The following is a 288,358-nucleotide window of genomic DNA, read 5'->3' as shown; positions in this document are numbered from 1 at the left end:
CAGCATCTGCAGTATTCACTTTCACCTAGGGTAGTGAAGAAGGCATTTGATATGCTTGCCTTTATTGGTCAGGACATTGAGTATGGGAATTGGGAGGTCATGTTGCGCAGTAGAGGAATTTGATTAGCCACTTTTGGATTACTATGTTCAATTCTGGTCTCCCTGCTGTAGGAAAGATGTTAAACTTGAAAAGGCGTAGAAAGTTTTACAAAGAAGTTGCCAGGGTTGGAGCGTTTGAGCTACAGGGAAAGGCTGAAGAAGCTGGTAGACAAGCAGGAGGCTGGAAGTACACAGCAAGCCAGGGAGCACCAGGAGGTGGAGAAGTCAACATTTTGGATGTAACCCTGGGGCAATTTTCCTTGGAGCATCGGAGGCTGAGGGATGACCTTATAGAGGTTAATAAAATCAAGAGGGGCATGGATAGGGTAAATAGTCAAGTCCTTTTCCCACGGTGCACATATGAATAGTATAGGGCCCAAATGCGAGCAAATGGGAGTAAATTAATTTACAATATCCAGTCAGCATGGACAAGTTGGACGAAATGATCTGTTTCTGTGCTGTATATCTCTATGACTCTATGATAGCAACAATGGAATGATTGCTTGGCATATTTGCATAATGTAAACAATCAATGTGCTGCCATAACCTCTGTAAACTACATAATTGACAAGTATTACAAAATACATTTCATTACATTTTTTGAGTAAAGCTTTAGCAGAGCAATTGTAATGAATAGTGCATGACTATTAAAATGTATTCTCTAATGAGTTAGTTTGCACAGGAATGCAATGCCAACTTGCCGCATTTAATCATTAAACAAGAGGTAAATTGTCCTACTTGAGATAGTGAAGAATATGATTACCAAACCACATGACAAATTGACTGTGTTAGCTCTATTCTAAATCAAACTGGGTGAAATTTTCATGTAAAATTATAGGTTAAATGTTTTAATAGCATTTGATTTAATATTTTAACTTTTTCTCATTTTGAGCCCATTTAAGGGAGTTCTCTGGAGGCTGGAGGATGTGGTTGGCTTTAGCCAGAGCAGTGTTTGTCAAGTAAGTTGCTGATTCCCTATGGTCCCCAGTTTGTGTTAGCTTTAAAGTTGGGAAGCTAGCTGGTTGGTATACCTCAAGTTTAATAGGACTATTGAAGAAAGATATAAGTAAAGATAAGCCTTGAGCTGAAGTAGTGGAGTAGGCTTCAGTGGCCAGAGATGGAGATGTCCAAATAGTTTAATTCGAAACTGGTGGATTTGTCTGGAAAAACCAATTAACCTATCCTGAAACACAGGCAAGTAGCTTGGGGATATGGGAAGAAAACAGGAATATGGCATTGAAACAGAGAATCAGCCAGAATTATATTGAATGGCAGATCAAGCTCAAAGGGTCTCATCCTCTATTTAGTTTCTAAATTTTATGAAATGCTAAGGGACTCCTCCTGCTGATAGTTTCTAGGTTTTATGATGTACTTTAAAACAGCCTACTTCTGTTTTCCATTCTCCTGATGATAAACACCAATATTCCATTTACCTTCCTAATCAATTGCTGAACCTGCATGCTAACTTTGTGATTCATGTACTAGAGCACCCATACTCCTCTTTATCTCTGAGTTCCTTAGACTCCATGTTCTAAAAACTCTAAACATTTAAGTTATATACTGCTTCTTATTCTTTCTGCCAAAGTAGCAAAGTCAATGTTTTCCCAAATTGAACTACATTTGCCAACTATTTGCCTACTCAATAACCTGTCTATATGTCTTTACGAGTCACTAATGCAGATTGTAAGTAATTGGGGCTCTTGCATTGATCCCTGTGGCACTCCATTAATTGCAGTTTGCTAACTCCCCCAAAACATTTTTCTTACTGTCTTGCTTCCTCTTAGCTAACTAATTCTTTATCCATCCTAATGTGCCATTTTATATGCCATGTACTCATGTTATGTGTAAGTAATATTTGATGAAGCATTTTAAATGCCATTGAAAATCTAAGTCTATCCTGCTTGCCCTCAAAATTTCAAAGAAAATTAGTTTAATCTAGTTTCCTTTTGACAAAGCTATGTTGATGCAGCCTGATCACATTATGATGTTCAGGATGTCTGGCTATAACTTCCTTAAAAGTGGATTCTTCCTATTTGTCTGTGACATGTTAGAATAACTGGCTTCTAGTATTTTTTTTTTGTTTTCATGGCCCTCATTATCAAATGAAGATAAAACATTAGTCATTTTTCCAATCCACTTTGATCCTTGTAGAAGCTAAGTAATTTTGATCTTCTTTCATGCCTTCACTATGTGTGCAACCACTTCTTTTAAGACTTCAGGATGCAGACCATCTGGACCAGGGAACTTGTTAATTTTAAGTCAAACTGTTTTCTCAGCACCTTTTCCTTGGTGATGGTGATGATTTTGAGTACCCAATTCTCTTTAATCATTTCATTTCCAAGTGCCTTTGAGAAGATTTTGCAAGTCTCAAAGACAGACACAAAAACCAGCTCAATTCCTCCACAATTTCCTTATTTTCCATCATCCCTTCCCAGACTTGCCAACTCTTAAGAGGAACAACATCAGTTTTAGTTACTCTTCCATTTAAATAATAATTGAATCACTTGCTCTCAGGCTTTCTCTATACTCTTCTCTCTCCCTCTTAGTTTTAGTCATTCGCTGTTATTCCTTAAAATTAATCTCATCTTCTGAACTATCATGAACCTTTACAAACTTGTGCAGTCGTCCTTTTGATTTGATGCTATGGCTAATTTTCATATTTTACTGTGAATGATATGTGTTTCTCAAAAGGTTTTCTGCCTCAACCAGACTGAATCTTTACTGAGTTAGGAAAATGTATTTAACAGTCTTCCACTGTAACTCTTTTAATCTCACTTTCCATTTTACCTTAGACAGCTTGCCCTTCGAATATTTGCAATTACCTTTGCTTAGGTTAAAAATTAGTCTTCAGCCTAATTCCATCATGTTATAATCATCTAAGTGCTCTTGTACCACAAGGTTATGAATTAAACTTATCCTATTGCATATTACAGGTTTCAAGTAGCTTTCTATCTGTTTGGCTTAAGAATATCCTTTATAGAATATCCTTTATTGTTATGTATACTCCAGTACAGGAGTACAGTGAAAGCTGTACTTACAGTGTCTAAAAATAAGTTAGAAATATGATAGTTATAACATGGTTGAAGAATGACATTACAGTCCTGTAAGGATTTCAAATAACAGCAGCTCAGTGAACAAGTCGTCTGACCACCCATGCCTAGCCCCAGTCCAGCAACTGTCCTGCTCTCGTCCAAACATCCAGGCCGCTCCATACTGGCACTCAAATATGCCAAGGCAACTTGCGCTGTTCTAGAACTCGCTTCCCCTTGCTCTGTTCCAAAACCCGCTTCCCCTTGCTCTGCTCCAGAACTCATTCCCCTCGCGCTGCTGTGGAACTGCTAAAAAAGAGAAAAAAATAGACGAAAAGAAAGAAATAGAACAGGTGGAGCAGAGGGGCTCCAGGTTGAGCGTCCTACTCTGCTGAAGTCCTGCCAGAAGTTAAGAATGTACTGCCTGAAGAAATTGTCCCAGAAACAGACTACAAGCTTATTCTTCAGGTTGTACATACCAGTTAGATTCAACAATCTACATTTAAATTGGTCACCCATAATTATTGCAATATCTTTCTGACATGACCCATGTATTTATTTCTATATAATTTGTCCTGCATAACTACTGTGAGGGGGCTATAAACAACTCCTACAAGAAACATCTGATCTTTTATTTATTTTTTTCTAATTTAGCTTAGTCAACATCTTGGTTCTTTGAATGAAAATAATCTCTCGCTTCTGTACTCTGCAGAAAACAGATAAAAACTCGGGTTTTTGGGAAAATAAATAGTGATATCTTGAAAAGAGACCATATTACAGAAGAGGAAGTGCTGGAGGTCTTAAACGCAAAAAGCGAGATAAATCATTAGGACCTGATCAATGCATCCAGGACATTATGGGAAGCTAAGGAAGAAATAAAGGTATTTATATCATCGAAAGTCACAGGTGAGGTGCCAGAAGACTGGAGGACTACTATTCTGGGAAAGTTGTCGGAGGAGATTCTGAGAGACAGAATCTACATGCATTTGGAAAGGCAAGGGCTAATTAGAGATAGTCAATATGGCTTTGTGCACGGGAAATCGTGTCTCACAAATTTGATGGAGTTTTTTTGAAGATGTGACCAAGAAGACAGATGAAGGCAGAGCAGTAGTCATTGTCTGCATTGAATTTAGCAATTCTTTCAACAAGGTTCCGTATGGTAGAAAGATTAGATCACATGGGATCCAGGGAGAGCTACCCAATGGGATACAAAATTGGCTTGACAATAGGAAACACAGACTGGTGGTTGTTGTTTAGACTGTGGCTAGTGGTGTGCTGCAAGGATCAGTGCTGGGTCCACTGGTGTTTGTCATGTATATAAATGATTTGGATGAGAATGTAGGAGGCATGGTTAGTAAGTTTGCGGATGATAGGAAAATTGGTGGTAGAATAAAGAAGGTTATCTAAGAATGCAATGGAATCTTGATCAACAGGACTAATGGGACAAGGAATAGCAGATAGATTCACATAAATGCATTTTGGTAAGAAAAACCAGGGCAGGATTTACACATTAATAAGAGGGCCCTGGGGAGTGTTGTTGAACAGAGCGATCTAGAGGAGCAAGTAAACAATTTCTTGAAAGTGGTGCCATGGGTAGATGGGTGGTGAAGATGATGTTTGCCACACCACATCATCAGTCAGAACAATGAGTTGGGACATCATGTTACAGCTCTAAGACATTAGTAAGGCCACATTTGGAGTACTGCATACGATTCTGGTCACTCTAACATAAGAAGGATGTTATTAAACTGGAAAAGGTGCAAACATTATTAACAAGGGTGTTACCAAGACTGGAAGGTTTGAGTTATAAGGAAAAACTGGGTAGACTGGGATTTTCTTTTCCCTGGAGCTTAAAAGACTAAGGGGTGACCTTATAGAAGTTTAGAAAATCATGAAGGGCATAGATAAGGTGAATAACAAAGGTCTTTTCCCTAAAGTAGAGTATTCCAAAATTAAAGGGCATAGGTTTAAGGTGAGAGGAGAAAGATTTAAAAGGGACTTGAAGGGGCTACTTTTTCGAACAAAGAGCAGTGCATGTATGAAACAAACTACCACAGGAAGTAGCAAAGGTGGGTACAATTACAACATTTAAAGACACTTGAGCACGTATATGAATAAGAAAGATTTAGAGGGATATGGGCCAAATGCAGGCAAATAGGACCGGCTCAGTTTCGGAAACCTTGTCAGCACAGACGTGTTGGGCTGAAGGACCTATTTCCACTCTCGATAGCTCGAATTGCACACTGCACTAACAGTCACGACAAAATAATCAATTTTAAAAGTTTCTCAAAATGTCACTGTTGAAAGGTAAAGGTTGAGAGAAAAACATATTAAGAGATAATAACCTTCCAAATTAAAGCTTTAATTAAATGAGCAGAGCCCAATAAAAATGTTGACTGTTCTATCTAACATTGAAGTCGAGCTAGGCTGTAAGAGTGTTGCAGCATCCAAATATCCTGAGAAGAAAACATCACGGTTTATCAGATCAGGGCATCTATTTTATTACTTTCAGACTCGCAAGAATTTCCTCTTTTGTTTTCTTAAATTATCTTGGAACGTTTCCCAATGTCAATTTTAATCAATCATATTAGAGAAGTAGATAAATTTCCCAACCCAATTCCCCATTAGTCCAGCAGTAGTCATAGAATGAAAGAAAACTTTACTTACATAATGCTTAACTGTAAGAAAGAAAAAGAAACAAAGTCCTTCTTTAAAATGTGTAGCAGTGAGCCCGAAGACTGAAAATCAACATGATTTAAACCTGAAATCTGAAATCTTTTTTATCAAAGGCAAGAAGTACAATTAGAAATACAGAAATAAAAAGAACAGAAAGTTAACAAATCCATCAGTTTTGATATTTAGAGAGAAATGCCATATCAATATTCGATAATGTCTGACTAAAATCACGACAAGTAAACAATCCTATATGCATCGCACTATAAGGAGTCAAAATGAACAATTCCAGGAATTGGTGTAGTTTTAGAATGGTTTTGTCTCTGCTGAACATTCTGGATCCAATCGAATATATTTGGATATTGGTAAGGCAGTGGCATTTTTTTGCCGACAGCAACTCCTTAGTGGCCATTCCAAAAGCTTTGTTGGGATGAGCTACCAATTACACAGGCCAAAGTGAGGACTGCAGATGCTGGAGATTGGAGTCGAGAGTGTGGTGCTGCTAAAGCACAGCAGGTCAGGCAGCATCCCAAGAGAAAAGAATCGATGTTTTGGGCAAAAGCTCTTCATCAGGAATGAGGCTGTGAGGCTATGGGGTGAAGAGATAAATGGGAGGGTGGTGGGGCTGGGGGAAGGTAGCTGAGAGTGCAATAGGTGGATGGAGGGAGGGGTAAAGGTGATATGTCAGAGGGGAGGGTGAAGCAGATAGGTGGAAAGGAAGATGGACAGGTAGGACAGGTCATAAGGGTGGTGTTGAGTCGGAAGGTTGATCTGGGGATAAGGTGCAGGGAGAGGAAATGAGGAAACTGGTGAAATTCACATTGATGCCATGGGGTTGGACAGTCCCGAGGCAGAAGGTGAGGCGTTCTTCCTCCGGGCGTCAGGTGGTGAGGGAGTGGTGATGGAGGAGGCCCAGGACCTGCATGTCTTTGGCAGAGTGGGAGGGGGAGTTGAAGTGTTCGGCCACAGGATGATGGGGTTGGTTGGTGCGGGTGGCCCGGAGATGTTCTCTGAAGTGCTCTGCGAGTAGGCGTCCTGTCACCCCAGTGTAGAGAAGACTGCATCGGGAGCAACGGATACAGTAAATGACATGTGTGGAAGGGCAGGTGAAACTTTGATGGATGTGGAAGGCTCCTTTGGGGTCTTGGACAGAGTTGAGGGGCGAGATGTGATCGCAGGTTTTGCAATTCCTGCAATGGCAGGGGAAGGTGCTGGGAGGAGAGGGTGGGTTGTTAGGGGGCTTGGACCAGACAAGGGAGTCGTGGAGGGAACAGTCTTTACGGAAAGCAGATAGGGGTGCGAAGGGAAATATATCTCTGATGGAATCTCTGATTACACAGCGTACTGGATGTTTTATGGATTCCCAGCTCCAGCAGGAGAAATTTCCTATTGAAATTCTTGAAATTCCGGGCTGATACCCTACCCTGAGAAGTGTCAGTCAATCACAGACTAGCATCTCTCCAGGACAGACAGCGCCACCAATGGTGATGGCCATTGCTGAAACTACAATGGAGCCAGTGTGAAAGATCATTGCTGGAGCCCAAAGTATTAAAGTAACTGAGGCAAGATGCTAGAGTCAGTCAAACAGGCTTCACTCACTGAAGGGGAGGAGGGAGGTAATGGCTATGGAGGAGCAGGAGAGTGATTTTCTCAGTTCTTCCTTTGAGTGCAGGATAACAGCAAAGTAGGGTGCTCTCACCAGGACACTGGCATACCTATCAGAGTTTACCTGTTGTCCATATGGTGAAGCCCCACCCCGCCATAAGAACAGTGGCAGGATGAGATTGATATTTGACCACTCGGGGGTTTCAGTTGGCCTCTGGAGAGAAAGGGTGTTCTTGGCCCATCTATTCATGGACTTAGTTGGAGGTGGTGGCAGTCAGAAAAGTAATGGGTTCCCATTTAATAAGCCTCAACCTATCTTCTCACCAAACTCCAGTGCTCATTAAATTCCACCCACGAACTTCACTTCATTTGAATCACAGAATCCTTACAGGGTGGAAACAGGCCATTTGGCCCAACAAGTCCGCACTGACCCTCCGGAGAGTAACCCACAGACCAATTCCCCTATCCTTTTACTTTACATTTACTCATGACTAATGCACCTAACCTACATATCCCTTAACACTATGAGGCAATTTAGCACGGCTAATTCACCTAACCTCCAGATCTTTGGATTGTGGGAGGGAACCTGGAGGAAACCCACGCAGACAAGGGGAGAATGCGCAAACTCCACACAGACAGTTGCCCAAGGTTGGAATTGAACTCTGGTCCCTGGTGCTGTGAGGCAGCAGTGCTAACCATTGAGCCAACGTGACATCCAACTTGCTTTACATTAAGTCAACAATCCTGTCTGTGAAATGACTAGGGGAACGATAGTCACCGTGTGAAGTATTTTGTCAGACATTCAACCAAATCTTTACTTGAATCCCACAGCGACTGACAGTAATTTGGAATGCAGGCAAGAGCAGGCTGAATGCTGACAGCTATTCAGCAACTGCATAAACAACTTTCATCAAAGGAAAGGTTCTGTGTGCCAAGATTGTTTTTACAGAGCTAGCTCTTGTATATTTGCTTTTACAGTACCACTAATTCTCACTCACATCCTTTACAATTAGCTATCAATGACACCATTGTATTTCCTCAGTACAAATTGTATTTAGGTCAAAAAACACATTGTTCAGTGAACCAGCATTTTTGTTTGAAAATTACCTTCAAATATTTTTTGCTGAGGTAATTCATAGTTTTATAGGCTGGTAGTTGTGTTACAACCCTCAATGGATCTCATTAAAGATGATCTATCAACAGTGCAAAGAGGATCTATCACTTGCAATCAACGTTTAATTGCCCGAAAGATTATTACCTAATGCCCAAAATTAAAATAAGTTTGGTAACCGACATTAAGAGTTTTGCAAATTATGACAAATTACAAACATTGTTCAAATTGAAAAAACAGGTATTTTCTTGCTTCATGTTTTCACCTTCAAAATAGACAATCCTAAAAGTTTTCAGACTTCTGAAGCTAGTATTTTATAATAGCAAGAGAGCTTTGCATTCAGTTTATTTAATTATGTTGGTACTATATTTAGTGAAGGTAAATTTACCATCCTGTGCTGAAAGCCCAAATTATAGATCCAGTCTTGTATTGCCTGCAATTATTGAGCAGAGTGAACCTGTTAATGGTTCTCTTGTTGAGAGCATGTTGCTGGGAAAGCACAGCAGGTCAGGTAGCATCCGAGGAGTAGGAGAATGGACATTTCAGACAAGAGCCCTTCATCAGGAATGAGGCTTGTGGGCCTGGGGCTGAAAGATAAATGGGAGAGGGGTGGGTTTGGGGGGAAGGTAGCTGAAAAAGTGATAGGTGGATGAAGGTGACAGAGAAGGTGATAAGTTGGCGGGGAGTGATGAACAGGTCAGGAGGGCGGTGCTGTGTTGGAGGCTCGGGACTGGGATAAGGTGGGGAGAAGGGGAAATGAGGAAGCTGTTGAAATCCACATTTATCCCGTGTGGTTGCAGGGTCCCAAGGTAGACTATGAGGCATTCTTTCTCCAGGCATTGGGTTGTAATGGTTTGGCAATGGACGAGGACCAGGACTTACATGTCCTTGATGGAGTGGGAGGGGGAGTTGAAGTGTTCAGCCAAGGGATGGTGGGGTGGGTGGGTGTGGGTGTCCCAGACATGTTCTTTGAAATGATCCGCAAGAAGACATCCTGTCTCCCCGATGTAGAGGAGTCCACATCAGGTGCAATAGGTGCAGTAGATGACATTGGGAGAGGTACAGGTGATTTTCTGTCAGATGTGAAAGGATCCCTTGGGGTCTTGGACAGAAGTGAGGGGAGTGGTGTGTGCACAGGTTTTGCATTTCCTGTGGTTAGGTTGGTTGGTGCGGGTGTCCCAGAGGTGTTCCCTGAAATGCTCCGCAAGTAGGCGGCCTGTCTCCCGATGTAGAGGAGACCACCTCGGGTGCAGCGGATACAGTAAATGATGTGTGTGGAAGTGCAGGTGAATTGAGGCCTTGGAGGGAGGTGACAGGGGAGGTGTGGACGCAGGTTTTGCACTTCTTGCGGTTGCAAGGGAAGGTGCCAGGAGTGGAGGTTGGGTTGGTGGGGGTTGTGGACCTGACGAGGGAGTCGCGGAGGGAGTGGTCTCTCCGGAACGCTGATAGGGTGGAGAGGGAAATATATCCTTGGTGGTGGGGTCTGTTTGGAGATGGCGGAAATGACAGAGGATGATACGATGTATCCAGAGGTTGGTGGGGTGGAAGGTGAGGACCAGTGGGGTTCTGTCCTGGTGGCGATTGGAGGGGCAGGGTTCAAGGACAGAGATGCGGGAAGTGGAAGAGATGCAGTGGAGTGCGCCATCGACCATGTTGGAGGGAAAATTGCAGTCTTTGAAGAAGGAGGCCATCTGGGTTGTTTGGTAGTGGAATTGGTCCTCCTGGGAGCAAATGCGGCAGAGACGAAGGAATTGGGAATTTGGGATGATGTTTTTACAGGGGGCAGGGTGGGAGGAGGTGTAATCTAGGTAGCTGTAGGAGTCGGTCGGTTTGTAGTAAATGTCTGTGTTGAGTCGATCGCCGAGATAGAAATGGAGAGGTCTAAGAAGGGGAGGGAGGAGTCTGAGACGGTCCAGGTAAATTTGAAGTTGGGGTGGAAGATGTTAGTAAAGTGGATGAACTGTTCAATCTCCTCGTGGGAGCACGAGGTAGCACCGATACAGTCATCGATGTAGCGGAGGAAAAGGTAGGGGGTGATGCCAGTGTAGCTGCGGAAAATGGACTGTTCCACATATCCAACAAAGAAGCAGGCATAGCTGGGGCCCGTGCAGGTGCCCATGGCTACTCCTTTGGTTTGGAGGAAGTGGGAGGATTGGAAGGAGACGTTGTTAAGAGTGAGGACCAGTTCAGTCAGTCAAAGGAGAGTGTCAGTGGAAGGGTACTGGGTGGGTTGGTGGGAGAGGAAGAAGCAGAGGGCATGGAGGCCTTCATGATGGGGGATGGAGGTGTACAGGGACTGGATGTCCATGGTGAAGATAAGGTGTTGGGGGCCGGGGAAGTGAAAATCATGGAGGCGGTGGAAGGCGTGGGTGGTGTCCCGAACGTAGGTAGGGAGTTCTTGGACTAAGGGGGACAGGACCGTGTCGAGGTATGCAGAGATGAGTTCAGTGGGGCAGAAGCAGGCTGAGACAATGGGTCGGCCGGGGCAGTCGGGTTTGTGGATTTTGGAAACGGGCGGTGCAGGGTTGTGGGTCTATGAGATTGGAGGCAGTGGATGAGAGATCACCTGAGGTGATGAGGTTATGGATGGTCTGGGAGATGATGGTTTTGTGATGGGAGGTGGGGTCATGGTCAAGGGGGAAGTAAGAGGAGGTGTCTTTGAGTTGGCATCTAGCTTCAGTGGTGTAAAGATCGGCGAGCCAAACTACCACTGCACCTCCCTTGTCTGCCAGTTTGATGGTGAGGTTGGGGTTGGAGCGGAGAGAGTGGAGGGCTGCGCGTTGTGAGGGTGAGGAGTTGGAGTGGGTGAGAGGGTCTCCAGCATCTGTAGTTCTCACTTTCTCCCTGTACTTGGTACAATCCAAATACACACTGATGACCTTCTAGGTCTTGCAATTCAGGTTCCCCATCCAATTGACATAGATTTCCTGCTGACAGATATGGAAGCAGTAATTAAACCCTATACATTTGAAAATCTCAGGAAAATTTGTGTGCCCATTCATCTGAATTTACTTCCTGAGAGACTGCACAATAGTCACGTTTCCTTATGTACAGGTCCTTTGTCATCTCCAGGTTGCATCAGTGTGGAGGTAGTGGAGATATCAGCCAAACTTTCCTCCAGTGATCGATAAACATAGTCATTTCATGTGACTTTCAGCTTAAAATCACTAGCAGCACTGTGCTCACCTTGAGGTGAGTTTAAATTGCAACATGGTTGTTTTTTTAAAAGAGAACTGACACAACAAAGATCACTGGATGCAAATTCAATGGCTATCAGAAAAGGAATTCTGAAAGGTCAGACCTGTACCAATTCAGGGAAATTTCAAAGCGAAGGAACTTGCTTCGTTGAAGAATGTCATGCAGACTTGGTGGCACCCAGCACAGGAGGAGGCCAGAGGCATAGCGTGACAAGAATAGCACTTGACAATTGAAGCTTCCAAATCATTTGCTGCAACCTTCAAAAAGGAAAGTAGTCCTTTCACTGGACTTCCTGCTTCTGTCCAAGGCTGATACAGGACACAGGCTGCAGAATCTTTGGTAAGGGTGTGAAGAGATGGATAAAAGGAGCAATCTGGAGCCCAAGCTGACTCTACTTTTTTTTGATTAGTTAAGGTTGCCTGGAGAATGTAAACAGGCCCTTCAGCTCAACAAGTCCACGCCAACCCTCTGAAAAGTAACCCACCCAGACCCGTTCCCCTACATTTACCCCTGACTAATGCACCTAACACAGTGGCCAATTTAGCATGGCCAATTCACCCGACCAGCACATCTTTGGATTGTGGGCAGAAACCAGAGCAAACCCACACAGACACAGGGAGAATGCGCAAACTCCACACAGGCAATTGCCCAAAGCTGGGATTGAACCCAGGTCCCTGGCAGGGGAGGTAGCAGTGCTAACCACTGAGCCACCATGGCACCCTAATTCTTGCACCTTCTTCAATAATGCTTCCAACTAGTTGAAGGATGTGACATAGTTTGGTCATTAGCGACTTGTTAAGCTTAAGTCACCTCAGTCATTACACCTAGCACAAGATGAAGATATGAGAGGTGCTCTGAGAAAACCACATGGTTAATAAGATCATCTGTGGACAGCCATCCTCCATCTCCCTCTTTGGAAGATATTTCATTATAGCTCCTGAACATGTTCCAAACCAAGAAACACTGTAACAACAGTCATCATGTGTAGTGCAAACCATAGATACAACAATACCTTGCCATCCCTAAAGGATGGACTCATGAAAAATTCTCCATAACCACATGACTTCCACAAATTTCCCCATAGCAGAAGCAGTTCAGAAGCTTCTTACCTGAAATTTGGTTAATATTCTCTTTTAATGGCACAAGTAGGTGTTCCATACAATTGCATGTTTGTCATAAGTACAATGGACCAATTTTGACATGTACACAAATATATATGTATATATATATATATATATATATATATATAGAAAGGGATATAGATCAGTTACAGATATGGGTGGAGCAATGGCAGATGGAGTTTAATCCAGGTAAGTGTGAAGTACAGCACTTTAGGCCATCAAATGTTAAAGAAAAGTATATAGTTATTGGCAGGATTCTGAACAGCATTGATGTGCAGAGGGAGTTGGCATTCAAGTCCATAGCTCCCTGAAAGTGGCCATGCAAGTAAATAAGGTAGTAAAGAAGGTGTATGACATGCTTTCCTTTATTGGTTGGGAAATTGAGTACAAGGGTCAGCATGACATGTTGCACCTTTATAAGACTTTGGTTAGTCCACAATTAAAGTACTGTGTTCAATTCTGGTCGCCACATTACAGGTAGGATGTGGAGGCTTTAGAGAGGATGCAGAAAAGGTTTACTAGGATGCTGCTTGGATTAGAGGTATAAAGAGAGCTATAAAGAGAGGCTAGAAAAGCTCAGGTTGTTTTTTGTTGAGGGGGAGAGACTGAGGGGAGACTTGATAGAAGTCCAGAAAATTATAAGATGCGTAGATAGGGTTGACGGTCAGAATCTTCTTCCCAGAGTTGAAATATCTAATACTAGGTGACACGCATTTAAGATTAGAGGGGGGAAGTTCAAAGGAGATATGAGGGGCAAGTATTTTACATGGAGTGGTTGGAGTCTGGAACACATTGCCAGGGGTAGTGGTGGAGGAAGATACAATAAGTGCATTTAAGGGACTTTTAGATAACCAAATGGAATATGCAAGGAATGGAGGGAAATGGCCCAAGGGCAAGCAATAAGGATTAGTTTCATTTGATGCCATGTTCAGCAAAATATCATGGTTCGAAGGGCTTGTTCCTGTGCTGCATAGTTATGTGTTCTATGTTCTGTGTATGCACCAAATCAGCTAAAACAATAGGTTCACATCACTATCAGGCCACAGATTATTAGCTACATGACCAGGACAGCATGTTATGCTCTCATTAGAACTGGATAATAATATCTTTCCAAATATCATTTTGACACAAGTGAAGAGGATGAAGTGAAACAGTAACAGGAAAGAAAATTTTGAATTATGTTAGAATGATTGAATAAATTGTAATTGTTTCAAAGTTGTTGAAAATTGTACAATTGTAAAGCAATGAATTATAGTTTTCTTACCATAAGAAATACTGTTGCAGCTGACCTGGAGACCCATGACCTGGAAGCAGTGTCAGCAAGAGGAAGGTAAGATTTGGAAATCATGTGACCAGACACCAAAAAAAAAAGAGCTGGAAGACAGTAAAGCAGGAGGCAGAAATGGTCAGCGCTCAGATGCACCATCATGGCTACAGATAATAACCTGGGGCACCTATGGACATATTGAACTCTTAATTCGAACTCTTAATTAAAACTCTTAATTTGTTCTGAAAGAGGACTGATACACCCAAGATCACGGTAGAAGTTATTAGACATCAGAAGAGGAATTCTGGAATGTCAGACCTGTACAGAGTCAGGGAAGTTTCAAGAGAGGACAAGAGGCTGAGTGAGTTGTGGTCAGGAGATCCATGGCCTCAAGGGATTGTTACAGAAGTATTTATATCTTTCCATGAGCATGGAAAGAAACTCAAAATATGGAAGCCAAGTTTAAACCAAGCCAGACTCTGACATTGGAAACTGCAGAGATGGAACAGGCAGTATTGATGCAGCAAAGCCTTGAACAATCAACTTCCCGTCAAAACCAGGAAGGCCAAAAACTGCCTGGCCAAGTGCTACTGATCACATTGTTTCAGAATGAACTATTGTGTACACCTCCGCCAGTGAACCTGCTTTGTTAGAACAATGCTATGCAGATATTGTAGCAATCAGCTCAGTGAGAAAGCAGAGGCATAGTGTGAGGATAGCACTTGGTAGTTAAAGGTTCAAAACCATGTTCTGTGACCTCCAAATATGGATAGTGATCACCTTATTAGATTTTCCTGCCCCTATCCAATACTAATAGAGGACACCAGCCAATAGCAGGTGTAGATTTGAGACTGCTTATTTAGAGATTCAAGACTATTTACTGAAGAATCCAGTGAAGAGATTGAGAGAGTTTGATAGGGTTTAATTAATAGTACAGAAAATAATAAAGACTAATAAATAATGTTTTTCCTTGATAAAGTGTTCAATAAAGTTCTGTCAGACCCTCCCCGACTCTTGTCTCCTTTATCTACCTCAGCATGTAACATGCCTGAGTTAAAAAGGATTACTGCAAACTGGTCAATGTTCATCAGGGTACATGTTCCTACTTTTCACTTTCCAACAGCATAAGTGGCCTGACACCCTAACGTGTAGACTAGTGTACTGTACAGTTTACAGCTTGGAGAGCCATTAAATAACCCTGTGCTGCAGGTAGAGAAAGAGAAAATGTATTCTGCCACTCTGAGTGCTGCCAGCAAGCCACTATCAAAAATAACATGGACAGAAGAATTCCAATCAACAAGCAAGGCCAAGAAACTCAAAATCAATGACTAATGTCACTGCTACTGGCAACATCTACTGGAAAGGCCACAGTATTCTTCTATCTATGCTTCATGAATGATTCAAAGACTAATCTGTATTTTTATTAACTTCTGTTTATTTAGACTTACTTGATAGTCCTAATAGAAACAGAAAATAGGAGCAGGAGTAGGCCATTCAATACGGTCCTGGCTAATCATCCAACTCAGTCCCTTGCTCCTGCTTTCACTGCAGACCCTTTTGTCCCTTTAGCCCTAAGAACTATTTGCATCCACTTCGAGAAAACATTCGATATTTTGGCATCAACTGCTTTAATGGGGCAGAGCATCCTTTAAATCATGGTAATTGGTGGTCAAATGCCTGTACAAGGTTTATACGATAACAAGAAAACCAACAGAGATGAAGTCTGTAATTGTCAGGTGGGTCTCAAAGTATAAGAGCGGTAATGAACCGAGCACTATATTTCAAACAGAAGCATAATCCAAGGCAGTATAATAACTTTCAGACCCTAGCACTGCAACCCATCCAGGGTCCACTTTGTGTTGTCCCATTGTAGAGAGCAAATGATTGCAAAAGGGAAGCACAAAGTGTGAAATGCACAAAGCCATCCTAACTATTCCTAATCAGTCCTTGCCTCTCCAAATGCATGTAAATCCTGTCTATCAGAATCCCCTTCAATAACTTGTTCACTGTTGCTGTCAGATTCACTGGTCGATAGTTCCAAAGTTTCTCCTTGCAGGCTTTCTTAAGTAAAAACCCAACATTAGATTGTGCCAGATTTGCTGACTTACTCCAGCATTTTGTGTTTTTATTCTAATTCTCTGTTCAAATATCTATTTTGCAACATCCATGAGCTTCAGCTTATTCAAACCTCTGTAGCTTATATTCTAACTCACATCAAGACCATTCTCCCATTTCCCTTTGATTCCATGAGGGGGACATACATCCAGTCCATTAGCATTTAAAATTTAGAGTGAACATCCTGGTTTTCAATCCTTCTATACTCTAATCCTCTGTATCTCTGTAACTTCATATCTACAACTCTCCAATCCTCCACTTCTAGCTTCATAGGTTTTGGAATATTACTTTGCCTGGCCATTGATAAACATATTTGCAGCTGCCTGGGATGCACAGGACAAGATCACATAGTTAGGGGTAATTTATTAGCTTAGATTGGCTTACAACCAGAAGGTAGAGAATTGGGGTAACAAAATGTTACAGGTTGACAAGATGTAACTCGTGGGATGCCATAGATAGTGATTATTGGACTGCAACTATTCGAAACCTATACTCAGGATGCCTGAATAGAAAGTACTATATAATCACATTTGCAGATGGCACTAAAATAGGTGGGAATGCTAATTGCAGTAATGAAATAAGAAATTTACAAATGGGAAATAGAAAGATTAGATAATGTGCCAAATCTTGGCAGAAAAGTGCCTTAGTGCAGAGGAATCTGGGTGTCCTTTTGCAAGAATTGCAGAAAACTAGTATGGAAGTACAGCAGGTAATAAAGAAGACAAATTGAATTTTGGTATTTATTGCTAAAGGGTTACATTATAAAAGTAGGAAAATGTTGTTGCAACTCTACAAGGCATTAGTATGACCAAAACTGGAGTATTGTATACAATTTTTGTCCCTTTACTTGAGAATAGATGTAATTGTATTGGAGACAGTTCAGAAGATGTTTACTGGATTGATTCCAGAGATGACAGTTCAGAACATAGAATAGTATAACACAAGGACAGATCCTTCAACCCTTCTGTGCCAACCATGATGTCTTTTTAAACTAATTCCATCTGCTTGCACATGGTCTGTATCCCTCTATTTCTAGCCTGTTCATCTAGCTATCTGAATGCCTTTTAAACATTGTCTTATGAAGTGAGAAGAAACAGATTAGGCCTACATTCTGTAGAGTTTATAAGAATAAGAAGAGACCCAACTAAGCTAAATAAGATGCTAAAGGGGATGGACAGACTATATGTAGAGTTTATAAGAATGAGAAGAGATCTAATTGAGCTAAATAAGATGCTGAAGAGGATGGACAGATGATATGTAGAGAGGATGTTTCCTCTAGTGGGACAATCTAGAATGAGAAGTTATACTTTTAGGGTGAGGGGTAGCAAATGTCAAAACAGAGATGAGGAGAAATTCCTTCTTTCAAAAGATTTTGAATCTGTGGAATTCACTATGCCATAGTGTAGTGAATACTGGGATATTGAGTAACTTTAAGGAGGAGGATAAGGAGAAGACTTTTATTTAACATTGGGTTGAAAGATTATGGGAAGCAGGCAGGAAAATGGAGTTGAGGCTGAGATGAGATCAGGATTGATCATATTGAATGATGGAGCAGGATCAAGGGGCTGAATAGTCTAATCCTGCTCCTAGTTCTTATGCTGTTCTGTGTCTAAGCTCTGGAATGATCCCCCTTAATTGGTTTTCCTGTCCATCACTCACTCCTTTTTTAAGTTGCTACTTCAGATCGGATGAACTATCTCAATATCTCCTCATATAGCATGGTGTCAAATTGTGTCTGGTAATGCTCCTGTGAGATACTGTAGTATTTCACCATGTTAAAAATAATTCTAAAATCCATGTTGATGTTATTGCTCTGTACTTAAATTTCTATGATTGTGCTGGAGGAGCAACTGTACAAAATGCACTTGAGGCTCATTTTATTGATTAGTAAGTGGATCAAGTGTTAGGGGGTAAAGGCAGGAGAATGGGGCGACTAGGCAGTTCTCTGCTGGAATGTGATGATGAATGTAATACAAGTCGGCTTGGATAAAACAGGATAAACCACCTCCACTGGTTGGACATTCTAGCACTGGAGAGGGTAGTCTGAAAATTGGGACCACATCACTGAGGAGAAATGTTAGGAAACACTTCTACACAAAATGGGTGATCGAGATTTGAAACTCTCTTCCACAAATGGCAGTTGTTGCTGAATCAGTTGTTTTAAAGCAGAGGTACATACATTTTTGTTAGCAAAGTTATAAAGGGATCTGAGCCAAAGGCAGGTATATGGAGTTATGCCTCAGATCAACCACTGAATGGTGGAACAGACTCATGGGGCTGAATGGCCTACTCCTGTTCCTATATTCCTCTCTGTTTTATGAACGTTTCCATCCAGAATTGGTAGCCCTCTGGCACCATAAAAGAGGCATAAGTCAAGCCAGGAACTGCCTGAGGATAACTAGGAAGAAAGTCATGAGTATAAGTTCTCTCTGAGTCTTGTTTACACCTTGATCTTGGCACCCTCTAAGCAGCCTCTTATAATGGGATGTGCAGCTCTCCTTCGGTTTCTCACTGTCCTCTTTATCTGAGGAGCCCTCTGCACCACCATGCTTTGTGTAGCCAAGATCTCCCTGCACACAATGCCAGAATGTGTCGTACACAGGAGGCCATTACAATCTGGAGTACCCCTCACTGGGAGAGATTCAAGAGGGCCATCAAATCAGTACATGCACTTGAAACCCATTCTGAAGAGATAGATGGTCTACTCGATGGGCACTCACATTGCAGCATGACTCATGGTTTTTTATAGTATTTATCTTTCTTAGTTTAAGCACCAGCCATATCTCTTCAGTAGGTAGTCCTTGTTGGCAAGTATTTATCCTTTCCTGCACATAGACAGAGAGGTGAAGGGGGATGGAGGAGTAAAACTGTGGCACCAGGAAGTGCTGGACAACGTAACACCCATAATAGACACAGGCTAACTATCATTTACCTAGAGAATCTGCTGCTTGTGGTCACAGACAGCTTGGACACTGAGGGAATGAAATCTCTTCCAAACAATCATAAAAAATAGGAGCAGGAATAAGTCACTACACCCTTCAAGCCTGTTACACCATTTATTATAATCATGGCTGACCATCCAACTTAGTACCCTGTTCCCACTTTCTCCTCATATTCTTTGATCAGTTTAGTCCCTTTATATTTTGCTACTTCTTGAAAACACCTAATAGGCTATATGTGACGAGAATGTACTGAGGAACACAAGACTATTTTTATGTTATTTGTGCAAATTAAGGTTCCAAGTCCTGTGGAAAGTTCTTATTGTCCTCTCTTCACAAGAGATTACATTGTGCTTTAATCAAGATGACTCGTGATTGACCCAGAGTTCATACTTTGCATCTTATAGGATACAAGCAATGCAGTGGGAGGAACAGAGTTGCTGGTTTCCTTTCTGTCTAATTGCTCAAAGATTATGCAAGTTTCACATCAGTTTTTGTTCATATCAGAGTAATCAACTCTGGTTCAAATTAGACCCCAGGCTGACCATGTGATCAAATGTTCGTTATGGCACAAAACCACAAGCTCTCCCAACGATAACAATTTCACACAGTTTTTAAATGAACAAATTTCTTCACCAATGCATTTTGTGTACTTGCAGCTCTGTTAACTTTATGGAGAAATAGACCGCTATCAACAAAGTGTGAATTTTTTTAACCAAACAATAACTCTGCACTCTGGAGCAGGTGGGACCTGAATCCAGACCTGTGGTTCCAGAGCTAGGGACACTACCATTGCACCTCAAGAGCCTAGGTGTGGTCTTACAAAGGCCGTAGTATTCCATCCCTATTTGTGTAACATTCATTTTTACATCTAATATCTTACTGAACAATATCTCATAAATAAAATGCTAACGTGAAAACTCCAAGAGTTTGGAGTAGTCTAAGAGACGATGTTAGATTTTTCACAATGCTTATGTATATATTGTGATGAAGGTTCATCATATATTTTCATTATTAGGAAATTTAAATTCTAAATCGGAGGCAAAAAAGGAACTTTAGTTTTCAGTTCTATAAATATCTGACTGCTTTTTTTTAGAAAAGGTCAGAAAGTTATTTTGAACAAGCAGCGAAAAGTAGCATTTCCAGTAAACAATATGATTTGAGCCAAATGACTAGCAAGACCCCCAGAGAGACAATTGCTAAGGTCATGATGACTTTTACAACCCAGAGAAAGAGAGGGACCCAGCAACAGGCTTATTCGAAGAGGATAGATCAGAGTGCTGCTGGAAAAGCACAGCAGGTCAGGCAGCATCCAAAGAGCAGGAAAATCGATGTTTTGGGCAAAAGCCCTTCATCAACTTTTGCCCGAAAGATTGATTTTCCTGCTGCTCGGATGCTGCCTGACCTGCTGTGCTTTTCCAGCACCACTCTGATCTAAGCTCTGGTTTCCAGCTTCTGCAGTACTCACTTTTGCCTTATTCGAAGAGGTACATAATGATGGCGGTGTCCTTAGTGGAAGAATCCAAAACAGTGATGGCAGGGCTGGGGAGAAGTCACAAGCTACATAGAAGAGAGGTGCAGAAGCTGAATGGAGTTGTCAGAGAGGAAGGCATCCTACAAATTGATTGAATACATGAGTGTAAGGAACTCATGTCAGTAGTAATAGTAAGCTGATTTTAAAGGTCTAGGGGAGAGACATTAATTAGAATAAATAGCATTAGGTAATTGCACAAAAATTTGCCAAAAAGGAAACTGATTACAGCCATGCCAGCTGAATGAAGAGGTTTACTCTGGAGGTAAGAATGAGCGTTAACTGGGGTTTAAGTATCTGGAACATCATTGCTGGGGTCGAATCTTTCTTTCTGAAACTGTTTCATGTAGTTCTTCTATTGTGTATTTTAATTCTTTTTTGTGTAATAAACCTATTTTGTTCTGTTAAAAGTACATTAGTAGCCTCTTGTGAATATGTTCAGTGAGTGATTTTGTTTATCAAGTCCGATCTCATCTGGGATCTGACTTGTTCAATATTATTACCAGCTCAGATCATAACCATACGTATTAATCAAAGGAGCAACATATTGCTTAAACCTATTTTAATATTATTTGTGTGAAACACGCACAAATAAAAGTAATGCTGAAACTATTGAAACTACTGCAGCTTCCTCAGCCAGGTTTGAGTAGAGTTCAACAAATATATAGAGCTTAGCTTCTGCAATTAATTCAATACTTATTTCATAGTGAGGGCTAACATTCCTAGACTGAAGAGGTTATGATAGCAGTAGCATAAGGGCAGCTTTGGGTTCCAATGAGATGCTCTTTTTTGACAATAATAAATATTGCCACAAGTGGATTAGGCATTTGAGCTTAGACTGTGCCATTAGTCTCAAAATTAGTCAAGGGAGATCTTTGGACTTCGATACTGTTGTGATTTGGGGAGCTGGTGGTGATAATCTAGGCTGAAATTTATATCTCCTTCCTTCTAATGGGCGTCTGAGATGCACTCGTATTGGCACAGGAAGACAATCACTCATACAGTTCAATCTCCATCTTAGCTCACCAACTTCCAGTGATATAAGTGAGATCTGCAAGCACTTTCCTCGTATTGGTGCCAAAATTAAAGTTCTGTCTGCGATCTGACTTGGTCTGAAAATAGTATCATCTGGGATCATTGCACTCCATATCCTCTCTGTGAAAAAGATTTCTACTTCAACTTCATAATGTAGCTTATTTCTGTTCCTACTGCTAGTAAATCTATTACCAATACTTTAGTTTGCAATTTGTCACCTAAGTACTTTGTGTGCTTCTGGAGGAACAGATGTCTACCCATCTGTTCCAACTGTTTTTAAAGATCCAGTTGCCAGATCGCTTCATTATGAATGTTTAGCTGAGCTCCAAGACTGACTAATCCACCCAGCTCAGCAGCAATTTTAGAATAACTGCAGGAGAGAATATCAGCTTTGTGATTCAGTTATTCTTTGATGTTGTTTACATACATTTACATAAGAGCTGGCATGGTGGCTGAATGATTAGGACTGATGCTTCACAATGCCAGAAACCCGTGTTTGATTCCAGCCTTGGGTGACTGTCTGGGTGGAGTTTGCACGTTCTCCTGTGTCTGTGTGGGATTCCTTCCACAATTCAAAGATGTGGAGGTTAGGTGAATTGGCTGTGCTAAATTGCCTGAGATATGTAGATTTAGGTGCATTAGTCAGGGGCAAATATAGAGGGGGGTGGTGGGAGGTTACTCTTTGTGGGTCAGTGTGAACTTATTGGGCTGAAGGGCCTGTTTCCACTCTGTAGGGATTTTATGATGTTTATTTGCATTAGAGTAAGAGTGTGAAGTACTTGAGCATTGATTCAATGAGTAGTTGGTTAATTGATTTTTTTTAACGTTGCAAGTTGTGCAGTTTTTTTTCAAAGATGATTTTAAAGCTGTTTCCTTGTGTCAATTTTGCAATACTTGCTAAAGCTTCATTCATTCTGTCCATTGGAAGAGTAGTTATGAAGAAATAGGACACATGAAGGGATGAAAGTATTAAGGCAATTTGGAAGGGGTTTTGGAGAAATGAGAGGTATGGAAGGTGTGCTGACATGGAGCAAGCATGCGTATATGACACATATGAGAGAAATGAAGGGGCAAGGGAGAAATGATGAGGTATGGAAGGGGCATGGCTTTGATGGGGTTGAAGGGGTGAGGTGTGTAATGGATGAGAATTTAAGGGCCAAGCAGTCATGTTCACAATGGGGCCAATGTCCCACGAAATGGAGTTGAGCCTTAGCCTGCCAGCTTTGGCATCTACTTACCTTCATTATTGCCTCAGGCCTGTATCTGGCGGTATTGGGCTTGCATCAATTTGCACTGTCTCCCTGGAACAAAAATATTGAGAGCTAATAGGATTTGCACAGTGACGCTGGCATGAACATGGACTTCATATTAATTTTCTTGAATAGTAAGGGAGGAATGAATACACGTTATGATTCCTTGCATGTAGGCTCTTATAACAGCACTGGTATGACTGTATGGTGCCATCATCTAACAATTCTATTAATTAAGGTGTGATGTTCAACCATCAAGATGATATGAAAGGAGGAAATTAGGACAGATGATAGTAATTGATAACAGATGTCTATGTTATCTTGTACTTGATTGGTTATCATTTACCATTATGGCACATGCAAAAGAAACCCCTTAGGTCAAGTAATTTTCTTGGATAAATGATTCCTGTTTGTCTAAGTCTGCATAAGTGGCATTGTTTTTAATTTTAAAATTGTGTTATGTGGAAGAACTAAATTACTCAAAACAATTTACCAACTTACACATAAAATAATTTGACCTGAACATTGTGTGACCTCCATTACAAAGTTATGTTCAAAGACATAGTTTATGTGTGGATTTTATTATTTAAATTTGCTCAGTGGGTGTGGAAGTGGTTTTAGTGTTGTATCATTGCAGAGGTACACTGTATAATTTGCCTATGATTGTGACATCATCCAAATTGACCTACAGAAGGTGTCTCACACTGATTCCATCTCACATGAATTGCGATATAACTCATGCAATCTGGAAACAATTTAAACATCATTTATTAACATTAGGAAGTTGGCTGTGGCATCTGGCATAACCCAACATTAAGCATGTACTTTGGCAATGTTGAATGAGCATTTACACACAAAATGTTTCCTTGCTGATAGTGACATGGAGATTGTGGCTTGGCAAGAATTAGCTTAAGTTAGCAGCCATTTTCCAAAAGTTGGTCTATGGGTTAAACTCAAGATTAGTAAATACAACGTAGAGCAGAATTATAGAACATAGAACATAGAACATAGAACAATACAGCACAGAACAGTGCTGTATTGTTCTATGTTCTATGTTCTATAATTCTGCTCTACGTTGTATCATTGCAGAATTCTTGTATTCTGGCATATTCAGCTGTCATTTTGCATAATAGTTAATGTTGGCCATCATTCAGTGATGGCACTCTCACCTCTAGGTTAAGACATTGTTGGTTCAAGTCCATGGACAATGCAATGCAATTCTGATGGAATTTTATAACTTTACTGGATGAGATGTTAAACTGTGAATATGCCTGTCTTTTCAAGTGAATGTGAATGATTCCAATTTTAAAGAATAATAAAGGTCTCCTTTTCTCCTGACCAGTAAATAATCCCTTGACCAACAGCACTGAAACAAATTATCTCATCCTTACTGAATGCTGCTAATGGAATCTTATTGTGTGCAAATTTGTTGCTATGTTTCCTACATTATAGCAATGTGTCTATTTTAAAAGTGGAGTGAAAAGCACTTCAGATTATTCTGAGACTGTGCAGTGTTATATAAGGCAGGTTTTCTTTCCTGTTAACCCTTTCACTGCTAATCCAGCACAGCATCATAATATTCATACAGTAAAATGTCAAAAACCAAACATAGGCATAATTAAATGTTGGGCGAGATTTTCCTGTCCCGACATGTTCTGTCCTGTGTAAGATGGGCTTGAAAAGTATTGGGCAGACTCCAACTCCAGGATTCCCATCACAAGCAATATTGAAGGAGATGGGAATAGGGGACTGGTCGTAAGTTTGCGTACGGCTGTCCTGACATTGTCAGCTCCATTGCTGAGGTGGGATTTTCAGGTTTCCACAACTTTCATGAAGTTGGGCCAGCTTTTGAAAGGTTTTGTAGGCAACATGGTTCATGCCAGCTCAGAGGTGCCAGGAACCATAGACAGCCCTCATTGGAAATGGGAATTAGTTGGCAAATTCAAAATGTGTTTCCAAACTATAATGAGACGTGCATAATAAGTTTTCAATACATTGAGCTTTGTTTCGAATTGATAATTGAACAGATTTGTAAAAGCGGATTAGATGGGAGCCAGCATTGGTCAACAAGCAGAAAAGTATGAATGGATAGACTTGGCACATGGTAGCTGATACTTGGATAATTGTTTGTGCAAAATATGGGGGACCATCCAGGAGTGAATGGGAATAATTTAAGTTAGAAGAGATAAAGGTGGTGTCAGCAATAAATGAGCTGTGAGAGATGCAGAGTCTTATGATGCTATGACGGTGGATTTAGATGGTTTTAGTGAGCCCAAATACATGCAATTAGAAGTGCATCTTCAGGTTAATGTTGAGAACCATTGTTGAGAACTGTTTCTAGGAAGAGAGATGGAAACTGTAACAAGACAATGAAATTGTTTGTGAGGAGCAATGATGATAATTTTGGTATGTCCAATAATTAATTGCAAGAAATTGCTGCTCATCTGATTCTGGATATCTGACAGTTTTGAGATATTCAAAGAATTGAAAAAGGAGATGGTGAGATACAAGAAATAGAGGTAGATCATTAGGGGACATCAGAGATCATGGGTGTGTGAGTGAGAAGAGACATCATTGTAGGTAAAACTCTGGCTAGGATTATAAAGATAGGAATAGACCCTAGCAAGTACAATTCCATCCATTTGGACAATGTAATAGCGATGCACTGGCCAACTGCAGCAAAGACTGCAGACAGGACCTTAGTGAAGATGGCAGACAGAACCATAACACAGACAGGTCTATAATATAGACTGCAGAGAGTATAAGAAGGCAAGGAGAGACTGTTTGCCATTTTCAATCACAAACTATATCATTTACATCTTTGATAAGAGTTGTTTCAGAATTGTAACGGGGTGGAAATCTGTTTGGAGGGATTAAAACCAAGGTTTTTTAGAACAATAGGCAGGGATTTGGGAGGTGATATCGCAATCAAGGACTTTAGAAATGAAAGAGGAGATTAATGATGTGGTGGTGTACGCTAATTGTTTGTGAGAATAGATTGATAGTTAGTGGGGAAAGGGTCAAGAGAGCAGGTTATGGGCTCTCTTGTGGCATAGGGGTTGTGTCCGGGCGGCCTGGCTTCAAGTCCTATCTGGTCCAGAGGTCTGCATAACATCTCTGAACAGGTTTGTTAGAAAAATAGGTCAAGAGAGCAGGTGGGTTTTATGCGCAATATGAGTTGGGGAGGATGTTAGAGAAGACCCAAGAAAACAAAGTAGCTGCGAGTTCAGGGCTAACATGTGGGGGGGATCCTTAAAAGAAATTGGCCAGTTGACTAAAGGGAAAGAAGGGAAGTTGGAGAGGCAGTTGATTGATGGCCTGACTCCTAACTAACATCCACGTACTCCTCACAACGAGTATCCAAGGTGAAGATAGAGGAAACACAGAAACAGTGTCGGCAGGTTTGCATCGGGGAAGAAAGTCACAGCTATTTTCACATTTCAGGATGATTCCAGAATAGTGAGAGGTTTTGGCAGACCATCACCAAACTTAAAACAGATAGTATTTTTATAACCTTGGACTTTGGTTGATTGTTACCACTTGTTGAATCAAGGTAATGTTTTCAATGAATCTGTCCTACATACTGTTGAAGGGATTCTGCACTGTTATTTGAGTCTGTGGCTAGCAAATAATTATATACCAAAAAAAAATCCTTGTCAGCAGTATAATCTGAAAAAAAAGAAGCAGTATTTCTTATTTTTTGAGTTTGTCATTCTCTTTATTGTGTGTCACTTTAAGAAATCTGATCCTATGCTTTGGTAAATTCTCCACACAATAGTGTTTTAAAATATACTCTATTAATTGCTTCTTGGACACTGCTGGGATTCATTCATCTGTTACTACTGTTCCAATTCTGTATTCTGCTATAATAGCTAAATCAGCTAAATGTGTTTTGATCCTCATTCTGCCTGCCTTTAAAGCTTCTCTTGTTTTGGTGCCTGGATCTTGCATCTGGCCATTCTGAAATTTGGCAACCATTGAATCTTCTATTCTCTGTATCACCCACAAAATGGCTAATTCATTCCACAAGGTTGAAGTAACAGACTGTTTCTATGGGAGATTTTCTTCAAGCCAGGATATACCTGATCAACATGGTGTCTCTCTTGGAGAGCTGAACACCATTTGGAACTAGTACTCTACCTATATTGGAAACCTTTATACAATCCAGCAATTTAAAATGCCAGCACTGATCCAGAGATCGTCTTTGTCAATCTTTGCTACAGTCTGTTAAATTCAATGATGTATGTTGTCTGCAGAACAGTCTTTGGTTTTCCAAGTCTACTAAAGTCCAGCCAAGACTTATAGATCCAGCCCAGCTCTTCCAATTTCAGACAGTGAAAGCATGGAAATATCCCCAATAATATGCATCAGAATTACTATCAAATCCCAGTGCAATGACTATATTGGATTTGCCCAGAAGGTTTAAACTTCCTGTAAGTAGCTAGCCTGCATCTAAAATATTCTGAAGAGGTCTCCAATTTAGAATTACAATCATCTTAAGGAGGAGCAAATCACTGCAGATGTTCGAATCTGAACTGAAAACAAAAAGTGCTGGAGATCTCTGCGGGTCAGACACCATCCATGGAGAGAAAGCAAGCTAAATGTTTCAATACTGGATTGGAGTAAAGTGTGGAAGGGGCAGCATCTATGCAATAGTGGGCAATGTACAAAATACTTTTATTCTGGTTATTTTTTGTCGGATGTAACACTACGGACAATAAAAGAAAAACAAAGTTATGTGAATGCTGAAGCTCCAATAAAGACACTTATTAGGCTGAAGCATTAACTCTGACTCTCTCTCAGAGGCTGCCAGCCCTTCTGAGTTTTTCCAGAACCTTGTTTTTAGTTAGCACCACATCCTCTTTAGCAGTGACATACCGTATATCCACATATACACTTAATTCTTGCAATGGTTACACAATGGTTCCTCTCTGAGGAATATGGAGAGTGATCAGAGTCTGACTTTTAAAATGTTTTCTGCCATTTTCCACAATGCCAATCAGAATTGTTGTTTTCTGTTTGATTTCCTTTTCTTCATTTCTAACCATTGCCTTTAGACATCCCCTGCTATCTTCTGCTCCCTAGATATTGACAAGGAAAGGCCCATTGACAAAGGAAAGACTTATAGTCAATCTTTACACACGTGTTTATTTACAAAGTTACAGAACAGGAGCAAATACTTTGGAATTGAATAACCTTAGCTTCAGGCTGTATCTGTTTAAAGGGATTCAAGTGAATCACCAACAAAAAAAAATCATCTGCATCTACTTAAACACGTTTATTATACAATTAACATGTAAAGCCATCACAATAAGGCTCTTGTTGCTCAATGGCAGTATCCATATATCTTAACTAGGAGACCTAGTTTTATGTCCCACCTGATCCAGAGGTGTGTAATAACATTGTTGAGCAGATTAGTTAGAAAGTATCTAAAACAACAGCAATTACAATTGTTTTGTCACAACATTTTACATGAATTCCTAACTTTTATTCAGTTTCACAAACACATGAAATGTTTATCATATGCACATGGAATATAGAATTTATCAAGAACTTAACCAAAGTTATGCATCTGGAGTTAAAGATAAAGACAACTATTGTATAATTACTACCTCTACCACAACGAGTCCATGTAAAGTCATGGCTAAGTGTAATTGAATGGACACTTCAATTCTTAATACCAAGCCTCAAATGTGTTATTCCCCTAGTTTTGTGACTAATAATTTGTTGAATAGACTGATATTGTCTAGCACTTGGAAATTCAAACTGAATCCTCACTGCTTTGTGACAATCTCATCAAATATACAATACTCTTCAACAGCTGAGGAGTAATCTGTATCACAATGACAATTCCTTTTCACTGAGTTACTACTTGATTGACATGAGAAGACTGATTTTTATTACAGGTAGATCAGCACTGGGGAGAAAAGAAAGGGGGGCTAACATGAACAGGACTCTACAACACCTGTTCTCAACCCAGAATTTGAATGTGAATGTTATGACTGGCAATGTAAGAGTATTGATGTTATTGAGGTGAATATTACATATGTATTCAGGAAAAATATAAGAATGCATTTGTTCTTCAACATTCCGTGGAATTTAATTTGCTTTTGTTTTATGATATTTTGAGTCTTTAACCTTTAAATCTGGTCTCAAGACTTTTCAATTTGAAAATTCACTGAGAGTTTGACAGTAGATCATCTGTGCACCTGTAAAAAAAAATCAACAGATTATCACCAGACGGCAGTAGAAACCCCATTTAGTTTGCCCTGCACTATTATTATGGAGGTTGAGTTAGAGCTGCTACAACAAATTTACAGTCTTCCTGAGATAGTCTTTGCTTTTGGGACCCAGTTACAACAAACAATGATGGACACTATCACCTTCATGACACAAAGATTTAATCTGACCTGCATTTGGGAGAACAAGCTCTCTGACTATTCTCACACTATTTGACATTCCAATTGAATCAGGGCAAGTTTGTTGCATTCACCCCTCAGTCGTGATTTTCAGTCTCAACCTCAGAAAGGTAAAACCTATTTCAAAGGGATCCCTGAGAACTTAGGGAGGTAAGACACTGGAGTCTTACCACTTATTAGGCAGTGAGACATTCGTACAGTGCATTAAGGAACTTTGATTTTACTGAGAAAACTCTGACTATGATATCGACTTTCATCTTCATAGGAAAAGGAAATTTGAGACACCAAATCCAGACTGGAGATCAGATTGCAACCTAACATTCCTGCTTGGTAATGGCAGAGAGCAGCACGAATGGAGATGCCATGAATAGATGAGATGTCGAAACAAGGTCACATGGACCTCAGATACATGTACAATATCCCACAAAGCACTGGTGCAAAAAGGAGCAGTGAGTTTTGATATGACCAATAGCTTTCCCCAGCTTTCATCAGAATCAAATGATCTGGTCTTTTTTAGAATTGCTGTCTGTGGGAACATGCCATGCACAAATTGGCAACTCTGTTTCCCTCAATACAACAATGACCACACTTCAAAACAACTCTATTGGTGTAAATCACAACTCCAGAAGAGCAGCAGAGGGCCTGTTCTTGATATGAAGGCCAGGTTTGACTGAGGGGGGCATCAAAGAGTTCTAGTAAAACCAGAGTCAATGGGAATTAGGGATAATATTTCCACTGGTAGGAGTCATACCTAATACAAAAGAAGATGGTTGTTGGGGCTTAATCATCTTATCTCTATACATCGCTTCATGGTAGTTCCCAAGGCCCACTACCTTCAGCTGGTTTAATGCTCTTCCCTCAATAAGGTCAGAAATGAGGATGTTCAATGATGACCGCCCAATGTTCAGCACCATTTGTGACCCCTCAGATACTGAAGCAGTCTAAGTGCAAATGCAGCAAGACCTGAATAATGTCCAGCTTAGGGCTGACAAGTTGCAAGTAGCATTCACACCATGTAAGTGCCAGACAATGACCACTTCCTACAATAGAGAATCTGACTGTCATCCTTTGACATTCAATAGCATTACAATAAATGAACGCTTCTCACTTAGTGCAGCTCCATCAATACTCAAGAAGCTTGACATCATCCAGAACAAAGAAGCTGAAATGACTGGCACCACATTCACAAACATTCTCTCCCTCCACCACCACCACTGCTCAGTACCAGTAGTGTGTGCCATCTAGAAGATGCACTACAGAAGTTCACCAAGGCTCCTTAGACAGCATTTTCTAAATCCACGATGAAGGACATGGCTATCAGAAACCTGAGAGCACCACCACCTGGGGTTTCGCTCCAAGTCATTCAGAATCCTGACTTGGAATTACATTGCTGTTTCTTTGGTGATAATGTGCCAAAATTCTGGAACTCCCTTCATAAAGACATCATTAATCCTCCTGCAGTAAATGCAGCAGTTCAAGAAGGCAACTCACCACCGCCCTCTCAAATATAACTGGGGAAGGGCAAAATATGCTGGTCCCACCAGTGATGTCCACATCCCATGAATGAATTTAAAAAGCAGACATTGGGACATTGCTATTGTAAAAAATGCTTTAGAAACACAAATCTTTCTTTCTTCCTTTTTAAATGCTCAATTCTGACTGGCACTTCATTTTTTTTTAACTCATTCACAGGATGAGGGCTTTGGTGGCTAGTCCAGCATTTATTGCCCATCCTTAATAATCCACAGGGCAAATAATCATCAACCACATTGCTGTGGTTTGGAGTCACATGTCAGCCAGACCATTCAGAGCTGATGAATATAATTCATACCTTAGGGACAGTGGGTGGAGGGACACTTGCAATGAAACCAAGGTGAAATACTTGGGGAATTAAGATTAGAAACGCCTGAGAAACAAAGCCATGAGATTGTTGATCACTAACAAGGAAGCCGAGCTCATTCATGGGAAACTAGACTTGTTACTGGGAACCGTGACCCTTCCAATCTGATTCAATATGCTGATAGACTGAATGCTTTCAGCTGAACTTGCAGTGTGAAATTTCCCAATGTTTATTTTAATAGGTTTAGCTGATTAAAGTCAAACAGTTAATATGGGATGGAACCAATTTCGATTTAAGCTCTTTACACTTCAGGTTTGTGCCTATGAAGACCTCGTATTGGCAGGACATTTCCCTTTTGTGGATTTTGTAGTGGTTTACTTACAGTCTTAAACACCGCCAATGGATTTCTAAATGCGTCAAAACTAGACGAGACAAGACAAAACCCCTCCCTTTTCCTTTCTTTACTCTAGGTGGGATATTTTTTCTTGATTACCAGAGGTCATAGGAATTACTGTGTCCCCAGCATGTAGGAGTTGAACTAACTTTGAAACATCCCTTGAGTTAACTTACATTAACCCAGCTCCATCATACTACTGGAGTTGAGTACATGCTAGACAGTTTCCTCAATGATATCATTAATACTCACTGTTCAAACAAAATATATTTGTCAAATAAACAGAAACAGAAAGCAACACCAGTTTTCGAACATCATGTTTGCCAGTATTATAAACTGACTACTGCTGATGAGACTGGTATTCAGCACAGTATAGGCATGAGTAGTCACATTTTCCATTACGCTCCCAAAATATAGTTTTGGATAAGTATCCTAGTACCAGTTAAGAAAGCAACAAAGACTTACATTGTAACTGTCAACCTCAGGACATTCTGAAGCACTAGAAAGACAATGAGGTACTTCTGTAATGTGTGAAATGTAATACTGTTGATGGTGTGTTGTTAAGAAAGTGACCGTTTGTGCACAGAAAGATTCCACAAACTGCAACAAACACATTGACCATATATCAGATTTAATGGTATTGGCCAAGAGATAAATATTAGCCTCTGGTATATGGAAAAAGATTGCCAAGAGAGCTTTTAAATGCCAGTTAGATGTAATGTCTTATCCAAAAGACAGATTGAAATAAGAGAGGCATTTCAAATAACAACAGAAACCGAAAAGAATTAATGTTATCTGTCAAATATATCTCTTCAGAAGTTGAGTCAAATTCATCACAAAATGTTAACTTTTCCACAGGTGCAGCTAGATCTGACAATTTCTAGCACTTTCTGTTTTTATTTCAGATTTCCCGCATCTGCAGTATTTCGTGGTCCTAGTATTTCAAAAGCGAGAGATAGGTTCATGTGTAGTGATAATGAGCTGACTTAATTACCAGAGGATATGTGAATCACTTCACAATACCTCTCATCAAATTTCATCAGCCCTTTGTCCACCATTCCTCCAGTCTATCTGTGTCCTCTTAAAATTTATCATCATTGTTCACCCAGGAGGAGGATGTCCTGTTGTTAACAAATGTTTGGATAGTAAAAGGGAAAATAATAAGAGGGATTCTAATGCCAATATCGCAGGAGAAACCTTGACATTAGATGGAGCTAGAAATGGAGACCAAATAAACCCAGGACAGGAGCTTTCTGAAAAATAAAGAGGAACCTCCATTTTCAGAATATCGATTATCCAAATTTTGGATTATCAGAAGAAGATTTCAAGGTCCTGCAAAAAATGTTACATTAAAGTGGTAAGTGTATTCGATTAACCTGTACCGATGAATATGAGCAAATGCTGGCAAAAACAAAGAAACACAAGCAGCTCAAGTATCAGCGACTGGATGTTTTTTAGGTAATGGATATTACACAGCCCTTTGCAAGAGAAAGTGTTTTACAGTACAGTCACTTTTCCGGGCCGTTCATTTAGATAAATAGCCAAAACCGTAAACGCATGCGTGAGGCAGTGCCTCTGTCTTTCTATCGGGAGACTGAATTCCTGGAAATTGACAAATGTACTTGCAATCATAAAAACTGCTTGGGACTTTGTTTAATGCTGGGATTTGACATACAGAATCTATGCGATGGTAAGTCTTTCTCATTTTAACCTGTATTTTGCAAACTGCAAGGATTAGTTTGTTTAAATGGCAGATGCATTAAAATGATAGATTTAAACAAATTCTCCAGTAGAGCACAGCATTAGATCACTATGACTTCCCTTGTTAAAGGTAAAATCGATTATCCGAACGATCAATTACCTGAACAAAATAGTGCCCGCCCATCTTGTTCAGATAATAGACGTTTCTCTGTATAGAGAGAAAAGAAAACTTCAGAACTCACACTCTCCATGGGAATGGAGATCTGAGAGCTAAGGAAAATCGATGGCAGGGTTCATGAGTACGGATGGAGAAAGCTATTGACTGACCTTAATGAATCTTTTCAAATAAAAGTCTATCATATTAGCAAATCTGAACACGTCATGTTGAATGAGTAATGTTCTCCATTTCATTATCATTAGTAGAAGCTGACTCTCAGTGCTGATTATACTTTATGTAAATAATCCTCCCTGATATTAGTTCTTAGTTTTCCCTCACCAATTGGAACCTATGCCCTCTTCTTTTTATCTTGAAATAATGCTGCAGGTTTATCTTTTGCTACATTGTTTAATATTTTATCTACTTCTTTGAGGGATTCTTTTTGGATGAGCTGCAACTTCTCTCATCTATAATCAAGGAGGAATTCATTGATCTCATTCTTATCTTCAAAACACCCAGTATTTGGATATCTTTTGCTTTGTAACTTTAAGCAGCAGATTGAGAGTGGGCTCCACATGGACAGGGAGATGAAGCCTATGAAACAGTCACTGACCAAGCATAAGCAGACAGTCACTTTAGTAACATCAGTCGCCAAAGATATTGTGCGATCAGTCATTCCCGACCTGCACCCCCACCCCGCTCCCCTGTCACCCTTTTGTAGGTCAGTCTTTCAGCCAGCACTGGGCCTGTAACTATGTCATCTGGGGGAGTTGGTACATTGGATTGAGTCATTGTTGTGCAGCAAAGGGCTAGGGATAGAACTCCTCTACGTGAGTGCAGCCTGGGTAAGCCAGGAAAACGATGGTCTCCTCAGCCTGAAACAGAGGATACAACATGGTTTTAAAGATGGCCTGAGAGTGCATCAATGGTCTGTGTTCACACAAAATTGGGGAGATCCATATATTGGTTCATCTCCATTCTCTTCGATCTATCACCAATCTCTGATACGGGAGTAGTCTCTGGAGAACATTGTCACATGATACATCTATTGGAAATATATTTGCTGGGAAAAGAGCATGAAGATCTTAGACTTTATTCTGTTTGGTTGTGAATGTTGTTGCATCAAGGAAGGGAGCTGGGTTGTGATATTCCCCACGTAATTGGCTCTATACTATGCACAGCAGCTGTATCCAGAACACATTTTTCAAATAGACATTAGAAATGGATGAGTAATGACAGTGTGTTCCATATTTCTTTGTGGTCAGAGGTCAGCACATTATTCAAGATGAAGTGCAACCAGATCAGCAATCTTTCGACCTTAATGCAAGTGTGGGTGCTTACTGGGTAGGATGTTACAATAGCAGGGTGGGAAAGGGGCAGTAAGGCAAATGGTATGAGTGGCAGCATGCTACAGTGGTGAGGTCAGATCAGATCAGGAGTAGGATACATCTGTATACAATCCCAGGGCGTCAGAGAGTCGTGTATTGAAAGTTGAAACTTCTGAGGCAATTCCTCTGACTATCCAGACACCAGAAGATATGGTCCATTCTCTGTATCTCTATCCTAACTATCTTGGTGGTAATTTGAAAATCAGTGAACTCTGGTTAGTACCTGTTTACCAGCTTAATGCTGGTTATCTCAGCATGAGCCAAGCACTGTGACAGGATAGGGAGAAAAGTACAAGAGCTGATGTAAAGTAAGATGTCTCCATATTATTTGCTTAAATAGAACCAGATCATTTTTGAGTTGTCTCTTTATTTTCTATTCACTGTGAAACTAACTAATTTCTTTTATTTAACAGAAGCATCAGTCATTCTATTTGGACGAAGACAACCTGAAAATAAACAGATGCCTCTGGAGTTTTCACACTTGAGTTGTCCTAAACTCATTGATGTTATGAGAGTGATTATGTTATCAGCCTAAAGCAGGCAGTGTTTTATATAGATCAGTACAAAGCTCGTGTAGTTTTGCATCAGTGTTTCTAACAGCCTTGTACAAATATTCAGTCTGAAGTCACAGCCCACTCAAGCTCTGGAGATATATTGAATTATTAGGATGCGAAATGCAGAAACAGATTTTTCAAGCAGATAATTCTGGTGCTTCTGGAAGAAGAGGAACAGGACCTTTAGGCTCCACTGGGGACAAGCATTTGATTGCTCGACATGAACGGCTGGTGGGTTAGTTCACTGGCACTATGCCATCACTGGCCACTTGCACAGAGGTTATAGAATCATAGAGATGTATAGCATGGAAATGGACATTTTAGTGCAACTCTTCAATGCTGACCAGATATCCTAAATTAATCTAGTCCCATTTGCCAGCATTTGGCCCATATCCCTCTAAACCTTTCCTGTTTGGGGGTAGCACAGTGGCACAGTGGTTAGCACTGCTGCCTCACAGCGCCAGAGACCTGGGTTCAATTCCCGCCTCAGGCGACTGACTGTGTGGAGTTTGCACATTCTCCCCGTGTCTGCGTGGGTTTCCTCCGGGTGCTCCGGTTTCCACCCACTGTCCAAAGATGTGCAGGTTAGGTGAATTGGCCATGCTAAATTGTCCGTAGTGTTAGGTAAGAGGTAAATGTAGGGGTATGGGTGGTTTGTGCTTCGGCGGGGCGGTGTGGACTTGTTGGGACGAAGGGCCTGTTTCCACATGGTAAAGTAATCTAATCTATTCATGTACCCATGCAGATGCCTTTAAAATGTTGCAGTTGGACCAGCCTCCACCATTTCCTCTGGCAGCTCATTCCATACACGCACAACCTCTGATTGAAAAAGTTGCCCCTTAGGTCTCTTTTAAATTTTTTCCCTCTCACCTTAAACTTATGCTCTCTAGTTTTAGACTCTCCTATCCTGGGGAAAAGACCTTGACATGTCCCTCATGATTTTATAAACCTCTTTAAGATCAGCCCTCAGCCTCTGACAGCCCTAGGTTATTCAGCCTCCTCCTATAGATCAAACTCTCCAACCCTAGCAACACCCTTGTAAATCTTTCCTGAACTCACACCATCTTTCCTACAGTAGGGAGACCAGAATTGAATGCTGTATTCCAAAAATGGTGATGAAAGGTGTTGGATGAGGGGAGGGTAGTATAGCTACCCAACCACATGCAGTGGGTAGCCAATTAACAGAGATAACAGGTCAATTACAGCTTCTTGTCAGCGGTTGACTGGAGTTTTCCAATGAGGCATCAGTGATGTGACCAACTGTCTGAAGACAGCCACCCAGCAACAGGCCAAGGGGTATGAGGGCATGGGTGCTTGGAGGTGTGGTGCTGTGTGGGTAGCCCTTACCCCTTGCAATTGTAAACAGGCTGCTGTTTAATTCTTAATAGTCCAAACATTTGAAGCGAGGTGCTTCCATCTTATATTTCACTCTCTCACTTACTTTGAAAGGCCAGTTTCTGCTTCATTCATGCCGGAGAGCTTCCTGTTAGCACTCCAGTTTAAGAGCCTCATCTTCATCCCATAATTGACCTGCAAACCACCATCATTGCTAGCCCAGTTCAGGAAGATCTCTGCTGGGTGACCGTACAATATATTGACTCTCACTTAACCCCAAAGACAGGGTCATGACCCCAAATCTTGTCCCACAACCTAAATACTCCATCAGAGAAACCATCTCACAACATTTCTGCTCCATAATTTTCTGCTATTTGAATATTTTATGTCAAACTGCAATACCTCTGTCTCATAATTTTTTAAAAAGGAAATGAACCAAAATATTTCGAAATCACGATAATACTGCAATCAGCTACAGAAAGGTATCCATGTGAATAAATTGCTCTGATTGTCGACTTGAGATGGGTGCCTCCCTTTCCAGTGGTAGGATCCATTCAAGGAAAATAAACCATGACGTTCATTGCATGTTGGAGTCTGTCCAGAGCAAACATTCATTTCTTCGCCTGACCAAACTTTCTTCATTCACAGGGCAACTCCTTCTTGAGTATAGTTAGTGTTTTATACTAAAAGGAAAATTGTTATCTTGTGGATAGGGCTTAACCAATTCGTAACCACAGGATTAGATGAACAAACAGTGTCACTTTTGAAGTCCTCAGAAATCCACCTCTGGAACTACTGGGCATCTACTGTGTGGGGATATTGGCACTTCAAAATTGTGCCTCACGCCTTCCTGGTCGGGTAGGATAGTCTGACTGAAGATTTTCAAGTAGTTAGGTTAGCCTTCAGTGTTGCTATCATGATAAAGTCAGTTTCTGAGAGCAAGACTTTGTGGCATGCACATATTGCCTTCTTCAGAGGGTATGTCTGCTGCTGGGAATCTTTTAAGGGAGACAAGGAATAAATGTAGGTTCCAACTTTTAACTGTTGCTTTTGTACACTAAAACTGAATGTCTCTTAGCTTTTGCATAATGACTGGTCATTGTTAGAATTAATGATTACCCTTTCAACCAACACATGAGATGAAAATCTTGAGAAGAGTCCACCATAAACTATTGATCATTTCAACAGGGGATATAAACAACACACTACATAGTCACATCTTTCAGCCTCAAACTAAAAAAAAAGGATTTACTTAAAGATATAAATTTATAAAGAAGCACGCTATTGTTCTGGCAGAGAACCGGTACTGAAACAAAAGACAAAGGGGCCCCCTCCTGTATTATAACCATTCAATGAAATTAGCAGGCAAACATTTTCTATATTAGAATGTGAGAAACGATGGCAAGGTCAGATTTGTTGCCTATTCTAAAATAGGTGAGGGTTTGAGAGTTCTATCCTGTAAATGCAAAAACAAATGAAGTGCCTCTGTGCATTAAATAACAATTGCAGGATTTTATGTCCCAATTGGGAGGCAGCGTGATTCGGAGGAAACTCTTAATTACTGATCCTACTGCTCATTCTCTCATCTCTCAGTGAATTTATGGAATTCTTCACCGCAGTGGGCCATTGACGCAGGGTCATTAAGTTTATTCAAGGTTGAGATAAACAGATTTTTAACCAGTAAGGGAGTCAAGAGATATAGGGAAAAAAGGCAGGTAAGTGAAGTTAAGAGTGATCTTATTGAATGGTGAAGTAGACTCAATAGACTGAGGTAGAATCAGCATTGAGGCCATGTCAAGCAACAATGATAGGATGTCTGACAGATGACACCACATGACAACCCTGCATTTTCATTGACATCCATATAGAGGTGACAAAGGAGCAGCACTCCAAAAGCTTGTGGAGTTCAAATAAACCCGTTGGACTAGAACGTGGTGTCATGTGACTTCTGACTTTGTCCACCTCATTCCAACACCAGCACCACTATGTCAAAAAAAAATCCAAGTATCCCCAAAATAGAGACAGATACCCAATGGAACTGGGGCTCTAAATTATTCCATATTTGCCCTCCCATTGAACTACCACACCCACCTATCCCACCTCACACATTCAGGACCTTGTCTGAAACTGGGGAGTGACAAAGCTTGAAAGCAATGACTGAAGAGTCTACTTACAGGCAGGTTTGTTTACATTCAGTGGTGGGGTTTGCTGTTCAATGGTTTAAAGTTAACTGACATCATCTGGTCTCACAGTTAGTGTTCATGGTAAAACAGAGTGGAAAACGTGAAACACTGACTGTTCTGTGCATGTGTAAAAGTATGAATGGACGAATGAATGAATGCTGTCCTGTTGGTGTGCTGATAGACTAATTTGTTTCCCAAATCAAGTTGAACAGGAAGGGCCAATCCCACTTAAAAATAAAACTGATAAAAAGCCAAATGATTGAAAGTGTTTTTTGGAAAGTGAAGAGTGCTTCCAGTGCTATATTAAGGCCAGTGGGTTAGCTACTTTGCATTTCCCTGTGTACTGCTCTCGCAGCTCTTCCCATACCATACACCACATTCCAACCTAGTACACAGATGATTCATTCTATCACTTCCCTCTCCCCACTCCCGTCATTAAGGCCCAGTGCTGAGCACTTCACCCAATAAAACAAAGTGAGTTTGTGAGACATCTTGGTGGGTGAGAGAATTACTGGCACAACCCAACCTTCTTCACATGGTTTATTACTGTAATGCTGTGCATTTTTTATATTGGTTAACCAGAAGACCATAAGATAGAAGAGCAGACACAGGCCATTCAGCCCATTGAATCTACTCTGCCATTAAATGAGATGTTGGTTGATCTAATAATGCTCAACTCCACTTTCCTGCCTTTTCCTTATAACACTAGATTTCCTTAATTATTAGAAATTTGTCTCTCTTGAATGTGTTTAATGGTCCAGCCTCTACTGTCCTGGGTAGCAAAGAATTCCATACGTTTACTCACCTCTGGGAGAAGAGCCTCCTCTTCGACTCTGTCTTGAACGTGTGACTCTTTATTCTGAGATTTTGTCCTCTGGTCCTAGATTTTCCCACAGAGGGAAGCCATCTGTCTGAGCTATCCCTTCAAGTTCCCTAAGAATCCGATTTGTTTCAATAAGGTCTTCTCTCATTCTTCTAAACTTCAGTGAGTACAGACCCAAATTACTCAACCTCTCCTCAGAAGACAGACTCTCCCACAATCAACATGGTCACACTTGATATCACTAACTATGTACAGTGGAAGAACACATCACTTTTACATAGAATTTATAGCACAGAAGTAGGCCATTCAGCCCGACGGAGCTCTGCTCAGATTATCAGAATGCTTATTTGCACTGTTGAGGAGAAATTTCCTCCAATTAAGTGTCATTATGAAACCTAAGCTTTAGATGGGCTTTGTTAATTGGGATGGAGAGCACAAAAGCGAGCAGTTTTTCTAAATGTACATTAACATCATTAACCGCACTGTGACATTGTTCTCAACTCTGGGCTCTGAAGAATGTGAGGGAGGGGAGGTGGTTGAGGCAATAAGCCATAGAATCATCGGGTTATACAGCATGGAAACAGACCCTTTGGTCCAATCTGTCCACATCATAGAATGTAGAAAAGTACAGCACAGACCAGGCCCTTCGGCCCACGTTGTTGTACCGAGGATTATTCCTAATCTGAAATAAAATAACCTAACCTACGCACCCCTCAATTCACTGCTAACCATGTGCATGTCCAGCAGTCGCTTAAATGTCCCTAATGACTCTGCTTCCACCACCACTGCTGACAACACATTCCATGCATTCACAACACTCTGCGTAAAGAACCTACCTCTGATGTCTCCTCTATACCTTCCTCCTAATATCTTAAAACTATGACCCCTCATGCCAGTCAATCCTGCCCTGGGGAAAAGTCTCTGTCTACCGACTCTATCCAAGCCTCTCATTACCTTGTATACCTCGATCAGGTCACCTCTCTTCCTTCTCTCCAGTGAGAAAGGTCCGAGCTTAGTCAATCTCTCTTTGTAAATCAAGCCCTCCAGTTCAGGCAGTATCCTGGTAAACCTTCTTTGCACCATCTCCAAAGCCTCTGTATCTTTCCTATAGTAGGACGACCAGAACTGGACACAATATTCCAAGTGTGGTCTCACCAACGTCTTGTGGAACTGCAGCAAAACCTTGCGTTTCTTAAACTCAATCCCCCGTTAATGAAAAACCAAAACACCATATGCTTTCTTAACAACCCTATCCACTTGGGTGGCAACTTTGAGGGATCTATGCACTTGAACACCAAGATCACTCTGTTCTTCCACATTGCCAAGAATCCAGTCTTTAATCCTATATTCAGCATTCGAGTTTGACCTTCCAAAATACATCACTTCACATTTCTCCAGGTTGAACTCCATCTGCCATTTCTCAGCCCAGCTCTGCATCCTGTCTATGTCACGCTGCAGCCTGCAATAGCTTTTTGTGTCATCTGCAAATTTACTAACCCACCCTTCAAACTCCTCATCCAAATCATTTATAAAAGCTACAAAGAACGGAGGCCCAAGGACAGAGCCCTGTGGGACCTCACTCACCACTGACCTCCAGGCAGAATATTTTCCATCTACAACCACTCTGCCTTCTGTCAGCCAACCAATTCTGAATCCAGACAGCCAAATCTCCCTGTATCCAAACCTCCTGACTTTATGAATGAGCCTACCATGGAGAACCTTATCAAATGCCTTGCTGATGTCCAGAAACTCCAAGTCCACTGCTCGACCTTCATTGACCTGTCTCATCACCTCCTGAAAGAACTCAATAAGATGTGTGAGGCATGACCTGCCCCTCACAAAGCCATGCTGACTGCCTTTAATCACGCTATGCTTTTCCAAATAGTCATTATTCCTATTCCTCAGAATTCATTCCAAAATCTTGCTGACCACAGACGTAAAACTGACTGGTCTATAATTGCCAGGGATTTCCCTAATACTCTTCTTGAAAAGAGGAACGACATGCGTCTCCCTCCAATCCTCTGGTATAACCCCCATTGAGAGTGAGGAAGCAAAGATCTTTGCCAGCGGCTTAGCAACTTCTTTTCTCACTTCCCAGAGCAGCCTAGATTAGATCTGGTCTGGCCCTGGGGACTTATCAATCTTAATGTTTGCCAAGATTTCCAGCAAAACAACTTAATCAATCTTGATCTGTTCAAACCCTATATTGCAGCTCCTCAAAGTTCTCATTCACAACAAAGTCCCTTTCCTTAGCAGAAAATGTATTTTGGGCTTTCCTATCTGCTCAGACTCCACACACAAGTTCTCTATGCTATCTCTGATCAGTCCTACCTTCTCCCTGATCATTCTCTTATTCCTCACATCTGAGTAAAATGCCTTTGGGTTCTCCCTAATCCTTCCTGCCAAGCCTTTTTTGTGCCCCCTCCTGGTTCTCCTCAGTCCATTTCTGAGCTCCTTCCTAGCAAGCCTGTAATCCTCTAAAGCTGTGCTAGATCCTTGCCTCCTCCACCTTACGTAAGCTGCCTTCTTCCTTTTGATGAGAAGCTCTTCTGTTCTTGTCATCCAAGGCTCCTTAATCTTACCCCTTCTTGCGTGTGTCAGAGGAACAAATTTGTGCATCACTTGCAACAACTGCTCCTTAAACAGTCTTCATAAGTCTGTTGTGCCCTTTCTGTGGAACAATTGCTCCCAATCTGTACTTCCCAACTCCTGTCTAATAGCATCATAATTTCCTTTTCCCCAATTAAATATCTTCCCTTGGTAACTGCTCCTTTTCCTCTCCAAGGTAAATGTGAAGCAGTTGTGGTCACTGTCACCAAAGTGTTCTTCCACAGCGAGATCTGACAATTGTCCTGGCTCATTGCCGAGCACCAAATTTAAAATGGCCTCTTCCCTCGTTGGCCTGTCTACATACTGAGTAAGGAAACCCTCCCGATCACATTTGACAAAAACAGCTCCATCCAAACCATCTGCATTAAGGAGGTTCCAGTCAATATTGCAAAAATTGAAGTCACCCATAACAACAATCCTGCTACATCTGCATTTTTCCAAAATCTACCAGCCACTGAGTTCTTCAATCTCCCTACTGCTATTAGGGGGTCTGTAGAAAAACGCCATTGAGGTGGCAGCTCCCTTGCTGTTCCTAACTTCCACCCATACTGACTCAGTAGACAAACCTTCCTCAACCATTTTCGTTTCTGTAGATGTGATGCACTCTCTCAGCAATGCTACACCCCTTCCTCTTCTTCCACCCTCCCTGTTCTTTTTAAATGTTCTAAACCCTGGAACATCTAGCAACCATTCCTGCCCCCGTGAAACCCACGTCTCCATTATGGCCACAACATCATAGTCCCAAGTGCTGATCCATGCTCGAAGTTCATCACTCTTATTTCTGACACTCCTTGTGTTAAACCAGACACACTTTAACCGATCCCTTTGTTCCATCACACGAATAACCTTCCCGATAGATTCACTACGTCCTGTCACTTCCCCATATCTAATTAACCCCCTCTCAGGTATGTAGCTCTGGTTCTCACCCTCCTGCCAAACTAGTTTAAAACCTTCCGAACCAAATGAGCAAATCTCCCACCCAGGACATTTGTGCCCCTCCAGTTCAGGTGCAACTGGTCCTTCGTGTACAGGTCTCACCTTCCCCAGAAGGTACCCCAATGGTCTAAGTATCTGAAGCCCTCCGTTCTGTACCAGCTGCACAGCCACGTGTTAAGCTGAACTCAATGACTGCTCCTCACCTCACTGTTTCATGGCACTGGTAGCAAACCTGAAAACACTACTCTACTCACCCTGCTCTTCAGCTTCTAACCTAGCTCTCTCCAGTCACTTTTCAGATCCTCAATCCCTTTCCTGGCTATATGATTAGTGCCAATATGTACCACGATTTCTGGCTGCACACCCTCCCCCTTCAGAATCCTGTAAACCAGATCAGTGGCATCCCAGACCCTGGCACCAGGAAGGTAACATACCTTCTGGGATCCCGTTCCTGACCACAAAATCTCCTGTCAATCCATCTCACTACTGCATCCCCTACCACTAGCGCTTTTCTATTCTCCCCCCTTCCCTTCTGCCAGGCTCAGTGCCAGAGACCTGACAACTATGGTTTTCCCCTGGTAGGCCATCCCCACCAGCAGTATCCAAAACAGTATACTTATTGCTGAGGGGAACAGCCACAGGGGATCCCTGCTCTGTCTATTGGTTCCCTCTCCTCCACCTGACTATCACCCAGCTGTCCTTATCCTGTGCCTGAGGAGTAACCACCTCCCTGTACATCCTCTCAGTTTCCCCCTCAGCCTCCTGGATGATCCGCAGTTCATCCAGCTCCAGCTCCAGGTCCCTAACTCGGTTTTCGAGGAGCTGGAGTTGGGTGAACTTCCTGCAGATGTGGTCAGTGAAGACATGTGTCGTATCTCTCACCTGCCACATTCTGCAGGAGGAACATGTTCCCGAACTGTCCCATCTGTCTGTGCTAGCCCCATATCCCTCTAAACCTTTTCTATTCATGAACTTATCCAAATGTCTTTTTAGTCTGCATGTACCACTTCCTCTGGCAGCCCATTCCACGCACGAACCATTCTCTGTGACAGTCCGCTGTCCTTATTAAATCCTTCTCTTCTAACCTTAAAAATATTCCCCCTTGTTTTGAACACGCCCCACCCTAGAGAAAAAAAGCCTTCATTCACCTTATCTCTGCTTCTCATGATTTTATAAACCTCAATAAGGTCACCTCTCAACCACCTTTGCTCCAGTGATAGAAGTCTCTCTTTCCAGTCGACTTTTATGTCACCCACCCTCCATTCCCAGCAGCATCCTGGTAAAGGTTTTCTGAACCCTTTCCAGTTTAATAATATCCTTTCCATAACAGGGCAACCAGAACTATACAAAGAGGGGGCCTCACCAACGTCCTGTACAACCTCAGCATATACCAGGGCCCAGGACTATTTTTCCTGGTTCTTCAACTCATTAATTACATTGCACACTCAGTGACAAATACTCACTAAGGCTCCCTCAACAGCAGCTTCCAAACCTGCAACATCAACCACCCAGGATGACAAGGACACAGGAAAAATACCATTTGCAATTTCCCCCCCAAGTGATACACCGTATTGACTTGGAATTTTATTGGTGTTACTTCACTGCGGCTGGGTCTAAGTTCTGGATCATCCTTCCCCATAGGTTTACCGACAGAGTGCAGAGGTTCAAGGAGGCAAATCAAAGGCAGTTAAGGATAGGTAATGATTGCTGACAGTGCTGACAAAGCATGAATTAATTAAATAAATGAAACAGGTAACATAATCTAAAAGTAGTTCAGGAGGAGAGAGACACTTCTCGCTTATTAATTGCTGAAAGTGGCAGGCACATTGAGAAACTGGTTAAGTCAGCAAACAAGTTCCGGAATTTTATAAACTGAAGCAGAGATAAGCAAGTTACGCTAATCATTTGTAAAACATTGATATTTCATTAACTGCAGTATTGCATCCAATTTTGCATATCCTTCGAAAGGACGTAAAGGTTTCAGACAGGGTGCAGAGAAAATGAAAGAAAACTGTTTTGCAGACTGAATAACCAGCTCCACAGATAAATGCAAAACTGAGGTTGCTCTGATTAGAAAACATTGTGGGAAGATTTGATAGAGTTGTTCATAATAGTGTACCAACTGATAGAGATAAATTGTCCCCTTTGGCAGAAATGCTGAGAACTGGACAGTGGTGCTGTTTATAAACAGTATTTGGCAAAAGAGCCAAGAAAAACAGTGAATGGCTACAGCAGGTTGCATTGCCTGAAATTGTGGTGTTGGCAAATTGAATTGTCTTTTTCCAAGGACATTAGATGGAACGGAAAGTGTTCACAGGGCTAAAGGGAAGCAGAGAAAACAGGTGAATATCCCAACTACACTTGCAGAACCAACGTAGAATCAATGGTCTAAAGAACCCTCTTTCTTCAGTGACTCTAGTATTTCTGCAAGGTTTGTGAAGGTTTGTAGTTCAGGTTGAGGTTTAGGGTGTAGGTTTGCTCGCTGAGCTGTAGGTTTGATATCCAGACGTTTCATTACCTGGCTAGTTAACATCATCAGTGGTGACCTCCAAGTGAAGCGAAGTTATTGTCTCCTGCTTTCTATTTATATCTTTCTCCTGGATGGGGTCCCTGGGGTTTGAGGTGATGTCATTTCCTGTTCGTTTTCTGAGGGGTTGATAGATGGCATCTAGATTTATGTGTTTGTTTATGGCGTTGTGGTTGGAGTGCCAGGCCTCTAGGAATTCTCTGGCATGTCTTTGCTTAGCCTGTCCCAGGATAGATGTGTTGTCCCAGTCGAAATGGTGGTTTTTTTCATCCGTGTGTAGGGCTACGAGGGAGAGAGGGTCGTGTCTTTTTGTGGCTAGCTGGTGTTCGTGTATCCTGGTGGCTAACTTTCTTCCTGTTTGACCTACATAGTGTTTGTGGCAGTCCCTGCATAGAATTTTGTAGATGACGTTGGTTTTGTCCATGGGTTGTGTTGGGTCTTTTAAGTTTGTTAGTTTTTGTTTGAGAGTGTTGGTGGGTTTGTGTGCTACTAGGATTCCGAGGGGTCTCAGTAGTCTGGCTGTCATTTCTGAAACTTCTTTGATGTATGGTGAGGTGGTTAGGGTTTCTGGCTGTTTTGTCTGCTTGTCATGGTTTGTTCTTGAGGAATCTGCGGACTGTTTTTTTTGAGAATCCGTTCTTCTTGAATACGTTGTATAGGTGGTTCTCCTCTGTTTTCCGAAGTTCGTCTGTGCTGCAGTGTGTGGTGGCTCGTTGGAATAGTGTTCTGATACAGCTTCGTTCGTGTGTGTTGGGATGGTTGCTGGTGTAGTTAAGTATTTGGTCAGTGTTTGTCGGTTTTCATATACGCAGGTTTGTAGTTCTCCGTTGTCCTTTCTTTCGACTGTGTACCCAGGTAAAATGCTGGAAAATCTCAGCAGCTCTGGCAGCACCTTCATCTTCCTTGTTTTTCAAGTGTATCCTATATTGCAGAATTTAGATGGGTGGTTTTTGGCAAGAATATTCTCACTTACCTTCCATACATGATCTCAACTGATGATAGTAACATCATATCCAGAGGCATAATATGGTGACATGAAAATCTTAATTTGTCATCCTACACTTCAGGATGAGTAATTGAGGGGTGCGAACCATTTGCTCAGTGAGATAGTATGATGAGGATGTCATATGGTTCACACCCCATTTGGCTGACTGTATACAGCAGCTCCATTGTCAGCATCTTATGTATATACAGGTGTTGGGCCTAAACCTTGCTGCTGCTGCTGCCATCCAACTGGCCAGTCTCCTTTTCGGTTCGTCTCTATTTTAGCCTCTGGCTGCATCTTTGAAACCAGATTTCCTGCAGACGCCTTGCATTCATCTCAAAATGTAGAATAGCCTCATGATGCGTGTATTTGATTTTTCTTGCCACGCAGCTTAGTTACTTTTGGTCTCCTGCCGACAGAAACCAATAATATCTGCTGCACTTCATGCTTGTGCTATCCAGCTACAATGTGCTGAGGCAACAAATTCCTCTCCAGGCTCCAACAGTTCAGCCTCAGCAAAGTAGCATGCATTTCCCCTGTTATGGCATTCACTGAAAAATTGATCTATTCATTCCTGTAGCTTTCACCATTAGAACATCAATTCTAAACAATCAATTCTAAAGTTGACTTTTACTTGCACCTACTTTTCTTGCGCATTCCATCATTTTGGAATCTTTCTGGTCCTCCCAACGATGCAGGGGTATTGTTTCCATGCAATTCCTCATTACCAACTGCTATGACTAATTTCATTTGATTTACTGCTTCAGCACTTCAATGCATCACTGTGTTCCCTGGCCAACACCTCTGTCTTGGGCTTGCTGCAGTGCTCCAGCGAAGCTCAGTGCAAATTGGAAGAACAGCACCTCATTTTTCGCTTGGGAACACAGCGACCTTCCGGACTCAGTATCAAGTTCAACAATTTTAGGACTTGAACACCTTTACCTGACACGTTCCCGACGCCTCACAAACCAGACCTTGTCATCAGACGCACTGTGACCACACACAACCCATTGTCATCTACTAATTGTCTCCATTAGCAGCTATTCGTTCTCCTAAGCTGGTCTTTATCCACTCCTTTGTCTGTCCAACTGTTTTCTCTCTTTTTAGACTCTATCTCTATCTCTACCTACTGTTTATGCTCCCTCCTCCCCCCACCCTACCTTCTGTGTAAAAGCTATCCTTATCCTAGCGACATCAGTTCTGAGAGTCAATGAACCCAAAATGTTGAGTCTGATTTCTCTCCACCGATGCTGCCAGAACCGCTATGTTTTTCCAGTAATTTCTGCTTTTGTTTCAGATTTCCAGCGTCTGCAGTTCTTTCAGTTTTTTTGTCCTTTTTTTGCTTTATTTTATACTTAGAAGAAAAATACGAACCATGCCTCTGCCTCTGGAGGTAGTATGGGCTGAAGTCAGAAATAGGAAAGGTGCAGTCACCTTGTTGGGTGTTTATTATAGGCCCCCCAATAGCAGCAGAGATGTGGAGAAACAGATTGGAAAACAGATTTTGGAAAGGTGCAGAAGCCACAGGGTCGTAGTCATGGGTGACTTCAACTTCCCAAATATTGATTGGAAGCTCTTTAGATCAAGTAGATTGGATGGGGCGGTGTTTGTGCAGTGTGTCCAGGAAGCTTTTCTAACGCAGTATGTAGATTGTCCAACCAGAGGGGAGGCCATATTGGATTTGGTACTCGGTAACGAACCGGGACAAGTGGTGGGCTTGTTAGTGGGTGAACATTTTGGTGATGGCGACCACAATTCTGTGACTTTCACCTTGGTTATGGAGAGAGATAGGTGCGCACAACAAGGAAGTTTCTACAATTGGGGGAAGGGAAATTACGACACTGTAAGACAGGATTTGAGGAGCATACGTTGGGAGCATAGGCTGTCAGGGAAGGATGTGGTGGAAATGTGGGACTTTTTCAAGGAGCAGATACGACGTGTCCTTGATATGTATGTACCGATCAGGCAGGAAAGAAATGGTCGTGTGAGGGAGCCTTGGTTGACGAGGGAGGTTGAATGTCTAGTAAAGAGTAAGAAGGAGGCTTACATAAGGTTGAGGAAACAAGGTTCAGACAGAGCAGTGGAGGGATACAGGATAGCCAGAAGGGACCTGAATAAAGGGATTAGGAGAGCTAAGAGAGGGCATGAAAAATCCCTGGCGGATAGGATCAAGGATAACCCCAAGGCATTCTATGCGTATGTGAGAAACCTGAGAATGACGAGAACGAGGGTAGGTCCGATCAAGGACAGTGGTGGGAGACTGTGTATTGAGTCGGAAGAGATAGGAGAGGTCTTGAACAAGTACTTCTCTTCAGTATTTACGAACGAGAGGGACTGTATTGTTGAAGAGGAGAGTGTGAAACGGACTGATAAGCTAGAAGAGATATCTGTTAGGAAGGAAGATGTGTTGGACATTTTGAACAACTTGAGGATAGACAAGTCCCCCGGGCCTGACGGGATATATCCTAGGATTATGTGGGAAGCAAGAGAGGAAATTGCAGTACCGTTGGCAATGATCTTCTCGTCTTCACTGGCAACGGGGGTGGTACCAGGGGACTGGAGAGTAGCGAATGTTGTGCCCCTGTTCAAAAAAGGGAATAGGGATAACCCCGGGAATTACAGGCCAGTTAGTCTTACTTCTGTGGTAGGCAAAGTAATGGAAAGGGTACTGAGGGATAGGATTTACGAGTATCTGGAACGGCACTGCTTGATTAGGGACAGCCAGCACGGATTTGTGAAGGGTAGGTCTTGCCTTACAAGTCTTATTGAATTCTTCGAGGAGGTGACCAAGCATGTGGATGAGGGTAGAGCAGTGGATGTAGTGTACATGGATTTTAGTAAGGCATTTGATAAGGTTCCCCATGGTAGGCTTATGCGGAAAGTCAGGAGGCATGGGATAGAGGGAAATTTGGCCAATTGGATAGAAAACTGGCTAACCGGTCGAAGTCAGAGAGTGGTAGTAGATGGTAAATATTCAGCATGGAGTCCAGTTACAAGTGGAGTTCCGCAGGGATCAGTTCTGGGTCCTCTGCTGTTTGTAATTTTTATTAATGACTTAGATGAGGGAGTCGAAGGGTGGGTCAGTAAATTTGCAGATGATACAAAGATAGGTGGAGTTGTGGACAGTGAGGAGGGCTGTTGTCGGCTGCAGAGGGACTTAGATATGATGCAGAGCTGGGCTGAGGAGTGGCAGATGGAGTTCAACCCTGCCAAGTGTGAAGTTGTCCATTTTGGAAGAACAAATAAGAATGCGGAATACAGGGTTAATGGTAGGGTTCTTGGTCAGGTGGAGGAACAGAGGGATCTTGGGGTCTATGTACATAGATCTTTGAAGGTTGCCACTCAGGTGGATAGAGTTTGTAAGAAGGCCTATGGAGTATTATCGTTCATTAGCAGAGGGATTGAATTCAAGAGTCGTGAGGTGATGTTGCAGCTGTACAGGACTTTGGTTAGGCCACATTTGGAGTACTGTGTGCAGTTCTGGTCGCCTCACTTTAGGAAAGATGTGGAAGCTTTGGAGAGGGTGCAGAGAAGATTTACCAGGATGTTGCCTGGAATGGAGAGTAGGTCGTACGAGGATAGGTTGAGAGTTCTCGGCCTTTTCTCGTTGGAACGGCGAAGGATGAGGGGTGACTTGATAGAGGTTTATAAGATGATCAGAGGAATAGATAGAGTAGACAGTCAGACACTTTTTCCCCGGGTACAACAGAGTGTTACAAGGGGACATAAATTTAAGGTGAAGGGTGGAAGGTATAGGGGAGATGTCAGGGGTGGGTTCTTCACCCAGAGAGTGGTGGGGGCATGGAATGCGCTGCCCGTGGGAGTGGTAGAGTCAGATTCATTGGCGACCTTTAAGCGGCATTTGGATAGGTACATGGATGGGTGCTTAATCTAGGATAGAAGTTCGGCACAACATCGTGGGCCGAAGGGCCTGTTCTGTGCTGTATTGTTCTATGTTCTATGTTCTATGTATCATGGAATAACTTCTTATCTAAATGTAACAAATGATTCTCCTCACATGAAGGTCTAGGGTGGATTTATTAATAATAAAGTTAATGTTGGTGCAGAATATTGTCCAGAATTCCTTCAGACCTGGAGACCCATCCAGCAGAGGTCATATGATCATGTGATACACTTGGCTAATTTGCATGTTAACTCGTAAAGAGACATCACTCTAAAGGTGATAATATTACAGCACCCATTTTGTATTCTCTGATGGGGCTTCCATCCATCTTTACAATAGCGTTGGGGTTACAAGAGCAATCAGCCAGTTGGTTCTCATACCAAAGCTAATGCATCCAGTACCAGATTTGTTTTCCAAATTAATGCTCCTATGCTTGACATCCTTCTTAGATTAAAATGCACAGGATCATTCATCAGCAATAGGTTTGAGCTAGTTATGAATTGAACTAACTGAGGTGCTGTATTTTGAGTGGACAATGCCTATCTCTGGATCCAGCTTATGATTAAAGTTGTACTTTACTGCCATCTGCTGGACAATTCTGACACTGTGTGTTCCTGCTGCAAATTGTAACCTTTTCACCCTCAATGTATTCATTCACACCTATGTACATTAGTCCCTTTGTACATGTGACTTCATTTTAAAGATTGAGATCCTTCTTTATAAAATGCACGATTTCTATGCATTAAATTTTCAGGGAGAATTTCAAAGGACAATACATATTTCAGTAAATACTGCATATGTTGCTCCCTTTTGAGTTGAGTTGTGTTCCGCTTGCCTGACTCAGTCTGGTATGTTGGCAACAGCCAGTGTGGCTGCTTTGCTTGAGTAGGCCAAGAAGGTTTCACCCTAAAACAAGTCTGACTGCACACTTCTCGTGAGCTGGGCAACATAGAAAACCTTCAGCCTTAAGACCAAGTGCATGTGCATCGAAATGACTTACAAAAACATGGTTCCTGTGTTTGGCACCAATAAATGTAATTCCAGTGGCTGCGGTGTTAATGATTATTCGAGACATGCTAATTAATGTCAAAAGGGTTCCTCACTATGAGGGTTGGGAAACGTGACCCTCCTGAAAAGTTCGGAGAAATTAACATCAAAACTTTAATCTATCTTTGGGATACGGAATGGTTGCCTCTTGCCCAACCTTCCAAAAACTCTGGCTGGGGTTCCGAGACACTGCCCAGCATGTCTGAAGTAAGTTTGTCAAGTAACGAATAAAACGGGGTCCTGCCAATCATGGACAGATAAAGTAGATGGCATGAGATAGGACATGTGCGTGCCAAAATAAATATAGAATTTTACATGTTAGAGAAGTTAGCAGTAACGTTCCTAATTTTCAATGTTCGTTTGATCCGTCAGATTGGACCACAGTTTGACTGTTACTCTTATAATGCCTTGTCCTCGAGACGCTATGTTATTGCTACCTTTACAGATTCTGCTGACAGGATCTGCTGCTGGTCCTTGGTGATCTACTGAAGGCGGTTACAAGGTGACAAAGCTCATGTATGCAGGATCAGGTCAGCGGGGTGGGGAGGCAGCTCCAATATTGTGAAGTGCCCATCTCCTAATGGACCTGCAGGAGTTGGTGCCATATCTAAAATGCAACCAGCCCTGTCCATTTGAGTTGGAAATCTTCTCCCAGGCTGTGAAAGGAAGCTCTGAGTTTACATCTCACCTCCTTCTGAGTTTCTGTTGGCCCAGCACAAACAAGGTGCTCTAGATTCCCAGGAGAACATTTGTCCACCATCACACAGGATTATTCAGTGGTACCAACAGGTCTAAAGAGGTTTGTGATGTGACCATCTAGACAGTGTTTCCCTTTCAGTTCTCAAGGATGAAGGAGGAGAGGGTCAATGATTCTCATTCCGACACCAACTCTCCCTTTCCTTACAGATATCCTCCAAAGTGTCCTCTCCTTAGGGACTCCAAATGGGATACCACTTTGAGAGTTTGTCTCTCAGTATCTTGGCCCCTTTAAGTTTTAGATCCAGTTTGTTTGGGTTTTGAGTTTCCTGCCTGAGGTTTTGAAACTCAGTGTCAGCTCAGCAAGTTTCTACAGAGAGAGAAAGAAAAAATTTCCAAGGTCAACGCAGAGCCTGTGATTCAGTTTCCTGGAGGTTGAAAGGACTCTCCCACCGAGCTGGGGAAACCACCGATAAATCACCATTTTCCACTCGGCAGATTATTGAAGATACAAGGGATATGGGAGAGTTTCACTGGATCAGGGAGGCAGGATTTAATTGTATTTAAATGATATGGAAATAAGCAATTAAGCAGATCAATGAACATCTCACTGCTAACAGGCAGGTTTCCTGTTTTGTTCCCTTCCTCGGCAAATGGTATGCTTCCTTTACTGGTCAGGGAATTGAGTACAAGATCAGGATGTTTTGTGCAGCTTTTGGTTATGTCACATTACAGGAAAAATCTGGAAGCTTTGGAGAAGGTGCAGTGATGGTTTACCAGGATGCTGCCTGGATTAGAGGGTATGAGCGATAGGAGAGGCTAGAAAAACTCCAGTTGGTTTTTCTGGAACGGCGGAGGCTGAGGGCAGAATTGATAGAAGTCTAGAAAACGATGAGATGCATAGATAGGGTTGACGGTCATAATCTTTTTCCCAGAGTGGAAATATCTAATATTGGGGGTGGGGGGAGGGGAGGGGGGGGGCATACATTTAAGGTGAGAGGAGGAAAGTTCAAAGGAGATGTGAGGGGCAGGCTACAGAGAGGGCAGGAGGAGGCTGGAATGCACTGCCAGAGGTGGTGGTGAAGCAGATACAATTAGAGAGTTTAAGACACTTTCGATAAGCATGTGGAATATGCAAGGAATGGAGGGATACGGACCAAGGACATGCAGAAGGGATTAGTTTATTTAGACATCATGTTCATGGGCTGAAGGATCTGTTCCTTTGCAGTACAGTTCCGTGTTCTATTATTGATTTAATTGATTATAGTATTGTCTGCTCTGGGAGTCTGACTAATGCCCTTTGCCCTCCCACCATTTTGCTAAGCTAGGAGGCTCCATAATATTTGGCCCACAAAGTGGGAATAATCCAGCTGGCAGGATCTGATCAGTATAAAGTTGCTATCACTAAGACATTGGATGAACACTTACTAAATGAAGAAGTCTCCTTGTTGAAGCCACTCGTAGAGAATAAATTATATTTTTGCTTCTCAATTTCAGAAAGGAGCATGGATAAATTCAAAAGAACTCAGAGCTGAAAAAAAACAAGGCTACATTCCAAACAATGATACAAAGTATAGATGAATCTCAACATAGTGCTAAATTCAGCTATAGAAATTTCTTAAATACTGCCCATTGGATAGGGGACACATTCATCAACATAACATTAAAATCCACTGTCTGCTGTCCATGTAGAATAAAGGAGATGAGAACAAACTTCAGAGAAGATAATTCACTTGGGACCAATTGGTGGTTGTAAAGGGAATGGGATCAACATGGATGGTGAAGGAATTGTGGGTATTTTTACCAGGGAAGGTAAGGGAAGAAGATTAGATTAAAGAAAGCACCAAAAATTGGCAGAACATTAGTGGAAATCTGACAGTATATTTGAATGTAATGAACGGAATTATTCTAGATTCCTTCATGCTTTAATAATAGTGCTAGGACAGAGCTGATATCTGTGGGAGAGAGGGATTTGAGAGAGGGATTCCATAGTTCTGGGTTTGGTGTACTGTGTGTGAAAATTGTATAAAAACTTCCAGCAATGTCATTACTTGACCAGGCCTGGCAAGTGACTGGTGGCTGCTTTGCGTCTTCAAAATTTCCAGAACATACACTCAAAACAAACAGACTGTCTGGACTGAAATCTTAAAAATAACAGTCCAAACAATTAGAAAATAAATCAATTTCTATATTGCAAAAGGAAGTAAGACCTGGCTAGAATTTTGTAACAGCAGTAGCCTTCTGCATTCAGATATACAGCTATTGCTGGATGACTGGATTAATTCCATTAGGCAATCACTCTAAAGGTTTGAAATTACTTTTTGCTGAGCAAACTACCATTTGTAGCACTGTTGATAAGCACCTCCTGATAACTGGGTAGCACAGTGGTTAGCGCTGCTGCCTCACAGCATCAGGGACCCGGGTTCAATTCCAGCCTCGAGCAACTGTCTGTGTGGAGTTTGCACATTCTCCCCATGTCTGCCTGGGTTTCCTCCAAGTGCTCCAGTTTCTTCCCACAGTCCAAAGATGTGTAGGTCAGGTGGATTGGCTGTGGGAAATGCAGGGTTACAGGGATGGGGTGGGTGTGGATGGGATGCTCTTTGGAGGGTTAGTGTTGACCTAATGGGCTGAATGGTCTGCTTCCACACTGTAGGGATTCTATGACTGGGATGATTATTGAGATACTTGCCAAAACTGTGTGGGGCAAGGAAAGAGTGCTAGGTATCCCAGCATTGCTATTGACATATACCACCATAGCAACTGCAATACATGGCTGATACCCAAGCTATCGTTTTCACAACAGGGCTCCAAAACATTTAGATGGACAGTTCCAACTGTTTGTAAAATGTAAATGCTTGTTTACACAAGAACTTAAATGAGCAGTTCATTTAAATAAGGGAATGCTCACTGAAGTGAAATGTGTATTCACATAAATATTAGTTGAAGGAATTTAAATGTATTGAATGATTTTTGCATTAATAACTGCTTTCTTTGATAATCACTTTCTGAAAGGGGACTTAACCACTCCCCCCCCCCCCCCCCCGCCCCAACAAGCTTTGCCTGGGCTAGATAAGAAGTGAGTTGACAAGAGGGAAGTGCAAAACGTGGCCCCATCTGAGTGAGCAGTAAATTGATGCAAGGGTTGTAAATGGCAATGGAGGTATTCAGAAATAGGGATTTGGGAGCATGTGAGATCGGGAGATGGGATTAGGAGTGTGTGAGATAGGTAGATAGGTTTGGGAGCATGTGAGATCGGGAGATGGGATTAGGAGTGTGTGAGATAGGTGGATAGGTTTGGGAGCGTGTGAGATCGGGAGATGGGATTAGGAGTGTGTGAGATAGGTAGATAGGTTTGGGAGCGTGTGAGATCGGGAGATGGGATTAGGAGTGTGTGAGATAGGTAGATAGGTTTGGGAGCGTGTGAGATCGGGAGATGGGATTAGGAGTGTGTGAGATAGGTAGATAGGTTTGGGAGCATGTGAGATCGGGAGATTGGTTTGAGAGGATGTGAGATCGGGAGATGAGCGTAAAGTGGCATGGGCGAGCAGATACTGGGACACAGGGACCTTGAGGGGTCATGGGGATGCATCAATCCAGATCGCATGACATCTCTATGAAAGGAAAGGCATAGATTGGCAGAGTTAAGGTATCAAGGATGTGGATACAGGGACATAGGTTGACAGAGAAGTTAGGAGGGGTCAAAGGTCAGCATGCAGTAATGGAATGGCTATGGGTAGGTATGGATGGAGATTGAAAAGAAAGAATTGTTGAGATTAACCTTTCGAGCTGGATGAACAATTTCCACGCTGCACAAACTAAAGTACATGACAGAACACACACTAATATAATCAATATTTCGAACTTCACACTTGCTTCATTTAGCCTGATTTGCATGAAGACTGCCACAGTTAAAATGCTTGTTATTGTGCAGTTAACAAATCATCAGTTTTAATGTAACAGAGATTTGATGGATGATCCACAGTTGTTCAATTATAAAACTCAACATGTTTCTGAACATATTCCAAAGGGTTTCAAGTATTGATTTAATAAGTCTGTTGTGGTTCTGTTCGCCGAGCTGGGAATTTGTGTTGCAGATGTTTCGTCCCCTGTCTATGTGACATCCTCAGTGCTTGGGAGCCTCCTGTGAAGTGCTTCTGTGATCTTTCCTCCGGCATTTGTAGTGGTTTGAATCTGCCGCTTCCGGTTGTCAATTCCAGCTGTCCGCTGCAGTAGTCGGTATATTTGGGTCCAGGTCGATGTGCTTGGAGCACCCGAGCTACAAATCTTCTCACAAACTTTGAGTTAATAAGTCTGGCCACTGAAATAGATACAGCTTTGACTCCATGCAGCTGCTTCACCTTGGAAGATTAGATACTACAACAGCTCAAATACTGTGAGACTCTCAAAGTAAGAACATTCATTTTGTTGGAAGCAGAAGAGTGATGAAAAACCTACTTTTTAATGTGGTTCAATATTTAGGAATTTTCATCAGATCTGCACTTGTTCTTTTCAATGCACGTCTATGAATTATCTCCTCCAGGCTCTTATTTGAGGGATTATGATTTCACCAGTGCCATATTTCCACCAGAATTCAAATTAAAATTTATCATGTGAGTCTTGGACAATGACCACTCCCAAGTAATTCAACCACGTGCATCTTCATAGCTGAAACCAATCCTGTTTTCATCCAATATTCACAAGTATAGATTTTCAGTGCTGGGGCAAAGTATCATAGCCCTGAATTATTTATCGGTCTATTGAATTTTTAATGAATGCATCTTTTGGTTAAAAATGAAAAAAAAAAGGAATATCTAAGTCAAAGGTGGCTGAAATTGTAAACTCTGAGAATGTAATTTAGTGACTGGAAAATTCCTATATGGATTACTTTCATCCTGAGAGAGATAGACCATGGAATGTCACACCTAGATAGTGTCAAGGAACATCAGATAGAGACAATTCAAACAGGAGAAATGTAATGCAAACTGGAACTGTAATCTGCTATGGTTTCAAAAGTAATGGAGGCTGATTACTACCTCAGGAGAAACCATGGCCTGCATGTTATATCCCAGATTGTGGACATGATGTGAGGTTAAACAAATGCAGTTCTGGGCAAAAGATATTTTTGTTATCCTATTCCAGGAAAACACAACAGAAGTATTTAATAAGCAACTGCAATCCTGGAATATGTGTGTGTGTGTGTTCTATTTCTACAGAACTGGAGCATGCTGCAAAGGTCAAAGCTTAAGAACAACCATGAGGAACCCTTGCAGTAACAGTTAAAAGAAAAAGTATTTTGTCCCTTGATAATTGCTGGAACAAGTTGCAAGTCAAAACAAACAAGACAACAGCCTTTTGCTATCTTGCAGAATGAAGACTGCCAGAATCAGAAACACCAAACTAAAGGCCTCAATATTTCTTCATCTACTTCTATGGACAAGCCAAAAACTGGTTTGTATATCTTTTCTCTGCCTGCTATTTCTTTCCCTCACTTCTCATTTCAAAATGATGTGGATTGTGTTTTATTATTTTTCTTCACTACTTAGTACTGACTAAATACAATCTTCTTTTATCCCAAGAAAGCCTAGTTAAATTGGTTCCTTTAAAAACTATGAATACATAGGAACTGGGAAAAATATCAATCAGGGGAGGGATTCGTGTGTTAAGTCCAACCTCATGTGACCAATGTAAGGCAGAAGGGGTTGAATAAAACGTAGAGACAGTTCCTCCCTTCTCATTGGGGTTGTCCCATCTAGAATCATACAAATTGTACATCATTACCCAAACCATTATAACACAAACAGGTACTTATTAGAAGTAGTATGCTTAACGCAAATAAATTTATATCAATTTGCAACTTAGGACCCAGTTATAACTTTGTTATTATGGATTGGAGATCTGTCACAGAAACATTGTTTAACAGAAAACGTCTTAAATGTTAAAACTAAGCAGCTACAATAAAGAGCAGTCATACTAAAATTTGACACAGAATCATAGAGTTATAAAGCATGAAAACAATCCCTTCTGTCCAATCAGTCCATGCCGAACATAATCTTAAATTAAACTAGTCTCACCTGCCTGCTCCTGGTCCATATCCCTCCAAACATTTTCTATTTGTGTATTTAGTTAAGTGTCTTTTAATCATTGTAACTGTGCCCATATTCCCCACTTCCTCAGGAAGGTGACTCCATTTGCGAGCTACCCTCTGTGTAAAACATTTGCTCCACAGTTTGCTTTTACATCTCTGTCCTCTCACTTTAAAAATATTCCCCCTAGACAGAAAACCCCCATCATAGGGAAAAGACACCTACCATTAACCCTATCTATACCCCTCATGATTTTATAAACCTCTATAAGGTCGCTTCTCAACCTCCTACACTTCAGTGAAAGAAAACCCCAGCCTTTCTTTACAATTCAAACCTTGCATACCCCAACGTAGAGGACTCCAGTTGACCCCTATAAGTGACCTCACAACATGGATCACACAAGGGATTCATTGATTGTTTTAAAGTAAAGTGCAATTTTACGAACATCAAGTTGATTTTTAGATTATTTGTGACTGCGCCCAATCTAACCAGAGATTTTATTTGTTGTGGAGACTCAGTAACAAGGAAGAGATTGATAAGCATTGGCTGGAAGAGACCATGAATGAAATTCTAGCACAATTAGCGTGTTTGGTGACTAGAGACAGTTTAAATAGGTTACTCATTGGTTGACTTCACTCAATTCTCCAGTGCACTGGGTTGAATCACATCCATCAGGACTCCAGTAACCCTTAGGGCTTGCACATGCTACATAATAGATAAAAAGGCACTGGTTAATACTTTGTTACCTCTCAAGGAATTAAACTTCTGTCCCCATTGCTCAGCAGTTTCGTATGTTATCTCCCAAGAAAAATCAGAAAAGTTTTTTAGACAAGACCTTGCTCTTTTAGAGCAACGTTTGTTATATTTTTTTCCACTTAGTTCCAATTATTGATTGAATCGTGGAGGTTGGGCTAAATAACGTGCCATTATCAAATAGGATTTCAATAAAGGAACTGCACTTATCTCTTTCCAATCTGTCAATCCTGTCAATTCCTCAGATTAATGGACAGTACTTCACGCTAAAATTACACATTACTGCCCTGGTTCATTAGTAAAAGTAGCTCAAACAAGAGTAAACATTTTTCACAATTTATTTAACCCATTTTCACACACAAATCTTTTTATTGTTTTTTACTTACTTTGAGTTCCTTTGTCTCACTCAACGCTTAATTTTGCACAAGTCAAAAAAATGACATGCACGTTTTGCATCACAGAATATCGACTTTGTTCTTTAATTATTATACATGGAACTGGACTATGGGACTCTTTTTCACATCCTTGCCGCAAAGGTTGAAACATTGATTTTGTATAAATTTTGCATTCTCTCTCTTTGGAAAATATCTGGCTGCTGGAGGTTGTTTCTGTCTCATATCTACATCCATGTTGGTCTTCACAATTAATCAATCAATTCTCGCGCCATCCATTACTCCTCGCTGAATATGATTCCTTCCCAAACTGCAGAGGATCGAGTGCCAGGAAACCATTATCTCTTGAAAGAAAAAGTCATCGAGTCATCCAGCATGGAAACAGAGCCTCTTGTAAGGATCAGGAGCAAACAGTTTCAGGGACAGTGTGTGTGCAGACACACTCAGCCCAGAATTACTTCAGACCAGTATCTCAATGCACAGGTAACACAGGCTTAAAGCACAAGATAAAACAAATAGCATTCTTGCCTCTGCAGCAGAAAGCTTTCAGTCCATCTTCTAATCCAGAGACACTTGAACACTAGATCTATACTGGCAAGCAAGTGCTACACTTCTGGAGCAACTATCTTTCAGCTGAATACTGTTATGAAGATGTGGGTGTAGATGTGGGTAACTCTCTTTAAGAGAGTTAAAAGGAAGCAGCATAACCTGACAGCACCAATTGTTCTGAATAATATACAATGTAACATATGGTCCAGTTACTGGGGTAGCTAGGGTAGCTGGTTGCCTGGAGACAAAAACAGATTCGAATTAGGCCAATCAGTTTAAATTATATCCCCCAAAATATACCAAACTCCAATCCAGTTTGCATTGAATATATTGACAATCTTAAAAGACAATGACACAATCTGATGCTTTAGGGGTATAAGACCAGGGCAAAATGAACAGTTGGGAGGAGAATTTTCAAGCTACCAGCATGTAAAGACTGTCCGAAAAATAGCGCTGTTAAAGATACCTTTATCGATCATTCACCTGTGAAGCAGAATCCCCAAGAAGAAACGAAGATAGGAATACAGAGAAGAACCGATAGCTGCATGGTTTTGAGATAAGAAGTTTCGTTTTGTAAAATATAATCGGGATTTTTATCAGACCAGTATTGCAGAAGGGAAAGTAAAAGATAGGTGAGAGAAAGGAGTTGTAAATAGTCGCTAGTTAATTATTCTCTGTTATTCTTTAAGAAATAAATTTGTTAATTTTTACTTCAAATAGTTCTTGGTCTCTCGAATTTTCACAGAATACTGCACTAAATAAATCTTTTCTGTGTTGCTGGTTTAAATTAAGCAGGAAAGTTTACCCCATGTTGTAACAATACAACAGATCCTGTTATTAACTGGATTCCAAGCCATGTCAATACAAAGGTATATGAAAATACTTTTCTTGATAAAAGATTACTTTACAGAATGTAGAATTATAACCCCTTCCCATTAAACAGGCATTCCAGCACTCTCTTTTCACACTCATTTGATCAGTTAAAATAATGGTACGAAATTCGACAGGCAACAGAACCTTATAGGAAACTGGACCTAAGACTGAAATCTCAAAGGAAACTCAATGATTTAACTTCAAATGTGGCTCCTGAAGGATGTAAGATGTTACACACCAATCACAGAAGCCCTGAAGTATGCTGGGACACCCTGGTGCTGCCATAATCAAACTCCGATGAATATTTTCTTAACCAACCTGTTCAGAAATACTCTGATACACTTCTAAAATAGGTAGGACTTGAAGCCAGGCCTCCTGGCTCAAAGGTACAGGCATTACAACTGTGGCACAATGGCTAATATTCCTTTTTTCCCATTTTAAATACACCCAATTGGACCAAATTGAGAAGCAACAGCCCTTTAAAAGGGCAAAGACCCTCTTTATACTCCATCTATTTAATCAATCAAGCCATATTAAATGTAATAAATATGAGGTACTGCATTTTGGAAAGATAAATCAGAGCAGGACTTATACACTTAATGGTAAGGTCCTAGGGAGTGAAGCTGAACAAACAGACATTGAAGTGCAGGTTCATAATTTCTTGAAAGTGGAGTCGCAGGTAGATAGGATAGTAGTCAGAGTATTGAGTACAGGAGTGGGGAGATCATGTTGCAGCTGTACAGGATATTGGTTAGGCCACTTTTGGAATATTGTGTGCAATTCTGGTCTCCTTCCTATTGGAAGGATGTTGTGAAACTTGGAAGGGTTCAGAAAAGATTTCCAAGGGTGTTGCCAAGGTTGAAGGACTTGAGCTATAGGGAAAGGTTGAATAGGCTGCGCTGTTTTCCCTGGAGCGTCGGAGGCTGAGGGGTGACCTCATAGAGGTTTATAAAATCATGAGGGCCATGGATAGGGTAAATAGATAAGGTCTTTTCCCTGGGGTGGTGGAGTCCAGAACTAGAGGGCATAGGTTTAGGATGAGATGGAAAAGATAGAAAAGGGACCTAACAGGCAACTTTTTTCATGCAGAGGATGGTGTGTGTATGGAATGAGCTGCCAGAGGAAGTGATGGAGGCTGGTACAGGTATAGCATTTAAAAGGCATCTGAATGGGTATATGTATAGGAAGGGTTTAGAGGGATATGGGACAAGTGTTGTAAATGGGACTAGATTGGGTTGGGATATCTGGTCGGCATGGGTGAGTTGGACCAAAGGGTCTGTTTTCATGCTGTACATCTCTATAACTCTATGACTAAGTGTAAGAAGTTGCTTTTTTGTGAGTGCTCACAGTTGTTAGAAGAACAGTGGTGTTATCCCATCTTGGTCAGTATTTATCCCTAAACTAAGTAATGATCTGATTTCTGTTTGTGGAACCTCGTGATGTTAAGTTTGGCTGTTGTCTTCAAATTTTCAAAACTATTGGCTGCATGAGTCCCAGAGGTATGAAACTGCAGCACAAGGGGCAAAATTCCATTTTATACCATTTTAACTGGAACCAATTGGACAAAATTGAGATGCAACAGCCCCTTAAAGGAGCACAGTCCTTAGATAGGATGTTTCATTTTTAAGTAATTTTAGCTTCATTCTATTGTGACTTCAATGCTAACTACTGAGGTACAAGATTTTGAAAGTTTAACATCCATTTTTGCTGGCATACTAATTCTAAAGTGTATCAGAAAATTACAATACATCTGATAAGCAGCACCTGCACCACAAGCAACATTTTTACATATTTATGTATTCCTTAGGCGTTTGCCTCTACACAATAATTTAGTAAACTCAATTTAATTCAAATGCATTTTCATCAAATGCATTGAAGGAATCCGACAGCTCTGGGACCATTTGATGTTCCAGTACCATTAATCTCAATGAACACTCATAACGTCTACTGTCTCCAGGTTCGTTTGCAACTGAACGATTCATTTTCGAAGAGAAACACAAATGGGACACTGCTTCCAATACCAAATGGCTTGAATTAAACCTTTAATACATTTTCAGTTGCGTAGCAACAATATTACAGTCTGCTTAGAATGGAAATTACTCAGTAACTCCAGAAAATCTGGCAGATATTAACATGCTAATGCTGGTTTACATGAAAAAGATGCATCTAAGAGTTGTCTTTGAGTCTACTTGTTAACTTTTAGCGCAAAGTTGACTTGAGTACAAAGTGATATACCCTTCACTCATCCTTTTTTGGTAAAATTAGGGGAAATTATACCACAGGATATTAATCATTACCTCAAGATTTTTCAGATAATATTGTGATTCAAATAACTCAAGGACAAAAGGATATTTCATGGACATTTGGAATAATGTAGATCAAGAGTACTGACTGAATTGTATTGCACAGCAAACACTCCTAGTTTCTGATGGAACCCTGGGTGCTCAGTTGCTAGTTTGGTCTTCCAGTTCATTTTCCACTATTAGCTGATTTGCTGAAGTTAGTGCACCCAACAATGTAAGAGATGGAAAATGGTGGCAGTAGATCCAAGCTGCAGTGTTGCCTGAGTAATGGCCTCAAATTTTGACATTTATGTTTTCAAAATACTTTGCTCATTTCTAAAACCTATCTTTTGGCCTAGGCATTGCTGCTTATACAATCATCTTAAGCTCAGAGGTCCTTCAAAACTTTAATGCCCTTCATCACCATAGCAACGTCTCTGCCAGGAATGCCATAATTCTTATGCCCAGCAATGTTGGAATGCAAAGAAAAGGTAAATACCCAATATGATTTTTTTTTTCCATAATTTGATGACACCTACTCAAAATAGGGTTAAAATCCTAAAAGTTTCAGAAAAATTAACTCATGGATTGATTTCCTATTTAATCAACTAAAATGATGGACCCAGTGTTTTTCTACCAGAGGATCCTGCTAAGCTGTGTTGTGTAGCCAGGAGTGAGTTGGTCATGTCAAATTTAGGCAAAAATTAAAAAAGATTAACCAGTGTGTGGCATTATCCACCAAATAATAACCATAATCAGTTTTTAAACTGTCTAGGAACTAATTTCAAGTTTCAGTTGAAATTTCAAGATGGATTTAGTTCCAGTTGGAGTGTATAAGACACTCATATAATCAAATGCATGCTGAGTATGTGTTGTCTGATATCAAGTCTCTGAAGAAAGCAGTATAAATCAGGGTGCTGGTTCTATATCATTCTATAGACACTTGTGGTTGATCTCAAGCATAAATTACATTAGGAAAATATATTTAAAGATCAGACCATGTTAGAAGAGCATAAAAAAATGACAAATTGGGGCCAAAGTATCATTAACATTAATAAAATCCATGGTTCTTTTTAATATTATAAAGATGTAAAAATGGGAAACGTTAAGTACTGACATCTTAACTAACATCATCTGCATTTCACAACAATGATGAGATTAAAGCTAATAGATATGCAATAGAAAGCAATAGTATAATATACAAATTAATATTAATTGATCATTTTGATGCATATTAAAATATACTTATATATGATTTAATAGTTAAATGAATATGTTACATTGCCCTCCCCCTTTAGACTTGTTCTTAGTGCTATTTTCTCCAAAGTCCAATTTCCCTGGATGAATGAGCCCCTCCCCCATGTTCATGGATAATTCCGTCCTTTGCTGGAGCTTATGATCTGAAACTTATGGAGCCACACTAGGGATAGAAAACATGTCTAAATGCTGATGTTACAGGTTCATGTATCGTGGAGAGCGTGCAGAAAGCTCGCAGTATTTGACCACAGGGATAGGTGTTCCCTCTTCATCGCGATGACCTTGTGAAATACCACGGCTGACACTTATGTCACAACCACCTGAGAATAATGAGGATTTTTCGGCAAAGACATCTGCTACAGAGCAGCATCTCTTTTCCAGTTTAAGTGAAAACAACAATCTGTCAGGACAAAGCCCAGATGGCACAGCAACCTCTTGCAAATCTGTATCTTGTTGCAACGTGAACTAGAATCACATTTCAGAGCTCAGGAGCAGTTGGAATACCAACAGTGACCCTCCTTCAGCAGTGATTCATTGATTCTCAGGCCTGGGAAAATAATGAGATTAAAATTATACACTAATTGTATACTATCACTGTATAGTATGTACACTACAATCACTTCCAAGATATGACCATCCTTTTAACTAAAATGATGGGGTGCATCCTCTGGCACATGCATGGATACATGAGAATGACATTTTGATACGCACTGACACCTCACACTCAATGATAAAGTTGAGGCTAAGTTCAATAACCCCTTTTTATAGAAAACAAGATTATTGTCATATGTCTAACCCCATTTAGAATGCAGGAAGTCTTCACATTGTTATCCATGCAGAATCATTGGATTAAACAGTGTTGAAGGAGATTATTTTCCCATTATCGCCATTCCAGTTTTTTTGAAAGAGCTATCAAATTATTCAGACTTGTCCCTTTCATCAGGCATGCTTTTTCTCTCTTTTTATGTATGTGTCCACTTCCTTTTAGAAACTTTCTATTGAATATCTTTCCTCGGTGACTCAGTGGTTAGCACTGCTGCCTCACAGCACCAGGGTCCTAGGTTTATCCCAGCTTCGGGCGACTGTGTGGAGTTTGCACATTCTCCCTGTGTTTGTGTGGGTTTGCTCCGGTTTCCTCCCACAGTCAAAAGGTGTGCAGGTTAGGTGAATTGGCCATGCTAAATTGCCTGTAGTGTTCGGTGCATTAGTCAGGGATGAATGTAGGGGAATGGGTCTGGGTGGGTTGCTCTTCGGAGGGTCGGTGTGGACTTGTTGGGCTGAAGGGCCTGTTTCCATGCTGTAGATAATCTAATCTCTTCTGCCTATGCATCACAAATCACTGAGTAAAAACACTCTCCTCCTTCCCTCCCTGCTTATTTTTTGCCAATCATTTTTAATCATTGTTCTGTGGTTGTCGACTCGTCTGCCAATGGAAATGGTATCTGCCCAAAACCCCCAAAATTTTAATACTATTATTGGCTTTCCTCTTCACTTTCTTTTTGCAAAAAGAACAGTCACATCTTCTCAGGTCCTCCCATTCAACTGAACTCCTTTATCTTCAGAAGCGTGTGAGGGCCAGTGGGACAATAAGTTAACAGATGTTTGCAAAGTGCCTTATATCATTTTTAGTGTCTCTCATTTGTCAAAAGCAAAGAATAAATTGGCAAGCTACAGGCTAAGAAAAGATGGCTGAATCTTTGGTTTGACTTTATTATTTCCCAAACGTTACGATGCTGTGGTTCTTTGAATTTTACCTGGATTAACCATAGAATCCCTAGGCCATTCAGCCCATCAAGTTGACTGTGACCCTCTGAAGAGCATCCCATACCACCCTATCCATGTAACCCTGCATTTCCCATGGTTAATCCACCTTGTCCGCATATCCCTGGACACTATGGGCAACTTAGCATGGCCAATCCACCGAACATTTGAACTGAGAGGGGAAATTGGAGCACCTGGAGGAAACCACGCAGACATGGGGAGAATGTGCAAACTCCGCACAGTCACCCGAGGCTGGAATCAAACTTGGGTCCTTGGCACTGTGAGACAGCGTAATCACTGTGCTACCATACCACTATGGAAATGGGTTACAGGCAAATTAACAATTCACCCTCACTTACTTCAGAGGACGAAGGCAGGGGTTCTGCAAGGCTTAACGGTTCATCTTCAACATAACAATACTGACGCAAGTGTACAACCTAGAACAGATTTTAATTTATGGGCAGCGTGTTTGTCTTTACTTGATCTGTTTTGCAAAAATCTTCAATGGGTCCTGCTTGGAGTGGATTCAGTTCGATCGTGACGCAAGGGTTAGTTTCAAATTTTAAAATCAGATATCATGAGAGAGTACATAAATTGATGGATTTGATCAACTTTCCACCTCTTAAAAATAGACAATGAGGCACAAGGCAATAGTTCTGAAAGGGTTCATCTTGGTGACAACATTAAGCTCCATCCAATCTGATGTTTTCACACAGACTTGGGTGGGGATAAGGGAGGACACCTTAGAGATTTGGTGAAGTGGAGATCTATATCCACAGGTCACTTCAAAGTCTTGGACACAATGCTAATCTAACTAGAGTAACTTGAACTAACTGCTATCATGCAATAAATTACATCTTATTAAGGTAGGAGATTCTTTTTAGATTAGATTATTTACAGTGTGGAAACAGGCCCTTCGGCCTCTTCTTATTATGATTTACCAGTAGTAATTTCTCTACCATTGTAAACTATAGATAGGCTTTTATGCCCAGTCAAAAGAAAAAAAACTCAATGGTGGCACACCCTACCCACAAATACCAGTCTGAACACTATATCTTTTTAAACACAGTTAATCAATGTGATTATAGTATGACAATAACCCAAACAATGCTATTACTCACGTGAACACACAATGGCAATTAAATGACAAGATCACACTATCTTTTGTACAAAAACATACCTGGTAAACTGCTGGAATAGCTGGACAATGACATTATATGTCTTAAAACAGTGCAATTTTGACAATTTTGTACATCTATTTGTTTAAGAACATATGCCTTAAATAATAGTTGGTTCAGTTTGACATTGGTCATTCCTGTTTTAAAACCTAATGAATTATTTTGTGTTAACTTATCAAGTATTGGACATTGCATTCATCCCTTTTTAGAGTCTGTGAACTCTGCACTAGATCTTCATCAAAAAGAGCTGGACAATAGCCAATTCCTGAAACTTTGGCAATGTCAGCTGTGGGGCCAGCTGCAGTACAGCTGTGAGTCAGCCTTTCAACAGTAGTCTGGTCACTTCCTTCTTTTGCCTCCTCCTCCAGTCTTGCCAAATTAGAGTTTCTTTCAGAAAAATGATAGACTCAAAAATTAGCTGGTCCTTATCTACCAGTCAGCTAGAAGATGGAAAACACAATGAAGAATGCATCTGTCAGAGGTGAAGCAACAAATGCATTCAATATTTCATCTTTTAACCAATGATCAAAGCAAAAATTATTGGGAATTTTGCTTATGTCCTGGTATTTGCTGGAACTCTCAGTTACCAAATAGGATTATTGCACATTTTAAACATTGTTTATATGTTTGGTGAGGAGCAAATTCTTTTCTCCACTTACCCAGTCAGTGATCATATGGGGACTACACCGAACACTTCCCAGTTTACACAAATATCTTGTCTTCTCTACACTGTCACCATCTCCTCCCCTCCTTCTTCATCCTATTGCCCCACTCAGACTGGCACCCTTCTCTCCCCAGCACCAAGTTAGATCATAATGGGCCCACTTGTTCTCCTGCAAGTTACACTGGCACTTGTCACCTAATGTCAACCTCCCTCAATAAATCCAGTTAACAAACTTTTGCTTTTCCTCTCAATGCTGCTTTAGGTTCTGGCTGTACTCACAGAGATCTAACATGCTTATGCATGCTGGCAGGAATTTCCACATCATGTAACACTAAAAGAAGAGCTCCTGCTCAAGAGATAAGGGGGAACAAACTTCACTGTGCTGGAACAGCAGCAAGTTGGAATTGGGACGAGCACAGAAGGTGGAAATAAAAAGTGATACACAAAGGGGAACTGGACTCTATGCTAATGGAGAGGGCCATAGGAGGTGACAGTTTTTGTCCATTGATCTGAAAGAGTTGGCTACCAATTTGAAAGAGATAATTGCTATAGGCTCCTTGTGCTGTAAATCTGATACTAAGTGGGGGACTTTGAAGGTGAGGTCTTGTTCTATTTGTTTCTGAGCTGTTGTCATATCCATATGCTGCATCTCTTTTTTTTAGGTTAGATTAGATTCCCTACAGTGTGGAAAAAGGCCCTTTCGCCCAACAAGTCCACACTGACCCTCCGAAGAAAAACCCACCCAGACCCATTTCCCTCTGACTGATGTACCTATGGGCAATTTAGCACAGCCAATTCACCTGACCCGCACGTCTTTGGACTGTGGGAGGAAACCGGAGCACCCAGAGGAAACCTATGCAGACACGGGGAGAATGTGCAACCTCCACACAGACAGTCCACTTAAGGCTGGAATTGAACCTAGGTCCCTGGCGCTGTGAGGCAGCAGTGCTAACCACTGAACCACCATGCCACCCTACCCTGTTCATTTTACCAATAATTATTACTCTACATAATAGTCATTTTTCTGACTATCCTGTTTCACTAATCTTAAAATATGTAGTCTTACCTCTTAAGAAGATAATCACACATATGCACATGCAACATGTTCTTTGTTCCTTAGTCCTAATGCTAGGTCTGCAGTTCCACCCTAACAGTTTAAGCAGAAGTCTTAGGTGAAAATACTTACCAAACTGCTTCTTCAGAGTGTCAGACAGCTGTCGAACGGTTCACAGGCAGTTCTGATAGTTCATCCTTGATCAAAGTAAAGCAGTCATTTTGAATTCTAAACACTACCAAACTAAGCATCATTATAAACTTACTCACAGTGATATGACATGTTTACTATGTACCAGTACACAAGGCATTTATGGTCTAATAGGTTGGTCGAAAATTATTGGAAGAGTCATGCTTAACTCAAGAAAAGGAAAATATTGAGTTAATCTTTCAATTTTGTAAATGAGCTAAGGATCTTCTTATCAATGTTAAGTATCTTCCAAACATTCTGAGATTGAAGTATTTTATATTTAGGTTCCATTTTTTGATAGGTTTCTTTAGACAATGACCTTCTAGGCAAAACATATCAGGTGGAATCTTCCCAGCCCCTGAATAACATGGGCATCGATGTTTCAGATGGAAAATGGGGTGAGATTGACAGAAATTAGATTCATGGCATCAAGAAGAAAGAATCCAATTCTTAAACCAAGTTTTGAACAGTAAGATAAGAATCTCCCCAGTGAACAGCGAGTGGGCCGGTTTGTATCTATTTGCATTAATCATCATGCCATTATTACGAAATCTTGTTGACGTGCAGTTTCCCATTCTCCCACCAGCTGGAGAGGAACTAGTTGGTGACAAGTCCAACATGAAACCTAGGAACCCTCTGCTTACTCCGCTAGGCCTCTATCTTGGACAGCACCCACCAATATTTCACAGGTGGGACTGTCCAAAGATGTTGCTATGTGCATGGGCATGGAAATGTACCAGCCTCACCACATTTCCATGGTACATCTCTGACCCACTCACAATAAAGTTTTGCATTTCAGTGCCACACTTTGGAGTGTGCCCACACCCCTCTACACCAATCTCACATCTGCAGCATGTGCTAGTAGCATATGTGGCAAATACACTAGATTTGCTTGACATAAGCCCCACATCTCAAAGTCTATGGGTAGTGGTTCTCAGTTAGACCAAGGGAGGCAGCCTTTTATCGGAGGTTTTGTAAAGTAAGTCAAGGGCATTATCTGTTATTAGTTCAGGTGCTTGGACACCATCACTTGGGATGAACAGGGTCAAGAGATATGTATGCTGAAAATGTGTTGCTGGAAAAGCGCAGCAGGTCAGGCAGCATCTAAGGAGCAGGAGAATCGACATTTCGGGCATGAGCCCTTCTTCAGGAATGAGGAAGGGCACATGCCCGAAATGTTGATTCTCCTGCTCCTTGGATGCTGCCTGACCTGCTGCGCTTTTCCAGCAATACATTTTCAGCCCTGATCTCCAGCATCTGCAGTCCTCACTGTCTCCAACAGATATGTATGTCTAAACATTAGGGAGTGGGTCACAGTCAATTCTGCTGGTCCAGTGCAACCAGCCTGGACGGTCACAGGAAGTCAGTCAAGAAGCTACACACAATCAGTCAGGCGTCTGGTCAGTCTAGACCAGGGCTGTCCGTCCAGGTTGGTCCAGGGTGTTCAGCTCCATAAAGGTCAAGGGGCCTTATCAAGGGCACCTGCTATGATAGGAAGTTGAGAAGTCAATTATGGGATTTAGAGAGAGTAGGGGAGGTCATCAATGGTTACACAAACTAGCTTCAACAGGGAATTGCAGTGCAGCCTAATTGTTAGCACCACCAAGCTGGAGGTTACAATGGACATTGGAGGAAGAGTAGGTGGATGAGATGATGCTGAGGATGGATTCAATCTAAACAACCATACACTCATAACTGTAGATTTGTATTTGTAATGAGGTGTTGCGAATCCCCTGAGAAACATTTATTTTTGGTGTGTGCATGGTAAAGGCAATTCCTGGCTGGCAACACTTGGTCGGGTACTCAACTGGACTTTAATGATGACATTGGTGCCAAGAATTCTGTGAGGTCCTGACAATGCCAAACACTTTGACCTGTGGACATAGAGAAGATTATAGGCAAAAATTTTATCTCTCCACTCTGCAGGCACCCTGCCTCTAATCCTGATGAAAGGCTTTTGCCCGAAACATCGATTTTCCTGCTCCTCAGATGCTGCCTGACCTGCTGTGCTTTTCCAGCATCATTCTAATATAGAGATTATGCCAAGCGACGTGCTATAGAGGTTTGGGGTCTAGCTGATGAGGTGAGTTTTAGGGAATGGTGTGAGTAATCACACTCAGGTTCACAGAGAGAATCCCTCCTTGAAACCCCCCAACATCATCACTTGGCTGCTCTCTGGTGAAGTTCAGCCCTTACATAATTTTGGATTATGTTTGGAAAAAAAACTCATGCTTCTCAACATAAAGATTTTAGTGTTTGGCAATATATTTCACAATGGAGAAAGCCATAGCATAGAAGTTGTTATGCATAACTATATTTGTGATTTTTGTCAGATGGAGCTCTGTTTGAAAAGCAATGGAAAATATTCAGTTGGAAAAACAATTAAATAGTCTCACTTAAAAGCAAATCTATGCAAAGAAATTAAATGTATCACCGCAATTTAAGTGTCACGCAACTGTTACAGCAGAGAAGGAGGCCATTCGGCCCATCGTGCCTGCCCTAACTCTCTAAATGAGCAATTCACGCCATGCCATTCCTCCACCTTATACTTGTAACCCTTTCTCTTCTCATACAATCCAATTTTTTCTTGAATGCACCTCCACCAGACTCCCACGTAGTGTATTCCAGACCTTAACCATTGAGTAGTTGCCATGCTTTTCCAGCCGGGTGGAACACAGCATGAATCAGATAGAAGTTTAAAAGATAAAGAGCAGAAATACAAATGTAATAAGGTTTGCCACCCACTGTACTCAGGTTAACCTATTGAAATATATTTTAATCTTAGCAAGACGTGTAGGATGATAGTTGTAAGACATGAATCATTTCCTTCTCAACATCCACTCCCTGCTCATCGTAACCCTTTTGGCATTGAGTAATTGATATCGCTACTCAGTGTGAGGTCCCAGTGCTCTATTCTGCAAGCATTGTAAACCTACTGCCATCAAAGTCAGTGTAGAAATCATTCACCCTACAGGTTTATTACAGTACAACTGTTCTGAAGACAACCAACAGGCTTTTCTCCAAATTCCATGAAAAAGAAAGAGTATCTATGAACAGAATGCTGAACAGCTAATTGTAGGTTAATATCTAAATCTCCAAATAGGCCTGTCTGTAAAACTGACAGAGATCAGGAAGTGAAACCCCAGTTCTGATGGGGTTAGCATGTGGTAAAGTGAGGGCAGTGGGAGAAACTTTGTACTGCTGGTTGACATGCCTATTCTGCAGCTCCAGCCTACACTTGGGTCACTTTCCTGAAGCAAGATTGGGAAGTAACAAGGCTACCTACTTGCACGTGCAGGTAATTAATTGACTCTGTCAATGGCCTATCAAGGCCCAGTGTCCGCTGACTGAAATTTTCCAGTTGGCTTCCAGGTACTCAGGGAGGGTTGGGAATGGAGATGCTGCCTGGAGGCCACTCCTTGATGGCTGACCAAGGAGCCTGCAACCAGCTGGGTTAGCCTAGAGGTCTTCCCTAACTATCTGGCTTCAGCCGTGGCCATTGAGCATACCTCCACAATAGTGGATAAGCTGCAAATGGCTTCTCTTTATTTTAAAATTAAGATTGTTGAAGAAAGGGCACCTTAAAATTGTGACATCATTTGGAGAGCTTCCTGTCAGCCCTCCAGCTTTGAGAGATTGTCTGAAACCCTTGGTTGGAGACAGACCTGTTGACTGATCATTAACTGGCCAGTTTGGAGAAAGATGTATCGCTGATTCCCACAATGTGCAGTGTTGGATTCCATTTGAACCTGACGTTGGAGTTGTGAAGCCTGTAGCAAAAATGTCTATCAGGTCAGCTTAGTGATAGGAAAAACAGCCACCTCAACAAACCAAGTTTATCTCATACCAATGTATTTTACTTCAGTTTACTCTAGAAAATGGCAGCGAGTTTATTGGTTTTAGCTGAGGCAGCAATCAGGACCATAACTCCTTTGGCTAACAACTAAAAAAAAAGGTCACTCTTGAGTATTATTCTCTGAAATGCATTGCAATGTTCATCATTCTAAATGCATAATGATGGCAATGACATGCTCAGCTCTCTTTTGTGATTAAAACAACTTGCTGAAATCTACTTATGGGGGTTAGTTGTCTGAAGTCCAGAAAACAATTGTTTTCTATGGAATCATACCCCAGCATCTTCTAGACAGAAGGTACAAAATCAGAGGGAAAATACAAAACTGCCATCAATTTATTTTATTTTGAATGTGGTTTTGCCACCTTGCACATCCAATAAATGGGAAACAGAAAGATAATACACAAAATCAACCTGAAGTAAAATACTTACATTTTTAATCAAATTTCCAAATGATAGTTCTCCCATTGGCAGTGGCTCTGGTGCACAGAGTGAGCATGGATCTGAACTGGGCTTGTATGATGCTGAGCAGAGAGACAGTGCTTCCTCGATCTCTCCTCCCGTCAGGGAGAGACTGCTGTGTTCAGAGCTGCTGAAACCGCTAACACTCTCCGTGGAGTTACACTGGGAGGATGTTTCCAAACTCTCAGCTGTGAATGAAGAGGAAAGCCCATTATCCCTATTATTTGTGGGGTATTCAGTCACGTTTCCTTACATAGCACATTCTTCCTGGTGGTTTCACAAAGAAAGACTATGCACATTGTCAGAATGTTTATCACACATTTCCACTCATTACTCCCTTATCCCACCTCATTCAGTACTTAATGGAAAAGGAGCAAGGTGGTTTGAAGGGCAGTTCTTTATTTGTCTGCTGCTACCCAGAAAAATAGAATACGTGAAGTTTATACCTTTTTTTGTGATTCATTGGCTCATCCACTAAGATTAAGATAAATGATTAATAGCTACTTTGTTAATGACCTTCCCTCCATTATAAGGTCAGAAGTGGGAGTATTCACAGTGATTGCACAATTTTTTGTGCATTTACGACTCCTTGGATACTGTTGTAATCTGTGCTCAAATGGAACAACATCTGGACAATATCCAGGCATGGGTTGACAAGTGGCAAGTAACATTCATACAAGACAATGTCAGGAAATGACTATCTCCAAGAACAATCATGTAACTACTACCCACTGAGATTCAATAGCATTACTATCACTGGATACCCCACTATCAACATCCTGGGGGTTGCCATTGACAAGAAATTCAACTGGACACGCCATATGGCTACAAATATTATCCAGAGTCTAGGAATACTGTAGTAAGACACTTAATCTCCTGACTCTCCAAAGCCGGTCCACCATATATAAGGTACAAGTCAGGAGCATGATGAAATACTTCTCAAATGCCTAAATGAGTGAAGCTCCAGCACCACTCAAGAAGTTTTACACCATCCAGGAAGAAGCATTCCCCTTGACTGGAACCACATCCACAAATATCCACTTCCTTCACCAGCGATGCTCAGTAGCAGCAGTGTGTACTATCTACAAGATGCATGCAGAAATTCACCAAGGCACCACAATCAACATCTTCCAAAACCCCAACCACTTCCATTTGAAAGGCAAGGGCAGCAGATACATGGGAACACCACCACCCACAAGCTTCCCTCCAAGCCACTAACCATTCTGATTTGGACATATATTGCCATTAATTTAGTGTTGCTGGGTTAAAATTTAGGAATTCCCTCCCTAATGGCATTGTGGATCGACCTGTACCACATGGACTGAAGCAGTTCAAGAAGGCAGTTTGCCACCACCTTCTTAAGGGTAACTAGGGACAGGCAATAAGTACTGGCTAGCCAACGATGCCCACATCTCATGAGTGAATAAAAAGAACACTCTGTCCGCACTTGAACTGTGGAAATTCACTTCCTATTTCAATGGAATGATAAACAGATTATATCCATTGCATTAAAGTATAAAACTAACAAAGAATAGCTAGCATTGTGAAGTTTGAAAAGTCATGCTGCATTGTCACTAAGTAGCACCAGGGATTCGAAAAGGATTTGTGATCAGAATTATTTGGATGGTAAACACTGACAAAGCCAGGTTGATCTGAATGACCTAGTTCTGGACTGTAAATTCTTTTCTGTTGCTCCACATGGTAGTTAAGCACTGAGGAAACAGAAAATACCTTTACAACACAGTTGGCAAACACATTCTGCCTTTGATCAGTTTTCCAATTTCACTTTTTTGCGTTTGTGCTTTGTGTCAATTACTGGTTCCATAGACCTGAAGTAGCAACATGATTTCAGCTGCACTATGCTGCTGGGTTGTTATATTATGGAACATAACAGTGAGCTGTCTACAAACTGGAGGGAAAAAAATGCTGCCTTAAAGGTCTTCTTTTATACAGGTGGAATCATAAGAAAAGATGCCAGGGATAATTTTATGACCAATAATGTAAACAGGTGAAATCCAATTGGACACCTCATTTTTCTGGACTTTTATTTCTATTCACTTCAATGGAAAATGAAAATTAGGAGAAATGTAGAATGGAAGATGGTCTAAAATCATCTATTTTACATTATTGCTCAAAGCCAAAACTACCCAAGAGTCCTGAAAGAATGATATAAAGAAAAGCAGAAGTCTAATTGCTCAAGCTATCCAGCACTCTCAGTTCCTCAGATCTCAGCCACAGATTGGTGGAAAGAGTACAGCTTTGTAACAAGGGTTTCCATCTGGGTGGGATTAAAATTGGAAATGGTCAGCCTCTCTCCGCTTAGTGACAATAGCTATTGATCGATCGTGAAGCAAATGTGTACACAACAGGCCATCCTATCCTTCTGGCTGTGAACAACATGTTGCGATCAAATTTAATAGTGGTCTGTAATTTCTATTCCCTTTCATTTATAGGAAACATTGCTATCTCTCTCTTTAAACTGACAAATGTCACATGCTGCTCAACCTAACCAGAAGCTCTTGCTCAACTATTAGCTCATACATACATCATGGAGTGATGGAATGTATAATCAGATTATTTATTTTATCACACTTTTTTATCTCTATTTTTCAGGTGTGACTGGTAGTTATACTTAAATGCACAGCTTAACCACAGCATAAAGGCAAAACTCTTGTCTGCCAATCCATGATACAGCTGACAAGAATTCCAAGCTAAAAGCACAGCATGATGCTTTATCATTAATACATTTATTGCCTTACTCAAGAGGCTGATATCCTTCCTCCAAAAGAATGCATCAGATGATGCTGAAACATCTTGACAATTACTTAAACTGTCCTGTTCTTATGATATTGCCACTCACTCAGAAAAGGCCTTCCACTAGGGCCATTCTCCAGGTCATCTTCCTCAATGCATGCTCGGGTATTATAAAAACAGTTGTTGATGCCAGCATTGCTTCTTGCAGTTGATGGTGAGGAGGAACTGTGCATATTCAGGGAACCAATACCAGAAGATGAAGAGGAAGACTGGCTCCCTGAGGATGAGGCGCTGCCATTGGAGCCGATGGAATTTGGTCTCTTGGTCTCCTCTGGAACAGATTTAACTTATAACGTTAGTGTTTTGGCTTTTGAAAGGAAAATGAAAATGCACTTTGTTTCAAAAATTTAATCAGAACAAAAAAAATGTGATCAAACTTGCAGGGTTCTTCATTCTATGAATAATATGCATCACCCCTGCAATGTGGGTGTTAATCCAGGTTTGCATAGGTACTGAAGTTCCTATGTACTCTGTATACTTGCATAACAACATTATGACATCAGATACTTTGTTTCTACAGCATATGGCTTACTGCTGCTGTGCCATTATATACACCCAGATCACAAATTAGTGGGAAATCTTCAATGAAGTACTTAATCAATATCCTTAAGCAAAAACTACTAATAAAGTAGATGCTGCAAATTCTGAGGAGAAATTACTATCTATGTGGGACATGATTGATGGAAAGAAAAAAAACTAATAAGCTTAATAATCTATTTTCCTTCATCCAATATCTTGTAATGGGGGGTTGGTTAGCTCAGTTGGTTGGATGGCTGATTTGTGATGCAGAGCGATGCCAAAAGTGTAGGTTCAATTCTTGCACTGACTGAAGTTGTTATCCTTCTCAATTTCCCCCTCACCTGAGATGTGGTGACCCTCAGGTTGAACTGCTAGTCATCTCTCTTTAATGAGACAGCAGCACTATGGTCTGCTTGGAGTATGGCCACTTCACATATTGTAAGACACTGAGGAGGAAAGAACATCCTTATAGCAGGACAGATCTGGGGTAGTGATGTGGAAGCAACATTAGTTCATGTCGTAAATTATAAATGCTGTAAACTGGAACCTCATTCTGAATGGATGGAGTTATCTTTGTTGGGCCATCATCAACCATTTTACAATCAGCTCTTTGAGGTGATGTCGAGATGTCAAAAAGATATAAAATAAATAACTGCTTAGTCTTCAAAGAGGATTGGAAAAGACTCCACATGTTAAGATAATGCTCAATAATTTGCTCAAGGATCAGACAGCGCTTTTGCTCAGAACATTGTGGAGGCTGGCAACTGTATGTCTGAGCAGGGTACAAAGCAATATGCCCTGGAGAAGGACTGAATTATTCAAAGAGCCATAAGCAAATGAAGGCACCTCAGGAAGTTGGGTGAACTGCTTAAATATTGTCCAAAATCCTTCAATAAATGTAGCAAGGTTGTTCGAAAATTTATGAGTGGAGGATCAAACTCATCTTATTGAAATCTTTCTAATTTGGTTTAAGTATTTTGAAGGATCTTCCACAAAAATCTAAAATCGTTCAATGGGAAATCCACTACACCAAGTTTCCATAGGCCTCAACCCCCATCTAAATAAAGGAAGGACTGGGTGAGTTAAAATGAAATCCAAATCATCCCAGACAGTGGCAATTAGTCAGCAGCATCTGAGCTGTGATACTAATCAATGTTGTAACTTTTCCATATGGGTGAAGTGGCTGATATTTGACTTGTTCTCTTTGTTGTTCAATACTGAATCATTGTGATCCCAGAAAGGAAGTGACTGTACACATTTTGAACAATTGTCCTGAGTGGAAGCAACTCTAATTTTTGTACAATTTACAATCGTTCTTGCGAGGTCAAGTCTGTTTAGTAAAAGACAGCAACTCGGATTTGGACGTTATTGTTGAGAAAGGATCAAAGTCTGAGGCAAATGTGAGATGCAACAGTGCCATTCCTGGGTGACAAAAATGTAAAGGGTGATCATGAAGGTGACGTCAGTTCATATGATACAATGTTTGTTGCATTTGGTAGAAGGGCTTCATTAAGTGCCAGCAGATCATTCGACATCAACATGTGGGTAACCCCAGAAGAAAAAGAAAACCAGAACCAAATGTAAAAACAAAAATACTTGACGCTTGACTAACCAGCAATTTTACAAAACAGGAGCAACAATGAGATACACTAATACAAATTCTCAGGCATATTGCAGCTATCATGAAAAGCATGGCTTAAGAACAGGGAATGGTATTTCTGACAGGGGAATGGGCACTGCAGCTCAAGGATGACTAGTGTATATATAATAGGAGTCTCATGCCTGTGTCACCACGTGAAGTATCTGACATCCACATATTATTAAGCAGACACAGAAGCACATACTTCTAGGCTTGGATTAACTTCCATTACGTGTAAAGGCTACTGCATGAAAACAGAAAAAAAATGCAACATATATGTAATAATACATTAAATTTCTGTTTGGCCATAATGTATTTCTTTAGTTTAGCTTTGTATTCAGATAAAGGAAAAGGAAAAGGTATCTATGAAACCAATAATAGCATCCATTGGTCGATCATAATAGTACAGTCTGTCATAGCAACAGAATACTGCAATGTTTCCATTATAAATGAATGATTGTGCTTTTTATATATTAATGAATTCGTGCTTTTCAAAGTATGACAGCATATAATGAAGAGCAAGGACTGAAACACTTTCAATTATGAATCTAGTGGCAACAATAATCACATCAAGGTTGGCTGTGGCAGAGGTCAAAGCACTTTCAAACTTCCCAGGTATAATGTACCTTAACCATAACCAGAAAGGAACACACCATTTGAATATCTAAAATTCTAATCTTTTTCTTGTGGCCTTGAAGAAGGTTCTCATAGAACCTGCTGTTAGTTATTGTTCAACTAAAACCATTCTTTTTTTTTGCATTTTTGATGATTTTCACGTTGAGATTACCAAAGCTCCTTTTCCTAAAATGCATGGGCAGAAGGTTTTGAACTCAAGCCAAAAAGGCAAAAGGACGATGTTCTGACACACTGCAGAGCCTAGTCCCTCACAGAGTTCAGCTAACCTCTGAGTTAAGCTCATACCTTTCCCTTTTGTGACGCACTCAACCGATCGATCATTGATGGCTGCTTCGCTAGGTTTGATGTCCATAAATGGCTTACTGCCAATGCCCATAAACACCCTCTCCTGCATCTGGAGCTCTAAAGAAGGAATTTCAACATTGACAGGGAAGGTTTTGCATTTTATTAAAACACAAGCTTATCAACAAAACAAAAAACTGATGAAAAGGAACAATTTTCAGGCTGTCAAGAGTGCTTTAAAGATGTTACTTGAAACTAGCAGTGCAATCCATGCCAGTTAGTGGACATCCTGTTATAATGGGAGAATTCCCTGAACTTTCCAACATAAACCCAAATGTTTAAATCCAAGCATTTAGATTGTGGTTTCTGGTCAGAAATGATTTGTAGCCATTGCCACAACAGACCAACTACGAGATTTGCAACAAAAAGTACTTCAGACAAAAGTGACCGAATTTAAGTTTCTTGAAATCAAAGACTCCCAGAGTATCTTTGCTTTAATTAATGAACATTAGCAGCAAAACTTACTTGTACAGTCAACCCAAACTTTCACTATTGTTGGTAAACAGAGGTCTGCTGTCTTTTGTAGTCTAAGTATTTCAATTGAAATATTTTATATTTAATTCAACACTTAAATTGATCCATTTTTGTCTGGAGTAAAACCATTTCTTGTCAATTTACAAATTAATCTCTCACACAAAATCAAAACTTCACAGTGGATCAGAGGGCTCTTTGGATCCCATCGAGGCTTTCTTTATAATTACTCCCTAAATAATACAAATGAAAAGTCTTCCTTGGGTTTGTATATTGCCTTTGCCATTGGAAAAGTTGTGCAGATAATTACTAACAAAGTGAGAAAGACAATCCGATCTTAAACAGGTCAGTACATTCCCCAAAGTTTCCTTAGGGGACTTTTACAAGGATAACGCTGAAATTTTGTTCAGCCAGACTGCTTTGATTAGGTTTTTATTTGGGCTCAGGTTGCTGGTGAGTTTATTTAAAAGGTAAGAACGAGTGCACATAAAGGCATATGGGGCACTCAGAGGAGAAACCCACACTGCCGACTGACACAACAGTGAACCTGCACAGTTGCTGCCTTTGCTGTTTGAATTTGTGTATTGCTGGACATCAGAGTGCGTCTGGGAAAGTTAGCAAATGAAGTTTACAGCCGATCTTGGAGGAACATGTTTGGGAGACGTCACAGCACAGAAACAAATAAGTGAATATTTTGAGTGTGGCCTTGCAGTGGAGTTGCAGTATTGAGTGAAGTTGATTCTTTCTTGATTCTGCCAGAGGAAGTGGTGGAGGCTAGTACAATTGCAACATTTAAAAGGTATCTGGATCGGTATATAAATAGGAAGGGTTTGGAAGGATATGGGCCGGGTGCTGGCAGGTGGGACTAGATTGGGTTGGGATATCTGGTCGGCATGGACAAGTTGGACCGAAGGATCTGTTTCTGTGGTGTACATCTCTATGACTCTACAACTGGATCCAGTGATGCAAGTACAGCAGCGAAAGGATGATGGTGACAGTCAGGTAGAGGTATTGGCACTGAACCGAAACCATTGAATATAAGGGGAATCCAACAATAACGTGGTCTGGATGCGGCGACTGTTTTCATGAAGGATGCAATGAGATGAACGAGAGGACTAGGGACAGCAAGAGCAGGTGGGGGATGGCATGGATTACATGAAAGAAATGAGGAAATGAGAAATGGCATTGCAGGAGCAGCATGGGAAGGATAAGATAGTATGGGATAGCAATACTGCAGGAGGAATAAATGAGAATCATTTAAATGTGATAAAATTGAGGAGATAATTACTTCTCAATAATTATTATTCTTTGTAAGTCATTCTTGGCGCTACGAATGAAGATGCACTAAATTTGAATGAAAATGTTTTAGAAAAAGCTTTCAGGCCAATTAAAAGAATACCATGGTGTAGATTCTATGGACACAGAAGATGATAACAGTCTGTCACCTTCAAAGTTTCTATACAGTCTAACAATGGTGGGAAGGCCATCACTAAGACTTAGATTCAAAAAATCTTAAATATTTTGTTGTGGAATAAGATTGTTATTCAGGAAATAATTTTATTTGATGATTAATGCTGAAACAATGATGGGAAATATTTCAAGGAAATACAGCATTTAAACTTTGAATAATATTAAGTTGATCAGATATAAACCTTCCATCTTACTGTAGGTGAAACCAGTTCCAGATTAAACTATTGTAAACTGTGAGGATAAAAATGACCGAGGGCCAGACTCTTGAAAAATGTTCTCTTCATATTCCTAGCCCTGTTTTAACACCCATCAGCTGTTTTATGTCACCTTTTCCAGAGTTAGGAGCTTTGATTCTCTTAAAGTTATGAGCAATGAGAATAGTTCAGTTTAGGAACTCTAGATGGTATGGACGAATTGGGGCAAAGGGCCTGTTTCTGTGCTGTATGACTCTCGGAAAGAAAAGTTACAAATCTTGTATTTAAATGTTACCCTGCTGCAATAAAAATATTAATTCAACCACAACATTTTAGTAGGTCTTTCCTACTCTTTTTAATGCAACACCGGACCAAATTCTGGAATTCACCAATTGACACTGGAATACCATGAGAACTGATTGACAGTTCAGGATGGGGACAAGGATACATATTGCAATGCTCAATTATTTTATGCACTGACTGAATCCTGAACTGCAACAGTTGGCCTAGAAAAAACACAATTTTGGAAAAATTAAACTTCATAGTTTTATTTCTAAAAGAAAACCTGACTTTGCTTTTCCTTTTCTATTACTCTGTGGGAAGCACGAATCATACAAAGATACAGTTTCTGGCACTTCTCCCAGAATTTGCCCAGACAGTGTCAATAAGACATTTGATCTTAGCAGTGTCACGGCCAAGTTCAATCCTGTAACTGTCCTAATATTCACACAGCAGTATTTCCTCTAGAGCTCATGAAGTTCCATGCAGAACCGACAATTTGGCTGATTTCCCACATGCTCTGAGCTTCTGCCTCCACAACCCCACTGCCACCTGTTCATGTGTCTCCGAGGTTAATGGTTCAATATCTACTTCCCAGTTATCTCAACACAAATATTATCAACTGGGTCATCAACAAACCTCTTGTAGATAAATTTTAAGGAGCGTTCAGAGACCCTCAAATAAAGGGACAGGCTATCATTATAGTATCAGTAACTTGCACTTTTTGGCACCCTCAATGAAGTGAAAACATCTCAAGGTTCTTCTCAACAAAACTATCAAACAAAATTTGACACCAAACCATGTAAAGTGGTATTAGAACAGGTGATGAAAAGGTAGGTTTTGAAAGAATACCTAAATTAGAATTACAAATCATGTAACATCAGGTTATAGTCCAACAGGTTTGTTTGGAAGAACTACCTTTTGGGATGCTGCTCCTTCATCAGCTGGCTGTGGAGCAGGATCATAAAACACAGAATTGATAGCAAAAGATTGTACTCTTTTGATTGTCTTATGTTCCTGCTCCACAGCTACCTGATGAAGGAGCAGCACTCCGAAAGCTAGTGTTTTCAAATAAACCTGTTGGACTGTAACCTGGTGTTGTGTGATTTATTTTTAACTTTGTCCACCCCTGTCCAACACCAGCACCTCCACATCACGGCTACCTAAAGCAGGACAGCAAGGCAGGGAGACACAGAGAACTAAAGTAGAAAGAGCTTTGGGTAACTGAAGGCACAATCAAAACTGGCAGATTAAATAAAATCAGGGAGGGGCAAGTGACAGAATTGCAGGTAAAATAAAACTATCTAAATTTGATTTCAAAAATGAAACTGTATATTCAATAAGCTTTGGAGGCTATAGAACATAGAATGTTCCAGTGTAGTAGGCCCTTCAGCCCGCGATGTTGCGCTGACCTGTGAAATTAATATAATTCCCTTCTAACCTATACCATTCCATTATTATCCATATATATATATGTCCAATGACAATTTAAATGACCTTAATGTCAGAGAGTCTACTACTGTTGCAGACAGGCCTTTTCAAGTCCCTCCAACACTACTTCTGACATCTGTCCTAAATCTATCACTCCTCAATTTAAAGCTATGTCCCCTCGTGTTAGCCTTCACCATCCGAGCAAAAAGGCTCTCACTGTCCACCCTATCTAACCCTCTGATTATCTTAAATGCCTCAATTAAGTCACCTCTCAACCTTCTTCTCTCCAAAGAAAACTGCCTCAGTTACCTCAGCCTTTCCTTATAAGACCATCTTCCATACCAGACAACATCCTACTATATCTCCTCTCAAACCTCTCCAAGCTGCCACATCCTTCTTATAATTTGGTGACCAGAACTGTACACAATACTCCAGGTGCAGCCTTACCAATGTCTTGTACAGCTGAAACATGACCTCGTGGCTCCAAAACTCAATCCCTCTACCAATAAACGGCAACACACCATATGCCTTCTTAACAACCCTATCAACCTGGGTGGCAACTTTCAGCGATTTATGCATCTGGACACTGAGATCTCTCTGTTCATCGACACTGCCAAGAACTTTACCATTAGCGCAGTACTCTGCTTTCTGTTATTTCTTCCAAAATGAATTACCTCACACTTTTCTGCATTAAACTCCATTTGCCACTTCTCCACCAAGCTCTGCAGCTTATCTATGTTCTATGTCTCACTGCAACCTACAACATCCTTTGGCACCATCCACAACTCTGCCTATCTTAGTGTCATCCGCAAATTTAGTAACTCATCCTATGCCAACATCCAGATCATTTACAAAATCCAAACTACTTGAACTACAGTATTCCCAGTCAATATTGGGGAAGTTAAAGTGCCCCATAACAACTATCCTGTTACTCTCACTCCTATCGAGAATCGTCTTTGCTATCCTTTCCTCTACATTCCTGGAACAATTCGGAGACCTATAGAAAGCTCCCAACAGGGTGACCTCTCTTTTCCTGCTTCTACCTTCAGCCCAAACTACCTCAATGGATGAGTCCTCAAACATTATCTCAGCTGCTGTAATTAACAATGCCACATCCTCTCCTCTTTTACTATCTTCTCTGTTCTTACTGAGAATCGAAATCCCAGAATCTGCAACAACCATTCCTATCCCTGCTCTAGCTCTGAAATGGCCACAACATCAAAATCCCAGGTATCAGCTGCAAGTTCGCCCACCTTATTCCAGATGCTCCTGGCACTGAAGTGCACACATTTCAACCCAACATTCTGATTGCCGGTGCCCTCTCGCGACCTTGTAAACTTATCCCTGACCTCACCACCCTCAAACTTCTGCACACTGGAACTACAATTCAGCTTCCCAACCCCCTGCTGCATTAGTTTAAACCCTCCACCCCCACCCCACCCCTAAAAAGCATTAGCAAATGTCCCCACTCCCCCCCCCCCCCCCCCAGGATATTGGTACCCCTCTGGTTCAGGTGAAGACCATCCTGTTTGTAGAGGTCCCACTTTCCCCAGAAAGAACTCCAATTATCCAAGAATCCAAAACCATCCCTCCTGCACCATCCCTGCAGCCATGTGTTCAGCTCCACTCTCTCCCTGTTCCTCGCCTCGCTAGCATGTGGCATAGGCAACAAACCCGAGATAACAACTCTGTTTATTCTAGCTCTAAGCTTCCACCCTAGCTCCCTGAATTTCTGCCTTAGATCCCCACCTTTCTTCCGACCTATGTCATTGGTACCTATGTGGACCAAGACTTGGGACTTTTCCCCCTCCCTCTCAAGGATCGCAAAAACACGATCAGAGGCATCACACAATCTGGCACTTGGGAGGCAACACACCAACCGTGAGTCTCTCTCATTCCCACAGAACCTCCTATCTGACCGCCCCCCCCAACTATGTAGTCCCCAGTGACTACTACTCTGGTCCTCTTCCCTTTTCCCTTCTGAGCAACAGGGACAGACTATCCAAAGTCAAGGTGATTGCCACGCCTTGTCTTTGCCGAGGATGTAAAGAGCTAAATATATATTTTAACTGGTTCAAAGTGTTTCAAAGTACTGTTAGAGATTATTCAAATTATACTGTCATCTCAAAGCGCACAAGGTGCCATGCTTTCCATAATAGCTACTTTAAGTGACAATGTGACTTATCAGCAACCAACCTCATGCAACTAAATAAAATCCTTCTCTGACTGTCTGTTTCTTCCTCTTGACAGTTGTCATTAAGAGACTCACCAAATCTTCAATGAAACCAAATTTAGCTGTTTGAAGTTTGGTAGTCACATTTTTTTTAACAAAAATGATGTGGTGGACCACACATCCTCGTATTAACTAGCCATAAATTTCAATGTGTAAACTGTTAAAATATCGATAATGCTTGTCCTGTTATAAACAACACAAGTGATTACATTATCAATTCACCAGAAAACAGGAACTTTCTTTTACAAATTGGGTTACTGATACCTTAGCCACAAAAGTATGCATCTTGTGCTCGCATAACATCACCACAAAATGCATTCAAGAAACCTCCAAAATACCAAAGAAATGAGAGTGTTATGAAAAAACAAAGCATACAACAAAACAAAAAAAAACTAGAAGGAAAATGATTACAGGTCTTGCAGAATTCTTCTCTTTACTATTAATTCTTATTAATTTACTGACCCCTGTTTCTCACAGCTTGATTCCACAATATCTTGTCCAAGTCATCGATCCATGCTTGCTTTATCTCTGGAGTTGGAGCATGAAAGATATAAGTATCCCGGGATTTCTGCCTTCTGAACCAGATTTCAAAACACAGCCCGCTTTCTCCAGAATTGTGTGTCATTCCAATTTCAGATGTCTGAAATGCAAAATCATGGCGTATTACACAATGGGTTAATGTTAATTCGATCGATTGCATGGCGATGCGTTTTAGTTTGCTTTGTGCTCTACTACATGGAAACTTATGCAATACCTGTCCATCTCCTAAACAGAATGAAGATGGCTTATATTTTTTGTACATCTCTAACACAATGATACATTTTCCTAACAGGTAGAATGAAGAAAAATCTTGCATCTAGCGTACATCAATAAACTCCAGAAATCACAATCAAGGTTTCACATTTCAATGCCATTTATTTTTACAATTGCAAAACAACTGTTGCTTGAATTATCAGCAATTTATTTTCATGCTTAGTCCTTTGGATCAGGAGCCAGACCTTTAGAAGCTCTTGCAGTAGTCCCCGAATTGCCCTTCGATTTCTCCATTACAGTGAAGTGCCCAGAGAGTGAGTGAAGATCAGACTGGACAAAGCTCTCTTTTAGCAATTAAATGTCAGAATTGTGTTCCAAACTTTAAATGAGCAATGGTAAAGTGCACATACTATAAGACCATAAGACCATAAGACATAGGAATGGAAGTAAGGCCATTCGGCCCATCGAGTCCACTCCGCCATTCCATCATGGCTGCTGGGCACTTCAACTCCACTTACCCGCATTCTCCCCATAGCCCTTAATTCCCCGAGACAATAAGAATCTATCAATCTCTGCCTTGAAGACATTTAGCGTCCCGGCCTCCACTGCACTCTGCGGCAATGAATTCCACAGGCCCACCACTCTCTGGCTGAAGAAATGTCTCCGCATTTCTGTTCTGAATTTACCCTCTCTAATTCTAAGGCTGTGTCCACGGGTCCTAGTCTCCTCACCTAACGGAAATAATTTCCTAGCATCCACCCTTTCCAAGCCATGTATTATCTTGTACGTCTCTATTAAGTCTCCCCTTAATCTTCTAAACTCCAATGAATACAATCCCAAGATCCTCAGCCGTTCCTCATATGTTAGACCTACCATTCCAGGGATCATCCGTGTGAATCTCCGCTGGACACGTTCCAGTGCCAGTATGTCCTTCCTGAGGTGTGGGGACCAAACTGGACATAGTACTCCAAATGGGGCCTAACCAGAGCTTTATAAAGTCTCAGTTACTGATTAACACATATTCCTGACAATATGTAGCTGCATTTAATCAATATACAGGACAGTAGAATGCTAATAAGCACTTCATTTTGTCAGGCATAAAGCAATTTGAGATCCAATCTGATCCAAGTTATGTACTTCACTGTAACAATTCATCCAATTACTGCAGTAACAGATCAAAGGATATTCCACATTTCAACCCAAGATTATTTTCATTAGTCATTGCTAATGTACAACATTTTGTATAATTGTTTACTTTGTTAAGAGCTTTTAATCTCTAACAAAAGTTTATTTGCATGGTTTTGTCCGTCTCTATCTAGCTTTATTCATCTGAGGAGAAAGCAAATGACCTGTGTCCACACCGCAGGTGAGATCAAAGTTAAAATGTTCTGTTCACAGTATAGTGCCAACATACACCTTTTTTAACATATTAAGCAATGAACTCTGGGACAGCAGATTCCATTCCTAGTTTTCACTGATAAGACAAGGAATGGAGCAACTTGTCAGAATTCTAGCTTAGTTCTAAATGTTGGAAGAAGTTGAAAGAAACTCACAGATAGATACAAGTTGTGTGTTAACATGGATGGCAATGTGGTGTGAAATAGAATTCAGAAGTCATGCTTTGTTGCACACGGATTTCAACCTTAGTGTGATGGATGTTTTCCTCCTACACTTCCAAACTGCAAACTGAGACTGACAAATTTACAAAGTTCCATGAGCAAAAATAATTAAACTTTGACTAGGTATATTTGCTGAACAACGACATTTGTGACTGTTAAGGGAGACAACTGCAGCTCAGAAAAAAATAACACTTTGAGCATTTCATGTCAATACCCGACATATGATGTGTTATTGTGAAAAGTATACAAAACATCTGTTGCTTTGCAGAGCGCGGTGTGCCTCAGGCTGTGTAATCACACACCATTTTGCAACAGATGTAAAACAAGCTTCAAAATTGAGAAAGTTAATGATTGATCAACTGCCTGAAATGAATCTTCCAGTCTGTGTTTAACCCATGGCTGTACCCTAATATTTACTGAACAGAAACCAAGGGCTGAATCTTACAGATTTTCTGGCCAAGTGCAAGTCACATTAGGTTGTTGAGGGGGAGCCTTGCTACGAGGCCAAGTGAGTTTTCTGGCTGAATCTTAGCAAACCTACTGCAGTAATTTCCATCCATGCTACTCTTATATGTGTCAACTCCAATATCTGCCCCATCTTATCACATGCTAACAACTCATTGCTCACCGGTATCCAAGAAGTGATTGACATCCTTGGCACAGGAGCTATCTTTGCCTGGACACACACTGTCCATCCATGGATGTCCTCTACAGTTGCTGACATTTGCCCTCAGAGAGGCAGGCATGAGGTAACTGGTGTCCCACATTGATGACATGGACATTCATCTCATGTAGGACAGGGTGGTATGCAAGTGGGACCTCCTCCTTCCCCAGGACAAAGAATGCTATGCCAGTCCGGTCTGAGGGTTGCCACTAGGGTTAAAGAAGTCTCACCCATCTGCAGAAAGGCCCAGCAACATAGGAAGGAAGTCAATGACCTTCTTCACTCCACCAGCATGAAGTGCCACCATCTTCCCTTCATGACCAGACATTCCTTCCATCTCTGCTCCCGTACCCAGGTCCTGTCACTCTTGCTCATGCTCAAGCTATTGCCGGCTCACACCACCATACACCCTGCATACCCACTATGCTGCCTATTGACTCGCTCAGGACATTGCCCCTCACCTGTGCTAATAGTAATAGCCGTGCCATCCACTTTCATCTTCTGAAAACCTGCATTACTGTCATTCCAGGAGAACAGACAGAAAGAATCAAGACATATGCTGCACTGCCCATCATTCTGCTTTTCACTCTTTTGAGAAGTGAACCCTGATTCGGACTGCCTAGGGCAGCCCCTGGAGTGGTACTGGAGGCTGCCCTTAGCTTATTGTGTCAGGATCCCCCAAGGCTAACCCTTGTTACTTGTTGACAACTGTGAACAGCTTCCTGGCATTGTTCCTGCATTAAGCAGTATGGCAAGACAGCAATGATATGAGCCCCTTTATCAATCTCTATCCAGCATATATTCAATGACTGAGCTATTACAATGCTCTGAGGCAGAGCAGTCAAAAGATGCACAATACCCTGAATGAAGAAATTCCTCTTCGGCCCAGTCCTTGAATGGCTTGCCCTTACTTTGTTTCTGTGTCCCCTGGTTCAAGAGCACTTCCAGCCTCATCTCTATCCTCATCCCCGTTCCCCTCCCCATCCCATCCCCATCCCCATCCCCATCCCCATCCCCATCCCCCTCCCCATCCCCCTCCCCATCCCCATCCCATCCCACCCCACCTCCCACCCCCCCAACCCCACCCCTCCCCTCCCCTCAGCCGGGGAAACCACTTTTCTCGATCCACGCCATCAAACCTTTTATGAAATGTACACAGTTAAATCAGCTCATTCTGCAGGGCACTCTCCCTCCCTGCTCACAGAACAATCCTGTCATCCTCAGGAGTTAGTTGGGTTAGTTGTTCTGTACTCCCTCTATGGCAAATGTATCCTCTCTTAGGTTCGGAGACCATAAGTGTACACCATACTCCAGGTACATCTCACTAAAATGCTGTAAAATTGGAGTAAGATACTTTTACTCCTGTTCGCAAATCTTCTTGCAGTAAAAGCCAACAAGCCATTTGAATTCATTTCTGTTGCACCTGGAAGTTAGCTTTCAGTAGCTCCATAAACAAAATCGCTTGGATCCTGTGGACACCAACACTGCCCAATCACTCAACATTTAAGAAATACTCATTTCCTCTGGCCCTCCAACCAAAGTGGATGACCTCAAACTTATCCACGTCATATTCCATCTGCCATACATTCAACCCTAACCTGCTTAAAGTCTCTTTGCATCAGCCTCATAACTCACATATTCACCTGCTTTTGTGTCATCTGCAAACTTGGAACAATTATATTCTGTCCCCACATCAAACACATTGCTATAATAATGGTGTCTAACTTGGGCACAGAAATATATAAACATGAGATCAGACGTACCTTTATGAAATCATAACTTTGCTTGTTCAATCAGGATTTCATACTAACACATTAAGAAAGCTAGCCATAAATTTTAGTTGGATAATTTTACAATATCTTTACATTGTTTGAAAGGGAACTTCAAATGTTTTCCCAGTTATCACATTCAAATCTTCCAAGCTGAGACTTTGATAGGTTTTGTCAAATCTGTTTCCTTACCACAACACAGAGTAGTGGAGAAAATTCAAAGTCTAGAAACTGCTCATTTGTACCTTGAAGGACTGTTTATAAATGTAGATGTCATTGCTTCCTTCTATCTTTCTGGTCTTGCTGAAGAGTATAAGATCTTCAAAAAGGAAGACGTGTCTAAACCACTTCCTTCGTCCACACCATACGACAAATTCATCTTGACGTAACAACTGGCCCTGCTCCTTCAGGTTCACCTAGAAACAAGATCATTGTCATTAATCTTCCAATTTCCCCTGTTCCTTGCTTCAGGAATCGATTACTTAAAGCTGACAGTGAAGGTATTTCATTGTAAATGCTATGTTTTTTTTCAATTTGAGTTTAAACTGAATCAACCATCTTAAATTTGGATAAAATGGAAAGGGTGATATGATTTTAAAACGACTTCTGGCAAGTTTGAAAATACATAAAGATATGCTCAGTGTATCAGGCTGTTGTCATGAGCCTAACATGGAAACTTAATTATGATAAATGAAATTGAGCTTTTGGAGTTTACTTTGGATCAATGATCAGGCACAGGCTCTCATGTGAAATATAAAACACAAAGGTCGCAGCTGTACATTCTAGTTTGTGCTGGATTAGTTGATGTCAGTTGGGATACACCTCAAAAGAGTAATCAGTTAGCATCTTCACTTTTGATCACTACTGATTGGACACAATTGAGATCTCCCAGTGTGGCTCCTAGCAACAGGCTCTAAGTAATGGGCAGTGCCTCTAGTGGTAAGAATGGCTGAACAACCACAATTATGCAGCAGAGAGCCAACAAATATGGTGGAGGCTTGGCCACTAATGCACTGAGACTAGAAGGAAGTTTCCAATCCTGCCATTAGCTGGTCAGGTGTAACTTCATGGCGCTATGTTTAACCAACACTTGGACATAGCTGCAGCGATTACAATGCAGCAACTGCAGAGATGGAGAGAAATCTAACAATTCTCCAGAGTTCATCTCCTTTAATGTGGCTTTTGGCATCCAGCAGGATGTTACATTTGATGTGGCAATGCTTATGCTATTGCTCATAAGATGCAAACCTAGCTAATGGATAAAATAGAACTGAAGAGACTACAATGAGGTTCACAGGCTTACCCAGGTACAGTATAGAAAGAGGGTCAATGACCAGGGTAACACAGTGCCATTAAAATATGACAGTTGCTCTCATAAGGGCAATGTGCAATGATCTCTGTGAGGAGAGAGAGTAAACAGGTGAGCCATTGCCTCACAAGAGGTGGATGCATATGGGAGAGATGTTGCAAGCTCTTAGGGAGCATGGTGGCACTGCTGCCTCATAGCACCAGGGACCTGGGTTCAATTCCAGCCTCAGGTGACTTCTGTGTGAAGTTTGCACATTCTCTCCTTGCCTACATAGGTTTTGTCCGGGTGCTCCGGTTTCCTCCCATAACCCAAAGATGTGCAGGTTAGATGAATTGGCCATGCTAAATTGCCCATAGTGTCAGGGCAAAAGTAGAGTAATAGAGATGGGGAATGGGTCTGAGTGTGGATTTGCTGGGCCAAATGGCCTGTTGCCACACTGTAGGGATTCTGTGATTATTGTTTCCATTTCTGTACAATTGTTGAGAGAGTGCATGAGTGACCTGATGGTCCCATTACTTTTCAAAGCAATGTATGCTGACAAATGGGTTTAGCTGGCCATTAAGGGAAAAAGAATTGGCAACCATCAGCAGACAACAGCAAAGCCAGTTTGAGATGTACCTGACATGAAGAAGGATACATGTGCTGCGGAGTATGTTGGAGCTGACTAGACAGGAGGAGAGGACCAGCAGCCACAGTCAGGAAAGCTGGACTACAGAGAGATGTAAGTGAGGAGCCCAGGAGTGTGGCCCCTCCAGGTTAGTGGTCAGTGAAGCCTCTGTCTTCTGCTGTGAGGCATTGGCAATGTTGAACAGAAGAGGATGCTCTCAGTGCACAGTGTGGAGCTCTTCTGAAGCAGACAGTCTGCTCAACCATCGCCCCTGTATATTCACCATACACTTCTCAGGTGGCCCTTGTGGGCTGCCTTACTGGAGACAACAACCAGGTTTCAAACGGATCACCCCTGTCACCCAGAGTCCATCCCAACAGGCATTCCGGGGCCCCAAAGAGCTGCAAGACATGGCACAGGGTGAGGAATATGTATATCTCCACAGCTGCTTTGGAACTGAGTTCACAGCTGGGGGGTATGCCTTCTGTGGTTACAATTGAATGCAAATGGAATTGAAGACATTATGGTTAATACACAAGGCAGGCTCGTGCCAAGGAAGCCCAGTTTACCACATGCAGGTAATCACTGACCCTCCCCTGTAACTGTGGGAAACCTGTGAGGGTCTGGGCTCCTTGGGTCGACGTTGCATCACATAATCTCTCCAACCCATTTTAAACAGAGCATGTGTTTCCTCTTTGATGCAGCAACGAGCAGTTGCCTGGGAGATGCTGAACAAGTGGAGCTTTGGAAGGAGCTGCTGGCACTGAAGCTTAACATTGCTGTTACTTTCAAAGCAACAAACATTAGTGGGGGGTGGCGAGGTTCCAACTCAAATCTTCTTGCAGCAGTGTACACGGTACGCCACCATCACTGCTGATGTTGTCTCTCTGATATTTGGTGGTTACGTGAGTTGAGACCAGTATACTTGACAATGAGTTTTGTCTGACTGTCCATCTATACCATTGCCAGCGTTTGGACTAGCCCTTGTTTGAGCTTCTGGATCCAATGCTAACCTCCCTTTTACTCTGCCACAGGTCCGAAGAGACTTTTCTAAGGAAAGATTACAAAACTTCACTATTCTAAAATGAAGCTAAGCTTACATCGCACTCCTGTATGTCGTCCATTGCAAGTAAATCATTCCCATGTCGAAGCTGGAAGCACACAACCTTGTGAGCTTCCTTGAGTTCCTTGCACTCTTTCTCCTGGGCTGCACCGCACTCTTTGAACATATCCCTCAAGAGTAAATTGTATTTGCTGATTCTCTGAATAGGTTTCAGTAGGTAGGATGCTAGGTCCATCTTGTCACCCAATTCTAGTTGTTTGGTCTGTGATAAGAGAAAGGAGATGAGTTTAAAACATTTCATTGCTGATGTTGCTGGTACAGCACTTCAGAAGGAATCTTGAAGTCTGTCTTAGCTCTGTCTTGACTGATGTTACTAATGCTATGAATACCAAGCCAGCGAAGTTTGCAATGGTTATAATTTTCTTAAGCTTGAGTATGACATAACTACAAACTAATTTCATTATAATCTTTTAAGTTCCCCATTAAAAACAATAGAGTGGTACTGACAAATGATATGCTCATGTCCTGTCTTGGAAATCTACATTGTACCACTGTAATGACAAAACACATCTACACATACCAGCGTCAGTGGTGCCAACCTACAGATTTCCCTGGGTTTTGGATAGCCAATGAAATCAGGCAAGGCATCATTTTTTAACTGGGAAAATGCAGTCTAATTTCTAATGGATTGAGATTCACCCAAATACTTCCCTAAAGTCTTGCTTAGTTGATCAGGCACTATTATATTGCCATCAGCATCCACTATGCCAAACAGTTGCTCTGAATAAGTCAGCCGCAGAGAAGCTAAATTACATGGAGAGAGTTGATTTCTGGTCTATCTTCTCTTTCTCAATGGGACCAGGGAATGGGCAGACAGGGACACTGCTATTGTCGTCTGCAGCTCAGTGAGCACTTTCATGTGCCTTGGGCCACAAACCAATCCGATCTTCTGTCTTAGTCTTTATGGCTGGATGGTCAAATAGTGCCAAGGGTTTCCCATTTAGAGCAGGGTTTTGCAAATTTCCCCTGCTCATTCAATATAGAAACAGCATGTAGTATTCAGGAAGCGGTCACCTTACTGGCATGAATCAGATGCACAGCACCAGAGGAAGTGGTATCTACACACAGTCATCTTTCACCGCATTGCTGAGGGGAAATTGTTAACAAACATAATACCACAACTTCACAACAAGAGTGCAAAACTCACTTTCGTTTTCAAAAAATCCAGATTTCGAACATCCAGATTTTGTATTTTAGTTAAGCCTCCCACAATGATGTTTGCCATCTCTTTTGATGAACATAGTACAATAATGTGCAGTGTCTTCCTTGTAAAATAAGATGCTCAAAGGGTATTGGAGAGATGGGTAAGTGGAGTCGAGACATGATCAGACCTTGTCAAATGTCAGAGCAGGTTCAAGTAGCCAAATGGCCTACTTCTGTTCCTACTTTCTATGTTCATACAATAATAAACCAGTATTTTATGCTTTAGAAAGAATTTTGCTGCTCTCGTTATGGTTAAGGCACAGAATGTTATAAGACAAATATGTGTACATGACTGCCAGATTACTATTGCTCTTATTGCCTTTCTTTTCTTAAAAAGGATGGAAGGAAAAATGCCTTGAGGCATTTTCAGATGTGCTGAAGTGCTTTGTGATGCCACTCTTTTTTGCTTATCGATACACCGATGGGATTAGCAAAATTCTGGGAGCAGACCTTCTGCCCAGAGATGGGTAAGGTTAGTAGGGATGCAGCAAGCATTCAGAAAAAGGTGAGAAGAGTAACTTTTCAAAGAATGGGAAAAATCAACATGATACCTTTGAATCCAAGTTTCATGAAAGTCCTAAATGCAGTGGGTTTTTGAGAGTCAATTCAGTGTCAAATTAGCAATCTTTCATACAGCTAACAATTATAATTTGCAGTATCTATGAAAATAATCTCTCAGTGGTGTTCCTATGGATATTAGGAATGTTAGATCACTCATGACCCTATTGAATAGTGGAGCAGGCTTGAGGGCCAAATAGTCTACCCCTGTTCCTATTCTTACTGTCTGATACAGAGGAGTTCAATACAGCTAGTATGATACATGAGGTTGAAACAATTCTTGGGAAGCATGGGTTGAGGGTGTCAGGAAACAAGAAATTCAACCTTAATAAAAACATTTTTTAGTGTTCTGCAATACTCCAAGTCTAATTGAACTACATACTCTGAAGAAGCTGTTCCCATGGCTACTGAGTAGGAAATCTGAACGTGGTTTGTTCTTGCTGTATAATGCGTAAAGTCCAAACTGTTCCTCCTAGAATGAAAAATTCTAAGATGAAAACACTTATTAAGAATGAAGCAATCTCTCTGATTCATTTATTCCACTTATTAGGAAATTCTCAACTCCATAATCATACATCCATCAGTTTTGTTTCAAAATTTATTTTAAATTTCTATTTTTCAGAACATATGCTTGGACTGGAGGTTTAATTCAAGATTCAATTCATGAAAGCAAATTAAGCAATCATATTACAAAAGATTTACTGTGTTTTCCTGTTGTCAGCATTGTTCTAATTTAGGACAGTCTGAAAGAGTCTAGAAATAGGGCCGGCATGACATTGCAGCAGCAATTGAAACTAGTGAAAAACACCGTCCAAAAAAAATTAAAATACTAAAGGAAATCTACATTTCTGAAGCAATAATAGCAATACACTTCACAGTTTGATTCACGAATAGAGAAAAGATAGTAAAGGAATCCAGGAGAAGAGTAAAAAGGGAGATAGAAGTTGGGATGTGGGATAGGAAATGTATGTTTATGTCGATGAATGATGCTATAGGAAGTCAACTTGTAAGCATAGAAACAGAAATAAAGCAAATCTTGTGACCAACTCACATGTCTGAGGAAGCAGCCTCCTACTCTAATAGGCTCTTTTGCACATTTCTCCAACTCTTTCAGGAAGTAATGGCTGTGGAAATCGTACAATTTCTCCAGGTTTCCAAAGATAGCACCTTGCTGTCCCCGTAGATCCTGGGGCAGGTCTGTGCGTTCCATCTCAGGGAAGTAGTGGTTAACAATATAACCAAGGGAGCGGACATACTCTCTCTCGGTGATTAATATCTCTTCCATAATATGCTGCATCTTATTACTTAGAATTTGCAGGAAACAAACAGAAAGCAAAAATAAGTCTAAAACAAAGCTCAAGAATCAATAGTTAAATTGTTAATAATACTAAAAAAACCATAACTTCAAAATATGTTTGGACGCAGATGTTAACTTTGCCAATTAAGACCTCATTGTTGAGGATGTGCATTTTAAGAATGAAGCACGTGACTATCAATGTATTGAAGACCTTTCCAATTAAAGTACCTAATGTCTATGCATTTTGTCCTTTCAACCTTTCAGATCAGAATGGGCTTGCCACAGTGATAGAAACTGGGAATTTAAAACAGAAAGTGGAATAAAGTAAGGTGCTCAAAGGATAGAAACCTTCCCAGAAGGGGAGAGATAACAGTGATATTGGGTGAAAGAGAACAATAAATCGTAAAAGAAAGATCTCAAACCTCGCTTTAAATTTCTCTACAAATTTGATATGTTCCCTCCTCCATAGACAATTGCAAATCTCAACTCACCCTCAAATTCCTATAGACCGATACATGTTCATATCCAGTCTTGAACATATTGAACTTTCAGTCAATAACAGTCATTCAGTGCTCAATATGATCACATTATGCTCTTCTGAACTATGCCTTCCACAAACTTGGGTTTGGCCCACATAACCCTGGATCTACATCCCAAGATTTAGTTAGTATACGGGTGCCTTTCTTTTAGAGTTTTGATAGCCTTTTTTTTTCAGATTCCCAAGATTACTCTAACTTCTTCCAGAATCTCAACAACTGTAACATTCCCATACATTTAACAGTTTGAGTGCTTCAAAAATTTTGACATATCATTGTGATGGGGAAAGCAACATGACTTGTATCACACATAGCTACAAATGCACAGCCTCTGAATCATCCAGTTCCAGAGTGCTAGCTTAGCAGTTTAAAGAACATTGCAAGGTAGTCCTTAGAGCTAAATGTTCATCCAATGTTTCTTAGCTGTAAAATGTGCCACTTAAATAATGCAATTATGATTGGCTGAACACAATTACCGAAAGTGAAGTGGTATTCATTTTCAAATTATAATCCTCAATATTAGTCAAATAAGTATCAAATAAGTTCATATGAAAGCAAAGCAATAACTTTTAAAAAAAATCATGGTCATAATGCAAGCATATTTGCCAAGAATCAGATTTGTTGCCAGTTCCAAACTGCCTTCAAATGGTGTTGATGAGTCACCTGTTATGTTACTGATATGCTCACAATGCTGTCAGGAAGTGAGTTCCTGGATTTTGACCCAGAGAATGAACAGCGTTATAGTCCCAAATCAGAAGGATGCCTGGCTTGGGAGGTGGCAGTATTCTCATGCAGCTGCTACTCTTGTTCTTCTCGAGGGCAGAAGTCATAGGTTTGGAAGGTACTATAGAAAGAACCTAAGCAATTTGATGCACAGGATACACACTGCTACCGCTGTGCAACAGTGCTGGAAGGAGTGAATAGTCAAGGTGGTTGGGATGCCAATCAAGCAGGTTGCATTGTCCTGGATGACATGGACCTTCTTGAGTATTTTTGGATCTGCACTTATCCAAGTCAGTACATTTTATTCCTTCTCTTGACCTTTGCCTTAAAAACAGTGGTTAGAGACAAAAAAAAACTGCAGTTGCTGGAATCCAAGGTAGACAAGCAGGAGGCTGGAAGGAAACAGCAAACCAGGCAGCATCAGGAGGTGGAGAAGTCAATCTTCAGGACTGGGGCTGAGTGTAAGGGGAGCTGCAGATAAAGGGGGTGGCGGGGGGAGGGTGGTGAGGTGGGGAGAGGTGAAGACAGGCAAAGGGTATGACCTGGTTGTCAATGAGAGGAATGAATTCGGTAGGTGGCCAGGAGGAATGGAAGGGAGGGGGAGGGGCTGGGAAAGGATTCGGGGAAAGGGAAGGGAGGTTATTTGAAATTGGAGAACTCAACACTGAGTCCTCCGAGCTGTAGGTTGCCCAGACGCAAGATGAGGTGTTGTCCCTCTAATTTGCGGTTTGGTTCGTCGTGGCAATGGTGGAGGCCAAGGATGGTCATGTCGGAAAGGAAGTGGGGAGGGGAATTAAAATGGGCAGTAACTGGATGTCAGGTCCGCCCCTGCGAGTCTGGCCGAGATGCTCATTGAACTGCTCCCTAAGTTTACGTTTGGTGTCCCCGATGTAAAGAAGACCACATTGGGAGCACCTGATGCAGTAAACAAGGTTGGAAGAGAGTTACATGACAGAAAACAGTGGACAGACCTTTGGGAGTGAGACAGCACTCACTACAGAATTCTCAGCCTCTGATCTACTTCTATGGCCACAGTATTAATGTAACTGTTCTGAGGAAGGGTCACTCGACCTGAAACGTTATTTCTGATCTCTCTTCTTAGATATTGCCAGACCTGCTGAGCTTTTCCAGCTAATTCTGATTTTGTATTCATATAACTGTCACGGTTAAGTTTTTTTTGTCAATGGTAAACGCCAAAATGTTGATGATGAAGCTTTAGCAATAGTAATGTTGTTGAATATTGAGGGGAAATAGTTATATTTAAGTTGTTAGAGACGGTTATTATCTGAATCTTATGTGCCTATATCTTGGCAATACTTGCTTCAAAAGCCTGGAAAATACTGATATCTTAAAAAATATAAAATACACAATTAATGTGATTCCCAGAATACGTCAAAATTAAAAGAACAATAGAAGCCAATGAGAGAATGTTTGTGAGTTATATCAAAAGAGTGGAGACAGAGAGAAAATGGAAGGTAAATAGAAAGAGTGAGTGAAGGAAAGATAAATAATGGGAAAAAAAGCAAAGAGACAAAGGAATGGAAAATAATTGAGGCCCTTACAGCAAACTTCTGAGATAGTTTACAGTATAATGCGTGAAAGTGATAAAGACATAACTTGGATTTGTCAGAAGTTTTTGCATTCTCACCCATGACATTGAACCTGGTGGGATAAGACATACCATGCTAAACGCGAGCAATCATTAGATGATTGGTATGACTCAGGTTGGCTTCATGCCCTAATCCCTTGATGAGGAACTTGTATATGAATATAACTGATTTTAAAATAGGACCCCTTTTGACTAGGTTTCCAGGAGAGATTTGGCAAAATATACCGCATGCCAACCTTTTAACTTCTTAAATACACCTCTAAAGTTACAGACACTCCCAGTGGATTTTAAAACCAAACATCTTAAATTGGACTAATGCCCAGGATCCTGAAAGGATGTGTTATGGCACTGAGATCGGGACCTTACCCCAATTCCCAATCACAAATGGGCTTGCAACTTCTGCTCTCTGGCGATATAAAAATGTAATTACCTAGTGATTTGGTAGAGGAGGTTGGGATGGTGCATTGATTCTCCATCCCTTACTCACCGTCCCTCTCACTGAAGATGAAAGACATAAAAACCAAAGTATACAGTATGCCTCAAGAAGACAGCTTTGTCCTGGATGGTGTTGAGCAGCTGCAGAATTGCAGTTGTATCCAGCCAAGTAATTAGGGAATGTCTATGAAACGCCTGCTTTGTGGCTTATGGGATTGGTGAGTTGAAATTAACTGTCTGAAGATTTGTAAAAGAAAAATAACAGTATATTGGCTTTTGACAGTAACATCTAATGGACAAGTTACTTCTCAAATGTCAAAGTTAAGATCCTTACTAGGAATTGTCTTTTGTTGCCTTTTGAACTTCCTGTATAGGCCCATGTTCCAAGCTGGATCCTTGCACTCTACTCAAGACAGGATTCATAACTGGAATAGCACTACTGCTATTTCTGTCAACTGGAGTGTTCCTTGGAGTGTTGTCTTCCGAGCAAAAGCTTGCATGCCGGGACAATTGGAAACCCTGTGCAGCCTGCATGATCTTCTTCGAAGGATAGCTCTTGTGCTGAGCACAAGGGGAAAGGACAGAGTCTGACCGTGAAGGAGGTGAACAGCTCTGTGTGCTGTTCTTACCAGTGGAAACTTCACTTGATTGCAGCCACAGAGGACAGTTAAATGTTAAAGGCTTTACTGGTGTCCCCTTTGGTTTGTTTGTCATATTTTCTTTCTGGTTCTGACTGCTCCTGCATGACCAAGGGTTACATTTCTCCTTTTTCTTCTGAATTACATCATCTCCAGTCCTCGGGCTGCCACACACAAGTGAGCTACTTGTCACAGTATCCTTACTGCAATTCTGACCAGTGCTCTTTGACTCTCCACTAATGCCTGATGAAGGAATGCTATCGGATTTTAGGATCTTCCGACAAAATTCCAGTTTCTCCTCAAGGAGTTGCCTGACCTCCTGACATTTCAGCCAGGTGACATTCCACATCTTCATCCCTTTAGTACTGTTTAGACTATGAACCTCGCTCTTCATCTGCTGAAATCTTTTAACAGAGAACTCTGTAAACCGCTGATGATAACTCTCAAGATTCTCCAACATTGCTTCATTGCACATTCCCAACTGGTTCAAGTAATATTTACAATCTTCTGCCATTGTTGTAGCCTGGGAAAAGAGGACAAGCATAGGGGTTAGGAATATACAACAAATGTTGGACTTCTGAACAAAAAATGGTAAATGTTGGGAAATGATAGCACATCAGTAGGTACTTGTGGAGAGAAACAACTGAGGTTTGAAGAAGTTCATTTCTTCTGCTCTCTCTGCAACTCCTGACTGTCCTATTGCATACTTCCAGCACTTGCTCTTTCATGTACTAAGTACAAAGACAAAATTGTGCAACATTCACTCTCATTCCTCAGGAGTGTGATGGAATACTCTACAATTCCTTTATGAGTACAGCTGCAACAATACTCAAGGTACTTGACACCATTCAGGACAACACAGCCAACATCATTGGGATCACATCAATCATAAAGTCATAGAGATCTACAGCATGGAAACAAGCCTTTTGGCCCAACTTGTCCATGCCTTCCAGTTTTCACATTTTAAAGTAGTCCTATTTGCTTGTGTTTGGCCCATATCCTTCCATACCTATCCTATCCATGTACCTGCCGAAATGTTTCAACTTCAACTTGCATTCCCCGCACCAGTAACACACAGTGGCAGCAGTGTATCGCATCTACAAGATGCACTGCAGTAACTTATCAAGAATTCCTGAACAGCACCCTCCAAACGTATCACCTCTTCATTTCAAAGGGCAAGGATAGATGTGACCACCGGCAGCTACAAATTCCACTCCACATCATTGCACACAACATCCTGAATTGGAAACATATCATTGTTCCCTCAATGTTGCTGGATCAAAACGCTGGAACTGCCTCCTGAACTAGCATTCCAAGGACTGCAGTGGTTCAAGACAACTCACCATCACTCTCTTCAACAATTATTGGCCTCACCAATACTGCCTACATCCTACAGATTTTTTTTTGAAAGTTTATGTGGACATCTACAAGCTACTTGCATATATACATTCTGAATCTGAGGAAGCCTGGATTTCATCGTATGGTGGGTTTGTCATTGGCCTATATACTGCATGAGGTAAGACACAAAAGATAGCAGCTCAGAATCAGAAAAAGAGCTTCACCAGTTTAACTACACTTGTTTAACAATGGGAAAGGATGAATCTAGCAGATACAGACCAATCAGATTAATCTCAAGGCAAAGCATTTTGAAACAATAATCTGGAAAAAAAGTTAACAGTCATTTGAACAAGTGCAGATTGATCAAGGAAAGCCAGAACAAGTTTGTTAAAGGCAAACAGAAATATGGAAATATAGAAATAGGACAAGGAGTGGGCCTTTTAAACCTTTCAGCCTGCTCCCCCATTCAATATGAGCATGGGCAATCATCCAACTCAGTAACCTGTTCCTGCTTTTGCCCCATACCCTTTGGTCCATTTAGCCCTAAGAAATATATCTAACTCCTTCTTGAAAACATTCAAACTGCTTTCTGTGGTTGAGAATTCAATGGGCTCACCACTCCAAGTGAAGACATTTTTTGTCATCTCAATCCTTACTAGGCCTAGCCTGCATCCTTAAACTGTGATCCCTGGTTCTGGACTCCGTAACATCTGTAACATCTTTTTTGCATTTACTCTGTCTAGTCTTGTTAGGAAATTGTAGATTCCTATGAGATGACTCCAGATTTTTCTAAACTCTAAAGATTATAGTCCTAACCAATCCAATGTCTCATCACATGTCAGTCCTGCTATCCCAGAAATCATTTGGAAAATCTTTGTCATAATCCCTCCATAGCCAGAACATCCTTTCTCAGATAAAATAAGAGACCAAAACTGTGCATAGTACTCCAGGTGTGTGGTCCCACCAAGGCCCTGCACAATTGTAGGAAGATTTAACTGTTTTGGTACTTGAACATTCTCACTATGTCGGCCAACACACCAGCATTTTCTTCACCTCATACCAGTATTTTCTTCACTCCCAGATACATCTCCTTGATTAATTTCAGCCATTGGTATACAAGGACAAGTCTTGTCGCACCTCCCACTGTCCCAATTTACCATGAGATAATAATCTGCCTTTTTGTTTCATTATCAATATGGACAACTTCATACTTATCCATTGCATCTGCCATGCATTTACCCATTCACTCAACTTGTCCAAATCACACTGAGGCATCTCTGCATCCTCCTCACAGCTCACCCTCCCACCCAGCTTTTTATTGTCTGCAAACTTGGTAATATCAGATTAAGTTACCTCATCTAAATCACAAATATATTCAGTGAATAGCTGGAGCCCAAACACTGATTCTCTGTGGTATCCCACTAGTCACTACCTGCCACTCAGAACAAGACCAGTTTATTCCTACACTTGTCTGCCCACAGTTCTTTATTCTTGCCAGTACAATATACCATCCCCAATCTCTTGCATTTTTACATGCTAATTTCTTATCAAAACTCTTCTGAAAGTCCACATAAACCACATCCACTTGTTTCCCCTTAATTAACTCTTCTAGTTACATCTCAAAGAATTCCAGTAGATTTGTCAACCATAATTCTCCTTTTGTAAGTCGATACTGACTCTGTAAGATCCTGTCATTGCTTTCCAAGTGCTCTTCTATAAAATCTTTTATTATGAACTCTAATGTTTTCCCTAGCACTGATGTCAGGCTAACTGATCTACAATTCTGTTTCTTCTCTACCTCCTTTTTAAATAGTGGGATTGCATTATAACTAGCTTCCGATCCATAGGAACTGTTCCAAAGTCTAGAAAATCCTGAAAAATGATCACCAATGCATCCACTATTTCTAGGGCCACTTCTTGGAGCACTCTGGGATTTAGATTAGAAACCAGAAGAACCGCAGATGTTGAAATTCAGAAATAAAAACAGAAGTTGCTAGATAAGGTCACCACGTCTGGCAGCATCAATGAAGAGAAATCAGAGTTAACATTTAAGATCTGGTGAGGAGGGTTTACCAGATCTGAAATGTTAACTCTGATTTCTCTTCATTGATGGTGTCAGATGTGGTGACCTTATCTAGCAACTTCTGTTTTTGTTTCTGGGATTTAGACTATTGGGCCCAGGGGATTTATCAGCCTTTAATCCTATCAATTTCTCCAACACCACTTCCTTTCTAATACTGATTTCCTTCAGTTCCTCATGATCACTAGAGCATGTGTTCCCCAATATTTTTGGGATATTGTTTGTACCCTCCTTTGTGAAGACAGATTCAATGTGTTATGGACCAGAGCACACCCCCTCAAAATATTTTAAGAAGGTCGGCTAGACCCAAACTTTCTCTTATTTTAAAGGCAAATGGAATGTGCTGTATTCCAGACTCAATTCAATTGGTTGACAAATCTACTGGAATTCTTTGAGATGTAACTAGTAGAGTTAATTAAGGGGAAGCAAAACACCATTTATTCCAACCCTGTGGTTAAAAAACAACAAAAGGAAAAAGAACTTAGAATAACTTAATTCTATTGGAAAACCTAACCGAGTAACAGATACAATAACTATTACTAATTAACTGTTCCAATTTAGTAACATCCTATAAACACATTCCTTGCTGCAAAGGCAGAATCAGAAAAATACATTTATCTACAAGTAACCCAGCAGCCGAGAGAAACCCCAGCTTCTAGCTGTAACCGAGAGAGGGAAAGGAGAGCTTCAACTACTTCAACAGTCCAACAGCTTCTGCTCAACCTGAAAGCGAAAAAAGTCTAGAAATCCAGGATGCTTCTATTGTTCCAACTTCAAAAACAAACCCTCATAAGCTGTTTTCTTTATTGGTATTCCAACTAGACAGCTCAGTAACTCAGTCTTAAAACCTCTCTTTAAAAGAAAAACAAGGACAAACTAACCTCTTAAAGCCGTAGCATTGTCACACCTCACCCCTTTCAAAAAATTAATAGATAGCTTCATTTTTAAAAACCCTTAGTCTAACTCTATGAATACACTTAATACATACACATCCCATTGACACCAAGCATGCTAGCATTCACAACTACATTCTATTTCAGTCCGTTTGTTCTTGCCACTGAATGCCTCCATCTTTCTTTAACAAACGTGCGACAATGTATCAGCAATTACATTTTCTCATCCTGCCACATGTATAATTTTCAAATTGAACGGCTGCCATAATAACCTCCATCTAAACAGTCTGGAACACTTGTCCTTAAATTTCTCCAAAAACTTGAATGGGTTATGATCAGTATTTACAATTATCTCAAACAAATTACTGGCAATCATAAATGTTGAGCTCCTGCTGCAATTCCCTCCCTGTTTCACATGATAAAGCCAACCCCCAGCATCAGCTTGTCTGCCAGTTCCAAAAGTGTTGCCTTGCACACTTCCTCTCTTTTTCCATCCTCAGAAAACGCTTAGTGACTGAAAGAGCCATTATTACACAAGACACACCTTATTTAAACCAATCAAATTCAACACTCAAAACAAAAGGCACTAACACTTTCCACTCACTGCCTTTGAGTCCAATAATCCTAAACCCAACCTGGAATTAGAAATTTTGATCCAGACCAGAGCCCCCAGTTTGTTATGGACCAGACTAGGATCCCTCAATATATTTTAAGAAGCAAATAGAACATGCTGTGTTCCAGATGCAATTCAATTGGTCAAACTGTTGGTATTCAGCAAAACTCAATTTATTCAAACACTATAGTTTTGATTCCCCACAGTGTGGAAACAGGCCATTCAGCCCAAAAAGTCCACACCGACCCTCTGAAGAGAAACCCACCCAGACCCATTCCCCTATATTTACTCCTAACTAATGCACCTAGCACTGTGGGCAATTTAACATGGCCAATTCACCTAACCTGCACATCTTTGGATTGTGGGAGGAAACCATGCAGACATGGAGAGAATGTGCATAGTCCACACAGAATTGAACCCAGGTCCCTGGTGCTGTGAGGCAGCATTGCTTATCACTAAGCCAATGTGCAGGTAATATACAACAAAATAAAGAAGAACTTAAAATAACAACTCAATTGGAAAACTTATCAGAATAGTAGATATAGCAACTTTTACCAATTAACTGTTCCAATATAGCAAATTTTCATAAACACACCCCTTGGCAAAAAGGCAAATTCAGAAAAATACCTTTGCCTCACAGGTAACCCGGCAGCAGAGGGAAACCCCAGCTTCTGAGCTGTAACAGGAACAAGGAAAAGATAGCTTCTACTACTTTAAAATTCCAACAGCTTCAGCTGAACCTAAAATCTTTTAAAAAACTAGAAATCCTGGTCTGTGAGAGCTGGCCACACCCATTCAGGCTGCTTCTATTGTTCAACTTTAAAAATAAACCAAGGCCTCACAAGCTGTCTAGTTGGAATGCCAGTAAAGTAAACAGCTTAGTTAGTTCGACCTCAATGTGACTACTTGAAAGATTTTCTCTAATTGGCAATCAGGCCGATTAAGAAGAAATTGTAGGTTTTGTTTTATTTTATTTAGCTCATGCATTTTTCAGCATCCTGGGAAGAAAGTCTGCAGGCAGACCATATATTTTGCAGTTCTTCACATTGCAATCATTGTATCATTGTACCTTATTACAGTAGCTGTACAAATTAACAAGGGCCTCCAATTCTGTTCGACGTCTCTTAGCTCTAATGTGAAAATTGTTCAGCCGTACTTTGAAATCTTCCACCATATTTTTGAACACTGAAAACTCAGGATATGAAGAGCCATCCAGTTGATCCACTTCTTGCAACAGTTCCAAGCCCTTTTTGTATTCCTGCTGCAAAATGTCATTGTCGGGAGATTAAGGAGTGAAAGATTAAAAATTGTAGGACTCAACAAGAAAAACTGCATTTATGTAGTACCTGTAATTTTCCAGAACAATTCAAAGGACTGCTATCAAACAAAGTTTGGCATCAAGGCACATGGGGAGATATTAGGATAGGAGGTGCAGATTTTCAGGAATGTCTTAAAGCTGGAGCCAAAAGAATAGAGAGGTGGAGGGGGAGGAACTACAGAACTTAGAACAAAATTTCAGTTTCAACATTATTTTCTCCTATTCCCTCCAGCCATTTTGTGCCATTAGTCAACTTTCATCCATCTTCTCAACACCTTTCATGTAGCTACTGTGAAACCACTCAATGACTAGCTCCTTGTAACCCCAGGGTCTGAATGGTAACTTCCATGAAATACATCTGAACATAGGAGCATATTGAATATGGTATGTACAGTACTGACAGGTAATTCACACCACAATGGGCAGACTTGTGTTTAAACACAAGTCTGCCCATCAAATACGTACAATAATCAATGATTCCTAACATGAGTTTTGATTCTCTCATTGGCTTTTGTTTATATGATGCAAATAAAATAGAGTTAATGTGAGTTGTGAATTTTATCCAAACTAGATGAAATATGTACAAGATAAACAGAAATGTACTGTGGTTGCTGTACATTAGTATATCATAGCATCAAGGTATATGTTACAACTTGTAATTAATGGCACGCCATGACTATAGAGATCATGTCATTAATTGGAGTGGAATCATCCCCGATGCTTACTTCATGGTGTTTGCTACCCCTACCGCAACGTGGAACTGGGTGAAGGTTGTTTGAGGTAGCCACCAATTTTTCATTGTCTTCATCTTATTAGTGGTAAAGGACAAAGTACCTTATAGTATGTACAATCGAAGGCATTGCTCTTTGATAGTAAGTGCAACTACATTCAGTCAGGCATAATAACTAGGACCTTAGGGAGCTGGTATAGACACATCTGCTCCCTCCGAAAGCTAGCATGAACCTCCTTGCTTCCATCCACAGACAGTTTGAAACAACAGTAGTTTAGGTGGGCCTAATGTAACCTGAACATTAACCCCTTCAAAACCATTACTTTATAAACTAGCTAGTTCTGCTTGCATTGGTTCTCAGCAAACTTGCTAGATGAATACCTGTCGTTCCTTTTTTTTAAGACAGATATCAATCCATTCATATCAATCCCTGTATATATTCTGACTGGTAAATTAGCACTGGTAAATATACAAGAGTTTAATCATTGGGAAAATGCTTTCAGTATAATAAAACATACAGATATTGCAAATTAAAGCAGTGTTAGATGTCACTTACTGTGATCAGTATGAAGAATCCAGAAAAGTTATCCTGTGTTTGTTGCAAGGCATTCAGTGAATCGTCATTTGTACCTAAATTTTGCAAATGTGATTCACCTTCACAAACCAGCCAGTTGTTTCGCTGCAGAATTAACAAAAGGATAATAAGAAAACAACTCTCCAACGATCAGTTTCACTCTTAAGTTACAATTACATCAAGTTTTATTTTAAAGAACAGCCATGGACACTGAACTGAATTTGTAAATGGAAAATGCTGAGAATCCACAGAGTCCATTAATTTCTCCATGGACTCGTTGGGTAGCTCTACCATTTTCTGTATTTTATGTCAGATGTACCTTCTTCACGGGAAATGGGTTCTTACTGTTATATGCTGGAGGTAATGTCCAGCTGAGAGGGAAATATATGTCCAGAAAGGCAGAAGAAAGTCACCTATATGGTGGACTACTTGTAACTGCTGGTTAGGTCATTCATGGCTTGCTACAATGTGACATATTGGGTTTAGGACCCAATTGTTAGAGCCACAGTTATCCTGTTTCTCATGTATCGCACACTATTCAAATCAATCCTGGTATCTGAAGCCCTTCTGCCTCAAAGTGCTAGGCACCCAGGTTCGACTCCAGTTAGCAAATTCTCCCCATGTCTGTGTGGGTTACTCCGGGTCCCCTGATTTCATCCCACAAAATGTGCAAGTTTGGGGTGGATTAGCCATGCTAAATTGCTCATAGTGTCCAGAGAGGTGCAGGGTAGGGGAGTATAGGTCTGGGTAGGATGTTCTTTGGAAGGTTTGGTATGGGTTCAATGGGACGAATAGCTTGCTGCCACACTGGAGGGATTCTATGATTCCATTTATATATTTCCTAAAATCTCAATAAGTCTTGTTGTATTTCTTGAAGATAGTAATATACCTTTTACAGTCATTTGTCTCAAAATGCACACAATCTCTGTGCCTAACCTTTGCATGTTATTAATCTATCATTGCATTTTTGCATTTATATGCAAGAACCTAATTATAAAGCCTAACTTATTTTTGGCTTTTTCTGTGACTGTGCTGGGTTTCACTTTCAAATGCCTGACTTCCTTTCCTTTGTTCACGGAATTGTGTAATTTAGTTCTTTGGCTTCTCAGTTCAAGAAATACTACAGGCATCTTTTCATTAAATTTCTAGCTTTTCCTCAAGATGCAGCATAATTCCCCATGTTAAATTGCACCAAACTCCTCATCGCTGCTGGGTCAAACCCCTCACAAGTGTTTGATAAGGTGCTTCATCAAATGTTTTCTGAAAATCTAAAACCACTACATCTGCTGTACTCCCTTAGGCCATTGAATCAATCATCTTTCTTCAATGTGATAAATCACATTTACAGCAATATAGTGAAAAAAAACATACCCTTACTCCAAAGTGCTAATGAATAGCTAAACCCAAACCTGTTTGAATTTATCCTCCAGTCTCCGCAAATCCTGTAAGAACTCTAGATGCTGCAGACACTGATTGGACCTCATTACGAGAGTGTGGACATGCTCCTCCACCTTATTGTACAGTGATGTCACTGCATCAATGGTGTCCCTTCAAATAAACAGAAGGAACCATTTTAACTCATACAACTGAGAAGCTTTAAACCTTGTAAATTTATCGCATAATTACAACAAATAAGAATAAAAACAAATAATCAATCCAATTACTCACAGAGTCATCACAAATGTTAAAAAAGAAATCAATCCCCAATTTACCTGACAGATGAACTCAGGTTAAAAAAAAATACTTGCCAGGCTTTTGTACATAAAAAATAACCACTTGTTCTGAACAAACTGTCTTTAATCAGTGGTTGAAATCAAATAGAATTTATAATCTCATAGCTCTCCCCTTTAACTCTAGTGAAGGGGAGTGGTTATGGGCCCTGAAAGCTTGACGGAAGGTGATAAGTAATTTAATCATGGGTCAAAGATTAGAGAAGCTACTGTTTGCATACAACACAATCAAGACAGAATGGGCATACGAGTGACTACACGTGATGATTTACGTCAGTGCCCTGGGGTGCACTCCCCATCCCCCACCCCACCACAACCTCCATCCCTTCACAGCAAAGGTCAGGTGTCATGGTCATTGTGCCAACCAGCAATCTTCTGGGTTGTCACCAGTGTTACCCTGAAGTAGTTACTAGCCAATGTTTCTCAGCTAAAGGACAGAAAGGCTAGAGTGTGCACTTCAAAGAAAAGGATTGTAACCTGGAGTGTAACTGACCAAGTCGATGACCACCTGTTTTGATTGTGTTTTACCTCAAGCCATCTTTTTCATGTTAGATTCTTGGTCACTTCTCAGTCAACCCAAATTAATCATTATAGCTTATAACCTTTGACCCGTGATTAAGTTGCTTGTCACCTCCCATCAAGAGATCAGAACCATTCTTCATCACTCCAGTAAAAGGGTAGAGGTTAAGTTATACAGTTCTAAGATAATTGGAAATGTATGCAGTTTCTCATCTAGACGTTTCAACATTAAAATTCTACTCTTCTGACACTGTTAGGAGTCACACCTCTCTGAGATGTTGATCCTAATATGATATGTAGAAAGGAAAATGGCAGAAGAATGGTGATGCACTTCTCCATATCTATCTCACTATCTGTATGGTGGCACTCTCCAAAATAATGTGCCTGGGGTAAACATTGGCTGCTTACTGTTACTGTTCTCACAGACAGAGCCAGGGAATGCTAAGACACAGAACTGTGAAGTGGAGACATTCAACTTCCTTCGTGCTACCATCTGGCCTATTCAGTGTGCTGCTTTCAGAACCAAGTATATATGGGAGCAAAGCCAAGTGTCTAATGTCAATCCTTTTCTCTTAAAGCAAGAGTACTGGCATGACTTAACAGCTCACTAGGAGTGAACACATGAGAAAGACAGAGACTGATCAGCACCACAGTGGATGATTCAGTCAGACAGAACTAACTGGGAAGGTCATGTGAGCACTTAAAAGATATCCAGAGAAGTAACAGGACATGAGCACCACTAAGTGCCCAACAGGTTTTGAATGAATTAGGAGAAATCACAGGCAGATTAACACTCTAAAAATAAAGTTAATCTTGGTCAAATGTAGAGAATGCTGGAGCAACAGGCAGCATCCGTGGAGAGAGAAACAAATAACATTTTGAGTCCAACTGTGGAACTACTGCAACATCTGTTCTGAAGAAGAGATTTACCAGACTTGAAACATTAACTCTGTTTCTCTCTGCTGCCAGACCTGCTGAATTTCTCCAGCATTCTCTGTGTTTGCTTTGGATGTCTAGCATCTGAAGCATTTGCCTTGGTATTTAAATTTTACTGGTGTACCTGAACAAAGCCTTAGCCAGGCGCCAACCACCTTACCAAACAAAATGGCCCCATGAAATGAAGGCAAAATTAGTGAAAATGAATCAAGGTAGTTTTGGAATTTGCAGAGGCTTTCGAAATCAGGAGGGGATTGAATGAGGTGGGAAAGTTAAGGAAGGGAATGTGGAGGAGATGGTGTAGTGGTATTATCACTGGACTGCTAATCCAGAGACCTGGATAATGACATGGGGACCTGGGTTCGAATCCTGTCACTGCAGATGATGGAATTTGAATTCAATAAAAATGTGGAAGTAAGACTCTAATGATGATCATAAATCCATTGCCGATTGTTGGAAAAGCCCATCTGGTTCATCGATGCCCTTTGGGGAAGGAAAGTCTCATCCATATGTGGTGTAGCCTACATGTGCCTCCAGACCCTCAGCAATGTGATTGACTCTTAACTGCCCTCTGGGCAATTAGGGAAGGACAATAAATGTTGGACCAGCCAGTGATGCTCTCACCTCGTGAATGAATGGATAAAAATCCCAAATTGCTGGGCCATATTGACCTCACTGATGATGCAGATGAAAGTTGATGGATACATAGTAGGTTGGAGTAAGAACAGTAGAGGGAGTGAGCTTCTTCTGAGGCACAGAGACTAAAGAAGGAGAGTGGTTGGGGTTGTGGTGGAATTCATAAACAAGAAATCAGATTTTCACATCAATTCTTTGGTGAAATTGGTGCAACTCACCAAAGTCAGAGGTGAACAAGTATTAGAATTGATGGTTGACACAATTGTGTACAATTTGCAACCATCGCAGCGTATTCATTGTTTGAAACTATTTATTTATAAATAATGATTATGCAGTTGATATTGATATCAATACAATAAAGGCTTTTCGTAAAAATTAAAATCAGCAAACTCTTTTAAAATATTGGAATTAAACACATGTGAGCTTTCACCTGTAGTCCTCAGAGGAGCTGAATCGAGATTCCTCTTTTTTCAGTCTAGCAAGAATTGCTCCACCTTCCAACTGCAGGGTGACCAATCGGGCATCTTGTAGAACATGTTTCATCATCAGTTTGTGCTTACCTATGCAGTGAGTAACCTCCTTTAAGCAGAAAATAATAAAAATCAAAATTGCAGCTGCAGAAAAGAAGTTGTCACAAACCCAAAATGTACTTTCAACATCCCGTTTACAATCGGAATAAATAGTATATGGAAACACTGCAGGCCTGGCAAAAGACAATTCAGACACTTCGTCAATGCAATTGTCACCACACAGTTACACAATTCCATTTGCACTTGCAAAATATGACCTGGCATCAATTGGTGAATCGGTGGAATGCTTTATAGCTGTGGGCTATTTCAGCTGGGTCATTCAATGAACTCAAGACTGAGATAAACAGCTTTTAATCAGTAAAAGAATCATAGGTTATGGGGGAAAGGCAGGAAAGTTTATCAGATCAGTCGTGATTGGTTGATTGATTTATCACTGCTGCATGTACTGAGAAACAGTGAAAAGAGCTGTTTTGCATGCTCTACAGGCAGATTGTACTTACAAAATGCATCATGGTAACAGAACAGAGTGCAGAATACAGTGTTACCAGCTGCAGAGAAGGTGCAGATAGAGATATTGGAATTAATGTTTGAGAGGTCCACCTCTGATTACAATGGGTAAGAAGCCGTTCTTGAATCTGTGAATATGTGTATTCAAACTTTCATATCTCAGTGAAGAAGGTGTTTCGTACACTTACTTTTATTGGTCAGTGCATTGAGTATAGGAGTTGGAAGGTCATGTTGTGGCTGTATGGGACGTTGGTTAGATTACTATTGGAATACTGCGTGCAATTCTAGTCTCCCTACCATAGAAAGGATATTGTGCAATTTGAAAGGATTCAGAAAAGCTTTACAAGGATGTTGGAGGATTTGAGCCATAGGAAGAGGCTGAATAGGCTGGGGCTGCTTTCCCTGGAGGGTCAGAGGCTGAGGGGTCACCTCATAGAGGTTTATAAAATCATGGTGAGCATGGATAGGGAGAATAGCTAAGGTCTTTTTTCCCAGGGTAAGGGAGTCCAAAACTAGAGTGCATAGGTTTAGGGTGAGGGGGGAAAAATTTAAAAGGCACCTAAGGAGCAACACTTTCATGCAGAGGTTGGTGCGGGTATTGAATGAGCTGCCAGAGGAAGTGGTGGACGCTGGTACATTTACAACATGCAAAAGGCATCTGGATGGATACATAAATAGGAAGGGTTTAGAGGGATATGGGCCTAATGCTAGCAAATGGGAATAGATTAGGTTGGGATATCTGATTGGCATGAAAGAGCTGGACCAAAGGGTCTGTTTCTATGCTGTATATCTCTAGGACTCTCTGACTCTATTCTGCCCAATGGAAGAGAGTGTCGGGGAGTATAACGAGGGTGGGAGGGGTCTTTGATTATGTTGGTTGCTTCCCTGAGGCAGCGGGAAGTATAGATGGAGTCAATGGTGGTGAGGCTGCTTTGCCTATTGGACTGGGCTGTATTCACAATTCTGTCATTTTGTCCAGTCTTGGGAAAAGCAGGTGCCAAACCACGTTGTGATGCATCCAGCTAGGATGTTTTCTATGGCATATCTATAAATATTGGTAAGTGTCCTTGTGGAAATGCTGAATTTCCTTAGCCTCCTGAGAAAGTAGAGGCATTGTCATTCTTTCCTGACCATTGTGCCGATGCGGGTGGATCAGGACAGATTGTTGGTGATCATCATCACTCCCAGGCACCCTCCAACATCTCCTCCACAGCTCCATCGATGCAGGCAGCTCCGTGCTCTCCACTCCACTTCCTGAAGCCAATGACCAACTCCTTCATTTTGCTGAGTTGGTGGAGAAATTGTTGTCTTTACACTGTGCCACTAAGCACAATCTCTTTCCTGCACTCATTGCTGTTTGAGATCCCACCTACAATGGCGGTGTTGTCAGCAACCTTGTAAATGGAGTTGGGGCGGAAACTGGCCTCACGGTTGTGAGTGTATCAGGAGTGTAGTGTGGTGCTGAGTACGCAGCCTTCTTGGGACACTGGTGTTAAGGATTATGGTGGAGGAGATGATCTCATTAAATGGCAGAGCAGACTCGAGGGGCTGAATAACCTCCTTCTGCTCCTATGTCTTATTATCTTATTTGTCCAATAGGCAATGTAAGAAGTTTATTTCTTATCTTGCACGGGGGCTTCATCTTTCTCCCCTTCTTTTTCCTATTGTCACCCGGTGAGAGAATAATTCAAATTGGAAATATACATAGGGAAGGACCTAATGTGTGATCATAGAAGAAAGAAGAGTTACAGGTTTGATATTTAGGTGCAGTGATGTAATCATAATGTTACTGGACAATAATCCAGAGGTTCAGGCTTAATGTTCAAATACCACAAAATCAAAGACCATATATCAGTTGGTAGAATTTAAATTTAACTATTACCCAGAAACTTGGAACTGAAAGTTAGAACAAACAACAGGAACAGGCCATTCAGCCCTCCAAGCCTGTGCCAACACTTGTTGCCACATTTTGCTTCAGTAATGGTGACCATGAAAGTATCATCCAGTCATAAAAACTCAACTGGTTCACGGATGTCCTTTAAGGAAGGAAACCGCCATCCTCATCTAAACTTGAACCCACCATCCTGCTCAGTGGTAGGGACATTACCACTGCATGACTGAACTTTTAATACAAGGTTGGCCAGTGCTTTGAAATGCTCAATTTCAGAAAATGAAGCCAATGTTCAACCAAGTAGACAGGTACTGTTTTGAAACCACAGGAACTGAAAAGCAGACAGTTATTATAAAGAGGAACTGATCCAATAAAATCAGGTTTCTCCCCAAGCAATTAGTTGGTTAGGGGAAAGTGAAGACCGCAGATGCTGGAGATCAGAGTCGAAAAGTGTGATGCTGGAAAAGCGCAGCAGGTCAGGTAGCATCCGAGGAGCAGGAGAGTCGATGTTTCAGGCATAAGCTCCTGATGAAGGGCTTTTGCCCGAAACGTTGATTCTCCTGCTCCTCAGGTGCTGCCTGACCGGCTGTGCTTTTCCAGCACCACACTTGTCGACGAGGCTCAGATGGTGAAAACAGATGATCAGCAACTTTCTCTCTCAGAAAGAAAGTGGACATTTCACCAGCATTGCACTGCCAGATTCATACCAACCTGACTCTGAAATTATTTACCTGTGGCTGGGCAGTCAATCACTACATTAGTGAAGTATAAATGAAAGCAGTAGTTTGACTTTTTGAGTCATTTTTATCAATTAACACAGCCTTCAAATTAGATGCAATTATTATTTGGCAATACCAGACTTGAAGCATATGTCAGGAATACATGTGAATCTTTCTTAGAGCCTTGTAGTCATGTCACTGTTTCCAAGGACTCTTTTCTATCATGTTCATAGTCTGTTTTAATGTGTTTTATTGTTGGTGTACCTGTTCACTGTTTCCAGGTTTGTTCGATTCAAACGTTTGAATGGTGTCCAGCAACAAAGTGGAAACTTCTCTGCAATTTGTAACAAATGAATCATGTTTCTGCAATAACATAAAATGTACAATTTGTGTTAAATATATAGCCTTCACAAATGTTACTCACTGAAACCAAACATAAAATTCCAATGACATCTTATCTAAAAATCTCTTAAAACATCATTAAAGGCATTTTACAGAGAAATGCAAAGCTTTTCCTGGTTATAGTCGAATGAAATTGTGGGCTGACACTTTCTATTCTTTGGCACCATGTTAATTCCCCTGTTGTACTGGAATGTCTTTAAGCCATTTTAGAAAGGGGTGGTGGGATTGTCCCTTTAGAGTGACTTTCCTGCTGAAATTTCGGTTGCAGCAGGGGAACGGCAGCAGAGGCCGAGGATTTTGAGAGAACCTGACAGGCTGAAGTTCTGTTGGGGAAGATACCCCATCATTGTCAGACAGTCATGGATTAGGTCCCATTTCATAGGCAGAAACACATCAGTGAAGCACTGTAATACCGCACTGAGGTCTCAGATGAAATGATAAACTGAATGTCTTTCTGCTCATGGGAAAGATTTCCAAGAGCAGACATCTTCTTGGTGAACATTCATCCCTCAGCCTTCAGGAGAATAGTTCCATTTGTCTCCTTGCTACTGGGTAGGCCCTGCAGAGCAAAGGTTTACTGTTGCGTTTCTTGCATTACAACAGTAACTACATTATAATCGATTTGCATGGGCTCTTAAGCAGTTCGGGACTCATGAGGATGTGAAAGGTGTGATATAAATGCAACTTATTTCCCCTGGAGGTGTCATTATTTGCTCCAACATATCCCCAAGGTTCAATTGCTCATCACAGTATTACACTGTATAAGACTGACACCTGGTGGCAGAAACCCCTTACTGTCACTTTAAAAGGAAAATCAGAATTAACTTTTCTGTACATTTGCAATAGGCTTCCCAAAGTTTAAAACTGGATCGACACATGGAAGAACAAAAAGCTAAAAAACAATTATTTCTAAATAATCGATTGCATAAACCGGGGAATTTTTTCCTTATAATCGCCCTTTTGGCACGTGGTTTCTCAGACCAAGATCTTGTTTCTACATTCCAATCCCATGAGGTGAAATTCTGGTTGAAAAGTGGGGAGGTAGGCGGTGGGCAGCTTCTTACCCTTAGACCAACTGAGGTCTCCATCCCTGGTCATTTATCAAAGCTGGATGGCACAACAACACATACCATCCTACCCTGGCATCTGCCCTACAAACTTAGACTGCCCTTCTCATCAGATATTCTGTGTCTCTGAGAGGTCCAATCAGCAGCAACGGCTGTCCACTGCTCTCCCAATGGTCATCGCTCCTCTCACTGACCCACAGACCCTTCATCTCCTCCATAATTCACTGATGCCTCTGGTCTGCAGCTTTCTGCAGTTCCAGTAGTGGCCACAGTTCTTGGTGGTGCCACTGCGACTGAGAACTTGTCACCCCTTTAAAGGCAAGGCAGCCTCTTCAAGCAGAACTTCAATGGGTAGGAAGCTATTTTTTCAACTAACTGGATGATATAAATAGAACTGAAGAGTGGCAAATAGAGTTTAATTTAGATAAATGCGAGATATTGCATTTTGGTAAAACAAACAAGGGCAGCACTTATACAATTAAAAGTAAGGCCTTGGGTAATGTTGTAGAACAGACAGACTTAGGGGTTCAGGTACATAATACTTTGGAGTTTGCATCACATATAGATAGAGTGGTTAAGGAGGAGTTTTGCACATTTGCCCTCATTGCTCAGACTTTTGAGTACAGGAGTTGGAATGTTATGTTGAGGTTGTACAGGATGTTGGTGAGGTCTCTTCTGGAGTACTGTGTGCAGTTCTGGTCACCCTGTTACAGGAAGGCTATTATTTTGCTGGAGTGGGTTCAGAAGAGATTTACCAGGATGTTGCTGGGAGTGGAGAGTATAAGTTATAAGGGGAGGCTGGTTAGGCAGGGACCTTTTTTCACTGGAGCATAAGAGGTTGAGAGGTGACCTTATAGAGGTTTATAAAATCATGAGGGTTATAGGTAAGATGAATGACAGGTGTTTTTCCCTACGGTGGGGGATTTCAAGACTAGGGACATATTTTTAAAGTGAGAGGAAAGAGATTTTAAAAAGACACGAGGGGCAATTTTTTTCTTCACACAAAAAATTGGTTTGAATGTGTAATGAACTTCTGGAGGAAGTAGTGGATGCAGGTACAAGTATAACCTTCTACTGATTGGAGTTACACCTGGCACAAAGGAAGATTGTTGTGGTTGTTGGAGACCAGTCATCCCAGGACATCTCTGCAGGAGTTCCTCAGGGTAGTGAGTGTCCTAGACCCAACCACCTTCAGCTGCTTCATCAACGGCCTTCCCTCCATCATTAAGTCACAATGGGAATGTTCACTGATGGTTGCACAATATTCAGCACCATTTGCAACTCCTCAGATACTGAAGCAGTTCATGTCCAAATTCAGCAAGACCTGGACAATTTCCAGGTTTGGGCTGACAAATGGCAAGTAATGTTCACATCACACAATTATCAGTCAGTGAGCATTTTCAATGAGATAATCTGGTTACTGCTCCATGACATTTAATGGTATTACCAACCTTGTATCCCGCACTATCAACATCCTGAAGATTACCATTGAGCAGAAGCTGAACTGGACTAGCCATATAAACATAATAACAGAACAGAAGCTAGGAAAACTGCAACAAGTAGGTCAATTGATTACCTAAAGTCTGTCTGCAACAATCAAGACACAAGTCAGAATACTCCCCACTCACCTGGGTTAGTTCAGTTCCAACAACACTCAACAAGTCTGACACCATCCAGGAAAAAGCTACCCAGTTGATTGGCATCACATCAACAAATTCTCATCACTGGCGTTTAATAAGCCATGGACTGCAGTGATTCACCATTCACCAAATACACACAAAAATACTCCTTAAACAGCACCATGACCCATCTTAAAGGACGAAGACAGCAGATACATGGGAATGTGATAACCTGCAAGTTCCCCTCCACATTATGCACTGGCCTGACCTGGAAATATGTCACCGTTTCTTCATTGTCACTGGATGAAAATTATACAACTTCCTCACTGGCAGCTTTGTGGGTGGACACACACCAAAACGACTGCAATGGTTCAAGAGTTCAGCTCAATACCTACTCAAGGGCAAATAGCAATGGCCAATGAATGCTGGCCCCTTCTGTGAAGACCACACTCCATGAATGAAAGTTTAAAGGTGCTAGAATGTGATGTCTTCAATGCTATAGCCTAATAGCACTGCACAGCTCCAGTAAATTAGCCTCTGACTATTCTGTGCCAACTAAAACTGGATTAGAATTTGCTGATCAAAAATTCAGGGAACCCAAGACAACAAGAAACTCCAGGGAGGTGGATGCTGAGTGGAATTCCACTACAGTTAGAACTAAATCTCTGTTAATTCTCATCCACATTAAATATCTGTATACCAAAACTGAAAGGCAGATTTATGAAATTTGCTGGCAACACTATAACTGGAAAATGTAACACTGGTAAGTATTGCACATTGTCCAAAACATGCTTATCTTAAAAATACATTAAATGGAAGTCAATTTACAGAGAGAGATTTAATAAGGGATTTGAGATTGACGGCTTCCTCATCACTTTCAGGTTCATGACGATGTGACTGGATTATAGAGTAGGACAATGAAGTTATACTGGAACACTTTAATGCGCTGGTCAGACCACACTGGGAATAGTGTTGAATTATGGTAACATGCCAGAAAGAGCAATAAAACTGTTTCCAAATGAAAAGGGATTGAAATATAAAGTAAGATTAGAGGAGCTTAAGGGTGACTAAGGGAGATCTTACTGAAGTATTAAATATCTATCGGTTAGGATAGACAAGACCACAAGATTACTACAAGTTTGAGAAAGTAGGGCCAAGAGATTAGATTGAAATGGGACTGAAGTGGTTTGAAAACAGATGCTTGAAAAGAAATTTTTCTGCTCAAAGATGAATGTTTAAAACGTGAAAGTGAACTTTACTTGGACATTCAGTACCATCGGAATTAGTCTGCTGCTGTAACAAGTGGGTCAGATGACTGGAGGTTGAGTGACAACTGGTCAAATGGCCTTACTCCTTAAGTTTTCTTTTCCCTATTTTTTCCTAAATATCAACATTGAAAAACAAAATGATGGGCAGATAACAATCTCGCTCATCAATCCAGCCCCACACTCTCAATCTCTGTTGTATTATGAATAAACTCTTCAAAGCCTTGCCTTCCTCCCAACCCCAACAGGAAAGTAACCTCCTATTTTCTTTGTTCACTTATGAGATGTGGGCAACACTGGCTGGACCAGCATTATTGCTCATTCCTGGTTGCCCTTGACAAGGTCATGGCTGCCTTTTTGAACTGCTGCAGTGTGCTGTAGGTTGACCCAGAATGCCGTGAGAAAAGGAGTTGCAGGAGATTGATCTAGTGACACTGAAGCAACAGTGATGTCATTTCCAAATCAGGATGGCGAGTGGCTTGGAGAGGAAATTTCAGGTGGTGCTGTATCTAATGCCCTTGTCCTTCTAGATGAAGTGGCCCTCGGTTTGGAAGATGCTGTTTAAGGAGCCTTGACAAATCACTGCAGTGCGTCTTGTAGATGGTACACACTGCTGCTACTGACCATCAGTGATGGAAGAGGTGGATGTTTGTGGATGTGTTGCCAACCTAGTGAGCTACTTTGCTCTGGATGGTGTCAAACTTTTTGATTGTTGTTGGACTTGCGCCCATCCAGGCAAGAGAGGAGTATTCCATCACACACTTCTGACTTATGCCTTATGACTTATGAACAGACTTAGGAGATTTGGGAAGTGAAATACTCAACGCAAGGTTCCTAGTTTCTGACTTGTTCTTGTATCTGCAGTATTTATATGACGAGTCCAGTTCAGTTTTGATCAATGGTAAGCACTGGAACATTGCTAATGGGTGCAGTGGAATAAACTGAAAAATAGGGACAATGACAGGAGGAAAAGACCAGAAAATACTTCTCAAGCAATTAAAACTCATCCAGGAAATCAAATTGACTAGACAAGAGATGAGTGGTTCCCTTAAGTTCCTTAAATTCTGTTAACTCATGTTCATATTTTACCTGCTTATTTGAAAAGGTTATTTCTAGTCCTAACTTCATAGTTATATTTCCATGTCCCCTGGTGTTTAAATCTTTCATCACAATGAAGAATCTTAATATGAGTGAAGAAGGGGGAGCCAGCAATGATATATTTTCCACGGCATGTGTATTCATACGAATTGTATTGCATTCAACACGATGAAATAGCAACATCTGGCACTGTCATACTGAAGCCTTTGACACCAAGGCTGCATTACTGAAGGTATTGTACTGGTATTAATTAAAAGAGCTCTATTAAAACCATTACCCTGTAGCTATTTGATTCAATAAACATTTATTCATGCAAACTGTTGCACTCAGTATGATGGAATGGCAACATCTGGCATCATTATATTGAAGATTCAATACTGTAAAATTGTAATTTACTCATGATGTGGTTCACTAGCAATTATCAGCAAACTGTTGCAACTGTATCTCCTGTCGAATACAGAACAATTCATCTGAAAAAGCATGCTCAGTAATATGTATAGATTCTAGCTTTAATTTGTAACATTATAAGCTAGTTTATGACGCAAAATAAACTTTAAGAAATCTACCTTTTATAGACTTATAATGCAGAAACAGACCACTCAGCAAAACCAAGATTGGTGCTTATTTTCCAAGCCAGCAGTTGGCCTGATTGCAAGCATCCACTGTATTCCCATATCCCTTTATCACATGTTCCTTCAACTACTTGGCTAACCTATTCTTTGAACACTGATACAGTCACTGTTATAATCATTAACTCCTGTCACACATTCCACAGCCTCATAACTCTGCTCAGACCTGCTCAGATTTTCAAGATCCTGCTGCAGGTAGAACATATAACGATTTCTATCCCAAGAATCTTTCTATCAGACTCTACAACATTTTGCGTTTTAGTGGTTACAGCACAGAAGGGGGGCATTCAGCACTTCTTGTCTATTCTAGCTCTCTGCTGGTCTCACTCTCCAACCCTTTCTCCTTAGCCTCAAAATATTTCTTTCTTTGAGTGCTTCTCTGATCACCTTTCAAAGGCCACAACTGAATTTACCTGTTCACACTCTCCTGCATTATATTCCAAATCGTAATTACTTGCATAAAAATGCCTACTGAATACCTTGCTTTTATCTGATAAAACAACTGTCAACCGCTGTTTTCTGTCACTGTCATCTTTAGCTAATGTGCTTCAACTTCATCAATAAATCTGTTATGTATCACTTTATTACTGCCCTTTGCAAGTCCATGTACACCAGCTGCATTTCCATCATCAATCATCTTAGTTTATTTATCAAAAAAACTCCAAAATGCTTGAATACAATTTGCCTGCAATAAATCTGTGTTGAATTTCCTTCGTAAGTTTACACTTGTCCAAATGACTGTGAATTGTGACCAGGATTATCATTCATAAAAGTTTTCCCACCACTGAGTTTCAGCTGATGGCCTTTGAGTTGCTGGGTTATCCTTCCATCCCTTTGAGCAATGGTCTAACATTTGCTATTCCTCAGTCCCTCTGCTACAACCTGAGGAGGATGAGAAGACTGTTGCCATTGCCTCTGCAATTTTCACCCTTAATCCCCTCAACATTCTTCGATGTATCGCTTCGGCTCCCATTGACTTTACAACTGTGAATGAAACTAGTTTCTCTAAGGGGCAGCATGGTGGCTCAGTGGTTAGCACTACTGCCTCACAGCGCCAGGGACCTGGGTTCAATTCCTGCCTCGGGCGACTGTGTGGAGTTTGCATATTCTCCCCGAGTCTGCGTGGGTTTCCTCCGGGTGCTCCGGTTTCCTCCCACAATCCAAAAATGTGTGGGTCAGGTGAATTGGCCATGCTAAATTGCCCACAGTGTTAGGTGCATTCGTCAGGTGTGAATGTAGGGGAATGGGTCTGGGTGGGTTACTCTTTGGAGGGTCGATGTGTACGTGTTGGGCCGAAGGGCCTGTTTCCATGCTGTAGGGAATCTAATCTAAAGATCTACACTTCATTAATTGTGCACCCATCCAGTATCTCCACTTTCAACATGATTTGAGCAGAATCTCCTTCCTTGGTAAAGACAGAGGCAAAATACTCCTTTTGTACCTCAACCTTTCCTGCTGCCTCCATGCATATGTCTCTTTTCCATTCTTATTTGCACCAACCCCTCTTCTTAACACTCTTTTATTATTTAAATGGATTTTAGATTCCATTTTATACCGGCTGTAAGCCTTTTTCTCAAACTCCTTCTTTGCCTCTTTTACTTTCCCTTTCATTTTGTTTGTATCTCCTTGATACCCAGGGAGATCAGGCTTTGGTTTCCCTATTGAAAGAATGCTTCCCGAGTGGCACATAGAGTCATGGAGATCAAAATGTTTGCCCCCTTCAGCCTATCAAGTATGTGCTGATTATAAACGACCACCTAAGTATTCCATTCCCATTCTCCAGCACTGGTCCCATAGCTATGTGTGCCTTGACACCACAGATGTATATCTCAATACTTCTTCAAGCATGAGGGGTTCTGCCTCTACCACTACTTACAGGCAGTGAGTTCCAGATTTCCACCATACTCAGAGTGAAAAAGAACTTTCCTCACATCCCCTCTAAACCTCCTGCCCCTTCCCCTGGTCACTGATCCCTCCACCAAGGGGAACTGTTTCTTCCTGTCTGTGTCCCTTTTTATTGTATGCATCCAAATCATGTCCCCCCCCCCTCTGCTCTATCTCTTCTGCTCCAAGGAAAACAATGCCAGGCTGTCCAATCTCTCCTCATAACCAAAACTCTCCAGCCATGGCAAAATCCTGGTAAACCTTCTCTGCACCTTTCCAGTGCTATCACATCCTTATGAATCTGAGCTCATATCTCCAGACCATCTGTCCAGGCCTCTGGACTACTCATCCACAGTCTGTTATTGCACCCTTTAAATCAAGCTTTCAAATTAAGATTTATATACATTACATACGTATCTATAAAAACCACAGAATAGGAAGACAACCTGGGTGTTCGGTATTTTGCTCAAAGTTGCATTAATTTTGTAACATATGCCTTGAATGTTATTATCCTTATTAATGAAGTAATAGTTTCCAATGGCATCCATTTGCTCCTTTACTGTCTTTGATTCCAGGTTTCCCAGGTCAGCTCAGTTGCCATCCCACTGACATTTTCCATCTACAATTAAGTATTTATACTCCAGGTTGCTCCTTGCCTGATTCCATAAGTAACCTAAAGTTCATGATGAAATGTTCCCCTACAGATACTTGATCCACTTGACATAACTCATGAATCCAGAATTTGAGACAAAAACATATTGATTAATAAAATTCAGCTGAATGCACTTAAGAAACTGTTTCCCTTCCGTTTAGAAGATTTCTAACCCAGTCTGCATTAGGATAATTAAAGTCTCCCAACGTCATTACTCTGTAGCTTTTACAACTTTCTGGGGGCTTCGAACATACACATAATGGTATAAAGATAACTCTTCTTTCTTGATTCTAACCAAAGAGATTCAGTGTCGAAAAGTGTAGTGCTGGAAAAGGAGAGCTGGTCAGGCAGCATCTAGGGTACGAGTCGACGTTGTGAGCATAAGCCCTTCATCCTTTCCGACCTATCACTGTTACCCTCACAACCTCCATCTACCTATTGTATTCCCAGCTATCTTCACCCCCACCCCCACCCCCACCCCCTTCCATTTATCTCTCAGCTACCTTGGGCCACCCCCTCATTCCTGACGAGGAACTTATGCTCGAAACGTCGATTCTCCTGCTCCTCAGATGCTGCCTGACCGTCTGTGCTTTTCCAGCAGCACACCTTTTGGCTCTGATCTCCAGCATCTGCAGTCCTCTCTTTCTCCAAATAGATTCGGTCCTTGACTCTTCCAGATCATCCACTTTCTCCCGCACTGTAATTTGCCTTTCTTTCCTCTCTGTGTTTGCTTATCAATTTGGGCTGGATTTCCAAAGTTTATTGAGGCCAAGGCTAGAGGGCTGGCTCTAGAGATTCCTGCAGCCAACTGGAATGACAATCTGGTCACATGCTTTCCAACCTGAGCCAAGTTTAAAACTTTAAGATGAAGACCGAAATGTTACCTACCTACAGGCTGTGGATAGCCAATAAAGGGTACTTAAGGCGTCCATTAAGACCTCGATGGACACCAACTCAGATTTCCCAAACAACAGCATGTTGCCTGTGGTGGCCAAAGCAGAACCACTGAGTGGCAGTGACTGATTGTGGGGTGCAAGTGCTCCAGTGATGGTTTGTTTTTGGAAACATCCTACCCCACCCCCTCACCTCTGTCACTAAATCACAATGGCTACATTTACAGCTGCAGCCTACCCTGTGGGCAGAGATTAGCCCTCCTTCAGGATGGCCTGCCCAGCTGTTAAACTCTTTCAATTTGTGAGTTTTTAAGTCATGTTTGGAAGGCTCCTCAAAGTGGAGGCTTCTGCTCTCTCTGCCCCACATGCATCGACAATTTCCACCTTCAATGGGGGAACTGCCAATGTGTCTTGCTGGTGGGTGTCCTCCTGTTCCTCCTAATCTCAGGAGCCCACCCATCAACTTTAATTGGACAGTGAGTGCGCTCTCTGCCATTCACTGAGCAGACACTAAAAAGAAGAAAAATCCAGCCACCTGAATTCATCTTTGTTTCATGCCTTTTGTGAGCCAAGTCTCTGTTATTGCCACAATATGATATTCCCTTGTGACTCTCTGCACATACGTGTCAAAGTCCTCGACAAACACGAACAGTCGGAAAAACTGACTTTTCGAAGATTTTTTAAAAACTCTGTCAGTGAAGCCTTTTCACTTTAGTGACATTTCCCAGGACAGTTACTGATTGAAAATTTTGTTCGAGTGAATTGTAGGTTCAGAAATAATGTGGTTCGGCAATAAAGCCTACCATGTAATCAGACAATTCCCTGAGGCTTTGTATCTTGCCTCATTACTCTGGTAACCATAATTACAAATTACATATAGTTTCTTTCATATCCTCAGGCTGTTCCAAAATGCTCCTCAAACAACAAATTGTTTGTGAGCTATAAGCATTGTTGTTCTGAAAGCAAATGGATGGCAAATTTCCACACAGCAAGATGCCACAGCTGCAATGTAACCCATGACAAGTTAACTTACTTTTGAAGGATTGGCACCCACAAAAGGGTCAACAGCAACTAAGCTGGACTGTCCATACCTACACCTCAATTGTAAGTGCAGGACAAAATTACGTGCACTGCTATGAGCAGCTCAGCTCAAACTCTTTCAGCCTCTCACCTACAAAGCTCTCGTGAGGCATGTGTTTTCACTTTTTAAAAGCAGTGATAACACTCAAATGCTTGATAACATTCAGAACAAAGCAGTGTGCTTAACTAATTCCCTGTCTCTGGACTCAACATGATTATTGCACTGATGTCTGCAGTATGTGTGATCAACGGAACGTTCAAGCAGCAAATCACCATGGTTTGTTCAAAAGCACTTGCCTCTTTTCCAATATCTATCACCAAGGCCAGAGTAACAAAGTTATAGAGGAATATTAGAAGCTCCATGCTCCCATTTAGGTCACACACCAGCTTAGTTCACTGAGTCAGAACTATGGAATTGTCTACCCAGTACCTTTGTGTACGCCACATTAAGGGTTGCAGTGTTTCAAATGGAAAGACCCACAGCAACAATGAGGAATGGAAAATAAATGCAACCTTGCTTATGTCTTCCACATCCCATGAACCAATTGTACAAATGTCATCTTCCAGCTGTCCCAAAAATATGATTCTGCCTGATTTTGTGCATTTTACAATGCACAACCCTGATGTACTCTCCCCAGACCCTTTTTGACCTTAACCAACCGACTCAATGCAAGCCCAACTTGGATGAAATAGCCAAGTAGATGAGAAGTGTCATCAGAGATACATATTCAACCACATTATGAAGCTAACAATAAGGTTTCACATCTAGGGTAGCATGATAGCTCAGTGGTTAGCACTGTTGCCTCACAGTACTGGGGACCTGGGTTCAATTCGAGCCTTGGGCAACTGCTTGTGTGGAGTTTGAACATTCTCCCATGTCTGCGTGGGCTTGCTCCAGTTTCTTCCTGATGCCCAACGGTGAATTGGCTATGCTAAATTGCCCTTACTGTTCATGAATCTGTAGGTTAGGTGCATTGGTCTGGAGTAAATGTAGGGGAATGGGTCTGGGTGGGTGTGTATTCAAAGGGTCAGTGTGGACTTGATGGGGCAAAGGGCCTGTTTACACACTGTAGGAATTCTAAAGAGGTGCAACCAATGGAAATGAAACACATCTAACATTTATAAATATCAAACATGTGAAATTTTGAGATTATTGATAGGAATACAAAATGGAACGCAATATACATTTTTGTGAAGTATTTTTATGATGTATTACTGACCATACGGAACTGAATCCACTCAGAGTGGTTGTAGGGTAATGTCCCTTCCAGGTTCTCAGTCAGCTGGTTGTTGTCAATGAACTTATTCAGGGCTTTCAAAGAAGTCAAAACTTCCATCTGATAAAACAAAAGAAAAGATACAGCATATATTTCATGTTATACATGTAAAAGTGTAGTTACAAATTGAAGAACGTAATTCATCTTTCCTTTAGTTAAGACTTTTATCCTGCAAAGATTGGTTCCCTGGGCTAGATTTCCCTGGCTAGGAGCATTGTTTGTATTTAGCCCTACGTGCAAAATAGTCAATTTGACAAACCTTGAGATTTCATCAAATTAATGAAAAGAACACGAGGGGTTATAGACATAGGAGACTACAACTGCAGTTGTTCTTTTCATTCATTTGAGTTCAATCATAACGTGTTTATGTTTTATAAAAATCTAAAATAATAAAACACACAAATCTTTTAGCAAGGCTATAAATGCATGTCAATAGATAAATAGAGATTTACTACATCTGAATAAGTGACCTACTCCGAATTCTCTATGCTCTTAACATTCTACAATTGCCTGATTTCAAAAGTAGGGATAGTGTGCTTTTCCGTGGAAATGAACAGTATGTATAAAGGGTCATTAAGGTGCAGCTTACTCAATTGAATCTATTTTTGTTTTAGTTTTATTTTGTCTTTTACGGGATGTGCACATCACCAGAAAGATCAATATCTGATATCCATCTGAAATTGCCCTTGGGAAGGTGTTCATCAGCTGCCTTCTTGAAGCACTGCAGTACATACCATGTAGGTACATCCTTGGAGATATTAGCAAGAGAATTACCACTTTTTGCCAGCAACACTAATGGAATGTCAATATCAAGATGATATGTGAGAGAGCGCTTGTATGTGTTCTTGTCCTAGGAGGTAGGTGTCACAGGTTTGGAAAGTGCTGTTGAAGGAGCCTTGACAAGTCATTGCAGGGCATCTTGTACATACTGTTACCATTGTGTGATAGTGTGGAGGGCATGAATGGGTTTAATGTAGTGGTTGGGCTGTTATCAAGTGGACTGCTTTGATTCGGATGGTGTTGAGTTTCTCGAGTTTTGCCAAGTTTTACACTCAACTAGGCATGTGGAAAGTATTTCATGAAATTTCTGAGTTGTGCCCTGCAGGTAGAAGACATGCTTTTGAGGAGTCAGAATGTGAGTTAGTCGCAGGAGAACTCTTAACCACCGAACCGCTCTTGTAGGCAAAGTATTAATACGGTTGGTTCAGGTTAATTTCGAAAACAAAATTAAGGTGTAGAGAAAACATACTGGGTAGAAAAATCAATAAATTTGTTTTTTTTATAAAGTGACCCATCTGTAAAATGACCATTAAGAACTGCCAAGCAAACAGTTGACAAGTAAAAATTTTGTTTCTTCACTTAAGAAACAAAGTTGAAAGAGACAGACTAGGCGATAATTCCTGGTCACTAGAGAAGGGGAGGAGATCTAGGTCAGCAAAAAAGAGTTTTGGATTGCATTTTGTGTTTGCCTTCGGTAACACATTCCACTTGGATTTCCTGAGCAGTTTCAATGGCACTTACAGATATTCTTGGATATTTCTCCAGTTTGAGAGTTGTCTCCTTCTCTGTCAGTATCAGCACACAATGAATGGAATGGGGAGCAAAGTCCTGCAGATTTGAACCAGAAAGTAATTAATCAGTTGAGACCGAGAAACAATATCACATTTCCAGGATAACATGGTAATTAAACACACCTCCCATTTGAGTGGACCTATTGTAACTGCTGAATTATTTTTTTAAATTGGAAAGGATCATTTTTACTGTGTGGATTTGAATCACCTTCCACATGGACCTTAAAGAGGACTCAGTCACAATGGCACCTACCTGACATACTGCAGGGATTGTAACAAAGTCAGCCAGCTAGACCTCACAGAATATGAGTTCCCTGATTGGGGCTTTAAATCTGATCCAATCAGGGAACCCTAGCTGACAGATAAAAAGGATGAGATTCAGGGATACTACCACTCTGGTGCCTGATTCTGTATGGCGTAGTGCTATAGTCAAGGACTGCTCTTGTGTAAATAAAAGGATACCAGCCTCTGTGGAGTTATTGTATATATCTTCTGTTTTAATTAATAAAAAGCAAAACAGACAGAATCTACTGTAGACTTATCACACAGTCTTCTTCCTCGACTTACCTGCAGTTCAGGTAAAAGAGAGAGAGAAACAGAGAATGAGAGTGACAGTGAAAGAGAGAGACAGAGAGCACCTCTCTCTCTGTAACATATATAAATTTTAAACTAATAATGACTGTCAGTAGTCAGGTCACTATTGTTAAAGGATCCATGGGGCAGGCCATGGATCAAGGTGTGGCCACGTAGGCAATGAGAACTTCAAATTCTGCCTGAAGTGCTGGCCCTCTTGTTGTGGTGCTGGACTAGCCTCCAATGCCTTGTGAAGTATGCAGGTTGACTAGAAAATTCTAGCTGGACACTGGCGATAGTTCTTAATCAACCATTAACTCTCCTTAATAAATTAGTTAACAATTGAAGATGGAAGGTCCCCATCTTGGAAAATGCGCCTTGAGACAGGTTGGTGCTGACAAACAAACATAACATTTAGAGGCACAAACCTTTCATCACCTCTCTGACCACAGCCTTTGCACCCTTGTCTATAAAATTCAGCCCTTTCTTTCTTTTCATTTCTACGTTCCTTTCTCCCAATCCTCTGTTTACTTTCTCATGTTCCTTCCTTATATCTTTTCCCTTCCACTACTCTTCCTGTTCTCCTGATTTCTTCCTCTCTGTCAGTTTTCTGTGTCGTTACATAGTTTGCCCGATTTGATGTATTAGTCATCTGTTGCATGCAAGTGGAACAGGCTGGAATAGGGATTGGAACTGGAGGTAGTTTAGGAGACTGACTGGAATAATAAGGTGGGATGGGAGAGATTTAAACTTAGGGCCTATCTGTAAATTGTTTTTGCTCTATATAAGATAAATATATTGCTAATAATACCTTGAAATTGATAACGTGGGAAAGTGAATTAAGAGATTAGAGAAGGAAACTTTGGTGACAACTGCTATGTCAATGTGTCAAAGCAGACTGCATCACACACCCTACTGTAGACAACTTCCAATTTAGATAAATGATGTTTCCAGTTAGAAGTTATGGTTTAATTTGAATTTATAAGATAAAAAAGAGGTAAGACTATTGGATGTGAAATTATTTCAAATAGATTAGAAACAGAGAAGTCTAAGGGACAACATGATTGAGGTATACAAAATTGGGATGTGTAGACATAGGGTAGAGAGGAGGAAGCTGTTTCCCTTGACAGAGAGTTCAAAAACCAGGGGTCACAGATTCAAGCTAAGTGGTGAAATGATTAGAGGGGACATGAGGAAAAACCTTTTTTACACAGAGGGTGTCTGGAATTTGGTATCTGAGTTGATGTTGGAGACAGTGACACAAAAATACCTGCAGTACTGTAAGCTTCAGGGCTATGGGCTGTGTGCAGGAAGATGGGATTAGAAAGGGCATTTGGACAAGATAAGCTAAATGCCCTCCTATCTGCTGTATCGTTTCCATGGAGAATCAAGGATCACAATACCAAATGGTGTAAAGGGAGATCCAAGTTTGTTTGAAGGAGGTGCTTTTTTCTTTACCCAGAGAATAAGGAGCCTGTAGAATAGGACTTGCAGTGAACAGAGATCCCTGAAATCCTTCATGAAAATTTCTGACTGGATTGAAAATCACCTCATGCAAAAGGCAAGCTTCCTGTAACCTAAATCAGGGCCAGATTGATCTCTTGGACTAGTTTCCATCATCTAAAAAGAGTCAGAGAGGAATTCTCCAGATTAGTTTTCTTCAAACTGCTCTGGGCAGGATATCAAATGGTTTCTGGGAGAGCTGGAAAAAGTATTCATTGTGTTACACTTAACGTTAGTGCATCTGGATATATGGATGATTCTTTTGCTGTCTAATGCTAATTGTTTGTTGCTAACAACAATAGGAAGGAACAGCTAGTCTCTAAAATTACATTGCAATCATTTCATAACAAATATCTATCCATGTTCACCTGGAGCAATCCTAAAGCTTTAAATAATGCAACATGCGGTGGGCGCCTCCTGGCATCTATAACGATTGTTAATCCCAGATCTTGAACTTCTTTCCTGGGAGAAGAAACATTAAGAATAAAGTTAAAGAATCTTTGTTGTGCAATCAAGTTAGCATTTCTGCTTTCAATAACGATTTATAATCACTGGAATTATTAGCTGTGGATGTCCAAACAACAAAACTAAGGTACAGTTTCCAAATAAATGTCAGGGAATTCCAGCTGGAATTTGTTCACTTCACAATTAATATGAGAAATTTCCACTCTTTTTGTCAGCCATTAACATTATAACTGACAGTATTTTTAACCATTAGTTCCAGATGGGGTATTTCGAAAGCATAAATGAGCAAAATGAATAATATAAGGAGAACTAAATCATCTTCAGAACATCTTGATATGCATTTATAACTATACCTCTTGTGTCAAAATTCTCTAATTCCCCACCTAATACTGTTGTAGCAACATTATCACCTGAGACTGCAGTGATTTATGGAAAATGGTCATTACTATATTCAAAGCAATCGAGGTTGATTAGAATAGAAAACAGTGTCAGCACTATCAATGCCCATAAACTATATATAAGACAATAATTGCTGGCTGCTGAAAACTAGCTTTGAATGATGGGAAGCAACTTAATGGTCTGGCATTTCTCATGTCTCTACAGTGGAAGGTTCATTTCAAATCCCACTCCAGCAATGTAACTTACAAAATCGAGACTGACACTTCAGTGCAGTACTATGCAATTGCTATGTGATTGGAGGTGTCTCTTTCAGATGAGGTATAAAAGTATCTTGGGCACAATTTCAAAGAAAGGTAAGGAAATTCTGCCTATGCCCTGGCCAATACTTAACCTTCAACTAATATCCCTAGAACACATGATCGGATCATTATTGTCACATCACTGGAACTTGGCTGTTACATTCTCTTCATTACCAGTAGGGACTACACTTAGTTGTTTTCAAAGTGTTTTGCAATATCCCAAGGCTGCTAAGAGGATAAAATTCATGTCTGTCTTTACTTCCTAAGTACATTCAAAATGATAGCTTTATTCTCAGTAGGTGGCAGTACTAAACAGTTAGTGTTGATTCCTATATGCTTCTATTCCACATACAATTGATGAGATAACACATCTTTAGAACAGGATACCAGAAGGACACAAAATAAAATTTGGACACTACGATGAATGCAACTTTACCAGTTTTCTGCATTATTTTGACAGTAAATAAGTCAAAGTCAATTGCATAACAGAACTTCACCCTACCATTGACAGTCCAGTATTGTTCTGATTGTCTACCATACCCAGAAATCATATTCAGTATATAGGCAGCTTGTTATTTTAAAGTAGTGCATCTTGGCTAAAGACATTTTTGAGTCATTGCAGTGTTTAGGATATAGGTACAGTTATGGAGGAAGTTTCAGGATTTTGACCTGGTGCGAGTGGAGGAATCGTGCTGTATTTCTATGTGACAATGGTGAGTGGTTTGGAGTGGAATTTGTGGATGCTGATGTCCCCATGCATTTGCTGCCCTTGTCCTTCTCAGTGGTAGAGTGTACAGGTTTGGAAAGTGCTGCCAGGCTTGCTCTCCCGAAACAGCAGCAATGCTAAAGTGGAGGATATGCTGCACCATGAGGTAATAAATTGTGGCTTAATGGAATTCTGCTGCAGCTGATAGCCCACAGCCTCTCACACATGTCCAACATAGAGCTGCATGATCTGTTCTTAATCTATCCTATTTAACAGTGGGTAGTTGTGCCATTGATGAAGACAAGGTCACATCAACAAGGTCGGTGAAGTTGAGACCACATTGGTTACTCCCTTTTATTGATTACTGCACCCAGACTATCACAAGCTCAGACTAGCAGCTATGTTCTTCAGGACTTAGGCAGGGCAGTCAGCAGTCAGCTACCAATCTATTTTTCTAATCAATGAAAGTCTACTGATGAGATTCTCTTGCCCTTGTGAGCCCCAGTGCTTTATCCAAGTGGGTTCAGTTATTCCCCATGGTAGTTAATAGCAAGCCTTATATACATATGCCAGACTCGGAAAGGATGACAAATTTTCTTCCACACAGTACATACACAGATCATATGGCTTTTTTTACAACAATCTAGTAGTTTTATGAGTTTCAATGGTGAGATTAGTTTCTTTTTTTACTATAGATTGTATTTAAATTCCCTAAACTGCTATAATAGGTTTTAAACTCATGTCTCCGGAGCACAAGTCCAAGTTTCTGAATTATTAGTCTCGTAACGTTTCCATTATGCTTCCACTACTCAATTTTTTACAACTGAGGACTGAAGATGTTGAGTTTGAAGTTAATACTGCTAGTGAGAATATGCCTCACTTTTGAGGTTCCCATTGTTTCAGCACCAAACCTCTTGAACCACAGGACTTTCTTTTTAAAGCAAGTATCTAAACAAGCCAAGACCGAGTCTTGTCAAATAAACCTCACTTCCTGCCTGGTCTGAACAATCCAGCCAAGTCTGAGCGAAACTGCATTTATTTTTTTGGCTGGCCAACGCTGTTATGACTGGATGTAACTTTCCTACTACTAAACACATCAGTCTGCTGATGCAATAGAGTCGGGCTTGATTTTCTCCGAAGTGAAGTAAGAGCTGAAAAATGTGCGCTCCCTCTGAGATTGCAAAGTCTTTCTGTCGTCAAGCAACAACAACCAAGGAAAGTTTCACCTGGGAATGTTGTACAAGTACAGGAGGAGCCTGGCAAGGTCATCACTGGTGCAGGTTTGACTCTGCAAAAACCTGTTATCACTGCAGACTTGTAACACAGCTCTCCCTGCTTTATCTCTGCTTCCTGGAAAGATCAGAAAAGAATGTGAAGTCACGTAATACATTCATGCTACACCAGACATCCAGCTTTCTTATAAAATCACTTTGACACATGCTTAATATCATATTTTACCAATTATATTTCTTGTATGCATAAAACATGTGTATATGTGTATATGCAGTTACAGAATGAGCAACTTCTTAACAGCTGCAATCATCTCCAAGGATGAGGCTTTTCCAATATATGCAGAACAAAACAGTTTTTCAGATTCTCATGCAGTTGTGGCTGGGCCATCTCAATGAGCTGCCATTTTGTACAAGTGTGTCTATTTTCCAATTAATTGGTGTTTAGGTTATTTGGCTGCTACACATAATGGAGGTATATAACCAACGGAATTTTTTTTTGAAAAATTGGAATTTTATAGAGAGGTAGCAGGCCTACACACCAACTGGAATTTTATAGAGAGGTAGCAGGCCTACACACCAGCTGAAGGTCCACCTCTGCCTGTCCTGGAAACCCTGAGCTAATTGGACGGCTAGACTGCAGGCAATTTTCCAATCGGGGCAGCGCCAACAGCAGTGGCCACATGTATGGTCTCTTATCACCATATTGCCCAGTGACAGGGTCCAATCGCTGTCAGAAGATTCAGCTCCTAAGGTGTCCTTGCTTTTACATTTGATGCTGATATTTTGACTGGGATGCAGGATACCTGGTAAGCAAGCAGCTCCTGAATGTAGCAAATCGCCGTTGAGGTCCAGGCAGCGTGTTGCGAACCTCTTCTGATGATGTTCCGATATGGGAGAGGCCCTGGTTGTTAAACTTGCACCAGGAGACTGTAAGATTGTCTCAGTTCGTTGACTCAATGGGACCGGAGTATCTGGCTGAATTCTGACCTCTTTACTAACGTCTGTTGGAGAAAAGAAAGGAGTATGTTTGGTTATTCTGCTGACGAGAGTTGGAGGCTTCATGGTCATGTCACTGGACTAGTAATCAAGAGGCCCAAGTGAATGTTCTAGTTACATGGATTCAAATACTATATTGGCAGATGGAGAATTTTGAATGCAATCAGAAGTTAAATGCTGGTTTAATGGTAACCATGTAACCAAGGTGAATTGTAAAATTCCATCTGGTTCTTTAATGCCCTTCAGGGAAGGAAATTTACCTGGGTCTGGCCTACAGGTGACTCCACACCCACAGCAATGTGACTGAGTCTCAATTGTCCTCTGAAAGGCCTAGCAAACCATTCAGTTCAAGGGCAATTAGGAATGGGTGACAAATGTCAACAATACCCACATTCCATGCAAGAAAATAAATACGATGCTCCTGGCTTTACTAATAATCAGATTTCCTTAAAACAAAAAAAACTTTCCTTCAAAAGTACAATATTTACCAGTGAAAAGACTACAGATCCCAGCTACACTTACATTATTTTTTTTCTGGAAATGATCACTACTGGGAAGGCTGGTATGCTGGTGTTTACTGCAGTCTCTTTGGAAAATTCATTGTTGTACCAACCCAATGTATGTCAATGGGATATGGAAGAGAACAGCATAGATGTCAAATGGAATGTCAAATCAGTGTTGCCTACATCAGCTCCCAAGCATCACTTGGAGAGACACCATCACTGATGACGAAGTGCTAGAAAGGATGTTGTGACAAAGAACTGATAGAGACTGGCATAACACGTATTTCACCACCCCAGATATATGACTTGCCAGAGTGGTAGTAGAATATACACCATTTGATGGAAAAAATATTAAGAGTTAAGGTGAACGCTCCAAAACAAGGTTGGAGCATTGTCTTGTATGTAATCAAAAGAACAAAGTCTAAGTTTTGGAATATAGCATCAGGGCAATGGCTGTTTTCCTTCAGCCATTACAGTGAGTAATGTAACTAAGCAGCATGCTTGACCATTTCAAAGGACCACTTAGAGACAACCAACTCAGGCAGAACTTGTTCTTTACGGATTCATAATACCACCTGCAAGGGCCCTACCCCTGGACCGAGAGACCCAGGTTGAAGTCCCACCTGCTCCAGAGGTGCATAATAACATTTCTAAGCAGGTTGATCAGAAAAACAGGTTAAATGTTGAAAAAACATAACCTTGTGTCTCTAACAGTTGTTGCCTACTTCCGTCATTAAAACAAAAAGAAGTTTTAAGAAACTTATGTCACACAATTTTGTTTTATCTTCAAAGGATCCATGAAATGAGTCTTCAATTCCTGGAAACTCCAAAGCAATTGGAATAGGAATTGAGTCACTATGAGTAAAATTTGTAGCTTTCTCAATGGCTCTGAGAGATTATTCTGGATCAAAAAGGCCAGGAAGATCCCTGGAGGCTAATTTCTCTCAGATGTGGACAGAGAGCCAGCTGTTGCAGATTGACTTGAATATCAAGAAAATCAGGTCAGGTCATCAGTAATTGTTAGCTACTCTCTTAGTCTGGCCTGTATGGAGGCAACTTCAAGGCACTTAAATTCATTTTAAGAACCATTACAAGGGTCTTCACTTCAGATTTCATCTATTTGATACCAATGCAAAGCATGATTACTGACAAAGATAGATATGATCAGGCTTGTTTTGAATGTTTCTCATAATTTAGCAACCCGCTAGTACTCTGTTTAGAGTCGCAGATGAAGAAAATGTACTTCTGTGAGGTCTAAGAGAATAGGCAACAACACTGAAAACCAAATATGATTGCTACCTTAAGGTAAGATAATTGGAAGGATATTGAAAAGGATGCATTTCAATTCTAAACATTTTGATCATATGTAAAGTGAGCTATAATAATATAATAAGCATTAGAGACTGTTAGTTCTAGTGAATAACCTAGTCGTACAGCATAATTTATACATACAATATGTATTATTTAAGTGGTATCCATGTAATGTATTCTGCACACAGCAGAGTCGAATGGTTTATCTTCAGTTCGTCAGCACTGAATCTGATCAAAGCAAAACATTCTTTGCTAAATTTATTATGCACCTATTAGGATTCTTAAATTGAACTTCATTTTCAAAAAGAAGAATAAGGTCACTTTTAAAACTTGTTCATCCACAAGATCAATTCTGAAAATAAATACAAAAGCAGCACACACTCATTCAGTTCAAATGACAAGCTCTTGGATTCAAATTCTTCATAAACATTTGCCTGCCTTAGCTATTAATTCCTGTTCTTCTATCTTGAGACCCAATTCGACCCTATTTGTATTTCATTACATTTAAAAGGGAGGGAACTCTAAATGAAATATGGATCCAAAATGACAAAGTAAAGTCATGCCTGGATTGAAACAGATTATTAAAATAAACTGAAAATAGCTGTAAAGAAAGAAGCCACAACCAATAATTTAGGCTTTAGTCAGTCCTTCAGTGTAAAGGATTGGAAATGTCTCTGAGAACGCATTTTCCAGGGATTTATGACAAGATATAGACACTACAGCACCCATCTGTAATGTGTTCTGCACACACACACACTTCTAATGGTTTATATTCTGTTCCTCATGATTCAATCTGAGTAAAGCAAAACATTCTTTGCTAAATTCGTTGTGCATCTTTAGAAACTGTATAGGAGTAAGTATTTCATGCAGATTTGAGTTTTCTGCATTTTTCTGTGATTAGTTTTACAGTCAGCTGTAAATACATGTATGAAAAGTCAACAGTCCTGGCTCAATTCAGCCCTCTGAAAGTTTTGAGCTGAAACGATTGGTTTACATTCACCTAATGTTGATGTACTGGGCAAAAGTGAGGACTACAGATGCTGGATACTATGGTTTAGATCAGAGTGGTTCTGGAAAAGCACAGCAGGTCAGGCAGCATCCGAGGAGCAGGACAATCGATGTTTCAAGCAAAAGCCCTGAAAGGTGTTTGCCCGAAACATCGATTTTCCTGCTCCTCGGATGCTGCCTGACCTGCTGTGCTTTTCCAGAACTACTCTGATCTAAACTAATGTTAATGTACTGTTTACCCTAACTTTCTATTTCACTTTTGATAGTTTTTCAATTTCCTGGTTGCTATAAGCTCACTGGTAATTTCTTTATTTTCTTAGCTATTTGACACATTTATAAAACTAAAGTGAAATGATCAAGTATGAGTTTGTGTACAAAAAATGTAAAGTCCAACTTCAATGCTTGAAGTGTGAAGGACAAAAACACGTGGCAGCCCCTTGATTTTTATGTATATAATAGAATGAGGATTTCTGCACTATGGATCTGTATAATATTCTAATCATCAGAGCACACAACAATGAGGCCTTTCCACTCAAAAACAATGCACAATGCTGAATCATCTCGATTGTAATAGTGAAATATTATGATGAGTTGTGTTTCCTGCTAAATTGCTGCTGCTTTAGGATCTTTTATTGCTTTAAAGACACTATACAAATAAAAGTTATTGCTGCTGTCCTTTATAAACAATGTGTCCACTCGTGAGCATGTGAGGGGCAGAATGAAAATCTGATGATGCAAATATGAAAGTGTTACATCCAGCATATGACCATCACATGGAGAAGGCACAAAGTATTATAAATGTAATGCAATCTTTAACTTAAAAATGAAGCAAGTCATGCAATGTGATCTGTCCAAGGGACCTACATTTACAGTACAGTAATTTATAGTCTTTCATAAATATCTGGATGTCTACAGAGAGAACCTAAGAAAGCGACTTTAAAGGGATAAACTGTATATGCACCAATACATCCTAACTGTATTCCTGTCAGCAAGGGAGATTCACTTTAAAAAGAATACACAGGGCCGAATGTATTTATGGCAGCAGCCCATTTGAGAAGCAGCAGATGTTGGCAAATGGCTTAACCTTGCTCTTGTAGTTTAGGATATCACCTGACTGGTTCAATGGATTGCTGTTTTGTATCACACACCAAGTTTACAATATTGTCATGTTTATAGCAATCTACAAAGAGAGCTTGATGACCTGAAATGTTAATTTAAATAAAAACATGCAGCCTAGGTGATAACTGGTCGTGATTTGTATACCAAGCTTCAAGTTTTCTGTTATGGGTGGGCATAGGCTTTAGATCTGACTGTAACTTGAGGATACGTTTGCTCTCAGAATTATTTAAATGTATCTTTCAGATGTCTACATACTTAAAATGTGTACTATTTTAGCTTTTATTAGGGGGGACTTTAAAACAAAATGGTAGCAAAGTGTGTTGCAGTTTTGCACAATTAGTGTCCGTATGGAGTAACTGTTCCAACATCTCTTATATTCTCCTTCTCAGATGTTGACAGATCTGCCGTGTCATTTTCTGTACTTATTAGAACATTTGTTGTCTGATAAGTGTCCACTCACCAACTCCAGTCCCCACTTTCCCTCGCTTTATCATTACTTTTGTTTGTTTCCTCGATACCGTCATGGTCATTGGTCCACTGAATTTCCTTCTTTTGTTTCATCCACAATTCAAGAGGCTAATGAAAATTTAGAGGAACTCTGTACAAAACCAATGAATCTACCCACCTCCCCCCACCATCCCCCACCATCCCCCACCCCTCCCCCCATCCCAACCCCTAACTCCCCGATCCCACAAACAACATAAACATCCACTTCCAACAAATAACCTGAAAACTTTAAAAATCTAAGTTTGGTATCAGCTAATTCTTTCCTGCAGAGAGATTGAGGCAGTTGTCTAATGAATTATAGGGTGGGATTTTACAGAACTGCAACAACAGACAATCTTTTTTAAAAGTTTAATACAGGGATTGCAAATTAGGTTTTTGAATCATTGTTTGTATTTGTACTTGTTTTGTGAATGAGGTTTTTTTTGGGGAGGAGAAAGGAAAACCTGGAAAAACAGTCAATTGTGTACTGACTGCAGACAGACTACAACAGTAAAGATTTAATGTTTTATTTTAAAACCAGTTCCATTGCATGATTCTTTACACTAAAATATAAAACATGGAAAAAAAAACAAGTTTAAGAAAAAAAAATTTTAAATATATTTTTCTACCCTTAACAAACATGTGATAGAATTTAATTCCACTTTAGCTATAGTTGCCATATATATATAGGTTTATCCTTTTTTTGTCAAAATTGGATGATACAAAATTTTTTGAACCATATTTATGCACAGACAGGGAGTATCGATAATTTCTAGAGTTGCTTATAAAAAAAACAAAAAAGAGAACAATGTCAGCGTGGGCTTGAAGGGCCAAAAGGCCTGTTCCTTTGCTATATTGTTCTTTGTTCAACCTTGATGCAACATGCAGGACACAAATTCTAATGGGAAGAAAGCAGCAACAAATGAAAAGGAAAGTAAACCCGCCTCATAGGCCAAGTCTTTACAGAGGTTGGTGGCAGACCTACCTTGACCAAGTTTTGCTTCAACCTTTAGGCTGATATAGGAGCTTTAAGGTTGCCATGGGTTCCATACGTGGACCTGGAGCACATGAGGGCACAGTGGAGCTAAATAGAAGAGCAAAGAGGCCATGGCAGTAGGTGAAGTCATGAATAGGTGTCGATGCTATTTGGGTGCGGAAGTGAAAGATTAAGGGACTGTGACTGATGACAGCCTAATCAATTTTAATATAACCTTATCCAAATCTCTGAACTGTGAGAGGAGGTGTTCATTAGTTCTGCGTGGCACTCAGCAGTCCGTGGGCAGTTGGTATATGCCTAGCACATACTAGGCCTCTCCCTCTCTGCCTCCCTAACACCACCCCTATCCAACACAGGCATCCCAATGAAAATCCAACCCATTTGGGCTGTTTATCCCCACTAAGCGCAGAGTTTGGAGAACTCCTGGCTTGGCACAGGAGCCTGTGAAACAAAAAAATTCAAGCCACTGAATAAACATACATTTTGAGATAAGGAAAGGATTTTGGGTTGTTTTTTGCTCTTATGTTTCTCCAGTTATGAGAGAATAACCGCCACCATGAGAAATGTTGGGAAATTATAGCTCAAGTCCGTTATTGCTGTTCACACTGTTGCACCTCCTGTCAGTGGAAAAGGAGTGAAAAGACCACAACTTGGACAAACGTTTCCCCCATTCTCTGCATAAAAGTAACTGGTAGTTCCAAGTGGTCTATTGTCAATCACACTTCCATTATCAGCCTGCTCTCGTTATTAAAGCATGCTTCAAAATCTATCTCCGTTGCAATGTACATTGTCGATGGTTTTACACAGTACTGAATGTGCAAGCGAATGACACCTGCTATTACTGCACTATGACCAAATAGAAGCAGGCTGTTGTGACTGACGCAAAGGAAAGTTTTAATATGAAGCTGCCAGAACTTGGGAGTGGCAGACTGGGACATATTATTGACAAGGTTGACATACTGTAAAAAAAAAGGGTGGACTTCACAAGTCACAGGCTTTTGTTTGATGAGCCAACTCCACAAGTTACTAATTAGGCAGCTATTTAGCAATAAAAGTTGAGTTGCACAGAGACAAAACTGAAGATGAAAGATCAAGTTTAGTTTATTCAATCTTAGCTTATCGTAGTAATTAATAATTAGCATTCATTTGAGTTTAAGATCCTTTGTTGATAACATGGGGCTTGCACCAAAATTCAGTCCAAGTGCTTCATACCTGGAGCCCTTTTCCTATCTCATTCCAGACTATCATTCAGATTTGGCCTACCAGTAAGTTGTGTTTGCCAAGCCTGGTCAGTAAGTGGTTAGAAGCTTGGACAGTCTACAGATGGTCGTAGACTGGAGTGTACTACCTATTTGGCCGAGGGAAGCATTGCTAAATTGGAAGAAGAAAAGTAACTTTCTCCACCTTGAAAAAAAAGCTATAAATCCAAACAAATTAATAAACAAAGAACTGTGGATGCTGAAGATCTGAAACAAAAAGGGGAACTGTTGGGTAACTCAGCAGGCCTGACAGCATTCATGCTGAAGGGTAGACAGGGGGACAGGAGGGAGGGTTCCTTCCTTGTTTAAATTAGCTTTGCCCCGATATTGCAGAACAGTTTGGGTGTGAAGTGTTAAGTCCATGCATTGTTTGGGGTATCTAAGACATCGGCAAGTTCCACACAGAATGATTCACCCTCATGTTTTTCATCTTTTGTACCAGGTTAAAATTTAAGTTACTTGAATCAAGCCCAGTCCGTACAATGCTGACTACGTCACCAGGTCAATATTCTTAAAGTCTGCTCATTGTGATCATTTTAGAAGGCTTTCCAAATTATCTTCCACTCTTTAGCCAATTTAGTAGCAGTCGGAGGATTGAACACACTAATTAAAAATCCTCATTAGTACAGATGAACCCATTCTCATCTGGATTTTAAAATAAAATTGCATCACTTTATCACACATAAATACATTGAGGAATAGTTTAATGGAAAATAAAAAAAATGGATGCAATTTATTGCACTGAGTTATGATTATGGTAGATGTATTTTAGCAATAACTTAAACTTATCCTAACTGGGTCACATCTGAGGACATTTTGAGTGAGAATAAAAAAAGCACCTAAAAACAGTATCTCTACCCCAGGATGACAAAATCCAACCGTCACTTTGGCTCAGGAAATTATTGTGAGTAACCTTCCTTTTACTGTAATGGATCTGATTCGGTTTTCCATTTCAAAACACTTTGCAAGACGGCAAAACATAACCCTAAGTTTATGATATATTATTTATGTATTAGAGACCGTGGATAACATCCCTCATAGTCTATACAATCATCAACAATTTGTCCATCTGCTTTGGACATGCTCCAGTACCAGGAATTGAAATGTATCTTTTATTCTTGTTTCACAAGAATACAGGACATGACCTCTGTCATTGAATCCATCTTTCTTTGGTCTGAGATGAAGCACTGCCACAGCTTCACTGTGCTATGCATTTATCATCATCAAAGGCACCAGATTTACACTGTAGAATAAAACTGTCAGTGGTGAGTACTCTTTCATCTGGCAAAATTGATTGTGATGTAAGTAAGACTGATGATCAGGGATCTGAGGGCAGGGATGATGAAACAGCTTCACTCACAAAAACTCATCAGTGGCTGGAATGCAAACTAAAAATGTTCAGCATTGAAAAGCAGTCACTGAAATGAAAGAGCTGCACTTTTGATGTACTTTGTCTCACCACATGATCAGTACCACTGTACATACACAATGAAAATATGTGAATGAATTACTTAAATATTTCTGAAACATCTGGTCTGTGGTAGATTTTGTGTACCCATACCCCTTAATGTTTCTTGATAACCCAACATCATTAACTAATTCTAAATTATTACCAAATGTGCTCCAGTTATTGATGCATTTAAGGGAAAGCTCGGTAAATAACTGAAGGTGAAAGGAATATTGGAACAGGCTAATAAGTTTAAATGAAGAGGGATGGGAGGAAACCCCAATGGAGTATTAAGACCAGCAAGGAGCTGCTGGGCCAAATGGCCTGTTTCTGTGTTGTACATCACATAGAAATTTTTGCAGTTTTGAGAGGTGACCTGATAGAGGTTTATAAAATCATGAGCGACATGGATAGGATAAATGGACAAAATCTCTTCCCTGGGATTGGGCAGTCCAGAGCTAGAGGGCATAGGTTTAGGGTGAGATGAGGAAAGATATAAAAGAGACCTAAGGGGCAACTTTTGCATGCAGAGGGTGGTTTGTGTATGGAATGAGCTGCCATAGGAAGTGGTGGAGGCTAGTACAATTGCAACACTTAAAATGCATCTGGATGGATATATGAAAAGGAAGGGTTTGGAGGGATATGGGCCAGATACTGGCAGGTGGGACTAGATTGGGCTGGGATATCTGGTCGGCATGGACAGGTTGGACCGAAGGGTCTGTTTTGGTACTGTATATCTCTATGACTCTATGACTCTATATGTTGGATCAATACTAAAATATTCCCCACTTTGCAAAGTGTCATATCCTGCCTAACTTGTATTCTTTGGCTTGTGTGCAAACACATAATAAAGATGTACTTACCTATGGAATAACAACCACAGGAAGGTGGCAGAGTTCTTAAGTTTTATCTGTCAGAACAATTTTGGCAATCACTGAAAGGTTTGAAATTTCTAGTAAGAGAATTAAAGCTGACTACCCTAAATGCAAATATTTATTAATAACTGGAGGTTGTTTAAAAATAGAGGTTACAGAGTTCTGTTTTCCTTTATTTAACCATGGTACCAACAATAAATTCTTCATTGCTCCAAAAATGGCTTTGCTATGATACTGGTGTCAAAAAGTTTAACTGGAGCACAGGTCAATCACTAGTAGTGGGCCTCATCCAAGCAGTAATGTGATGCTCACTGTCCTCTCACTATTTTTGTAGCTGCTCCCAGAGATCCTGAATACTTCCCATTCCTCCTTGCTTGTCATTGAAGTTTAGAAATATCTACAATGTGATTAAAATGATCACACAGCTTCCAAAAATACATGATCATTCTCTCCAGGTTCCTAAAACCTGTTGTTCCCCAGGCTGTAGTGAAGTAGCTGAATTTAGCTGCAATGATATGTGACATTAATGTTCCTAAGGCAGGAGGGGGACATCAGCCATGGTTCCTGCCTTGTAATACTATCCAATGACCCAGGTGACAAGGGTATATACTTGGCATTACTGCTGAGAACATGTGTGGAATGCCTCCCACAGTTCAATAGCTTGTTTGTACGAGATTGTATAAGTGTACTGGAAAGTTATTGATTTCCATGGAGCCACACCATAACATCCCATGTGGCTATTACTTTCATTTGTAGGCCTGAAAACCAACCGAGTTCATTAGAATTATGCCAGTTATTCATATCATGGAAAATGCTAAAGTAATATTGTGATAGGGTCAATGTTACAACATAATAAAAACATTGCATTAAAATTTAAAGATAATGGCATATGAAAGGAGCAAGCTGCCAACAAATAGTCTATTTATGCAATAGAACTGTTTTGACAGCATATAATATATAGAACCTATATAAGATTGGTTCAAGCATGGTTGAGAATGACTAAAACTGAAACCTAGAAGGAGCCTTGTCATTTGTCATTCTAAACTGCAGTCTCTACTTGTAACAGCCTGAAGCTTTTGTTCTGAAGAACTGGAACTTTGCCAAGAGGAAAGAGCAATGGGGGTGTTGGCTGGATGTTGCCATATAAACTTTGGTAGTTTGATACTAAATAATGCATGTGAGGCTAAATTAATAGCCTAAGGCTTGGGTGTTTGATATAACGATGCATGTTACAATTTTCTTTTAGAGATCACTGTAGCTTTGTTGTGATTTTAGCAAGTTGAAGGCAGTGTTATAAAGTGATGAAAGCTTTACTAAAATCTGAGGTAGGCTTAACCGTCTATGAATTTGCGTTAAAGTGTTTTCAACAAAACTGTTGAAGGATGGAAGATTAATTCATTGCTTGATGACAGCAGTGAGGAACAGAACAAGTGAACTATTTATCTAATTTGTACCTCGAGTATTCCTAGCTTGTGTAAGGATAATGATGTTACATCAAGCAACATTCTACTTTGTAAATTACACTTATCATATGCTTTTAACCCATGCTCTGAAGAGCAGTAACCTTCTTCTGGTAACTCTGCTCTTTTATTTTAAATCTTACTGTTTCTACAACTTGCTTTAATTTCATGTCAGTTTAATTCACAGTTTCAACCATTGACACAGGGATTATCTGTATGAAGATTTCAACAGGGTGGATTTTACAGCTGCTCCTCTATGTTAGGAAGCTGTGGCTGGAGGAGAGAGAGAGAGAGGATAGAGCTTGTAAAATAAAGTGGTGGTCTGTCTGTTACATTTCAACCCAGCCCTGACCTGTCTTATTTTACATGAGGTAAGTAAACTATCAGGCAGCTCACTCACCCACCTCCCCCCAGGTAAATATACAGACTAGGTCCCGATTACATCACTCACACCCAATCTATACTTGACGTGGATCACTGAGTGGGAGAATAATCATATCTTTTACATTAGGGCAAACATTAGGCAGAAGAACATATTCAGGTCTCGTTTTCCTTCTAATCATATCCTGAGCCATCTTCCTACCATTTACAAGACTAGTGGGATGGTTCCTGGGGTCTAAGGTTGCAAGAGAAAAGTCTGCAGGTTTACAGTGAAAGAGTGGAACAAATTGTAGCTCTTTCAAAGAGCTGGCAGACTTCATGGGGCCTATGATTATCTGGCTCCTCCCACATAGCTCTCACCATAACCTTAAATGCTCAACAGAAATTCCATTGATGTCTAAGTTACAGCAACAGAGTAGGAACAGTCACAAAGAAAGCCATCCCTATCAGGATTTCGATTTTTGCATATTCTCATAAAGCATATTCTCATAAATAATCTAAAATTAAAATCGAAATAAATAATCTAAAATTAAATTGAGTAGATTGATCGAATTGCTGGATTTACAACAGTGGCTGATATCTTCTGAATTAATTAATTAATTGTAAAATATGTACAATATTACTTCAACATTCATGCTTTCATGTAACACAAAACTATTCAGAGTTTTGAAAAATAAGATAGCAATGTCCCAGGACATTGTGGGAAGTTAGAAAGAAATTGCAGGGTCCCTGGCAGAAATATTTGCATCATCTATAACCATGGCTGAGATGTTGGAGGACTGGAGGGTGGCTAGTGTTGTGCCTTTATTTAAGAAAGGCTGTAAAGAGACGCCTGGGAACTATAGACCTGTGAATATGACATCAGTGTTGGGTAAGTTGTTGGAGGTGGTTCAGAAAGGTAGGATTCACATGCATTTGGAGAGGGAAGGAATGATTAGGAATAGTCAGCGTGGTTGTTCATGAAGTAAATTGTGTCTCACAAACTTGATTGAGTTTTTTTGAGGAAGTAAACAAAAAAACTGATAAAAGCATTATTTATTTGTGTAGTAAGGCCTTTGATAAAATTCACCATGGTAGACTAATTAATAAAGTTAGATTGCATGGGATTCAAGGTGAGCTTGCCAACTGGATACAAAATTGGCTTTACGGTGGAAGACAGAGGGTGTAGTGGAGGGTTGTTCTCGGACAGGAGGCCTGTAACCAGGGGTGATCCGTAGGAATGGATACTGGGTCCACTTTTGTTCGTCATTTATACAAATGGTTTAAATGAGAAAATTGGAGAGATGGTTTATAAGGTCGCAGATGACTTCAAAATTGGTGATATAGTGAAGAAGGTTTTCTAAGATTACAAAGAAATCTGGATCAACGGACTGTGGAATTACCGATGGAGGTTAATTTGGAGAATTGCGAGGCATTACACTTTTGTAAAACAAACAAGGAAGGACTTACACAATCAATGGTAGGGCCCTGGGGTTCAGGCACATAATTCTTTGAAATTCGTGTCACAGGTAGATAGGATGGTTAGTATGCTTGCCCTCATTGCTTAGACCTTTGAGTATAGCAGTTGGGATGACATGTTGAGGTTGTACAGGATGTTGGTGAGGCATCTTCTTGAGTACTGTGTGTAGTTCTAATCAAATGTTATAGGTAGGAATATTATTAAACTGCAGAGGGTTCAGGAATGATTTACTAGGATATTGCCAGAGACAGAGGGTGTAAGGTATACAATATTGGCTGTATAAACTGGGACTTTTTTCACTGGAGCATTGCAGGGTGACCTGTAGAAGTTTATAAAATCATGAGAGGCACAGATAAGGTGAGTAGCGAAAGTCTTTTCCATAAGGTAAGTGAATTCAAAACTAGGGGGTGTGTTTTAAGGGTGAGAGGAGAAAGATTAAACAGGACATGACAAGCAACTTTTTCTTTTACACAGAGAGTGGTTTGCATGTGGAATGAACTGCCAGAGGAAGTTGTAGATGCAGGTACAGTTGCAATATTTAAAAAACATTTAGATAAGTACACAACTAGAACAGAATTGAAGGGAAATGGGCCAAATACGGAGTGGTGGGATTAGTTTAGTTTGGGAACATGGTCAACATGGAGTAGTTGGACTGAAGGGCCTGTTAATATGCATTATGATTCTATGACTCTATAATATAATAGCTACATATAATACTAAAATTCAAATGGCTTCACAGAAAACCAACCTAAAGATGAGTGGGTATGAAATTTGCAGGGGAGAATGTCCTGGATTTCTTGGCCCAAAAGGTGATCCTATCGGTAAACTCTCACAGCCTCAGCTCTGGAAGAACCGCAGGTTTCAAATTTTATGATCTCTAAGCATCACCACCACTTTAATACAGATAAGCATTGTTTTCCATACTCCTTCATTCAACTGTTTGCAAAAAATCAAAACATCAGCACAATTCTACTCAATGTTCATTTCAGAACAGACTACCTGATTATAACCAGTCTGTCCAAACAACTAAAAAAAATAAGGTGATATTTTCTTATTTCTACCCAACAGCTCAGGCCAGGTGATGGCAAACACTTTTTTTTAACATGAACAGCATTTATTTAAAAACAAACTCATAAAATAAAATCATTTAGGTGCTGCAAGACAAAAATCTGACATTTCTAGATCACATACTTTGCAAATTGGCAAGTGTCATTGGTAGAATACATAAAGTGTAAAAGTAATAAATAAATGTGTTGAATTAATGCATTGATAAAAGCATCAAAATTGAATTGTCAAATTCTGACAGCACTCTTTCAAATTCTAAATTAAGACTCACTTTTTCAGCTATTGCTTCTTGTAATTAAAAAAGAAGCGACCCATATTATATTAAGAATATCTTACCATTGTAAAATTATCAGGGGGTAAAACATCAGAGACAGAAAGCGTGTTCCTTGAATCAAGGAGATTATCTATTCCCATATATCACCTGAACAGGTTTATTTAGAATGTCTTTCATTATTTCAACCATAAAGTGCAGCATAATAAGCTCCTTTTTAAACCCACAATAAAAACATCATTTACTTTTCTTGAGACTTGATTTTTTTTTCAAGTTTTTTTCACATATGATCCAATGATAAAAGGGTGGGAGCCAAAAATGATCTGATGAAGACCTGCATGCAGATCACAGACCCCTAGACCAGATAAAACCCAAGACAGTTAGATACACTTATATGTAGCATATCAGCACAACTCTGTAGAAGTTTACCTTTGCCTTGGGCTTTATGTCTGCGGATTCTTGGAGATATATAACCAACAGAGCACTTTTTTGGTACTTGTCCAGCTTTTCTATTGGGCGCAATTTCAGAAGATGTGGTGTCACCAGTTGGTAAACATGACCTTTGAGCATCAGGAAGTGAATGTCTGTCGGTAATATCTGAAGATGGTGACCATAAATGAGCATCACATTTGGATGCAGCCTGATATGATTCCTTGAATGAAGTGGGATGTGGAATGGAGTGCCCCAACAGTCGGCCCTCATTTGTTTCCCTAGATGGCAATGCTGCAGTAGTCTTCCTGGAATTTTTAGGTTCCTGATTTTGCCTGCAGTAGGCTGGACTTTTCAAACTACTGTCAAGTTTATGGTTCATTGTGGCTTCTACCTTATTCTTTTTAGAAGTTTCTGTCTCCTGCAAACTGAATCCGAAATTCAGAGGGTTTTGCAAAGCTTCGATGTAAGATTCGCGATAGCGGCATTTAATCTGTTTGCGTTCTAGATCACTGTTTATCCTTCTATTTAAGCATGGTGTGCAGGGTTCTGTGGCAAACCTTATTGACCCTCCACATGCCCACGTGCCATTCATTGGAACTACCGAAGATTCTCTGTTCTTGTATGAAGGCTGCACTGTCTTCTGATCAGTACATTTTTCATTAGAAAACATCAGTAAATCCACATAATCCCCTTCAACATTTTCACTGGAAACCTCACACAAGTTTGAGACCTTTCCCAATTTCACAGGCTGGTGGCGCAGGCATTTTGCACCCTCTATTTGAATCAAGTCAGGTGATATATTTTTATCATCTTTAATATGAGAGTCTGGCTCGGGAGCCGTAAACAACCTATCCATTTCTATATCTGTCTGCAATGTCATCGTCGCGGAATCGTAGTCATTCTCTGTTTCCTCTACAGAACAAGTGTTGAGTCCAGATGCTGGTGTCACTTTGACTTTTGTCACAAATTCCGGGTTTACTATTTCAGTCCAAAGCACTTTCACAACTCCGTTCTCTGTGGCTAACAGGCAAGTGTGCAATGGGGTGCCAGAGCGTTCACTGTTTATCATTCCCAACCATTCCACTGTAAAAATACTGGTGTAGGATACTTCTGGTACAAGCTTCTCCTCCACACTGCAAAGGTCTTTGCCTAAGCATTTCAGCACAATTCGAGCAGTCTGCCTTCCAACAGGTAGAATCTGTAGATAAAAATCACCAGGACGCAGGAGAAAGATGTTGAATGATGCCAATTGTATCACTACCTTCTCGTGCAGACACAGTGGCCAGCCTTCATGACGGAATAGGAGGCTTGAATATCTGGCCTGAGGGAGAAGAACATGCAAGCTACATTAATAGGAAATGTACTAGAGCAAAACACTTATAAAGAGCTTGTCAGTGAACTGCTTAATCAGATTTACCTTAAATTGGAGGTAAATACCTGCCTGTTTGCAGTTCAAACAGAGATTACATTTTACATGGGAGTCACCCAGTTTCGACCATCTGTGACCCCAACCTACAGTGTTCATAAATATCAATCGGGTTTCAATTACATCGACACGGCCTGAATGGAAAAGCTGTTGCAGCAGGTTTTCGGGTGATCTTATTCATTTTCAACTCAGTGATGCATGTGAATAGTCATGAGAACATGAGAATTTTATGTTTTTGTGTGCTAATTTGTAAAGAGCTTACTTTCAAGGCATACAGGTTCTTGGGGAAATAAACATTTTTGCAATTAGTCATGCAAGGCTCAAAAGTAGAACAGAGAAAATAAAACAGAATATCAACTCACTTGGAGGTTCAGGCAATTTCCCTATTTATGTAACCAACAGGTTTCTGAGTGTGTGTTGCTATAAATGAAAATAAAATGTTAGCGCATGCCTTTTGATCACTGAATGAGGGGATCATTAAACCTTAGTGCAATTGTCCTTTCTGTACTGTTTCTTCATTTTAAGTTAAGCTGCATTTGTGCCACAGAACCACTTAATTACTAAACTATCTTTTCTTTATAATGTGTGGACACTGCTTGCAAGGTCAGCACTTATTGCCCATCCCTAGCTGCCCTTGCATTAAATAACTTGCTAGGACCATTTCTGAGGGCAGTTATGAGTCAAAGAGTCATATAGCACAGAAACAGAACCTTCGGTCCAACCCCCCAAGGTTTCCTAAACTGAACTAGTCCCATTTGCCCGTGCCACATAGCTGTGAGTATGGAGTTACGTAGATATTCAGTGCAGGGGTGATGACAGATATTCTTCCCTAAAGGGGGGACTTCAGTGGATCAGATGGGCATTTTGCAATAGTTCCTATGGCAATTATTACTGAGACTGGTTTTACATTTTAGGTTTATTAACTGGATTCAAATTCCATTAGCTACCATGGCTGGATTTCTACCTATGCCCCTTCCTTTCCCTCAAAGCATTAGCCTCTGGATTACTGGTCTGGAGAATTTCCACCTTACCACTGTCTCTTCATAATTAAAAAGTAAAATGTATTCGCATTTAAAATCATTCTTAAGTAAGATTACTTCTCTGATGATAACACTTTCAAATGAATTGATTTTTTTTTCTATGCCCAAACTAAAAATGGTACAAAAAGGTAAGGCTAGAGTTTCCATTAGTTTGTGTCACCTTTACCAATGCATTTCACCAGAAATCAGCCAAACTGTCAACTGAGGAATTTTAGGTTACAATCGGTGCAAATTGAATTATGCACTCTCCAATAAAAGCGAAGTATTGCAAATGCAAGTGACCTTTAAAAGAAACAGAAAGTGCTGGAGAAACTCAACAGGTATCAACAGAAGAGAGAGAAATAAAATGAATGCTGATATCATTACATGCTGCACAATCTTTAACTCTCATTTAAATATTTCATTAGAAGTTAATACCAAACATAAAACCAGCCAAGCTCCCACCTCAAGAATGCTCACAACCATTTGCTTTTTTTATATATTCACCCCGGGGGTGTGGACTTCACTGGCTGGACCAGCATATATTGCCATTGAGAAGATCATGATGAGCTGCCTTCTTGAGTTGTTGTAGTCCAGTTGGCGTAAAAACGTTGTTAAGAGAGAGTTCTAGGATTTTGCCCCAGCAACGCCATGATATATTTCCAAGTCTGAGTAGCATGGAAGAAAACTTGCAAATCATGTTGTCCCTCATGTAAAAACCTATGTATTTTTTCCAGAAGGTTGTCAGTGCCCATCTAGTGCCTTCAGCTGTTCAAGTATATTAAAGGGAGTGAATCAAATTGACTGATTTGGAGGAGGCCGAGATAAATCACCTACCAGGCACTTCTGGCTGAAGGTGGTTGCAAATGTTTCAGTCTTATCTTTTTGCACTGATGTGCTGGGCTCCCCTCTTATTAAGGCTGGGAATATTTGAATTATTTTGGGACTTTAGATACAACTGATTGGCTTGCCAGGTCATTTTCAGCAGGCAGTTAAGAGTCAATCACATTGTTGTGGATCTGGAGTCACGTGTAGGCCAGTCTGAGTAAAGACAGCAGATTTCCTTCCCTGAAATACATCAGTGAACCAGATGGGGTTTTGTAACAATCACTATTGGCTATATGGTCATCGGTAGACTTTTTTTTAATATCAGTTTTTTTTAACATATTACACAGAAATTCCACCACTTTTCATGGCAGGAATGTGAGACCTGGTTCCCAGGGCATTATTCATATCTCTGAATGAAAATAATGCTATACTACTATCTTTCCAAGTCTTGAAATTAAGCTCTTAATTTTTTAGCATTCATAGACCCGAATAAAAAAATTTTAAAAGTTCTTAGATATTTTAAAGAAAATGTTATAAAACCAACACTCTACACATTGAAACTGATAAATGAGTCAGTAGGGTCTGTTCAAGTCATTTTCAGTGAACTTGTTACACTTAATAAAAATGCGTACATTGTGATAAATCCATTTTATGGTATTAAATTGCACAAGGTCCTACTCTTAAATACTCCAAAGGAACAATAAACAATTATATTTTCTGATGTTTCCAAATCGCAATGGCTCATCTAAGGTTTTAGATTTGTGATTATGCAAATAAGGTTAAGCAGAAATCTGAACCATAAATAAGAACTAAAAGTGCTGGAAAACTTAGCAGGTTAAGCAGCGGTTGTGGAAAGGGTGCTGCCTCGTGTTCCCCAGTTCTGTTTTGTTCTTGTTTCAGATTTCTCAGTGCTTTGCTGATGGAACTTTAAGCATAACTTCACTTCTAGAGGCAGCAATGTAACTCCAATGCAAATAGAACTCAGTTTACTGACTGTGTCCAAAAGCAGAAACTTACTCCCTTATCTTGCCCTAATGGAAACTTGCCATATGAAAATTACCTGTATAATTAGGCCTGACACTGACTCACTTAAAAACATCAAAGACTTCAAAGTCAAGTTCCAAAAGAAAGTGCACAACTCCCTGATTTGCTGCTGTGATAACTGTTCTGATTTTTAGAAGGATGTAACAGCTCATCAAAAATATAATACATTCCTGCTTGGGGTACAAATTATTTTCTAGACTTTTGCTACTGATCAAGGGAGGACTATGTACAAGAGGTAGCAGTCCTCTAAAATTCGGAAAAACACCACATCATTGTTAAGTATTTAATTTATATATTCAGATATTTAGATACCTAATGATGTTATCAGTTTTAAAAAATCCTAAATATTAATATTTTAAAATGATCCTTAAACCCATGATTCTCTCTGTGTCTGCACTCACATTAGTGAACATAAATTTAATCTCTGCTGGAGGTTAAGATGTGACAGCAACATTTTCAAGTGGAGTTAGGGAACATCAGTGACATGATAAAAGAAACTAAGAGAGTGAGCAGAATAAGCTAACAAGTAATCCCATGCATAACCTTTTTGGTCTACTACAATGAACTGTCTGCCCATTATATATGGTGATGAGGGAAGATGTTCTTCTGCATAGACAAACACAGAAATCTTTATGTATTGGATTGAGAAGGAACCTAGAAGATTCCCATAAAATAAGAGTAGACATTGTATCAATCCTGGACACTCTGGAAGCAATGATTTTCTAAGAGTTGTTTCATTCTTGACCTGAACGTTATTTGCCTGGTCTCTTAAAGAAACCTTTGTTTGAAAGCAGTTGCCATTGCCTGGTACTTGGGGATCCTGAAGACTCTGGGAATTCTTTCAAGATGCCAGCAGTGATACCAGTGAGCCCACAGAGGAACCAGAACAGTCATCATATGACCCATCAGAAGGATGTAACAGCTCATCAAAAACATAATACATTCCTGCTTGGGATACAATATGGCTATTGAGGGAGTGCAGCATAAGTTCATGAGGTCAATTCCTGGAATGGCGGGACTACCTTACGCTGAAAGACTGGAGCGACTGGGCTTGTATACCCTTGAGTTTAGAAGACTGAGAGGGGATCTGATTGAGATCATAAGATTATTAAAGGATTGGACACTCTGGAGGCAGGAAACATGTTTCCACTGATGGATGAGTGCCGAACCAGAGGACACAGCTTAAAAATACGGGGTAGACAATTTAGGACAGAGATGAGGAGAAGCTTCTTCACCCAGAGAGTGGTGGCTGTGTGGAATGCTCTTCCCCAGAGGGCAGTGGAGGCCCAGTCTCTGGATTCATTTAAGAAAGAGTTGGATAGGGCTCTCAAGGATAGTGGAATCAAGGGTTATGGAGATAAGGCAGGAACAGGATACTGATTAAGGATGATCAGCCATGATCATATTGAATGATGGTGCAGGCTCGAAGGGCAGAAAGGTCTACTCCTGCACCTATTGTCTATTGTCTATTATCACAGGGATCCATAGAGGAGCAACCAGAGAAGGAGTCAAGTTGGACCCCAACGCAGGGCCGCTGCCCTGGGCTTGACATGTATGCCCAATCAGGAAATATAGAAATGCCAGATTCATCAGCTGTACCCACAAGGTAGAGCAAAACATCACCTCATTACAATGCAAAGCCATCCATGCTTTCAAAACCAATCACAGCATTGTCATCAAACTAGCACATTAAGGAGAAACCATCATCATTCAGAATAGTACAGATTACTGCAAGGAAGTTTACCAACAACTGAACAACCAGGAACACTACAGGCAACTACCAGCTGATCCAACCAAAGAGCACATCTGTGAACTAAACACATTGAACAGGACTTTGGATCCAGTCGTTCAGAGTTACCTACACACCCTCATCCCACGTACACCTCGCGTAGGTGACTTCTACTGCCTTCTGAAGATACATAAAGCCAACAGACCAAGACGGACATCCCATCATATCAGGCAATGGGACCCTGTGTGAGAACCTCGCTGGCTATGTCGAAGGCATCTTGAAACCCATTGTACAGGGGATCCCCAGCTTCTGTCGTGACACTACGGATTTCTTACAGAAACTCTGTGCGCACGGACCAGTCAAACTGGGAACATTCCTCGTCACAATGGACGTTTCAGCACTCTACACCAGCATCCCCCACATCGCGGCAACAGCCTCAGTACTCAACACCAACAACTGCCAATCTCTGAGCACTATCCTACAACTCATCTGCTTTATCCTCGATCACAATGTCTTCACATTTGACAACCAGTTCTTCATCCAGACACACAGAACAGCCATGGGGACCAAATTTGCACCCCAACATGCCAACATTTTCATGCATATGTTCGAACAAGACTTCTTCTGTATGAAGGACCTCCAATCAACACTATATGCCAGGTATATTGATGATATTTTCTTCCTGTGGATCCATGGACAGGAGTCACTGAAACAACTACGCAATGATATCAATGAGTTTCATCCCATCATCAAACTCACCATGGACTACTCTCTACTATCTGTCTTATTCTTGGACACATGCCTCTCCATCAAGGATGGGCACCTCAGCACCACACTCTACTGCAAACTCACGGATAACATCATGATGCTACACTTCTCCAGCTTCCACCCTAAACATATTAAAATGGCCATCCCCTATGGACAAGCCCTGCACATACACAGGATCTGTTCAGATGAGAAGGAATGTGACAGGCAACTGGAAGTACTCAAGGATGCCCTCACAAGAACGGGGTACAATGCTCAACTCATCGACCACCAGTTCCGATGTGCCACAGCAAGAAACCGTAATGACCTCCTCAGGAGTCAGACACGAGCTGTAACTGACAGGGACCCTTCGTTGTCCAGTACTTCCCAGGAGCCATGTTCTTTGCAGCCAGCAACACATTATCAATGAGGATGAGCACCTCGCCAAGACCTTCCCCACACCTCCACTTCTCACCTATAAACAACCACCAAACCTCAAACAGATATTATTCAAAGCAAACTGCCCTGCTTTCAGGACAATACCAGACAACCTTGCTATGGTAGACGCTGCAAGACATGTCAGATATGTCGACACAGATAGCACCATTACACGTGGGGACACCTCCCACCATGTACATAGCCGGTACTCATGCGACTCAGCCAGTGTTGTCCATCTCATATGTTGCAGGCAAGGATGCCCTGAGGCATGGTGCATTGGCGAGACCGAACAGAGGCAATGGCAACAGATGAATAGACGTAGCACAACAATCAACAGATAGGAGTGTTCCCTCCCAGTCGAGGAACACTTCAGCTGTCTGGGACACTCGACCTCGGACCTTCGCATAACTGTCCTCCAAGGCGGACTTTGGGACAGGCAATAATGCAAAGTGGCCAAACAGAGGCTAATAGCCAAGTTCAGTACCCATGGGGATGGTCTCAGCTGGGACCTTGGGTTCATGTCACACTACAGGTGACCCCACTGCACAAAAACACACACACACACACACACACACACACACACACACACAGACACACTCTCTCTCGTTCTCTCTCTGTCTGTATCTCTCTCTCTCCCCTACGGACCCTCTCTTGTACACACGGTCTCTTTCATACGCTTACACATACAATCCCACAATCCCACACACACGCACCCGCACCCTCTCACAGACTTATACCCCTTTACACACAGGCACAGACACACACGTAACTTTCCACCCACCCCCCCACCCCCCCCCCCCCCCCCCGCCAACACACGCACACATATACATATAAGACTGGAGTGAACTTGTACTTGCAGAATTCCATTTTATTTTGCTCAAAACTGCATGAATCCATGTAAGATTCTGTAAATCAGTTTTTTAGATTAGAATCAGTCTGAACATTGTGGCACAGACAGTCTCACACAGGGCAGCTCTGACCTTCAATGCAATATCTGGGCTAACATGACACCAATTCTTAAAGTTCGCTTTAATTTTTTTAAAGTTCTGTGATCTACATATGAAAGAACTGAAACCAATGTGGTCATTTGAAAAGATGAGACTTAACAAACAATTTAGGTCTTTTTCAATATATAATTTCAGTTACATCACACTGTAAACTTTTGCTATAAATTCTGTGTCTTACAATCTTATTCTCTGCAACCACTCAGAGCAGCACTCAGAAAGCTAGTGCTTCCAAATAAACCTGTTGGACTACAACCTGGGGTATGGTGTGATTTTTAACTTTGTACACCCCAGTCCAACACTGGCACCTCCAAATCTTGTCAGAATATAATGGTAAACAGTCTAAAGAGTTTAAGTGCCAGCAGCTAGATCAAGATTACGGAGATAAAAGTTGGGCATCTTGTGTTCCACTCTGTAATGCGATATGAAGAGGAACCCAATCCACACCTTAGTAAGAAGGAATCTTCTTTGTCCAACAACAAAGTGTTAATGTGGGTGAGGTATGTATCAAGATTGTTACCTTTGGCTTTACAGTACGGAAACAAGTAATACGGTCAATGCTGAGAGTTATACTCCACATTAAACTCCTCCCATTCAATTTCATTTAAGCCTAACCTGTTGCTCCTTTTTCCTCAATCTGTCTTCCTTTTCCAGGCATGCTTCGCACCTCATGTATAGTGGCTCAGTGGTTAGCATTGCTGCTTCACAGCACCAAGGACCCAGGTTCAGTTTCAGCCTCGAGTGACTGTCTGTGTGGAGTTTGCACATTCTCCCCGTGTCTGCATGGGTTTCCTCCGGGTGCTCTGGTTTCTTCCCACAGTCCAAAGATTTGCAGGTTAGGGAATTAGCCATTCTAAATTGCCCATAATGTTCGGGGATATTTAGGTGAGGTGCATTAGTCAAGGGAAATATAGGGTAATAGGGGAATGGGTCTGGGTGGGATACTCTTTGGAGGGTCTGTTTCCACACTGTAGGGATTCTATGGTACTTGAGAAAGGGTTCCATGTTCTGAGTGCACTTTTGTTATAATTGCAAGAAGACCAGTTGGAAGATCAAATCTGAGATGACATACTGTGAAATACGAAGAGAAAGGATGTGAATTTAAGTTAGGCAATAGCCAGACGACCACAGGAATTAACAGAGGGAAGACATAATAGTGAAGCTTTGTGGCATTTGTGGTCAGTTTGTTTATGATAGTTGCCTGACTGAAATAAACCTCCTCGGAGCTCATAAAAAAAAATTCTAGACAGTTTCAAGAGAGGGATTTCCATAAATAATACAGTTCTGAAACTGTTTAAACATTGCTATCATAAAATTGTTCACTTAACTCATCTGTTGCCTTTCCCATTAGTAAACAGGTCACATATGGTAACACATGAATGCATCATATCCCAATTATCAATCTTTTGCTGTCAAAATAATGAGAGAGACTTTACACTGACTGGACAGTAATTCCAGCATAACTGGGAGTTGTGCATGGAGACCCTGCTTGTGCATGGCTTTTGCCCAAAACGTTGATTTTCCTGCTCCTCGGATGCTGCCTGATCAGCTGTGCTTTTCCAGCACCACTCTAATCTAAAGTGGAGAAGACCATTGACCTTCTGCCTGCAGTGCTGGGCGTTCCTCCAGATGGCTGAGACGGCACTGATCTGGGTGGTAACCTTCAACCAGGTGGATTTGGTTTGGTGTGATGGCCTCCATTGCCAGTCCTGCAGGACAGGGAAGTCCCATGTTGGCACCACCCGGTCCAGAAGGATCTTTAGAGCCCTACCCCAAAGCAGGATGCCAATGTCGTCATCTACCATATTGAGGGCAAATGTTTGAAACCATGCAGGGCAGCACCAGACAGTGCTTGATGCTGTGGATGCAAGGGATGGTGAATTCTGGGATATCCAGAGAGTGACGAGAGGAAGTATAGGTGATAATTCATGAAGTGAGTTTGGCAAGATACAGTGAGAGAACTCCCTAGGTCTTGCAAAGAAAAAATCTCGAAAAATCTCAAAGCAACTCGGAATTAGCCAAAAATACATATGATTTCAGCCTTGTATCTCTGCCACCTCAAAAGACCTCCTAGTCTATCTCAGACTTACCCATTGACAGCAGCTTTTAATAAGCTGATACATAATAACTTAGCCTCATATGGCTTAGTATCAAATTTTATTTGATGATGCACCTTGAGACACTTCATTCCACTGAAAGAGAGTATACATGCAAGTTGTTATTGGAACTGAAAGCCAAATTTTCAGTTTGTGGCCTGCATTCCCAGAGAGTTGAGATCTGAGATCAAGGCTTGAGATTCTGGACCATGCTGTCGAAATAGAATGTTCAAGAATTGCAGAGTAGGTTCATCAGCATTTGAATAGTAAAAAAGCAAAAGCAAACATTACAAATGGAGCCTTCACCAGAAAACTGAAGGTTTGAGGTGGGTCTGTGCCAATGTGGGCTCCTGGCACAGTTCAACAGGCTTCAGTGCTTAATGGTCTGAACAGATGCGTGATTGAGTAGCATTAGAATGCAAATGGAATGCTGGTTTGCACTTGAACACAGTGTAAAGTGCCGCCAATCAATAGGATTTAGGCAAACATGAATTCAATTGTTAACAAGCTGGAAAATATTCCCTTCCGTAGGGAAAGAGGCAGAGCTAATATTCAGTTGATAGGAATTTCTGCAAAGACTGTAAGAATCATTTTATAGCTCTGCTTTACAGTTCTGCAGCTTTTAAGAATTTGGCGACATTCCTAAACACAGTAGTTAATTAATGGTCTCCAAAAAGAAGGCCCCTTTCCAATATACACAACAAATAAACTTTCACCTTCTTAAGCTGAGGGTAGCTTTGGGTTAGCTTTCACAGTAAACTCTCACATTTCTGTGTTGCATCAGTAGAGAAACAAATGAATCATATGGATATTACACAGTATTATCCCCCTTTTGGGCAATGGAAATGTCGAAATGCAGTTCCAAGGAACCAGCTGTGTTCCTCATCAACAATGTCTGCATTCAGCATTCTGCTGGTCATGGGCCAGGACGCAAGTGCTTTTCTAACACACCCACCTCTCATTCATAAAGAAACAGGGTGGATGGTAAAGGTGATAATAAATCTGTAGGTCAGTCACTTTGGAGCTGAACACCTTTCTCCCTCCTCTGATCAATGTTAAACATTATAATAGTAAAGTTAGTTTCGGTTAATCTCAATCAACGAGGTAAAAAAGCCAGACATCTGCAACACAAAAGAAAATCTAATTCCAAGTCAAATGCTAATTTGACAAGCATGCTGAGGAAGAGATCACAATGCAGAATTTGTAAGGAAAGTAAGCAGCAGAATAATGCAATGAAGATTGTTTACAGGCAGTGGAAGCACTTTCTTAGAACAACATCTGAACGCATTTTCCTCACATTTAACAGAGGGCTGAGCAGTTAGTACCATCACACGAGATGAAAACTGAAAAAGATTCTGTTTGCAGTCCTCTGCCACTTCAGTATGCAAAGCAAGAGTTAAAGTGACATTGTTAACCATACACATTTCACTGCATTTTGGTGATGGTTGCAGTGCCTCATTTGAGTTTGTGTACTCCTACAACCCAACCATCACCTTGCACTAGTGGACTTCAACAGTTTCCTCATTTCCCCTTCCCCCACCTCACTCTAGTTCTAAACTTCCAGCTCAGCACTGTCCCCATGACTTGTCCGGACTTGTCCTACCTGCCTATCTCCTTTTCCACCTATCCACTCCACCCTCTCCTCCCTGACCTATCACCTTCATCCCCTCCCCCACTCACCCATTGTACTCTGTGCTACTCTCTCCCCACCCCCACCCTCCTCTGGCTTATCTCTCCACGCTTCAGGCTCCCTGCCTTTATTCCTGATGAAGGGCTTTTACCCGAAACGTCAATTTTGAAGCTCATTGGATACTGCCTGAACTGCTGTGCTCTTCCAGCATCACTAATCCAGAAACTAGTATACAACAAACTATCCAGAGAGTTTGCCAAGTGGACTTCTGCTCCAGGATCCTAAACACCCTACAGTGAAATACTTCCCGTTCAATTTGCATTGACTTTAACAATATGCAGATTGCAATTTCAATGGGGGATTTAGTTTACTTATAGTGTCATATCATATTTTACCAGTATTGATATCTTTCATGATTCTTTATGTTCAAAATTGAGCCACATTTACATTAATAAAAGATGCAAGAAGTATCAAATATCGTGAAATGGATTGTATTGTCAGTAGAAATTTCACTCAGTGAATTCTTTCAGCTTTTAATAATAATTCTGTCAGTTTGTTTGAAAGGAATGTTCTGGCAAAAGACATGCCAAGACTCATTTGGAGTAAAAAAAAACTTAAGATCTGGAGCCATTTCTTTATTCAAGAACAAAAGTAAACTGGGTAAAATCTAAAGTGTAACCTTCAGACACAATATTTGCTTTGACTTCAGCAATTAATCAGACACTGGGCCAAAAAGGAAAAATTGAGTTAACTTAGCTTTTTCCTAAATGCATTAACTATACAATCTGGTAATCAAATATTCCAAATAAGGCTTTAGATTCCTTGAAGTGAAGCCTGGTGAGTGTCATTACTAAACTGTTTGTATGTACTCATCCAGGTAACACCGTTAGTAAGAATTTCAGATGACCTAAGTAAAAAATAAACAATGTTAGTTGAAAAATTAAGCTTTGTTATTAATTTAGGCTGTCTTTAGTCACTCGAGCCTGAATTTTGAGCCTGCATGCCATCAGAAGAAGCTAGCAAGTCATTGGCCTGCTGTGTAGAAGGCTCTGTCAATGGCAGGAGACTTGGAAAATTCAACCATATTTCTAATCATTTGGCTAATTATGCTCTTGACAAGAAAGGGAGCACATTGAGGAAAATCATGGGGCACCATTGATATTCCTTTCCCACGTGATGTATGTGGGATTGAAAGGGTTAACACTGAGGAGTGTCATAAGCACTGCAATGATTTCATGTTGATTTATGGGCAAAACAGCTCAAGATGTCAAAGGAGGGAGACCTAACATCTGGTTGTTTTCAAATTCTCTATTACAATATCGATCATAGCAATGTAACCTTGCCTAGTTGCCAGTATACAATAAACTATATCTTGTTAACTCGGTGAGGTTTCTCTAGTTAGATCAGGAAGTGGGTTTCCTCCACCATACTAGAATAAGCAGTTTCCTACAATTAAAAAAGCTAGTAGCTACAAACCTTCAATTATAAGCAACAATTCATACAGTGCAGGAGTTTGGCCTACCTAAAAAATTACTATGTTCCAAAACAATGCTGCCACTTAGAATTGTTCCCAGGCTGGACTTTGCGAAGGGATACAGCTTGCTCTGAGGTCTGTCTTCATGCCTAACTACTGCCCAGAGAGACCCAAAGTCCACAAGTCTTGCTTGGGTGAACTGGTGGTGCCTTTTGCACGTCCACAAGATACAAGATGTAGAATTTTAAGCCCGTTTCCTTTTACTTTTGAATTGAAGTTATCCTTCTTTCAAGCAGTGTAACAATGTTGGTTTGTTCATTTATTGGATTGCAACTTAATAACTCCTTTCTCTTTATGCATTCGTAAGATATGGGCTTTGTTGGTAAAGCCAGCATTTATCGCCCATTGTCTTTGCCAGTAGTAAAGAGTCAATCATATTGCTGTGTATCTGGAGTCATGTAGACCAATCAATATAAGGATGATGGATTTTCTTCCCAAAAGGTTATTAGTGAATGGGATTGATTTTTACAACAATCAAGGTATTTTCATGATCACCCTATTATCATTTCAATTTAAATTTAGTTGCCAAGGTGAGATTTAACACTTGTCACCAATGTACTATCTAGAATCTCTGAATTACTAGTCCACTGACATTACTATTATGCCACAATCTCCTAAGGTGTGTATTACCTGAATGGACTGACTATTTGAAAAGTTAAATGCGATTATATGATCAACCCTAAATTCAAGACTGATTGAATTTGGAAAGAAAGCAGCTTACAATGCAAATAATATCATCTGCAATCACTTCCCGAACAAGGATCTGACTGGAAATGTGTACCACATGGATGATCCTCATCATACCCAATGGATAACTGGAGAATATCCAAGGTGAAACCTAATAAGAAGATTGAGCTGCACACGTTTGTGCAAGTGTGTCTATACATAAGGGGAAGGACAGAAATTTTATTTGAATTACAGATTTCATCAGAATACTGCCTTTTCATTCCTGAGATCTGAGTTATATATTACTCCATCTAACAAGTAAAATAAATTTTATTGGATGTCACTAATGAATGAGTCCTAGTTTCCAATAGCCTGACATTTAAATTCACTACATTGCTCTCATGTTCACATCTCTGTCCTCAGCCAACTGTGCTGTTCCAGTGAGGTTCACTGTAATTTTCATTTTTCAATAAAGCACTTACAGTATTTGGCACTCAATAATTAATTTAACAGTTTCAGACTGTAAGCTCTTGTCCCCATTTTTTTTTCTTGGCTTGTTTTCTTATGATAGCAACACCTGCAATCTTTTGATTCTTGGTTTTGTTTTCTGCTGCATTTTACATTCTCTTTAGCCCTGAAGCACTAGCCATTCAGTCATTCAATCTTCCCTGTCTTCCACCCTGTCAGACACCTTCCTTTGGTCCACGTCCCTCCTGACCTTTGCTAAAAACCTACTACACCTCGAACATTTTTCCAGTTGCCTGCTCACTTCTTCAGTCCCATCGTCTTTTCTCTCCTCATCCCCAGCAGCTCACAGCAGGGTTGATTCTTAGTGTTGCTAAGGTTGTGAACCATGCACAGGTCTTCTCTGGGTCAGGCTGAACATATTCATCATAGAGCACCTCTACTTTGTGAAATTTTGTATTGCACCATAGCTTTTCTTTTGTATTTTGCATGCAACCTTCTTGATTATGGTTAAAAATCACACAGCACCAGGTTATAGTCCAACAGCTTTAATTGCAAGCACACTGGCTTTCAGAGCACTGCTCCTTCATCAGGTGATTGTGACGAAGGAGCGTCGCTCCGAAAGCTAGTGCTTCCAATTAAACCTGTTGGACTATAACCTGGTGTTGTGTGATTTTTAACTTTGTACACCCTAGTCCAACACCAGCATCTCCAATTCTTGTACATGCATTACCAATCTGTGTCAGTGTCCACATGGTTAGCACATAGCCTTTGTCACCCAGCAACTATTCGATTCCCTTCACAAGTTAGAAATGGATAAATAACAGTTTGAGCTTCTACAAATTCAGCTAACAGCCAGCAGAAATCAATCAGCAACTAAGCTGAAAGAAGTCGATGCTTTCCATAAATAGTGCCAGTTGGTGGTGGATTGGGGCTTTCTGCTGAGTGTGTATTCAGCTGTGTGAGGTTAAGTAAGGACATTAGCTGGAATGTTAAATTCCAAAATGGCAGTGCTGGGATCAGTTACTCACTGGTTATCATGACAGCCTGTCTACTGTGTCCAATGCATGCTTCCTGCGCCCATAATAATCTTACCCAAGATAGCACCCACATTTGCACTGTGGATACAATTTTGGAACCAAAACAGCTCTACTGGTGCTGAGAAATCATGGCTACACAACTGGATTTAAGGGTGTGACCTTTCATGAATAAAAGATTTTGCATGGCACAGCTTGCCTGTGGGTCCTTTTCATGTAGGTTCTAACATTTCAATAATGTTGGCAAGATATTTACCTATTTTCATATTTCAAGATACTACTGTTCAAAAGCGACTGGAATGGATGGCACGCACAATTTTAAATTCTATTTGTCGGTTCTTTATTCCAGCACAAGATCACGGGATAATCCTGCATAATAATTAACTTGTTCCCTGTGCTGCAGAAAAACTGCAGTTCAAATTAACCCTGGATTACCAGAACATCACACAACACTGGGCAGAAAATCATAACATTTTAATATTTCCTTCAGTGTTTGAACCCAATCCTTCTGCAGAAAACTGTGTGGAGTTTGCACGTTCTCCCCGTGTCTGCGTGGGTTTCCTCCGGGTGCTCCGGTTTCCTCCCACAGTCCAAAGATGTGCAGGTCAGGTGAATTGGCCATGCTAAATTGCCCGTAGTGTTAGGTAAGGGGTAGATGTAGGGGTATGGGTGGGTTGCGCTTCAGCGGGGCGGTGTGGACTTGTTGGGCCGAAGGGCCTGTTTCCACACTGAAAGTAAGCTAATCTAATCTAATCAAAAAAGATGCATTATCATTTCACTAGCTTTATGTTCTTGTTTAAACTCCTAATGGAAACTTAAGAATGACTCCACAGTTCTCAAAGGCAGTGAAGATAGACATTGTCAATTCCCATCTCCACCATCCGAGTTGATTGGTTCATATAGATACTTCTCCATGGTCCACATAACATGAAATCTCTGTGGTTCAAGGATAATAGCAGCATATTAGTCTAAATTTAACCCATTAATCCCATTTGTGACCAACTATTTAGGGTGGCACGGTGACTCAGTGGTTAGCACTGCTGTCTCACAGACCCAGGGACCTAGTTCAATTTCAGCCTTTAGCGACTGTGTGGAGTTTGTACATTCTCCTTGTGTCCGCGTAGGTTTCCTTCAGGTGCTCTGGTTTCCTCCCACAGTGCACAATTGTGCAGCTTACAGTCATAGATATGTACAGCACAGAAACAGACCCTTTGGTCCAACTCATCCATGCTGACCAGATATCCTAAATTAATCAGCACTTGGCCCATATCCCTCCAAACCCTTCCTATTTATGTACCCATTCAGATGCCTTTTACACGTTGTAACTGTACCAGCTCCACCACTTGCTCTGGCAGCTCATTCTATATACGCACCACTCTGCGTGAAAAAGTTGCCCCTTAGGTCCCTTTTAAATTTTTCCCATTTCACCCTAAATCTATGCCCTCTAGTTCTGGACTCCCACAGCCCAGGGAAAAGACCTTGTCTATTTACCCAATCCATGCCCCACATGATTTTATAAATCTTTATAAGGTCACCCTTCAGCCTCTGACACTCCAGGGAAAATAGCCCCAGCCTATTCAGCCTCTCCCTATAGTTCAAACCTTTCAACCCTGGTAATATCCTTGTAATCTTTTCTGAACAATTTCAAGATCTACAACATCCTTCCTATAGGAGGGAGACCAGAAATGCACACAGTATTCCAAAAGTGGCCTAACCAATGTCCTGCACAGCTGCAACATGACTTCCCAATCCCAAACTCAATGCCCCATAGTGTCCAGCGATGTGTAGGTTAGGTGGATTAGCTATGGGAAGTGCAGAGTTACAGGGATGAGGTAAGTCTGGGTGGGATACTCTTCGGAGAGTTGATGTGGACCTATTGAGCTAAATGACCTGTTTCCACACTGTTGGGATTCTATTTGCTTTGGGTTTTTTTCTAAACCTAGCTAAGAATTGTGCTGGGAACCCATCCTAGCACACAAAACTAATCACACAATTCCTATGTATGGAAGCAAGCCAGTTGACCTATTGGGTCCACACTAACACTCTGAACAACATCCCATCCAGACCCACACCATGCCCTATCCCTACAACCATGCATTTCCCACAGCTAATCCACCCAGCCTGTACATCCCTGGCCACTATGGGCAATTTAGTTTGTTCGATGGGATTGGCCAAAGCACATCTTTTGACTGTGGGGGGAAACCAGAGCATTGGGAGGAAACCCATGCAGTCATGGGAAAATGTGCAATCGCCATATAAACAGTCACCCGAGGGTGGAATCGAACCTGGGACCCTGGTGCTGTGAGGCAGCAGTGCTAACCAGTGAGCCACCGATCTGCCCCAATATGAATAATGATACAGTATAATGAATGAATAATAATAATGAATGGAAATAAAGCTAGTCCATTGACCCTGTCTCATTTTGGTAATTCTTTTCTCTTATTTCAACATGTGAAAAAAAAACCACAGCAGAGATCAAAACCAGAAATAGCCTATTAGCCAAACTTGCTCAATCTACGTGGGCCAATGCTATCGCAACATGCCAGAGCTCAGAACAAGTACACAATCCCGAAATCCAAAAATCTCCGAAATCCTACAATGTTTTCGTGAAGTTTCTTTCTCCATAACAAGGTTGTTTGATGTGCAAACAGTTTACCCAACTCCACACCCACTCGACCCACATCACTCAGATGTGACGTGGCAGTGTAGCCGAGCAGTGGCAGGCGTCAATTCCGCCTCAGCGCTTGCAATACTTACAGGTGCATCTGCTGTTCGGTAAGTTTGTTTTTGTTTCACCAAGAAACTGTCACTTATTCCATAATCCGAACAATTCTGAATCCCAAAGACCAGCTGGCTCCGAGGGTTTCGGATAAAGGACTGTGTACCTGTACTGGACGTATTAGGTGCCACACCAGATTACTGTGCACCATGTAACAAAGGACACACACACACACAAACACACACACACACACACACACACACACTCAGTTGAAGGTAACATTGTGCATGATATCTGGAATCCTTTGCTGGATGCTCCTTCCTGACATCCTGTACTCACAATTATCAACCTCCAACCCTGACCGTCTTTGAAATCAAGTTGAAACCATTTGCACTAATGTTTCACTTACCAATTCCAACTCAATTCAGCTGCTGTCTGCCTTTCATCACACTGCCTCATATGGAGCAAAGTTAAAAATCACACAACATAAGGTTAAAGTCCAACAGGTTTATTTGGAAGCACTAGCTTTTGGAGCGCTGCTCCTTCATCAGGTGTTTGTGCCAGGTGAAGGAGCAGCGCTCCAAAAGATAACGCTCCCAAATAAACCTGTTGGGCTATAACCTGGTGTTGTGTGATTTTTAACTTGGTACATTCCAGTCCAACACCAGTATCTCCAAATTATATGAAGCAACCTTCCCGAGCAAGATCTACCAGTGGACATCCTTTGGATTGTTACAGCACAGTGTAAACCCCTCTGCTAATTTAAACTCGACACCCAGAGAAGCTCACCTCGCAATGTAATGTGTTACATTTCGAGAGGCAAAGAACTATCCCAGAAGTCACCAATTAAAGTAAAAATTAACAATCTTATTCTTTAAGTCCAACAGAGAATACTAAAATCAACAACTATTTACAACTGCTTTCTCTTAAACCTATCTTTTACTTCTCACTCTACAGTACTGATCTGATAAATTCCCTCATAAATTTATAGCAAAATCAATTTCAAACATAGGTATAGTCTTCAGATGTCAACCTTTCTCTGTAGATTCCTCAAGGTTGACTTTGGTCTTCTGCTGCACAACTGTTTTAGAGACAAGTACCTTTCAGACAGCTATTCAGCTAACAATCTGTTTGTTGGCACCTGTTGTTGTTCTCCCCCTAACTGTTCAAAATGTCCAATTTTATATCCCAAAACATCAGATCATTTCATTGATTTGATGTCATCCCAAACAGTGAAATTCAAATTTGATTGGTCTGGGCATAATTTAGCCTGACTGGCCAAATTTGCATTTGTTTTTGTTCCATGGCAACATAACACCAGCTATTCGTGTCAACCAAATGTTACATTTTAAAATCTTTTAATGAGCTTCTCTAAGTCCTTGCCAGCTTCCTCTCTCTCTTAAAGGTACAGTATGCACCTACACTTTCATAACAGTATCACAGACACAAGTCCCAAACTGTTCAAATCCTGGTAGCGAGCTGTCAAACTGTTATGACACAGTCGCTAGCAAGTTCCTTGTAACAAACCCCATCCAATGCATGACAGGTTTTGAATTACCACAGTGACACTGGCTCCTGCAAAATAGGTTCTGGATTGGCCAGGAGCCCAGTACAGCCAACCCCTGCAGCACTTGGTTCTCTGTACAAACTCCTCCTGCACTTGAGGAGAGGAACAACCAATGTTGCGCGTTACCCAAGAGTGTCTCCTCTAATAAAGACAAAGTGTATATAGTCAGCAAATGAATAGACTATCATTTGGCTTTGGAAATTTTCATTTACCAAACAAATAAATTATTTTGTAAGTTTTACACATTATCACCCTCATCTCAACAACTCTCTATCCACATAGAATCATGCAATATCTTGAAACAGGTGAAAAAAAGGGAAAAAACAAACCTATTGACAATTTAGTTAAAAATAACTGCACTATTTACCAAATTTCTACCACGCCTCCTAAACTCCATTCACTTTGACTTCCAGTTTATTAGTTTTGCATCTGTGCTTATGCTTATAGCCCAAGTTAAATATTCTGCTAAATCCACAATATTTAGATGCTATCACAAACAATATGTCATTAAGTTCTCTAATAGCAAAAAAAAATTGCTCATATCATATCATTTAGTTACTGCAGCTACTCTCAGAGAACAACAGGCCTAACCTGTAAATACCATTGTGATGCACAGCATGCATGAATCAATGCAGGTATAAGCCATTCTCTATTAGCGAATTTCAACTTCCTTTGAGGTCACTTTGAATTAAAATGATAAATGGTTCATTGCTCAACTTTTAATGATCATTTGGTATCTTACATTCTGTTGGACCATAGAGTCATACAGCACGGAAACAGACCAACTTGTCCATGCCAACCAGATATCCCAATCTAATCTAGTCCCATTTGCCAGCACTTGGCCCATATCCCTGCAAACCCTTCCTATTCATATACCCATCCAGATGCCTTTTAAATGTTGCAATTATACCAGCCTCCACCACTTCTTCTGGAAGCTCATTCCTACACGCACAATCCTCTGATTGAAAAAGTTGCCTCTTAGGTCACTTTTCTATTTATCTTACCCATGACTCTCATGAATTTATAAACCTCTATGAGGTCACCCCTCAGCCTTCGACACTCCAGGGAAAATAGTCCCAGCCTATTCAGCCTCTCCCTATAGCTCAAATCCTCCAACCCTGGCAACATCCTTGTAAATCATTTTTGATCCCTTTCATGTTTCACAACATCTTTCCAATAGGAAGAAGACCAGAATTTCACATAATATTCCAAAAATGGTCTAACCAATGTCATGTACAGCCACAACATGACCTCCCAACTCCTGTACTCAATACTCTAACCAGTAAAGGAAATCATACCAAATGCCTTATCCTATCTACCTGTGATTCGACTTTCAAGGAGCTATGAACCTGCGCCCGAGGTCTCTTTGTTCAACAACACTCCTAGGGCCTTACCATTAAGTCCTGCTAAAGATTTGCTTTCCCAAAATGCAGCACCTCTAAATTAAACTCCATCTGCCACTTCTTAGATCATTGGACCATCTGATCAAGATCCCATTGTAATCTGAGGTAGCCTTCTTCGCTGTCCACTACACCTCCAATTTTGGTGTCATCTGCAAACTTACCAACCATACCTCCTATGTACATATTCAAATCATTTATATAAATGATGAAAAGTAGTGGACCCAGCACCGATCCTTGTGGCACTCCACTGGTCACAGGCCTCCAGTCTGAAAAACAACCCTCCACCACCACCTTCTATCTTCGAGCCAGTTCTGTATCCAAATGGCTAGTTCTCTCTGTATTCCATGAGATTGAGCTTTGCTAACCAGTCTCCCATGGGGAACCTTGTCGAACGCCTTACTGAAGTCCATATAGACCGCTCTGCCCACATCAATCCTCTTTGTTACTTTTCGAAAAACTCAATCAAGTTCATGAGACATGATTTCCCACATACAAAACCATGTTGATTAACCCTAACCAGTTCTTGCCTTTCCAAATACATGTACACCCTGTTCGTCAGGATTCCCTCCAACAACTTGTTCACCATTGACATCAGGCTCACTGGTCTATAGTTCCCTGACTTGTCCTTACCACCTTAGCCAACCTCCAGTCTTCCGGCACCTCATCGGTGACTATCAACTTTAAACCATTTTTGATGTTTTCTTCAGTCCACTGCCTGATACAATCTGATTCAAGACACAAAATAAACGGAGAAAAGCACCCCTCATCATACTTATGGTGTTGCTGTCATCAAACAATCAGAAATTGAAATAATCCATCACAAGGATGTAATCCTCCCTGTGCACTTCAATTGGTCTGTTGCTGCCTTTAGCCAGGGAATGGTTGGAACATCACTTGAATGTAGAGGTTCCTTCCTGCTGCTGCGGCTGGTACTTTTGGTTTACCCCAGATGCAGTTATAAGTCATTGAATATCCTGACTGTTCCATGTCTTGTACACTGAGTCATGGTAACCAGCTTGTGTGTTCAATCACCTTGTGTTCCTTGAGTAACATGGGCACGATGGGCTAATTCTTACATTTTTTGACAAGTGCCAGTTTCGTCATGTTTTTTGGATTGTTTCACTCCACGAGGCCTAGCAAGTTATCTAATTGCATCATACCAAACGTACCTCATTAACTACCTACTCATCCACCCTAACTACCAATATTGCTAACCCTGCATCACCTCTGGGTGACCGACTCACTCACTCAGGACACCACCCACCTGACCAGCAATAACAGAGCATGAGAGTACACTTGCAGGGTGCATAAAACAGACTGTAAGAGCTTTTATAAATATGCAAATGGAAAAAGGTGAAAGACAAATGGAGGCACTTACATTCTGATAATGAAGATCAAGAAATGGTAGACCGATTAAATGACTATTTTAGTCTATTTTCACAGAAGAGGAAATAAATGCCATTCCGTAAATGTAAGGAAAATAAAGGCCTATTTGGATGAAGGAATCGTATGAACAAAATGACGAAAAAGATCATGAGGGGCATGGATAGGATAAATAGACAAAGTCTCTTCGCTGGGGTGGGGGAGTCCAGAACTAGAGGGCATAGGGTGAGAGGGGAAAGATATAAAACAGACTTAAGGGGCAGCTTTTTCATGCAGAGTGGTACATGTAAGGAATGAGCTGCAGAGGAAGTGGTGGAGGCTAGTATGATTGCAACATTTAAAAGGCATCTGGATGAGTATATGAATAAGAAGGGTTTGGAGGGATATGGGCCGGGTGCTGTCAGGTGGGACTAGATGGGGTTGGGATATCTGGTCGGCGTGGATGAGTTGGACTGAAAGGTCTGTTTCTGTGCTGTACATCTCTATGACTCTATGAATCTATAATAAATCAATAGGCACTGATAATCTGCGTGCTAGGATACAAAAGGAGATAGCAATATAAGTAGTGAATGCATTGGCTCTTATCTCCCAAAATTCTTCGCATTCTGAAACAGATCTGACAGATTGGAGGGTGAGAAATGTCACTCTAGTATTTAAAAAAGGTGCGAGAAATCACAGAATTACAGATCGGTTAGTATAACATTAGTAGCAAGAAAATTGCTAAGCTCTTTTATAAATGATGTAATAATAAGAAACTTACGAAGCACCAATGGGATTACACAAAATCACATTTTTTGATGAAAGGAAACTGGTTGACAAATTTACTGGAGATGTTTAGTCTATAACCTGTAGAATAGATGATGGAAAGAAAGTGGATGAGGTGTGGATAGATTTTCAGTAGGATTTAATAGTCACATGTTAGAGGTTATTGTGCAAAATTATCACACATAAGATTAGTGGTAATACACTGGCATGGACTGAGAATTGAAAACAGACAATCTGGATAATTGGGTCTTTTTCAGTGTGGATGATGATTAAAAAAAAGTATATTTGCAATATAAAAAATATCAGTGCTTGGGCTCCAGCTATTCACAATATATACCCACGCTTTGGATGAGAGAATCAAATGACAAAAAACTAGGTGAGATTGTGAGTGGTCAATCGGGTATAATGAGTATTCAAGGTGATTTACAAGCTGAGTAACCAAGCAAATATATGGTAGATATAGACATGAGTAAGTGTGAAGCTGTCTATTTCAGTGAGAAAAACAGAATGCACTGGTGGTGCAGTGACAGTGTCCTTACCTCTTGGCTAGAAGGCTCGGAGTCAAGTCCAACCTGTTGTAGAAGTGTGTACAAGTGGTTCTTCTATAGGCGCCGTAGTTGGGTTCTATTGAAACCTCGCTTAATATAAATAACGGGGCCTATGGGAAAAGTGGGGTTGGAGTGGACCAGCAAAAAAAAATCACTCACAATCATTCAAAGATCACCCAAAAGCCTAACACCAAGTATAGCACAGCCTGAATGAAGTTTTAAATCCTATTTATTAACAAAACAAAAGTAAATTTACAACATTACATTGAAAAAACATTGTTAATGCAGAGACAGAGGGTCATCATTCACCATCTTCAAGTGTAGTTGTGTTTGCAGAAGTGGAAGGCTGTGGCTGATTATCTCTTGGTTGTTTTTTGGGGGTTGGTTTAGATTGTATGATAGGCAGTACAAAAGCGAATTAGGAAGGCAAATTTGTGAATAAGAGTAATGCAATTCTGTAGGAATGATACAGGGCTTATAGATGAATTATCGGAGAATATTCTTGTCTCAGAGGGAGAGCAATGATCATTCATTAGTTTAATTGCACAATGGATAATACTGTACTTCTCACAAGCTCGGACAGCAGCTGATGTCAGCACATATGCAGAATGGTGTGGAGACTTCAGTGTTGTATTCAGTGCATGTGCAGAACAAAGCGTGCAAAAACGATCACCGCTGGACTCGAACTATTGTGAACAGAGGTAAGCATTCTCAGAAATACTGTTCCCTAATTCTTCAGCAATGTTATAGCCAGATCGTGCAGCCGAAACACGCTTTATACGAGAACTACCTGTATTAACATCTCTGAACGGGTGCATTAGAAAATATCTGCAAGCAGTTAGGAAGGCAAATGGTATGTTGGCCTTCGATGAGAGTGTACAGGAGCAAGAAATCTCACTGCATCCACACCAGGGCTTTGGTCAGACAAACCCTGAGATATTGTATGCAGTTTTTGTTTCTTTACTCAAGAAAGATACACTTGTCATAGAGGGAGTGCAGCAAAGGTTCACCAGACCAGATACTGGAATATGAGGAGAGATTAGGTAAACTGGGTTGGTACTTAGTTGGGTTTACAGGGATGAGAGGGACTGTCATTAACACATTCTGGTAGGGCTAGACAAAACGGGTGCATGGAATGGAGTCATGCTCTCCTCACCTAGATGTCTAGAACATGAGGTCACGGCCTCAGGATATGCAGCAAATAATTTCAAACTGAGATGATAAGAAATGTATTTACTTAAAGGGTGGTGAACTTATGGAATTCTCTTATCACAGTAGGATGTGGCTGATCCAAGGAATATGCTTAAGAAAGAAAGAAATTGCTTGCTAGACATTAAAGTTATCAAGGGGCATGGAGACAGATTATGTGCTTTTACCTTAACCTTCTGGTTCAACTTTAGAATTCTTTCTTTAATTGTACTACATCAAGATTCTCTTTGTTTGATGAGTTTTTGTTATGTTGATGGTGCTAAATATGGCTTTAGCAATTAAATCCTTGTTCTAGGCTTTCTTCTAAGACTGAATTCAGCTGGTATTCTACTGCTAATAGTATGAAGTTTGTAATAAAGAAAAATATATCACCAGTTTCTTCCAGTTCATAGCTGGCATTTGTTTAACAAGAGCATGCTAATAATTTGTATAATGTATTTTGCTGCTCTATTCTAAGCAGTATAATACATGGGACTTCAATATGTCTTACCCATTCAACTCATGAAATTTGAAAACTTTTCTGAACAAAATTGAGATTCACTGCCTGGAGTGATTTCCTCTAGGAACCCATAAGAAACCAACAAGCTACACAGAATCTTGAACAGTTTACATAGAACATAGAACATAGAAAAATACAGCGCAGTACAGGCCCTTCGGCCCTTGATGTTGCGCCGACCGAAGTCCACCTAACCTACACTAGCCCAATAACCTCCATATGCTTATCCAATGCCCGCTTGAATGACCATAAAGAGGGAGAGTCCACCACTGATACTGGCAGGGCATTCCATGAACTCACAACCTGCTGAGTAAAGAATCTACCCCTAACATCTGTCCTATACCAACCTCCCCTTAATTTAAAGCTGTGTCCCCTAGTAACAGCTGACTCCATACGCGGAAATAGGTTCTCACTGTCAACCCTATCTAAACCCCTAATCATCTTGTACACCTCTATCAAATCTCCCCTAAACCTTCTTTTCTCCAATGAGAACAGCCCCAAGTGCCTCAGCCTTTCCTCATATGATCTTCCTACCATGCCAGGCAACATCCTGGTAAACCTCCTCTGCACTCGTTCCAGTGCCTCCACATCCTTCCTATAGTATGGCGACCAAAACTGTACACAATACTCCAGATAAGTCCGCACCAGAGTCTTATATGACTGCAACATGACCTCAGGACTCCGGAACTCAATTCCTCTACCAATAAAGCCCAGTATGCCTTCTTAACAGCACTATTTACCTGGGTGGCAACCTTCAGAGATCTGTGTACATGGACACCAAGATCCCTCTGCTCATCCACACTACCAATTAGCCTACCATTAGCCCAGTAATCCATCTTCTTGTTACTCCTACCAAAGTGAATGACTTCACACTTAGCTACATTGAACTCCATTTGCCACCTTTCTGCCCAGCTCTGCAACTTATCTATATCCCGCTGTAACCTGCCACATCCTTCTTCGCTGTCCACCACTCCCCCGACTTTCGTATCATCCGCAAACTTGCTCACCCAGCATTCAAGCCCCTCCTCCAGGTCATTTATAAAAATGACAAACAGCAATGGTCCCAAAACAGATGCTTGTGGAACACCGCTAGTAACTGCACTCCAAGATGAACCTTTACCATCAACTACTACCCTCTGTCTCCTTCCAGCCAGCCAATTCCTAATCCAAACCTCTAATGCATCCTCAATGCCATACCTCTGTAATTTTTGCAGTAGCCTACCATGGGCTACCTTATCGAACGCCTTGCTAAAATCCATATACACCACATCCACTGCTTTACCCTCGTCCACTTCCTTGGTCACCTTCTCAAAGAACTCAATAAGGTTTGTGAGGCACGACCTGCCCTTCACAAAACCATGCTGACTATCCTTGATCACATTATTCCTATCCAGATGTTCATAAATCCTATCCTTTACAATTGTCTCTAAGACTTTGCCCACAACAGAAGTGAGACTCATTGGCCTATAGTTACTAGGGCTGTCCCTACTCCCCTTCTTGAACAAGGGGACCATATTCGCTATCCTCCAGTCTTCTGGCACTATTCCTGTAGACAACGACGACATAAAAATCAAGGCCAATGGCTCCGCTATCTCCTCCCTAGCTTCCCAGAGGATCCTAGGATAAAACTAGTTGTTATTCAATTCATTGGAAACACCTCGGCACATTTCAAATGGGTGCCTGTTATAATAAATAGCGGGTAGCTTTCACATTCCCCAAAATCCTTAATCAGTCTTGACCAACAAAGATAGCTTCTCGCCAGATGTTTGTCAAACCATTCTTAAATGATCATGAAGATCACACATTAACTGTGATCAGTTCCTTTCTGGAATTGCAATGCTGGCTGCCCACATAACACAACTTTTATCAAACACAAATGCATTCTTATGGGTAGAAAGTCATCTGATCACTAAATCTATTATTGGCACTGGCCACCTATTTGTGTTTTAGTTACACAACATTGATTATACAGGATCTCTTTAAGTTCTTCTATCGATATCTTCGTTGTAACTGATAAGTGACCAGAAAACCTCCCTGTTAGGTTCTACATGAGATGAGGTAGTAACCTAGGCTTTGACACACTATTTAATTCGAGTTCATGTGAACCTGATGAAGGGGCAGTACTCCAAAAGCTTGTGATTTCAAATATACCTGTTGGACTATAACTTGGTTTCGTGTATTTTCTGCAATTGTACAAGGTCACGATGAGACCACACCTGGACTAGTGTGTGCAAACTTGGTCTTCTTCTCTGAGGAAAGATGTTCTGGCTATAGAGGGAGTGCAACGCAAGTTTACCAGACTGATTCCTGAAACAGCAGGACTGAAGTACAAAGACAGACTGGATTGATTATGACAAGATTCACTGGAGTTTAGAAGAATGAGGTGGGGTCACATGGAAACCAATGACGTTCTAACAGACTAGACAAGCTAGATGTAGGATGTTCCTGTAGACCAGGAGTTCCAGAACCAGGCGTCACATTCTAAGGATATAAGATAAGCCATTTAGGACTGAGACAATGAAACATTTCTTCACCCAGAGAATAGGGAGCCTGTGAAATTCTGAGGAATTCTACAAACAAAATGGCGTGTTATACAGAATAATATGGATCAGCAGTACAAATTACACTACAAAATCTGAATTTTTTGTACAGAATGCTGCATAAAGATATCATAATAGTTCCTATTAATTCAAACCTAAATAATGAGTTTTCCCAATCCTTTGTGTGATTTTTGCTTTGGAAAGATACACAGATAACTGCTTTATAATTCATCACACTTACACAAGCCTCTTGTTGAACATTCTCCAGAATACGTTTTGCCGGAATCAAGAAATCCAGTAGGCAGCAGAGCCCATCCCCCTTGTACGCAGTGTCAATGACCCTGAAGATTTGACTGAGCACTGTGGGAGCAGTGGCATCAAAGGGAGGGTACAGGGCAGAGAGGATGCGTTGGATACAGGTGTCCAGCGATTGTGAATTCTGAGTAAAGAAGAAATACACGTCAGCAATGTCTTCCAGAGTGACACAATATGACAACCGGTCAATTTCACAAACTAGGTATGAATTTTATAAAAATACAGAGGTACAACAGAGAATCTTCATTAATGGAACATATTCCAATGAGCCTTGCGCAAAAAAAAAGTTTATAATGAACATGGTTATAATTTCAACAAGTAATTTCAATTACAATAAATTGAATAATTTATATTAATTTAGAACCTTGAGCATGAGATAAATGTCCCAAGTTTTAAAATAAAGAAATCAAGTCACAGGATGGGATCTAGGTTCTAGATCCAAATACTAACAGTATGGGTTCAATTCCCAACCTGGCTAAATGTACCATGATGGATTTTCCTTTTCAGCCTCTCCCCTTGCCTAAGGTGTGGTGAAACTACTATTGGTTATCTCTCTCGAATGAGAGAATGGTCCTCTGGGAATATGGCTACTTTACCCTTTATTTAATGTTGGTCAACAAGCAAAAGGGTGATAGATGAATGGAGTGAGAGTTAAGACAAGAGTAACAGAGAACCTGAAGTTTACAGAGTGTTGAACTTGAAATATAAGGTGAAATTGTTTGGAATTATTGAGTCTAGAGGCGACAAAGGCATGGGTGAGAGTTTCAGGTGTAGATGTGATGAGATAGGGCAAAGCCAGGTGACAATAACAAGGTGAAAATAGGTGGTGTTAGTGATGAAACAGTTATGGTTGGGGGCTCATCTCAGGGTCAAATCTAGCACCCAGCTTATAAACAGCTGACTTATTCTCATGCTGGTGCCAGGGAGGAGGATAGAGTCAGCTGTTGAGGAATGGAGTTTGCAGCAAACAGAAAAAAATGGCTTCAGTCTTCATATGGTGCACATTTTTGCTTATACAGGACTGGAAGTTGAATATGAGTTTGATAATTTAGCAACAGTGGTGGTGGTGAGACAGACTCAAACATCAACAATGTTCAGGTGAAAACAAAGCGAACAGAGTCTTGTGTCCGCCATATGGCAATTTGGTAGAATTAGACACTTAAGCAGGTCAGAGGGTAATGGGTGGGAACCTGATGCAGTCTGTGATGGGAGAGCTCTGGAGGTGGCCAATTGAGGCCCTTATGTGGATAATTAACTGGCCAGTTAAGAATCTCATCCCACGGGCAGCACAGTGGCACAGTAGTTAGCAATGCTGCCTCACAGCGCCAGAGACCCAGGTTCAATTCCTGCCTCAGGCGACTGACTGTGTAGAGTTTGCATGTTCTCCCCGTGTCTGCGTGGGTTCCCTCCGGGTGCTCCGGTTTCCTCCCACAGTCCAAAGATGTGCAGGTCAGGTGAATTGGCCATGCTAAATTGCCCATAGTGTTAGGTAAGGGGTAAATGTAGGGGTATGGTGTGGGTTGCACTTCAGCAGAGCAGTGTGGACTTGTTGGGCCAAAGGGCCTGTTTCCTTACTGTAAGTAATCTAATCTAATCTAAAAAAAACTACTGCTGCAGTGGGCAGGTAGCTTGCCAGGCAGTGAATACAGCCACAAATGCTGCAATATTTGCTTGTGGATTCCCAAAGTCTCTCCATTGTTCAAAAGCATTCAGTTACTGATTGAGGGGCCTGGTATTAGCAAAGCCTTTTGGGGTTAGGGGGTGCTGCTGAGAGTCACCCCTGAGCCCTGCTGCCTACCTGCTCTCCTCTGTGAGGACAACCATCACACCATCACTGATCTGTGCACGAGCGGTAACTGTGTGTAACCATTCAACAAGCAACGAAATAGATGGCAAAGTGCAGGTAATTTTTAAAAATTATTCAGGAAGGCAAAAAAACCAACAGATATTGTAACCTTATATTAGCTGTTGCGACATGCACGTAACTTATTTTGATACGTCCCATTCAAATTTATGACACAATATAGAAAAACAGTACAGCAAACACTTTGACAAAGACAATGCTTCCACACAGAAAGTACAACAAGGCAATCACATTAATAATATTTGCTGCATTTTGAATTTGAGAGCAGCTTTCATGTTTAAAACTTTACCAACCTTCTTGAGGATTAACATTCAAAGTGTCTTGCTAATTCAGGATTTTTTAAAACATACTTTTAACTCTTTAATTCCTGTATTAAATTAATATAATACATGTATAACAAGAAGCCCTTTGTACTCTGGTGCAAGGGATGGATCTCTTCTAATCGCAAGTGAAAATCCTACATTATCCACATTGGCAACATTGCTTCCAAGGAACTTGGCACTCACTTATAGGATAAAACCATGGATTTGCATTCAAGCTGTTACTTTCATTGCTACTTGGGGATTACACTTGCAGGCATTGTCAGTGGAAGATGAGATGCTAACTGTGGTGATTGATCCCATGGGGAGTCACGCTGAAGCAGTGTTGGCAAGAGATAAGGCATTAGCATTGTAGCCCGAGAATCTGAATTGTGCATTTTCCGAGCACATCTTCCTGCTGCAGCTGCAGAAATGGCGAAATCACCAAATGATTCCTTGCTCTTCTAACATCACCCACAAAGCTTATAATAATACTTGAGATTCCTCTCTATTGGCTTGCAAGGGTCCAAGTCACCTTCTCGCACCAACTTCCTGGTGTCTACACTTTCACTGTTTAGTGGTAAGATGTTCATTATCCTGTCACTTGTACTAACTCATTCCTTATAGAACTCATTGGTCAGAATCCTGGATCATTCTCTTCATTGAAGTCTCCTTCTCCCCAAAGCCTTCATGAAGTTAAAATACAAAATTGGTGTTAGGATATCATTGGATTGAATTTAGTGCAACTTACTGAAGCAAGTTACGTAGTGAGAATGACCTAAGAATTGGACAAGAGGTCAGGAACTGATAGCTGGTGGAAAAGCAGTGAAGGAAAGGATAAACAGCAATGCAGTCAGAAGCCAATTAAGGTTTTGTGGAAAGCTATTTTGAGTAATTTGCATTCTGATGAACAAGATTAAATGTACCTTCGGGAATTAAGCGAGTAGTGAGTGGGAATCACAAACTATCAGATTCTTGACAAATAAAACTTGAAATTGGGAGGCGGAAGGCCTGACATTTGTAGCTGCTTTTTACAGGAGAATGGGAGAGTTTGCAAAGTTGTAATCTGAGGGTCACAAGTCACAGAAGGAGGACCTGAGTGAGGTCACAGAGTGGGGGCACAGGAGTTTATTTATTTATTCTTTCATAGGATGTAAGCATTTGTCACCCAATCCTGACTTAATTTCCCTTGAACTGAGTGCCATGCTTGGTCATTTCAGAGTTCAGTTAACATTCAACCATGTAGTTATGGATCAAGAGTTATAGCGTGGACAGATTAAGGCATAATGTGGAGGAGATGGTGTTGGACTGGGGTGGACAAAGTCAAAAATCACAGCTACCAGATGAAGGAGCATTGCTCTGAAAGCTAGTGCTTCCAAATAAACCTGTTGGACTATAACCCGGTGTTGTGTGATTTTCAACTTTGTCCAGGTTAAGTAAGAATAGTGGATTTTTTTCTAAAGTATCGCTGGAGAAAAGACACATTTTCATCTTATACTCATCAGGACATTTCACAAGAACACTAAATCCATTGCCATTTCTCGATCAGAGAGTCGACTTGCCAACTAATCAGCACTCTCTTCTCATGTAGTGGAGATATTCGCTTTCTCCTTGTATTTATAATTCTTGCTTTGACAACGCGTCTTTTCCCAGCAATACTCACATTCTGTAGTGTTAACTGACTAATGCTTTAACTAATGGCCGTTAACACACTAGTTAGTTTTTTTTAATGCGAAAAGCAATGATAATTCCTTGGCACCATTACTAAGATTAGCTTTCAACCTCAGATTTATTCATTGAATTTAGATTCTATTAGGTGCGTGGTGAGATTTGAATTCTTGTCCCAGAGCGCTAACAGGTTTTCTGGATTATTAATCTTGCAACATGAAAACCCCACCACCATCCAACCAATACTGAGAGCCTTAACTCTAACGAGCAGTGACTTCAAGCACAGTTCCTTATTGATAACACAGAATATATAAAAGGAACAAAAGTACTGAGAGCAAAAATCTTATGGATTCTGGTTGCTGAACATTCAAAGGATGTTGTGCATGTTGCCATGAAAAGACAGATACTTAATGGACATTAGAGCCTAATAGCATGCCAAAGACTCTCTGAAAAGAGGCTGCAGATGGCAAAACTGGTTGTACAGTCCAATCATAGAAACCCCACAGTGTGGTAGCAGGCCATTCAGCCCATTGAATCTACACTAACCCTCCGAAGAGCATTCTACCCAGACCAATCCCCCAATCCCACCCCTGTAATCCTGTACTTCCCATGGCTAATCCACCTGACCTGCACATCTTTGGACTGTAGGAGGAAATGTGAGCCACTGGAGGAAACCCACACAGTCATGAGAGAATGTGTAAACTCTACACAGAACATCACACAAGGGTGGAATCAAAAGAGAGTCCCTCATGCTGAGGCAGCAGTGCTAACCATTGAGCCCAGCGCTATTCAAAAAGGTTTTGGCTCAGTCTTCATATCTCGTACAAAACATCATCTATTTTACCCTTGCTGGTGACGTTTTTTCGCAATCACTTACTAAGAACAGCTGTGATCTTCAATTAGCAGTCTTTGTTTCTTTTGAAATTGTGTGATCATTCAAACAGATTTTCTGAAATAGGGGCATTACACAATGGAGAAAGATATATTTAGGGGCAAAGCCCTGGAAGGTCTTTTGTAAGGAGTCAGGCATGGAAGGGAAGTCAATTATAGGCCTGATGCATGATTACCGTAGAAATATTTAATGGGGCTAAACAGGGTATTTTATGATGGACCATAAAGTGCACTATTGACTGTACCAAGACCAGCTAAATAAGAATTATCTCAACACACATGCCCCCTCATCCCCCACCATTTAGAGCATCAATGATATTTATTGTCCAGTCAAACCAAAATAGTTAATACAGACCAAACAAAAGCAAAGGGAGCCTTTGTGAATAAATCATAATGGGATGCTACTACCCTGCAGTAACATCAAGTGACCATGAGGGCACCATACAGTCTCTTTACATGGGAATGAGGATGACTGACAGGACTCCAGAACAGAGGAAATACCTTTCCTCTCTCTGCTGCAGATCCACCTGTCAAAGACCTAGGAAACATTTATTTTAGTCAGAACGAAGAGCAGATCCAAGAGAAGATCAGGCCTTGCCTACCCACAGTGTTGTGCAACTCTCTCCACCTCAGATTCTGAATGCGTCAAAACAGGTCACCTGTATGAACAGTGTTGTTTTACAACCACCCACCTCAGCTACACGGCAAGTCAGCATGTGTCTGGACAGGAGACAAGGGAGTGGGTATTATGCAGAGGCAGCCTGGACAATAAGCCCCACTGTGTATTGTGAAATAGAATAGAAGAAACTTTCCTAAGATGGTTTAATTAGTGAGCTGTAGAGTGTGGCTGAAGATTTAAGGACTGGCAGAGATGGGAGGTGGTGGGAGAAACCAGGCAAGATTTGGACATGTTCTTCTTGTTTTGCCAAGAACTTATAATAGCTAATTGTGTGCATAAGAAACACAGGTATGTTGGATTTGGAAGGTTTCTTTTCACGAAGAATGTCCAATGAAGGTTATATAGGCATGCTGAAGCACGTCACTTCAGTTCTTAGTGCCCAGGTTCACTAATCTCACTTACTGTAAAATTTAACCTTTTGGGGTTGCATATTGGTTACTAGATCTGTTGAAATCAAATGTGCATCTAATAGGTTAAACTAATTTTAATTTTTCAATTACAGATATAGATGAGCTGATCAGATGGGATGTACATTGGCAAATGGAATTTAATACTGAAAAGGTGAGGTGATACATTTTGGGAGGACTTGCAAGACAAGGAGGTGCAAGTCAAATGGTAGGGCCCTCGGAAATGCAGAGGATCAGAGGGACCCTGGTCTACATGTCCACAGATCCTTGAAGGTAGCAGGACACATGGTTAAGGCAGCAAGTGGGATACATGAATTTATTAGCACAGGCATAGAATACAAGTGCAAGGATTTTACTGAGCTCTATATAACAACAGTTAGGTCACAGCTGAAGTAGGGTGAGCAGTTGATGTCACCACACTTTGGAAAGCTGTGATTGCGCCAATGAGGGTGCAGAATAGACCCACCAAGATTTAGAATTTTTGTGTTTATGTGGTGGTGGTGGAGGTGGAGTGGGGCGGGGGGGAGGGGTGGAGGTTTGGTACCCATGACAATGGCCACAACTAGGACCTTGGGTTCATGTCACACTACAGGTGACCCCATTACACTACACAGACAAACGCACACACAAAGATAGATGCACACACACAGACAGACACAGACAGACAGACACACTGACACAGATACACAGAAACTCCTACAGATACACACACTCTCCTACAGATCCATACACTCACTTAGACCCTCTCTCATATGCTCACACACACGCTCCTGCATTCACACACGCACCCTCTCACAGACTTATACACCTTTACACTCACACATACACACACTTTCTCATAAACACTCATAACACCCCCTTCCCTCCCACACACACACACACTACATGCATACATACACATATAAGTTTGTGGGGTGAATTTGTACTTGCACAATTACATTTTACTTTGCTCAAAAACTGCATGAATCCATGCAAGATTCTGTAAATCCCTTTTTTAGATGAGAATCAGTCTGACCATTTGTGGCACAGACAGTCTCACACAGGGCAGCTCACACCTTCAATGCAACATCTGGGCCAACATAACACCTATTGTTAAAGTTCACTTGAGAATGTAACTTTAAGAAAGTTATGCAATTTACATACAAAAAAACTGAAACCAACATATTCATTCTAAAAGATGAGAGACTTAACAAACAATACAGGTTTTTTTCAATATATAATTTCAGTTACATCACACTGTAAAGGTCTGCTATTAATTCTGTGTCTAATGATCTTATGCTCCACAACCACCTGATGGAGTAGCGCTCTGAAAGCTAGTGCTTCCAAATAACCCTGTTAGACGATAACCTGGTGTTGTGTGATTTTTTTTAAACTTAGTACACCCAGTCCAACACCAGCATCTCCAAATCAGAATACTTAACAAATTGATGCAAGGTATTTAAGAGTTAAATTATGAAAACGTGTTTCAAAAACTAGAGTTTAAATAGTTGAGCAGTGAGTGATATTAAACAAAAACTGGAAGTGTTGAATAAAGACAATGTCAGATTGTCTGAAGAAGGATCATTGGACTGAAAATGTTAACCGTTTTTCTCTCCACAGATGCTATTATGTTTCTTCAGCACTTTGTGTTTTTGTTTCAGATTTGCAGCCTTTGCAGTTCTTCATGCTTATTTGATTGAATTAAGGTATTGACATAATAAAAGAATTAAACATTTTGAATCTCTCTTCCAGAGGAAGAAGAAGGCTTATGTTAGGATGAGATGTGATGGCTCAGTAAGGGTGTTTGAGAGTTACAGATTTGAGAGAGCTAAGAAGAGCCAGGACGGGGCATGACAAATCATTGGCAGATAGGATCAAGGAAAAACCTAAGGCTTTCTATAGCTACATCAGGAATGAAAGAATGACTAGACTAAGATTAGGGACAATCAAGCATAGCAGAGTCATAGAGTCATAGAAATAGACCCTTTGGTCCAACCCGTCCAAGCCTTATTCGGTTGTGGGTAAAGTGTTGGAAAGGGTTATAAAAGATAGGATTATTAGTCATCTAGACAGGAATAAATTGATTAGGAATAGTCAACACGGTTTTATGAAGGGTCAGTCATGCCTCACAAATCTTATTGAGTTCTTTGAGAAGGTGACCAAACTGGTGGTTGAGGGTAAAGTGGTTGATATGGTGTATATGGGTTTCTGTAAGGCATTTGATAAGGTTCCCCATGCTAGGCTATTGCACAAAATATGGAGGCATGGGATTGAGGGTGATTTAGCAGTTTGGATCAGAAATTGGCTAGCTGAAAGAAGTCAGAGGGTGGTAGGTGATGGGAAATATTCATCCTGGAATTCAGTTACTAGTAGGGTACCTCAAGGATCTGTTTTGGATCCACTGTTGTTCGCCATTTATATAAATTACCTGGATGAGGGCATAGAAGGATGGGTTAGTAAATTTGCGGATGACACTAAGGTCAGTAGATTTGTGGATAGTGACAAAGCATGCTGTAGGTTACGGTGAGACATAGATAAGCTGCAGAGCTGGGCTGAGAGGTGGCAAATGGAGTTTAATATTGGAAAAGTGTAAGTTGATTCACTTTGGAAGGAGTAGCAGGAATACTGGGCTAATGATTAGATTCTTGGTAGTGTAGACGAGCAGAGAGATCTAATAGTCAGGTACATAGATCCTTGAAAATTGCCAGCCAGTTTGCTAGGGTTATTAAGAAGGCATACGGTGTGTTAACTTTTATTGGTAGAGGGATTGAATTTTGGAACCATGAGATCATGCTGCAGCTGTAAAAAAACTCTGGTGCAGCCACATTTGGACTATTGCGTCCAGTTCTGATCGCCGCATTATGGGAAGGATAGGGAAACTTTGGAAAGGATTCCGAGGCAATTTATTAGAATGTCGCCTGATATGGAGGGAGGGTCTTACAAGGAAAGGCTGAGGGACTTGAGGTTGTTTTTGTTAGAGAGAAGAAGGTTGGGAGGCAACTTAGTTGAGACATATAAGACAATCAGAGGGTTAGATAGGTTGAATAATGAGAGCCATTTTCCTCAGATGGCAATGGCTAGTATGAGGGGGATTAGCTTTAAATTGAGGGGTGATAGATTTAGGTCAGATGTCAGAGGTAGTTTCTTTACTCAGAGAGTAATAGGGGCATGGAACGCACTGCCTGCAACAGTAGTAGACCTGCCAACTTTAAGGGTATTTAAATGGTCAATGGATAGGCATATGGATGAGAATGCAAGAGTGTAGGTTAGATGGATTTCAGACTGGTTCCACAGGTTAGCGCAACATCGAGGGCTTGAAGGGCTTGTACTGCGCTGTAATGTTCTATGTTCTATGTTCTATGTTCATATGGAAATCCAGAGCAAGGCATCCAGCTTTTGAAATGAAAGGGGAGCATTCAGGAGGGAAATCAGAAAACATTTTTATTCACAATAGAATTAGAAAGTTTGGCATTCTCTCCCCCACAAATTTTGAATTCTGGGCAACTGATGTTGACATTGAAAGATGTTTGTTAGGCACATTAGATTCACCCTCTTCTTCCTATATGCAATTAGAAATGGGGAATAAGTTCAGGTCTAGTCAGTGATGTCCCTATTCCAACAAAGACTCCAAATAAGCCAAACAGAGATGTAATAATAATCAGCCATTATCTAATTGCTAAGTGGGACAGGTATGAGGTGCCAAATCACTCTCGTCCTGACCCTAAGTACTGGATGCTCAACCTACAATGCAAAGATAATACACAGACTCTTCTATATATTGCAAACCAACTTTTTAAATCCTTTTCCTCTGTCGACTCTACCCTCACAATGAATGATACCAGTTGCCTCTGTCAACTCCCTTCCTTTCTCTCGATCATCAGGCCAAACTTCCCTAACCACACTAAATTCACATAATCCTCTGGTTGCTCATTTACCTCTCCCCATGCCCTTTCCTAATCTATCTTGTCCCCAAGAATCAAATCCTGCTTTCTAAGCCTCAGTACATTACACTACACTATTCTCCTCTAATTCTGACACTGTCAACGTGCTGAAAGAGCTTGCACTCTATGCTTATCTAACCAGAGTCAAAGAATCCCTGCAGTGGCTTCACTCCCAGTTGCCATACTGTTACTTCAGGTGAACACTCCTACCAACTGTTCCAAAGGATGTTCTTGGCCTTTTCCTATTTCTCATCTAATGCTGCCTGTGGGTATTGAAAAAGAGAACTTCAGTTTCCAAATGCATGCTGCCGACACCAAGTTGCTCTCCTAATCCAGTACAGGATGAGCAAATACCATAGCTATAACACCATGTATCTCCATGGAAACTGTCAGGGGCTGCAGGCAGTTAGCTACTGGTTGTACATTGCCCTGAGAAAAAAACTCACCCACATGGATTGACTGCAAGTAGCCACTGTTAAAGCAATTTTACATACAGCAGGAATTAGGCAGCTGGACAATGTACAATGTTATTGCAGGATGTAAAAGAATGTATACAGCACGATTTTCATCTTAAAGGCAAGAAATGGGAGTCAAACAAATTCCTAGTTTCATCTTCCCACCTCTGGTGAAAGTGTCCATAAAGGCAGGATTTTCAATGCCGGGGCTAGTCAAGGTTAGAGACTAATAAACTGCAGGTACTGCAATCCAAGGTAGACAGGCAGGAGGCTGGGTGAACCAGCAAGCCAGGCAGTATCAGGATGTGGAGAAGTTGAGGTTTTGGGTGTAACCCATCTTCAGGATTCTGGGTGACAGTCAGGCTAGCCATTGCGGGAAAGGGCTCGGAGGCAGCAATGTTGGGTGCTGAGGCAAGCCGCTTCACAGGCTTATCTTAGTGCTCTGGGACTTCATCCCAGTTATGTTGAAAGAAAAGGAGTCCCAGCCTTCACCCCTTTGTCATCCCCTCCACAGTTCCCATCCCTGCAACTTCATGCTCCTCCATCTAACCTTTTTTTTTATATTCATTCACAGGATGTGGGCATCCCTGGCTGGGCCAGCATTTATTGCCCATCCTTAATTACCAAGAAGGTAGATTAAGAGTCAGCCACAAATCTGTGACTCTGGAATCACATGTAGGTCAGACCAGATAAGGATAACAGTTTCCTTCCCTAAAGGACATTAGTGAATCAGATGGATTTTTCCAGCAATCGACATGACCATTAATTCCAAACTTTGTTTTAAAATTCAAATTCTGTCATCTGTCATGGCGGAATTCGAACCCAGGTGCCCTGGATATTATCTGGGTCGCTGAATTAATAGTCTAGCAACGATACCACTAGAGTCAAGATTAGAGTGGTGCTGGAAAAGCACAGCACGTCAGGCAGCATCCGAGGTGCAGGAAAATCTACGTTTCGGGCAAAACACTTCATCAGGAATACCACTAGGCCATCTTGAATGATACTACTAGGCCATCTCCTCCCCAATATCTTTGCCAACCCATGCCCCTCTAATGTCTATGGGAGCACAGCTTGGCATGGGGGCATGAGAAGCTATGAGGGTTAGGTTGGTATATAGGAGTAACTTGGAGAAGTTTCTCTCAGGTAGACTGTAGTTATAATTCGTTAAAAACCTGTCTAAACGCCATGAAATATGTGGTGGAGAAAGCTCTGCCTATCCCTGAAGTGGAATGGAGCAGGTTAGGAGTGCTGGTTACAAGTTCAAAACCAGCCCACATCCTTAAAAATCCCTAGTGTAAACCAGAAAATCTGGAAATAGGGTCAGTAATCCTAGAATCAGAACCTGCCTGCCACCTAAAGAAGGGCTTCCTGGTCAGCAAAATGCCAGGGCAGACTTTAAAACATAGAACATAGAACAATACAAAGCAGAACAGGCTCTTCGGCCCTCAAAGTTGCACCAACCTGTGAACTAACCTAAGCATTATCCCATCATGACCTATGTGCTTATCCAAGGACTGCTTAAATGCCCCTAATGTGACTGAGTTAATTACATTGGCAGGTATTATTTAGGACGATTAAACCAAATACCAGCAATACTTGGAATATAACACTTTGGGTTACATATTTGTTTTTATTTTGTCACAGTAAATTTCATCTTCAAGAAAGCTTCTCTTAGTGCTTTTCTAAGTCTAGTATGCATTTAGTAAAACAAAAAAATGATGTTACAATATGTAATTTCTTCTTCATTCCTAGATATTTCTTTCTCTCTCTGTGAAGGTATCGTTGCCAATAGTTTGCTGTCTCAACATTGGTGAATAATAATTCTTTATAGCTCAAAGATGACAGCAATGGTCTACATGAGGTTTATTTCCATTTGAGAAACAGTCCTGCAGTTTCTCATTATCATACTGTGCATCAATATTATTAAATATGTGAACGATTGGTGTGGAAACAGAAGCCAGTAAGCAGGAAGATCAGAGCTTGTATTCTGTCAGAGAGCTAGAGAAAGAGCACATGAGGGCAATGAGGCTGTAGATATAATTCTAGTGCCCCTGAGTTTCATTGTCCATATAGATGCAGCAATGTCCAATATCTTGAAAGAAGAATATGAGAAGTCCTGAAGCCACATTATGATGTGAAAATTAGCCATTCCAATCACAGTTTTCTAGTGCTAGAGTAGGCTGACACAGAGTCTATCATTTGCCATTGGTTGTATTCGGAGAGACCAACGTCTCCTGAAGGAAAATTAAAGGGTCAAAAAGATGCAGCTAAACTGGGTCAACCTATTTTGAGTGGTGATCAGTTACAGCAAGTCAGTGATTGAGGAGGTACTAGGAGAGCACAAAGTAGTCTTCAAGCAAGGAGGCCTAAATGATAAATGCAAACATCACAAGCCTAAACTCATCATAAACTACAATGGGTGTACAGTCAACTTTTTGCAAGGCTGGGTCAGCGCCTTTCGTACTGTTTAAAGTAACAAGTAAAGAACTGGATAGATTAGAAAGTTCAGGGAAAATTACAAAGGAGAACAGTTCAGGAGGGGCTGCACCCATTGTGATAATTCAAAAAGTACATGGATCAATTCTTAAAACCTATCTCATTAACCAATATTTTTAGTCATCTGCCCTAATATCTCCTTAAGCTGCTCAGGCAAATCATTTCTTCAATACATTCCCAAGAAGTGCCTTGGGTCTTTTATGGCATTAAATATGCTAAATATGTTTAAATTGTTTGTTGTGCCATGGCTCTTGGTGAGTTGGAGTTCATACTATTTTACAGTAAGGTTTATTTCAGGAACAGCAAAACATGGTACTCCAGTGATTTAGCACATGCTTTGTGATGGAATTCTGTAAAGCTGTCCATTAGGAATTATTTTTATTCAACCTCAATTTTAAAATTGAGAATACACAGCATGATAGTACACACTATATACCACATTGAAAGAACCTACATGATTTTTTGTAAAACTGAGTTGAGTCATAGCATTGGAAGACGCACCATTTGGAATGACCTTGTACTTTGGTGACAGTGGGACAAGATTAAACTGGGTTTCATAGAACTATAGAAACTCTTCAGTTTCTCATTCAGGAGCAGGGAATTAGTATAATGGGGGATACTGTGACTATGGAAAGGATTTGAAACATTGAGATAACTAGAGAGTGAGATTTGTCTGTTTTAAATGTCAGAGACAGACAAGTGTATGAACAAGATCCAGACTCAGCACTGGGGAAATGGGGCATTACAGTCCTGGCTGGATTTGTTTGACTGAGAGAGAGGAGAGTGAACAACTGAGTAAATAAGTGTTATAATTGTGACTCAAGGGAAATGTATTGAGTAGCTCTTCAGCCGAGGAAGTGCGATTGTGATATAACAGAAGGCACCATAATGCAGCAGGCGGGCATGGATATGATACACACTTATGCACATAAACACACCTTTGGCTTTCAATGCCACAGTGATTACAATTGCTTGCAATTCATCCTGACTCATTGTTCTGAAACACTTCGCAACACTTTGTGGTACAATGTTGCCTTTGGGTTATGAAAGCAGTTTTGATACAAACCACAAAAATGCCTTGGATTCTGGCACCCTCCCTAATAACCTCTTTTTCTTTTCACATGGTATAGCTCATAAGTAACCGCTCTTGATATTAACATCTTCATGCTCCTATTTCATAGTCATTGTAAATGGAATAAAAGCCCCTCATTGTGTATAGATTTGTATAGAACTTACTGCATGGAACAAGCCATTCAGGGAAGTTCAAATGGTTCAAGCTAGTGTTCATACCTGTTGTCTATATGATATAGTGGGAAAAACAGGTCATTCAGCCCATTGAATCTGCACTGTCATTCAGTGACGAAAGGCGCTGACCCAGCCTTGTAAAAAGTTGACTGTACACCCATTGTAGTTTATGATGAGTTTAGGCTTGTGATGTTTGCATTTATCATTTAGGCCTCCTTGCTTGAAGACTACTTTGTGCTCTCTTAGTACTTCCTCAATCACTGACTTGCTGTAACTGATCACCACTCAAAATAGGTTGACCCAGTTTAGCTGCATCTTTTTGACCCTTTAATTTTCCTTCAGGAGACGTTGGTCTCTCCGAATACAACCAATGGCAAATGATAGACTCTGTGTCAGCCTACTCTAGCACTAGAAAACTGTGATTGGAATGATTAATTTTCACATCATAATGTGGCTTATTCGATAAGCCTCAACTCCACTTTCCTGTGTTATCCTTATAACACCTGATTCCCTTACTAATTATAAAATAGTCAATCTCAGTCTTGCACATGCTTAAATTACCCAACCTGAAAAGGCTTTGATGGTAAGTAATTCCACAGATTGGCTATCCTCACAGAAACAAATTCTTACTTGTTTTCTTAAATGGTCAATATTTAGTCTGAAGTTATGGCTTTTGTTCCTAAACTCCCTACAAGGGGAAACAACCTCACTGCATCTACCCTATCAAGTCCCCTAAACATTCTGTATGTTTTGAGAAGTTGTCTGCTCTTCATCAAACTTTAATGAATATAAGCCCAACCTACTTAACCACTCCTCATAAGAAAATCCCTCCATACCCAGGATCAGCCAAGTGAATCTTCTCTGGAATGCCTCCGATGCCAGTATATCTCTCCTTAGATAAGGGGACCAAACAGTTCACAGTATTCCAGCTGTGGTCTGAATAGGGGGTCTCATATTGTTTTAGCAGGAACCCACTATGTTTATATTTGATTCACTTTGAAGTAAACTCCAAGTTTGCTTTCTCTATTCCCTGTTGAGACTAAGTGCTGGTTTGATATGATTCATGCACAAGGACCCCAAAATCCTTGTGTGCTGTAGCTTTCTACAGTCTTTCCCCAGTTAAATAATATTAGTCATTTATATTCTTCCTGCCAAGTGCCTAACCTCACATTTTATCATTTAATGGTCCATTTGAGAAATTTCTCCCCATTCACTCAACCCATCTACATTCCTTTTTCAGATGCCTTGCCTCATTCTCAGTATTTGCCTTCCAACTTATTTTTGTATCGTCCCTAAACATGATGATAATACATACACTTCTGTCATCCAAGTTATTAATATATATTGTAACTTATTGTGGCCCCAGTATTGATCCCTGTGACACCCCACTAGTTACAGCCTGCTAACCTGAAAGAACCCATTTATCCTATCCTAGATTCAACAAAATCTGGAATTGAAAGCTAACCTGAGTTAATGATGGCCGTGAAATGATTATTGATTATTATAAAAATCCAGTCCTCTAATGTTTTTTAGGGAAATGAGTCTTGCCTACATGTAATGTGTTTGGCTCTGAAATGGCACAGCAAGCAACTCAGGACAATTCAAAATTGAAATAATTGCTGGCCTTGATCAGCCAAGCTCATATCCCATTGAAGAATAAAACAAATTTTACAACTTCTCTTATTGCTAAAAGATATACAGTGTCTGAAATTCAAAGTTTGTGAAAAGATTTGTAGCTCGGGTGCTCATTGTTGTGGTTCTGTTTGCCGAGCTGGGAATTTGTGTTGCAGATGTTTCGTCCCCTGTCTCGGTGACATCCTCAGTGCTTGGGCGCCTCCTGTGAAGCGCTTCTGTGATCTTTCCTCCGGCATTTATAGTAGTTTGTCTCTGCCACTTCTGGTTGTCAGTTCCAGCTGTCCATTGCAGCGGCCGGTATATTGGGTCGAGGTCGATGTGCTTATTGATTGAATCTGTGGATGAGTGTCTTGCCTCTAGGTATTCCCTGGCTGTTCTCTGTTTGGCTTGTCCTATAATAGTAGTGTTGTCCCAGTTGAATTCATGTTGCTTGTCACCTGCGTGTGTGGCTACTAAGGATAGCTGGTCGTGTCGTTTCATGGCTAATTGGTGTTCATGGATGCGGATCGTTAGCTGTCTTCCTGTTTGTCCTATGTAGTGTTTTGTGTAGTCCTTGCATGGGATTTTGTACACTACATTGGTTTTGCTCATGCTAGGTATCGGGTCCTTCGTTCTGGTGAGTTGTTGTCTGAGAGTGGCTGTTGGTTTGTGTGCTGTAACGAATCCTAGTGGTCGCAGTAGTCTGGCTGTCAGTTCGGAAATGCTCTTGATGTATGGTAATGTGGCTAGTCCTTTGAGTTGCGGCATGTCCTCGTTCCATTGTCTTTCCCTCAGGCATCTGTTGATGAAATTGCGGGGGTATCCATTTTTGGCGAATACATTGTAGAGGTGTTCTTCTTCCTCTGGGTCAGATATGTGGATGACACTTTTGTAAGCATTAAAAACACAGAAATAGAGAACACACACCGGATCATCAACACCACACTCACAGGAATCTGATTCACTAGAGAGGAAGAAAAGGACAACCAACTCCCATTCCTAGACGTGGTGGTACAGAGAACACCGAACGGAGAATTCACCACAAAGGTTTACAGGAAAGCCACACACAAAGACCAAGTCCTGAACTACGAAAGCAACCACCCCAGCACACACAAAAGAAGTTGCATCAAGACACTGTTCAAAAGGGCCACAACACACTGCAGTACACCAGAACTGCAAAAAGAGGAAGAAGAACACCTATACAATGTATTCGCCAAAAACGGATACTCCCGCAATTTAATCAACAAATGCCTAAGGGAAAGACAACGGAACGAGGACATGCCGCAACCCAAAGGACTAGCCACACTACCATACATCAAGAACATTTCCGAACTGACAGCCAGACTACTGCGACCACTAGGACTCATAACAGCACACAAACCAACAGCTACTCTCAGATAACAACTCACCAGAACGAAGGGCCCGATACCCAGCATGAGCAAAACCAATGTAGTGTACAAAATCCCATGCAAGGACTGCACAAAACACTACATAGGACAAACAGGAAGACAGCTAACGATCCGTATCCATGAACACCAACTAGCCACGAAACGACACGACCAGCTATCCTTAGTAGCCACACACTCAGATGACAAGCAACATGAATCCAACTGGGACAACACTACTATTATAGGACAAGCCAAACAGAGAACATCCAGGGAATACCTAGAGGCAAGACACTCATCCACAGATTCAATCAATAAGCACATCCACCTGGACCCAATATACCGGCCACTGCAACGGACAACTGAAACTGACAACCGGAAGCGGCAGATTCAAACCACTATAAATTCCGGAGAAAAGATCACAGAAGCACTTCACAGGAGGCTCCCAAGCACTGAGGATGTCACCTAGACAGGGGACGAAACGTCTGTAACACAAATTCCCAGCTCGGCGAACAGAACCACAACAGTGTCTGAAGTATGTTACTGGTAGTGTTTATCAAAGTGTTGTTACTGATGGTGTTTATCAGACAGTTTATTGCTGCTCAGAGATGGTGACAGTTCTCCCATTTTTCAGTTCTTCCTTTGTTCTTATTTCCACAGAGCAGACAAAATGTTGATTAGATTTTCCGATGCCAAGTTCTTTCTCATGTTGTTTTGAGCCAATTCTCATTTTCAAGAAACATGTTTTGTTGATAAAGAAAGACAAATTCAAGAAATGATCAATGGATTCACCAAAGTATACATATCATATGAAAATTGTTCTAAAGCATATACAAAACTAAATATCCAGTATTCCTGTTCCTTTCACAGACCATATATAGTCTACATGATCGTGGTTTGAATCATCATGGTTTAAACAATCACCTGAGATGCTGCATAAATACTCTTTAATCCCAATAGTTATCAAGTGGTAATTCCAAATTACCGACCTCCAACCCTATTCTCCTGCCTTCAATAGGCAGCAGTTTCTCCTGTAACCTCAACACCATTGGAATCATCTGGTTGGATGAGTTTTACAAATCATTCAAATGTGAAAAGCATACAACAATGGTATAGTCTTGATTAGCATCTCCAGTTGAAAGCTAGATTCAGTAAGTTCTTTAAACTTCATAAAATTTATGTGTTGATGTAACAACATGACGCTCCAAGGGATGAGTTTTTACTTGTGATTCACCATGTCAATATGAGGCATTGAAGGTAAGTGATGTGCTTTCAATACTGGGAGGGGCAGAAGTCATAAACTGAGTCTAGCATGAGGAGCCAGCTGCTTAATTGTTTGGCTTGTGGGCACTATTCTCACCTCTGAGTCAGAACACTGTGGGTACAAGACACATTCCAGACATGGGACAAGTAAACTTCAGGGACTTCCCAACTTTAGGAATGGAGCCGGGAAGGAGGGCATATTGGGGCCTAAAAATATCAGTAGCAATTTCAAGTTGCCAATGCTGGTGCAGAAAGGGTAAGACCAGGAATCTCACTTCTTCCCCATTATGGCCAATTGAACTTGTTAAAAAGCTTGTTCACAGTTTGCTCAAGGGCCTCTTGTAGCACAGTGATGGTGGACATATCTTTGTGTCAGAAAGTATGGGTTAACGTCCCACATATTCTAGATGTTTTTTTAGATTAGATTACATTACAGTGTGGAAACAGGCCCTTCGGCCCAACAAGTCCACACCGACCCACCACCCACACATACCCCTTTACCTAACACTACGGGCAATTTAGCGTGGCCAATTCACCTGTCCTGCACATCTTTGGACTATGGGAGGAAACTGGAGCACCCGGAGGAAACCCACGCAGTCACGGGGAGAACGTGCAAACTCCACACAGTCAGTCGCCTGAGGCAGGAATTGAACCCGGGTCTCTGGCGCTGTGAGGCAGCAGTGCTAACCACTGTGCCACCGTGCCGCCCACTAGTTGATCAAAAGCACATATTTTAAGAGTCTGAAGGAAGAGGTTGGAATCTTTTAAAGAGATGGGCAGTTTTCAGCAGCTGGCAGTTTTAGAAAGATGAATGCCACCATCGTTCTCTAGGTCCCTTCATTAGAAAGAGATGATTGGTGGTGAAGTTAATCTGAAGGTCAACACTCCTTAATAAGGTGAGCAGGCAGGAATTAAACTGCACTGCTGCCATCACTTTGCAACACAAAACCAGCCATCCAATCAACTGAGTAATTAATTTCTAAATGGCAGTGGGTAGGCAGTATGGAAGCAGTCAAAGCTGCCCCAGGACATCATTCTGGCCCTTAGCAGGGCTTTCATCACCTGTTAAATGGATGCACTAGGTGCTGAACAGTGACAGGAGGAGTGGCACACACTACTTTGCAAAGATGTATTGTCATCCACATGCCCATAACCTGGAGGCAGAAGGTGCAGGAGGCAATGCTGCTCATTCCAACAGGAGCTGTATATTAGGAAGGCCACATCTGGCACTGGGGCCTGACCATCTGATTTTGAGCTAAATAGTGATGAGTTGCAATAACCTCTACAGGAGTATGTGGGAGAGGAAAGAGGGGCAGAAAGACAAAAGCAGGCCAGACTCTCAGCAAAGGGCCCACTACTGAAGATGGAGTCACCTGGAGATGACGGAGAACCAATGCTGCAGGATGGAGACTCTCTTAACTGATCATCACTCATGTTGATCCTCTTGACACCAAAGAACTGATATCTTGCAGCATTGCTCAGCCTGCCCTGTCTGGCCTGGTCAGATTGATCCTTAACTCTAAGACAGTTATTGTGTTGTCCCACTCACTTCCCATTACATGGTCCTCCAGGTGGTTTCTGACCTTGACAAGGCCTGGAAGGGGCAGCGTATTGGATAAGTAGGAGGTGGGAGAAGAAGGGAGAGTGGAGGTGGACGGAGACAATACTGAACAGAGCGCTGTCCCTGCTGCATGACGAGGGGGGCTCACTCCTGAAGAGAACCTCCTTCCTCTCCCTCACAGCTTCCAAGATTAAATCTAGGCCAGCATCCATGATGCGAGGTGAGCTGCTCTTTCCTGGGTTCCAGCTCTCTCTTGTGACATCTCACTTCCCTCCAGTGCTTTGGAAGGTTTTGGCACATACCACAGATCCATTTAGTTAACTTCAGGAACACTGCAGCCCAAGTGCTGGCTGACACGGGGAGTCAAAATAAGTCCCACCTTTCAACTGACCCACCTTTGTTTCTGCCTCAACTTGCTCCAAATGATGTGGAAGAGCTGATGTTGGACTGGGGTGGACAAAGTTAAAACTCACACGACACCAGTTTATAGTTCAACAGCCTTATTTGGTACCACTAGCTTTCGGAGCATTGTTTCTTCATCAATGCTTTGAAAGCTAGTGCTTCCAAATAACCTGATTGGACTATAACCTGGTGTTGTATGATTTTTAACTTGCTGCAAATGCAAATGCCAGTCTGTTTATCAATTAACAACCATACATAAAAACCTGAACTTCAGTCAAGGCCTTGATTTCTCATTAAAAACAGACCCAGCTCCCCTTTCCAGCACTGTATGAAAAAAACCCACCTTTGAACACAAAAGTGCGGCGACCAGTGTGATGTTGAGGGAAGTTCTGCACCACCAAAAAGGCTGTTTTCAGATAAGATGTTTAATCTAGGAGACAAATGCCCACCCCCTGAACTTAAAAGATCCTGTGTCCCTATTGGGATAGGGGACCCTGGTCAAGACATCTCTCTCAATAAAATTTCATCATTTTTTAAAAAAAGGACCTGCTCATTAATTTGGAGGAATCGTTTGCATGCAAATTGGCTATTCAGCAGTGTACATTACAACAGTAACTACATTTTACAGTGTTTCAAGGATTTTAAAACGCACTGAGATCTTCCAAGCTCTTAAAAGGTTCTACCGAAATACAAACCTTTCATTCAAAAGGATACTATTCCATCTATCCAACCAACAAACTGTATATATTGAGGGCAAACTGAGTCTCAGAAAAAACTATATATAAATAAGCAAAACTATTTTACTACCTGCGAATATGAAAATGGAACTGTTTGCTCTAGACTCCTGCTTTCCTCATCCCCAGAAAATAATGAGATATTTTAAAAGAAGCATTTTTTTGGGAAATTCCCAGCAAAATGACAGAGAAGCATTATAACTCAGTCTTATCACAATGGCACTACATTGGAACTGATTAAGTGGAGTATTGCAATATGATTTACAAGGTATTTAAATGCCAAAGCAGGTTATCAAACATTTCCCCGTGGAGACAGTAAGAGCAAGATTCTAGACAAGTTCTTCCAAACTCTTGCTCATACCATTCCGGGAGAATAATGGAATTTCAGAAAAATAGGAACGTTCCAATTAATTGGGAGTTTCCAGAAAATCGTCTGTCTGCTCTCTAGGGTGAAAGGATGACTTTTGCGACATTGCAAAAAGAATCAACTTTGCAAGGGGTTCCTGCACCTTTGGCTCAGTATTGGCCATTCCTCTTAGAGCAGAACAATGCACAAAGTGCAGAGAGGCATACTGGCCCCTACCCAAATGGATGTGGACCACGCAGCATCAGGGTCCAGCTGGGATAGCAGCCTGGACACCGAGAAAAAGATTGAAAACCTTACATGGTGCAACTTTTGACATTGTTACTGAGGCTGAGCAATTGGATCTGACCAAACCTTCCATCCAGTGTTTGCACCATCAAGCATTGGTTTCTCTATTTTAAATGCTATTTTACAGCAAAATTTCAACCTCAGTATCATGTTACATTCTCGGCCCAATACTTCATTACTTAAATCCCGTGGAACCTTTGTTCAAAATGCAACTTGCTGTACATTTCAATCAGCAGCCAATGTGCATTCTGATAGTATTCGTTGAAGAATAAATAAATAAAATCCATTACTGCAGATGAACAATTAAAGCACATAATAGACCTTCTTTGACAATATAATCACATGGAAGGACATCAGTGTTGCAATATTTTGGAATGTATATTAGAAATCACTTCATATCCCAATCTCCAGCTGTTGACTGAATTGGTTCACTGAAGAAAGATCTGACTTCCCATGAGAAATGGCTAATACAACATCTGTGACGCACATTGGTAGTTGTTGTTCAGCTACCTATAGTTCTTTCCCAAATGGGTTGGATGGAGTCACTTCAAATTCTTTATCAGAATTAGATGTTTTGTGGTTTTTCAAAATTTAAAAAAAGTAAACAACATAGCCAAGAACAAACTCAAAGAGCAACTACAGGTAGTAGTGAATGGAGCCAATTGGCATTTTACCTACTTGCTGTAAAGCCACAAATGCACCATGTCACCTCTCTTATGGGAGACCTGCCAAAATAAGTACCTGAAGGACTGCAGATGTTGTAGATCAGAGTCGAGTGTTGCTGGGAAAACACAGCAGGTCAGGCAGCATCCAACAAGCAGGAAAATCGATGTTTCAGGCATAAGCCCTTCATCAGGAATGAGCTAATTTCTGATGAAGGGCTTTTGCCTGAAACGTCAATTCTCCTGCTCCCCAGATGCTGCCTGACCTGCTGTGCTTTCCCAGCAAATTAAATACCACTCAGGCACATAATGGGATAGCAGTAGGCCTTCCCAGAGATCAAGGGCTGGAGAGACAGAAGTTCCACCCAGTAAGAGCTGACTGCCAAACAGAAATCCAGTAGCTGTATTGAATAAAAGTGCTACTGGGAGGCAGTGGTTGGTGCTGGTACCACACCCACCTGAGGCTGAAGATTATCACTGGATCCCAGGACATAGGTGACTGATGGTAAGGGTGGGAAGATACATCACATGGGTAGGTGGTGATTGAGAGAAAGTGCAGGCGGAGGATCAACAACAAAAACACTGAAGTGGCTCTCCATAAGCCTTTTTCTCTTCTGAAGTCAAGTTTTTGTTCTCCAAATATTCTTCTTTTGTTTTCTTTTGTGAGGAACAGTGCATTTCATCTCTTAAGCACTTACCATGGATAAGCACGGTGAGCTTTCCAGACAGCATTGTTATGACCAGGTGAGGAGGAATGAATCAGCTCCTCTCTTTTCAAGTGTCTCAGTCAGTAGCACCAAATATTTTCTTCGTTTTTATCTTGCAGCTATATCAAACTTCAATTAAGTTATGGTCACCAGATCAGACTTCAGGACACTTTCGTAAGGATTACTTCAATCAATAAAATAAGACTTATTATTTCCCACTCCACAAAAATAATAAAACATGATGTTAAATGCACATGAAAACATACACATAAAGTCTAAAAAGGAGACAGTATTTGGTATAAAAGGAAGATGAAGATTGTGCAGTTTTAAAAGTCCTTATAATCATTAAGGTGTTAGATTTAACCTGAGGCCGCAGTTGTTGATCTGATATCTTGTATTCTCAGCAGTGACAAAATCTTTAAATATCCTTGAGTTCTTAGTGATATTGTTTATCAAGAGGCTGAGGGAAACTGATTGGGAGCAGATGGGTAAAGAGAGAGAAAGAGAGCACCTTCTGATTCTAACAAATCCAATTTCCTTAGCTGTTCTGCCCAAACACTTACTTTTTGAAATGTAGTTCACTTTTGTACTCCTGTGTTTAGCAGCTTTTGTTTTCCATAATCTGAATATTTAGAATAATGGGTACACAAATCTTATTTCAATCTTCTAGAGCAGTTTGCACCAAAAATTGGAGATGAGAGTCTCCTCACGCCTGACTGAATTTCAGTGCTATTTTCTAAAATGTTCATTTAAGCTCAGACTGTCTTTGTTTATCTCCAACTGTTTTCACAAGCATTGCTCAACCTAGTCAGATGTTCACAACAGCCAGTTAAAGTCAGTGTTCTCTCCTTTAAAAAAATTAATCCATGAAAGTCTCAGGTATTAAAATCAGATGATAAAAGTTGAAAATTGATTGTCCATATTTTACCACATATTGTGACAGTCTGGTAAAGGTATCATATACCATGACTCACCATGAGCTCTGTACAAAGAGGGAGACATAACTATCACCTCTGTGATAATATAACTGGTGAAATGTGTCTAATTTCTGGATTCCAGTTGGGGTTGAGAACAGATGTACACAATCAGCTTTGGGATAGACATGGAGACTCAAAAGTATACTAGACACTCTCTGCATTTGCACTGAACTCTTTTACTCTTTAGCTGTTCTGAATTGTAATACACACTTTAGTACCTTATTCTTTTTACTTCTCCTGAGCTGTGGTAGTATCATACATTAACATCAATATTACAGCAGAACAGCATTGACAGGAGGAATGTAGTTACAACAGCCCAGAAATTTCTGCAAGTAGCAGCTAGCTTTTCCAAGATTTGTCTGTATTCTAAAAGTCTGCTGCTGAATTCAGTGCCCAACAGCATCCTTTCTGCTCTACAATCACAAGTGTTTACATAAACTATCTGCGAGGCAGAGAACCAACCAAACATTAAGACAATGTGGGCACCATTCACAAATCAGTACAAAAGTGTTGAGGCCAAATGAACCTCTGCATCTTTCAAAGTATCATCAACAGTAAGGAGTGTCTCTCCAAATGTTTTATTTAGTTCCTGAAGTGATTGAATGACAGTGGTGACTGAAATATTTTAATTTCAACTCTGGTAACCAAGCCGAAACTAATGGGATAAAAGACTGCCATCCTTCACATGTGTACGACAACTCAGCGGAATCGTGATTACGAGGTGGAAGTTTAGGAAGATTGACAATGCTATCACTCTGCTATGTGGCAATGGTGAAGTCACTGGGTATGGATTCCAGTGTTGGAAGGGATGGATTATTTGGGGTTAAAACTTTAATTTTTAAGTCAGCCTTATTCAACAATTGATCTCAGATAACCAGCAAGTGTTAAAGTGCTTCACCAACCAATCAAGAAAATATCTTCTAAAGATCCTTCTGCATTGGTGAGGGTGGTATTTCAGATAGTCTGTGAATTCTGTCTGTGGCATTTCCACCTAGTCTATTTATTTCTTTAAAATATATATATGGATGATGACAGATTTAACATTTCTTAATATTGCTGCATGATTTATATAGCAACAGACTTCACTAACCCAGCACATGCAACGGCAACTACTAAACTATTAAAAGCCTCTCAAGATGAAGTCCACTGACTATGAACTCATTGCTACTATTGGTTTTTAAACCAGATGTTGTTCAGCCTTCAGGACAGCTCTTCAAAAATATCATAACATGGGTGGAAGCATGTTGAAAACACTCATATTATTTCAAAATCCACTTCACAAAGCAGGACAAATAATGAATCTGCTCCAAAATGAAGACCTGAAAAATTTACAATTCTGACAGACAACCCTGGCCTAATTAGATTGCAGAATCTTTTGCTCCTCCCTGGATGGGTGTGGTGGTGAGGAGTGGAAGGATGGTGCACTTAGTAATGTAAGAAGTGCATCAGGAAGACATTCCTACCATACCACCAACTGATGCCCTTAAGTAGTTAATTAATGGCCACTTAAGGGTCTTATTTCACCATACTAGAATGAATCCAATGGCAGACAGGGATTCATCATTCATGAAGTAAGACAAGCTGACTCTGAGTTTGCTTTAGGGTTCCTAGCTGGGCTGGTGGAGTCCTTCCTTTCAAGGCACCTGAAGGGTGGTCAGACCCCAATTAGCGCTAGTGAGCAAGCTTTGTTGCCCACCCCTTCTCCATCATGACTCCCACCTCCCCCCCCCAAACAGCCACCTTGCTAGTACACTCACCTCTGGCCTCGGCCAGGTGCCATACCAGCAACTGTCACTGCCCTCCCAGTGGTGCTGTCATTCAGTGGAGCATAGGCACAGTGAGTTCATAGAGATGTTTTGCAAGAGTAGGTATGTACATGGTAAATAGTCATTGCTTAGACCACATTGTAAAACTTTATTTCAGTTCAGCACATTCATGTAATGTCAACTGCATCAACATGGCAACTGCATCTTTTCACTTACTGCTACAAACAGGATACAAAAGGTGCAGGGGTGTTTTAGCCTTACACGTTACCCTATAAAATAACTGTGCTCTTCCAATTGTCTGGAGACATTTCCAGAGCACAAAGATTTCAGCCAAATATTAAATATTAGAGTTCACTGGCATCTATTCATACTATTAATTTTATTATCGTTTATTGTAATGTTTATAAATGTGATTCTTTAGCTGTATAAATGTTCAGGAGGTCATTTTACAGATAAACAATTTACTTTCAGCAACTCAAATAAACGAGCACTTAGAAAACTGACCTTTGGCTGATATTCTATAGATTTTTTCTCTGAAGAAAATGAGTTTGATTTTGGCCAGTGAGTGAACATGATTAATGAAGATTGTAAAAAGTTTCTAAAGGGTTTAGATCCTTGGAGAACACACATGCAAGTTTCCACAAGATTTGCAACATTACTTCCAAAAGGCACGAGAACATCATGTAACTACCTTAAAGAAAATCTGAATCTAACCAGCAGGATCAAACCTTCTCTCTGAACTTGTCAATCATTAAAGATTGTATGCTAGTTGTCTAGCTCAATTCCTAATCTTTACATTTTGTTTAACGTTTTACAAAGCAGACATATCACTTTTTGATTGGAGAGGTAATGTTGAATGGGGTTATGTTGAAGCATGAAGTAATTGCACTCTGCATGTCATTGACAGATTATACAAAGGTTGTGCAAATAGCTCCGTTCTGAGAGAAAAAAAAACCCTATGGCTGATTCACTTTAATAAATGTGATACCACAGAGGTTCAAACAATCAAGGTGGGAAATAAGTTTTAACACTAGACTTAAATTAAAGTGACATTTTAAATGAAACAAACATAGAAGTTTGCAATCTATTAGCCACAATGAAAAAATATATATGATTAGCATATAGTGTATATGGCGAACTGCATCTTATCCCAAAATGAGCACCAGTTTTACAAAAAAATTAATTTATGCTCTCATTCCCAAATGAGCCAATGACAAATATAATGGGTAATGTAGAAAGGTCATCTTTACAAACTATCCGTGCAATATTTTCGGTGAAAACAAGGTTTCGTACTTACCTGAATACCACTTCCTTGTCGACAAATAATCAAAGTGTTTGGTTGCAGGAGCTAAATCCTTGGAACATTAGCTGTTACATGTCTTTTGACTAATACAACATTGGTCCCGCCCCCACACCCACACACTCCTGATTCGGATTAGCAAACACACCTCATAATGTAACAAATACATATTGGCTGATGTCATTCTGTCCCAATGGCTAATGCCTACCTGCAAAATAAACTGTCGAACATTGCGAATCACAATCTCTTTTGCCTAATCAGGCCAATCGAATAGAAGACCTATTTGCTAAATAGTGGTATTCAATATCAACACCATGAAACTCCTTCCAAAATCCTACAAAATTGAACCTTTTTTTCAAGATCTTTTTACAACAAACATTATGTCAGATTTACAAGCACAAGCCTGTATAAAATAAAATGCAATTTTTACTGCAAAATATCTAGATAAATCATAGCCTGATTCGGAATCATAAAAACAACCAGCATTTGTCCAGTGTGACCAGAGGGCATGAAGAGCAATCGCAAATAAACTATATTCCCTTCTATATTTTTGTATTCAAATTGAGCTTCTGTTAAAAATGGGCAACTCAACAAATGACACACTATTGATCACATGATCATTTTCGGAAGCTTCTGAAGCCCCCACATTGTAAAGACCTTCCAGCTCAAGCTTACACAATGGGTATAGAAAGGATGTTCTGTCTGCTTCTGGCCAGCTGTATACAAAGGGGTCACCAAGGAAACTATTATTGGACACTGATCTCTCAGAAGTTGTAACTCGTGTGAACTTCTTTTTATATCTCTGGATTTAACAAACGTGTCATTATTCACCTATCTCCTCTCTACTCTGTCTTCCTTACCTTCCTGAGTGCTTGTGGATGTGAATGAAATAGCGAAACAATTACCCACATTTTGAATGGCTTTGTTAATAAACCCTATCTCTGATTTTATCTCAGTTTTTTGCTGCGGGCTTATTTTCAAAAGTTTGAATCCAAAAACTAGGGATTGGGGAACATCCTTTGGCCTGAGAGCAGAAAGGGAAAGAAATATATGAAACAATACCTGCTGCCTTGTGCTTCTCAGGAGAAAAACAATCATAATTTAAATGGACTCTCACTGTCTCTTTGTCTATGGCAAGTATCTTTAACAGAGTGAAACACTCCAAGAAGCTTCATTGGAGCTTAATCAAATAAAAAGTCACTGGGCCACACATAGATGTATGCTCATAATTCAAGTAGAAATAGATTGAAGGACAGAAAGGTTAAGGAGGGAAATGCAGAACTTAGGGTCTAAGGACTTCAAAGTAAAGCTGTCAATTGCAAGAAATTATGAAGGTGCAAAAGACTAGAAATGGAGGAGAAAGATTCCTCCAGCTATCAACTGTTATAAGGTAGTATTTTTCAGCAGCGCTCAATTCTGTACTCCTGATGACTATTTGTATACGTCAGATATAGGTGCAACAATAAACAAATATAGGTTATCATTAATATAGATAGTTTATTCACAAGTAGATATTTATCAAAATTCTCCAGGAACATATTTAACTCAAAATTGTTCATTTTCATTTCCAAACAAATTGAATATATTAAAATGAGACACTTTCCCCCGATTGATTGAGCATTTATGCAAGGTGAGATTGAACCAATTGGTGATGGGATTATTGATTTATATCATAATCTATGCTGTAATGGCACTATTATATAGTAACAACCAGAGTTGTTGCTGTTAACCCAATCCAACATTCTGCCTCCCAAGAAAAGATGCTGTTTGAATTAGACTCTACTAATGTGCTGTGAGAGCTATGTAGGCTATATGTCCCGAAGAACAGTAGATCATATCAAACAGCTGTTTACAGCAGTCAAAATACTGACTGCACCCAACTCGCACATGCTGGTATAATTCAAAACAATATAATTCAAATGTCTTCAACATTAAACATGATCCCAATATTGGACATTTGCTAAATAATAGAGCACTTAGGATTACACTGACAGCCAATCTACAATTGTCAGTCAGGCTTGTAGTGTCATTCATATACTGGAAGCTATTGTATTAATACACAGGACTATGTTCTGTGCAGATTGAAAGTACATGCGTGCACATTGCATATGTTTCAATATAACAATATTTGTTCATTCCTTTGGGAAGGTCCTTAATCAGTGTCTACCTACTTGCTTTAAAATTTAAATAAAGCTCAGCAATTAACTGTCAGTCATCAAACAAATGTATTTTACATAACAATGCTTTTACCAATCAGGTTCCACTGGCCAATCATTCAGCACTCTTCTCACACAGTATCAAATGTTATTGCCTTTTATATTTGTATTATTGTGAATATCTTGATTAAAAAAAACAAAAGATTTTGACAAAGTATGTAATTTTTCAGTGATACTCAAGTGTAAAGCATCTGGAAGTACTCCGGACTGCTTTTGAGTTGCTGGAATTTGACAGGTGTTGCTACGTCATCACGTGAAAGATAAAGGAATTGGTGACCTGTCAACACAAAAGACTACAGCAGATATAGGTGCGACAGTGTACTCTACGTACAACATGAAGATATAGGTGCGGCAGTGTACTCTACGTACAACATGAAGATATAGGTGCGGCAGTGTACTCTACGTACAACATGAAGATATAGGTGCGGCAGTGTACTCTACGTACAACATGAAGATATAGGTGCGGCAGTGTACTCTACGTACAACATGAAGATATAGGTGCGGCAGTGTACTCTACGTACAACATGAAGATGGACAAGAAATGATGAGGAAGCAAGGTTAAGGGGAGACCCATTGATAACTAAGAATGGAGTCCTCCATATTCCTCAATAGTGGTATGACATATGCTAGCAGGCCAATATATCCTGTTCCTCAGTGTGCACTAAAGAAATACACATTATTCTTGTTTTTATAAATTGGTGAGAGCAGTGATTTGCTGAAGTAGGCTCGTCTCTGAACAGCCAATCAGAAAACATGCTTGGATATGTGAAGAGATCAGGAGGTTGCACTTCAGCAGAATAAAAGCATCAAGGCAAGTGTCCTGGAAACATTCTTACATCTGCATAAACATGTCTTGGTGGTTTCTTAGGAGTTTTACTTTGGGAAGTGGAAGCCCCTGATCAAGAGTCCTGCAGAGTGTAAGTTTCACTTGTGTAATTGATGCCAGACTGCCGCTGTGAAAAGCCTAGCAGAGATAGATACCCAAACATCCACTCATTCTGACGACCATCATTGGTGCCAAAGCTAATCTAAATTTATTCATTGTTCCATGGCTTCTGGACATTGCTGACAAGATCAGCATGTGTTGCCCATCTCTTGTTGCCCTGGGATGGAGTCACTTGATTGACCTTTTCGGAAAGAAATTATGGACCAACCACATAACAATGGGTCTGGAGTCACACAGAAGCTGGACCAGGTAAATATGGCAGATTTCCTTCCCTAAAGGATATTAGTCAACCAGAATGTACAACAATCGATGATCGTTTCATGCTGACTGCTACTGAGATTGCTTTTTAAATCCAGAATTTTTGATTTGAATTTAAATTCCACGAGCTGCGATGGTCACATCCCCTGACCATCAGCCTAGGCCCTGGATTGTTAGTTGAGCAAAACTATTATGACACTGCCATCTTGCTGTGATTGTACCTTTCGGAGCCCCAGAAAGCTTTCCACAAAGCAAATTCAAAGGTAATGGTAACATTGAGAGTAACTAGTAAAGCTCGCAGCAGGGTCACTTCACCACAGGTCTTGTTCCAGAAGCTTGCAAACCACTCCCAACATCGGACATGAGACCTGGATCCTCCTGGGATTCTGCAGTTTGACATATCAAGGAAGTTTATGTTCTACCTGTATACCCTGTGAGGCTGGAACTCCTTGCCCTCTCAGCACATTTCCTCTGGCTCCTTACTTCTTGGTAAGACACAGATCTGATCTGTACTCTACCTGCTGCTGCTACAGCTCGAGATACAGCTTGTATCCCTCCTGCTTCCCACGTTCCTGCTGGCACACTTCCTATGGCTCCTGCTGGTGCTGTTCCTACTGCTCCTGTTGGTACTTTACCTACTGCTCCTGCAAGTACTGTACCGACAGCCCCTGTTGGCGCTGTTGCTATAGCTCCTGCTGGTGCTGCTTCTACTGTTCCTGCTGGTGCTGTTCTCACTGCTCCGGCTGGTGCTGTTCTTACTGATCCTGTTAGTGCTGTACCTACTGCTCCTGCTGGTGCTGTTCCTACTGCCCTTGGTGGTGATAGTCTTACTGCTCCTGCTGGTGCTGTTCTCACTGCTCCGGCTGGTGCTGTTCTTACTGGTCCTGCTAGTGCTATACCTACTGCTCCTGCTGGTGCTGTTCCTACTGCCCTTGGTGGTGATAGTCTTACTGCTCCTGCTGGTGCTGTTCTTACTGCTCCTGCTGGTGCTGCTTCTACTGTTCCTGCTGGTGATTTTCTGACTGCTCCTGCTGGTGATGTTCTGACTGCTCCTGCTGGTGATGTTCTGACTGCTCCTGCTGGTGCTGTACCTACTGCTCCTGCTGGTGCTGTTCCTACTGCTCCTGCTGGTGCTGTTCCTGTTGCTCCTGCTGGTGCTGTACCTACTGCGCTTGTTGATGATGTTCCTGTTGCTCCTGTTGGTGCTGTTCTACTGTTCCTGTTGATGTTGCTTCTATTGCTCCTGCTGGTGCTGTTCCGACTACTCCTGCTGGTGTTGTACCTAGTGCTTCTATTGGTGCTGTACTTACAGTTCCTGCTGCTGCTGTTCCTAATGCTCCTGCTGGTGCTGTTCCTACTGCCCTTGCAGGTGCTGTACCTACTGCCCCTGCTGATGCTGTACCTACTGCTCCTGTTGGTGTTGTTCTTACTGCTCCTGCTGGTGCTGTTCCTGCAGCTCCTGTTGGTGCTATTCCTTCTGCACCTGTTGGTACTGTTCCTACTGCTCCTGTTGCTCCTGCTGGTGCTAATGGTGCTGTTGCTACTGTTCCAGCTGTTGCTGTGCCTACTGCTTCTATTGGTGCTGTACCTACTGCTCCTGCTGGTGCTGTACCTACGGCTCCTGCTGGTGCTGTTACTAAATCTCTTGCTCTATCTTTTCTTACTGCTCTTGTTGCTGATGTCCTTATACACAATATCTACACTCTGCCTTCACTATCCTCTTAGTCAATTCTTCAAAAACCTCAATTGAGTTAGTGAGACACGATTTTCCACAATAAAGCCATGCTGACTACCCCTAATCAATCCTTGCTTTACCAAATCCAAGTAAATCCTATCCCTCAGATTCCCTCCAACAACTTACTCACAACTGACATAAGGCTGACTGTTCAATAGTTTCTTGCCTCTTCATGACAACATTTCTGAAATAATGGCACCACATTAGACTACTCAATGCTCTGGCACCTCACCCATGACTGTCGATGATACAAACATCTCAGACAAGGGTCCAGCAATCTCTTCCGTAGCTTTCCACAAAGTTCTGAGAACCATCTGATCAGGTCCCGGTATTTATCTAACTTTTAAGACTTCCAGAATCTCTACTTCTACAATATGAGTTCTTTATAAGACATCACTATTTATTTCCTGTGGTTCCACACATAGACAGCCTTGTTGAACTTTAACGGGCCCTATTCTCTCCATAGTTACTCTCTTGTCCTTCATGTATTTATAGAATCTCTTTGGATTCTCGTTAACTCCATTTGCTGAAGCTATTTTAAGTCCCCTCTTTGCCCTCCTGATTTCCCCTGAACTAACTCCTACTGGGAGACAGTGAGGTCTGAAGATGCTGGATATCAGAGTTAAGAGTGTGCTGCCTGACCTGCTGTGTTTTTCCAGCAACACACTCTCAACTCTAGACTCCTACTGCCCTAATCTTCATAGGATTCAATCCCAGCTGACGTATTCCTCCTTTATTTTTTGATCTGAGCCTCAATTTATCTAGTCATCCAGCATCTCCTATACCTACCAGCCTTGCCCTTCACAGTAACAGGAACATACCGTCTCTGAACTCTTGTTATTTCAGTCTTAAAGGCCTCTCATTTCCCAAACATCCCTTTACCTGTGAATAACCTCCTCCAATTAACTTTTGAAAGTTTCTGTCTAATACAGTCAAAACTGGCCTTACCCCAATTTGTAACTTTAACTTTTTAATCTAGTTCTATCCTTTTCCATAACTGTTTTGAAACTAGTAGAATTATAATCCCTTGCCCCAAAGTGCTCCCCCAATTGACAGCTCAGTCACCTACCCTGCCTTATTTCCCAACAGAAGATCAAGTATTGCTCCTTCTCTAGTAGACACTTTCACATATGGAGTAAGAAGATTTTTTTTGTGCACACTTAACAAATTCCTCCCCATCCAAGCCCTTAATACTATGGCAGTCCCAGTCTATGCTTCAAAAGTTAAAATTCCCTACCATTACTATTCTAGTTTTCTTAAAAATATCTGAGGTCCCCTTACATATTTGCCACTAACGTGTGTGTGTGTGTGTGTGTGTGTGTTTTGGGGCTACTATAATACGATCCCAAAAGGGTGAGCATCCCTTTCTTATTAAGTCCCACCCATATAGCTTAGTTGCATGATCTCTCAAAAATATGCTCCATAACTCCAGCTATAATGTTATCCCGAACCAAAAACACCACTCCATCTCCTCTCTTGCCCCCTTTTCCATCCTTCCTATGGCATGTGTAACTAGGAGCATTAAGCTGCCGATCGTGTCTAATCCTGAGCCACATCTTTGTAATTGCTATAATATCGCAGTCCCATGTTCCCAACCATCTGCCTTACCTGCCAGATCTCTTGCATTGTAGTAAATGCAGTTTAATTTATCAGTGTTACCTTGACCTCTTGCCAAGCTCTTGTCTGCCTTGACTATTTGACTTGACCCCTTTTTCTATTGTACAAGTCTCAGCCTTCTCTCTTTTCTCACTACCACTTTGGATCTCTCCGACCTTAAAGCCTCCAGAGTGGCACGAGCAACGTTCCCTGCAACGATATTAGTCGCTTTCCAATTCAGGTGGAATCCATCCCTCCTATACAGGTCATTTCTACACCTGAAGAGATTTCTAATGGTTAGAAAATGTGAAATCCTTGCCCCCTGTACCAGTTCCTCAGCCACACATTCATCTGCTCTATCCTTCTGTTCCGACTCTCACTAGCCCTTGGCACCGGTAGTAGTCCGGCTATTACTACCTTCAAGGACCTATTTTTTACCCTCCTGCCTAATTTCCTATATCCTCTCCACAGGACCTCATGGCTCTCCTTACCGGTGTTGTTTGTTCCAATGTGCACAACCTCCTCCAACTGGTCACACTCCCCTTTCAGAATATTCTGCATCCTCTCCTGGGTATCTTTGACCCTGCCACTAAGGAGACAATTGGCTGACAGCCGCAGAACCCTCTGTCTGTGCCCCAGACTAGAGAGCCTCCTGTTACAAAGGATCGCTTAAAACCTGACACACCCCCATTACAGTATAGTCAGTCACAGTACTAGAAACTTGGCTACCCTGAGAGGCCATTCCTCCCTACAGTATCGAAAACAGCATTGAAGTTTGAGATAGGGATAGGCACAGGAGACTCCTGGCTACTGCTTCTACCATTTCCAGCGGTCAACCATCCACTTGACTGTATTTGCAGTATCTCCATCTTCCTGAAACTGTCATCCATCACACCCCCTTGCTCTTGTAAACTCTTCATTGCCTCTACTGTTGTTCCAACTGATCCATGCAGTCTATTAGGATTCACAACCAAATACACTTCCTGCAGACATAGTCTCCAAGAATATTCAAAATCTCCCTAATTGCCCACATATGACAGGAAGTGCGCATCACCCTACTAAAAGCCATTTCTACCCCTTTAACAACCTACAGACCCAGAAACGGCCTAAAAACAAACACTACACATTGTGGTGTAGTGCTACAAAATGCAGCATTCGCACAGGCTCATCAACACTGCTCTGAGATAACTTAATACCAGTCCATAATATTAGAAGTCAATCAACAGACATAGTACAAAGTGGGCCTTAAAGGAACATCACTTGCCCACCTCAACTGACGACAGGACAGGAAGGCCATCCACATCCCATCCCCACAATGACTAGGTTATAGCCACGAAGGCAATGGGGTTATCCTCCTGCTCAATCCACTGTGTCTCCAAAAAGGTGCTTCAGAAGAAGGCAATAAATTCGACCAAAAGAGTGGTAGAAATCTGAAGATCTGTCCTCGAAAATATCAATTGAGAATTTCAAAGCTGACAGTAATATATGTTTGTTGGGTTGAAGACATTAAGAATTACAGAACAAAGGTGGTTCGATGGAGTCAATACACACATCTGTCATGACCTTATTGAATGATGGAAGAGGATTAAGACACTGGATAGCCTATTCTTAAGTTCCTATATTTTGATACGACTAAATACGGCATCTAAGCAGTTACCACCCAAGATCACACTAAGTATTCACGTCAGCAGAAGCCAGCAGTTAGGATCAGACAGCTGTCTGAGCAAGGCAGATTTGTTTTGGCCCCAAACAATGATGGTTTCTGGTGTTTATTGGTTAATCATCCTGGGTGGGGTCCCATTATCTTGTGCTATGGGTCAGACATGACCCATAGTCTTACAGAAATACCATTACGACACATAAGCCGATTAATGTCTTTGATTTGATTTGCAGAATGCAGCATGAAGTCAAGAGTGAAAAGTAAATCCAAAAACAATGTGGAAAACACTAGAAATATTCAGCATGTCTGGCGGCTGCTGGGGAGAGAAATAAAGTTTACGCTTCAGGTCAACGACCTTTCATCAGAACCTCTCTTCATACTCGCTGCTGGTCCTAAAATTCCAAGCATTTTCTATCCTAATTAAAGTAGGAAGTCTGTCAGATTTATGTAAACTCACTAACTGTCATTCTCCTAAATATATGTCCCCAAACTGGACCAGAGAAATAGCTGCGAGAGTGTGGTGCTGGAAAAGCACAGCAGGTCAGGCAGCCTTCGAGGAGCAGGGGAATCAACATGTCGGACAAAAGCCCTTTATCAGAAATAAGGCTGGGAGCCTGGGGGTGAGGCATCTCTCCACCCCCGAGGCTCCCAGCCTCATTCCTGATGAAGGACTTTTGCCTGAAACCTCAATCCCCCTGCTCCTCGGATGCTGCCTGACCTGCTGTGCTTTTCCAGCACCACTTTCTCAACTCTAATTTCCTGCGTCAGCCGTCCTACTTTTCGCCAAGAGAAATAGCTGCCCCTGCTGTGAATGGAAAGGAATTGGCCCGAAGTGGATAAATTGCCAACGGCTGGCACTGTTTCTCCAGTGGCACACTGAGCAACACACAGCCACGAGACTTTGAGGTAGCGATGCAAAGAGGCTGCAGGATTCCTGATCATCTGCCTCTGCACAGTTTAATGCCTGATTGACACAAAATTCAGGAGCTTCCTGAAGGGACTCCATCGTGAGAGGAACTGACCAGGGATTTTGTGGCAGCAGATGGGATTGAAGGATGGTGTGTTGCCTTCCTGGTGCCAGGGTGAAAGACATCGCGGACAGAGTGCAGGAAATCCTCAAGGACAAGGGTGAAGAGCCAGAGGTGGTGGTACATGTCGGCACAAATGATTTTGGGAAGAAGAGACGGAACATACTACAGCGGGACTTCGGAGAACTAGGAAGAAGGATGAAAAGCAGGACGTCCAAGGTGGTTATCTCCGGTTTGCTTCCAGTTCCTCGGGCTGGTGTGGCCATAAACAGGGAGATCATGGACTTGAACGTGTTGTTGGGGAACTGGTGCAGGAAGCAAGGATTTAAATTCTTGGATCACTGGGGAATATTTTGTGGTAAGCATAAATTCTACAAGAGAGACGGTTTACACCTTAATAGGTTAGGGACCAGCATTCTGGCTGCCAGGTTTTTTACTGCAACACAGCTACGTTTAAACTAAGTAGCAGGGGAGGGGGGAGAGACGACAAACTGGATGTTTATGAAGGAAATTCAAGGGAAAGTAGAACAAGAGAAGTCGAAAAAGACAACTATCAGTGAGGCAGAAAACTCGGAAAGGGATCATGCTGTAAGGTTGAGTGAAATAGGGGTTGATGGGAAGGGTGAGAGCAGTAACAAATTAAAAATACTATATATGAATGCACGAAGCATTAGACTTAAGATGGATGAGCTTGAGGCTCTTTTGGAAATTGGCAGATACGGTATTGTGGGGATAACTGAGACGTGGCTTCAAGTGGACAGGGCCTGGGAAATGAATATTCAAGGCTACACGTGCTATCGTAAGGACAGACTGACGGGCAGAGGGGGTGGGGTGGCCATGTTGGTAAGGGAGAATATTCAGTCCCTTGCGCAGGGGGACCTAGAGTCAGGGGATGTAGAGTCAGTGTGGATAGAGCTGCGAAATACTAAGGGTAAAAAGACCCTCTTGGGAGTCATCTACAGGCCCCCAAACAGTAGTCTGGATGTCGGATGTAAGTTGAATCAGGAGCTGAAATTGGCCTGTCACAAAGATGTTAATACAGTTGTTATGGGGATTTTAACATGCAGGTAGACTGGGAGAATCAGGATGGCATTGGACCTCAAGAAAGAGACTTTGTGGAGTGCCTCAGAGATGGATTCTTAGAGCAGCTGGTGCTGGAGCCGACCAGGGAGAAGGCAATTCTGGATCTGGTATTGTGTAGCGAACCAGAATTGGCCAGAGACCTCGAAGTGAAGGAGCCATTGGGAAGTAGTGACCATAATACATTAAGCTTCAATCTGCAATTTGAGAGGGAGAGGGTACAGTCGGAAGTGAAAGTAATTCTGTTGAATTAAGGGAACTATGGAGCTATGAGGGAGCAACTGGCCAAAGTTCAATGGTGCAATACCTTAGCAGGAAGGACCGTGGAGGAACAATGGCGGATATTTCTGAGTATAATGAAGAAGTTGCAGGATCAGTTCATTCCTAAAAGGAAGAACGATCCCAGGAGGAGGCATGGGCGGCCGTGGCTGATGAGGGAAGTTAAGAAACATATAAAGTTAAAAGAGAAAAAGTATAACATAGCAAAGATAAGTGGGAAAACTGAGGACTGGGAAGATTTTAAAGAGCAACAGAGGATTACTAAGAAGGAAATACACAGAGGAAAAATGAGGTACGAAGGTAAACTGGCCAATAATATAAAGGAGGATAGTAAAAGTTTTTTTAGGTATGTGCAAGGCAAAAAAATGGTTCGGACTAAAATTGGGCCCTTGAAGACAGAAACAGGGGAATATATTAAGGGGAACAAAGAAATGGGAGAAGAATTGAATTGGTACTTCAGATCTGTGTTCACTGGGGAAGACACAAGCAATCTCCCTGAGGTAACAGTGGCTGAAGGACCTGAACTTAAGGGAATTTATATTTGCCAGGATTTGGTGTTGAAGAGACTGTTAGGTCTGAAGGTTGATAATTCTCCAGGGCCTGATGGTCTACATCCCAGGGTACTGAGGGAGGTGGCTCGGGAAATCGTGGATGCGTTGGTGATTATTTTCCAGAGTTCGATAGATTCAGGGTTGGTTCCTGAGGATTGGAGGGTGGCTAACATTATACCACTTTTTAAGAAAGGTGGGAGAGAGAAAGCAGGAAATTAAAAACCAGTTAGTCTGACCTCAGTGGTGGGAAAGATGCTGGAGTCTATTATAAAGGACGAAATTAAGGCACATCTGGATAGTAGTAACAGGATGGGACAGAGTCAGCATGGATTTATGAAAGGGAAATCATGCTTGACTAATCTTCTTGAATTGTTTGAGGATGTAACTCTGAAGATGGACGAGGGAAATCCAGTAGATGTAGTGTACCTGGACTTTCAGAAAGCTTTTGATAAAGTCCCACACAGGAGGTTAGTGATTAAAATTAGGGCGCATGGTATTGGGGGAAAAGTACTAGATTGGATTGAAAATTGGTTGGCTGATAGGAAACAAAGAGTAGTGATAAACGGCTCCATTTCGGAATGGCAGGCAGTGACCAGTGGGGTACCGCAGGGATCCGTGCTGGGACCGCAGCTTTTTACAATGTATCTTAATGATATAGAAGATGGTATCAGCAATAACATTAGCAAATTTGCTGATGATACAAACCTGGGTGGCAGGGTGAAATGTGATGAGGATGTTTGGAGATTACAGGGTGACCTGGACAAGTTAGGTGAGTGGGCAGATGCATGGCAGATGCAGTTTAATGTGGATAAATGTATGGTTATTCTCTTTGGTGGCAAGAACAGGAAGGCAGATTACTACCTCATTGGAATCAATTTAGGTAAAGGGGCAATACAGAGAGATCTGGGTGTTCTTGTACACCAGTCAATGAAGGCAAGCATGCAGGTACAGCAGGTAGTGAAGAAGGCTAATAGCATGCTGGCCCTCATAACAAGAGGGATTGAGTATAGAAGCAAAGAGGTTCTTCTGCAGCTATACAGGGCCCTGGTGAGACCACACCTGGAGTAATGTGTGCAGTTCTGGTCTCCAAATTTGAGGAAAGACATTCTGGCTATTGAGGGAGTGCAGCGTAGGTTCACGAGGTCAATTCCTGGAATGGCGGGATTACCTTACACTGAAAGACTGAAGCGACTGGGCTTGTATACCCTTGAGTTTAGAAGACTGAGAGGGGATCTGATTGAGACATATAAGATTATGAAAGGATTGGACACTCTGGCAACAGGAGACATGTTTCCGCTGATGGGTGAGTGCTGAACCAGAGGACACAGCTTAAAAATACGGGGTAGACCATTTAGGACAGAGATGAGGAGAAACTTCTTCACCCAGAGAGTGGTGGCTGTGTGGAATGCTCTGCCCCAGAGGGCAGTGGAGGCCCAGTCTCTGGATTCATTTAAGAAAGAGTTGGATGGAGCTCTCATAGATAGTGGAATCAAGGGTTATGGAGATAAGGCAGAAGAGGATATTGATTAGGAATGATCAGTCATGATCATATTGAATGGTGGTGCAGGCTAGAAGGGCTGAATGGCCTACTCCTGCACCTATTGTCTATTGTCTAATGTCAATGCTCCCAGAAGCTTTCCCTGGGTGACGTCAAACTCTCCGACACTGACCCCTATTATCCAATGTTTCGTCCACTCATGACTCAATCAAGGCTCCTTCTCAACTGTGACTGAGTCTACACAAAACCAGCCCCATCCTCATCACATCTCCCCCAACAATCCCCCAAATGCATGGACTGCAGCAGTTCAAGAAGACAGCTCACCGCTACCTACATAAAGACAATTAGTCAAAGACTAATGGGATGGGAGATAAACACTGAAATGATTTCCAAAACCTGTGAATGAATAACAAAAACAGACCTTTCTGTTTGATTCTACACTGCATGGTGCCAATATAACATGGTAACCTTAGATATACATTTCTCGACTTCTTTGTCATTCAAAACCATGGTGAAACCTGAAGAACCAGAATGGATCCATTTGTCTTGCCAATTTGAACTCACATCCATTATTCTTACTGTCCACCTCCTATCTCTTAATCAATTCGTCATTCAAACCAATGCCTTGCCTCCAATCTGATACATTCCAATTCTTTTCAATGCTGTTGAAATCTTGTTGAATGCCTTCTGAACATCCATATAAATAATAAGAGACCAACTTGTTACTGTTCAGCACCAGTTCTCTGCTCGCCATTGAGTAGACCCAAAGCTAATCTGCCCTTTGTATGCTCTTCCTAAAACATAGGCATACACGCTGATGCTTTACTTGTTAGATTGTCAGCAGACCTTCTACAAAGTAAGTAAGTCATTGACATGGCTCATTACAGATAACAGGCCAGGCATGAATACATGGAATGGTGAGTGGTCCCACTGATAGTAACAGAAGCAGTACAAAAAAATGACCTCTAGATTCACAAGACAGAAACAAAGCCTTATTACGGTAATTAATTGGTGTGAGATCTAACCTTCCATCTTGTACTCTGAATTTTCTATACACTGAAGGCAACAAATGTAAGTGTTAAACTCGTGTGTCAACGAATTTTCTGGACGTCAATGATTACAGCAATGAGCAGCTGCTGAACACATTTAGCTTTCTGTAAGTATATAAAAATAAACATGCAGAAAATATCAAGCTTTTGAAAGTTTATGAATATTTATTGATCTGGCCAGTTAGGAAAGAAGTTTTGCAGCATTATTTGTAGCAACATGGATACAGGTATTTGCAGAGGTTTTCACTGTTTGGGGTAAGAATATAATTATGATTTTATTTGCAATAATAGCCAAAATAAATATTCATTCATGCATCCACCCATATTTACATGCAGCAGTTTTTCTCCACTGGTTTTGAACTTTCCCACCAAGAGGGTGTAATTTTATCTCACTATAACAACTTCAAAGATTAAAAAGGAATCTTTCATCACATCCCTTACAGCAACGTATACCGACTCAAGAAAAATGTTTTCAGGACATTTTAAGTCTGCATTGCTATTGTTAAAAAAGATTAATATTGTAATTAAATATTATAAAGAGATGATTTCCACTTAATAAGTATGAGACATTAAATTGTAAATAGATATCATTTCATGGAGCTGCTTAACAAAATGATTTTAAAGAACCCTTTATGTAAATCTAAAGAATTACACAAGCATCATTTGTAAATTGCCCATCTCGAAAGTCTAACTGTTTAATGATTGTCCTTTTCCCAGCTCAGGATATTGGATCAGACAGCTTCAGACAACTCTTTTACTTACCAAAGGTTCAAATCCAACAAAAGTAAATGGATCTGCACCAGCCTTGTGGTCACTCCCTTTAGATAATCCCTCTGCTGGGATTAAGCAATGAGATAAATGTTTTCCATGAAGACAGAAAATCAATAGTTTTGAAAAAAGAAAGAAAAGGTTATTTTTCTTTATTTGTGGTTTTCAGGAACTCACAGCTTGAATCTAGCACTGTTTGTCGACTATTTTCTTCATGTACCTGCATGCTGCCTCGATACCTCATTCAGCATTTCCCTGTTGTTCCACAACACTTGAATGCTTGCTGAAAGGATTTGAAAATAAACAATGCAGGGAATTGATCTGTTCTTTATGTCAAAATCAAACTAGCTTGAAATACTATCTGAAACTAAGCTTATCTCAGCTACACAATTGTCCTTGAGTGGCTTTGGAGCTGTAAGAATTTGCTCACTAGTTTGGATGATGTAATGGGCTGCAGGCATGTAGAGGAGCACGTTAATCACTTTGATTAATCGACTTCAGGCATGCTTCAAAATTTGCTGTCAAAATATCAATAAATGCCTGATAAGCCAGTGTGTCAACTTAAAATGTACAATCCGCAGTCTGCACTGATAATCAAATAATCTGAATCATTTTCAAGAGGTTATTTGGACAGAAATGGTTAGTTTTGGTTATGGAAACCATTTTTTTTTTTCAAATTAAAAAGCCAAATTAACACTGGCACCCTGCTTTGTGTGAAGTCAGCCATACAGAGCTACATGACAAAGCAACATCACCACCCTCAAGATCTCCTAGTCGAACCCTAAGCATCAAATTTATTTGGTTAGCAATGTTAGATCTCATGGAATACAGGGAGAGCAAGCCATGTGGATACAGAACTGGCTTGAAGATCGAAGACAGAGGGTGGTGATGGATGGTTCCTTTCCAGACTGGAGGCCTGTGATCAGTGGAGTGCCACAAGGATTAGTGCTGGGTCCACTGCTTTTCATCATTTATAAAAATGATCTGGATGTGAAATTGGGAGGTACAATTAGTAAGATTGCCGATGACACCAAAATTGGAGGTGTAGTGGACAACGAAGAAGTTCATTTCACAGTACAATGGGATCTTGATCAGATGGGCCAATGAGCTGAGGAGTGACAGATGGAATTTAATGTAGATAAATGCGAGGTGCTGCATTTTGGAAAGACAAATCAAAGCAGGAGTTATACACTTAATGGTAACGTCCTGAATAGTGTTGCTGAATGAAGAGACCTTGGAGTGCAAGTTCATAACTCCTTGAAAGTAGAGTCGCAGGTAGATAGGATAGTGAAGAAGGTGTTTGGGATGCTTTCTTTTATCGGTCAGAGAATTGAGTATAGGAGTTGTGAGGTCATGTTGCGGCTGTACAGGACATTGGTTTGGCCACTTTGGAATATTGTGTGTAATTCTGGTCTCCCTGCTATAGGAAGGATGTTGTGTTGAAAGGGTTCAGAAAAGATTTACAAGGATGTTGCCACGGTTGAAGGGTTTGAGCTATAGGGAGAAGCTGAATAGGCTGGGGCTGTTTTCCCTGAAGCATTGGAGGCTGAGGTCTATAAAATCATGATAGGCCTGGACAGAGTAAATACTCAAGGGCTTTTCCCAGGATTGGGGGAATCCAAAACTAGAGGATGTTTAGGGTGTGAGGTGAAAGATTTAAAAGCACCCATGGGGCAACATTTTCATGCAAAGGGTGTTACGTGTATGGAATGAGCTGCCAGAGGAAGTGGTGGAGCCTGACCAATTGCAACATTTAAAAGGCATCTGGATGGGTACATGAATAGGAAGGGTTTAGAGGGATATGAGCCAAGTGCTGACAAATGAGATTAGTTTAATTTAGGATATCTGGTCAGCAGAGACGAGTTGGACCGAAGGGTCTGTTTCTGTGCTAAACATTTCTATGAGTCTAATCAATGAGCACTTTCTCTGCACTGTCATACCAACTGTACTTCACAATAATCACCAGGAAATGAAACTATGCTACAGCTTCACAATATATGGTTGGTTGTAAACCTACACTTAATTAAATCATAGGGGTTTATAATGTTGACAAATTGTGAACACAGATTTACAGACTATGTTTGCAGCATTTATTAATTGTTATGTACAGAGTAGATGCAGAAATAATAAACCCTAAGAAATGGGAACAAAAATAGGACACTCGGCCCATCAAATCTGCTCTACTGTTCAGTGAGATCAGCCTCAACTCCACTTTTATCCCTTTTCCCTGTAAGAGTCCAGTTTGCAAACGGTTATTTTCCTGATCTTTGAGTGGTTTGAATCACTCCTAGACCCCAGGCTCTGGACACTAGAATTGGATGCAGAATGTGAATGAAGAGAAAATAGACAGGTGTTTATGGGCAAAAGAATCTCTGTTTAAGGTACAACAGGTAATTATAATACAAGAAATGGGTAACTCAATAAATTTGAAGTAGTTAACACAATGAATACACAGGAATACACACGTGGGTGGCACTACAGCCTCAAGCATCAGGGTCCCAGGTTCAATTCCAGCCCAAGGCGACTGTCATTGTGGAGTTTGCACATTCTCCCCGTGTCTGCGTGGGTTTCCTCCGGGTGCTCCGGTTTCCTCCCACAATCCAAAGATGTGCAGGTCAGGTGAATTGGCCATGCTAAATTGCCCATAGTGCTAGGTGCATTAGTCAGAGGGAGATGGGTCGGGGTGGTTTACTCTTCGGAGGGTCGGTGTGGACTTGTTGGGCCGAAGGGCCTGTTTTCACACTGTAGGGAATCTGAACTAAAAATACACTATGGAAGAAGATTACCCCTGTTAAAACTGACTCACAGAAAAAAACACCAGATTTCAGATATGCTAACAGTTAGAATTTCTACAAATAGGATCCCAATGCACTGGCACTACCTGCCCTCCCATAAGACTGTAAGATATAGGAGCAGAAATTAGGCCATTCAGCCCATTGAGTCTGCTCCACTATTCAAATCATGCTGATAAGTTTCTGAACCCCATTCTCCCACATTTTCCCCATAACCCTTGATCCACTTGACACTCAAGAATCTATCTATCTCAGTCTTAAATATACTCAATGACCTGGCCTCCACAACCTTCTCTGGCAATTAATTCCATAGAATCACCACTCTCTGGCTGAAGAAATTTCTCATCTCCATTCAAACATACCTTTCCTTTACTCAAAGGCTGTGCCCTCAGGTCCTAGTCTCTCCTACCAATGGAAACATCTTCCCAACATCTACTCTGCCTAGAACATTCAGTATTCTGTATGTTTCAGTTAGATCCCCCCATGTCCATCTAAACTCCCCTCCCTGCTAACTACATTGGAAATTTGGGGTCTCGGGGTTTATGCTCACCACTCAGAACATGGTTTTGAAGTGCACCTGGCTGTTCTGGCTTGCTGTACCCTGAGCCTGAGTGAAAACTTCAGACTGGGTAGGTTTTTTCAGTTTGGGTTGGGTCCACTGGTGCCGTAAGGTGCAGTTTGGACTTATCTGGTGAGCACCTGACTTTCTTCACTTTTGAAGGGTTTTGCAAGTGGGATTTCACTTCAGATTGTGACTGAGCACTTGCAGCTTGGTGGAATCAGTAGTTGATTGGTTTGTCAGTGTCTGGTTCGGATGGTCATTATCAGTCTTTGAGGTTCTTGCTGTCAGTGTTCTCTGTTTGGAAAGGCCAGTGCTCAGAAGTTAGTTATTGGTTGGTTTCCTCCCTTGGATGTCTTTTGTTCAGATGAGCTTCCCTGTTCCTGGTTCTCGGTTCAGCTTCTGCGGTTCTTGGTTCCAAAGCTGGTCGTTGGGATTGGAAGACTGGATGGAAGCTGTTTGTGCAAAAGTTTGCTGTCGAAAAGGCACATCTTTGGGTGAGATTGGGGCTGACAGTTATTAGCCCCACTATCTCCACCCAAAATTTGTAGTTCCTAATGTACTTCTGTGTTCTCTTCTGAAGTTAATTGGGTTTCCAATGTTTAGAGTAAGTGTGAATGGGTTCTCATTGAGATTGAATGTCAAGTATCTCTTTAGGCCTCAAACTGTCAGTGCTATGTTGCCAGAGGTGTAAATGTCGTTTTGGGCTATGGTCACAGAGTCATAGCGTAATAGAGATGTACTGCATGGAAACAGACCCTTTTGTCCAAGTTGTCCATGCCAACCAGATATCCCAACCCAATCTAGTCCCACCTGCTAGCACCCAGCCCATATCCCTCCAAATCACTCCTATTCATATACACATCCAAATGCCTTTTAAATTTTGCAATTGTACTAGCCTCCAACACTTCCTCTGGAAGCTCATTCCATACATGTACCACCCTCTGCATGAAAAGGTTGCCCCTTAGGTCTCTTTTATATCTTTCCCCTCTCACCCTAAACCAATGCCCTCTAGTTCCGGACACTCCCCGACCCCAGGGAAAAGACTTTGTTTATTTATCCTATCCATGCCCCTCAGCTTCTGACACTCCAGGGAAAACAGCCCCAGTCTATTCAACCTCCCCCCATAGCTCAAATCCTCCAACCCTGGGAACATCCTTGTAAATCTTTTCTGAACCCTTTCAAGTTTCATAACATCTTTCTGATAGGAAGGAGACCAGAAATGCATGTAATATTCCAACGGTGGCCTAACCAATGTCCTGTATAGCTGCAACATGATCTCCCAACTCCTGTACTCAATACTCTGACCAATAAAGGAAAGCATTCCAAATGCCTTCTTCACTATCCTATCTACCTGTCACTCTACTTTCAAGGAACTTGCACTCCAAGGTCTCTTTGTTCAGCAACATTCCCTCGGACCTTACCATTAATTATGTAAGTCCTGCTAAGATTTGCTTTCTCAAAATGCAGCACCTCACATTTAACAAAATTAAACTCCATCTGCCACTTTTCAGCCCATTGGCCCATCTGATCAAGATCCCATTGTAACCTGAGGTAACCTTCTTCGCTGTCCACTACACCTCCAATTTTGGTATCATCTGCAAACTTACTAACTGTACCTCTTATGCTCACATCCAAATCATTTGTAGAAGTGATGTAAAGTAGCGGAGGTGTAGTGGACAGTGAAGAAGGTTACCTCAGGTTACAATGGGATCTTGATCAGATGGGCGAATGGGCTGAAAAGTGGCAGATGGAGTTTAATTTTGTTAAATGTGAGGTGCTGCATTTTGGGAAAGCAAATCTTAGCAGGACTTACATAATTAATGGTAAGGTCCTAGGGAATGTTGCTGAACAAAGAGACCTTGGAGTGCAAGTTTCTTGAAAGTAGAGTGGCAGGTAGACAGGATAGTGAAGAAGGCATTTGGAATGTTTTCCTTTATTGGTCAGAGTATTGAGTATACTGATCCTTGTGGCACTCCACTGGTCACAGCCCTCCAGTCTGAAAAACAACCCTCCACCACCACCCTCTATCTTCTACCTTTGAGCCAGTTCTGTATCTAAATGGCTAATACTTCTCCCTGTATTCCATGAGATCTAATCTTGCTAACCAGTCTCCCATGGGGAACCTTGCTGAACGCCTGACTGAAGTCCATATAGATCATGTCAACCACTCTACCCTCATCAATCCTCTTTGTTACTTTCTTCAAAAAACTCTATCAAGTTTGTGAGACATGATTTCCCACGCACAAAGCCATGTTGACTATCTCTAATCAGTCCTTGCCTTTCCAAATACATGTACATCCTATCCCTCAGGATTCCCTCCCACAACTTGCCCACCACCGACGTCAGGCTCACTGGTCTATAGTTCCCTGGCTTGTCCTTACTACCTTTCTGAAAGTGGTACCACATTAGCCAACCTCCAGTGTTCCAGCACCTCACCTGTGACTATCGATGATACAAATATCTCAGTAAGCTGTCGGTTTCAGTCGATTGTTCCTTTGGAGAGGAGGTGTACTTTCTAATTCCAGGCTGAACAATAGTCCCAGACAGCAATCTCTGTTTGCAGGCCATCCTGGTTGGATTGTATATTTCCTACAAACTAAGTCCAGTTGTACCACTTCTTTTAAAAGCTTTGGAAGTCCAGAGTTCTGCCCAAAAAAACAGGGTTTTGTTCCAAAGTTTTACCATTAGTGATTTTTACTTGCTGTTATACTCCTGAAACCATTGATTCTCTCACAATTTAAAGATTTGTCTACCTCAGCCTTTAACATTCTTAATGACTCAGCCTTTCTGTGGTAAATAATTCCACAGGTTCACTGTCCTCCAAGCAAATCCATTCATCCTCATCTATGTTTTAAATGGGTGACTACTTACTCTGAGATTGTTCCCTCTGGTCCTAGACTCTCCCACAAGGGGAAACTAACTCCCCACATCTCACCCATGAACTTTATGTTTCAATGAGACCATCTCCCTTTCTTCTAAACTTCACAGAGGACAGGTCCAACCAACTCAGCATCTCCTCATAACAAAACCCCTCCGTACCTGAGATCAATCTAGTGAACCTTCTCTAGATTGCCTCCAGTGCTAGTATATCTTTCCTTCAATAAAGAGAACCAAAATTACTCAGTTTATTTGAGTTGTTAATCTAATTAGTGCTTTGTGTGTGTTTAGTAAAATCCCCTTATTTTTATACAGCATTTGCTTTGAATTTCAAGACTAATGTTTGAATGGCCTTGCCTATTACCTGCTGAATTTGGATGTTCACTTTTTGTGATTCATGCATGAAGACCCCCAAATTCCTCTGGCCTGCAGCTTCTTGCAGTCGTTCTCCCTTTAAATAATATTCAGCTCCTCTGTTCTTTCTTTCCATGGAATGTGCATAACACTCTGTGAATTGTCTTTGCCAAATTTTTGCCCGCTCACTTTATCTATATTCCCCAGTTTCATTTCTCACTACTTGGCTTTCCATCTCTTCTTGTGATATCAGCAAACTTGGCTATAGTTAATTCACTTCCCACACCTGAGACATTAACATAGATTGAAAATAATTGTGGCCTCAGCACTGATCCCTGTGGCACACCATTACTTACAGGTTGCCATCTCGAAATTCCTCCATTAACACAACTGTCTACCTTCTATTAGCTTCTGGATTAGTGGTGCTGGAAGAGCACAGCAGTTCAGGCAGCATCCAAGTAGCTTTGAAATCGACGTTTCGGGCAAAAGCCCTTCATTAGCTAGCCAAGCAATCTACCTCCAATCCAATCTTGTCAGAGGAAGCCTTTTGCGGGGCCAGTTAGCTCAGTTGTCTGGATGGTAGCCTTGTGACACAGAGTGATGCATGGGTTCAGTTTCCACACCAGCTGTGGTTACAATGAAGGATTCTCCTTCTCAACCTCTCCCCTTGTCTGAGGCGTGGTGGCCCTCAGGTTAAACCACCACCAGTCGTCTCTCTGTCTCATGACAGAGCAGTCCCATGGTCTCATTACCTTTTTACTATCTCTAACACTATGGGTCCTTATGGACTTTATCTATCTTGTTTGCTACTGCCTCAAAGAATTCCAATAAATTTGGCAGGCATGATTGCACCTTCATGAAACCATGCTAACTCTATATTTATAAATGCTTAGTTATTACATACTTTATAATAAACTGTAACATTTTCACATGATGAATGTTAAGCTAACTAACCGACAATTACCTGTTTATTTGTCTCCTTCCTGTTTGAATAAGGATGCTACATTGGCAGTTTACCAATCCACTGTGACAGGCAGGCAGGTGGTGGAAAGGCTATGCTTTATATTTTACAAACCCCTTCACCTTTGAAATATGCAAGTAGTGAAGCATAAAATTGAACTTTCGGCGGTTGACGCTTTTATAATAGCCAACTCATTTTATTTTAGATACATAGCATGGAAATCAAGGAGAAAGGTTATCGTTTTAATGTCTTGAAGTGTCCAGAGAGGAAGCGAAGGCTAGTTTTAGGGTGCACATAATGACAGTACTATTTCCAGTGAGACGGGAGAGCATCGATCCATTTCATTATCAATCACTACTTCATTCAATCATTATTAGAAGAGACAATTTGTAGGTAACTAATGTCCATTCATTCGATATTTCTGGAGAAATTATCAATTTATATTATTTAACCATCTTTGACACATTGCATTTGCTTCGGAAATTGCTTTGCTTTCATTGGGATTTTAGTCGATTAGCTTTTTGCTGTAACTTGTCGACAGTCTTTTTAAATAGACTCTGTGGACTGTTTGCTGCAGGGTACAGCTGAAATAACCCTGTGTGCCGAATACGTTGTTTGCTGTAAAATAAACTGTTTCTGAGAGATTTCTTCTCATTTCTCATTACATCTTCCCTATAAAAAAAAAGTGAAAGTAATGGTCTATTCTTAGAGATGGCTGAAAATAGAATAACTAAGGTCTTATGGACCTATAACTGGACTTTGGGGATTCCCTTGTGAACGCACAGGCTGCAGTGTAAACAGGAAATAAACTAAAAGCCACGTTTGAATGAGCCTGGGGAGCCTGATGTTCTATGTGAAAGGGTTCATTCTGCGTGAATAAAACGAATCCAAAGATCATGTTCAGTGCCTTTGAATGCAGTGGAAAAGGCCAACGTTTTAATTACTGACACTGCACAGAGAACCCCGCTGCAAAGCTCAAGAGACAACAATCCACTGAGTAAATAAAAATTCTCCTCACAGGATTGTTGGAAACTGTTATGCTTTTCATGCTGAAAAGGTCTTTGGTAGCCCATACACTGACTGCTTTGTTTCAAAGAGTTCAGATCAATGCCGTTATATCCACCTTCTTCATTTATGATTTGTTGTTGGATAGCCTGTTCCCAACAGACTGCATGAAGAAATTCAGAGCAAAACAGTCAGATTTATATTTTACAAATGCTTTTCTTTCCCAAATTTGGGACAGAACTTAATGCCTGCTCCAATCTCACCAACACCACCCCCCTTCCCCCCACTCTTCAATGCCACCTACCCCAAATTAAGTTGGCAGTGGCAAGGCCTGTGCACATCTTTACCACATGTCTGCCAATTGAGGCCCAATTGAGTCGTATGTGTGCGACTGCCCACATACAATTAATGCACTCGTACACTTGATGCATACTTACACTTAATTCCCATTTCATTTGCCTTGTACCACCATTCGGACAAATGGTAGAGGGTGACGGGAGGCAGGTAGTGGGAGCTTTGTTCAAAGAACTCAGTGCCTGAACAAGGGACCTGGCATCAATGTAAAGTGTCTCCACTGAGTGTACACCCACCCTTTTCTCTGACTGTATGTGCCCCCACCAATAGCCAACCCCCGCATCCCACTCACTATCAACCACCTTGCAAAGACCTACATCCTGCCCTCGCTTATGTTTCTCTAGGGATCACAGCAAATGGCCCAAGTAAATTAGTGTCAGTAGCTACCACTGCTGGTGGCATGGTATATACTGGAGAGCTGCCAGACATTCACAGGGATGTGATTTCTGCCCTCCCAGGCACTCCTGCAAATAAATGTCTCCCTGTTAAGGTGGCAGCAGGGTTCCACACTGAAGAAGGATCACTGGACCCAAAACGTTAACTCTGATTTCTCTCCACAGATGCTAGCAGACATACTGAGATTTTTCCAGCAATTTCCGTTTTTGTTTCAGATTTCCAGCATCCACAGTTGTTTTGTTTGTTTTTGGCCAATTAAAGGCAATTCCCTTAACACTCCAAAAGAATGGTTGGCTGGTAGTGGTGGGTGGTGGTAACTGCCAGTTTTGGTAATGAATGTTTACCCTTCCAGCCTTATTGGATTTCACTCTGCTTCTACAAATAACAGTCTTGTGACTATTTAATATGTGAAAAATGAACAGAGTCCACAGGCAGCCCAGCAAAACCAAATGATATTTCCATTCTTCAGTAACCTCACCAACAATCCTCCCTTCCATCCTATAATCTTGAGATCTTTCAAAACTCTTTATATTCTAACCACCAACATGTCCTATTCACCCATCACTTCATACTAACATTGGGTCCTAATGCAGCTGTGCCTTGATTTTGAAACACTTATCCCGGTTTTCAAATCAGTACATGACTTTGTCTTTGCTTATCTTTGTGGCCACCCTTGCTCTATTTCATACACCTTCCAGATTTTGGCCTCAATGCTGATTGAAGTTCATAAGGACCAGGAAGATGCTGATTGCCTCCAACAACTCACTCCATTTATTCTTTCGAAGCACAAATTTATTTTGGATTTGCATCTCTCCATCTAAGTGCAGAGCAAGAATTGTATCTAATTTGGAATGCTGAAGATTTCAGGATTAATTCTTATCAAGTCACAGGCACACATCAGCCATGTATTTTTTGATCTTCAAGGAGTCCAGGTCTGACAGCATCTTACGTTTGGGATTTCTGCCATGCCTCATTGTTGGCGATCACTTCACAGCATTCAGCCATACAAACCTCAGAGAAAACTGCATTCTTTTTAATTGTCTTCTTGTACATTCCTGACTTCCTTTATATGTACCCATTCCCATGCACTGCACCCAGCACCCCATCTTTCAACCCTATGTCTTTGACTGAACATTTTGATTAGCTGTCTCCTAAATGTCATTTCCATGAAATGCAGCACAAAGTTGCAATATGTTAATGACTTTTTAAATGCTTTGAATTGTTGCTGAATCATTGAAGTTACAAAAGACCATTTTGCTGAGGGATTAGGAGTAATAGACAAGAAAGCCGTTGACACAACATTTGAACACATTCAGATACTAACAATGAATGTACTGAGGGTACAAGCTGAGAAAGCGTTGCCTTGTTTGTATCATGCTTACAAATATGCCTCGGGTCAAAATATCTTCAGATAATGCACTGGTGGACACTTTAGTACAGAATTTCCTTATGCTTATCTTAATATAGGCACTTATTTTGTTTTAAGCTGCTTAAACAATACTTCATTGCTTTCCAGGCCTGATAAGAAAAATTATGCTGATGCAATCAAATAGCAGAATGATTGGATCAAGGTGCAGTATTAGATATGACAGGAGAAAGTTGGAAAATAAAACCAGCTTCCAGGCCAGCTGGAAAAACATCAGTAACTTCGCAGACAGAAAAAAAACAGAAGAGAAAATGATACCAGGAATACTAGGCAAATAATTCAAAAAAAACAAAGTCAGCTGCAGCCATGCCAGATGGAATAGAAGTGTAGACATCATTTAAAGATTAAAAGTTGAATTGAAAACCTAACATTAATACTGGAAAGAGAAGTCAGGAATACCTGCTGTTTGGGTTCCAAAGAGACAACAATATTGAGATTTTGACGATATTGACAACATTGAGATATAATTGACAGAAATGAGATTTGAGGAGATACTACAAATGCTGAAACATTGTAGGATCAAGATAGCCGAGGAAAAGGTTTAAAAATGAAATAATGTTGAGGATGTGAAAAGGAAATTGGCTGGCTCTCTATGTCAGCCTATCAGGATTTGCAATCCACAAGTACTTGCAAATAAGAATACCAATCCTACAATCTGACTGGTCAGCAAGTCTCAAACTGAAAACTGCTTTCTGCCAATGCAAAGTATTGCACATGCATTGCTTTTAAATATCCAGAGTTTTAGGTATGATTGTAACAAAGTTTTGCCAATCAGAGAGACATTAGAAATGTCTACCTAATGCATTATTTAAACTGAGTTGGCTCCTGAATTCAGTAATACAAAAAAACATGCAATAATGGATAAATCCTGACATGACTTAATAAGATTCAGAGGATTTGCATCCTTGAGAAAGATGCCAGAAGTCAGAAAATTCCTCAGGTTGGTCCGCCCACTTCAGGATAAAATGCCTGCGAGGACAGTTTTGTTTTATGGTGATGGCACAGGTGTAGGGTATGGTTGAACCAGCTGATTCAGAAAACAAATGGGAGGCAGCCACAATATCCCAGGTGCAGATGCAGGATGTTTAAAATGCCTACATCAATGCTGTTGGATTGCACCCTAAACCAGAAGAAAGGGCCTCCAGTGCTCATCCCACACACACATAGACCTATGATCTTGCTTGTTTGCTGACTTATGTCTGCTGTCAATTGTACACTGTTTACTTCGTCAAGATTAAAAGGTTGCAGGTACTCGCAGTTTCAGCTATTGATTATTTAACAGGTCTGGATAATTGATACCCTTAATTTGCTATAGTGAAAAAGAAAGTGGAAAATTATTAATGAATGACTATTTGTCAAAGCACTCTTTTTACAAATCCTACTGTCGCTACAGTGTTTCTTGCTTATATACAATGTACATTGCATGAATGGGTATAAAAGTGTTTAACATAGAGCACAAGGGGCCACAGGATGTATGTAAGGGAGAAAGAAAGCTTAGTGCGGGTCAAGAGGGACTTTAGGGATTGGATCATGCCATAGCTTGGTGTTGGGAAATGAGGAGTCATAGGGTTTTGTTTGAATGGGTGTAGCTTGGCACATGACCATGAAGGGCCATAAGACGTGGGTGAAGGTGCATGACTTTGCCTGAAGGGGCATGAAGAATATCTTTTGAATTCATCTTTCAAAAGATTCCCTCATGCAGACTACGCTTCATAAGACCCAAGGTTCCCGGACGCACAACTCTTTAAGAAGCTGGCCTGATCCCTTGAAAGTCTTTACAGTGAAGCTGACCAGGTTGGGAGGGCTGGGTGTGGGATCACAACCCAAAGCAGGCCGTATCCTTAAAAATCACTCCCAAAAGTCAGAAAGCCTGGAACAGGAAATTCACCCACCTACCATTTTAAGGGCCTGCCAAATAATCCTGGCCTGATGACAATCCAGGCAAGAGTATCCAGCACTTCAGGTTTCACTTGCATCACAAATTAGACTCTAATCTTCAATTAAACGTAGAGACACAGAAGACAAAAAGGAATTTTAACTGTCTATTAGGGAATGAGCAGAAACCATGAACAGCCCTGTTCTTTGTTGTTTTTGAGTGCTCACTGCCAAAATTCTTCGAAATAAAAAAATTATCTTGACCTTGTTTGAATCAGAATCTTCATCCATTGGCTGTTGTGTATGATCTTGGACCATATAAATTTGAAAACATGGGACTCACTGGAAAATCAGGTTTGCTGATTGGAAGTCATTCACTGAAATCACCTTAGAAGCATTACAGAATGTGTCTAATGTTGCCATTGCTGATACATTAATGTTGCTTAAACTGTTGCACAATTGCATCTAACTCAAATGCAGTGTTGTCGAATGTTTCAGGCATGTTGCTCATTTGGAATCCACGTATAACTAACTGAAATTCAGAATCATAAAAATAAAGGATGAACAGGTTGATTAGAAAAATAGGTTAAATAAAGAAACTTTAAAGTGAAAGATAATAAAGGAGGGGTGCTCCAGTGATGTAGTGGTAGTGCTGCTGCTTCTGGACCAGGAGGCTTGGATTCAAGTCTCACTTGCTCCAGGGCTGCGTCATTGCACATCTTAACAGGCTGATTAAAAATATAAAAGAAAACAGAAGATCAGGCACCACTGCCGATCATGTTATCCTGCATATGCTTTTGTGAATTGGTAAAATGGTAAAGTTATAGGCAAAGATTAAGGGTTTTGCAATCATAGTGGGTATTTTATATCCTTGAGTAGTAAATGCTGCTGGCTGTTTGTTCAGTAAACACACACATTTTTGAAGTATATTTACTTCTAATGTTTCACTGGAGGTCGGGTGTTTTCTACCATAATTAATGATGAACCACACCCATGGCTAGCCAGCAATCTATGTTAGGCAATAATGTTCTAATGTTTATCCTGATCAGCTGAAAACATTGGAAACACAAAGGATTTGATTCACAATGCTTCTTGATACAAACTTTGTGCTTTCCCAAAGCCATCATTATATCTACTGTCACAATATGGTTTGCAGAAACATTCCTCATTGTCTATTTGTTATGATTATGAACAATTTCAAGACATAATATATGTATTAACTCATGGATTAATAACACTAAAAACTATAATTACAAAGGAATGATCAGGTCCTAGGGTTACATTGGAAGAATGCTATAAGAGTGTGGGATGCCACACTGACATGCAGCAAATGTACAATTAGGTTCAATAGTTGCAAGTTCAAACCCGAATTCAAAATTAAGATGAGTTAGTTTTTGGTGTAAAACTGAGATTTCCGGCATTGCTGGAAATGCCATCTTTCAAATAAGGCATGATATGAAAAATAAATCACCTGGCAATATTCAAAATAAAAGGAGAATACACTCCAAGACCACAGACCATAAAGCATTCCTGAACCAATACTTCCAAAATCAAATGAACCAATTTTCTGCTGCTAGGTTGCCATTGTTGCCTGCTTAATAATTATCTTTGATGTGCAGGCAAAATTAACTGATTATGAAGCACTGTGAGACACTGAGATTATGTGAAAAGATGAAAAATAAAAGGGAGGTCTTCCTTTTCACTGACCGAAGTCCACATTCTATGGGGCTATGGAACTCCATCGTTGGCACAGTCCTCTGTGATTATTAAAAATGAAAATTAAATATAGAAATGATATACTTGCACTACATTTGATTCTCTTTTCGAACACAAACGTTTTCCTGGCAGTTAACTTGGGTTTTCCAGGAATTAGACCTTTCTGACACCCAAGTGAACAGAAATGCCATTTCAAAATGCCACCTTGACTTCAAAATAATTATTTCAACCATTTTTTTTTATTGAGGGGAAGGGAGATAACCAAATCAATTCCCAACACCTAAGTCTCAGAACGAGGTCATGGACCTCAACAGCTAAATGCAGAACAGGGAAGTTCAATCCTTCAAATAAACACTAATTCAAGGACTAGAGTGTAATGTCCACAAACTCACTTGTTCTCTGCACAAAGTGTGACTCCATTGAGAAAAATCCATAACCTAGTTGCTACAATGTTAGCCACTATGTGCTTATCTGTAGTTATCAGCCATTCCCTGAACAAATAACTATCTTTAGGTTACCATTCTCAGCTCATGGGAAAACGTTTCCTGACCCGTGTCCCCATTTTTTACCCAAACTATTAATCATTGTCCTGTATGTATATCTGTACACTTCTGCAACTGAAACATAAAAATTGATGATAACCTGATGAATATTAAGGAAACACGATGGAGGAATCTTCCATTTTTAACTGTGGCAGAAGACTAACAATATTTTCATATAATGGACGAAAATATCCCAAGCTGTGTTACAGAAGTGCTATCCAATTAAACTTTACACTGAGGCACATTAGCAGACAATAGGTCAGATGATCAAAAACTTGGCCCATGAGTAGGTTTAGGAGAAGTGTCTTAAATGAGGAAAGAGAAGTAGAGGTGTGAAAAGATTTATGGGAAATGGGATCCCAGAGTTTATGGCATAGGTGGGTGAAGGCATGGTTAGAAGCAGTGGAGCAATAAATAGCAAAAAGATGCAGTAGACTGGAATTGGAGGAGTCAAGAGTGTGGTGTTGGAAAAGCACAGCAGGTCAGGCAGCATCCGAGGAGCAGGAGAACCGATGTTTCGGGCATAAGCCCTTCATCAGGAATGAGGCTTGTGGGTCGGGGCTGAGAGATAAATGGGGGGGGGGCGGTGTGGGGGGAAATTAGCTGGGAAAGTGATAGGTGGATGAAAGTGAGGGAGCCAGTGATGGACAAGTCCAGAGGGCAGTGCTGAGTTGGAGGCTCGGGAGTCCCAAGCCTCCATTTAAAGTTCACTTGAGAATGTAACTTTAATAAAGTTTTGCGATTTACATGGGAAAGAACTGAAACCAACATGTTCTTTTTAAAGGATGAGAGACTTAACAAACAATCCAGGTCTTTTTCAACATATAATTTCACTTACATCACACTGTAAATTTTTGCTATAAATTCTATGTCTTACAGTCGTATAGCCCACATCCACCTGACAAAGGAGCAGCGCTCCGAAAGCTAATGCTTCCAAATTATCCTGTTGGATTATAACCTGGTGTTGTGTGATGTTTAACATTTACATGGAATTCCTTGGTTGCTATTCCAATGTGGATGTTATTCTCTTCAACAAATATGTTTCAATCCACCTTTCAAAATAGCAGACTTGGTCACTTGGTCCCTTCCAACCAATTCAAAAACCAACATATTGCTTGTCGGAACTTCATCATAATTTTAGACTCACAGATGACTTTATGACGACTGTATTTCAAAACTGATTAAGTCCAGCCCTGTTAAGTGGCTAAGCAATCAATGATTCCTGTATCTCCTTTCCAGGATTGCCTTGAACTTTTGCAAACATGGGTGGGGCAATTTAATTGGAGGGGAGGTAAAGATTCCCAACAATAGATTGAAGTTTTGCAATCGGGTTCCCTGAACCTTTCAGGTGGGCTGTTTCTTGGCAAGCACTTCTGCGTTCTTGAGAATGCCACGAATACTCATTGCACCTCAAACCAAGGGATGTATTTTCAAGGTTACAACCTTGTTAGGCAAAAACAGGAAAAGGTATATTCACAAATCCAAAGAGTGGACATCATCTTCCAAGCTCCAATGAGTACAAATGTTTTTAGTGGCTTGATCCATTCAGAAGGAAGGGACTTCTTTTGTGCAAAATGTGGTGCAAGTCTGATCACAAAGCAGAGCATAGCAGATCTTCCATTCTCTAGTGGCACTGGAACCAAGTTCACCTAATATATTCACAGGTGCTGACCTCCACACGCCACATCTGTCCAGACTGCTTTTGTCAGTCAAGATAATCTCCTGCTGTCATACATAGGGAATAAAAATGTCCCTTCTCTCCTGGATAACCATCAGGGGCAAACTTCAGGAGGCATTGCTGAAGTATGGCACCACTTTCTGCCTGGACTCTGCTATATTCCGAGCTGGCTGAGATGAATAGCAAATACTGAGTGAAGTTCCTGGTTTGCAGCGATGCTATTCAGGTCTCTGGTAAAAACAGTGCCCAGCTGATGAAGCTCACAACATCCTGACGGGCTTCAGAACTTCTTTCCCATAAAACTTGGCATTTTCCCCATGCAAGAGTAGATAATGAGCTAAGAAGAAGGTAATCACATGAAAAAAAATCTAACCTATCCCTCAGCAGAAGTCACTACCAGGAGAAAGTGAGGACTGCAGATGCTGGAGACCAGAGTCAAAAAGTGTGGCACTGGAAAAGCACAGCAGGTCAGGCAGCATCCGAGAAGCATGAGAGTCCATGTATTGAGCATAAGCCCTTCATCCTACATTCCTGATTAGATTAGACAAAATTTCCTACAGTGTGGAAACAGGCCCTTCAGCCCAACAAGTCCACATCGACCCTCCGAAGAGTAACCCACCCAGATTCATTTCCCTCTGACTGATGTACCAATGGGCAATTTAGCACAACCAATTCACCTTTGGTCTGTAGGAGGAAACCGGAGCACCCAGAGGAAACACATGCAGACACAGGGAGAATGTGCAAACTCCACACAGACTGTGGCCCGAGGCTGGAATCGAACCTGGGACCCTGGTGCTCTGAAGAGCTTATGGATCAAAATGTCGACTCTCCTCAGATGCTGCCTAACCAGAAGTCACGACCACTTTGGCACATGGACCCTGGTATTCACCAGATCAAAGAGAGTCCCCACTGTGTCAAAAATTGCCAGAAGACAGCTGGAATTGCAAGTCCAAACCTGGTAAAACCTCTCTCATTTCCATGGGAATGAACTTGGGATTGGGCACACATGTACAGTTCCCAGAGGCAGCTGACTGTTGATGTGACCGGCTGGCTCCACATAAATGGGATCTTGAAGTCCCTGGGGTCTGAAGCCCTGAGGGTGGAGACTGGACCAGGTAAGAGCAGGTCTATTTTCAGTGTACTTCTTTTGGATTACAGGGGCACCCCTCTGAGGAGTTGAGTCACCCCCTGCAGATATTGTCCCAGAATACCTATCCTTTGAGGCTGGATTCAGGGATCCTTCAGTGAGAGGGTCAGGTTGGGAGAGTTAACTCTGGAGAAGATTGGGAGGAATGATGCATAAACCACTTAGCAATATCCAGACCTGTGATAAGTGTCAAGAAGTCTCAAACTGTAGGGGTTACCATTAAACAGAAATGGAACTGCGTGAGCAACAGGACTACTATGGCTACAACAGTAAGTCAGAGCATAGGACAAGTAAGTCACCACGAGACAAATCAAGACCTACCAACCATCTGCAAGGTACAAACCAGGAATGTGGTGGAATACTCTCTATTTGCTTGGATGAGTACAGCTCTAATAACACTCATAAAATCTTATATCATCCAGGATCCACTTAACTGGCATCACAACCATATCCTTCAACATTCACTCCCTTCACCACTGATGTCCAGTGGCAGTAGTGTGGATGCTCTGCAAGATGCACTAGAAACAGTTCACAAAGCCTCCTTCAGCAACATCTTCTGAGCTGGAAATCTAGAGTGGACAAAGGCAGCAGATACACAGAAACACCACTGCCTGCAAGTTCCCCTCAACCCCGGAATAAATATTCAACCATTTCTAGCATTAAAAAAGCAAGTTATTTCTCTATTGTATGCTCGGGAACATAGAATATGAGAGCAGCAGTGGGCCGCTCAGCCCTTTTGAACCTGTTCCAGCATTCAATATGGTGATGGCTCAGTACCCTATTCCCACTTCCTCTCCATATCCTTTGAACCATTTCGTCCTAAGAACTACGTCTTTCTTCAAAGTCTTCAATGTTTTGGCCTCAACAGTTTCCTGTGGCTGAGGAATCCATAGGCTGATCAGAATCTGGGGTAAAGAAAGTTCTTCTCACCTCTGTCATAAAAGGCCTATCACTTCTCCTTAGACTCTGATCCTTGGTCTAGACTCTCTGATCATCAAGAACATCTTTCCTGCATCTACTATGTCCAATCAGTTAGAATTTTTTTAAAATCTTTCTATATGATCCCTCTCAGTCTTCTAAATTCCACAAATAGAGTCCTAACTGATCCAGTCTTTCCCCATATGTCAGTCCTGCCATCCCAGGATCAGTTGGTAGATCTTCATTGCACTCCCTCCATATCTGGAACATCCTTCCTCAGACAAGGAGACCAAAACTGCACACATATTCCAAGTGTGACTTTATCAATGTCCTGTACAGTTGTAGTGAAACATCCCTACTCCTGTACTTGAATCCTCTGAATATGAAGGCCAACATACTATTTGCCTTTTTCACGATCTGATGGACCTATATGTTTATTTTCAGTGGCTGGTGTACAAAGATATCCTGCACTCATTGCACCATATCCTTCCCCAATTTATTGCTACACAGATAATAATCTACCTGCCTGTTTCTTCTCTACCAAAGTGGACAGCCTCATATGTATTCACATTACACTGCATCTGCCGGGTATTTGTCCACTTACTTAATTTGTCTAAATCACACTGAAGCTTCTCTGCATCCTCCTCACAGCACACAATCCCAACCAACTTTGTGTGACCTGCAAACTCTGAGATACGACATTAGGTTTCTGCATCTAACTCATTGGTATATACTGTGAGTAGTGGGATCCAAACGCTTATCCCTGTGGTACCCCAGTTATCATTGGCTGCCACTCAGAAAAAGACCTGATTATTTCTACTCTTTGTTTCCTGTCAAAAGAAACTACCTTCAGAGTTTAATTTATGTTTAACACATGCACATATCCAGGAGATATGGCTGAAGACATTTAGTTATCCTAAGGTGGGAGAAGCCAGACTGTTGGCATTTACCATGTCAGCCATAAACCAGATCTTTGTTTAATGCCATGTTGGTTGTAGGTTCCTCATCCATGTTTTCAAACCCATCCATTGCTTTGTTCCTCCATATCTTCCTCACCTCCATACCTACAGCTTTCTGCGTTATCCACAGTCCTCCAATTTTGGCCTCTTGTGCATCCCTGATTGCAAGTGCTTTGGCATTGGTCTCTTTGGTTGCCTGAAATCTGAGCTCTGAAACTACTTCCATAAACTTCTATGTCACTCCACTTTACTTTGTTCCCTTGAGATGATCCTCAAATCCTAACTCTTTGCGTTTTCAGTTATTGGCCCTCATATCTCTTTCGTTTGGCTCAATGTCAAACTTGTTTGATAACCAACCCATTGCAGGAGCATTTTACTGTTTTGAATGTCCTACAATAAATATTCTAAAGTTATTGCTGTAGTATTTGAACTATTTTGTTTCAAGAGAGCATTCTAGTGGAGACTCCGGTGTTACAAATTATTTCAGTCGCAATTTTAGAATCAGTCAAAGGTTTTGAATACTTTAACTGTTCCTGAATTTATAAATAAAGTTGGATGATAAGCTGTCTTACTCTGAGAAATTCTGAGCTTGTGTAAGTATTACTACTGATTTAAAGTGTGAATCTGGTTTGCGATTACACTTAATCCAACGGCAATCCCACAATCTGGATTATTGTAACTGCCCGTGTCTGTGCAGACAGTGTGACGAAGCAGCAGCATAACTCAACAATTTAGATCATCAGCAACACACTGTTTATAGCAACTACCAACAATAGGTGGCAGCATCACTTCCACACAAAAGGAATTATGAGAAAAGAACCTCAAGAAGTGACAGTGCTCCAGGTCCAAAGACAGTTGGCTAGCAACAAGATACAACCAACACTGCTTGCGAAGGAAATTGACCAAAATAAGAAAGGGCATGAGTGTTGTAGGCCACAGAGGAGTTCAAGCACTGTTGAGTGATTTAACATTGCAAACTGGCACTGACTGTCTAAAGAAGCAGAATCCTTGATTACCTGGCCCAACAGCATTGCGATTCTATCAATACCACTTGGACACCAACGATTCATTCAAGTCCATCGTTACCTTCTCAAAGGAAACCAGAAATGGACAATAAATACTCAATGGCAGAAGTGGGTACTGCAGATGCCGGAAATCAGAGTTTAGATTAGAGTGGTGCTGGAAAAGTACAGCAAGTCAGGCAGCATCCGAGGAGCAGGAGAGCCGATGTTCCAGGCAAAAGCCCTTCATCGATAATAGGGAGATAAGTGCTACAACAGGTATGAGAATATCACTACTCTATCAAGCAATTTGTAATTTTTCAATCACTTGTCATCTTAATTCTCTGTTCCATTTCTGTGTTCCAATTCCTGCACTTTTCTAATGAAACCCCAGCTCAAGGAATACCAGCTCCTGCTTCAAGACGGTATTTTTCAATTCTCTGGACTCAACAATGAGATCAACCATTTCGAATCATAACCATTGCTTCCACTTTTGTCAATAGCAGCTCCTGCCAGTGACCCTCCTATCAGCTTCATTTGGTCCTTTTTTTTACCATTACCAATCTCTTTTTGCCTTTAACTGCACAATCATTTATTTTGTCATTTACATTTTTGGACTGGCCACTCTCACAATCCCTCACTTTTATTCTTTATCCCTTTTCCACTTTTCTTGCCACTGCATGAATTGAAATCTATTTTAACATCCCTAATTTTCCAGTTTTCTGTCCTTATTTCAGATTTCCAGTACCCATGGTAATTTGTGGGGTTTTTTGTGTGCACATAATAAATACAGCCTATAATGTCTATTCTGCAAAAATGATTAAAATACTGTAAGAATTAATTCAGTAAACATGCAAAAGACTGACTAAAAGAGATATTATGATATAATTGCTTGATAGTACAAAACATACAATTGCTAAAAGACACAAATTTAAAACTTTTCATCCTATACTGATCAGGACTGGGATGTAAGAAATCTAAATTTGAAATGGAACCTCAATTTATCCAGCATGAGAAGAGGGGAGTGACTGCTTGGACAATGGCTGGCAAGGAGATGCAGCTATAACTGTTAACTGTAAATCTTAGTAAGCTGGTTGACCTCAGAGTGGACAGGTAGGAGATGTTGCAGCAATCGGCTATCCCTATAACCCTGTCTGCGATGTAAAGGTGCAATGCATGCACAAACATCTTTTACCTTCTTGTAGAACAGGGTCCTGTGAGTGTAAATACATGTGACACTCAGCATACACAAGTGAAATGTACTGCAAGCCTGTCTAATAATCATAAATTGTTTTCTGGTGTATTTCTTAAAACTCACAGAACTTAAAACTTTAACAACTCACTCAATGGAGTTCAGTTTAATGATGCCACAAATAGCTGGTGTTGCCATGGGAATCCCACTAGCTAACATTTTTGTTGGTAACCATGAGAAGTATCTTTGAAGTAGTGACCACTAACCTCCTACCCCTTGCCTGCTTCTAATATGTGCATAAAACATTTGCAATATTTCGCTCTGCAGCTGAATTAAACAAGTTCTGTATGCACCATAATAAACTATATCCTGTGCTCAAATATACCACCGAAATGTAACAATCAAATAAGCTCTCTTTCATGGGTTAGTTATGAAGTTTGCCAACAGGTTCTCTACTCTGGTCTACCACAAACTACTTTTCCTGAGTGCACTGAGATTCCTACAGTTCCATGTGGCATAAGAACACCATTGTTTTACAATATCATGAATATGAGAATATGAATATCCATTTGTTCACTGTGGAAGCTTGATTCTGCGATAGGCCTAATTAGACCTATCCTATACAATAACAGCTATCTTGATCCATTCAACACTGTTTGTGTATCACAAAAAAGTCATGAAACGGCTGATAGCTATACTCCTGACCCTGAAACCTGTCCAGGCTAAGTTAGGGTGCCATGGGAAGAGCAAGTGTCTTAAGAATTGGTGAAGCTAGCCATCTCATGTTGTTACTTTGCAGCAAACACTGAAGTGGCTTTCTCCACTAACAGGAAGCTGCCAACAAGCCAAAAAGACACTGTCCTGACCACACAAATGAGTAATGCGATATATGTGTTTTAGGGTGATGCCAGGTACATAGGCTGTGTGTCTAAGGTATTGGCAGACCATAACAAACAACATATCTTTTTAACTGTGCACAGTGAGCAGTGATCCAACCAACCCATTCTTGAAAGTCTCAGAACAGTATCTAGCATAGAACTTAGAACATAGAACAATACAGCACAGAACAGGCCTTTCGGCCCACGATGTTGTGCCGAACATTTGTCCTAGCTTAAGCACCCATCCATGTACCTATCCAATTGCTGCTTAAAGGTCGCCAAAGATTCTGACTCTGCCATTCCCACAGGCAGCGCATTCCATGCCCCCACCACTCTCTGGGTAAAGAACCTACCCTTGACATCCCCCCTACATCTTCTACCCTTCACCTTAAATTTATGTCCCCTTGTAACACTCTGAATGTAATTCCGCTATTGGACAGCATTTACTAAATAATCCAGACTGCACTAAGGCAGAACCCAATTGAAGATTATTATTTGTAAGCCATACAGCAGGTTTCATGTTTGCATTCAAAGTCATACATATTCACAATTACTCTCCTGTTGTCTATAGGTGAAAGGAGTTTATGCACATATTGCACTTTTTAAGTAGATTGCTAATCCCTATCAGATTTGCCACGGCAATGCCTTGACCAGAGAAGATTGGCAGTACTGTGGCTCAGTGGCTAGCACTGCTGCCTCACAGCACCAGGGACCCAGTTTCGATTCCAACCTTGGGCGACTGTCAATGTGGAGTTTGCACGTTCTCCCCGTGTTTGTGTGGGTTTCTGCCAGGCGCTCTGGTTTCCTCCCACAGTCTAAAGATGTGCAAGTTGAGTGGATTGGCCATGCTAAATTGCCTATAGTGTTCAGAGATGTGTAGGTTAGACACATTAGTCATGGGAAATGCAGAGTTATAGGTTAGGGGGATGGGTCTGGGTGGGTTACTCTTCAGAGGGTTGGTGTGGACTTGTTTGTCCAAATGGCCTGCTTCCACACTGTCAGTATTCTATGATTCTATGGTCTGACAGATTTGAGGTTAATCTGCTGATAAAGATTGACAGTTGATAGCTCTTGTTGCATCTCCATGCTAACCATAATCCAACCAAACATAGCCTTCTCCTCATGCTGTTTAAATTGGTGTTACTTTTCTAAATTTGGTTTCTTGCATCACAATCTTGATGAGTGCAAGTGAAAAACCTTCAACTTTGTGTCTGTTTTTAGCAACATTACAGAAACAAAGTGAAGTATGACCTTTTTTTCTTGACAGAACAAGATTATTTGTAGAAGATCCAGTAAACTAGGCCCATTATTCAGTTCTTATTACTGAAAAGAGAGACATGTTTCTAAAGGTTTTTGTCTTGTACTCATCAGGACTTAAGCAAGAATGCCAAATTTCAAACAATCATCATGATTTAGAATGCAGGAGAAATAGCTGCCAATTTGATTGACTAATTTGGAAATTTATTAGCATTGTCAATTCCTGGAGTATATTAGGAGACTAAGTATGCTGATTGTTTTTTTTAAATTATTTTAGCCTTTTGCTAAACATGACAAACTTTTTAAAAAAAAACCCACTGCATCAGTGACTGATCTTTGAAGAAACTACAAATGACAATCCCAAAGCTGTGTACCTTGGTGCAGTACTGAAAGGCCCCTTCCATCAAAGTTGCAGGAGAATGGTTATGGGATTACAGTTCTGAAGATGGACTGAAGGAGATGAGCTTCTTCATTTTAGAGCAGAGAAGGAAAGGAGGAAATTCAATAAAGGCATTTAGAAAGAATAAAAGGCGGAGAAAACACTCCCCAATCACTAACCTGAAAACACATATTAAGGTGCTTGAGTAATTTAACAATATTTACCTTCTGGAGAAAATGGTCAGAGACAAAGAACTCTTTACAGGTGTCATGGCAACAAAAAAAGTCAGCAATTTCTGGAATCCACTTCAACAAAACTACACAAAAAAATTCAGAGATTGCCATCTATGATTTCCTGCTTTGCCACAGGGGATGCTGTGGAAGTCCCCACAGATGGAAATCTTTAGAAGTCACTTGAATTGAAATAAACTTCTATTTATACACCATAGCCTCATTGTAAAAACCTTTGAACAAATTAAACGTTGTTAATTAAAGTGTAATTGGGATTTTAACAGGAAACTTTGTTCATAATAATGACTAAAGAGACTCTTTGGTCCTTAAAATGAGTTTTGTATGCTTTTTTTTTATTTGTGGAATCTCAATGTCTCTATTGTGAGAAAACAGCCCGCTTAATTGATTGCAACCAGAAACACAATGCTTAGGGTACCATCATCTACATGAACTTAATGCCTGCTTTCAGTGTCACTGGTGGATGAAACAGAAGTTTAGAAAAACTCAACCCCAAAATCTTTACCATCACAAAGACCATTTTTATCACTAACGTCACCCACTCCAGGTGACTTGCCACTGAACTCAAAAACCCAAGCAATGACTAACACAAGAGTAGTATAGCACCAATATGTCATGACATTCAATGATAGTATTATCAATATGCTGAGAGTTACCATTGACCAGACATTTAAGCAGAGCAACTACATATATAACAGATCAGATCAGGGGCTGGAAATTCTTGAGTGAGTATCCCATCCGCTGACTGCCCTAAACCAGAAGAGAAAGTTGAGGGAGTATGATGGAATACTCTCCATCTGCCTCAATGAATGTGACTGCAACAATTGAAGAAGGTCCACGCCATCTAGACAAAATATTCTGCTTGAATTGTACCCTAATCACCACCTACAGCAGCCCTTTTCTCCACCTCCAGCAGTGACAGCATGACACACTTCAGCAATTCGCCAGGGTTCTTTTGACAGCACTTTCCAAAGCTTTGACTTTCTCAAAGGTCAAGGGCAGCAGTTGCATGGACACACCACTGCATGCAACTGCCCCTCCAGGCCACACACATAGAAACACAGGAATTAAAAACTGAAGTCGGCCGTTTGATCAACAGAACTGGCTGTGCCATCGGCATGATCACGACTGATCCTTTTATCTCAAAAACTCTTCTCTCCCTAAATGCCTTGACTGTTCTCTCCCTATATGCCTTGACAGCTTTAGCTTGCAGAGCTGTATTTTTCCTTCAATACATTCACAATTTGGGTCTTCCCAGCCTTCCGCAGTGGAGAATTGAAAGGTTTGCCACCCCTGAATATATGCCAAAATGGCAGATAGTGTATCCTGATTTCTTCATCCCTGGCCAGGGGAAACATTATTCCTGCATCCAGTCTGCCCAGACCTGTCAGAATGTCATATATTTCAATGGGATCCCTTCTCTTTCTTTTACACTCGAGTGAATACAGGCCCAGTCGATCTAATCTCATACAACAAACCTGCCATCTCAGTAATCAGGATGATGAACCATCACTGCATTTTCTTTATGGATGTACATGTTTTCTTTGATAAGGAGACCAAAACTGCACAAAATACTCATAGAGCAGTCTCACCAAAGCTTTGTGCAACTCCAATTAGAGTTCTTTCATCCTTTACTCAAACCATCTTACAAGGATGGCCGACACACCATTTAGCTTCCTAACTGCCAGCTGCCCCTGCATGCTCGCTTTCAATGATTAGTGCATAAGAGCACCCTTGATCCCTTTGTAAACCAACATTTCCCAATCTATCACTGTTTAAATAATACTCTCCCATTTCAATTTTGACTGAAGTTGACAATGTTACATTTATCCACATTATACTGCATGTGCCATGTATTTACCTACTGACTTAACTTGTTCAAATTACCCTGAAATCTTTTAATCTTCTCCCCATTCACATTCCTACCTAGTTTTGTGGAAATATGAAAATATTTATCTTGATTCCCTAATCCAAATTGTTGCTAGCTGAAGAGCTGAGAATGAAGCACTGATCCCTGTGATACACCTCCACTCTGCAAATGACCCATCTATTCCTTTCAATTTGCTGCCTGCGAACCAGTTCTCAACCCTGCCAATTTATTACCACCAATTCCATGTGCTTTGGTCTTGCACAATAAGCTTTATGTGGGACTTTATCAAAGGCTTTCTGAAAATCCAAACACACCACATCCACTACTCTCCCTCACCTGTTCTGCTGAATACATTCTCAAAAAAACTTTAACAAAGTTCTGTTAAACACATTTTCTCTTTCATTAATTCATGTTGAATTTATGTAACTCCCTTGGTAATTTCGAAGTGTTCTCTTATCATATATTCTTTATATTAGAATTCAGCACTTTCCCAACTATTGATGGTAGGCTCACTGATATGTAACTTGCTGCTTTCTCTCTGTCTCTTATTTTCGTTTACATGGTATACACCCTCCAATTTGCCAGAACTTCAGAAGCATCAGCCACTATTTCATGATATAAATTATTATTGCCTACTTCTTTATCCATTATCAATCCTATTAATTTCTCCAGCACTTTTTTGTTTACTAATACTAATTTCTTTCAATTCTGCCATGCTCAAATATTATTGCTTCCCTCAAATTCTAAGAAGTTGTTGTGTCTTCTTCTGTGAAGACAGAACAAAAGTAGCTGTTTAATTGCATTGCCATTTCCTTGTTCTCCATTATCAATTATCCCATTTCAGACGGCAACTGACCTACATTTGTCATAATAGACCTTTTTCTTACACACTTTCTCAGCTCTTACAGTCCACTTTTGTGTTCCTTCAAGTTTACTCTCACACTCATATTTGTACCCTCAGACCCACTGGTCTTTGTTTTCAAAATTCTAAAGAGTTAGTTACTTTTTCTAGCAACTTTATGGATCCCTTTTTGAATATAATATTATCCTCAGTTTGCTAAATTTGTTTTTATAGTTTTGCTTATTTTGTTTGATTAAGCTACATTTCGTGATGTGCTCTTTCACCCAGGTGAAATGCCCAACTGCTTGAACCCATGCCTTTTTCTTTAAATATTAACCACTGCCTATCTACTGTCACACCTTTTAATCAAGTTCAGCAGTCTTATGCAGTCAATACACCCTTCTGACCTTTGTAGTTGCCTTTGTTAATATTTATGACGCCAGTTTCAGATTGGACTACTTCACTTTCTAACACGTTTTGGTCTTTTTTTCCCTTAAGAATCCCTCAGACAATAACTTTGAATTGGAAATGTATTGCCATTCCTTCACTGTTGTTGGGTCAAAGTCCAGGAGTGGGTGTTTCTACAGAACATGAGCTGGAGCAATTCAGGAAAGCAGCTCCCCGTCAGCATCTCAAGGGCAATGAGGAGTGGGCGACAGATGATGGTCTTGGAAGTGAGGACCACATTCCTCTTATTGAAGGAAAAACATTTATGTTCCAGGCAAGACTAATACTTTCCCTTGCAATCTTCCCACACTCAGGTTCCCATTAATTCTGCTAATTGTATCATATCCATCAGACAACATCTTACAAGCTATAACACTGAAAGTAACCTTCTCTCAGTCAGTGACAATAACCAGCTTTGATTTGTGCCTGTGTCACACATGCCCTCAATGCATAGAGATTCCCAAAGATGAATTTGTTAATGCCCATTTATTGTTCGAGTAGGATATTCAAAATAACAACACAAATATGAAAGAAATATGAACTCTCTATTAGTCATGAAATTTAATGATTGCCAATATTATTTATAAAATACATCTAGCATAAACAGACATAGTATCACTTACGCCTGTTATTTCTACAATTAGCAAAGATAACCTTTGAGTCTAGCTTTAGGAAGTAAAAATACACTTAACATCTGCAATCAATCAAAACTTAGTAAACAGTTTTCTTGCACAAAATACCAAGAAGATTCTTTCCTGCACTATTCCAATACCGAAAAATGTTCCAAAGAATGTTTCTTAATGCATTAATTTTTTAAATACTGCATTTTTTTAAGTTTAGAAATTTCACATGAAGTTCTCGATAGTATGATACGTTGAATATCCAGCAACAAATTTCTCAAAGTCAACATTTCGAAACTGGATGGGGGATGAAAAAAAAAGAGCTTTACCATCTTCCTCAGAGTATAGCCGACATCCCATCGAATAACAGCATCGTTTCAGGATGTATGATCCGCCCCCACCATCTGTATTCTGAAGAACATGCCTGTGCTAAGGGTCAACACTCCCCACTCATAACGATCAAAGTTCTGCATTCAACTGCACTCACTGTTAGGTCTCTCCAAAGCGGCAGACTCGGAGAATGTAGCAAGACCCGATGAATTCAGAACTCTGTTGAACTCAGAAAAGTGATTAGCAGTGGGAGAAGCAATGCATGAATGTGACTCCTTCAGTGGATAAGTGCTCTGATTTTAAAAAAGGGGAGGGAATGGAGGAGGTCTGGGAAGAGAAATCCTTCTTCAGAAATTCCCGAAACTTCAAGTCTGTTGACCAGTTTTTTTTTAAAATTGCATTCTTCCACTAAAGGCATTGAAGTACCAGTTAGAATTGATCACAGTTCTTAAAAGGTTTCCAAATACGAACGGTTCCGCGAAGGTTCTCCCATGCAGTTAGTTACCTTATTCTATTACGTACAAGCTCATTTTTATCACTTTATTGACAGGACATTTTCACCTTGCAACTAATATTTGTCATCGAACGAGAGCCTCTGCTGCTCTCAGAGAGCTTTATAGTGCTCACAGAGTCTAAAACGTGCTAAATTCTCTCCCCCCACATTGTAAATAGGTTTACAGCTTGGCCAAACACAAAGCCCCTTTCACAGAACACGGCTGGCTCTATCTTTGTGCCCCACAGCTGAATACAGCCCCAGTTAATTCTGGAATATCCAGCACTATGTTTAGAGCTGCCTGAACCGGCAGGTCTGTCTGAAGCTACTGGAGATCACTTTGCTAATGTACAGTCCAAGGCGTCTCTTTCCACTCAGTAAACACATAACCCCTCCTCCAGCTGTCTGTGCCAGGGAACAGCCTTCATGTGCGAAGATATATCTCGATCTTGTGAAATGCACCCTCGAAAGAACTTGATTTCAAGAATTTTAATGGGCTTTTGCTATCTACGTTTCTGTGCGGAGGTGTCATTAGTGTGAGGAAGTGAAAAACTCTGTGCTACACTGTGACAGTTCCAGGATGAAACTGCAAACACACACCACACTGAATAGGCAGTGAATATCCACTAACGCCACAAGGTGTGAGTAACCTGTTGAAATCCACTTGTGATAACGTCTGAGAGTTGCAATTATTATAGCTGCACTTTCCAACCAGGACTTTTCGTATGTAGTCTGAACACATATAGTGTCAAGGAAAATTTACCCTGAAATGTTTTAATTGTGGGATGTACTAACACAAGGCTAGTTAATTCCAATATTGCAGATGTAATGGTCGGTCTTTAATGCCCTTCCCTTATAGTAAATTTGATTGGTGAGCATTTAATCAGCTGGGTGAATGGTAACCTCACCACCTCTATATCGGTGCCCACTTTATGTCTGAAGCAGGGATACCCATTGGTTGTGTTACACTTGAAGCCATTAAATTGGCTGATTTAATAACCTCCCCCTATGATTACTGGTCTTCATCCAGCAGAGGGGGAAGGTCTCACCAGGAAGGAGGCCAAAAAGAGATCAGAGAGGGAGGAGAGGGGAGCCCTCATTCTAAAGCACTGAGGGCCTGATCAAAGAACTGGGCAGTGGGAAGGGAGGGACTTTTGAAAGTCACCCCCTCTTTTTTTTTCAATTGTTCATGGAATTTTGGCATCGCTGGCTGGGCTAGGAATTATTGTCTACCTGTCCTTGATACATGGACTCCCAGGAGTATTGGTTGTGGACAATGGGATATCATTGGAACTCAAGTAATTCCTAAAGTTGAATGACAACTCCATACCACTCATCGTCCAATGGTCTGGAGGAAAGTGCAGTCCAAACCTTGAAGAATCAGTCTACAGCTTCACTAGATATCAAACTGTCTCACAGTTCCTGTTTGATTATTGGACCACCCCTCACGCAACTATAGGGATAGCTCCAGCGGAATTACTAATGGGAGAAATTTCCACACCAAGTTAAACCTAATATTCCCGGACCTGTTGAGGGGTTGAGACAGCAGCAGGAACACCAATGTGAGCCACATGCTTCCTGTAAGTGAGAGAGACAGTTTACTTCAGGGGATGAAGTTTAGTGTCGAAACCATGGAAATAACCTGAGGCAAGGTCAGCACAAGGTCAGGTCCCATGACATACAAAGTTTGGGTGGGTGACACTGTCCTGAACAAACATGTGGGTCACCTGAAAGCTGCTACCTCACAAACAGGGCAGGAGCAAAACATTCCTGGTACCTCAGAAAAAGAAAACATGTCGGAAAACATAGAACTTCCCCCTCAGACTAGAAATCTCCAAGTCCAAGATGGATGCCGCTTCAATATCATTAACGGCTAAAGAAGAGGAGGATACTCTCCCGAGACACTCCGGGTCTGAGAGACAAGCTATGGTCAGGTACACACTGCCTGGTTCTGAGTCAGTGTCAGAGGAACCAGACATGGGGTGAAAATGTCCCAGGAAAAGCTACAAGAAAAAGAGCATGTCTACAACCCGGACTTAGTAGGGGGAGGGATGGAGTGACTGGAACCAGGGCCAGGTGACTACACACTCCTTGCTTGGGGTTGTTAACCTGGGCTAATCAGGAAGCCCTGGCTGGCAGAGATAAGCATTGGAACTCAAGTAATTCTTTGTCATTGTCGGATCTGGGTCTGAGCTAGCTCTCAGAGCTTATGTAGTGTGCACATGTATATGAAGGGTGAGTTGCTGACTGAGTATCTGCCTTCTCAGAGTTATAGCTTCAAAAGTGGCAAGTAATACTCACGCCACCAGAGTGCCAGGAAATGACCAACACAATAGAATCTAAACATCGCCCCTTGTCATGCAAAGGTAATACTATCACTGAATCCTCACTATCAACATCCTGTGGCTGACCAGAAACTGAACTGGGCTAGCCAAATAAATTCTGTGTCTATAACATCATTTCAGAGGTGAGAAATCCTAAAGCGAATAACTGATCTCCTGACTCCCCAGAGCCTGTCCACCATTTTCAAGGAAGAGTTATGTGTGTGATGGAATATGCAGTTCCAACAACATTGGAAGCTGACCCCATCCAGGACAAAGCAACCCGCTCACAGCTTTTCAATCATCATCCCCAAGTTTGCCGAGTGAACTCTAGGCACGTGCAACCACTTTGAGGGAATCCACAATGTTCAGGAACATTGAGCCCATGAAAGGACTGACCATAGTCGGCATGTAACTGAGTCCAGGGTTGACCTGGCCATTCCCACGGATGGGGGGATGCTGCTGGCCCACCATTACAGCTATGGCCACCAGATTCTGGCCACCAGACATAGCTTCATTCTGGAATCCACTGGATGACCCTGGTGGAGCTCAGCCAGTGGCTGGCAGTGACCATTACTCAGGATATCACTCTTGCTCCCCATGGTAGTATGGTGTCCTCTAAGGTGTTGTGATCTCATCAGATTCAGAAAAGTTTCCGTCCTAGTTGTGACAGCCCTTTTTGTTCCCCCATCAATACCAACTATTTTAGTTTTGCCGGGATGGGATATTTTTTATGTCTGCAGTCGGATATTGTCAGTGGCGACCAGAAGAGTGTCCAGAAAGTTTAAAACCAGAACAGACTTTTCCAGAGTGATGTATCTGCCAGTGGGATGTGGCTTGAGGCATTTGTATTTGTCACTTGGCCTCCTGGACTGCATTCCAACTTGTAATTGTACGCACTGGATCCATTGCTGAACTCGACCGGAAGCTATGGGTGGCACAGCCTTGTCTTCTTGAAGTAGCCCCTGCAGGGGTTTGTGATCCGGTAGTGTGACAAATTTCTGTCCGTAAAGATATTGGTGGACCTTTATCACACCAAAGATGACTGCCAATCCTTCCTTCTCTACGTGGGCGCATTTGTGTTCAGCATCAACTAAAGTCCTGGAAGCATACACTATCAGGCATTCCTCTCCATTGGGCCACTGGTGAGCCAAAACTACCCCGATACTGGACGAGGAGGCATCTCATGTCAGTACCACCTATTGTTGGGGTTTTAGTGCTTGTTTGAAGTCCTGTTGGGCTTCAGCTAGTGGGCACTTTGGCATAGTTACATCATTAATCCCACATACCAAATGGTTTCTCAGCATCTCATTCAGGGTTAACACAAAATCACATGCCTTTCCTGGTCATCGTAACCTCATCAAATATCCTGACACGGAAGCTCTTGGTTCTTGAACTGCTGAATAAAACTAAAAGCATCTCAGAATTAGAGTAAGGTTGGGTTTATAATATTCCTCAGCTAAATCTGTCAATTCTTGAAAGGTTTTAGTATCCCGTGCCTCTAGGAATGTTCAGCTCCTAATAACCAAAAAAGCTGCAGGTCTGCAAGCAGTCAGTTGAGTTACTTATTGCTTTTCATCTGCCCCAATGTCATTTACCCAGAAAAATACTGCATTCTTTCCACATATCCAGGCCCAGTCTTCGAAGGCAGGATCGAATGAGCCAAGCTTCCTGAATAACAGCATGATGCCAGAAATGCTTACCCTGACTCAAAGACAACTGTTGCGAGTGAATTTTCTTCAGGAGCATACTGTTTTCGCTCATCACCACTGAAATAACTCCAAGGAAGCAGGCATTCCGTGAGCATGTCACCCTTTATTTACACCTGCACAGTACATGGGCTCTGACCAGTCAGCTCTCAGCCAGTCTCTTGGATGAAGAAACTCTTGAATCTCCAGGGGTTTTTTTTATTTGATGAAACCATACAAAATACAAACAGTTGACAATAAACAAAAAGCAGCAGTTTACAAAAAAAATATTATGTACAGGGGAAGGGGCAGAAAGGCCAAATCTCAAACCCCAACTGTTCAATCAGTTAACAGGGAAATGAGGGCAAAACTCAATCCTCTCATTGGCCAGCCAAGGCTCCCTGATTGGCCCAGGTTAACAACCTCATTCAAAGATTTCATACTCAATGAGATCCACTTGGCCCTGGTTCCAATCACTAGAAAGTCCAAGTCTGGATATTGTCCAAGAGATTGTTAGAGAATTTGACAGGCTAGACGTGTTAAGATTGTTTCCATCTGTGGGACTATCTAGGTCCAGAAGCCAAGATCTCATTTAAGACACAGATGAGGGAGGATCATTTTCTTCTCTCAGAGAGTTGTGGATTCATTAGCACAGAGAACTGTTGAGGCTGGGTCATTAAGTATATTCATGGCTGAGATAGATTTTTTTTTCATTGGTTGAGGAATCCAGGCTCATGTGAAAATGATGGCAAAGTAGAATTGAGGATGGTCAGATCAGCCACAATCTCATTGAATGGTAGAGCTGACACAATGGGCTATATGGCCTGCTTCTCCTCCTCCATCATACAGTCTTGCCATATTTGAAAATGGACTGGTTCAGTAACTGAGGAATTCCAAATGGTGCTGACATTGTGCAATCATCAGTGAATATCTGCTCTTCTGACCTTCTGATGGAAGGAAAATCATTGATGAATCAGCTGACGATGGCTGGGGACACTACCCTGAGAAATTCCTGCAGAGATGTCTTGGAGCTGAGATGACTGACCTCCAACATCCACAATGATCTTGCTTTGTGCCAAGTATGACTCTAACTGAATTCAGCTCTTTTATCCATATTTAAACCAAGGCTGAGGTCCTGGAAGATTCTAGACAGGCCATCAGTGAGTAAGGTTTTGCTCAGCAAGTGTTATTACTGATAATAGGAAGTAGTCAGATCAGATGGCAATTGGCTGCATTGGAATGTTCCTGCTTGTGTGTACAGGATGTACGTAGTTGGGCAGGGCTGTTTTGCTGAGGTTGGGGTGGGGCCCATTTTGCTCAGGTCAAGTGTGTGACCAGGACAGGGGCTGGGGTGATAGGGTGAGTGGTCAAGGCTGTACTTGGGAGCAGCACCCCGGTCTGTGATTTCTGTCCTATCCTATTCTGTCAGGATTCCTTCCTGACTGAATATCAGTGTGCTGGCACCTCTGATGGGAGTGGCCTGCTGATGGGATAGGACATATGCAAACATAGTAATGGTCTCAGATATTGGCTGCAATGTTATGACTCAGTTACAATGCTTACGTCAAGCAGTTGCTTGACTATACTGTGGGATAGCCCTCCAAACTTTGGAGCGTTAGTTAGTAATATGCTTGGGAGACAAGAAATGAAGTAGATGCTAATAGGGTTAGATAAATTTGAGTTCAAAGAAGCTCATGGGAAACAGAGACACTAATATAGACCACTTGCACTGAATGGACGGCTTTTCCCCGAAACGTCGATTTCGCTGCTCGTTGGATGCTGCCTGAACTGCTGTGCTCTTCCAGCACCACTGATCTAGTATTTGCACTGAATGGTCTACCTCTGTTTCAATTTCTATAGCTCATCCACCAAAGCAATGGCTGATGGTCGGGAGTTCTTGCAAAATTACCAAACATATAGGCCATATTTGTTACTTCTTTATGTTGAAACAGGAGGAAATCAATGCCAACTTGTGTTTACTTAGGACAGCACCCTGAACCTGGCCCAAGTAGGGTCATGAGTTGAAATTTTGGGGTCACCAAATCTGCTAAGGATCTCTGGCCACCACTCACCCCACCCACCCCACCCCCAATGCTGCCACCACCTCCCCCTCACCCTGGTTTTTAAGGTCTTGTCCCTCACACACCCTGCTCTCCCAGGTCTTCTTCCACAACTCTCAGTTTTTACTGAGGAGTCACCGAAACTTTCAAGTCTTTGAGTGGGAAACATTTGGGAAATACTGGTGAAACTCATCTTGGTAAAAGCCGTCCTGGGAGGTGGTGAATCAGCAGCAGTATTTTTCTTGACTCATATTGGAAATATAATTGTGAGGGACAGGATAACCTCTAAACCTCATCAAGCTCCCTAATGTCAGGAACTCTGGGTGAATTTCCCCCTCCTATCCTAATGACGGTTCAACCAAGTACAGCTACCTCAATACGAACTAAGGTTCCAATGTGTATGTTCTGGGATTGTATGATTCAGTGCTATTACTCCAGTGAGGCATCAGTTTAGTCAAGCTTCTTTACCACTTAATATTCTTGTTTACATTTTTGTTCAATGCCCCTTTTTCCCGCTTGCATTTTCTCTTTTGTTGTCTCATTTTCTGATAAGTTTTTGTTCATTGTATTTATCCTTGTCTCTCATTCGTTTGATCTTATATCTGCTTTGTACTTTACTAATTTGGGACAATTACATCACATTTTACTTTGCTCTTCCTTTTAATCTCTAGCTTCCTTTCTTGTGGTCTGCTTTGTCTTTCTTGTTAGTTTGTTGAATCTTATCTTTTAATACTGCAGTTTTCTGACTCTTCTCCAAAATAATCCCTACTACCTCCTTCCCTTATTCCCCGTTTCATTTCTTAGCAGTCCAGAGTTAGCTGAAAAACACTTTAACTGAAAGAGCAATACTGTGAGCTAAAGCAAACAAAAGATAGAGGCAAGTAGTTAGCTGGAGGAACCAATCACATTCAGAGCAGCATTGTGCGGAGGCAGTAAAGGGCTTGAACTATATGCAGAGACAAATGGAAACAATTATACAGAGGCAAGAGCAGGGAGATTTACTATGTAGCTAGCTCAGTGAATATCAATGTGCTGTTAACATTTCAAAGTTTAACTTCTATATATAGAATTTTATTCACTGATTTGTGGTTACTTTTTGTCAAAGCTGTCAAGCATTTTGAATACATTTCTTCCCTCTCCATCTTCCCCTACTCTCACCTCTCAATGTCCTTGATGTATTAGAAATGCTACCAACACACTTTCCCCTGAGGCAAATTTGAACCGATTCAATTTATTGTCCCGATCATGCAACTGAATAAATAGTGATCAGTTCATTATTCTTTTCACATAACACTGTAAACAGCAGAATTAGAGAAAACAACTAAACCTGATAAAATGTAATCAACTGAGGGGCATATGTATTAATGCATTAAACATTCAGAACCAAATGAGAGCGTTAGAAACATTAGTGGCTATGTGAATCTTATTTGCATAAGATGGAATTTAGTGTTCTTATTTATAACATTTTCGAGAGATGGATGGCAGTCTTTGTTAAGGATTGATTCGCAACAGTAAAATTTAATACTTGTGCTAACACAGACTGCATATGGATAGAATTAATAACTAGGCAGGGAAATAGTTCAATTCTCATGTGCATTACAGACCAGCAAACATATGGAGATGAGCTAGAGGGGAAATCTGTAGACAGTAAAGAGTGATACGCAAAAACAACACACCAAAAATTTTGATTATTCTAAATATCGCAAGAGGAAGGGTTTGGAGGGATATGGGCCAGGTGCTGGCAGGTGGGACTAGATTGGGTTGGGATATCTCATCAGCATGGACAAGTTGGACCAAAGGGTCTGTTTCCGTGCTGTACCTCTCTATGACTCTATGACTCTATAAATTGGAATAAAGGAACTTCCTGAGTCAAGGTGGGATTTACTTGTTCCAAAATTGCTTCTTAGTTCGTGGAAAATAGTCAACTGTTGCTTGCACATCTCCTTTCCACAAACCAGGAAGCCAGCAGTTGAATGTTTGATCTAAATGTTTTCCTAGCTGAGTTAATTTTCAGGCAGGCTTTTAAATAGTCAACACATCCACTCAAAATATGTGGGAGACCAATTGGTTACATAGTCTGAGCTCCAATACCTATTGCTGGAGAGCATTAGGCAAAAAGAAATGAGAGATGGGAGCACAACTCATGCCCGTTGAATCTGTTTCTGTTGAAAAGTCTCATTCACATGGGACCACTGGAGCTCTTATAAGGAATCTAAGGGCTTTCTTAGTTTTTTAATGACCTTGTTGAAGGCAGGAAGTGTACCAAAAAATGTTCTAGCCTGTTCTTGAATTGACTCTCCAACTCGCACTCCCCATTTATCTGCAAGTTTCAGAATGCACAGGGACAAATAGTCAGTTCATGCAGCTCACCAATAAAATACTAGTCACACCTGAACACAAAAGACCATCATGTCACCATATCTCACTACGTATTGGTCCCCGGTGCTTTCCCTATTACACTATTTTGATCTTAGATTTATCTATTCTCATTCATTAGATTTATATATTGGCCTCTACTTGGATTCTGAAAAGCTCGACACCCCAGCAATCCAACGTTTCCACTGCAGTCCCATCATCAACAACCCTATTTTCAGGCTTTTATCTTATTTTCTTCTAAAGTTTCAGACATTATATGCTTTATCTTACTATGCCCCCAATAATCTCTACTGAAGAACATCAAGTACTATTCCAGCCTTTTCCATGGTAAGTCAGGAATAACACTGGCATTCCTCATCTCCCTAGGCCTTGTCATTACCTTTACTACCATCAAACACTTCATTTTCCTAAAATGTCTCTCCATGACAATCCATTCCTACACCACTGACCTTTAATGGTTCCATTAATACCTGGTATTACAAAGCTTTCACAAAACGACTTTTATTATTTTTTGTTGCTAGCTTGAATATTCATCTCTGCATTTGTATTTCACATGCTCACTGTATTAAAGCAAATATGGGCCAGCAAATTGCTTGGTGCAAATTTGTTAATGGGTTATTTGTAATTAAGTGAATGTTAGAACTGATTAACTGCACAGTTGATTGAAGTTTACAATCACTAATTGGATCAGCTGGAATAATATAATCAAAAGAATTCTGTCTTGTATATAATTAGTATCTTCCTATAGGGGAAGTGACCAATGTAATCAATGATTCTTTGAGAAGGAGTAGGCTCAGGTCATGCTCTAGGACTCACATTTTATGCTAAACTAAAACTTTACGACCCAAGTTTTTCAGATTCTGGGGTGGTATCTGAACATCTCCACAACATGTCAGCAAGATCTCAGTAAATGTAGGCCACAGAGGGGCCTTGACTAGCCTGCAGAGGATGGGCGGATACATTTAAATGATATGGCCGTATTGACCATTTGATAGTATCCCCTCTGGGACTACCAGTTATATGAACCAAACAAACAGGGTGAACATTGAAATGTTAAAGTGGTACCATGTGTCAGTGTATGCGTTAAGTTAATATTACTTAGGTAAGTGCAGGGTATGTGTGCGAAGGTACTATTCCTCGGTAAATGGAGGGTATTTACATTAATAGGAGTAAAAAGGTAACGGGGGGCTATCAGCTTCAAGAGATGTCTGATGCACTTGAGCTAAAAAATTTGAATCACGATGAAGAATGGCAGTTGGTGGGGATTAAAGGGGCCACTCACGGCTTTCTTAGTAGAACATATAAAAAAGGTTGAAGGAAGGATGATGAGAATCCCAAGTGGACTCCAGAATAGTAAAAGGAGTGATAGGACAAGCAGTTCAAAGGTTACAGATGAAAAGGCAATTGTGATATTATTATGTGTATGCCATCATGCTTAGGACAAGTAGAGGTTAAAAGTTAACAAAAGAAAATAAAACATTGCAACCACATGACAAGCATCTAAGCAGAAAGCTTGCAAATACAGAGAGTGGCTGACGCTTTCCCTGGGGAGACTGGAGAGATGTTGATTAGGGTAATTTAGACAAATATCAGAAATTTGGTGATGATATGCAGTTCAGGCAATTGTACAAGATTATCTTTTGTCTTTATATAAGCCTTTTGTTTTCTTTCTTTTTAAATTGTTAAATTGAACGAGTGTTGCAGAAATTGTGGTAAATATGAGGAAACTTCTGTTAATGTGGATGAATATGATAAAGGCTTTGGTGTGGACAATGTATGTGGATAAGTTTCTGTATGTTTTCTTCCCTAAAGGGCAGTTGTGCAACAAGGGTATCAGCACCTTATAAAAAGGAACTTCACATCAAAGAATATGAGTTGGATTACAAGGAGAGTGCAATTACTTAAACAAACTAAATGTTTTAAGTTATAAGAATCAAGTTGTGATTCCTGGTCAAAAATCACAGCTTGATATAATTAGCTAAACATGTGGGAATTTTAACTCAGATGTGCATTTACTCATGTGAGAACAGGGTAATTTTAAATGTTGGAAGTTGCTTATTGGAACTTGGGAAATAATTTGGGTCTGAAACAGTCTGTGAGTTTTAAGTTTAATTGTTAAAAGGAAGTGTACTTGTCACAAAACCTTAAAAATAAGCTTAAAAACTTGAAATATTAGGGGAAAGTATTTTGAAACATTACTTTCACGTTTCCTCGAAAATTACTTGTTTAGACAATTGAAGTCGATGAACTAAAATAAATTAACTTGAGTTGGTATTCAAATCTGAAATTTTAAAAGATTCCAGGAAAGCTCTAAAACCATGCGCATACACACACAATCTTAATGGTTTCTATGGGTACAAAAAAAGAAAAGTTTCTGATTAAGAGAAATAAACTAAATATTGGACGGAACCTGTCAGCTGAATAACAGTGTCGAAAAGTGTGGTGCTGGGAAAGCACAACCGGTCAGACAGCATCCAAGGAGCAGGAGAGTCAATGTTTGAGCATGAGCTCTTCATCAGGAATGACATGGATGCTGCCTGACTGGCTGTGCTTTTCTAGCACCACACTCTTCGACTCTGATCTGCAGTCCTCACTTTCTCCTAGCTGGATAACAGTGTTATTTAAAAATGAGATAACTTTGAATTTAAGAGTTATTTTTGAAGAAAAAAAATTGGGATCATCTAAGATAAAGAACAAACAAGAAAAATGATATTACCTGATCAAATAGAAATATCTGACTTTTGTTTTGAAAAGATATATTCATACTTTATTGGCCTATAAAATTTCTCCAAAACCAATGAGTGAGATAAAATGGTAATGAGTGAGATGTGTAAAACTTTATGAGAGGAAAATTATGGAGTTAACAAAATACTCTCTGCTAGAAGGAGACTATAAAACATATTGCTGGAATTATAAAGTCATAGAGGTTTACAGCATGGAAATAGACCCTTCGGTCCAACCTGTCCATGCCAACCAGATATCCCAACCGAATCTCATCCCACCTGCCAGCACCCAGCCCATATCCCTCCAAACCCTTCCTATTCATATACCCATCCAAATGCCTTTTAAATTTTGCAATTGTACCAGTCTCCACCACATCCTCTGGCAGCTCATTCCATACACGTACCACCCTCTGCATGAAAAAGTTGACCCTTAGGTCTCTTTTAGATCTTTCCCCTCTCACCCTAAACCTATGCCCTCTAGTTCTGGACTCCCCGACCCCAGGGAAAAGACTTTGTCTATTTATCCTATCCTTGCCCCTCATAATTTTGGAAACCTCTATAAGGTCACCTTTCAGCCTCCGACGCTCCAGGGAAAACAGCCCCAGCCTGTTCAGCCTCTCCTTATAGCTCAAATCTTCCAACACTGGCAACATTCTTGTAAATCTTTTCTGAACCCTTTCAAGTTTCACAATATCTTTCCAATAGGAAGGAGACCGGAATTGCACACAATATTCCAACAGTGGCCTAACTAATGTCCTGTACAGCCGCAACGTGACGTCCCAACTCCTGTACTCAATACTCTGACCAATAAAGGAAAACATACCAAACGCCTTCTTCACTATCCTATCTACCTGCGACTTCACTTACAAGGAGCTATGAACCTGCATTCCAAGGTCTCTTTGTTCAGCAACACTCCCTAGGACCTTACCATTAAGTGTATAAATCCTGCTAAGATTTGCTTTCCCAAAATGCAGCACCTCGCATTTATTTGAATTAAACTCCATCTGCCACTTCTCAGCCCATTGGCCCATCTGGTCCAGATCCTGTTATAGTCTGAGCTAACCCTCTTCGCTGTCCACTACACCTCCAATTTTGGTGTCATCTGCAAATCTACTAACTGCACCTCTTATGCTCACATCCAAACCATTTATGTAAATGACAAAAAGGACCCAGCACCGATCCTTGTGACACTCCACTGGTCAGAGGCCTCCAATCTGAAAAACAACCCTCCACCACTACCCTCTGTCTTCTACCTTTGAGCCAGTTCTGTATCCAAATGGCTAGTTCTCCCTGTATTCCATGAGATCTAACCTTGCTAATCAGTCTCCCATGGGGAACCTTGTCAAATGCCTTACTGAAGTCCATATAGATCACATCTACTGCTCTGCCTTCTCAAAACAAGGAGGAGTCACCTATGTGTGTATGAGGAGAGAAATCAGGAATTGAGCTGTTCAGAGATGACTGCCTAAGAAGCTAACACCCCAAGACATGCGGATAGTAATGTGGACTGCCCTTTATGAAGTGGAAGTGCCTTTATGGGTAATTAACAACTGTTTGGAAACATTGACTAAATCTGAAAGATCACTGTGTGTAAGCTTGGAGGGTTGTGCAGTTATAACCTGTACAGATAGACTTGAAAAGGAAAAATATTAAAATGAAGAGAATTATACTTTAATTTCTAGAAATGCTGCATTGCTCCCAATGGGCTCAGGTCATGCTACAGGAATCACATGTTATCCCTGCCAAGAGGGAGGCCAGGAGCAGATCTCTTAATTGTCATATATCAGGTAAACCACAAAGCCAATGGCAGCAGGAGGATAGCAGTGATGGTGAACACCTCCCTCATTTCTAAGGCACCCATCATGCACAGCAGCAGTGGCAGATATTTATATCCTGGGCAGTATAGGCTACTTAAAAAAGAAAAGGCGACAACTGCTAAAGACCCTGAATGGTATTGGAATGGTTACAATTTCATTAAGATGCACCAATTCACCTCCACTCATGTGCGAACTCAGACTAAAAGGGAAATACTGTCAAGAATTGTGTCTTGAAATTAGTCCCCATTCGGATGCACTGATGTAAGATGTTTTATTGAACAACATGTGGTTATTAGAAGATAATTCAATGTCCACTACTGTTTGCTTCCCAAAGATGGCAGGATAAGGATAGAGAACACAGAGTTGATTTTTCTGTAACTACATTAGGAGTGACCTATGATTTAAGTAGTTATAGACCATCTGCAATAACCACCCTGAGTCAATTGCTACATTGAGAACAAATTGCCTCAGTCAATTGGTGACTAAAAATAATATAGCTCCTGGAGTAAGCAAGTAAGACAGAAAGAAATGGAGTGTGTTTTCAGTAGCACTCCTACGGGCAGAAACTCATGGCAAATTATTGTGCTTCATGGTTAGCATAAGAAAGCACTAAATGCCTTCAATTTGTGGCCAGAGAAACAGAATATGCATTCACACTTGTAGATTTGCAAGAATCAGGGCTGGTCGAATGGGTGAACCCTATGTACAGATTCAAGACTTAAATAATAACATAGCATTGAACATTCTATTCAATTGAGAACTGCATTCACACATATAAACAGTGAGGAAGGAGGGGTGGTGTTTGAAAATCTCCTCAGCATCACTGATACACAGAGCTCCAGGCTAGGAATGGAATGTTACATAATCTACTCTCAGATGTTCCCAAAGAACATGTTACATATCCAACTGCCTATCCTGAGTGAGATGCCCCTATGTTCACTTAAATTCTAGGCAAATTTATTCATTCCTGCAGCACTTTCATGCCTTTGATATGATTCCCACAATCTTTATAAGTATCCATTCAGGCTTAGGTAAGAGATAGAATAGTAGAATAGATTACTTACAGTGTGGAAACAGGCCCTTTGGCCCAACAAGTCCACACTGACCCGCCGAAGCGCAACCCACCCATACCCCTACAGGCAATTTAGCATGTGGGAGGAAACCGGAGCACCCAGAGGAAACCCATGCAGACACAGGGAGAATGTGCAAACTCCATACAGTCAGTCGCCTGAGGCGGGAATTGAACCCGGGTCTCTGGCGCTGTGAGGCAGCAGTGCTAATAACTGTGCCACAGTGCCGCCCACAGTGTGGAAGCAGACCATTCAGCTCATACCAACCCTTCAAAGAAAATCCTACTCCAACAACCCTGCATTTCCAATGGCTAATACACCTAACCTTCACATCTTTGGACTGTGGGGGGGAGAATGTGCAAACTCCACATAGACAGTTACCCAAAGCAGGAATTGAACTGTAAGGCAGCAGTGCTAACCAATGAGCGTCTCTGTTGCCCAGGACCTTAGAGTTCTCCTTGATTTCATAGTAACATTTAATTCTCATACCTAATCTGTCAATTAAGCTAGCTATTCTTCATTAGTTTCCATCAGTCTTTCACCGTTGTTGGCTGAAACTCAACTCCTTTTCTTTCACACTTCTATCTGCCTTCCTGATTTCAACAGTCTCCTAAAAATCTTACCCTGTACCTTTGTCAACACACCCAAATCATCTTATTCAAAACAGATAATAACAGATCAGCAAACTCTTTCTAATCTTACCCAATTTTAATTTCAGTTGAAGTGATTATAAATGGAGATAGGTGAATACTGAGCTGCTGATTGTTAGCATCCAGTTTACACTGTCACACACAATGAAGATCAACTCTATGATTTTTCTTTTTCTCTCTTGTTCATTATCCATACTTTTCCTCTGACTTGTACAGAGATAGAAGCCATCTTTTTGCAAATAAAGAATACTTTTGAACCATAGTTTGCTATCAATAGCTATCCTTAAAAGACAGGGAAATCAACAAAGAAAAAATGGAGAATGAGTCAGTAATAATGGTGATAAAGCAGGGACCTTATGCAAAGTATCTTTGAACACCTAGGTAAACTCAATTGTACTAACACTTCTGAAGTGCACTCCCTGGTGACCATGTTTTATTACATTCTGGGAAGTTATGCATCTATTGATTTAATCTAACTAAATAAAGTCATTACACAACAAAGCTATAGCATTATTTACAGAAGGTCATTGATCAACTAAGCCTTTGAGATAAGTGTAAAAGCGGAAAAGGGTAAAATTTATTGGATTTCCTTAATAATTCACAGAATTAAATTATGTCTTCTTCCCTGAGGTATTAACAAAGTTGAATATTGATGCAAAAATACAAATTACACCTATTCTACTTGAATCGCTACAGGCCCGTTCAGTTATAAAGTGGGAAATGATTTTCTTTTAGAACTTACATTCAGATAATACAGGCAAAGTTACCCTGCTCAAATTCATCAACAGGAAGACTAATCGATTATGGTGATCAATCCTCATTTAAAGAAAATCAGCAAGCTGTCAGCAATAAGTCAACACTAATGATTGAGAAATCCAGCAGCACTTCCTTGTGCTGAAGCATTTCATCCATCTTCAGCCAGAAGTGCCGAGTGCATATTCAATCTTAGCCTCCTCCTGAGATCCAAACATCACACATTAACCAATTTAGTTCTCTCCATATGTTATCAAGAAAATAGCTGAAGACACTGGATTCTGCAAAGGCTTTAGGCTCTGACCATCTGTGTCCTTGCCAACCTGTTGTAATGCAACTACAACAGGATCATCGAATCCCTACAGTGCGGAAAGGGGGCCATTTGGACCATCGAGTCTGCACCGATCCTTCAGAGACTGTCCCACCCAAACCCAGACTGCCCTTTCCTGTAACCCCACATTTACATCCTGGCTAATCCACCTAGACTGCACATATCTGGACTACAGGATGAAAGCAGAGCACCCAACAGAAACCAGAATCTTCAAATTCCACACAGACAGTCACCCAAGACTGAAATTGAACTTCATTAAAAGCTTGATCCAAATAGTGACACACAACTGATCTCAGGAAGGGGAAGTGAGAATGACTGCTTGAGACATCAAGGCATCATCAAGGAGCTATAGCAAAACCAGTGTCGATGAGAGTCAGAGAAGAAATCTGCACTGGTTAGAGTCATACTTAGCTTGAAGGAAGATAGTTGCAAATGTTGGATTTCAATAATCACAATGCCAGGACGTCTCTACAGTAAATTCTGAAAGTAATGTCCAAGGCCTAACTAGCTTCTGCTGCTTCACCAATAACTGTCCCTCCATCATCAGGGCTGAAGTGGAGATGTTCACTGATGATTTCACAATATCTAGCATCAAGCAGGACTCCTCAGATACTGAAGCAGTCTGTCTCCATGTGCAGCAGGATTTGGACCACATCCATTGTTTAGGCTAACAGGCAAATAGCATTCACACCACAATCTTGCCAGACTACCAGCATATCCAACAAGAGAGACCACATCCCCTTGATGTTTGATTATCTCATAATCAATACTGAACTAGTTAGCATTGACAGAAAATTCAACCAGACCAGCAACGTAAATATTGTGACTACAAAAGCAGGCCTCGTCTGGTCTGCTTGTGATCCTTGATCCATTATAACATGGTTGACTCTTCACTGTCGGCTGAAATGGTCATGCAAACCATTCAGATCAAAAGAAATAAGGGATGGCAACAAATGGGCAGCCCCATGCCACATTTCATGAATGAATTAATAAAAAAGAAAATTGCCTGGGTGAGTGTAGCTCCAACCATCATAAAAGAAGCTCAATGCTATTTAGACAAAACAGACATATCTGCCATCTTCCAACATTTACCCATCACTACCAATGCACAGTGTGTACCATCAACTCTACAAAATGCAATGCAGCAACTCATCCAGCTCCTTTGGCACTTTACAAACCCACCTTACTCTACCGCCAGAATGACAAGGGAAGCAGATACATGCGAGTCCTATAAGTATTCTCCAATTGCACACCGTCCTGCACTGGAGCTATATTACCTTAGGTTCCCACTGAGGGGGCCTCCATGGACTGTGTGCAGCAGAACCCTCCAGAAGCAGAGGTCAATGCAAGCAGCATGTGGGGACCCGCCAAGCCTATGTGAAGCTGTACAGCTTAGGGGAAACAGCAATATCATTGTACCTTCACTGTTGCTGGGTTAAAATCCTGAAACTCCATTCCAATACACTGCGGTTGTACTTCCAGCAAAAGGACTGCAATTATTTAAGAAAGCAACATACTCTTACCTTCTCCAGGGCAACTGATGATGGGCAACAAATGCTCACCTAGTCAGCGATGCTCAAATCCCATTTGTTTGACAAATAGAAAAATGCAAAGTGCCACAGAGAGATTTAACAGAGAATCCAGTAGCAGACAGGATAATAATCTGTAACATCTGGAGGAAATCAAAATTGTTAAAAAGAGAAACTTATCACGTTCTCTGAGGACCCTCCATGGTTCTAAATTGTTGCCTACTTGAAAATTGTAATAATTAGGCCTCAGGTGAAAACATGCCCCTAAGTCTTTTTTTTCCTAATCTCCATTTCACTACTGCACTCACTCATACTGACAAACTAAGCAACAGTGAAATGAAAATTCTCTCCCAATGTCCATAGGAGACACTGCCATACTAATCAGTTGAAATAGTGACAAATGAAAGATGGCAAGCATTTTAGATATCTAAAAATTAAGATGGTTGATTAACATGTTGTTTCACTCCACAGATGCTATCTGGCCTCAACTGGCCTGCATGTGACTCGCATTGCACAGACCCACTGGAAAATGGTTGACTCTTAACTGCCCTCTGAAATGGCCAAGCAAACCATTCAATTCAAGAGCATTACCTTTCCCCATTTTCCATTTTTGTTTTAGCAGATTAACTTTATTGTCTAAATCCGGTTGACCCATCATTGTTGTGTTTGCTATCTCTGAGTCCACCAATGTCCCAGCTGTAAAATTCTCATTCTCCTGATCAAATCTATCCGCAGTCTCACTCCTTCCTATCTCTGCAATCACCTGCAGTGTAACAAACCTTTGTTTCCATCAACTCTGCCCCACCTTCGGTGAAGGCACCACTTCCTTCCACCCAGAACTGGTGGCGACATCTTCAACCATCTCAACGTAAGCATTGCAATTCCTTCCCAAAATCCTTCTGACTGACCACCTCATTCTCCTCCCTTTCACCAAAATTATTGTCACTAATGTATCCTGGTTTTGTTCAGTGAGTCAATTTTTGTTTGATTACATTCCAGTGAAGTGCTGTGTAAAGTACGTTAAAGGAATCACATAACCACTTGTTGGCTGAGCCACAAGTACTTCTGATATGTAGTTAATTTTCCACCACTCCATATTCTTACTGAAAATTCTTTCTCTGTCCTCTTAAAAAGAGCAGGTATCATGCTCAGACTGTGTCACACCAGAAAGCACCTAGATTCTCCATGTAGTCAGTCAAAGGGAAATGTGATTTGAGCATTTGAAAAGTGGCTGAGTTAGATACCACTGTTTTGCTTTGCTCAAGCGAGAATGATTAGATTAGATTAGATTACTTACAGTGTGGAAACAGGCCCTTCAGTCCAACAAGTCCACACCGACCCGCCGAAGCGCAACCCACCCATTCCCCAACCTTTACCTAACACTATGGGCAATTTAGCATGACCAACTCACTTGACCTGCACATCTTTGGACTGTGGGAGGAAACCGGAGCACCCAGAGGAAACCCACGCAGACACAGAGAGAATGTGCACACTCCACACAGTCAGTCGCCTGAGTTGGGAATTGAACCCAGGTCTCTGGCATGTGAGGCAGCAGTGCTAACCCAAAGGACTGGTGGGACAGAATGTTCCACAATCGTAGGTCATTCCTTATCACACCACGGTGAAGTTTCCACAAACAAAAATAAGGATGGGAAGGAAGGAAGCTTTGAATAGGAGTAGGCCTTTCAACCTACTGATGGTGAGAGTGACTGTCCTTGATGTCAAGGCAATACTTAACAAAGTATGGCACCTTGAGCCCTAGCAAAATTGAATTCAATGGGAATTGAGAGAAAGCACTTTGCTGGTTCCATCAGTTGTAGCACAAAGGAAGATGGTTGTTGGAAGCCAACCATCTCAGCCCCAGGACATCAGTGTCAGAGATTTTCAGAGCAATATCCTGGACCAGTTAGTTTTAAATGTTTCATCAATGACTTGCCCTCTTTCATGAGGGCAGAAGTGAAATTGCTAGCTGTTGATTGCACTATGTTCATTCCCAGTCATAACTGCTCAGAACATGAAGCAGCCTATGCTCACATGTAGGTTAGGGCATGATAACTGACAAACAACATTTGCTCCATACAGTTTTCAAGCAATGATTACTTCCATCAAGACAGGGTCTAACCAACTCCTACATAAATTTCATTGTATCACCATCTTCAAATTCCCCACCAACAACATTATGGTCAACAATATTGGTCAGAAGCTTAACTGGACTGTCTACATAAATGTAGAGGCTATAAGAGCAGGTCAGTAGATGGATATTCTGTGGTGAGTGACTCATCTCGAACTCCCCAAAACCTATCCATCATTTACAAGACACAAGTGTGATGGAAAATGCTCCAATTGTCCAGTGAGTGCAACTCCAACATCCTGAAGAAGGACAAAGCAACCGACTTGATTAGTTTCCCATCCACCAAATAAGCGCGGATTCTCTCCACTGTGACAGCAATGTGTACTACCTAAAAAAATCCACAACACCAGTCCTCTTCAATGGCACCTCCAAAACTGACAACCTCGCTTACCTATAAATACAAGGTGCATGGAATGTTGTACATGGTAAAAGTGATTGACAGAAGAATTTATAAATATTACAAATTTATTTAGTATTAATAGGTAAATTTAACAATCCTCTCAGCACAAAAATGGTGTGTGTCAGAGTTACACCTTGTTTTACTAAGGGCTATGAATTTAATGTGCAATCTAGAGTTTACTACCAGAAAATACGTGCCTATATATGCACACATATTAATCCAAAAGTCAACTTGCTTCAAATTATTTTGATTTTGACTCTTTGAAATATTAAACCTGTTGAAAGCAACTGTATAAAGCCTATAAAATTGGCATTGAGTGATCATTTCCGGAGGAATGCTCCTCCAAGTTCCATCCCTTCTATTTTTAGCAACTGTTTTTTGTGTTGACAACAATGGGGCTGCAGTTGGGCAAAGGTCTATGTGTTATGAGAAGAAGATGAAGGCACTGTTCAGGAATGTGTGTGTGTTTTTTTTTCTGGGTTTAATTAACTCTTAAAAACATGAACCAGAGGAAGGTCAAAATTTTATATGAGCCAGGCAGCCTTACGCTCTCAGAAGACAAGCTGCTGAATTTCAACATTAGTAGCTTGGCTCATCATCCCTTTTTATTCAATGGGGAACATTCCTATTGTATGAAATGTTCACTTCAATCTCCACGTGGTCACTGAGTAGAAAAACATTGAGCAGTGAAAGTCAAGTGGGAGCAGGAAGGAATGAGATTACTTACTATTGTTCTAGCTATCTCTCCTTTTGATGTTAGGCTACCAAATATTAACATCGTCATGCAATGGAATTACAGGAGTCCCACCAGGATGTGTTGCAACATTCTGAGATATTTCCAACCAGGTCACAACACTGGTGCTGTTTATTCTGTGTAACTTAATCTTAACGGTTATGTTTTTTTAGCATTCAAAAGTATTAATTTTTTTGGCACTATATTTTGATAAAATCTGTTCTTGGAAGGAAATCATCATGGGTTATTGTTTGGAAAACTTCTCGGAGATCAGGTCATGTTCAGTTGGTGAAAATGCAGTGGAAACTGTATTGGCACTTCAGGCAAAGTAAGGTCAAGTGAAATGTAACAGGTCACCTGGCGACTCTTGTTTGGAATGAAGCATGGATTATTCTTACAGCAGCTGTGGTTCTGCCTCTGCAGCCCAAGGCTAAAGAAGGAGGTGGAAATAGAGCCAAATTCCTACCTCCTTATCGAGATCCTCCAATCTTTTCAGGAAATGCGTATGAATGGAAATCAGCTGAAAAAAATTGGATTTGATTTGCTGGCATCCATTTTAACCCTGGATGGGCATTATCGTGGCACCCACTTAATACCCTCCACATGAGGATCCAGGCACTTAATGGGCTGCTCCTCATTCCTACATTTACTGCAAGCTGTGATTGCTCTTGGTCACTGGTAGCTGCCAATCTAGGGGAATGGGGATGTGTGGGCTGGTGGGAAAAGAGGCGGGACCTTCCACCAGATCTGATACAAAGGAACCCTGGAAATTTCATCCTGATGTTGGACAGGCTCGAAAGTGGGTGCTGGAAAAGCACAGCAGGTCAGGCAGCACCCAAGGAGCAGGAGAATCGATGTTTTAGGCATAAGGCTGGCAACAGGCTACACAGTTCTAATAGGGAGGGGAGAGGGAAAAAAAACTCCAATCTCCCTTCAATATCAACTGGTTAAGCTCTCAATGCCAATTTAGAAATTGAGCTGGAGTCCTATGTACATTATAGACCCTGATTAGCTTGTAACAATTAACAGGCCTCCTCTCCAGGAGCCACAATGGAGGAAGCAACAAGTGAATTGCCATGATTTTTGTTATATGTCCATTCAGTTCCCATTGAACAATAAAAGCTAAAATCAACACGGTGATACCGAACAGCCTTTCAGTGCCCCTTGTTCAGTCTCCATTAAGGTTGCCACTTATCAGAGTTTATCATATCCTGGTAATCTTCAGGTTAAACATGTGATTTACACTGGTTATTCATTTGTGATGCACATCAATAAATTAAAAAAATGATAGTTTGCAAAGAAATTTCAAACCAAGCACAAGGACTGGATAACATGCAATCAGATGACAAACCAGTGATTGTAGAATTATTCCTTGTTGACTCATATGCAAAACAGGATATTCCACAATTCATTTTCACATTCAACAAGGCAAAGTAATCAACTGTCATTTGCAGTAATGCGTAAACAGTCCAATCTGTGGAGGTGTGATATAATCGTTACAGCCTTGTCTAGATTTCTGGGAGGTATGACTGTAGGTTACTATGCAATCACATTAGCTATTAAGACTAGACATGATTCAGTGCAAGGCCAGACTCACCCTCTGTCATTCATTTACCTGGATTTAGATAGTGTGTCTTTTGGTGTTCAGACTCAGTAATGAGATATTCTGCATTCCTTGCAGAACATGCCAGCACATGCACAAAGACACAGAAAACGAGATGATGTCAATGACAAAGCTAAACATATGATTCACCATTGATTTTCCATTAGATTTTTTGCTCTAAAAGAATTTCAAAATGTCTCTATCCAGTTTAACTTCCAATTAATTTCTGCTGTTCCCCAACTGTTGTTTTGTTCTATTGCAAAGTTGATATATCTGTCCCATGGCAATTTCAATGAGGTTTACAAACTCAGTCATGTTCTCAGGAAAATACGAACAAAACCCCAAATTCACTTCTTTAGAATGAAATGGGAAGATCAAACCATGCCTTATACAACACCTAGTGGCCACTTTGGCAAGGTTTGACAGGAAAAGAAACATCAGTTTATTGTCTCAGTCTCGAGGTCAAGGAGACATTTTTAATGTTCCAGAAAGAAAAAAAAGTAAGAAAAATCTTAAGAGAAAAAAACTTAGGAAATTTGATTTACAAAGCAAAATAAAAAGAGATGCTACCTGCATTGCAAATGTTCATTAGGAATGAAAAGTTTTGTATGTTTTGCACAAAGTGATTATCACATTGCATTAAACAGAAACTAAAATAATTCACAACCCAGATTCTTGTCTTGTTAGAATAGTCCTATGACCTAAAACAAAAGAACAGAAAATGCTGGAGAAACTCAACAAGTTTGGCAGCATTTGTGGAGAGAGAAACAGAGTTAACATTTCGAGTCCAGTTCTTCAGAATTAATATTATAGCCTGGTGGATATGTTAATGATGGTAAGCTGGATTCTTAATCCCTTGAATATTCCTTCCTTAAGAAAGCCTTTAAAATATTTGTTTTTTTCACCATGTAGGTTTAATTGGGAAATTGTCACTGGCAAGGTGTGACGCCCATGTTTCCGCAATCAACCCAAAAAGTTATTCTGGATGTTTTAACCAATAATGATTCTAACAACTTTATATTTAATTATTTAATGGGTCTCTCCTACAAAAGGGGAATGCAGAGAGGTGTCAGTGTTCATAACAGCTTTAATGGATAGCAAGGAAGAACAATATTTATGGAAAGTAACTGAGGCAGGGATGGCAATTGTGTGAGGGGCGGTGTGGTTCGGATGAGGGTGTGAGATGCCTGGAGAGCGATGAATGAATGAAGCTGTGTTGTGTTGATCTGGAGTGTGCTGTGCAGAAGAATGCTGGAAAGTTTAGAGACTTGGCATTAGGAAGTGTTATACCTCTCTCCTGTTATGCCCTACTGAAATTCTAGATCCTCTTGGTGCACTGCGTCCAGGTTGCTGCTGCTGATAAATGATGTCCTCAGCCACCTCCATCTCTGCATTTGATTGTCCAGGGAGGGTATAAAAGTGGAAGTAGTTTTACATTATTAATTAAGAAGCCAGTTGCTGCAGTAAGGAGGGACAATATCTTGGAAGCATCTTTAACTTGGGCTTTATGGGTAGGCCTTAGGAACAAAAAGGGGGTAGACACATTGCTGGTAGTGTATGATGAGCACCCCAAACATTCAGCAGTCAATAAATGACTAGTGTGTAGACAGTTCACAGAATAATAGGATAGTGATATAAGGTTATTTTAAATTGTGTAACACTAATTGGGGTAGTTATTTTGTAAAGGATTTAGACAGGGCAGATTTCTTGAAATATATTCAGGAGAGGGTTTATGTCAACAGGTAGCTGATACAACAGGGACAATGCAATGCTGGAATTAATTCGAGGTGCGAAGATGGGTGATGTTGAGTACATTTGTCAAAGGTATAGAGATTGGTCAAGTGGTCATGAGTGAAGATGATGATCTTCAGTTACAGGAAGATATAGACAGGTTGGTCAGTTGTGTAAATCACTGGCAGATAAAATTTAACCCTGAAATGTGTGAGATAATACACTTGGAAGAAATAACAAGACAAAGGAGTACTCAATGAATGATAGGAGACTCAGGAAGCTCGGAGCAACAGAAGAACCTTGGGAAGCTTGACCATAAGTCCCTGAAGGCAGCAGGTCTGGTAAATAGAGTGGATAAGAAGACATTGGGATGCTTGCTTTTATCGGTCATGGCATAGATTATAAGAGAAGGGAGTTATGTTGGGAGTTATGGTTAGGCCACAGCTGGAGTAATGTGTGCATTTCTGATAGCCTCAGAAATGCTGGAGGGATTTTCAGAATGAATTCACCAGGATGTTGCCTGGTCTGATGAATTTTAGCTAGGAGGAGAAGTTGGTTCGGCTCAGCTTGTTTTCTTTGGAATGGAGAAGGCTGAGGGGGTTACCTGATTGAGATATACAAGATTATGAGAGGCAAGGACAGGGTGGACAGAAAATAGCTGTTTCCCTCAGGGTCAATAAGGAGGGGATATAATTTTAATGTGAAGGGGATTTGAGGAAAATCTTTTTCACCCAGAGGGTGGTGAGGGTCTGGAATGCTGTGCATGGGAGGGTAGGAAAGGCAGGAAACTTCACAGTAACATTTGAGGCTAGCAGTCAAGTTCTGAAAGTGGGAAGAGTATAGATGGATCATACTTGATTGGCTGAAGACCCTCTTCTGTGCTACATTACTCTACCTCCCCCCATTTGGCAGAGTTCATCTCACTTCAATCCATTGGATCCCTCAGTACAACATCTATATGGAAGTGAGAAAATCACGGAGCAGTCTTCCAAGATCTCCTCTCCATTCCTGTGGTTAGTGCCACCTCTAAAATCCAAGAGTCCCCTTAATTATAAATCCCCTCCACCCTCCCTCCTGATTAACTAGGAAAGCAGGATGGTATCATTATGATGTTCACTCCTTCATAATTTGGCCAGGGAGCAAGTTGGGAAAATTATCTCCAAAGTTTTTGATCGGTAATATCAAGTTTCACTTTTTAAGTCTATAAAAACCAATACTTTCAATAAACTGATAACAAAGTTTATTACATAACTACTAAAAATATGTTTTTAAAAGGTAATTAATGATGAAGTAAATAAAGTGGCAGAATTCTATTTTCTAAGATGTTGTCCAAAAGAAATTGTTGACAGACCACAATGATATCAGTTTAGTCACAATTGCTTACTTTGATAGAAAAGATCATAGATAAATTTAGACAATTTAGAGGGACTATATTTAACATGTGCACAATTATTTTACAAATATTTATCTCCATCCAGTAATCAAGAAAATAAAATCAAGAAGTGCACTCAGTCTGCATTTTGTCTTATTTATCAAGAAATGCACACTAAGGATATATGCAAATGTAATTTTAAGTGTCAGACATCCAGTAACCTGCATCTGGAGTCCCAATTAGCATCATCTAGTTAATGGCTAATATATTGGGCAGCAAGGTAAAAGGTATCAAAGGAAAAATAATTTACATTTATATTGTACCTTTCATGCTCTGACAAGCCTCAAAGCACTTCATGGTCAATTAACTTAAAGTACAGGATCGTTGCCATGGAAGCAAGCAACAGGAGTGCAAATAACTACACTTTCAGATGCTATGAATGAATGTTAGCCTCCTATAATGGATTAATGTTGGAAAAAGTGAAGATATCTTATTTAACTCACATCACAAAGTATGTGTCTCTGGCTTTGATTCACTCTGTTTCCTTGATCACTTCCTCTAGTGAACAAGGTAGTACAAAATCTAATTGTTGTGGGTAGATTTAAACTGCCTGTGTCCACTCCATTTATGTAAAATTGATCAGTATTAGCTGCTACCTGTCTTCCCACACTTTCTCTAATACTTTCTTTGCCAGCCTCCTTGTTCCAGTTTTCAAAAAACCTGATAAATCAGAGCTTACAATCACATGCTGATCTCAAAATTCATTGATTTCCTTAAGACCAATAAATTTAAAGATCCTAGAGTTAAAAAACTCCAAACAAGATTTAAAATTCCCAAAATCCACCATTTGTAGTTATTAAACCTATCCTGTCAAAGCATATTTGGCTATACTTTTGGATTCCAGTATGTTGCTATCTCCACTGTAATTTTCAGGCTTAGGCCAAACACCTCCTGCATAATCTTCCAAGGTCATTTGCATTGTTATCTTTGCGCCAATTAATTAAACTCCTCTCCTACTTCTTTAGTCTCATTCAAACTTCCTTTCTTTGATGGTTTCAGACCATCTCTGAAACATAATATAAACATTAAAAAATATTCCGTTTACTAAGAACCAGTGCCAAAGTAATATTTCTATTTACTTTTTAAAAGTAATTTTCAATTGTTTAAAATCCAGTTATTTACAGACTGGGGACTACATGTTTATTATCAATGCTTATATTTTGTGAATCACCCATTTTCAGACGTCTAAATGAAAATGAAATGATAATACATTTCATTGTTGTCATTGAATGGGACTATTGATCTTCACTAGGATGGACAGTTGACCACATTTTCAACAAAAATGTTTTTGACAGGAGTGATTTGGTTGTGGGTACCTGTAATTAATAATAACTTTTGTTTTGTTGCCTTTAAAGTAATTCGGAGAATGGATCTTGAGTGGTTTTGGTTTAATCTCATAACTGAAGAATTTTATTCTGAATTCATTTCAGATATATTCACTGAGTATAATCAGTTAAATGAGCTGCAATATGACAGCTATAATTTGTCCAATTTTGATTCTCGAAGGAATGCCAACACACTCGCAATTATGCAATTTTACTCAAATGACAGTATGAGGTGACTGTGGGATTCAACCTAAAGAGATCATTACCTCTTTGGGTACTTTTGAATAGTATTATTTACAATGCCAGACAAAAACAAGATAAAAACGTCTGAATCATAAATAATGAAGCAGAGTTGATACTGGTGCTACAATGGTAAAGCTGCACTGTCCTCGGGAAGTCTCTGTACAAAGGTTCAGTTTTGGGTTCATGCATTTTTCTGAACAGCGATAAAATACTATTGACTGAATCTGGTGTCAAATCTGCATCAGCATTTAAAAACAGTAAAAGATTCTCAAGAAGAGTTTTGACTTAAAAGACAAAGCTGTCTCTTCAAGTTATGATCATGCCATCGTGTAACCTTCAGCATTTGTTTTATTTCCAAAAAGCTGCCTTTTAACTTTTTTTTGCAGTTTCATTTTCAGAGACATTTTAATTGAATGGGGATTATTGCTACCAAACAGAGTGGCAGGGAATGAAAGGGATTAAGTAAAGGGAAATAGGGAACTCATATTCAGCATAGGAGAGGCAATGGCCTAGTGGTATTTTTACTGGATTCTTAACCCAGAAACCCAGGTAATGTTCTGGGGACCCAGGTTTGAATCCTGCCACAGCAAATGGGATAGCATGGTGGCTCAGTGGTTAGCACTGCTGCTTCACAGCACCAGGGACCTGGGCTCGGGTGACTGAGTGGAGTTCCTCCTGCAATCCAAAAAATGTGCAGGTTAGGTGAATTGGCCATGCTAAAATTGCCCATCGTGTTCAGGGATGTGTAGGTTACATGCATTAGTCAGGGTTAACTATTCTCACCAATCGAACTCTACTTATCTGGTCTGAGCTTAAATAATTAATTAAGATTGACAGTTAACAGTTCCCATTGCAACCCCATGACAAAAAAAAATCCTTAAGTGGTTAAAAGTGGTATCTGCTCCATTTTCATTTAGACGTCTGAAAATGGGTGATTCACAAAATATAAGCATTGATAATAAACATGTAGTCCCCAGTCTGTAAATAACTGGATTTTAAACAATTGAAAATTACTTTTAAAAAGTAAATAGAAATATTACTTTGGCACTGGTTCTTAGTAAACGGAATATTTTTTAATGTTTGAAAACTTCCAAGTATTCAATGAATGTCTTTGAATCTAAATAAACAATCCACTTTGAAACACTTCCTCAAGCAGCTGCAGTTGGCAATCCTACTTAATCCTGGGATGTGGGTCCATAGCCAGTTTTGAGCCTGAGTCCCATCTCACATGTCTGATGGTTTTTAATCAATGTGAAAAATTTTGGAAAATTGGTATATGCTCAACGAGTGCTTGAAACGTCATTTTTTTTATAATGTTGATTTAGTTGATATCAGTTGAAGGAAAACTGTAAATTCAGCCCTTTATACACACTAACTGACATACATTGGGTCTGTTCAGCAGTTGTCCCTCTTAAGGATGAATTCTACTCCAGGTCATGGGTTTCTGCCTTGGATCTTCATGTGACTGAGCAGAGCAATTTCTTCATTTACAGATCTCTGGGTGTTTGAGGTAGGACGTCCCATGAAGTCGTGAGATCTGGAGTGGAAGATTTGTTTCTTTTCATTTCCTTCTCTACTACTCCTCTGAAAACTATGTATGTATATCATATATGTTCATTGACATAGATAGGTGCATAAAGTATATATGAAGTACAATAGAAGCTATTTTAAACCATGTCTTCAAAGTTCTACATATAATCTACTGAAGAGTTTGTGAATTATCAATAGAGCTTTTCAACAAACAGATGTGGCCTGATTGATTTCACACCAGTCCCTGTTTGAAAACATCATTATCAAGATGGTTTGAGAATATTTCTGTATCCAACAACAAAAGACCGCGCACACAAAGTGCTTCCTGGGACACAGGGGTCAGAATTTGATTTTTTTTAGAAAGCATTGATGACTAAATGCCTGAGGATAGTCTTTGTGCCTTTTTTTTTCTGTATGCATCAATCATTGTGGACCACCCACACACAGAATCATCTCTCTTATGCAATGAGGTTTGTGTCTTTTTCTTCACAAGATCATTTCAGCAATCAGCTGCTGTTGCTTTTGGCTCAAGCTTGAAGCATTGGCTCGCGCATTAGATATTAATTTTTTTTCCCACTGGTGACATTAATCATACACAGATCATTTGCTATTGAAGCCAATGAAGAATTGTCACGAGGGACTAAAATTTCTGCCTTGATTAAGTTTAACAAAATAATAGATGCGAGTATAAAGCAGTGGAACCTGCTTTTCATCCAGGTCTGCTTCCTTTCAATGAAAGGAGCAAATGATGAAATTTAAACTGCAAATGTGCCTTTTATGTTCACCTGAGTGTGCAAGTGAGGCTACCTTTTAAATACCATTAACCCAGTTAATTATTATCCCTATTTTCAATAGAGAACAATTAAGGAATGTCTTGAAACTTTATCATGTGCCAGTACAGGTTAAAATCCCTATAAAACATAGTTAAGAATCCTAAACTACTGTGCAGGCCTCTGAAGTATAAAATATAACTCAATATACTGCAACAGGTCTGGGTATCTGTTGTCGTAGAAACTTATACAAATTGTTTTTCATTCTGTCTTTCATAATTTAGCACAATTATAAGCAATACATTTCGAACATAATGTCAATAGATGTGCTTATAAGGAGTTGACATTTATTCAAAGTCTCTTTGACATCTTATACTTTAATTTTATCATGAATTAATTAATTTTGAAAGCATCTGCAAATTCCTTCCATTCGTTTAATTTAGTTTTGCTAGAACATTCAATGATAACTCCAAAGCATTTGAGGGATTGGGTATTTTCAGTAAAATAAACAAAATCACAAAATATCCTGGGTCTCTCTTCAGGTGTATATTGAATATTTTGGTGAGGGCAATCCTGATAAATAGCAATGCTAACAACAAGTTGATCCAAAAAAAGCCACCCACACATGGTCTTGTGTATACTTGAACACTTCAAATTGAATATTAAATAGATTTAAAGACAACATCATTCATACAGTAAAAAAAATTAAAGATATAACCACTTACTGTGTGCAAATTAGTGATTAGTTTAATTTTAGGAATGCATGTCCCTTTAAGGGTCAACCAGACAGCTCCACCACAGGGTGATATAATGGTCATTGGATTTGTGTTTGAGAGCTGGGTTCTGCGCCACAGGGACTGGAGTGCACTACATCTCCCTCTCCAACATTGTTTGGATTTAATCCTTCCCTTGTTATACCCACCTTTTTGGTTATTTTGTTGTTGTGGCACTGGCCCTGGTGATCAATGCTTGTAATTTGTTTTTTTCAAAATTCTCAAATGTGATTAACTGAGATAGTGGATCTGCCATGCTGAGATAGAATGGTAGAGCAGGCTCGAAGGGCTGAATGGCCTACTGTTGCTCCTTGTTTTTATATAATTCACCCTGAGCTCAGCTTCATGCAAAATGTTTACTCAACGTGTGTACATGTTTGTGGGATCTTGAGCTACGCTGAAGGTAGTTTGTGCTGAAAGTCCTGTTGCCTTTTCTGCTCAGAAACACCTTTTTTCTGTGAGGGGTTACTCAGTCTAAGATGTGGTCAGCCCAGCAATCCCTTTTCTAGTAACTCTAAGTTAGATTACAAAGGCCCTGCATTAGACCATAAGACCATAAGACCATAAGACCTAGGAGTGGAAGTAAGGCCATTCGGCCCATCGAGTCCACTCCGCCATTCGATCATGGCTGCTGGGCACTTACCCGCATTCTCCCCGTAGCCCTTAATTTCCCGAGACAACAAGAATCTCTCAATCTCTGCCTTGAAGACATTTAGCGTCCCGGCCTCCACTGCACTCTGCGGCAATGAATTCCACAGGCCCACCACTCTCTGGCTGAAGAAATGTCTCCGCATTTCTGTTCTGAATTTACCCCCTCTAATTCTAAGGCTGTATCCACGGGTCCTAGTCTCCTCACCTAACGGAAACAATTTCCTAGCATCCACCCTTTCCAAGCCATGTATTATCTTGTACGTCTCTATTAAGTCTCCCCTTAATCTTCTAAACTCCAATGAATACAATCCCAAGATCCTCAGCCGTTCCTCATATGTTAGGCCTACCATTCCAGGGATCATCCGTGTGAATCTCCGCTGGACACGTTCCAGTGCCAGTATGTCCTTCCTGAGGTGTGGGGACCAAAGCTGGACACAGTACTCCAAATGGGACCTAACCAGAGCTTTATAAAGTCTCAAGGGAGGAACATACGGGATTGCGGGAGGAACATACACACAATCCCTGTCACAAGTGACTGGCCAATAAAGACAATTAAAAAGTGCCCTTTAGCCAGAGGGGATCCAGAATTCAGGGCTCAGGTGGCACATGCATGTCATATCCAGGGCTTCATTCCAATTTGGAAAACAGTACCCAAAGGATGACACAGGAGCATGTTGTCCACACACTAGCAAAGTGCAATGCTGATCCCTGGAGGTAGAAGGCAATGCTTGTGTACTTAGACCAAAAGCAGGGGCCAGGGCAAAATTCGAGGGCTATTCCAATTCTGCGATCCAGGGGATGAGGAGCAGGGATGTGAATAGAGACATGGATTAGGGAGATCAGTGGTGCAGGGGAGCGATAGCTTTGAGGGGTGGGTGTCCCTTTGGGCGCTACAAAAATTCCAACAGGTGGATGGAAGGTTACTTCCCTCCTGGCTCAGCATTCTCTGAGCTTAATGCAGCTGGTGAGTTTCACAAAGCTCAACAAACCTGACCAACCAAAGTCAAATTTTAAATGGTGATTAAGAATGAAGCATGTAATATGTTTTAATAATTAAAGTGCCAACTCCTCTCCTTATAACGTATTTGTCACCTGTACCTTTCCACTAACTCCTCCACTGAAACTGGAGAGGGCTGATGTTGGGATTCAGGCTCTTCCCACCCACTCCAATATAACCGAACACATTTTTGGGATTAAAACTCCCCTCTGCTCATCCCTCAACCGATGACTGCAGAAGCAATTAATGATCCCAGCATTTTCTGAATTTATTTTTGATTCCCAGTATCCACTATGTAGATTTTTCTGAAGTTTTTTCGTCTCAGCGCTGTAGATTAAACTTCTGTGATGACGTTATGCTGACTTTGTTCTGATGTGCAGCATTCAATATTCTTGTACTGGAACATAACAAAGAAGGTGAGGAATTTGAGAATTTTGCCTGCAGATCTCCCCCCCCCCCAATTTTATTATTTTCCTTCCTGAAAAAAATATAATAATCCATTGATTTCTAATGAATCTTCATTACCCACAAACAGAAAATGATTAGCTTCTAGCAACAATAACGAAAATAAGGTGTGGACTACAGTTGAGGTGGAATATTGTTGTGCTACAATTAGACTCATAGAATCATACAGCATGGAAACAGACCCTTTGGTCCAACCAGTCCATGCCAAACATAATCCCAAACTAACCTAGTCCCACCTGCCTGCTCCTGGCCCGGGTCCCTCCAAACCTTTCCTATTTATGTTCTTATCTAAGTGTCTTTTAAATGTTGTAACTGTACTCACATCCACCACTTCCTCAGGAAGTCAATTCCACATGCAAACCACACATTGTGTAGACAATTTGCCCTTCATCTCGTTTTTAAATCTCTCTCCTCTCACCTTAAAAATATGCCCCCTAATCTTGAAATTGCCCACCCCAGGGAAGAGACACCCCCCATTAACCTTACCTATACCCTCATGATTTTGATAAACCTCTATAAGGCCACCTCTCAAGCTCCTCCGCTCCAGTGAAAATAGTCCCAGCCTATCCAGCCTTTCTTTATAACTCAAACCTTCCATACCTGACAACATTCTGGTATTATTGGAAAATGCTATCCTTCCATTATTTCTGGGAGGCGGATTTTGATAGAATTACCCAACAGTTTCTGAACAAAACTCCAAATTTTTATAATACTCAGTGGCTTTTGAAGTCAAATCAGTTTCCACTTCAGACGGTCGAAATGGTTAATCAATGACTCTTTATCTCCATTTTCTCCTCAGAGAACCAGTTGAGTTAGTCTTTTCAGAGCCGCCACCTTTAAACTGTCACTGGGAGACCACCCAAGTTTTAACCTGCCTATGCATGAATTAATTGCTGTTTAAAAATCTACTGTGATCTCACGTTCAAATTAAAACATTATTTGGTGCAATGAAGATTAGGCAATGAAGAATCTCTATTTTGCTTTTGACACTATCATGATAGATAGATAACAAATGTGGAAGAACTGGTTCCAAAATGGGATGAGTCTAAATGTTGTGGTGCAAAGTACAGCAATATTAATATGTAAAATACCGGAAGAATATACACTGTAAGAAATACCTCTAGATTATTACCATCTGTCAAATAAATTTGACATATCCCACAATAATTCAAATAGCAAGTGATCAGAAAGGCACCTTTGCCTTGTAAAAAGTATTTGTCAATTTTATTCTTTGCCAAGTTCTTGCCTTTAACGCAATGGGGCAACCTGGTGGCTCAGTGGTTAGTACAGCTGCGTCACAGCACCAGGGACACAGGTTTGATTTCACTATAGGGTGACTGCCTCTTTGGAGTCTACAGATTCTCCCTGTGTTTGTGTGGGTTTCCTCCAGGTGCTCCAGTTTCCTCCCATAGGCCAAAGCTGTGCAGGTTAGGTAAATTGGCTATGCTAAATCGCCCAAAATGTCCAGGGGTATGTAGGCTTATTGGGTTAGCCATGAGAAATGCAGGGTCACAGGGATAAGTTAGGGATGTGAGCCTTGTTGGGCTTCTCTTCAGAGCATTGGTGTGAACCTAATGGGTCGAATGGCCTGCTTCCACAGTGCAGAGATTCTGTGAACAAACAGAATGTGTTTTATTTTAGCTGTGTTTTTGCCAATCTTCTTCAGAAGCTATAACTCCTGATTGAAAGAGCCCCTCAAATCTCAGCAGGGATTTTAACTTATTAACGCCTAATTTGACATTATGAGTGATAAATGATTACTATTCTTGAACTTCTATTTCAAAACTTAACTTCTCATTCTCTCAAACCCAATCTGCTCGAACTATGACCTTGATACGAAATCATCACAATTGGCAGACACCAGGATGGGAGGACAGTTAGAAGACAAAACTGAACAACTCACTTGTTACCCATTCTGACATCAAGGATTCGCTCTGCTGGGGTCTTCCTTCTTCCTGCTCCAGTTTTGATTCAATAATCTTCAACAACACCAATATAAGGAATCATAGGAATGGAGCAGGCTATTCAGTCTGTTGAACTTGTTTTACCACTTATCACAATCATGGCTGACTGAACACATCAATGTTTTTTTACTTATAGCATCCCCATAACCTTTTACCCCATTGATAATCAAAAACCAAACCCTGAGCTTCCAAGTAATCTGATGTAGATAATTCCAAAAGTTCACAACACTCTGAGTAAAACATTCTCTTCACTTCAATCTTAAGTATCTCCCACCATTTTAAAATTGTGGCCTCTGTACTAGGCTCTTCAACTAAGAGAAGCATTTAATCTTTATTTACTCTATCTATCCCTTCAAGTATCTTGTATGCTTCAATGAGATCATCACTCATTCTTTGAATCTCTAAAGAATACATGCCCAGTTTGTCCAGTGTCTCTTCATAGGACAGTCCTGTTACCCTGGGTGCAAGCCTTCTGCATTTTCTATGACAATAATATCTTTCCTGAGATGAGAAGACCAAAACTGTGTGCACTACTCCAAGCACAATCTAACCAAACTCCGAGATAACTGAAACAAAACTTCACTATTCCCATCCTCAAAATCCTCTTATGATAAAGGCTAACATTCCATCCATATTCCTAATAACTTTCTGCAACTGCCTGTTAGCCTGTAGTGACCTATTGAAAAGACACACAAGTCATTTTATGTATCTACATTTTCCAACTGCTCACCGTTTAAGAAATACTCTGCACATCTCTTTCACCTACCAAAGTGGATAACTTCACATTTTCCACATTATATTCTACCTGTTATGTTCTTTCCCAATCACTAAGACAGTTGAAATCCTCCTGATAACGCTTTATATCTTCCTAACTACCCACACTTCTGCTTAGCATTGTATCATCTGTAATTTAGAATATTTGGTCTCCATGTCTAAATTACTGATATATATTGTGAATAGCTGGGCTCTAAATGGGCATTACCATGGCTCAGTGGTTAGCACTGCTGTTTCACAGCAGCAGAGACCTGGGTTCGATTCCACCCGCAGGTGACCGTCTGTGCGGAGTTTGCATGTCCTCCCTGTGTCTGTGTGAGTTTCCTTCAGGTGTTCTGGTTTTCCCCTCTCCACAGTACAAAGATGTGCTGGTTAGGTGGATTGACCATGGGAAATGTGGGGTTATATGGATTGGGAGGGTCTGGGTGGGATGCTTTTTGGAGGGCCAGTGTGGACTTGATGGGCCAAATGGCTTGCTTTTACACTATGGGGATTCTATAATTCTACCGATCATTGTGATACCCCACCAGTCACAGTCTGCCAATATGAGAATGACACATATCTTCCTACTGTTGATTTTCTGTCTGTAAGCCACTGTAAGACAGTGCATTATAAACTATACAATGTGTTTTAACTTTGATAACCAACCTCCTCCATGACCTTATCAAAAGCCTTCTGAAAATCCAAACATACAATATCCATTGACTCTCCTTTATCAAATTTCATAGTAACATCCTCAAAATACTTCAGCAAGTTTGGCAAATAAAATTTTCCGTTCACACATCTATGCTATCTATGCCCAATCTGATCATTTTTATCTACGTGTCTAGGCAGTAGTAACTTTTACAATAAATTTTGGAAAAAATTTCTATGAATAGAAGCACAAATAAAAAGATGCCTCTGCTCAAAGAATTGCAAATTTGATTTGCATATGCACCCAGGTCATTCAAAATCCCAGCATTGCAAGCAATGGCATGCCCGTCAGTGATTGAAATGTGTACATAGATCACCTGTAGAGTTCAAATGAGGCTGCAGTTGAGATGGTGAGGACCTCACGTGTGAAACATTGGGCAGGCATTCTGATCACTTTGCCTATCGCCCACTCACTCTGCCTTGCGTATGACAATTTGCTCCTCTGCTTTAGGGCAGTTAGAATTACAGTGTAGGGTAATGGGTGAAAAGTAGGATCATGATGAAACAAAGTATAAAATTACATTTAACAACATTTCAGAACAATGCGCTAAGTTATTGAACATATCTGGTAAGGTTTCAATCCCTTTACTGGGTGAGGAAGTTCACGGAGACCTTATCTCCTCAGCTTACTCCCTGCTGGTGGAGTGGTTACCCTCAAGCTATACATAATCAATTGTGTCTCTCTCTTAATGAAGAGAGCTGCCTGTGGTCATTCGTGGACAATGGTTCCTTATATTAAGTACATTTGGTAAGTTACCAATCCACAGCTCACTCATCTTTTCATTTCTTTGATGCTTCAATAAACATATTAGAACAGAAAGGCTCCCCAATAGCAGCAGGGAGATGGAAGAAAGCATAGGTCGGCAGATTTTGGAAACGTGTGAACGTAGTAGGGTTGTTGTAATGGGTGACTTTAACTTTCCCCATATTGATTAGAACCTCCTTCAAGCAGAAGATTTGAATGGAGCTGTTTTTGTAAGGTGTGTTCAGGAGGGTTTCCTAACTCAGTACATTGACAGGCCGACGAGGGGAGAGGCCATTCTAGACTTGGTGCTCGGAAATGAGCCAGGGCAGGTATCAGATCTTGTGGTGGGAGAGCATTTTGGTGATAGTGACCACAACTGCCTCACATTCTACATAGCTATGGAGAAGGAGAGGATTAGGCAAAATGGGAGGATATTTAATTGGGGAAGAGGAAACTATGATGCGATTATACATGAGTTAGTAAGCATGGATTGGGAGCAATTGTTCCACGGTAAAGGCACTGTAGACATGTGGAGACTGTTTAAGGAACAGTTGTTGCGAGTGATGAATAAGTATGTCCCTCTGAGACAGGCAACAAGTGGTAAGATAAAGGAACCTTGGATGATGAGAGTGGTGGAGCTTCTCGTCAAAAGGAAGAAGGTAGCTTACATAAGGTGGAGGAAGCTAGGGTCAAGCTCAGCTCTACAGGATTACAGGCAGGCGAGGAAGGAGCTCAAAAATGGTCGAGGAGAGCCAGGAGGGGGCACAAGAAAGGCTTGGCAGAACAGATGAGGGAGAACACAAAGGCATTTTACACTTATGTGAGGAATAAGAGAATGGTCAAAGAAAGAGTAGGGCCGATCAGAGATAGCATAGGGAACTTGTGTGTGGAGTCTGACGAGGTAGGGGAAGCCCTAAATGAGTCTTTTGCTTCTGTCTTTATGAAAGAAACGAACTTTGTAGTGAATGAAACCTTTGAAGAGCAGGTGTGCATGCTGGAATGGATAAAGATAGAGGAAGCTGATGTGCTGAAAATTTTGTCAAACATTAAGATTGACAAGTCGCCAGGCCCGGACCAGATTTGTCCTTGGCTGCTTTGGGAAATGAGAAATGCAATTGCTTCGCGACTTGCAAAGATCTTTGCATCCTCGCTCTCCACTGGAGTCGTACCTGAGGACTGGAGAGAGGCAAATGTAATTCCTCTCTTCAAAAAAGGAAATAGAGAAATCCCCAGCAATTACAGACCAGTAAGTCTCACGTCTGTCGTCTGCAAGTGTTAAAAGGATTCTGAGGGATAGGATCTATGACCATCTGGAAGAGCATGGCTTGATTAAATGCAGTCAACACGGCTTTGTGAGGGGCAGGTCATGCCTCACAAACCTTATCGAGTTCTTTGAGGAGGTGACTAGAAAAGTTGATGAGGGTCGAGCTGTAGATGTGGTGTATATGGACTTCAGCAAGGCATTTGTTCCCCAAGGTTCCCCATGGTAGGCTCATTCAAAAGGTCAGGAGGAATGGGATACAGGGGAACTTAGCTGTCTGGATACAGAATTGGCTGGCCAACAGAAGACAGCAAGTTGTAGTAGAAGGAAAATATTCTGCCTGGAAGTCTGTGGTGAGTGGTGTTCTACAGGGCTCTGTCCTTGGGTCTCTACTGTTTGTAATTTTTATTAATGACTTGGATGAGGGGATTGAAGGATGGGTCAGCAAGTTTGCAGATGACACAAAGGTTTGGGGTGTCGTTGACAGTATAGAGGGCTGTTGGAGGCTGCAGCGGGACATTGACAGGATGCAGAGATGGGCTGAGAGGTGACAGATAGAGTTCAACCTGGATAAATGCGAGGTGATGCATTTTGGAAGGTCGAATTTGAAAGCTGAGTACAGGATTAAGGATAGAATTCTTGGCAGTGTGGAGGAACAGAGGGATCTTGGGGTGCAGGTACATAGATCCCTCAAATTGGCCACCCAAGTGGTCAGGGTTGTTAAGAAAGCATATGGTGTTTTGGCTTTCATTAACTGGATGATTGAGTTTAAGAGTCGTGAGATCTTGTTGCAGCTCTATAAAACTTTGGTTAGACCGCACTTGGAATACTGTGTTCAGTTCTGGTCGCCCTATTATAGGAAAGATGTGGATGCTTTGGAGAGGGTTCAGAGGAGGTTTACCAGGATGCTGCCAGGACTGGAGGGCTTATCTTATGAAGAGAGGTTGACTGAGCTCAGACTTTTTCCATTGGAGAAAAGGAGGAGGAGAGGGGACTTAATTGAGGTATACAAGATAATGAGAGGCATAGATAGAGTTGATAGCCAGAGACTATTTCCCAGGGCAGAAATGACTAACACGAGGGGTCATAGTTTTAAGCTGGTTGGAGGAAAGTATAGAGGGGATGTCAGAGGCAGTTCTTTACACAGAGAGTTGTGAGAGCATGGAATGCGTTGCCAGCAGCAATTGTGGAAGCGAGGTCATTGGGGACATTTAAGAGACTGCTGGACATGCATATGGTCACAGAAATTTGAGGGTGCATACATGAGGATTAGTAGTCGGCACAACATCGTGGGCTGAAGGGCCTGTTCTGTGCTGTACTGTTCTATGTTCTATGTTCTAGAAATGAAATTCTATTTGGCTTAATTTCTCACAATGACATCTCAGAAACCTCCAGATGTTTGCTACCTGACCTCGAGCCTAGTTTCTCCACACCACTGGGTCGAGCAGTATTTTATTAGATTGCGGCATTTGGTGAAAGGATTGATCATGCCTGATGAAGGGCCTCAATCCTGATGAAAGGCTTATGTCCGAAACATCGATTCTCCTGCTCCTCGGATGCTGTCTGACTGGCTGTACTTTTCCAGGACCATACTCTTGAAAGGATGGATCAGTCCATTAGCTTTTCATCTCAGATATCATAATTCCAATCCCTATCCTTACACAGAGAAAGCACTTCTTTTTTTCAACTTCACTCTCCTGTCCTACAGAAGAGCTGGTATCTTAAGGATTTTTAATTTCTGTAACCATGAACTTTGAGGCCAATTACTAATCTGAAATCTAAAGCCCTAATACTAAACCCTAATTCTAAAAGCATAATCTTAACTGTATAACTCTAACCCAAAACCCACACACTAAAACTAAGTCTGTGGCGTTAGCTCAGTATGAAGAGGATAAATTGACATGTTATAAAAAGTGTGCAACATATTAAGCAACTGGAACAAAGCAGAAAAAGCCTTGACCTAGTTCACTTAATAAGAACCAGAAGACAACATGAAATCATGCCTCACATGTATTTAGTACCAACCTTAACTGACACAAGTCTTCATAACAATTTAATTCATGTATCCACGGCAATTTCCAATGGATGATTTTTA

The 288,358-nt window shown here is 40.9% G+C and overlaps 1 protein-coding gene across 3 annotated transcripts; it reads right to left on the bottom strand.

Annotated features, from left to right (window-relative positions):
- Positions 1 to 63,155: 63,155 nt before the first annotated feature.
- LOC140463174 (pleckstrin homology domain-containing family G member 4B-like) lies at positions 63,156 to 249,054 on the bottom strand. Of its 3 annotated transcripts, none has more exons than XM_072556954.1 (24): positions 248,231 to 249,054; positions 177,922 to 178,119; positions 149,388 to 150,711; positions 135,125 to 135,322; positions 134,316 to 134,439; positions 131,589 to 131,682; positions 129,095 to 129,181; positions 127,517 to 127,633; positions 115,972 to 116,070; positions 112,491 to 112,639; positions 109,649 to 109,787; positions 108,222 to 108,344; positions 106,687 to 106,878; positions 100,390 to 101,216; positions 96,507 to 96,759; positions 95,838 to 95,927; positions 93,672 to 93,896; positions 90,901 to 91,071; positions 86,313 to 86,490; positions 79,716 to 79,832; positions 76,683 to 76,907; positions 73,793 to 74,010; positions 69,451 to 69,515; positions 63,156 to 65,208 (listed from the first exon to the last, which is right to left on the bottom strand). In XM_072556954.1, the coding sequence occupies exons 1-23, from the start codon at positions 248,231 to 248,233 to the stop codon at positions 69,471 to 69,473; spliced, it is 5,196 nt and encodes a 1,731-aa protein (XP_072413055.1). In that variant the 5' UTR covers positions 248,234 to 249,054; the 3' UTR covers positions 63,156 to 65,208; positions 69,451 to 69,470. The 3 variants fall into 3 exon arrangements, with proteins under 3 accessions (XP_072413055.1, XP_072413054.1, XP_072413056.1); XM_072556953.1 differs by having other exon boundaries at positions 248,793 to 249,054; XM_072556955.1 differs by lacking the exon at positions 79,716 to 79,832 and having other exon boundaries at positions 248,793 to 249,054.
- Positions 249,055 to 288,358: the final 39,304 nt, after the last annotated feature.

This window comes from Chiloscyllium punctatum, chromosome 37 (assembly GCF_047496795.1).
Source record: "Chiloscyllium punctatum isolate Juve2018m chromosome 37, sChiPun1.3, whole genome shotgun sequence".
Classification (NCBI taxonomy): Eukaryota; Metazoa; Chordata; class Chondrichthyes; order Orectolobiformes; family Hemiscylliidae; genus Chiloscyllium; species Chiloscyllium punctatum.
Note: the sequence above shows the minus strand (reverse complement) of the source record. Positions and strands in the feature narration are given on the sequence as shown.

Bases quoted from the DNA above. Each gene is read 5' to 3' on its own strand.
- LOC140463174 (XM_072556953.1), bottom strand. From the start codon at position 248,813: ATGACAAATATTAGTTGCAAG. The intron at 76,908-79,715 runs GTATGAGCTTAA...AATCTGTTCCAG, and splicing joins GTGCGTCACAAAAGGGAAAG to AGGAGACCAAGAGACCAAAT. The intron at 69,516-73,792 runs GTAAGTATTTTA...ACTTTGATCAAG, and splicing joins TTGGAAATTTGATTAAAAAT to GATGAACTATCAGAACTGCC.